The sequence below is a fragment of the Talpa occidentalis genome, unplaced genomic scaffold (assembly GCF_014898055.3).
Source record: "Talpa occidentalis isolate TD23 unplaced genomic scaffold, MPIMG_talOcc4v2.1 talOcc4.8, whole genome shotgun sequence".
In the NCBI taxonomy this organism is placed as follows: domain Eukaryota; kingdom Metazoa; phylum Chordata; class Mammalia; order Eulipotyphla; family Talpidae; genus Talpa; species Talpa occidentalis.
Genome location: NW_023605194.1, coordinates 33,615,735 through 33,904,092, shown reverse-complemented (window position 1 = coordinate 33,904,092; position 288,358 = coordinate 33,615,735). Strand labels below are relative to the sequence as shown.

Here is a 288,358-nt window from a genome sequence, read left to right as displayed (position 1 = left end):
CCTGTGCTAAGACTGTGTTTTAAGGGTGGTGTCACGGGGACGCCAGTAGAAGCCGAAAGAGAAGCCAAAGCAGAAGCCGAAAGAGAAGCCAAAGCAGAAGCCGAAAGAGAGAAGCCGAGAAGCAGCAGAACGACACCGGAGAGCCCAGATAGAGTGAAGACTTGCTGGGGGCTGGCAGGCTGGCAGGCCAGCACCCTGCCTGCCATATGCCTGGTGAACCCAATAAAAGACCTGCAAAAAAACCACTGAGGACTCTGACTCCTCCTTTACCCGGTCTGCATGGGATCAGAAAACCTGCACTGTGCCCGTTCCTGACCTTACACCTATGTATATATGAATATGAATATCTGTAGGGTAAAGAAAATATCAGGCTTTTTCTGACCTTCCACCATCAGGATAGATGATGGATCCTTGTCCTGAATGCATGCCTGATGGCGGGCACCTGGAATAGGGTGTGGGGTAGAGGTAGATGGGATTCAGCTGAGCTAAGACTGTGCTTTTAAGGGCGGCGTCACGGGGACGCCAGCAGCAGCGTAGAAGCTGAAGCCGAAGCCGAAAGAGAAGCCGAGAAGCAGCAGAACGAACTCCAGAGAGCCCAGATAGAGTGAAGACTTGCTGGGGGCTGGGAGGCCTGCCAGCCTCCCAGCCCCACACCCAGCACCCCTGCCTGCCATATGTCTGGTGACCCCAATAAAAGACCTGCAAAAAAACCACTAAGGACTCTGACTCCTCCTTTACCCGGTCTGCATGGGATCAGAAAACCTGCACTGTGTCCAGTCCTGCCCTACAATATTGTAAAAGATAGGGAACATGTAAATAAACATAATATTGGCTGTCTTTAGGAGAGGAAGAAGGAATAGGAAATGACAAAAGGGTCGTTAGCCTTTTCCGTAACATCTGAAAAGTCCACATATATTCATGCGTAAGTTGTGTGATTAAATTTTAAATGAATTTTCAAAATGAGTTAACCCCCACCTGTAACTCTCCAGGCAAGGCCAGACAGTTCTTGGCAGGAAAGGTGATCTGGCTCACCTGCTAAGCCACTGGTTTATTAGAAACAGCAAAGAATTGAAGAAGGGACTAGCTGGTGTAACCCACTCAGCTCTGCTTTGAGAAACTGAGTATCAGGAGGCTGCTTCCTGGCTGTGTGCACTGGAAGAGCTCCTGAGCCTCGTTTTCCTTACTTGACAGTTAAATTTGATTTTCAAATAAGCAAAAATTTTCCATGTGAGTAGTATCCTAACCCCTTCTTCAGGTAAGAAAATTGGTAGGGTAGATGAGGTTTGGGGTGGGATTTGCTGTTCCCCATCCCAGGAAATAAGGTTTTCAAATACAATAATTCCTCTCCCAGGCCTCAGGGCAAAAACTGCCCCAAACTGCTGAGATTGCTCTACCCTCAGTGCTGTCTCCCCAGGACATCCTGGAAGGAGGCCTCTTTTCAGATGCTACCTGTAGGGTAAGGTAAAATTTCAGGCTTTCTGCCCTCCTGCCATTAGGATAGATGACGGAACCCTGTGGTCCCGAATGCATGCCTGATGGCGGGCACCTGTAATAGGGTGTGGGCATAGGTAGATGGGATTTACCTGGGCTAAGACTGGGCTTTTAGGGGCAGCGTCACGGGGACGCCAGCAGAAGCCAAGAACAAACAGAAGCCGAGAGAAGAGAAGCAGTAGAAGCTGAGAAGCAAATAAGCAGAACAGAAGCCTAGAGAGAGAGAGAGAGAGAGAGAGAGAGAGAGAGAATGCCGGAGAGCCCAGATAGAGTGAAGACTTGCTGGGGACTGGGAGGCCTGCCAGTCTCCCGGCCCCCAGCACCCCTGCCTGCCATATGCAAGTCTAAATAAAAGACGTGCAAAAAACCACTTAGGGCTCCAGGACTCCTTCTTTACCAGGGCTGCAGGGGATCAGAAAACTTGCTCCGTGGCCATTCCTGCCCCTACATTACCCCATCACCCCTTATCCCGAACCCCACTGAGTTTCCCAACCTTTTAAGGACAGGAAAAAGCAGCAGCCAGTAGGAAAGGAGCCTTAAGCCAAACCCACCATTACTACCCCCCAGGGTAAGTTTGTTTATCTGTAAAACAAATGGCACTATAATAGCTCCATCTATTCCCCCTCCCCCCAGATGCAGTAAAGATCAAATCCTATGAGGCAAGAAGGAGTTTAGGGAAACTTCAATGCCACACGAATGCAGATGGCCAGAAAGGACTGACCAACTAGCAAAACGTAGGGTCCATGTCCCTTCCGAGTGTGTGCACCCAGTGCTCGGAAGAGATTCTCAAGAGGGAGAGTCACTATTGAAGACATGAAAGTTGTGATCTCTGGAAGCAAACTGGGAGATGATGACTTGCAAGCTACACGTGAAGAAGGCCTGGAGAACGGAGAACTCTGGGGGCTCTGGAGCTGAAAGAGCTGGTAGATCTTTGAGTAAGGGCCATCCCCAGAAAGGGTGTGTGACGTTGGGCAAGGCTGCTCTGCAGCCGAGGCTGTCTGACGGAGCTGACTGCTAAAGGCTGCTGCCAAACACTCCAGAGGCTGAGCAGCCAGTCCCACCTTGACTGGGATCTAGGTGGCACATCACTGTGCTCACCATATTAAGCAATCCTTTTTACCCGCAGTACCAACCTGTTATGATATTATTATCATCCTTTTTTACGAAAGAAACCAAGGCATAGAGAAGCTAAGTAATTTGCCCAAGGACACACAGCAAATAAGAAGCAGACTTAGGATATGAACAGCAGTTTGATTTGGATCTGCCAATATGCACTTCTCACTCCATCTTCAGACACCCTAGAGGGCAAGTGTGTTCTATTTCCCAGTCACAGACTTCAGATTCAGAGAGGTTTGGTCACTTGCTTAAGACCCCAGCGTTCACCAAGGTGCTTTCAAGTGAAGGATGCAGTTTCTTACCTAGGACCAATCTGCCTTGGCGTCCAGGAAGGAAGAGCCCAGTCTGCAGGTGAGTCCAAGTAGCAAGCAGTTCCTGCGGGAGCCTTAGCAGCTGGTTGCTGGAGAGGTCCAGGAAGGTGAGGTTCCCCAGGAAGCCCGCCGCCTCCGGAGGCACCCCAGAAAGGCGGTTGGCCTGCAGGTCCAGCAGCCGCAGCTGTGGGGCGTCCCTGAGCGCGGCCCAGGGGAAGGCGGTCAGGCGGTTCCCAGGCAGCCTCAGCTCGTGCAGGCGGCCCAGGCCTCGTAGCATGAGGGCGCTGAGCTCGCTGAGGGCGTTGTAGGGCAGCCACAGCTGCTCCAGGCGGCCAGCAGCCTGAAGGCCTCCCCAGGCACCCTGCGGATGGCCGTCCGCTCCAGGCGCAGTCTGGAGGTGTCCAGCGGGACAGAAGCTGGGGGCAGGGTCATGTCAGGGTCGTTACACACCACAGTCCTGGTCACAGAAATGGGGGCTATTTGAGCAAGGGTCTTGTTGGATCTGGGACTCCCTCCCCCCACTTGCCTTCAAGAGTCTTCTGGCTGTGCGAATCAACACAGACCCCCAAAGCCTGGCTCCAGGCTGTGGTGAGCCCCGGAGAGAAGGCAGAAATAAATGTTTTCTTTGGGGGGAATTCTTGCTTCCAGAGCCCTTCACGGGAGTCCCAAGAGGGCCCTTTGGTCTGGGCTACTGATCTGAAGGACCGTCAATTGTTGTATCTCATTATAGCCCACACCACCGCAGTGCACTGGGATGAGTAATATTCATAAATCCTGAGGTCATCTTCTGCATTATCACGTGCATATATGCGTTAAGAGGTTTGTTTGTTAAATTATATCTCTGCTTTGTAACCATTTTTTCTGGTTTATTTTTTTTAGGGGGGGGTGGAATATATATATGAAGGGCATTGGAAATACAAGCACCTTGACCTCTCCTGATTCTGAGGGCCCATATCAACATGAGGGTTGGGACTTTGCATCTCTGCAGCTGGATCCAGGCCTGCTGGTGTTGTATCTGAGTCTGTTCCCTAACCTCTGTTTTCCTCAGTTTTCCTATAACCAGAATGGAGGTTTCTATGAGGTAATGTGCATACCAGCTCCGCATACCTGTCACCTGTAGGGGCCCAATGCCATTGACCACTGTCATGAATTTCTGCATCCCAGTAGAACAGGCCAGTCCTACTAGCTCCTTCCAATGCACCTTCTGCCCAAATAGTGACTTCCTAAAACTTCTCCTATTAAGTTAGCCCTGAAGCAGAGGCTAGAGATAGCAGGAAGTAGTCTCTAGCCCCAAGGAACCCACACTCAGTGCTGTGTTTATCAATGACAACAGCACAGTCACATCAGGTAAAGGGAAATATCCTTAACAAGCACAAGTTATAATTCAGCTAAGGAAGAAAGAACAACTGGGACAATGATAGAGTGTGATTATACCAGTTTGGGTGTTGCAAAGAGGAGGTAGGTGGGAGTTGATGGCAGAACAGATCCTGGACGAGGAAAAAATGGTCAAGGGAGAAATCAAATTGCTAAGAAGAGCCAATTATAGTCAACAGTATGTCACTTCATGAGCAAACTAGGCATAAACTAGCAAACTAGCAAACTAGGAACACATCTGTTCAGGTGTGCAGTCTCCCCCCACCTCAGTAACCCCAATATCCACAGGTACACATGTCCTGTTCATGACACAGGAGCATGGAGCAGATCACTCAGGATGCTCAGACATAAGGGCTGGGCTCTCTGAGAGGTCCGCTTAGAGAAGGGGGCAAGGAAGTGGCTGGGGAGGGGGCTGATACATGGAAGGAGCCTCAATCTGACTGCACAGTCTGTGCCATGACCAATGGGGTCAACTTCAGCATTTCCTGGCCTCATTCTCTTCAAAGGCCACTCCATGCAGATGGACTGATGCACATCAGTTGTGGGACAGTCAGCAGGTAGAACAGATGTGAGCACGTTGGCTTCAGAGAAGGAATGGTCACTCACTGACATTAGACGCCCTGGAACTGCCCTTGGAACGTGTTTCTCCTAAGGCTAACTGCTAGCTGGAGCCATCCCTTGCCCCCTGCCCTAAGCATCACAGGTGAGAAGCACTCTGGAAGTGGAACTCTAGCTCTGATTTCCAGGACCAGGTCTGCCATGGATGCTGTATGACCTTGAGCCCTATGCCCTCTGAGGATGGCAAGGAAGGCCTTTTGTTACCCTGGTCCTTGGTCCTGGGCTGTTTCCAGGCCTGCTTGGGGCTCAGCCCTGACTTTTTAGGGGGAGAGAATATTTACCTTTGCCGATATCAGCGTCTTGGGCCAAAAATAGAGCTCTTCCTGTTCTTCAGATCATACAGGGTGACTCTATTCTCTTCCTGCCCTCATGCCAATCAACCTGACACCCATTACCAGATCATCAAAAGGGTCACACTGATAATGGTCAGAAATCATCGGTGGCTCCATTGCTCCCATCTAATTTGAGGGAGAAAGAAAGGATGGGATTACAGGAGGTTGGAACGATAACAGGAAAGGCCTTGAGCCAGAGGTGAAACCCTTGAGCAGGATGGGAAATACAGCGGTCATTACTGGATAAGCTGAAGAGGTTGGAGAGAAGACAGTTTAGGAGGGGAGAATGAGCTGTGTGGAGGAGCAAACATCCACCTACCATGGTGGCCTTGGCAAGGTCCCATGGAAGGGGGAGAGGGGAGGTTGCATGTGCTCTCAGGGCTCAGCTGGAAGTGGGGAAATTCGAAGAAGAGCTGAGCATGAAGGGATGCTTGCTTGCAATGGATAGGCCTTTTGGTAAGCCCAAAAAAAAAGGGGAGGCTAAGGACCCTGGGGCCTGGGTCAGGAGAGAGAGCCTGTGGGTGTAGGTGGCCCGATCATGGGTGGGGTGGTAGGAATACCTGGGATGTGACTGAGTATTCCTGGGAGATAAAATTAGTGAATAGAAGAGGTCCAGGAAGGAATGGACTGGGGATACAGAGAGGATGTTGGAATGACAGGAAGGAAGGAGAGGAAAAGAAAGAAATTTTAAGGAAGGATCCTTTCCACTAGGATCTTGGAGGAGGGCTCAGGAAGGATTTCCTGGAACTGGCACACTCATGCCCACTCCAGCCCCATGTGTAGAGGTACCCGGTGCCTCCCACAACCTGCTTGTTACAAGATAGCGAAGTAGAGACCGTCCAGACAAAAGCCTTAGACTTGATGTGGTAATAACCCTGCTTTCAATCCCTCCCAAACCAGCCTAGCCAATGGAGCCATGGGAGCTGGGCTATCCTTCCACACGCCTGCTGCCTTACCTGGTCTTGCTGCCATCACTCAGGACCTGAAGGCTACAGCTGCAATGAGAGGGGCAGGAGCCCTGGACCTTGGGGGCACCCCGAGACCCAGGAGCCAGAGCATGCATACTACCACCCTCATGGCTCCCAGCTCCTCTGTGGCCCAGACAAGGCCTCTTCCTGGACTCCTCTGCCAGCCCAGCAAACCCGGCAGCTGCCCTCTGGCTCATCACTGTTCTTCCACCCCTCACCCCCTCTGTCTGCCTGAAGCCAGGGGATAAACACTAACAGGCTGGGGATTAGGGAGGGGAGCCCAGGTCACTGCACTCAGCAGCTTATTGCTTTCTGGAACCACCCAGGCCTGAGGTGGGTGTTTACATCCTCTGTCACAATAGCCCAGGCCCAGACAGCTCAGGGCATGGCAGGGCAGGGCAGCTGGGCAACCCCCAGGGGCAAGTGATTACTGCACCAGCCAACTGAACTGTCCACTGATGCCAATCTAATTGTGGTCTGCACAGACCCCACCAGAGTGCTGGGGTTCAGAACCCTAGGTACTGGGGAAACCAAACCCTAGCATCTAATAAAGGCCTTGGAAATCCTCTCCCGGGGCTCTAGCCCCAGTGAAAAAGCAATGAGCTGAAGGCAGTGAAGACATCAACAAGAGCCCATGCTCTGGGGCTACACTACCTGGGTTCAAATCCCAGCTCTTCCATTCACAGGCTGTAACTTTGGGTAGGTCACATGGTCTCTTCTGTGCCCTCCTCTGACAGTGGGTAGTGACTCTACAGTGTAACTCTATTAGGGGGCTTATGAAAATTTGACAATCCAAGTTTGCCAGACTTTCACAGCCTGTGGGAATGGGAGCTCTTGAGAGAGTAATAAGAACCCAATTTCCCAGGCACTTACAAATACCTGCTCATAGAGGAGCTGGGAAAAATTCAGTTATTTCGGGGAGAAGTCAGAAGTGTCCCCCATAGGCTCATGAGCCCACCCATTCTGCCAGGCAAACAGCAGTCTCTCCTGAAAGCCCACAGACACCAGTTTCAGAACACTACCATCGGGCAGGCCCTTCTGGGCATTACCAACTCTGCTAAATGCTTGTGGTGGCCCTGCTAAAGGTGAGTGCAGAGTTCCTGTCCCCCAGGGTATTGTACTCTGAGGAAGGTCCCAGAGCAGGACCCTACCATCTTCAGAGAAGGGACTTTCCATTTTTACCCACTGCCCCTACACTCAACCTCATCCCACAATAAAAACAGCCTTTTTTTTTTAAAAGATTTATTCATTTATGCATGCAAGAGCTGGGGTACAGATCAGAGATATGGGGGATGAGAGGATTCACCAGAGACAGAGTAGGGAACAGAACAGGCAGATTGACCAAAGTACACTGCTGAGGGAGCAGCAGGTGAGCCAGGAGAGGACTGCTGCGCCATGTGTGTTGCTTCCTGGCTAGCCGGGGATTAAACTCGTGCAGCAGAGGCTGTGGATTGCTTCATAGTGCTGTACTTAACCCTTGCGCCACCAGGGAGGCCCGACACAGCCTTTTACTCATTTATTCTTCATATTTGATTCCACAGCTTTGCTCTCTGGTCCAGCATGCTTTCCTTACCTGGTTCCTTCAATTTTTCCAGAAGGTTCCTCAGTCCCTTGTGCCCATAAACCTAGGCAGCCCTAGACCAGTGAACTGTGACCAACACAGATACCTGGCGCCCCAATGCACATGTCAAATGCCTTGCTCTGTGCCAGCCATGCTCTGACAATGCTGCTTCCAGGAAATGTTCCTGTCCCTTTCTCTCTTCCACCCAACTAATATAATTTCCTCTGTGCTTCCTACTTGTACCTCCTCCCCAAGCCAAAAGGCCAGCCCTGCCCATTTCCTCATCTCTGCCTTTTCCCTTCTATTGGAGATGCTGCCTCTCTCTTTTGCCTAGCTGATCTCTAGCCTCCATTTCCAGCCCTGTCTTTGTTCTTCTCCCTTTACATCTTTTGCTGTCTTGCACATATGGAAAAAAAGAAACTCACGTATATATTAATCAGTAATACAAGACAGAAATTGGATAAGGGTAGGGCAGATACTAAGGTAGCTACGTTATCCATGAAGACTTCCAGGAGAATGGAAGCTCAGCCGGCAGGCTGGTTAGGCTGGGATAAATGGGGACACAAGAGGAGAGGCATGGAAAATGGATACCTATGCAACAGAACTCATTGCTTTTCCAGGGCCTAGAGGACAGGAGACCAGATTTTTGTTTCGGCTCCATCCAAGAATCACTACGTGACCTCATGTCAAGTCTTAACTGTTTTGAGCCTCAGTTTCCTGTGAAACTGAGGGAAGGATGATGGTATCTCATTCATGGACTTGTAGGAGCAGCATCATTAGCACAGTGTCTGTTCCTTAGCAACACTTGGTAAACATCAGCTAGACTGCTATTTTCACAGACTCTGGCCTTTGGCTTTTTTTATCTGAAAAATGAGTTAAGTTGCTCAAGAGTAGTGCTTTTGATACAAATTGCATCATAAGCCAGTGCATAACTTGTACCAACACCTTGTTTGTAGAAGCACAATCTCCTAGGGGGTCGCACCCGCTTCCAAGAAGACAGTAGCACCTATGTGCCAAGTCAGTGCCTTAGGAGATTTTGTGTTTGTGTAGCTTAAGTGTTCAGTGGGAGACAGGAAGGAAGTGCAGCCCCAAAGGTTATATTCGTGATGGATTCTTCTCACCAAGATGCATATAGGCCAGGGGAAAGATGCTTATGTTGCAAAGGAAGAAATGGAGAAGACCCTAAGAATCTCCCTCCAGAGTGCATAGCTAGTTCATGACAGACTTGGAATCAAAGCCTGTCTCTTGTCCCATTCTTTCTATGACAGCAGATGACTTCCCAACCATCATCCTTTGCCCATCACTTGTGAACACACACTTGTGAGCTTGTGGACACATACACGCATCCATATACATATGCGTTCAAGCACACAGTTTGGTACGAAAGGGCCTGACTCCTAACCGATTCTCAGCCACAGCTGCCAGTTTAAATTCCTCCTTTTGCAATCCACCCTTCCCTTGGTTATGCAACTCTTTTATAATTCAGCTTTTAGCCGCACACCATTCGGATTCTAGATCCTTAATCCTATCCTTTGCAGAAAAATGAATGACGCAGGGCTCCATTCCAGCTTCACAAAGGCTGCTCTGTCCAACTGGTGAATCGGCTCCTTCTTCTTTGGCCAAGAGGATGATTTGGGGGCTGGGAGCAGCAAGAAGAACCCCAAGGTTTAGCATAATCACCTGCATGTGCCAGCACATGGGATGGCCCTTTAAAAGGGAAGAGCCTGACTCTGGGCAGCCAGAGAAGAGCTGGGCCAACAAGGAAACAGCCAAGGATGGCACAGTCTGGAGCCCTGCCCACTGGCTTTGGGGAGGTGGAGGTGCTGGCAGTGAGGACAGTCCTGCTGGTGGAAGGTGAGCCAGAGCTGGGGTGAGGGTGACCTAGGGGCTCCCAGATCCCAGTCCAAAGCTATGAAGCTTCAAGGAGAGGTCCTCAAACCCTACGCCTGTGCCTGATCCTTGGGATCTTCTGATGGCTTCCCCTGTGGGATATAGCCTGAAGGCTGGAAATCCTAAGACAGAAGCCAGCAGAGGCTCAGGGAGGGAGGGACTTTGAAAGGAGGACATGACCAAGTATCAGGTTTCAGGTCTTTTATGTTCCTTCAACCTGGAGGGAGCTTAATCTACTCCCTGGGCTTTATCTCTCTGCCTGGTGTCCTGGGTGGCAGCTCCCAGTCCTAACTGGGTTCCTGTTCTCCAACACTCTCCCTGATGTTGCTGCACAGCCCTTAGAGAAAGCATTTTGGAATACGAACAACTTGAGTTCGAATCCAGCTCCATTGCATACTTAGCATCAATTGGTCCAGCATCTCTGAGCCTCTGTTTCCCTTCCCACTGAGGACAATCCAAGTGAAGATTGAGCTGAACTACATCAAGTGCTTAGCACCTTGCCTGGCACAAACTCAACAAGTGACCATCATGATGATTGTTATAGCAAAGACCATGCTATGTTTTATTAGTTTTCTTCCTTGTCTGTCTTTCCATTAGATTATGAGTTGGTAGAGGACAGGTGTGCATTTCCTGGCTCTTGGGATTGGGGAACCAGCTACACTAACAAGGTTCCTGAGCATGAAGGGGGCAATTACTGAGTATCCACCCAGCCCCCGGCTCCTGGTTTTGACTTCAGGTGGGCCTCTTCAGTCCTGATGTCAGCTTATACCCTTCCTTTCAGCTCTCTCTGGTCTCAGCCTCAACAGCCTGACCATCCTCTCCTTCTGCAAGGCCCCAGAGCTGCGGACACCCAGTCACCTGCTGGTGCTGAGCTTGGCGCTAGCCGACAGTGGAATCAGCTTGAATGCCCTTGTTGCAGCCACATCCAGCCTTCTCAGGTACCAGCCACCTCCCCAGTCCCTGGGCTCTGCAGCCCTGCCTGGGGCCTAACCTCTGGGAACCAGGCAGCCAAGCCAGGGAGACATCCTTCCCACTTATAGGAAGCAAGGATAGAGCAGTAGGCAGGCAAATTTAGCCTAAATCTGAATTCTAGACTATCCCTGAGGAACCTCAGCTGCTTTCTGGAAACAGAAGTTATTCAGACCCAAGCAACAGAGCTGGCTAATGGTCGGGATTAAGAGCATGGACCCTGTAACCAGCCCCATGGTTTGAATCCTGGCTCTATTCTTTCTATCATTTGAGTTCTCCCATAAACTGGATATCATTACCTAATTCACAAGGCAGTTGGATGTATGGACTTGTTATTACTTGTAACAACTTGAAACAATGTTTGGCACCTAGGAAGCCCTAAATAAGTGTTTGTGAGAGCAAACAGGATTTTGGCAAGAATCTAAGACCTTCTTTGCAAACCAGGGCCTTCCAGAGTGGCATCAGAAGGTGTTTACAGGATTGGTTTCCTATGTGAACTAAATATCCGTCATCTGGTTTGGGGTACCACAGAGACCTGGCTGTGTATGCTCAGAGCCCACTACTTTGTGGGGTCTGAATCAGTGAGGATCCGATCCCTTGCCCTGATCTCCTACTCCCCTACCCAGCTTGGGGGAGGAGGGGCAACAGAAGCAGCTACCTCTGAGTAGCCCTTGGGGCTTGAGAGATGCAAGACTTGGGCTCCACCTTCTGACTTTGTGTTCAACAGCTGTGTGACCCACCCCCCACCCCAACCGTGTAGAATAAAAGCAGGAGCTCTCCTTCAAATCAGCTCCATTTCCCCACAGAGAGAGCCTTTGTTCTAGCCACGAAGCGAAGCGCGTGGTGAAAGAGTAGAGCCTGCAGAATTTGCCTGGGGCTCCACTCTGTCAGCCCTGACTTTAGCTCTAAGGCACTGATATGTTTCCTCTTAGGAAAAGCAGAGTAAAGTTCCTCTTAGGAGCTGGGCCAACACTCAGGAAGGTGCCCTCCAGGAAGCTGGTGCATTGGCGTGGGAGAAAGGCAGGGTCAAAAGGCAGAGGTCACTGGAACCCAGTGTCTCCCACAGGCGCTGGCCCTACGGCTCCGAAGGCTGCCAAGCCCATGGCTTCCAGGGCTTTATGATGGCGCTGGCCAGCCTCTGCGGCAGTGCAGCCCTTGCCTGGGGCCACTATCTCCACTACTGCACGTGTGAGTTTGGTCTTTGGGCTCCTTGAGTGGAGGGACATCCACACAGTGAGGGTGATGGGGCTGGAGTCTGCTTGGTGTTTTCCAGTTCAGGAGAGGGGGGTGGGGTGAGTGTGCATGAATGTGAGGTGTGAAAAGTCAGGAAAGGAGGGAGGGTGGAAGAAATTGCAAGAGAGGTGTTGAGGCAAGTGCTGGAAAGGCTGTTTGTACCCTCACTGCAGTCTCTGGCAAGTCAGAGGCCTTTATGAACCTTAGTCTCCTCTGTGAGATGATATCTACGACCAACCCCCCAGTTTTATTTTGAAAATCAAATGAGATCATGAATACAGAAAAATCCTTGCAGAAAGCACTTTTGGAGGCAGAGAGGCTGTGTGTGTGTGTGTGTGTGTGTGTGTGTGTGTGTGTGTGTGTGTGTAACTGGGCCCACACCTCACTCTTTCTTGGGGTCTGCCATGCCAGTGCTTCACAGACTCATCTAGCTCCAGATTCCCAAGCTGCATTGTCAAATATGACCTTCATAATTGGCCATATTGTAACAGGGTGGTCCCCAGGAAAGGGGGAGGTTCCCTGCCCCACCCAAGGGAGGGTGGAGCTGAGCAGGAAGAGAAGAAGCTGCAAGAAGAGACTGAGGAAGGAAGGAAGCAGGATGGAGCCAGGAGACCTGGAGGAGGCACATGGAGCCTAGAACACGTGAAGAAACTATGCTTGTCTTTTGGTCATGGACTGGGTGACACAGATGTGGGTTAGACCCGTGGGGAGGTGACCATGACAGCTTTTATCTTGATGTTGATTTTGCTCTTTTCCTTCCGGGCTTGTTTGGTTGTTTCTGACTCTTTTCTGGGGGTCCCCACTGGAAGATGCTTAGACTTGTGGCAGGCTTTGGGCCTTGTTCTGGGCCGATCCCATGTGGATGGACTTTTACCCACGAGGGGACGGGTAACTTTGGGTGCTTCATTTAGAAACTAGACTCTTTGCTTACCTGTATTGTTTCCTAGTTTTATTAAAGAGCCTTCCCATTAAAGTCTCCTATGTTTTGTGTTGATGCGGCGGATGGCAGAACCCATTTAGAATAGGCAGGTTTGCGGTTTGGGCTGCCCCTCTCCCTGTCCTATAACAATATCAGTGCAGCACCTGCTCTGTTATTTACTTGAGATTTTCCCTTTAAAAGTGACACTTAAATGCTGTCTTTAGCTTCATTCTAAACAATATCTGTGAAATCACACCTTTCATGTTCTTATAATTTAACACACATTAAAGTCTTAAAAAAAAAATTCACCTAGAATGAATAGAATACTATTCAGCATCAAGTTATGTAAACATACTTTGGGGAGCCATGCCTCAGTTAGCCCTCACAGCAGCCCCAGCATGCAGACTGGGAAACAGACTCAGAGAAGTTTAGTAGCTTGCCCAGAGCCACACAACTAGCAGGACAGCTAGGATCAGGCATGGCCTGGATGCCTCCAGAGGCAGTCGCTCCCTAATTTCCTTGGCCCCAAGTCCTGAGCTGAGGGCCTACCTGGTATGGAGGCTACTATGGGGTTCATGAGCATGTCCTGAAGCCTCGGCCATGCCCTTGTGGCATCTGCAGATCCATCCTAGCCACAGACACACAGCCACCTCCCCTTGGCCTCTCTCCAGGTAAAAAAATTGCCTCTGTTCTTATCATTTCTAGTAGTAAGTCAGGCCTTCCTGCTCCACCTGACTTGGATTTCCTCTCCTACTGCTCCTATGCCAGCCCTGCCCACGCCTTCTCAAGAACAAAAGGCTTCTCTACCTCAATACAGAGTTAATTCCTAGCTCAGGGCCCCGGAGTCAAAGCTCTTCCTGTGCTGGGTAGTGCCTATCAGTGTGAAATCAGGGAAGGGGGAGGCGGAGGCTGAGCTCATCTATTGCATTAATGGGGCCTTGGTGTGTCACCTTAGTTGTTTCCAAAGTTGAAGAGGCTCGTGGGTCAAAGGACTTAATTATTGTACCGATCGCGGGAGACAGACAAGTCTTAGTCTACTCAAGGAGCCATAATAAAATACCATAGACTGGGTGGCTTAAACAATAAAACATCAAATCTCACAGTTCTGGAGGTTGGAAGTCCAAGACCAGGGTGCCAGCATGATTGAGTTCTGGTGCACGCACTCCTCCTGGCTTGCAGATGGCTGGCTGCTTACTGTGTCCTCACATTGAAGAGACAGAATTCTTGTCTCTTCATCCTCTTCTAAGGGGACAAATGCCCTCATGGAGGACCTCACCCTCATGACCTAGTTCCCTTCCAAAGTCTTAGCCTCCAAATACCATAGCATGGAGAATAGTGCTTCAACATACAAACTGAGGGGAAACTGGAGGATGGAGGCATTAACATTCAGCCCATAGCAGGAGGATATATGCAAGCAAACTTTCTGGGGCTATATCAATGGAAGCAAATGGTTGGGATAAGGGAGGGGATTTGTAGACCAGCTCATTTCTGCAGATCAAATCCGACCTGGAGTCCTGCCTTCTGCTATGAGGTCATGTCTACAAAGGGGCATGACATAGACAGAGGAGGCATCTGGGAAAGGCATTCTGAAGCCAAGTTCAGGAGGAGCAACTGAACAGGAATGGTTGGAAGAAGCTGTCAGAGAGAGGGATGTGGGTGGAGGAAACATGGAGGAGGTCACATTGGTGGGACAGTAACACCAAAAGATGCTATTGGGACACAGCCTCTGCTTTGGCACTGAGATGGAGCCTGAATCCCACCTTGAAAGTTTTCAGAGGGTCTCCTAGAAGCAGAGACAGTGGCCTGCTTCTGAGCAAAAGCTGAAGGTGGAGTAAGTCCAGACTTCTGCCTTCCACCCCCATGACCCTCACCAGAAGCCCTGCCCTTGCTTCTCCCCTGACTTGGCTTTGGGAAGCACACCTGTCTTTGCCACCCCCTACTCTCTGTCCTCTAAATAAGATGGTATGGAGTGTTTACTAGGATATCTTCACCACCCATTACCTCTCTTCTTCATAACCATCCTCCAAGGCATGGATTTTCATTCCAGTTTTGACGAGGACAAAACTGAGGTTCAGAGAAACTTTTTTAAAAAGATGTATTTATGCATGCAAGAACTGGGGTACAGGCCAGAGGTGTGGGGGGTGAAAGGATTCACCAGAGACAGAGTAGGGAACAGAACACGCAGATAGATTGAAATACATTGCTGAGGGGAAGCGGGTGAGCCTGGAAAGGTCTGCTGCACCATGTAGGTCACATCCCTGACTGGGCATCAAACTCATGCTGCAGTGGCTGCAGATAGCTTCATAGTGCTGTGTCTTAACCCCTGTGCCACCACGGAGGCCCCCAGAGAAGTTGCCTGAGTCACTAAGCTCTTGGACATCAGAACCAGGATTTAGGGATATTCTATAGGGCCTTTCCTTTTCATTTTGGCTGCCAGTCTCCTCCCAACCATCCTTCTCCTCTCCCCACTGCAGGCAGCCGACTGGCATGGAACATGGCTGTGTTCTTGGTGTTCGGCGTGTGGCTGTCTTCTGCCTTCTGGGCAGCACTGCCCCTCCTGGGCTGGGGCCACTATGACTATGAACCTTTGGGGACATGCTGCACCCTGAACTATGCCAAGGGGGACAGGTGAGGTGAGAGGAGCAACTTTCAGCCCCTTCCCAGAGAATCTGGGCTTTGAACACTTCTGACAACGTCACATTTGAAAATCCAGATGGGGAAATGTCGACATATCCCAGATAATCTTCACCCTGTAGTGATAATAATCACTTACAAGCTGACAGTGGAACAAAGGAAAGCCCATTCTGAAGACCAAGTGATGGGCCAAGTGATGGGAATATTATGCAAATGGAAGCACAGATTAGGAATCAAAGAAGGAGCATTAGACAGTGAGTTATTGGCTCTTGTTGGTCATAACAGTCACTGAGCTTTTTGCCATTTTGGGGGCAATCTTCAACCCATGATGCTTTTTCCATCTCCAGCACAATAGCTGTCCCAGCTCCAACTTTATCAGCTTGGAGAAGGAGCCATGTTCTTGATTCAATAGGTTAAAAGAATGTTAAGGTGTTTGCATTGGGAGGGACCTCCTTGGCTCGGAGTTCAGTTCTCTGAATTTCCTGAGCATGTGCTGTGAGCCAGTCCCTGGACCAACCAGGATCAAATGCATGACGGCCCCCACCAACATGAATCGCAGGTCTAGTACTGCCCCATCCACAGGGCTCTGGGGGGACCAGGGCTCGAGAGACACTTTAGAGACTGCATTGGAAAGAGATCACATGGGCTCCAACCCCTCTTACATCCACTGGAGCCACACTACACTTGTTTGCTTTACATGTTTACTCACGCTTACTTACAAAGCATCTTCCCCTGATGACAGGCTTCCCAGGAGAAATCCACTGGTCCTAGTCCAAGTATTTCTCCTGGGCACCCACTGAAGGTGTTTCCCCAGCTTGTGTCCAATCATGATTGGATTTCCTTAGTGAACAGCTATAAGTAACACAGTCCCTCCTCTACGAAATAGTAATCTCCCTCCCACCTGCCCCTGGTCAGACTGCCTGCCTCCCCGTGACCACTACCTGGGACCCTGGCTTTTCTGTGGCCGCTTCAATGACTTGTTTTTTCAGTGGCAGTGTCCAGCCTCTTTGTCACCTGCAGACCCCTTTCAAATCCCTGTGCCTAGAACACTCCTTCAAGGCTCCTTCCTTTGGGTCCACTGTCATCTCATCCATATGATAAACACATCTCCCAATCTGAAACATCCCATTCTCCATGCTTGGAGAACGGAGAGCAGGGCTGAGCACTTGAACTTCCCCACAGCAAGCTGAAGAGGGACTCTCCCTCTTGTCAGCAGCTTCCTGACCTGAGGGCAGTTCAGCTGGGCCCCAGATGCCCCCACACTCTGAACACTAGTCTGATGGGAACAGCCCTCCCACTGACTAGCACAGAGGCGATATATCGCCTTTGAGGGGAGATGATCATCCCAGAGAAATAATACTCACCCCTCTACCCCCTATGCCTACAGAAACTTCATCAGCTTTCTCATCACCATGGCTTTTTTCAACTACCTCCTGCCTCTCTTTATCACACACACATCCTATCAGCTCATGGAGCAGAAACTCGGGAAGACTGGCCACCCCCAGGTAAGGACTAACTCCTAGAACAGGAAAGACCTCTCTGCCCCTCTCGGACACCAGGGAAAATGAATGATGTAACAGACAACAATCAGAGGCCTCAGTGTCTCCAACACCCAGCCTAATGGAGTGTTGAGGCAGAAATGCACACCCCCTGCCCGCCCATGTTAAGGATCACAAAGAGCTGGGGGAAGGATCAGCGAGCTCAGACTTGCTCAGTTTTCTTAAGCCTGAGAAGCAGGGCACCCTGCTGACACCATCCACACAGTTACATTTCATTCTTTGCAAAGATTTAAGGATCGACAACAAAAATTACATGCTTTTTAAAGGCTACTTTTAAATTATTTTGAGATGTTTCATTTAATTGCAGGCACAGGCTGTTACCCACAATATAAAATAACACCTGCAAGCACATTTATCCAAGAAAAACAATCTACTTTAAATAAACCCTCCTGGCCATTTCTGAATTTATGTGTTAATATTCCTACACCACAATTTCCTTTTAAGCTTATCACATGGGCAATCTCTAGTAGATGAGCCATCACCAGCACCAAAGTTTTAGAAAACACTAATATTACTTGCTGTGCATTATGTCATTTCATCTTTGTAAGCACTTGCTGAAGAAGGAAATTTTTTTAAGGATTTATTTATTTATGCATCCAAGAGCTGGGGTATAGGCCAGAAAGGGGTTGGGGGGGGAGAATCCATCAGAGACAGTGGGGAGCAGAACAGGCAGATCTACTGAAATACACTGCTGAGGGAAGCAGAGGATGAGACAGGAAAGGTCTCCTGCGCCATGTGGGTCAGCTCCCTGTCCAGGAATCATGATGCAGGATAGCTTCATAGTGCTGAGACTTAACCCCTTGTACCACCAGGAGGCCCAAGAAGGAAGGTTTTATTATCCCTATGTCAGACTAGAAAATTGAGGCTGAAAGGCGTTTAGGAACTAACCCTGCAAATGCCAGGGAACTAGTAATTAGAAGAGTTGGCTCTAGCTCGGGTCTGGACCTCTACAACCCAAGTGATTAATACCAGGCATTAAAAATACCATTCTGTTGAGACCTTTAATCTGCCACATTATTACAGTTTTTTCCTGTGAAGTGGAAAAGGACAGTATCAAGGGATTTTAGCTGGAGACCCAGGATCCCCTGAGGTCACAGGAGGGCAAGGCTGTGGCAGGCCCAGAATTACATCTCTGGGATCCCCACTCTGGGCTGGCTGGCTCACCACAGCCTCCTGGTTGTTGCAGGCTGCTGATGCTCCAAATCACCACATTTATTGAAAGTTCAGTCAGCCAGGAAACAAGGCCACCACACAGATTTTCTCACTTTTCCTGGTTGACTTAAAACTATCAAATCTGATAGCATCAGCAGGCACTGCCAACCACACCCAGGGACCTCGGCTGCCTGCTGATGGATTTCCTGAGGTGACAGGGTCTCTCCTCACTGAGAGGTCAGTTCTCCACCGCATTAAAGCAGCACATGCACTTTTTTTTTTAATGAATGAAGAGCAACTCAAGAGGAATAACTGTCTCTTAGTCAACATATTTCAAAATCAAAAATTCAAAATTCCATGAGGAAAATGCGTCCTCTTTCTACTTGAGTCATCTTCTTTGTTAAAAAGAAACATGAGCCATGAGATAAAGGATCTGATTTTTGCAGCGTCAGAATTTTACCATCTGTACATGGGGAGCAGGCAAGTTCCATTCTGAAATTGAGCGTCAGTCGTGTGCGCCCCCTTGCGTCCCCAAGTGGTAGCACTAGCCACTTCTTGGTGGTCTTCCAAGGTGGGCGGGGCCTCTTTGAAACCAAAGCAGGTTGCCCAGTCAGTGGCTACAGCTGCAGAAGGCAGCTGGTGCTGGGACTCAGATGTGAGTGCAGCTCGGCCTGGGAACTCTCAGGCACACAGCCTCACTCACAGAGCCCAGATTTCTTCAAAACGAGCACAGACCAGCAAGGAAGCTCATAATGTCCCTCAGTCCCTGCCTCCAGGCAAGTCAGGTAATACCAGGCCATTTAGCAGACAACACAACTGAGTTCAAGTTAGCTTTAATGACAGGTTTAGGGTCACACAGCTTAAGAAGCAAAGAAGTTAATTTAGTCCCAAGTTCCTTTATTGGCTCAGCACCTTCCCACAGCCTGGACATGTTACCCAGCCCTGCCAAGAGCCAACCTGGTCTCTGGTCGCAGGGGGCTGCCAGCCATCTGGAACAAGCCAACACTGCCCCCTGCAATGATTTCTCTGCAGGTGAACACCTCTCTGCCCATCAGGACGTTGCTCCTCTGCTGGGGCCCCTACGCCCTCCTGTATCTCTATGCAGCCATCGCGGATGTGTCTTCCATCTCCCCAAAGCTGCAGATGGTATTGACACTTCTCTGTCTTGATGTGCCTCTGTTTCACCCATCCCTCTCTCTGGCCTCATGTGGCCTCCATGCTAGTCTCTTTCTCTTTTCCCTTGAGCCCTCGTAAGGCAATGTGTGTTTGCTTTCCCCCTGGGCTGCCACATGTCAGTGCTGGGCCTCAAGCCAAGCATTGGACCGTCAGCAGACAGAGAAGGTGCACACGCTGGGTCCAGGCTGAGACTGGTACCTGGGTTGGCATGTGCTTCTCTTCATTCTCCGCCAACTATTCAGGGAATGTTCAGAGTCTGTAGAACCAAGTTGAGGATACACGATGGGTGACTGGGAAAGGGGAGAGGGTGTCACCAGCCGGGACCAGGGAGAGGAGCCAGTACTTTGAAGCTTATTTTCAGGACTTTTCTGCTACAACAGGTGCCCGCCCTCATTGCCAAAATGGTGCCCACGATCAATGCCATTAACTACAGCCTGGGCAGTGAGATGGTCCAGGGAATCTGGCCGTGCCTCTCGCCACAGAAAAGCAAGCAGGACCGAGCCCAGTGAGCATCTCCATGAGGCTGCTCAGACCCAGGACTGACCCCGCTACCCTGGACTGAACCCCCCACCCCGGGACTCCTGCCCCCCAGCCACTGAAACCAAGCTCCAGATGCTTATCTACCATCCTGATGGCCCTTTCAGCATGGCAGAAACAGGAGATTCCTTCTGCAAGAAGCCAGGCAGCAGGTAGAAGTGGCCTTTAGAGTCGGACAGGTCTGAGTGTGTCCACAGTCCTCCATGCAGAAGCTGAGAAATCTTGGGAAAGTCATTTTCAACTAATTTTACTGCCAATGTATGCAAGGATATAAATGTGGACTCCACAGGGGTGTGTGGGCCTTATACAAAATGATGTAACTGCTCATTAAATCAGAGCTTCTGGGACTGAGTCTTACATTGAAAGGGGTGCAAGCCCCGGGTTTGCGCGTGGGAGCCTGACAGTGTTCAAACATCACTCACTAAATCATGACCTGATGCGAGTGACTTACTCTGCCTTGCACATGTCTCCCAGCTTGTGACATGTGGTGACATAATGGTGACTTGTCCATGTAGGAAGGGCTGGAATGTTACCAGAACATTAAGTGCTCACTGAGAGTTAGCCACCAGCCCACCAGCCAGGCAGACAGCTGCGTATTGCTTAGTTGCCAACATCTGAATATCAGGACAATTTATTTAAAACTCCAGATGTCTGAAGATGATGCCCCACCAGCCTTCCTCCACGGTGGTTCTGCCCTTTGCCCAGGGCATCCTATTTCCCTTCACCTGTAGCTCGTGTGTTCCCTGAGGAGCCTGGGGCATCAGGGTTTATGACACTAATTCTGGGGTCCCCATCCTGGATGTATATATGTACCTCCCACGGGAACCAAGGCAGCCTGGATGTGAGTCCTCGCCCGCTCAACAGATGTTTAATGAACAGCTGCCATGTGCCACTGTGAAGACAGAATACCGTGCCAAGATCCTCTCCAGTTGCCTCCGAAGCACAAGGCACCGTGTCTCTTCATGGCATTTGTGAATAAAGCAGGTGCAAGCAAGACTAAAACTCAGCAGCGAAGACTGGGGCTGGGCTGTGTCCAAGGGAGGGGAATCAGGCATAGACCATGGGCCATCAAGGTCACTCAGAAGTTCCCTTCAGAATCTGCCTACTGAAAAGCAAACTTAAAGTTACAAATGAAGTAACAAGTTGTCTGTGAGCCAAAGGAAGAGACATTCCCTGGCCACCTCTGGAGATCCCCACTAAATGATTTTCCTGAGGAGGAAGAGGGGTAGGGTGCCTGCTTAGCTATATATATATATATATATATATATATATATAAAATATATATATAATATATATACATATATACATAAATTAATTATAGCTTAAGTTATATCTATATTTTCTCTAAAAGGTATATTTTCCACATAGAGAAATAAGCTCAACAGTAGTTAGGTGGACCTCATTTATTTAAATCTATCTCTTGGCCACAAGATCAATAGGATTTCTGCTGTTTTCCCTTTCAGAGACACTCCTAAGTCAGTTTGCTCAAATACAAATTCACTCTCCTTCCTACTAAACTGTCTCCCTTATTGTGTTCCCTGTCTCAGAAAATATCACTATTGTCTGTCCTGTTAGTCACACAAGCTAAATAAAGAGAAAAAAAGTGAAGGACAAGCAGCAATCTATGGTAATATGCTGAAGTACTTCCCAGGCGGTTTAGGAGGGCACAGTGCTCAACCCCTACCACAAGGTGGCAGTGCTGTCTCAGTGATAAATTCATCCGGGGCCTCCAGCTCTTGGAGCTGCCTTAAGAGCCTGGGAGTTCCCTGACAAGGCCATGTGGGTGAAGTTACTGATTCCCACATGCTCTTAGACAAGCTTTCTTTCCCGCTCTTTGAACAAAAGACTGATACCTGTTTTCCACTTCAAATGGTGATGCGATCGTACAGCTCTCCTACTTGAAGGGAACAGAATTGCATGCCCACTGGCCAGGAGATTTCCAGTCAGCCCCCCTGAGTTCCCCTTTTCTCTGCCTACAAAACAGTCATTGAAAATCAGAGCAGGGCCTCCCCTGGTGGGGCAGCTGTTGAGCGCTGGGCTTTTGAAGCTGCCCAGAGCCCCTGATCTGCTCCCCGCTCTGGCTCTGGTGAATTCTCTCACCCTCCCGCGCTTCTGACTATACCCAGTGCTTGTATAAATAAATAAATCTTAAAAGAAAAAAAAAAAAAGAAAGAAAATCAGTGCAGATGTAAATCTCCAAAGTTCTCCTGTGCACGGGATTTGACTATACTATCTGGGCCTAGGTTTTGCCTCTAATTGTGAGACTTTGGGCCATCCCTGAATTCTTCTGACTTGCATTGTTCATCAGGAAAGGAGAGTGGACAGTACCTGATGCTTTTTTACTTAAGGCGGACCCTGTAAATATTGGGGTGCGGGACAGGAGGGTATTCCAAGTGCTGTGCCTAGAGAAGCAACAGAAGTCTCAGCAGATGTGCAGTCAGTGATATTTGGTGGAGATGTTTCTAAGGTAACCAGCCCTGCAAAGACCCTGGGTAAGCCAGAGACATAATCCCTAAATTTTCCCTCCCCACTTAGTTGGGGTAACTTGCTGCTCCCCAGATCTGACACCACACACCTGTTCTTCTCCCCAAGCAGCCAGCTGCTCCCTTAACAGCCTCTATTGTCTCCACAAGGCATCCTCAGCTCAGCTGCCCTTCCCTCTGCAGCTGTGGAGACACAGGCATGTCCTTTGCCCTCCTGGGAGAGAGGCGGAGTAGCAGCTTGGCATGCACATACCTTTCGGTGTTAGAAAGACCTGGGCATGAATCCAGGACTTGCCACTTACTCAATGAGTGATCACATTTCTTATCTTTGAGTTTGTTCCACTCCCACCAAAATTTCTATCAGAGTGGTTTATTTTATTGCTTAAAAGATTTATTCCTATTTATTTATGCATACAAGAACTGGGGTACAGGCCAGAGGTGTGGAGGTTGAGAGGATTTACTAGAGACAGAGTGGGGAACAGAATAGGCAGATCTACTGAAATCCACTGCTGAGGGGAGTAGCGGGCGAGACAGGAGAGATCTGCTGCGCCATGTGGGTCAGCTGCCTGGCCGGAGATGGAACTCATGCTGTTATAGGACAGGGAGAGGGTCAGCCCAAACCCTGCAAACCTGCCTATTCTAAATGGGTTCTGCCATCCGCCACATCAACACAAAACACAGGAGACTTTAATGGGAAGGAACTTTAATAAAACTAGGAAACAATACAGGTAAGGCAAAGAGTCTAGTTTCTAAATGAAGCACCCAAAGTTACCCGTCCCCTCGTGGGTAAAAGTCCATCCAAATGGGATTGGCCCAGAGCAAGGCCCCAAAGCCTGCCCCAAGTCTAAAGCATCTTCCAGTGGGGACCCACAGAAAAGGGTCACAAACAACTGGACAAGCCCGGAAGGAAAAGAGCAAAATCAACATCAAGATAAAAGCTGCCGTGGTCACCTCTCCACGGGTCTCACCCACATCTGTGTCACCCAGTCCACGACCAAAAGACAAGCGCAGTTTCTTCACGTGTCTCTACGCTCCATGTGCATCCTCCAGGTCTCCTGGCTCCATCCTGCTTCCTTCCTCCGTCTCTTCCTGCAGCTTCTTCTCTTCCTGCTCAGCTCCACCCTCCCTTGGGTGGGGCAGGAACCTCCCCCTTTCCTGGGGACCACCCTGTTGCAATCCCCCCTTTAATTTTTATTCCACCATATCTATGGTGGCACAGATCTCAGGGTGTAATCTTAGGAGACAGTCTTTTTAGGGTTACAATGTGTGTAAGAGAAGCAACAATTAGTCAGCAGCATTGTCCATGAATGTCCAGTATGACAGTTTTCCATTCTGAAAAATAGTCCATTATACTAGCCAAAAGAAAAAAAAAAAATTGGAGCGTTAGCTAAAACAAGACAGCAAATATATCAAAATCACAGGGAAAAAATGTTAAAATGGTTCAACTTATGCAAAAACGAATTCTCTCAACCTTGATCCCAAACTTTAACAGCATAGCAAAAATTTGCAAACTAGATCTACTTTTAAACCATTTTTCTATTTTTGCATAAAATCACAGAGTAGAAATAACTAACAGCAATTTTAGCTGGCTTTGTTGAAATATTCCATACAGGATCAGAGCGAACCGTTGGCATCTGGTCGATGCAGGCTTCAGGTATAAAGTTGGTCTCATCAGACTCCACCTGGGCTTTCCTCTTCTCGAGGGTACCAGGGCATTTTCGTTGGCCGGGTTGTCCAGTCCTGCCAATGGAGGCAAGCTTCCTCACCTTCTTTGGAGGTCTCTGGAACCCTACAAACAAGGCAAACAGGTTCTCCTCTTCTTGGTTCAGCTCTGTTTCAACTTTCTGGAAGAACTCCACACAAAGCCACACAATCAAACTCGCGTCCAATTTTTTTTTAAAACAGACAAAATCCCTATGGAAGTTATGCAAAAACAGACTCTAAGATAAGTAGCAAAAATTACTACCACTATTTGTATGCTGTGTTGGTATCAAGGGGAGAGAAAATGTGACAAGTTAGTTTTGCTGGAAAAAAAATTACAACCTTTCTGCAGATCCTGGTTACTCAAAACAAAACAAAACAAAAACTTCGTGGATTCAGGACAGAAATGCATAAAAAAAAAAGTTCCAGTATGTCAAAGAAACCTTAGTAAATGTCAGGTGTATTTCCAGGTCTATTCAGTCCTTTGTAGGAAATTTTTTTTTTTACTCTCAACAGTTCCATCAATAGGAATCTGTTGAGACCTTTTCTCCCTATATTTCCGGAAACAATTTCTGTAGGTGTGAAACAATTGAATTATACAATATTACGAGGTGACAATCACCATTGACAATTTACATACATACCAGATACTACTGTTAACATTTTGTACATACCAAAGTTTTACCATTTTCCCAAGTGACAATGCTTCCCTTCCAGTTTTACTTCATTAGGTAAAAGCCAAATAGGACAAATTCATGTAATGTCTTCCCAGGAGGAAAAGGAGAAACTTCGTGGAGTGTCTCAGGAGCTCTTCTGAGGTTCCACAAAATTTCCTTGCATCAGTCAAATGACAGGCTACCAAATTTGTACTTGAATTTAGATTTCTGGGAAGCTTTGCCATAAATATCAGAAAATTAGCAGAAACAACAATATTCAATCTCTATGAAGGCACCGGCTTAGTTCAGTAGCACAATGTTGACAATCAAACCATAACTTTTTTTTTTTTTCAATGTCTGTGGGCACCATGTATACCAATTTGTCAATCACTAGAGGTCAAGACGGTTAGACACAAGGACATACAGACATTCAACGTATAGACAAAGACAGTTTTTTTTTTTTAGTTATGCCACGTGGAATATGTCATGTAACTGCAGTTTTACTCCATAGGCTCAGAAAAAAAATATCAAAGTCCAAAAAAAAATGTGGAGTGTTGCTGGCAGAAAAATTTCCAGTTGTCATCCTGCAAACCTAAGACTTTGGAAATAGGAAGGAAAAGTTTTATTAATCACAAGGGTTACACGACCTTGTTTATCATCTTAGGGCTTTCAGTGTTGAAGACTTTTTATTAGAAGTCAATCCTGGGGTATTCTGTACAGCAACTGAAAGAATAAAAGTAACAGTTAACTTTTAAGCAAAAGGAGTCATTTCTTGTTAGCCACCAAGCAGGCACTCCTTGGGTTTCCTGGAATAGAACCTGAAAAAGCAAAATCAAAATATCAGTAATTAACTTTCAATTAAAAGGAGTCATCTCCTTACTTCTGTTAGCCACTCTGGGACAGAAGCTGAAAGAGCAGATTAAACATCTAAGCACAGATTACACCTCCCCCACACTAGGGAGGGACAACAACAACACAGGTATGAAAACCTGGTATAGTTACATGATGCACCCTAAAGAGTGCTTTCCATAACAGACCTTCCTCAGTAGGAAGCAGAAACTTAGAATCTTGTCTTACACCAGCAATTGAACAAATCCAGGATTCAAAATGGCAAACATGCCCAAAACAAATTGTGTAGACAAAATTCACAGCAGCAAATCCTTTCAGACTCAGACAAAATCTTGTTAATTTTTCTGATCCAGACTTTGCAAAAATTCAAGTTATCTCCAAGAATCCATCAAGGATACCAGCGATTACCAGTTACTGCTTAAGGCTACTCTTTCCTTAACACCCAGGCATACATTTGCTAATTTGAACACCACTGCTCCACAATTGGCTTGCAAAATCCATCAGGCAGAGAGCAGGAAGTAGCCAAAGACAAAGCAACAGACCACTGAAGAACCATTATTGCCTTTAGAAATGCTAATGAGACAGTAGAGATTACAAAAAGAAAAAAAAAAGTTCCAAATGGCCTCAGACGCCATCTTTGATCTGGCCACATGGTCCAATGTACTGCCTAATCTTTTGAGTAAAACTGGCACAGAACAATTTCCACAAAATCAAATGTCTTAGAAAGTCACTACAAACAAATTACATACAGACACACAGATCTTCACAAAGCCCAAGCCAGTTTCTCAACAGCAAATCGACATATGAAACAAACACACCGGAGAAACCAAAAATCACATTTGCGCTTATGGTAGCCAGTGCCATAGGGAAGCCCAATTTCCCCATGGGGCTGACTAACCACGGATGGCTCTGTCCTAAATCTTCGTGGTCGCCAAATCTGTTATAGGACAGGGAGAGGGTCAGCCCAAACCCTGCAAACCTGCCTATTCTAAATGGGTTCTGCCATCCGCCACATCAACACAAAACACAGGAGACTTTAATGGGAAGGAACTTTAATAAAACTAGGAAACAATACAGGTAAGGCAAAGAGTCTAGTTTCTAAATGAAGCACCCAAAGTTACCCGTCCCCTCGTGGGTAAAAGTCCATCCATATGGGATTGGCCCAGAACAAGGCCCCAAAGCCTGCCACAAGTCTAAAGCATCTTCCAGTGGGGACCCACAGAAAAGGGTCACAAACAACTGGACAAGCCCAGAAGGAAAAGAGCAAAATCAACATCAAGATAAAAGCTGCCATTGTCACCTCCCCACGGGTCTCACCCACATCTGTGTCACCCAGTCCACGACCAAAAGACAAGCGCAGTTTCTTCACGTGTCTCTACGCTCCATGTGCGTCCTCCAGGTCTCCTGGCTCCATCCTGCTTCCTTCCTCCGTCTCTTCCTGCAGCTTCTTCTCTTCCTGCTCAGCTCCACCCTCCCTTGGGTGGGGCAGGGAACCTCCCCCTTTCCTGGGGACCACCCTGTTGCAATGCCACAGTGGCTGGCAATAGCTTCATAGTGTGGAGACTTTAACCCCTGTGCCACCAGGGAGGCCCCAGAGTGGTTTATTTTAAAGGCTATGGCATGTAGTGGATGCTTGATAAATAATACATTTCCTCCATGGGTGACCTTATCAGCTCCTCCTTGCTCTCCCTTGCATTTTTTTTTTTTTAAATCAGTGGTTCAAGGAAGGGCTGTATAGGTGAGTTACAATAATTGAGTGACAATTACTTGGAACGTGACTCCTTTAATCCCCATGATATCCTCAGAGGCATGGGTCTCAAACTTGTCTGCACATTTGAGTTCCCTGGGGCCTGGTGATTCACAGTGTGGTCCCTGGGCCAGAAGCATTAGCTTCCTCTGGGTGCTTGTCAGAAATGCAGAGTCTCTGGCCCCATCCCAGCCCCCAGATGCAAATATACTTTTTAACATGCCCCCTCTTCCCCAGATGACTTGTGTGCACCTTAAAACTTGATATTTATTGCAGGGCTTTGCAGACCATGGAGGTCTGGGTCCCTTCCACGGAGTCTCGGATGTAATTGGCCTGAAGGGTTGGCTGGGCATGGAAATGTTTAAAGCTCCCAGGTGATTCTAATGTGAAACAGGATTAAGAACCACTGATTTTGTAGGAGTGTATAGACACTTTCATTTTATGAAGAATGATTTAGCTGAGATTTACTGAGTCATCTCTGAGATCATTGTTGCTGTTTTGTGAGTATATAAATACACATGTCTGTGCATCTATATTTTTCTCTGAAAGTCCTTTTCTTTCTTACTCAAACTTGTCTGTTTATTTGAGTCCCCTGGGGCCTGGTGATTCAAAGTGTGGTCCCTGACCAGAAGCATTTGCCCCATCTTATCTATGTCTTGCTCCAATCTTTTCCTTACTGATTCCCCAAATTCTAAAAATTATTGCCATGGGAGCTCCTTGACTCAGAGTTTCTTGCTTTAGCACCAAGTCTTTGTAAATGATTTTGAGACTAGGACACAAAGAGTTTAAACATTCTGCATAAGTTCCCACTGTTTGGGAAAAGCCTGGCTCTTGACTACTGGACCAGGGATTTCCGGGTATCAGGGCAGACAGTGTGTGTCTAGGTGGCAGAGAGTAGCTCTCCTCAACCGGAAGGTGCGCACAAATCACCCGGAATCTTAAGTGCCGATTCTGATTCAGTTGATCTGGGTGGGACTGAGTCTGCATTTCTAGCAAGCCCTGGGGTTAAGCAAATGCTGCTGAAGCAGAAGCTGTGGTGTGTTGTGTGTTTGGCCAAAGCAGTGCACTCTGGTCTATGATCCCAGCTGCCTCTCCTTGGCTCCCCAGCCGCTGCCTGGGGTGTTCATTTGTCTCTCACCTGCCCAGTGATTCAGAGCAGGGTTGCAGGTGAGCCATCAGGCTGCACAGACCTCCTACCCGCGCCATGTTAGGCCTCCGCTCGCCACTGGGCGGCGCCCTGGGAACATCCCGCTAAGATTTCACGTTTCTAAGCAGCTCTTGGGTGTTCATTCGACAAATATTTATTGAACCTAATTATAAATCAAGACAGAGTTTAAACAAGACAGACAAGGTCCTCCTGAGGGGCTTACAATTCTAGTGACAATGAACAAGTAAAGGTGTGAAACAGATCATTACAGATTGTGGTAAGCACTCTCGATGAGGTTAACAGGAAAGTGGCCAGGATGGTCAAGAAAGACCCTTTTAGTAGCTGAAATTTAAAGGATGAGAATAAGGAAGTGGGGCTTGCGGGTGGGGAGCAGGGGAAAAGCGTGCCAGGCAGAGGGAACAGCAAGTCAGGAAGCACCTGACTGAAGAACATAAATTCATGAGGCTGGAGCAGAGAGAGTCAAGGAGAAGCACAGAGATGCAGAGGCCATGCCCAGCCAGGCTGCCTTGGGGGAATGAAGAAAAGCAATTGGATTTTATTTTAAGAGCAAACGAAAGCCTTTGAAAGCTTTTAATCAAAAAAGTAAATCAAGAAAGATCTGGTGTCCATTTGTAACTAACTGCTCTGGCAGTTCTGTTGGGACTACATTAGAGGGGCTAACAGTGGAGGTAGGAGGTAAAATAGGGATGTTATAGTAGTCCAAGCTAGACTGGTTCCCTTGAACTAGGATGGCAGTGTTGAGTCCAGTGAGCATCTGGAAATATGAGTGGAGCTGAAGGGTGTTATCCTGGGTGGGATTACCCACATCACATGACATCCTGTGGGTGTAGGGCACAGTGACAAGCTTCCAGCCTTTGTCTCTCCTTGGTAGTCCAGGAACCAGAATGGGGGTTGCAGGGGCTGGCCTAGGATTCTAATGAGAGGTTTAGGCCTCAAAAGTAGTCATGAGCATCATTATTCTGTTACTAAAGGAATAAATAGAGGTTCCTAGTGAAGATGTGAATTGAAGAAAATTAGAATTAAATTTTTTACATATTTTATTTCAGTGCCTTGGAACATCCAAATGACAGGAGTAGGAAGGAGATTTGGAACCCCAGTTTTTAGCAGAAAAAATAACCCTCAGATTCACACATTAATTAATCACATCAGAGCCTGAATTCGAACCCCATCCTTTTGATAAATCTAGCTTCCCTGTTGATCCCAGTGTCTATGGTCAGATAAATCTCTTCTTGGAAGAAATATGTGCAAACAAAAATATCCCATGATTCATGACAGCACATGCTCAGAGGTGTTTCCAGGTGGGAGGTAACTTAGGGTAACAACAGCAAGGTGGGAAAAAACCCTAGACTCTCTGTCTGAGGACCCCTCTGCTTTGCCTTCCCTGGTCTAAGGATGCCTGTGCTTTGCCTTCCAGGAGAATGTGGTTGCTTCCCTTTCTAGCAAGTCCTGGGTTTGCCTGCTTCCCTGTTGCTCCAGGAAAGATGCCTTACCATCCCTGTCTCCGCACCTGGCTGGCTCCAAGGCTGCAGGGCTTTTCTGTTCATAGCACAAGCCCCATTGATGGGGCACCTTGGTGGTTCTACCTGCCAGGGTTTCAAAGAAAGGCTTTGTGGGAGCTCAGGCAGCAGACAGCTAAAGACTCCATTGTTCATCAGCTGCTGTTGGCAGGTGCATTGGCCAAAGCCTTGCTCAAGTTATAGAGGAAGTGATTAAAGGGCTCCCCGGAGTTAGGAAAGGCAAGAAAAATAAACACTCATAATTATGATCACAGGGCTGACACTGTGTTATGAGCTTTACACGTGTCATCTCATCTAATCCTCTGAACTCTACTAGGATCACAGTACTATGATCTTAACTATTATTATCTATATATGCATATATGTGAAAACTGTGGCTCTGAATGATTATGAAAACTGCCCTAGAACACTACGAATAAGTGATGTAATTGGAATAGAAAACTCCAGAATTATTTAGATACAAAATCAAGAATAGTTTTTATAGGATTTTTCTAAGATTAAGAAGAGTCAAGCATTCCAAGACACATGATTACTTTCTTTGAGGTTCCATCACTCCTTCCCTCTAGGAATTCCCTCTAGGAATTCACAGTCAAGAAAAAGAAATAAAATGCATCCAGATTAGAAAAAAGTGAAACTATCTTTATTTGCAGATGATGTGATTTTATACGTAAAAAACTTTAAGAAAGCCACAAAAATTATTAGAGGTAATAAAGAAATACAGAATGTTTGCAGGCGACAACATCAAACTATAAGTAGAATTTTTTCATTAGCAATGAATAACCTAGAAATTAAATTAAGAAAACAATCCCATTGTAATCATATATAAAAGTTTTAAATACTTAGGAATAAGTTGATCAAAAGAAATGCAGGATTATACACTGAAAACTCTAAAGCATTGTTGAAAGAAATTAAAGTAAATGCAGATAAATGGAAAGACATCTTATAATCATGGATTAAAAGATTTAATTTTGTTAAACTGGCAATACTCTCCAAATTTTTTTTTAAGATTTATTTATGCATACAAGAGCTGGGGTACAGGCCAGAGATGTGGAGGGGTGGGGGGTGAGAGGATTCACCAGAGACAGGGTGGGGAACAGTGTCCTGACCCGCGGGATTCGTAGGCACAAAAAGAGAAGGGCTGAGGATTGAAATGAGGGGCTTGAGACAACTTGACGCTAGCGGTTGCTTCTTTATTTTTTCTTTACCTTTCTTACTTTTCCCTGTCTTTCTACCTTCCCTGACCTTCTCTCTGCTCCTCTCGCAGTAACCCCTCTACTTTCTCGTGGTTCTCTTCTTATATCCTGGTAGCTCCTCCCATAGTACCTCCCAGTCTTATTTGATTAACAGGAAAAACCTGTGGTTTCTCAGAAGGCGAAACGGTAAAGCAAAACTTAATTGATGGCACGTATTGCGCAATACTGCGCATGCTCCAGACAAACAGGACAGGCAGATTGAAGTACACTGCTGAGGGGACCAGCGGGCAAGTCAGGAGAGGTCTGCTGCACCATGTGGGTTGCTCCCTGGCCGGCCAGGGATTAAACTCATGCTGCAGAGGCTGTGGATTGCTTCATAGTGTGGTGCTTAACCCCTTGCACCACCAGGGAGGCCCATTTTCTCCAAATTTTCTTCAGATTTATCACAATCCCAGCTGGAACTTTTGTGGAAATTAACAATCTGATCTTAAAGCTCATGTGGAAATGCAGAGGACCCAGAGCAACCAAAATGACTTTGTAAAAGAACAAAATTGGGGAATACACACTTCCTTACACCAAAGCTACAATAATCAAAGCAGTATGCTATGACATTAGGGTAGACATATAAATAAATAAATAGAATTGAGTACAAAAATAGGCCCTTACTTATTATCAACTGATTTTCTATATGGATGATTTAAATGCCAAGGTGATTCAACAGGGAAAGAACAGTCTCCAATAAATGGTGCAGGGACAACTGTGCCTCCATGTGCCAAAAAAAAAAAAAACCCTCAAAATGTACCATAGACCTACAGCTAGAACTCTAAGAGAAAACATGGGCATAATTCTTCATCACTTTGAAACAGGCAATGATTTCTTAGATAAAATACCAAGAGCACAAGCAACAACAAAAGGTGGACAACCTGAATTTCTTCAAAGTTAAGAAATTTTGTGCTTCAAAGAACACTCAAGAAAGTGAAAAAATAACCCAAAGACTGGAAGAAACATTTGAGAATTTTAATCTTACCAGAAACTAGTATCCAGAATATACAATTCAACAATAAAAGAACAAAATAACTCACTTTTTAAGTGACCAGAACAGTTGTATGGACTTCACCAAAGAAAATATACAAGTGGCAAATTAACTGAGCATCATTAGTTATTGGAGAAATGCACATAAAAACCAGAATGAGATACCATTTCATACCTACAAAGATAACTACAATAATAAAGATCAACAATATAGTGTTGACAAGGATGTATTGATACTGAAACTCTCAAATATTCCTGGCTGGTATGTTAAATGGTACAATACTTTGGAAGATTATTTGGAAATTCCTCAAAGGGTTAAATATATAGTTATTATGCGATCTGGCAATTCCACTTCTAGGTATATATACAAGAGAACTGAAAACATATTTCTACACAAAATGTCATATACTAATGTTCACAAAAGCATTACTCAGACAAAATGTGGAAATAATTCAAATACAATCAACTGATGAATGGATGAACAACATGTAGTTTATTCATACAATGCAACATTAGGACATAAGAGGGAATAAATGTTGATATGTGCTGTAGTCGGGATGAATCATGAAAACATTGTGTTAAGTGAATGAAGCCAGACACAAAAGACCACATTTTGTATGAAATTATCATTTATGTGAAATCCAGAACAGGCAAATACCTAGAGACAGAAAGTAGAGTGGTGGTTGCCAGGAGCTGGGAGAAGAGTGGAATAGGGAGTGAATGCTAAATGGTATCAGGCCCTTTTTGAGATACTGAAAATATTCTGCAATTAGTAGTACTGACTGAACAACTTTGTGAACATGCTAAAACCCACTGAATTATGTACTTTAAGTGTGTACATTTTATGGTGTGTGAATTTAAAATGCTGTGAGAACTCAGAGAAGGTAAAAGTTAAAATTTACCCCATGTCACAGTGCTGTGAAGCTGTCCGCGGCCTCTGCAGTGCCGGTTTAATTCCTGGGGAGATTCCCACATGGCGCGGCAGACCTCTCCTGTCTCACCCCCTGCTCCCCTCAGCAGTGTACTTCGGTCCTTCTGCCTGTTCTGCTCCCCATTCTGTCTCTGGTGAATTCTCTCGCCCTCCTGTGCCTCTGGCCTGTACCCCAGTTCTTGTATAAATTAATAAATCTTTTAAAAAAAATAAAAGTAATGGGGGTTGGGAGGAGGAATCCAGGAAGTCTTCCCTGAGGAAGTAACATAAATTCTCTTCTTCCTAGCTGTCAAGGCTCTGAAATGCCACTGTCTCACATTCATTTTCCAAAGCAATGCCACACCAGTGCAGCAAGGTCCCACTTTACTCTTTGATACTCCTTCCTAGTGCATTATAAACAAGCAGCGACATGGGCACACATTTCTTTCCTCCATACAGACTTTATATCACAGTCACAAAATCATCCAAGCCCCACTTGTCCTTCCATTCTTCAGCGAAAGATTTTTCTACATCCCAATATAATTTTTCATGTTCATTTTATTTTATTAAAGATTTGTTTATTTATGCATAGAAGAACCAGGGTACAGACCAGAGGTGTGTGTGTGTGTGGTGGGCAATAAGAGGATTCACCAGAGACAGAGTGAGGAGCAGAACAGGCGGACAGAATGAAATACACTGCTGAGGGCAGCAGCGGGCGAGACAGGAGAGGTCTGCTGTGCAGATTGCTTCATTGTGCTGGGACTTAACTCTTTGCACTGCCAGGGGAGGCCCCTCATGTTCATTTTAAAATCAGTATCTAATAGACATCTTCCTGAGAATTTCCACATCTTCTCCATGTTCAAGGATGGAGCAGGGTAGGGAAATGGATATGTAAGAGAAGAGGGTATTAGGAGTTGAAAATCAGGGTGTTAGGGCATTATCCTGTGACTCATCGCATAGTTTTGCCAAGCACTGTGCTTACGCCATCGATGTGTGCATCGAAGCAATGCTGATAAGTAAACCGTGATCCAGTGCCAGAACTCATTAGATTCTGTGTTGTCCTTAATGGAAGACAGATGACAGAAGCAGCAGATAAACAGTGGTGGAAACATTCAAGGGAAAAATGGATGAAAGATAGATTGAGAAATGGGGAGTGCGTGGAGGAGTGAAGCCCTAACTCTAGTCCTGGATCAGGGAGTGTACATCTTTTTTTTTTTTTTTTAAAGATTTATTTATTTATGCATAAAAGAGCTGGGGTACAGGCCAGAGGTGCGGGGGGTGAGAGGACTCACCAGAGACAGAGTGGGGAACAGAACAGGCAGATTGACTGAAATACATTGCTGAAGGAAGCAGCAGGCGAGTCAGAGGAGATCTGCTGCACCATGTGGGCCACCTCCCTGGCCAGGGATTGAACGGATGCTGCAGAGGCTGCAGATTGCTTCGTAGTGCGGTGCTTAACCCCTTGCGCCACCAGGGAGGCCCAGGGAGTGTACATCTTTAGAACAAGAAGTAGCCTCCCCTCTGGGTCTCTGAGCTTAGCATTGCTGACCTTTAAGAAAGGCAAGCCCTTTGTATTGGAGTGTTTTGAGATCAGAGAGGAGGCACTGATCAAAGGTCATTGGGGGTGAAATAACAAGGGAAAGGGAAGGAATTCTGAAAGCTGAGACTGATCAGGAAGTATTGGCCAGATCACACAAGTTCTTATAGACAAGTTAAAGATTTTGGACTTAAAGCAAGTGCATTTGGGATTGGGGTCAAAATGGGGGGGTTGAAATTGTATGGGGAATATAAAAATAAAATTTATTATTAAAAAAATAAATAAATAATATGATGCAACAAAAAAAAAGAAAATGCATAAATTGTGCAAAGATGAAAAATGATGTAAGAATTATATAAAATAAAATATTTAAAGAATGCAAAAATAATCAGAAAAAAATAAAATGCTTTGATAAAGAATATAAATAAATAAATAAATAAATAAAAAGAAAAAATTAAACAGAAAACCAGGCAATATGTTTCAATTTGTGTTTTTCTGTGGCGTTCTGGCACAGAATGGATGCAAAAGACCAGTTAGAGGTTATTTATGGGCATCCAGATGAAAGATGTTGGTGGTGGCAAGAGAAATGGCAAACAAACAAACAAACAAAATCCCAACACTGCAAAGTGACTGAGTTTTGAAGGAAGGATGGTAAGCTCAGCCTGGGATCATCATTATTGACATGCCTTGTGATAGACAATTGGTGATGCAGGGGTCATTGAATATAAGACCTCTGAGCAAGTGCTCCAGGCAATGTATTCTTTTTTTTTTTTAAGATTTATTTTTTATTTATACAATAGCTGGGGTACAGGATAGAGGCGTGGAAGGATGAGAGAATTCACCAGAGACAGAGTGGAGAGCAGAACAGGCAGACGAACGGAAAGCACTGCTGAGGGGAGCAGCAGGCGAGACAGGAGAGGTCTGCTGCACCATATGAGTCACCTCCCTGGCCAGGGATCACTCATGCTGCAGTGGCTGCAAATAGCTTCATAGTACTGCATCTTAACCCCTTGAGCCACCAGGGAGGCCCCTCTTTTTAATTTTTGCATAGAACTGGGGTATAGCCAGAGGTCGGTGGGGGTGCTGGTGAGAGGATTCACCAGAGACAGAATAAGGCTCAGAACAGGTAAATTTACTGAAATATACTGGTAAAGGCATCAGTGGGTGAGGCAGGAGAGGTCTGCTGCACAATGTGGCTTAGCTCCCTGGCTGGAGATTGAACTCAGACAGCGGTGGCAACAGCACTAAGACTTTACCTCTAGGCCACCAGGAGGCCCCACCCATTTGGGAATCTGCAAAACAATTAATTATTACTCTACAGTACTGCCATCCCACCCAGCTTCTATTCTTATGGTAATAGGAAGTGATTCATCATGTACCCCTCCAGATACCATTGTGTAAAGGTGATTCTTTAATCTGAGTGACTAGTAATGCCATCACAAATGGCTCAAATGAGTTTGGTGCACCTTGTTCTTGGTGTGACTTTCTACACAGTACATTCACTATAGGTGGATGGGGCATCAAATAATTAATAAAAGAAAGCTACATGCAATGACTATTGTCCCAAATCTAGCTATTTCAGTTAGAAGGAAAATATATTTTCTAAAATATATTAGAAAATATATTTTGGAATCTTTGGATTTAAGTCTTCAATTTGGGGGTTGGTGTGCATGAGGGCAATTTGTGGTGTCTACTTTGTCCAGATATTTTCATTTTAAAGTTTTGTGTGAAAAGCAGTCTGTGGTGTTGAGGAAATGATACCTTCCTACCTCAGAACTTATTTAGGCCATTTCTTTGATCAAGGAATCAAACGTTAACAATCACAAACAATTTTGCTATAAAAACTGTCTTCACCTTTCCTCCCCTCATTGTACACTGTTCTAAAAATGTTTCAGTACTTATAAAGACATCTGCTTTGGGAGCAGTTACAGAACTGCTCCTTCAACCAGGATATTAACCCAGCAAGCAGTAGTTTCTGAGTTAGGCACCTGTGACCAGGTCAAATGTATTATAATAGAAGCATAATCTATCCTTGTCTCCTCAGATATGTCTTCTCTATTTTCCACATCAGTCTCTTACTCTCTGCCAGAGATCCAGCCTCAGTCCATGAAAGGTTGTCTGTTCAATCAGTGAGATACAACGTTGGCTTGAGTGAACCCAGCAAAAAAGACACAAGAGCAATTTATTCTGGTTAATAAGCTCGGAAAAAACATGTAGGAGCTGATTGTATGGTGGTACAAGAAGAGTTTCTTGTCTGGAGAGTGTATAATGTTGGGGCAGACACTATCATTTGTTTGCCTACCCAGTAACCATGCCCATTCTTTATTGTACAGAGAGAAACTATTTGCCACAGATATCAGGCAGGTGGCCCTGGAATTTAGAAGAGAATGATTTGCTATAAGCCCTGGCAGATACACAAATTACAAGTCCTCTACGCAAACAGTGTTAGGCAGCCTGAAAGATTTCCAGATGATTTTCACCTCTTGGTACCCACTCCTGTCCCTGGGTGGTCCTCTCTGGCATTAAATAGGGCTGATGTGTGACCAATAGGATAGTGTACAAATGGCAGAACTTGAATTTGACTTTCAAAGCTAAGTCAGAAGAGATATTGCAGGCTTTATCTTGCTCCCTTAGATTATTCTTCTGGAGAAAACTAGTTTCCACTTTGTGAAAATAGTCAAGTGATCCCCTGGCACAGACCATGTGACCACACACCACTGCCTCCTGCCAACAGCCATCATGGGTGTGCTGGCCATGTGAGTGTGCTCAGGTCCTCAGCTCAGGCTTCAGATGGCTAGGAGCCCAGCTAACAACTTGCCTGCAATGTATTAAGAAACCCCAAGCTGCAACCATCAAGCTAAGTCCCAACTTCCAAAGAAATGATGAGAAATATTACAGTAGTTACTATTATTTGAAGCCCCTATATTTTAGGATACTTCATTCTACAGCAATGACTAATTAACACACCTACCATATTAATGTCTACTTCCTTGTGTGGTAAACTGGCAGTCAGAAAACCACAGACTAAAAAAATTAATAGGCATAAATTGTAGCTCTTGACATTGCCTGTTTCTTGCTCTAAAAGGCTGAGCCAGTGGTTTTGCTGGTAAGCCTTTCTAGAGAAAAAAATTTGAAAACCTTTGTTTGTAGTATTTACCTAGTCCTGGGGTATAAATACTCCCCACAGCTAACCTCAGGCTACAAGCGCAGTTGGGAAGAGGTGCATACAATTGGTTCTCTCCAGCCACTGCTAAGCCCACTCCAGCGCACCACTGGATTAAGCAAAAAAGAAATACATGAGGTCAAGTACTGCTACTGACCTCCACCTATGTCACAAGGAACACCTTAAGAAGGATCATGTTTTGATAATAGCTTTAAGCCCAACAATCTGGAGTCTATCTCGCCTCTGTTATTTTCTGTCTACATGTCCTCAGTATAAACTATGACTGGTGATAAGTGTCAGATTCTTCATCTGTAAAATGAATATGAAAATATCTCCTCATCAGGATTTTGAAACAGTTAAATGAAAATAACAACAGCAAAAGCAACAGTTACTGAGTACTTCCTAGGTATCAGGCTGGAATCCAAGCTTATTATATATTATGACTTAATCTAATAATGCAGGGAGAAAAGCACTTGAGCATACTATCTGGAATGTAGTAGGGGCCCAATAAATGATGGCTATCAGCAATGTTCTTGTTCTGTTAATGAGCAGGGACTTGGTCATTAGGATGAATGTGAATCTGAAATTGTGGGAACTAGCTAGTTACCTAATTTCCAACCTGCGTCAGCACTTCCCTCAGTTGAGTGAAAGACTCCAGTGATGGACCCCCCTGCTGGTGGAGGGGTTAGTCTCAACCACTGCAGCACGAGTTCCATCCCTGGCCCGGGAGCTACCCTCATGGTGCAGCAGACCTCTCTTATCTAGCCTGGTGCTCCCCTTAGCAGTGTATTTCAGTAGATCTGCCTGTTCTGCGCCCCACTCTGTCTGTGGTGAATCCTCTCACCCCCTGCACCTCTGGCCTATACCCCAGTTCTTGTATGCATAAATAAATAAAATAAATCTTAAAATAAAAAAGGATTCCAGTGAAGAGTTGTGGAGTTTAACTGTGGGGACTAACAAGAGGCCAGACCCAGGCTGATCTTAAGACCTGTGAGCTAAACTGCAAGCCAAGAAAGAGATAAGGGAGAGTGGTCAGGGGATGAAGAAAAGTGTCCTTCAGCACCAAGGCCAGAAAACTTGTTTTCCCAGGACTTGGAATAAGGGGCCCCAGTATGTAAGTGCTGTCCCAGGCCTCAGTGCTGAATGACCCCACTGGTCCCACTTGTGCTCAGTAGCAGCATATGCACTAGATTCCCTTCCAGGAGTCATGGGGAATGCTATTTAAGAAAACTGGGGATCCCTAGTAACAAAAATTCTCTTAGAATGAATTGAAACCTGAATCAGCCAATGCCGCTAGACTGAAGTGAGTGTGCTTTACACCCACATCCCATTTTAACAAGTAGGAAGAAAATGAATAGTGATAGAACTTATATTCTCTGTTTATCACTGGGCAAGGTGATTTGTAAATCTTATTTCATTTGATTTTTATAACCCAGAAAAGGTAAGAAACTCACTAAACGTCACCTAGTCTATCAACAGAAGGGGGAATAATTAAAATTCTGGGTGTCTCTGAGTCCAAAGTCTCAGCTCCTTATACTTTGTATACTGTTATTTCCCAAGAATGAACAGCACTGCAGACCCTCAGTCTACCTACAAATAACTAAAAAATATTTGGATTTGGTAACAAACAGGGTTGATTATTTTATTATTGTAGGTACCCTGCTGGAAGCCAGAGGGGTATTTCTCCCTTTATACCCCTTTCTTCAGCTTTTAGGGGAACTCCTATTGGCTGGAAAGAGTCTGAAAATAGTTACATTCCCAGTTAGTGGGGGAAAGTCTGGTCATCCTTGCAGACAGGTGGGTGATGTCAGAGGCCAGTAGCTGAAGACAAAGAACACCACTGTTTGATAGCAACCTAGAGATTTCCTGGTGTGTGTTTAGGTCCTCAGTGAATACATAGGGCCTCCTACACTAAGACTAGGATCCCATCTTGAAACCATGCCTCAGATGTGGTCAGTTCAGCAATAAGCACACATTGGGAGGAAATTTGTACAGTAAGATAATAGCATGGTGGTTAATCAGTTCAGATAGTCTGCATTAAACATTAAGTTCCCACTAGCTGTATAATTTGGGAGTATTCAATTAACTCCATATGCCTCAGTTTTCCTGTCTATAAAACAAGGTTAATAGGGTTGGTTCTATGCAATTATGTATGTGATAGGCTTGGTCTACAGAAAGGATTCAATAAATTTTAGCTATTTTTAATTATCATTACTGTGCAGTAATGCAGGTCATTGAAGGAAGATTTTTAGATTTTCAGCAATAAAAGGGAGACATTCCTTAGCACGTCTTCACATTCCTTTAAGTGGAGCTGGAAAGGCAGGATGGACTTGGCCTTACTGCCCCAGGCCTTCCCTGTTGGGGTATCAGTAACAATTCTCTGCAAAGGAAGCCCCACCTATGTCCTGAATCATTTCCAACTAGGACAGGACAACATTAGGGCCTCAACCCACCAGCTTTGCCACAGTTGATCCTCTTGTTGTGTGCCTACTGAGTTCTAGCTCACCTCTTTACTTGTCCTTATCTGTCCTGACCTAGTTTCTGACTGATTTTCTCTGCTGGACACTTATGGGGCTGGATCCCCATCTGGATCTTATAGTCTCTTGCCCAAAAGTTGTAGGGGGGAGGGCTTTATTCCCCTGACCTAAGATGACAGCTGAGCTCAGTCCTATGAGTGCCAACTGTGAGAAGAATGATGCCACTATCTGTTTAATGTGCCAGCTGTCACTACCACTCCCTTGCCCAGATGAGCACTTGTCACTCCCCTGTGGATGACCAGCTGCTTTCTAGAGAGGTTCTATAGTCCTATGAGGACTAATATGGCTTCACATACTTCATGATTCAATATTGCTGAGATCCCTGTGGATCTTGCAGATGAACTCACAAAGGATACCCTATACCAAAAGAAGATTTGTGTAATTAACAGTCCTGTTCTTCAGCTCCTGGACCCTACCTCACACCAGCTTGCAGCCACTTGTCTAATTTACCCTCAGACCAAAGGGATGCAGAAGCATTTCCATCCATTAGAATTATCACTTTCCATTCCACATCACATCTCTCATTGATGCAGTGAAACATAATCTTTCCCCATTCCTTCCAGGAAAGCCCTTTTTGCTGTTCTTGATGTCAGTATTTCTGATTGCTGTACGGAATCAGGAAATAGCAGCCGCATGAGAAACTGAACTTGACTCTGAATATTATCCTTACCATAACAGATTTTGGCATTAGGGTCTGTTTTGTTAAAGGGAAATTACTCATGGGTGCTTGAAAAAAACGGGAAAACTGCTCTTTGCTGCATCTACTGCAAGTATGAAGAGAATTCTCTACAATCAGATTGTCAACATTCCATAAATGTTGACATCTCCCTGAAGGGTTGCACTGTTACTGTGAAGGGAACTCAATCTCCTTGGAAAGAAAAAGAAGCTCCAGGTTGACAAGTGGTGGGGAAATAGAAAGGAACTGGTTACTGTTCACACTATCTGAAGTCAAGTACAGAACATGATCAATAATGTTTCTCTGGGCTTCCATTACAAATATGTTCAGTTCCCTATCAATGTTGTTATTCAGGAGAATAAGCCTCTTTTTGAAATGTGAAATTTCTTGGGCAAAAAATACATTCACAGGGTTCAGATAAGGCCAGGTATTGCTTGTTCCATAGTGCAAGCCCAGAAAGATGAGTTAATTCTTGAAGGAAATGACATTGAGCTTGTATTGAATTCAGCTGCTTTGATTCAGCAAGCCACAACAATTAAAAACAAGGATATCATCACAAAAATATACAAAGAGCTGATGAGACTCAACAAAGACAAAGAAAATAATCTAGTCAAAAAATGGGCAGAAGAGCTAAAAAGAAACTTCTCCAAAGAGGAAATACAAATGGTCAACAGGCATATGAAAAAATGTTCAACATCACTTGCAATCAGGGAAATGCAAATCAAAACTACAGTGAGATACCATCTCACACCAGTGAGAATGGCACATATTAAAAAAACTAGCAACAACAAATGTTGGCGAGGTTGTGGAGAAAAAGGAACTCTCCTGCACTACTGCTGGTGGGAGTGCAAACTGGTCCAACCACTATTGAAAGCTGTGTGGAGATTCCTCAGCCTACTAAAGATAGAGCTTCCTTATGACCCAGCAATTCCACTCCTAGGTATTTACCTAAAGGACACAGAAACATTCATTCCAAAGAGCACCTGCACCCCTATGTTTATTTAGCAACACAATTTACAATAGCTAAGCTATGGAAACAACCCAAATGCCCAAAAATAGATGACTGGATCAAGAAGATGTGGTACATATACACAATGGAATATTACTCAGTATTCAAAAAAGATAAACACATGCAATTTGCAGCAACATGGATGGAGCTGGAAGGGATCATGCTCAGCGAAATAAGCCAGAAAGAAAAAGAAAAATACCGGATGGTCTCACTCATTACAGGAATCTAGAAAACCTAAATAAGGGACCAGGAAAAAGAATAACTATAAGAAAGAAAAAAATCAAAATCAATAAACAACTATGAACCAGAGACACACTTTGGGGGGGCAGGAAAAGGAGGTTTGGGGTTAAAATAAGGGGGTTGCGGGCCTCCCCGGTGGCGCAGTGGTTGACCACTCGTTGCGAAGCTGCCCGCAGCCTCTGCAGTGCCGGTTCGATCCCTGGCCGCCAGGCGAGGGTCCCACATGGCTCAACAGACCTCTCCTGCTGCCCGCTGCTCCCCTCAGCAGTGTACTTCATCACTCTGCCTGTTCTACTCTCCGCTCTGGCTCTGGTGAATTCTCTCACCCTCCTGTGCCTCTGACTGTACCCAGTGCTTGTATAAATAAATAAATAAACCTTAAATAAAATAAAACAAGGGGGTTGCAATTGTATGGGGAATATAAAAATAAAAAAATTAAAAAATAAATTAAAAAAAAACCAAGGATATCATGAAATTTTTGGATGGTATCTATGTTTCTAAAAAAGGAGCAATTCAGCAGGCTGATGAATAAGATTTAAGTTGTCCAGCTACAGATACAGCAAGATACCGGATGATTTCTCAGATCTATTGGTGATATATCTTTATGATGCAATAAAAGTCATTATTGATTAAAAAAAAAAGGCAAGTCAGAGTTTTTTATGATATTGCCAACAGCAGAGAGACTGTTGAGATTAAACTCAACTCCAATATACAGATGAGTGGGGATTTATAGCCAGCAGGTAGAGGGTAGAAATTTATTAAGAGGAACTTGATTAGACATCAGGGGAAGAGGAAAAGGAGCTTGATGGGCTATCAAGGCAGGGAAGGGAGAGAATTCATCACAAATGAGCTTATCAGTATTCTTCACTAAAACTGGGCTCAAAGATGAGACATAGTCAAGAAGCAGACTCAGAAGAGCCTAACTAAAGTTTGGTCAAAGAGGGAGTCTTTTGCCAATGTCATTCAGTGTTCTCTAGAGGAAATATATAATATATATATATATATATATATAGAGAGAGAGAGAGAGAGAGAGAATGTCTATGTATTTTATATATGAGTGACATATAGAATATACATGTATCCTATTTATGTGTGATATATAGGATATATATAGGAACCTCTTCTCTGCAACACCTCTCTTTACAATCTAGAGATAAAAATGAAGTAAAAGACTTTTGTTCCTTTACCTCTAATGGGCATCTGATATCCAGAGACCTACTGGGCTATAGACACCTGCTCTCTCAGGCTCTAACTGCTCAGCAATAATGGTTTGGGGGGCCTCCCTGGTGGCGCAGCAGTTGAGCGCTGGGTTGCGAAGGTGCCCGCAGCCTCTGCAGCGCCGGTTCGATCCCCAGCTGCTCCCCAGCCACCAGAGAAGGGTCCCACATGGCATGCAGACCTCTCCTGCCGCCTGCTGCTCCCCTCAGCAGTGTACTTCGGTCCTTCTGCCTGCTCTGCTCCCCGCTCTGGCTCTGGTGAATTCTCTCACCCTCCCGCGCTTCTGACTGTACCCAGTGCATGTATAAATAAATAAATAAATCTTTTAAAAATAAATAAATAAAAATGAAAATAATGGTTTGGGGCATTTCATTCAGTGTATCACCAAAGAGGGAAAAAAAAAACAGTCACCTGAACCTGAATGCAGAATCTCTGTTCTGGAGAAGCTGCAGTTTGGCAAAAATGCTAAGAATACCTCTACAGGCATTGTGATGTTATTAGAGATAAGAACAAGGAAGGATTGGGCCACAGAGCCAATAACAGGGATGATTGAAGTGGAAAGTCACATTGCCCATTGTCCATTGTGCTTTTATCTCCTGACTCTGAAGAATGAGCTTTTAGACTTGGCAAGGTGGGGAGAAACACAGAAAGAAAACATCCCATCTTCCACCTGAGCAGGAAATCATAAGAGAGCCTGCTGCTAAATTTTAATAACAGTAATCCAGGCAGGGAGACTAAAGGGCTCAGAATCTAGTGCACACTGCTGAATGCCCCTGCTGGATGCCCCTGCTGGATGCCCCTGCTGCTTCACTGACCACCTCAGGTCTCCTGGCACAGGCTTGGCCTCAGTTCCACATTTTATTTGCAGAGAATGTGGGTGGTCTTCAAAGAAGCAGGGTCATGAATAAACTTGCCCTCCCCTCTGTGATACATCTTCTTAGTATGGCTATCAAGCTGGGTGTTTGGTTTTAGAAGGACAGCTCCCTCCATTTTCTTACACATCCTGTTCTCCTGGGACTTAGACACCAGAGGCTGGGCTGGGAGAAAAAGCTGAGACGCCAGGTTTGGCCTCCTCCCTGACAACTAGCTTCCTGACTGGATTAGGCCCCACCTGCGAGAATTCCTCTCCTCCCATCTTCTCACCAGTGTATTTTGTAAACATACTTTGAGTGCCTGTTATAAAGCAGGCACTGCTCAAGGTGCTGGGGATTGGGCAGTGCCCACACTGTGCCCCATCCCAGAGTGCCTGTTCCTGAAAAGAGACCTCGGCTCCTGTCAGCTCAGGCGTCGCATGTGTTCAAATGGGCCTGCTTCCAAGTCACACTCAAGGTAGGCTTTTACCCTGCTTCATTGTATAATTTTAAATTTTTAGAAACATTTGTTAAAATCATCTCATGGTAGATAAAGTTTTTGTTAGGATAGGAAAAGTATAAAAAAGAATGATCACTTCTACAGCCATACTCAGAGAAACTGCCAACGCATTGGTGTATTCCTTTCAACTTCCTTTTCCCTCAACATGTATAAAATTGGAAACACACCACACATCCTTGTAATTGGCCACTATCTCCCCTTCTTTTGGAAGGACTTTGGGGAACAAAGGTTCTTGGCTGAGAATGAAGGCTTTGTTAGATGGGCCATTTCACAGCCTCTTTCAGGGTAACCAAGGGAGTCTCCTCTGAAGCTTAATGCAGTGCCTTTATTTTTCAGGCCAACCCCAAGAAGAGGCAGGAAATAAACCAAACACAGCCCAGCATTAGCAATGCAGCGTACTGACTCCCCGGAAAAAGGGAGGCGTGCTCCTAATTATGAGCCAGTCCAGGGAAGAACTTCCTCATTGTGGGTTTGGGCACTGACCTTGACAATTAGCACTGCTGTTTGTCCTCGGGACATGTGGGTGGTGATGATGCATTTAACAGCTTATAATTTGAGAAAGCACAAGAGCCTGAGGTCACACTGGTGGGGATGTCACAAAGGAAAGCTGACCTAATGGCAGCTCCACCTTGACCTCAGGCGTCTGTACTCTAAAGCCCTCCTGGTCCAGGATGCACAGGGGACAGGGTTATGGGGTGGGAGTTCCACATCTTCCTTGGAATGAAAGACTCAGACTTGGGGAAATGTACTAGGGCCATGTAGAGGGATGGGTGTGGGGAGTGAGATCCTGTTCCTCGGATGGGGACTGTGTTGCTCAAAAGGTAAGCAGAGGTTTAAAGACTGAGGTGTCACCACAGTAGGGCAGGGCCCCTCCATGAGTGGCTCGTCTTCCCTGTGTTGTCCTTTGGGGTCTGGAGAGATGTGCTCATTACCACCTTTTATGTGGCAAATCATATTCCTTCACTGTTCTAATCAATGTTTCTGAATAATATCAGAGCATCAGATCCAGACCAGAGTATACCCCTGGGAGAGTCTCTGTCTCCTGGGAAAAAAGTGGGGAATAACTTCATACCTGATATCATAGAGACCCTGTTTTTGTTGTTATAGTTTTCATGGAAGGAAAGAAAGAATAATAGGACTCCAGGAAAGAAAGACACAGAGCTATACAAGACAGGAAATGTAGTCAAACAACTCCCTAGCTCTACAAAGAACATTGTCAACGTAAACATAATACGGTGGCCTCTGATTATTGATTTAACCAAAAATAGAAATAGAGAGATACTGGGAGAATAAAAAGAGGGGAAGGTGATGTAAGAGAGTTAAATCATGACCTGTGGGAAGTAAAGCAAGAATGTCTAAAATAATAAGTTAAAAGTGGTTGTGTGGTTAGAGCTGAGCTGTTTTCAGAGGTGGCGCAAGAATCATCATCATCATCCTCTTAGTGCTTTTAAACATGTAGTGTATAATTTTTATAGCAAATTTCAGATCTATGAAATTATTTGGAAAATGGAATGTGCCTGCTTGTATGACTGTCAGTGGAGTGAGGGGTGCTTGGGAATACTGGGGATGGCAGGGGGGGCAGTGATAAGGGAGAGGAATCTCCTGCCGACCCCACCATCTCTGTGCTGTCTTGGAAATGAGCAAGCCAGGGTCCAGGGTGATATGGCAGAGACCAGTATTTCAGTATGCCATTGACAGGGAAGAGCTGCTGATGCTAAGGACCCACTTCAAGGACCCCTCCTGAGAGACATATGTTAGTATCGTCTCTCTCCTTCTGTTGGTGAGAGGAAGCTGGTCTTGAATGGATAAGGTGGAGTAGACATTCACATTTCACATAGCTCTGTATCTTGCTCTTTTCACTTACCATTGTCTTATGTGTATTTTCTTCTTGCCAAATATATATATATTTGGACATCTGATCTGAGGAATATTTGGTATTTGAGGTCTTTGAGACTATTTGAGGATATACCAACTTAGCAGCAAACTCAAAAACCCAGCACCATGCTGTTAAGTCCATCTTCTGGTCTAGAATCCCTACTCTGCCTCTTTCCAGCTGTATGAACTTGGGGACACACAGCTTTTTAGTTTCTGCCTCATCCTCATTTTAATGAGCTATCTCATTTTATAAGTTAGGGCTTCTTTTACTTAAAGTTCATGTTGAGAAATATCCGTGTACATTTTTAATAGAGAAAAATAGGTAATGCAGATGAAAAAAAGAAAGTTTGTTGAAATATTACTCCCCCAAGAAAACCATAATATATTTTCAAGTCTTTTTCCATCTGCCAATGTAGATACACACATACCTCTTTACAAAATGAATCTTGTGATACTGTTTTATGATTTTTTAAAAAGATTTATTTATTTATGCATACAAGAACTGGGGTACAGGCTAGAGATGCAAGTGTGGGCAAGGTGAGAGGATTCACCAGAGACAGAGGGGGGGGAGCAGAACCTGCAGATCTACTGAAATACACTGGTGAGGGAGGCAGCGGGCGAGACAGGAGAGGTCTGCTGTACCATGTGGGTAGCTCCCTGGCTGGGGATCAAACTTGTGCTCAGTGGCTGCGGTCAGCTTCATAGATTGCATCTTAACCCCTTGCGTCACCAGGGAGGCCCCCAAACAGCATCTATTATTCCAATTGTGTATGTGATGGGATAAAATGTGTGTACAGTTGAGTTAGGTACAAAGGAGCACAGGTTTTAAATAGCTACAATTCTCACGAGATCGCCTCTATTGTGTAAGGCAATGGCAAAATGTAAATCTGCCATTTAGGAGTTTAACTATGTCTCTAGAGATAAGTTGTTTACCAATACTCAATCTTTGACTTTGTTTTAAAGATTTATTTATTTTTACATACAATAATAGGGGTGTAGGCCAGAGGTGCAGGGGGTGAGAGGACTCACCAGAGACAAAGAGTGGGGAGCAGAACAGGCGCATCTACTGAGATACACTGCTGAGGGGAAGCAGCGGGCAAGACAGGAGAGGTCTGCTGTTACCTTGTGAGTCAGTGCTCTGGACTGGGATCTAACTCATGCTGCAGTGGCTGGCAATAGCTTGATATTGCTGAGACACACCGCTACACCACCAGGGTGGCCCATCAGTCTTTGACTTTTGAAATTGGTGTGTGGGTTGACCAGAGCACAGTTTGTGCTGGAGACCTGGGGTCAGGTTCCAGAATGGGCCTCCCACTATGCGTTCTGCTGCACCTGGCCATGGGGTCTAGCAGGTCTAGTCTCTGAGAGCCCAGGGCCCTGGACTCCTGCAAACTCTCTGAGCCTGGACACTTTCTTCATCAGCTCCTGGCCAGTCAGTCTTCACGGGTGCTCTTCAAACTTCCACATGTGGAGGAATCACCTGGACAGCTTGTCAAAACAGTTCCTGGGCACCACACCCAGAGATTCTGATTACAGGTCTGGAGTGGAGCTGAGAGTTTGCAATTCTAGGAAGCTCCCGGGGAAAGTAAGTTGAAAGGCTATACTTTGGGGAGCCCTAGTCCATATCTCCACCACAGTCTCTGTTTGGGGGTCACTGTGTTGTCTTATGGTTGACTCAGTGGTCGTCAGTTCAGCTGCCTACCCCACACATTACTGAAAACTTAAGAGAATTTCTGGATTTCTTGCATTACACAAGAGAAACATGTGGGTGTGCAGAGAATTACTTTCTCTAGTTCTCCCTCTGATGAACATTCTAGGCCACCTCCTGCCCACTAAAATGATATGGGAGCTCCCTTTGAGAGACATCCTTCTCACGTACCAAATGGGCAGGAAACACAAACCCGTTTTGCTTTAGGTTTTTAACATGAAAGAGCAATTTTTCTCTACTCCTGCCCCTCATGGTAACATTCACACACAAATGTGGACAGGACTAGGCACAAGAACACTGGTATCTGACATAGGTATCCCTCTCTTTCCTCTCTTCTGCTCCTAGAACCACAAAGGCTTTCTTTTATTTCCCCTCCTGTCTGGAAAGTGGTTTTCCGTTGTTAATGACTCTTCCTCCAGTGATGGTGAGTGGCTCCTTTCCCCAGGGCGATAATGGCAGGGTGGCTTCTGGGGAACATGATTTAGAAAATAAAATATAAACAGTTTACTGTTTTCAAAATAATGTCCCTGGCCCATGTAGTAATTGTGTTGTCTTTTGCTCTATTACATTTGCCAGGCATTTGTCTGTTTATACTTTTTTATTCGGCTAATTTCCTAATATTACTTTTTCTGTTTTCAGACCAATTATTATTGTCCCTTTGTAGTGTTCTTCACTTCTGGATTTCTTTCTTACTTTTTCTAATATCTTGAATGGAAAACTTAGTTTGTTTTCATCACCTTGAACTTTAAAAATGTATTTCACACTTTCATGTAATGTGTTAGTGAGGTTGTGTTATGCATGCTGTATTTATTGTCCCTGAACCCCACCCCCATTGGGTCACCCCTTCACCTCAGCACTACCCCTTGCACCTTTCTTCTTACAAAATAAAACATTTAAGGAAAAAGCTTATGTTTTTACAGTTTGGCTTGTTTCCCATTAATTATATAATTATATATAAACCTATAGCATTCTTATTTCCTTCAATTTCTCTAGACATTAAAATCCTGTCATAGTTTACCCCAGTTAACATGAATTTGGAAAAAATACAAATTTGGATCTATAGGAATTTGTGCTTCATTTCTCCCTTGCTCTCAATCCTCCTCAAATGGAACCAGCTGGAATTCTTGTCTTCATCAAGACAAGAATTAAGTGAAATTAAGAGAATATGGCCTCTAACTTCCTGAAATTTTCCTGAACCAGTCACACCAGCTTACTGGCTACCAACTTACTGAGAGGTCCTGGTATTGTTGCATCTGTCCTGGGTGTTTAAATCAAACCCCAAAATCATCCCCATGAGTATTTAAGTTGAGACAGCCATCTGCTAGCAGGTAGCACCACATGCAGCCAGGATCTGGATGGACTGGGGCAAGTGCCAGCTATAAAGACTTGTCTCTCATCTTTTCATCTCATTAACCTTACAATAACATGACCCTAAACATTTTATGAAATTGAATTTTTTGGACCCTTCTACGTGAATTATAGTGGGGTTTTACTGAGGAATGAATTATACTTGAATCTGCTCACCATTCCCCTACCCACCTCCCGCCCCCTCTTCTCTGATGCTCATCACCCATCTGCTCTCCTTCCTGCTTGCTCACATCGCACTGCAGTCCTGGCTCCTGGCTTTTCTGTATCTCACACCCTTGGCTCCTATTCCTGTCTTCCATTTCCTCCCTTGAGTCCTCTTGCTTCATCATTGATGCTGGCACTTTCATTTTCCATTGTGTTTCATTATTGTCATTATTATTTTCTAATTTTTATTTATTTCCCATTTTGAGAATTTTATGTGCATAATACAACATTGAAAAGCTATGCAAGGGAGTTCCGTGGAAATAGTCTTCTTTCACTCCCCTCTTTTAGTAACACAATCCCCCTTGGCAAAAGCCATCACTGTGGGCAGTTTCATGGACTGATAAATATTTGTGTCTGTATACAGATTTCTTTTTCCCCATACAAATTTTAGTGCCTTCTACATACCACTCTGCCCTTAGTTTTCCCCCTTTGGCCTCAGGACTTGGAGAGAGCTCTATCTCAGCACACAGAAAGCTGCTTGTTCTTGTTAATGCCTTTACATTTCTTGGGCTTTGACTTGTGGAAAAATGTCTTGGGACATTCTGGGCACCCCTCCTCCCAAACCTGCACTCTGCTCCACACACGGTGGTTTCCAGTCAGAGGTACCCTTTGCTCTGGGGGACTGGCACCATCCTGCTTTCAGAGGCTGGCAATCTCTCTGCAGCTCTCCCCAGCTTTGCTGCCAGCAGTGGAGAAGAATGAAGCAGTTCTAGCCACAGTACTTTTATTTCTCCCACAGAACAGCTGAACTGAGAAGGGAAATGGCTCTTTCTGGAAAGGAGTCTATGGACCTTCAACAATGACATGCTGATGCCTGGCAAGGAGCCCAGAGTCACAAAACCTCCCCAGCCATAGCGGGCAAATAGCATCTATACAGGGAGGGCAAGGCTCAGCAATATCAAATCAGCAATCCTTCCTGCTTTATCTGCGTGTTTCTTCTGCAAGATAAACAAAAGGTCACTTTCCACAAGGAATAGTCAGCATCCTTCTCAGGGCCCAGGGCTATAAAATAGCTTAATTTCCTTACCCCTTGATCATGCATGATATCATATTATCACTTAACAAAAAAATGTAGTCTCTCCTAACGTAACAAATATATTTAAATGCTCACTACTTGACAGGTTGTATTCTAGGCACCAAGCTGTAGAGGAATGCCTGGCTCCTGTTCTCCGTCTAGCATGTGTTTTATTTAATTTTTTTCTTTTCCTTCCTGTTGATATGCTTTAAATCCTGCCTCTTGGCAGCTGTATATTTCCACTGGAAATATAACTTAATGGGCAGGATAGAAAACTCTGCTCAGTTTTTCTGCTGGCTTCCAGTTCCTGTTCCTTCCCCTGAAGATATCCACGGATGAGGTCAGTCAGAGCATCCTGACTTTCCAGGCTGAGTGTCCTTGGTGTTCAGTATAAGGCAAAGGGAGGTACTGAAGGGAGAAGGAATCAGACACTGCATGAATTTGTCTGTGGCAGAAATTGTCCCTAATTCACATTTTCCCTTTCTTCAGTATTTGTAGATTTTAAATCTGGGCACAGAACTGTAGAAAAGAAAAAAACAAAACAAAACATGTTTACCATTTCTGCCCACAACTAGGTGTGACTATGAACTAAAGTTTGGCAGGGCAATATAAGAAGTGTCCTATGGTCACTTTTGGGGTGCCTCCTTACAAGACTGCTGGACATATCCATTGCCTTTCTTCATTCCTCTCTCCATCCTGCTGCCTAGAACACAGATGCTGACTTAGACCTTGAAGATGAGACCCTTACCCTAAGGTGGTAGAGGGAATTCAAGAGAACTTAATAGAACTCAGTCCCCATCCCAGCCTTGGGCTACATATCTGCTGACTCTTCCCTTAGGGAGAAATCAGTTTTGGTCTCATCATAACCTCTGTGAGGTTGAATTTTGTTCATTTTTTAAATCTTGATATTACTCTAAGTAATGCATCCACTCAATGATTTGAAGAAATAGATTTTACTGTTTATTTTTAAATACCTGCTGCTAGTAATGGCAACGATTAATTTATAGATGCTAATCTAATATTAACCATTCTCAGCCCCTGTCTTTCCAACCCACATAGTAAATCCTTCAGCTTGAAACCACTGCCCTAGTTAGTGGGTGAGTCAAGAGGTGGGGTTTGGAGTGTGCATGTGGAACAGGACAGAGGGGTACTAAGGAGGTTGAAATTGTTTTTCAGGAGGTTTCATCCCATCTGCCAGGTGGCCCTAGTGATCTCCACATAATCATGTCCTTATAGAACCACAACCCAACTTATGTCTAGCACATAGTGTCAGAAAAAAGCTGCTTATATATCCATCATGAACAGGCACAAATCCTTTCCTTAGCTCTATTGGAAGAACTGATCAGTGACCTGGGATGGGGACGCTCTCCATAATTGTTCCCATGAACCAAATTGGAAGAAGATTTGGCATAGGATCTCATTGGGAAGAAGTGAGGAAAGCAACCTGAATCACTATGCAGCCACCCCACTGGCTGGTGGTACATAGGTGTGTTTACCCAGCATACTGGTCCAGGGTGATTTGCATAGTTTTAGAGAGAAGCCTCACTGAATTTCTGTTGTCTGGTACTCTATACTGTCTAGCTCTAAATCAGATGGGTCACTTAAAAGTGCTCAACTGCTGCCAAGTGACTTGAGTGTCCACGTTGTTTTTAGAAGTTTCTTCTGGGCTCCAACTGCTATATCAGACTGAGATAGGTCCCAGCTCATACAGTAACTCCATTTGCTACATAGCCTGCATGCCAGTTTGGAATCCCTGCCCCTCTATTGAAAGTTCTCTCTACAATATCCTCAGTGATTCAAGATTTGGGATTATCCATTATCCCAGGATCACAGACAGACTTCAGGAAGTCTGCTGTGTTTGCAGGAACTGAGATGAGCTGAAGTCACCCAGAGAGAACTAATGAACCCTGATCAAGTCAAGAGAATTTTAACTCTTGTTTCCTTACCTGGAATCTGCTTCTTGGAAGGGAAGACAAGGAACTTTGCTCCAGAGGAGGCGGGTACATCAGGTCTTCCCCACTACCATAAGCTACACATGGAAAACTACAGCCCTCCTTTCCCTTCCCATATGCACAGATGCCTTCTTAGCAAGAGAAACAGGGAATTGAGGCAATGATTCAGACATTGGGCCTTTTAACCCAGAAATTAGCAAAGGATTTCTTAACAGTATTGTTTAAAGGATCAGCTATGTTTGAGTCTTAAACAGATTGACATTTTAGTAATTTTTTTCTTAAAAATCAGTAGGTTAGGACTCACAGAAGAAAACATAATGATTATATTCAAATAAAGGAATTTAAATTTCTCTGCTGATGTGGGCTGAGTTGAGCCATACCCACTTCTCCTTCCCAAATCCAAATGTTGAAACCCTAACCCCTTAGTACTTCAGAATGTGACAATTTGGAGATAATTACCTTCTCTGGAAGGTAATTCAATTCAAATGAGGTCATTAAGGTTGGCCCTAATCCAGTGAATGATGTCCTTATAAGAGAGGGAGGTCAGGAGATAGACTTGAACAGAGGGAAGAGCTTGTGAAGGAACAGGAAAGAGAACAGACATCTACAGTTTTGGTGAGAGTAGTCATAGAGGAAACTAAGCCTCTAACTTAGTTGATCTCTAACTTCTGGCCTCTGGAACTGTGAGGAAATACATTTCTGTTGTGTAAAACTCAGTCTTGTTAGTATAGTCCTAGCAAACGAATACATCTGCATATCTAAATAATGGTATGAATAAATTTACATCCCCATTAGGCCTGTAATTTGTTTACATAAATTGAAGCATGTTATAGAATATGCAGCTTCTCAGCACTGGCATTGTTTAAGGGCTTACATATATTAACTCATCTTATTCTCATAATGGCTTCATTTGATCCCCATTTACAGATATGAACACTGAGGGACAGAGAAAGTCATTTGCCCCAAACTTCATAAAATGTGAGTGGCAAGGGGAAGAGCCAGGGTCCCTGAGCCAGGCAGTGAGGGTCCAGAACCATGCTGGGCAACAGCACTTGGCTTTCACTTACACATGCTTCCTGGTAGCTTCTGCGTCAGCTCATATATACCATTTAAGAGTTTCATGGACCTCTGCATTTTATTCCAGAGTATAAAAGCTAACATCTCATTGGTGTCTTTGCTGCTTTAGCAAGCAGCCTCTGTCCATCCTTGGGAGCAGTGACTCATCCAGAAAGAATGAAGGCATTTCCTCTCACCCCAGCAGGACCCCAGTGGGCATTGTGTTTCTAAGGATTGGTGGACCTTCCTAAAATTAGAGAGTATATAATTTTGCATGGCTAAGTTAGAGCTCCGTTTTAAGAAGCTTTGTCTGAAAGACTTTCAAGTCTTATTAAGGCAGGAAAAAAAAGCAATATGAGGATTTGGAGGAATTGTTACAGGGCAACCCTAATGTGAAATGGGTTGGCCTGACTGTGGGTCCTCACCCGTGCACTTTAAAGGGAATTATAATGAGACTCAACTGCAGGCACACACAGAAAGATTAATGAAAGGCTTATTTACAAAGAGGGGAAATGAAGAAAGGACTAACTCAGGAAGAAAGAAAGAGATAAATTGGTGAATGTATGCTTCCAGTTCTGCTGAGCTAGAACCCCATTAGCATGCTGAAAGCCAGAGAAAAACCAAGCACCCCCAGGGTTCACATGTCTGGTTATATATCAAGCCTGGCTGCTTAACTCCACCCTCAATTCCCAGCAATCTTCCCTTTGGTGGTGATGACATTATAGGATTTGTAGTCCTTGGTGTTGTGGATCTCTGGTCTGGGGTAGGGAGTGTGGTCCGTAAAACCTATTTGTGGAGTTTGTTTAGGACATACTTTCCCCCTAACAGCACTAGTCAGATTTGGAGCTTCCACTGTGGAAGAGAGCTTCTGGCTCCCATGTTCAGTGGCTGACCCATCCTTGAGTGGTTTCTTCTGTGGTATGTGGACCAGGAAAGGTCAGGTCTAGTGGGTTGGGGGGCAGAGGATAATAGAGGATTCTGTGGGAATCCCCAGGAAGGGTAGTACACCCAAGGCAACTAACCAGGGTCAGCTGCAAAGTGAGGAAAGGAACCTGCAGGGATGGGCACTTCCCTTTTGTGGGCTCTAAGACCCTGTCTGCCCAGCCTCCAGGGAGAGCGAGTGACACCCGTCCCACGGTGAATCACTCTGCCAGTTCCTCTTAGTGTTTCAGGAATCAGAATAGCTTTTTCAAGAGACCTAATCAAATCGTTTCATCTTTTTCTCAGGTTTTTTGTTTGTTTGAGTCAATTTCTGGAGAATCTCTCAACTTTTCCATTCCTTCTATAAGTTTTCATTCTGCTCTATCTTTTTCATTCCAAAGCCTCTTCAATGTTTTCAGAGTGTTTCTTTTTTTATGCGCTCTATTCTTGTTTCATGGCTGCAATATTTTTTTCTTATAGCTCTGAACAGAGTCTTTATAGCTTTTTAGGATGGGAATATTTGGGGAAGGGGTCATTCTCTTCTGTATGTAGTTTCCGGTTCCTTTCTCTCTTTCCCATGTGAGAAGTTGTCCTCTAGTGTCTTGCTTTTCTGCTCATTGCCAAATGGGAAGGGGTAAATAGTAGATCCTATAAAACTGAATTGAATTCTGCACCTATATAAAAGAGAATATTTTTCTTTCTGAGTGTGTGTGAAACATTCATGAAAATTTACTAAATTCCAGACCACAAAGAAAAAAGTCCTAAGAAATTCCAAAGATTATAAATATAGAAATGACATTTATATATTTGACTTCTGATCAAATGCAATACAATTAGAAATTAATAACAGAATTTCTTAAAAATATAATGTAGGGCCTCCCAGGTGGCGCAGCGGTTGAGCGCTGGGTTGCGAAGCTGCCCGCGGCCTCTGCGACGCCGGTTCGATCCCCGGCTGCTCCCCGGCCACCGAAGGAGGGTCCCACATGGCGCGCAGACCTCTCCTGCCACCCGCTGCTCCCCTCAGCAGTGTACTTCGGTCCTTCTGCCTGCTCTGCTCCCTGCTCTGGCTCTGGTGAATTCTCTCGCCCTCCCGGCTTCTGACTGTACCCAGTGCATGTATAAACCAAACAAACAAACAAATAGATAAATAAGACATGCCTCTAGAAAATTAAAAAAAAAAAATGTATCTGGAACTTTTCTGAGTAATTTTTAAAATACTCTATTAAGTAACTCTTGGGTTAGAGGGAAAGTAAAAATTAAAATGGCAGAATTACGGGAAATCGTTACAATGAAAACATTATGTAGAATCTCTGTGCTATTACTAAAGTAGTCTTCACAAGAAAACATATCTTTAAGTGCCTGGTATATTAAAAATGAAAATATCAATATAAATGAGCTTAACATCCAAAATGGAAGGCTAGAGAAAAACAACAAAATAAACCAAAAGATAGAAAAAGGAAAGAATTAATAAAGATAAGATTATAAATAATGATATGGAAAATAGGATAGTAAAACAAGTTAATCCAAAAGTTGTTTACTCAAAAAAATTAACAAAATACACAAACCATTGCCAAGCTTACATTTTAAAAAGGATGAAAACATAAATGACTAAAAATAGAAATGATAAAGGAGAAACAGCAAAAACAGAGAAAACAGTTTTAAGTAGGTACTTTCAATAAGTCTATGTGTACAAATGTAAAAATTTAGAAGAAACGTTTTCAAGCAAACATAAATTACCAAAATTGATCCTAATAGAGACAGAAAGTCTAAACAAACAATTACTGTAGATGAAGTGGAAAGGCTAACAAATACACAAAGAATCATTAAGCCAAATGCTTTCACCAAGGAATTCTACATGATCTTTAAAGATCAAATAATTCCACTGTTACTTAAACTATTTCAAAGTACCCTATTTTAGGAAGCACATATAATGTCAATCTCCTAATCTGATAAAGAATGCTAAAGTGCATTTGACAGGATTCAAAATCTATTTGTGCTTTATTTAAGAGAAAACACTCAGGAAGCTAGAAATTGATACATATGTTCTTAAGATGATAATATCTGTAAAATGCTGATAATATATTCAACTATAATATACAATCAGTGTGTGTATATATATTCCATTAATCAGTATGTGTGTATAGACATATATATACTCTATAGCTCAAAAGTCAGCATCTTACTAGTTTTTCTGCAAAAATAATATATAAAACATGATGTTACTATGTTCTCTACTATATAATAAAGTTTGAGCCATAAGTCAGGGATTATAGAAGATATGATTACAACTTTGGAAAACCCCCAAAGAATCATTTGGAAACTATGTACAAACAACATAAGTTAGTAAAGTACAGTTTTTAAATCAAATCAACATGTAGAATTCAAAGTACTTTATACATGCAAAAGAAAACCCCAGAAGATATTATGGAAAACATAAATATAACAGGCATTGTCCAAAGTAGAAGAACTATAAAATAATTTTGGGATCACAAAATAAAATTTGACAAAATGAAAAAACATATCAAGTTACTAGGTAGAAAGATTTAATCTCATAAAGAGGTTAGTTCTGCCTAAATTAATTTATAAATCCAAAGCAATTCCAAAAAAATATTGTGTTTTTTTTTTCTAGAAGCAGCTTAGTTGATCATAGAATGTATTTGGAAGAAATGAGGAGCAAAAATAGCCAGGAAAGCCCTGAAAAAAAGAGACTTTAATAGAGGGGTTGGAGTTAACCTTACTAGATATTAGAATACATTATACAGTTTCTATATTTAAACCATTTTGGTTCTGGCCTATTAATATACAGAAAGATCATTGGAACAGAATTTAGAAATCCAGAAATAGACTCAATTGCTTTCAAAAAGGTAATATATGACAAAGATAGCAACTCAAAGCATTGGGGAGATGATGGAGTTTAAATATTCTCTTTTAACTGTGGTATAATTATATTAAAAATGCACACCTTTTATTTGTATTGTCCAATGAGTTTTGAGAGATTTATAGCCCAATGAAACCACTGTGTCTGTTAGAATATATAACATTACCAGAATCCCAGAAATTTTTCTCCTGTCACTTTCCATTCAACATCACTCCACACCCCACCCAAACATAACTACTCGATTATTGTTCTGATTTCTCTCTCTGTGGGTTTTTCCTGCTCACATAAATGAAATTATACAGTATGCCCTTTTTGGCATGTACCATTAATTCATTTCTTTTTAATGCTGAACTTATATTCCCTTTATGAATATTCCACAACTTATTTCTCTATTCACCTGTTAATGAATATGTATATTTCCAGTTCTTGGTCCTTATGAACACTTTTGTTTAAGTCTTTTGGTGGACAAGTTTTTATTTCTCTGGAGTAAATATGTAAAAGAGAAGTTGCCAGATCCTAGATGGGGGTGGGGTGGGAGTATGTTTAATGTTATTCGAAAGTGTAAGAATGAGCTTCAAAATGGTTCTACCATCTGTCTGAGATTTCCAGTGACTCTAGTTGCTTTCCCAACATTTGTTGTTGTCAACCTTCTAAACATTTTAGCCATTTAAGTGATAGATATTGGATTTTAATTTGCATTTCCCTGGTGAATAAAAACAATAAATACGTTTTCATGTGCTCATTCATTTGCACTTTCACCCTTTATTAGTAGAGTCTAATCAAAACTGCTGTCCATTTAAAATGGATTATTTGTCTTTCTGTTACTGATTTGAATGATTTCTCTAAAAACTAATCCACGTTATTTTTAAGATTCATAATTTTATTGTGACTATTGTTTCCCATTCTATGGCTCGCCTATTCAGTTTTCATTTATGTCAGTCTTGAAGAACAGAGATTTAATTTTGTTCAAGTCTGATTTACCACTTTATTCTTGTATGATTAGTATTTTCTGGGTTCTGCCTAATAAATATTTGCCCATTTCTAGAAAGTGACCATCAGCACCTGTGTTTTCTTCTACAACAAGCTTTGGCATTTTATCTTTTATGTTTAATATTTGTATAGAGGTCCGTTTTGATTTTTTGATCCATATAGTTACTCAGTTGTTCCAGGGCTATTTGTTGAAAAGAATGAACTTTTTAATGAGTAGTGTTGTGATAACTGAATGTAAGAAAAGAAAGAAAATTGAGTTCATTCTTTATACCAAACAATAGAATATAGTCCAATGAAACACATTTCAGAATTCTGACTTCCAGAATGTTAAGATTATAAATTTGAATGGTGCTGGGAAAACTGGGTCGCTACATGCAAAAGAATGAAGCTTGACCACTACCTCACACCATACACAAAAATCAACTCAAAATGGATTAAAGAACTAGACATAAGACCTGAAACCATAAAATACATAGAAGGAAATATAGGCGAAACACTACGGGATTTGCACATCAAAGACATCTTTACAGACACATCACCCAAAGCAGTGATAGTGAAGGCAAAGATAAACAGCTGGGACTACATCAAATTAAAGAGCTTCTGCACAGCAAAAGAGACAATAACAAAAACAAAGAGAAACCCCACCAACTGGGAGAACATTTTTGCACCCAACACTAATGATAAAGGACTGATCACAAAAATCTGCAAAGAGCTGATGAGACTCAGCAACAACAAAGAAAATAATCCAGTCAAAAAATGGGCAGAAGAGCTAAAAAGAAACTTCTCTGAAGAGGAAATGCAAATGGCCAACAGACATATGAAAAAATGTTCAACATCACTTGTAATCAGGGAAATGCAAATCAAAACTACCATGAGATACCATCTCACACCAGTGAGAATGGCACATATTAAAAAAACTAGCAACAACAAATGTTGGCGAGGGTGTGGAGAAAAAGGAACTCTTGTGCACTGTTGGTGGGAGTGCAAACTGGTCCAACCACTATGGAGAGCTGTGTGGAGATTTCTGGACCTACTAAACATAGAGCTTCCATATGATCCAGCAATTCCACTCCTAGGTATTTACCCAAAGGACACAGAAACATCAATTCCAAAGAGCACCTGCACTCCTATGTTTATAGCAGCACTGTTTACAATAGCTAAGCTTTGGAAACAACCCAAATGCCCAAAAATAGATGACTGGATCAAGAAGATGTGGTACATATATACCATGGAATATTACTCAGCATTCAAAAAAGATAAACACATGCAATTTGCAGCAACGTGGATGGCACTGGAAGGGATCATGATCAGCGAAATAAGCCAAAAAGAAAAAGAAAAATACCGGATGGTCTCACTCATAGCAGGAATCTAGAAAACTTAAATAAGGGACCAGGAAAATGAATATAAGAAAGTGAAAATCAAAATCAACAAAAAACTATGAGCCAGAGACACTTTTTGGGGGGTGGGGGGCGGGAGGGGAAGGATTGGGGTCAAAATGGGGCGTTTGCAATTGTATGGGGGAATATAAAAATAAAATTTAATATTTAAAAAAAAATAAATAAATAAAAATAAAAATAAAAATGTGGATAAACACTAAAAAAAAAAAAAAAAAAAAAAAAAAAGATTATAAATTTGACATTTTCTCCCAATATTACTGAGCTATAACTGATATAAAATGTTGCACAAATTTAAGGTACAAAAAGTAATATTTTGATATACGTATATATAAAATGAGTAGGTTAGTTAACAAATCCTTCTCTTTACATAATCCCCCTGTTGTCATTATTGCTGCTCTGGTGAGAACATTATAGTTCTACTCTCATAGCAACTTTCAACACAACATAATTGTTGACTATAGTTACCATAACTATAGCTATCATACATTAGATCCCTAGAACTTATTCTCACATAATTTTAAGTTTCAAGTTTTTGACCAACATTCCCTCCCCCCCATTTCCTCCACCCCTCAGCCCTGACAACAACCATCCTGTTTTCAGTCTCTGTAGCTTCATCCGTTTTCAAATTCCATATATAAGTGAGATGATGAAGTATTTGCTTTCTCTTTGTGACTTATTTCACTTAGTATAATACCTTGTAGGTTCAGCTACACTGTTGCAAACAGCAGGATTTCCTTCTTTTTAATGGCTCAACAAAATAATACCTGTGTCTGTCTTTCTGTCTATCTATCTATCTATCTATCTATCTATCTATCTATCTATCTATCTATCTGACAGTCATCTGTCTATCTCATATATTCCTTAACATTTAATCCATCAATGGACACTTAGACTGTTTCCTAGTCTTGGCTATTGTTAATAATGCTGCAATTAATATTGGGGTCTAGATATCTCTTCAAGATAGTGATATCACTACTTTTAGATATATACCCAGTATTAGGATTATTGGATCATATCACTGTTCTTTTTTTAATTTCTTAAGGACCCTCTGTACTGGTTTCCATAGTGGCTGCACCAATTTACATTTCTACCAAATGCACCCAGGTTCCCTTTTCTCTATATCCTTACCAGTAATTATTATTTCTTGTCTTTTTGACAATAGCCATTCAAACAAATATAAGGTAATGTCATTGTGGCTTCAATTTGCATTTCCCTGATGACTAATAATGTTATTATCTTTGTAAAAGATAATAAATCTTTATCATTTACCACTAAATACAGAAAGTCCACAGAAACATTACTCCCAACTAATAAAATATGTTAAGGATGGCTATGTATTTAAGAAAGTACACTGAAATGCTGTGATTGTGTCAAATATGTGAGAACTGAGAAAAAAACTTTTCCTTGTTTTTGACTACGATGGCTACAATGTAGATACTTGTTTAAGCTAACAAAAATATATATTAAATATGTATACATATGCTCACTGCTTCTTTTCTAGCGGTATCCCCAAATAGATGTCTGTTCCTCCAGATATTTGGAGCTATCATATTGATATTCTTGTAAGGCAAGTCCATACTTTGATTCTGCAAAACCATTCCACTTGCTGTCTCTGTGTTGTGACATCACCTAGTCCAGCCAAAAACAAACAAACAAGTAAACAAACAAAACCACACACACAAGGAGGGTTTGTTAAGCAATGAACATTCCCAGGTAGCCTTTAATACCATCTGCCTCTGACTCGTCCCCTATTGCCTACTCCTCTATCTATCACCGGCCTGGGGTGGGTCATGCACTGGCTTTCTCAGCTATTATCTCCCTAGTCTAACCTATGGAAAAAATTTGCCACTGATATGATATTTATCTATATGATAGTTTGGTGACACTTAACCTTTGTCTTTTAGCAGACCCTCAAGGGTTCCTGGAAGAAAATTGTAGAAGTTCTCTGCTATCTGATTGGATAATCATCCAACTGCAGCCTAGATTGTTAAAGAGGTACTTTAGTGCCTCTTTAGATGGTTAAGGTGAGCTCCTTGGGGGATTGTTGGCCCCTGGAAACATACTAGAAATTTTTGGGTACCATTCCAGGTCTGCTAATCTGAGACTTGGAATGGTGCCCTGTAGTCAGTGTTTTACTAAGATTATTCAGGTGATTCGGCTACATTTGTAAATTTGTGAACCACTCACTGCCCATCTTTGTATTATCTTTCCTTTTTTTTTTTTTAAGATTTATTTATTTATGCATACAAGAATTGGGGCACAGGCCAGAGGTGGGGGGGTGGAGGTGAGAGGATTCACCAGAGACAGAGTGGGGAACAGAACAGTCAGAGTGACTGAAATACACTGCTGAGGGGAACCGCGGGGGAGTCAGGAGAGGTCGGCTGCACCATGTGGGTCACATCCAAGGCTGGGGATCGAATTCGTGCTGCAGTGGCTGTGTATAGCTTCACAGTGCTGTGTCTTAACCCCTTGTGCCACCAGGGAGGCCCCTGATCTTTCATTTTTAACCTTAGTCATATGCAGACTTCAGATGCTCAGAAGTCTGAATATGTATGTGTATGTGTGTGTATGTATCTCCCTAGAAATTTACATATATATTTAAAATCTTTTCTATATAATTTGACATAGTTTATAGAATTAATGTGGTCTGATAGTAAACAAGGGCATAAGGAAATTGGGATAAAGACAAAATCGCAATAAGGAAAATTAGATGAAGCTGAGGCATTCATACACAGCAAGGGAAGGATTGGTGTAGAGGAAAAAGGGGAGCATGACTGCATACTTTAGAGCTGCCAAAGGAAAGAGAAAACATGATCACCATAAGTGTTTAGGGAATCATAAGATAACAACCCAGCAGGTTGGAGAAGCATAACTTTTCCTGGTTTTGGGAACTGAAAGAAGTTCTTTTCCCACATTTTATATGGAGGTTGGTAAGTATGTAGCATCTCCCCCAATTCCCAAGGACAAGCTGTAAGAAGTGATTTCTTGTACCATCTCTCTATTTAGCTGATGGCACAAACCCCAAAGCACTTGTTAGTAACTGTTATCTCTGGAGAGAGATTTTTTTCTTTAAAGATTTATTTATTTATTCATACAGGAACTGGGGTGCAGGCCAGAGGTGCGGGGACTGGAGGTGAGAGGATTCACCAGAGACAGAGTGGGGAGCAGAACAGGCAGATTGACTGAAATACACTGCTGAAGGGAGCAGTGGGCGAGTCAGGAGAGGTCTGCTGCCCCATGTGGGTAAACTCCCTGGCCAGGGATTGAACTCGTGCTACAATGGCTGTGGACAGCTTCATAGTGCTGTGCTTAACCCCTTGCACCACCAGGGAGGCCCTGGAGAGATGTTTTTGAGGGGAGTGTTTAAGAGCTTAGTCTGGAATTTCCTTTATAATGTTCTGACTTAATCAAAGATACATTGTGGAGTGTTTGCATCTTTCTCAACATTTTGAACTTGAGTCTTTTCATCTAGGAACTTCAATCTTTATTTGTGGGGTCGGTATTAAAAATGACACTTTATTTTCCAAGTATAAAAATATATTAGTAAGTGAAATGAGGTTTTAAAAATCAGGTCCCTCATCTCATTCTGGTAACTCCCATCTCCTTTCCCCTTGGAGTATCATTGATCTGGAGACATGGAAGAGGTTAATACCTTTTCAAGAAATCTCCCTTAAATAAATACTGTTTATTGCAGTTGACCTGCTGATGAGAGTGGCCTACAAGGATTTCAGTGAGCGGCTAGTGCATGACCAGACAAGCACAGTTCAGGAATTTAAACAGTCAGCCAGATCAGGTAGACTTCCAGCGTGAGGGCACTCAAAACAGGTTGAGACAGAGGAAGACAAGAGAGCATGAGATGGCCTGTGGATGATAGCAGTCCTCCTCTTAGGAGAGGAGGACCTGGTTCTGGGCAAAAACAACCCAGACTGATGGCACAGAAGAGATGCTCCGTATCTCAGCACCTGGGGGTGCCCTTTCTCTCTCCCTCATCTTCAGTAAGTTCACCTGTTTCGATGGGGTAGGCAGCGTGTGTGGTTCAGGCATGCCCAAGGCACTGGAGGGCAGGGGACAGGGATGGACTTGCAAACAGAAAATGATGGAAGCTTCCACAGCACGAGAGGTGCGAGGGGAGCCCATGTCAGTCCTAAACTTCCTACCACTCTTAACTTTTCAGCGTCGGGACGTGCAATTGACAGGTCTGACCATCACCAAGCAGCAGGGCGATGTCAGGCCAGGGGACTGACTAAAAGTGGGGTCAGCTGCCTCGCTGGCGTCACGGGCTGGGCGGAGCAAAGACGTGAGTCAGGGGGCAGAATGACAAGGTCAGTGCAGGGGGGGTGGGTCCCAAAGCGAGGGCGGGGCTTGGGGGGGGGACTGACGAGAGGGCGGGGGCGTGGCCAGAGGTGGGCTGAGGCCGGAGTCAAGCGGCGGGGGCGGGGGCGGGGCCTTCCCCTTGGGGCTTGCGCCTGCGCAGGTCGCCCAGGAGGTGGGGCTGCGCGCGCGCCGTGCGCGGGCCCTGGCGGGCGGAGTACGGGCGGGCGCCGCCGAGGGAGGGGGCGCGGTGGCTGTGGAGTCCGGCGCTCCCTCAGGCCGCGGACGCGATGCTGGCTGCTGCGGCTCGGGTGGCGGGGCCGGCGGAGATGTGACGCGCCGTCTCGTGCCTCACCTGCCGTCCTTGGGCCCGTAGGTCGCAGGGCTCCCCGCAGCCGGGCCGCGACGGAGGTGGCAGCGCGACCTCCGCACGGTGAGCGCCGCGGTCGGGGGCGCCGGGGGCTGGGCGCGGGGCGGGGCGCGCCGGGACCGCGCGCGCGGGGGGCGCGGTCGGGACCCAGGCCCTGGCTCCCGGGGTGAGGCTCCGGCGTCCTGCGACCTCCAGCCCGCGGGGGCCACCCGCTCGGGCTCCCCGGGAATCGCCTGAGGCGGGGCGGGGGTGGAGCAGGGGGGCCGGACGCCTCGCGCCCCGCGAGCTGTGACAGACGCGCGGGGGTCCCGGGGTCGCCGGGACTGCGCTGCGCTCTGGAGAAATCCGGGCAAGGCTGAGACACCCCGTGATTTCAGAGCCAGGATGCTTGTGAGGTTCATAGGGGAAGTACAGGGGTGCCCCGAATGACTTGGGTTTTTTTTTTTTTTTTTTAATCCTGGGCCAAAACAAAGACACACCCTTAAACATATCCTGTGATAAAAGTTTGGTGAACCACACCTTTGCCAGATGCTGCTTCAGATGCTGCTGCTTTCACCTTTTTAGACGTCTGCTATTTTTATACATAGATATTTATACGCCTGCTTTTTTGTCAAAGTAAAAGGACGGAGGACTCCTTTGAGGTGATGGATGGTGGCTAAGCTTGAATTTGAATTTCAATATTTGCAAATTCATCTTTGTAGGTTACCCAGCCAATTAGGCTTGCTGTTCCAAGAGCAGGCCTTAGCAGCATGGAAATTACTGATACACTGACTCTTCGTGGTCCCAGATTGGAATGTGTCTATTTCTCCCTTTGGTGAGATGCGTTGAGCTTTTAGGCTTTCCAAAATAGACATTTGAAAAAACGTTGCTGTTCTTCTTTCCCCTTCCTCGAGCATTAAATACTAATGGAACCTATTACTTTTGCCATTTTTTGGTAAAGGTTCGTTTTATTGTAGACCAGTTTAAAGAGAGTTTTGGGATGGCAGCTTTTTTTAACCAAAAGAAATTTCAGCTACTCCTGCAAAAGATAGGCAAAAACTTCTTATCTATAACCAGTATATGATAACTATTTAAACATTCCTGAATGTTTTGCCAGAAGTCATGTCTTCTCAGCATTACTACTGTTTGTCTCCCTCATTACCACTCTTTATATAACTATTTTCTTTTTTGTGTGTGTTCTCACCAACATTGATTTCAAGTAATCTTTAGGTCAAAAACACACTTTCTTGAATCCTTTAGCAGTAATTCAAACTAGTTTACTTCAGTGTTGTTTTAATATGCACTAGTGAGAAGCATCTAGAAGCCATCCTGAGGGCAGGAAGTTTCCATGAAAAACCAACTAACCATTTTATTCTACCTTTCTACATCTAGACATGTATATTTTGTTTGTTGGCCTTGACTCATTCCTTTGACTGACTGTGCAGTGGAAGGAGACTTTGATTCCATGATTAAAAGTCCATCAGTGACTCTCCATGATCTGTATTTGATAAAAATCAGAGTCCTTTCACAATTTCTGGCTCTTGTCTACCTTTCTGATTTCATCTTCTACCACTATGCCTGCCCTCTCTATACAAAGACTATTTAGAGTTCTTTGAAGGCGTATCTTCCTTTGTGGTTTTATACTGTTCCTTGTTGAGAATTCTTCTCTCCCTCGTAAACAACTTGCCCTTCAAGACTTAGTAAAATATCACCTCTGAATCTTGTCCAGACATTTTATCCTCCTTGTCTCAACTTATCCAGTAGTTCTTCATACCTTCTGTAGTTAGTATTTATCAATTGTTAATGATATGTTTGTCTCCACCATTGTTTTGGTTTTCTTAAGTGAAAGGACCTCTAACATATACTGTTCTGTGACCCAGGTGCTCAAAAACTATTTTTTTTTAAAGATTTATTTATTTTTATACAAGAACCGGGGTACAGGCCAGATGCACGGGAGGGTGAGAGGATTCACCAGAGACAGAATGTGGAACAGAACAGGCAGATTGACGAAATATACTGCTGAGGGGAGCAGCGGGTGAGACAGGAGAGGTCTACTCACCATGTGGGTTGCTCTGAGGCTGGCGGGGATTGAACCAGCGCTGCAGAGGCTGCAGACAGCTTCATAGCGCTGCACTCAACCCCCTGCGCCACCAGGGAGGCCCTCTACTTATTGAATGAATTTGGAACAATGTTCTCAATTTTGAATATAGCTTATAGAAAGGCAAAATGTGTTAGCTACCTCTTTCAGTAGCAGAAAATTTATAAAAGATGAATGCACAAGCTACTTTCAGATTTCTAAGAATAAAGTCAAAATTGTTACTGCTTAGGACTGAAACCCCAGTGATGACAAGAGGGAGGGAAAAAGCAACAGTGCATTTTGTGATGCAAGAATAAAAAGGGCATGGCCACTAAAGGTTTGTTCCTTCTTTGGCCTTACTGCTTTATTTTGAGGCAGAGTACTTTGCTCAAGGTCACAGGACACACCTGTGATTCTGTTCAGGTCTTTTGACTATTTATACATTTTACCTTTGTCCCCAGTTCCCAAATTCTGAGTTTTAATAATTGTTTTACAAACTGAGTAGAGGTTTTGAGAGGTTTGGGAATGTATAGTAAAGGAGTTCTATTAAATTAAGAGAATATTAAACTTCAGAGAATTAAAAGATGATTTGGTTCAGCTTTAAAATTTTTACCTATTAAACAACTGAAACTTGAAAGGGCAGATAACTTGCAGGAGGTCACTTGATTTCACCTTTAACCCACATTCTCTGGTCTCCTCCTTATATTTTTTCATTTCTCCGTATGTTTTGGGGGAATAGGAGGATGTTGCAGATTTTCTGAGGGAGGGTAAATTGGTTTGCACTTTCTCCCTGCTTGAATGCTTACCTGCTTCTCCTAGGGTTTTAGAGCCCTTGAATAGCTGAGAAATACGATATTTCATTTGGGGATTTGGGAGAAACCTAACCTTCACCATCCTGTTCATAGGATAGTTTTAACCTAAGTGCTTAAGCCCTCTCTCCAGATGCCCCATCACAAGTGGCTTCTGCTCACCATATGGAGAGCCCACATACAGTTATGTTTTGATGGTAAAATGAGGTTTAAATATAATTAGCTCACATCTGGCTAATAGCATGGATAAAATGACATGTATGACTAGTCCGTACATGAGAAGAGCCTATCTAATTATGCCTCTATGTTAGATTTTTTTTTTGAGAGCCTGATTGATGATTATGGTTTTATGCCTCTGAAAAGTCAGTTTTGAAATGTGTACTTACTGTGATGGGCATGATCAATTTCAGTAGAATTGTTATTTAACAAACAACTTAGTGGCTAGAGAAGAAAAAAATTTAATTTTTTTGTTTCTCACCATGTATACATGATACTACATTATAATCAAAGCTTAAATACAGTGTTGAGTATTTACTTTCATATTTTAAGGTTTTGTCTTTGCTATAGTTTTTATTCATTTAAATTATACAGTATTACTGTGTTACTTTAAATAATCATACATCCAAATTTATTCCCATTTTGCGAGGTGTTACAGGGTCAAGAGTATGAAAGTTTTTGTCACTTCTGAAAAATATTGACAGGTTATTTCTGAAAAGTAGTATTGATTTACACTGCCTCCAGCAGTTTGGTTGACCAGTTTTATCTTTTGCAGGCTTTTGTTCTTAAAGAATGGGTATAAAGGAGCCTGCTGTCTAATATCTCTATCCATAGTAGAAAAGCAACTGCTATGTTTTTCTAGTTTTCTTTTCTCCTTTGTATGAATTGTCCATAAATTTACTGGAATCTTTTTACCAGTAGCACATCGTATCAAAATGCTCTCTTGAAATGTTTCTGGTCTGTTTTATTTTAATTTTTTCTTTGCAACTGCAAATCAACTCCAGTTTTTAAAATTATTAAAGTCACTGACTTAAAAAATTGTGATTTAATCTTTTGATTGTGAGGTCTGAGAATGAATGTCATTTACTATTAAGAAGCTTTTCTTAATCTTCTAGACTTTATTTTGTTACATGTATGTATCTTTAGCAAATTACTTAGTTGAGCATTGAATTTAATTTACATGGATTTTATTCCTAGATACATTATTATAAATATGTAAGTGAATTTCCATTGGCAAGGTGCTGCTTTTGCTTTTCTTCCTGATTAAATAGGAAACAAACAAAACTAACCTAGCTTTTGTTTTTGAATAAATGAATAGTTGTTTTTTTAAATAAACTATAGTAGATTTAGACAAACTACAAAAATTTTCCAGAAAACAGTATTTTTGGTTAATTGACGCTTCTCTTGGTTCAGGATTAACCAGAGGTCACTTCTGATTTAGCTCTTACTGTTAATCTTTCTAAAATTAAGTAAAACCGGGCCTCCCCAGTGGCGCAGCGGTTGAGCGCTGGATTGCGAAGCTGCCCGCAGCCTCTGCAGCTCCAGTTCGATCCCCGGCCACCGGGCAAGGGTCCCACATGGCGTGCAGACCTCCCCTGCCGCCCGCTGCTCCCCTCAGCAGTGTATTTCATCAGTCTGCCTGCTCTGCTCTCCCTGCTCTGTCTTTGGTGAATTCTCTCACCCTCCTGCGCTTCTGACTGTACCCAGTGCTTGTATAAATAAATAAATCTTTAAAAAAAATAAAATTAAGTAAAACCTTGGTCTTCTGCTTCCTCTGGGGATTCTAGATAGAACATTCTAGATAGAAGACCCATTCCTGGGTAATAGTTAACATTGAGTGCTGGGTACTGTGCTGGTACTTGGCATGGAGTTTCTTACTTAATCCTTATAACCCTAGGATGTGGGGTTTTTTTCAATCCTCATTTTACACATTTGAAAACTTAAGAGAGATAAGGTGACCCACGGTCAGTAAATAGCTAGTAAACTATAGAACTGGGATTTAAACAGTCTGCCTACCTTTAAAAGACTTTATTTGAAAAGTATATTTTGTTGTCTCCATTTTATGTGCTGAGGACTTGAACTTTATTTCTTAGATATTGAAAAGATAATAGCTTTTTTAGAGCAAGGGGATGATACAGTATGTTATGACTTTTAGGGAGATGACTGATGTGGCAATGTGGAAATATATTTGTGTTTCTGTTAGGAAGTGGTTCTGAAATAGGTCCTATGAGAAATGAAGTCTGAGCTGCAAGGTAGAAGGGGAGCTCTTGGGATGTTATGGAAAGGTACAGGATTTACTAACTGACAAGAGAGTAGGAAACTGGATTGTTGATTTGGAAGATACCAAGAGGGGTAATGACAGTTGAATGACACAGAACTGTTTTATTTCTTTCATAGCATTGGCTGTGATGTACATAACATAGTGACACATTTACCTTCCTGTGTCACTGTGTTAAACATATTTTTCTAAGACAGGGACTGAGTAGAAGGCATGAGCTAATACAGGAGGAGGACCTGAAACTGAAATTCGGAGTGGGAAACACCAAAATCAAAGGTTGTGTGGAGGGAAGGGACTGCTAGGAAATAACTGATGTCAGGTAGGAAGGTAGAAACCTCTGTGCTGGCGTGATCGGGATTGTTAAGGAGGATCGGGATTGTTAAGGAGAGGGAAGTTTTAACATCAAATAAGCAGAGCATGCCCCCTCAGGCTACAGATAGGTTTGGCTGGTGTGCCCTAATGATATGCTAATGGCCAGTGGTTTTGTGGAGCTAAGTTGTCTTTATTTTGGTATTTACTCTTCCCTCCACCTCCTCCCTCCTCCTCCCTCTTGCCTCTTATAATGTTTCTTGTCTGCCACAGGTGCTTATGCTAAGGCTTTAGCTGCCAATCACAACGATCCTTTCTTTTAAGTGAATTGACAGATGAGTATATATGTTAAGTGTAATCTTCCAAGTTTTTAGTTCTGAATTGATTGCTTTTTTTATGTCCAGGAAATGCTTTTCTGACTTTACAGACTTCTAAGTGGTTGTTTTGAGATTTGGAGCCAGAAGATTCTTTAAGGCTAGATTCATGAAAGATGAGTTTTTCTACCTGTTTACTTTTCCATGTTGGTTAGTAGATTAGTTTGAATATAGTTGGATCATCTGAAGATTCTTGGTATTAAAAAATTTCCAGACTATCATTCTAAATAGTCTCTGTTCTTTTTGTAATGTCTGTTGTTATCTGAGGGATAAGAATTGCTTCAAATTTCCTTAGTTACTAACTTACTTCATACATACATTATTCAAATCATCACTTAGAAAAGAAAGTTGTACTTGATTTCTTCTATGATTTGCTTGAGAGCACCTCTAACTTTCACTTTTTGCCTTCTTAGTTTTCATCTGTGCGTTTTTTGTACTGTTGAGTCCAGTGGGAAGGGGAAAAGAGAAAAAAACAGGTGTAGTTACTCTTCTCTTCCTTTTTTCCCCGTAGTTGTTACCATCATCCTCTCTCCCATTACTGTTCCCAGCCGCTATCCAATTTGGCATGAGCTCATTTCTATATGTGGGGATGGAAGTTATAAGACAGCCGTTTAGGGGAGGAATGCTGAGTATCTCTGGATTTTGGTCCTTCTGTGATCTCTCCTTTGGTGTTTGATATTGAAATGAATTCAGGTGACATCTGTCAGATACTTTCTGTTTCCTGGAAATGCACCCTTCTTTAAAATGCAAAAAATAAATTCAGGTCCTTTTTTTGGACCCCTCTCTTCCATGCTAAGATATCAAAATCTTTGTTGACTGAATCCCTAGTGAATACATTAGGGACAAGGAAGATAGGCAGACATAGGAAGGCACTTTGAACTGTTGTTGTCATAGTATTAATGATATTTGGTTGCAGCCTGAGTGCTTTGACGAAATTTGAGAGCTTTCTCTGACCATTATGTCTTGGCAGGAGTGTTGGGGTTGGTAGTTATAATATTCTCTGAAGACCATAGCATAGAAAAGCAGGAATTACAACAGCTATTTAAGTATTTAGAATGGATCTGGTGATATTTTGATAGGCTAGTTTATAGGAAATACATCCAGGTGGTATTCCTTTCCACAAAATGGGAAGGTGGGGATAGGCATTTTTTTAATTTAATTTTTCTTAAAATTTTTTCCCCTCAAAGTTTTGTTCATTTTACGATAGTACGGACTTAATAACCCTTATTTATGATTGGTAGCTAGGTTGTAGACTTGATTAGTGTTGTGACTACTCTTGCAGTTGGTGTTTTTTTCCCAGGACATGAAAAGTTCTATGCTGTAAATTCTTTTAACTTAGGCTTTGAGACCAGATCCTAAGCCTGGATTTTCCTGATTTATGAATCCAACTGCTCAAGAAACACCCCTTTAGTATTGTTAATAATAGTAAGTTGAAGAAAACAACTTTCTGCCCTTGCAGAAATAATGTTCTAATGACAAGATACAGAAGGTAAGCAAGTATATTATTTCTGTGTGTGTGTGTGTGTGTGTGTGTGTGTGTGTGCATAATATATCAGCTATTACAGTGATGTGGGTGGAAAAAACCAATCTAGAATAAGGTGGGAAGAGTATGTGAGGGAAAGATGGATATTTTATATAAGGTGGTTAGTGACTGCGACTGATGAGTGGTTTTGAGCTGAGTTCTAGGAGATTGTGAGCTAATCTGCGCAGATATTAAGGAGGGGGTTTGAGGAAGATGGAACAAGAGTACAAATGTCTTGTGACTAAAGCATGGTTGTCATGTTTCAGGAGCTGCAAGTAGATTGGTTAAGGCATTGAAGCGAATGATTTTAGAAGGTGAGGTCAGAGAAGGGTGCAGGCAGGGGTGGGGGTGGTAGGTGTGTGGGTGATAAATCACTGTGAAGGTGGGAAACCACTGAAGGATTTTCACTTGCTTTAAGTAGATCTCTTAACTACTGTGTAGAAAATGTCAAAGGTGGGGCATAATGAGATCATTTAGAAGCTGTAGCTATAACCATGATAGTGATTTTAGACTGGGACTGGGAGATGTGCTCTCATATATACGTTTTGAAGGTAGAGTCAATAGAATTTGTTGGTGGATTGGATATTGGCTGTGGGTTTTGATCAGAGCAAATGCATGGCCCTTTGCTGAGATGGGGTAAGGCTGCAGGAGAAGTAATTTTTAGGGGGAAATGAGTTCAATTTTGGAAATACTGTATTAGCAGTCAAGTGTATATTTATAGACTCATAACTGCCAACATGTCTAGGTAATATGTACATGTCTAGACGTGTAGCTGCAGACATGAGTCTGTAGTTCAGGACAGTCATTGGCTTAGAGATAGTCTTTAATTCATTGAAAACGGTTTAAAATAATCTAGGGAGTAAGTGTGTCTGGAGAAGTCCAAAGACTTTGCCTTGGGACCCTATAATGTTTATGTTTATATTGAAAGAGAGAGGGGGAGGGGGAGGGAGAGCGAGAGAGAGCAGGAAACAAGCCAGTAATAAGAAAAAGGAGATTAAGAAGCACCCCTAGAAAGTAGGAGGAGAGTACTAGTAAGTGGTGTCACAGAAGCCAAGCTGGATATTTTAAGGAGGGAGGGAGTGATCATCTATGTCAGATGTTGCTGGATCAAGGACTAAGATCTTAAGATTTAGCAATATGAAAATAATTGGTGACATTAACATGTTGTTTCTAGTGGAGTGGTAGATAAGAAAACTTGAGTGGGTTTAAGAGAAAATTGTAGGAGAGGAATTGGAGACGACCAAGTATTTCAAGTAGTTTGCTATAATTGCTGTATTCTGAAACTGAGAAATAAGGTGCTAGTTGGAGGAGATATGGGCTTGAGGAATTTTAATTTTTTAAAAAGATATGTGCTTTTCTAGTTTATTTGTGTAAATAAAAAGTATATATAGTTGATAGAATGAGGACAATAAATTGAGAGAAACGACTGTTACCGTCATTTCTTTGAAACACTAAATGAAATTAATTTTATTCTAACCTGGGAACCCAGACTTTCTCATTATCATATATGTCTTTATGTATTGAACTATTTCTTTCAAACAAAAACAGTGGTTAGTGGGGAGAGGAATTGAAGAACATCCTTTCTACTCCCAGTTTGTTAATTTTCATCAGTTCAAAATTACAGTTTTTAGGGCCTCCCTGGTGGCGCAGTGGGTTGAGCACAGCACTGTGAAGCTGTCTGCAGCTTCTGCAGCATGGGTTCGATTCCCTGCCAGCCAGGGAGATTCCCACATGGTGCGGCAGACCTCTCCTGTCGCACACGCTGCTCCCCTCAGCAGTGCCTTAGGTCCATCTGCCTGTCCTGCTCCCTGTTCTGTCTCTGGTGAATCCTCTCACCCTCCCACGCCGCTGGCCTGTACCCCGGATATTGTATAAATAAAAAATAAATCTTTAAAAAAAAATTGTAGTTTTTACATGTTGGCAATAAAATACCTTATGAATTATTAGGAGATGGATTAAATGGTCTATTTTTTTTGCTGTCCCCATATCCCTATAAATATAATTTCTCACTCAACAATTTTGCACAATAATTGGCCTGTGATAGGTTCTAAATTTTGATTTGGTAATCTCTATGCAACATGGTAGTTTTATTATGAAGTAACTTTTTACAAAAGTATACAATTTTTTAAACGAAAAACTCTGAAGTGCAAAGAACTTTTTTTAAGAGGAAAATTAGATGGCCACTCTTTTTATCCCTTTCCCTTTTGCTAATGTACCTAACCACACTTTTACTGTAATTGCTTCTGATTATTGAGTTGCTATCTGAGATGAGTTCAGAAACTTGAGTTGAAAAGCCTGTATTACAGTTACAGCACTTTGTGTCTTTCTGTGGTTCACTTATGTTTGAGTAGTTGTCAATATTTAGTGCATTATTGCAATCACTTCACTTCTTAATCTCCTTCATTGGTCTTCTTCCAGATTATCTTCCCTTAGCCACTGATCCATGCTACTGACATTTGGATTTCTGAAATACAGATTGAATCAGATCTCATTATTGCTTTAAAATCTATGACTCCTTGTTGTCTACAGAAGACAGTTCACCCTTTTTATTTTTGCCGCTTGCCCACCTCCTGCCTGTACATGCACTCGGCTTTAGGGATTCTGGAGCGCTCCCTTGGGGACTCTAAAGCACATCTGATATTTCTCACCTTAGGACTGCAGGATAAAGGGTCAAATTCCTTTTTAATATATAGGAAGTCCTCCATGAATTGTGGCCCTATTCCATGCTGATGTTAAATTCTTTTATATCTCTATTTTTGCATACACTATTTCTTTTGTCCTAGAATACCATTCAACTTTTTACTTATCTAAAGTCAATATAGGTGTTTTTTTTCCCCAGTAAATATCCTAGGCATATTTTAATTATTTCTCCTCTGCCTACCATATCCCCCATCATAGTCTCTGTTACCCTGTGTTGTGGTAACATTTTGCAGCAATTTTGTTGTAATATTAGCAGTTTTTACTCTGTTTTCATGTCTTGTTTCTCTTGTTCTAACAAGCTTATAGTCACTCAATAAATTTTTGTGGAATGAATGATTAAGAAAGCAAATAATTCAATATTTGCCCAGTTTGACCCATTTAGTTGGGCTTTTGCTTCATTTAGTTTGTACAGGATATACAAACAAACATTCAGATACCATTCTTAAAGACAGATTCATACTCTAAAGTATCTTAGGAAATTAATATTTTATTAAATATAGGTACCTTAAAGATACTGGGGGTTTAGTTCCTGACCACTGATAGAATGACTGTCGCAATAAAGCCAGTCACATGAATTTTTTTGTTTCCCAGTTCATATAAGTTATATTTTACTATGTTATTTATGTAATAGCATTATGTCTTCATAAAAAGCCTCCTAATGTGTATGTTTTAATTAAATATGACACAGACACGAAGTGAGTGCATGTTGTTGGGAAAATGACACCTATGGACTTGCTTGACACAGGGTTGCTGCAAACCTTCAATTTGTAACAACAAAGCTCAATAAAACAAGACATGCCTGTATTTGTTTTTATGCACAAATAACGTGATTTTTCGATGATTTCATTATGTATCTCAAATCTCTTTTTGTCTGAATATCTGAAGTGTCAAGAATATGAGCATGATCATGGTTTTGTTTTCTGTTTGCTATTTCTACCTATACACTGTCCTTAAACACCCTCCACCCTAAACATATCCTTAAACTCATTCCCTAAACTTCATTCTGACTTCTCCATGTATGTCATCATGTTATACATACGGAGAATTCTCTGAGCTGTTTTTAAGTCTTACTAATATATCGTGCCATTACTGAATTCTGTTAATAATTCAGCAGTCATTTTTGGCCACTTCCTGGTTTCTTGCCTTGTTGATACTAATGATGAGAGATTAGAGAGGGCCCCACCCACTAATTATTATGACAGAATGTGATGAGTATAGTAATATAGTAATAGTGGAATCTAGGGCACCTATGAGTAGAGAATATCTCTCCTTCATGTTTCCCATAAATCTTACTCTGGCTATGGTCATCCTCTTTCAGACTTTCATTACTATGTTTAGGTAATTTTAAATCTGCTTAATAGCTTGTCCTGTCTTAACTCTTATCATTCAAGCTTGTCAACATACTAATTATCTTAAAAAGAAAAAAAAGTTATCTTTCTTCTTCCTACTTACAAAAGTCAAAATGGAATAAAATCTGGAATGCAAAGCCTTTTGCTTAGACTTGTCGTCTGTTACACAAACCTACCATTCCAGCAAAACTATTCTATATGTTATTCCAAACACTTTTGTGGGTTTTTTTTTTGCCTCTTTTGTTTGAATCAGAATCCCTCTCAATAGTGTTTTTCTCTTAATGCTTCTAGTAACTGAAATTCTATCTATTCTTGGACATAGTTCCTAAATCCAGTGAGAATCTTTTAGGTGATCGTGCTCATATTCTTGACACTCTCTTCTTCCTTTACCTTCCACAACAGCACTTTCTCCTGTTTTTCTTTCATACTTACTCTTTTTCAACTGTTTGTATTGTAGCCTACCCCTTAGTGTTTGTTTACCATGATTTAATCTTGACTTTTCCCTTCCTTCATTCTATTATGTTTCATTGAATACATTTTTCTCCCTCATATCTCATTTCTGTCTTCAATTCTTTAGCCCAGTTTCTCTCTTGAGCTGCCCAGTTTTTACATTTGCTACTTAAAGTGATTACCTGAATATCTGACAGAAAACCTGAAATTTAAAAACATCAAAAATGAAGTACACATTGTTCTTGGGACCCATGTACTCACCTTGTTTTCCTGTCTTGGTTAATGACGTTGCCAGCCACTCAGGTGCCCAAGTTATAAACCTGGGAATCACCTTGACTTCTGTTCTCCTATCTCTCATTCCCTCTTTTTATTTCCTAAACTAGGCAGTTATATCTGACTGGAGTAGATTGTTCTAAAAGTCCCTTTAGATGTAACTCATGTGAAAAATAAATTTTATTTATTTATGTACATTTTACATCATTGTTCATTTTTGCTTTTTCTTTTATTCCCCTCAAGTGTAGTCCCCATAGAATTTCCTCCACCAGTTCACCCCTGTAACCATCACTACAGTCCCCTGTGCTCCTCCCTCCCTCCTTTCCATTCCTCTCACTCCTCCTCCCCTGCAGGATGTTTCTGGTTTATGATTATCTGTTTTTGTTTTGTTGTGTTGAAAAATAAATTTTTAAAAATGAACAAAACAAAAACAGACTTTTTAGACTATAAGAATGAAATGGTAATAACCAGAGTGGAAGGATGAATGGAGAGTGGGTAAATTGGTGAAAGGGGTCGATTGTATTATGGAGGATGAAAACTAGACTTTGGATGGTGAGCTTAATATAGTAAATGAAGATGTTGAATTATAATGTTATACACCTGAAGCCTTTATAATGTTAATAAATCAACATTACTTTGATTAAAAAAAAGTAAGTCAGGCTTCCCTGGTGGCGCAGACGGTTGAGCGCTGTTCTGTGAAGCTGTCTGCAGCCTCTGCAGTGCCGGTTCAATCCCCGCCAGGCCAGCAAGGGTCCCACATGGTGAGCAGACCTCACCTATTGCACCCGCTGCTCCCCTCAGCAGTGTATTTCTTCAGTCTGCCTGTTCTGTTCCCAGCTCTGTCTCTGGTGAATCCTCTCACCCTCCTGCGCAGCTGACCTGTACCCTGGTTCTTGTATAAATAAATAAATCTTTAAAAAAAAAAAGTTACTCTTCTGCCTGGTACTGGGCATTCTATAAGAAATGGATGTTACTTGTGCCCAGTAGGAATAACAAAGGCAAAATAGTTTGGGTCTACTATCCCACAGTGAACCATAAGCTTGTGTAATTCATTAAAGATTGATTATTTCCTAAGTATCTTTAGTAGATGATCTTGTTATTAAATAATTTGTGCTTATTATAAGCAGTTTGCTTAAGAATTAAGATAATGGGGCCTTCCAGGTGATGCAGCGGGTTGGGCGCTGTGCTGTGAAGCTGTCTGCAGGCTCTGCAGCGCCTGTTCGATTCCTGGCCAGCCAGGGAGAAACCCACAGGGCGCGGCAGACCTCTCCTGCCTTGCCAGCTGCTCCCCTCAGCAGTGTCTTCTGTCCATCTGCCTGTTCTGCTCCCCCTCCTTTTCTGGTGAATTCTCTCACCGGCCCGTGCCTCTGGCTCTACCCCAGTTCTTGTATAAATAAATAAATCTTAAAAAAAAATAATTAAAATAATGATTTATAATGATTAGTGGGACAATGAAAAAAAATACATGGAAAGAAGTCTGGTTGGGATAAGTGCCAGAAATGATCTTACTCTATATGAACTAGAAACGAGTTTAAAAGTTTGAAAGTAACACTTGGTGCTTAGTTTTCAAAACTCAGCTATCGAGTAGTTAACTGCAGAAAAATTTTGAGGCTTAAAATAGACAAAAAAGAGCTTTCGATTGGAGAGTTTTAAGCTAATATATCTGAGTAATATTTTGAAGAGACACTGTTTAACAGCTAAGGCTTGGGAGAGACTCCTGATGTTTTTGTTGCATGTTCCTGGAAGAGAGTGGCCTAATGGCCTAAAGTGCTGATGCTGCAGGTGTGGTAACATAATCACTGAACCTCGACATCAGTTAGTATGTTTGACAACAAGTCATTTAGTATTGAACAGTATTTCCTGAGCCCAGATACAGTTATAGACGAACTCTGTAGTTTCTTGAATTTTCTCTTGGTATGCTAGATTTTGGGTAGACTTTTTCTTGTTTGTAACATTTTAAAATATTCAAATTTGCCAAAGAAAGTACTTAAAAACTGAAGAACCTCTATGTTATGATTTTGCACATATTTCAATATTATTGAACTCTGTTTTCTGAATATTTTGCAGAAGTATTAAGTGTCTTTTTCATTAGCTTTTGCTGTGCTATATTACTGATCTTTACTAACTTTCTGCTAAATTTTAGATTTCTGGGGCTGACGCTAGATTCTCACTAGGGAGTTACCTTCAAAATTCTATTTCAGTATTCTGTAATTTTCAGTTGAGAATGGGGCATGCATCATTTTGGCTTAGTATATTGTTCCGCTTAGGGGCGCCCTTGAAGAGGAGGTGGAAAAAGGTTTCAGAGAGAAGGTCCCAAGATGGACCAAGGTGGATGAGTGCATTTGGATAGATTATGTGATTTCTCCAATTTTCAATTTTCTTAAAACTGCAAATTAAGAATAATAAAATTATCTACTTTGTAGGATTGTTGTGCCATTTAAATGTTGTAATGCGGGTACTCTGCAAATAAGTGCTCAATATATACCAGCTGCTGTTGTTAGTACTGTTCTAAGACATTTGTACTTTTGAGGAGGCACTAAAGGATTAAAAATTGAGTGACAGGATCAGATTTACAATTTTGTTTATTTTTTTAAAGAATTATTTTTATTTATACAAGAACAGGGTATAGGCCAGATATGTGGGAGGGTGAGAGGGTTCACCAGAGACAGAGCAGGAAACAGAACAGGCAGACTGACGAAATACACTGCTGAGGGGAGCAGTGGGCGAGACAGGAGAGGTCTGCCGCTCCATGTGGGATTCTCGCCAGCCGGCTGGAATCAAACTCATGCTGCAGAGGCTGTGGACAGCTTCACAGTGCAGCGCTCAACCTCCTGCGCCACCAGGGATGACTGGAAAAAGTATAAAGGATGGATTGAGGTGAAGAAACTGAAGATAGGAAAGTAAGGAAGTTTATTCTAGAATACTAAATACTGGCTAGAAATTGTAAGATTCTAGGTGAAGACATGAGGTGGTGTTGGTGAAGACAGGGTGGATATGAGAATTATTATAAATTGACAGATTCATTGTATTCCATGAGTAGGGAGGATTTAAAGGGAGCTAGAATAGATGGCAGTGTTGTAGACAGAGTACTCAGTGGGAAATTTGCCTCTTTATAATAGAAGAGGGCTGAAGGGGGTGATTAGAGTCACGTGCTCACCACTGCTAAAGACCTGTTGCTGAGCTGGGCTGCCTACCTTTCCCCAGGTGGGGCGGGGCATTCCCCCAACTCCAGAGCAGTGATTTTGAGCAGCACAAAGACTCTGTCCAGTATCAGAAAACTGTTGAGTATGTTAAAGTTGACACAAACCATCTAAGCATTACTAGGCATGAAACAGGGAAGAGCTAGTTCCTCAGGTCTGTACTGACAAACTGACAATGAGGCTTTATATTTGGATTTGAACCTCTGAGTTCTGGCTATTCTAAGTGCTAAAAGAGACTCAGACTCCATCAAGTGGGGCTTACCTTAGTTTTATTAATATTACAAGCTCAGAAGTATCCTTTAAGCATTTGGTATTTTGAGGTGTTGTTAGCATGTCATCATTTTGGGTAAAGATGCATTTCTCTCTTATGTTTTGTTTTTGGAGTATTTTGCATGTATTCTTATTTAATTCTGTTCTCTTTGGCAAGTTTAATTGTAGCATTTGAAAAACTGATTTTCACAGTAAAGTTTAATTTTTAATATTTTTTGTTTTTAAAACAAAAAGATTAGTTTTTAATTTGCTTATTAAGTCAACTATTCTTACCTTACATAATTTTACTTAAATATTTCTTGATAACTGAGAACAAAGTTCTGTCTAGAATATTATGACGTGTGTTTTCTTATCACTGAGGTGTTCCTTGCATTGTACTGACCAGTTGCTTCTGTAGGCTACATATTAATGTACTTTGATTTTTAGATATGGTTCACACTCTGCTCTCAACCTAAGATGATACCCTTTCACTTTTTATCAATCATATCTTATAAAATTGCACTTATTTCTGTTATTTGAGTAAAGAAGATTTTGGCATTGTGCTTATTAATATTATCGACATTCCCATTTCTTTATCAGCAACCCCGAGATATTATGTCCCCTTTGGTATGGAATTAGAGTGAAATTCTTTCTGTAATGCCATGCCCAATGGAAAAAAAAAAAAAAAAAAAAAAAAAAAGAACTGTTTGGTAAAACTCCAATCACAACATTTTATTTTTTAATTGACACTTATTTTTTCACTCAATAGCTTTAATAAACTTTTCTATGTATTATGATAATCTTTAGGGATTAAAAAAATCTCAAATACATTGTTTTTAAAGAAACTCTCAGTTTAGAGAGGAAAGTAGAACACATGTAGATATGGTTTTAAAAATAAAACAGTGTAATTGCAGTACCCAGAGAGGTATGGCAACATGTGGGGGGAGCACCTCATCCAGGCAGATGTCCCATAAATTTGCTAATTCTATGGTGAGATTTACTGCTCTATATTACAGGAGAAGGTAATGTCTAACACTGAAGCGCTGTTGTCTAGCAGCCTGATATGATCAGTGTGTAAGAAACAGTGCATCCCAGGGAGCAGAGGGTAGTCATTCTGTTTCGTGGGAGACTACATTGCAAGAAACCTGTTGTTGCTGTCCTTACCTCTTGTCATGCCCCCTCTTATTCGAGCTGTTATGTGAGCATCTTATTTCCCTGATGGGGACACTGCTCTGGGTAATGGAAGAAACAAGACTGGTGGGATGGGTTTGGGAGAGAAATACTTAAGAGATGGGTTAAAAAGAGTTGCAGTTATTTAGCGTGATTAAAAGAAGGCTAGAACCTACTTAAATTTTTGTTTTAATTTGGAAATAATTGTATACTCAGAAAAGTTGCAGGGGTAAGAATAGTACAAAGATCAACTGATGTTTAGAAAAAACAAATGGCTTATGAGCGGGGTTTCTGATTTACTGTTCTTTCAAGTACTTTGCTGTAAGTGGTTGGTGATTGACATCTGAAAGAATTTCTGGGTACATGGTATATCAGAAAAATTGATCCTATGGTTATCAAACTCTGACTATGGCAAATAAGTTCTCTTGACTCATTTTTCTAGGTGATTTATAATTTCCCAATTCTGCAATTCTGTTTTATCATAATACACTATTTTCAGAGTGGCATTTTTAAGGATGTAGAGAGCCAGTAGCACTTTTATTATATCTGATTTTCACTTTAAGATATTTTTATTGGTAAGAGGCTATTTTTATGTGATTTATTTTGTTAAGGTTTATTTCTCTTCTGCTGATGCATTTTGTAATTCACAAATAAAATGAAAGGAAACAAGAGACTTTTTTTCCTCTAAAATAACTGGACAAGAGGGCCTCCCTGGTGGCGCAGTGGTTGAGTGCTGGCTTGCGAAGCTGCCCGCCGCCTCTGCAGCACCGGTTCGATCCCCGGCTGCTCCCCGGCCACCGGAGGAGGGTCCTGCATGGCGCGCAGATCTCTCCAGCCGGCCGCTGCTCCCCTCAGCAGTGTACTTCGGTCCTTCTGCCTGCTCTGCTCCCCGCTCTGGCTCTGGTGAATTCTCTCACCCTCCCGCGCTTCTGACTGTACCCAGTGCATGTATAAACAAAACAAACAAACAAACAAATAAATAAATAAAACATGCCGCTATTTAAAAAAAAAAATAACTGGACAAGAATTTGAAAATATAGGAGGGAAGGATAAATACAGTGTTATTATGTTTATGTATAACACTGTGCTGCCCATCATGGTAGCTAGTACCATGTAGGTATTTAAATAAGTTAAATATAATTCATTTCTTTAGTTATCCTAGCCAAATTTAAGTTACATAATGGTATATATGACTAGTGGGATAGCTACATGTGGCATGTGGACAGTGTCAGGGCAGATACAGTATATTTCCATTATTATAGAAGTTCTGTGAACAGTGCTGGATTAGTGATTACTTGGGATGGGTTTACTTATGACAGGGAAGACAGACAAAATGGTGACCTTTGTGTGTGCATTGCTTTGAGGTTAAAGAGGCCTAATCTTAAAAGTGGAATGAGTGAAAGAGGGGCGTGAATAGCGTCCCAAGGCATACAGTTAGTTGCACTGGCCATCAGGTGGCAGTGTGTACTCAGTCAGTTGTTAGAGATGGGGGCGGGGGGAGGCAGGGGGATCCAGTTGCAAAGTTTCTGTATGTGCAAAAATTGATTGATAGGGTCTTTACATTTCAAGGAATACCGATGCAGAAAAAAATTACTTAATCATTACATGAAAATGTTTAATTTGTGGTTATTTTAAATCTTAAAATGTTCAGAACATGGTATATGCTGTGTACGCATATAACTGAAACTAAAGTGTTTTAAAACTACCACCATGTATATCTTCTGTTCTATTCTTATTTTATACAGAGCAAGGACAGACAGTTATTCATTATTAAGTAGGAAAAGACTGCTTTAGAATTTTACTCTGTATCTAATTTTCAAAATATGCAGTGGGTCTCTGAAATGTTGCAATTAATTTTAAAAATCAAACTGATATAATGTAACTGAAGTTGTAACTATCTTAGGTTCCATATTGGTTTTCCTTATATGAGACACTTAAAAAGCAAAACTGTTTACATAAAATAATTACATCTTATTGAACTGTCTCAGGTTTTCAAAATGATTGCAGGCAAGTTTTTACTCCATGTCTTAAGTCTGTTGAATGCGACATACTTTAATGTCTTGGATATTACAAATAAGGCCATTACCATTTACTCTTCATGAAGAGACTGAGTCTTACCAATGTTTAACAATCTTCAGTCTACCTCAATCTTTTATTGAATTTGGATAAAATCTCTTTGAGGTATTTTCAAACTTCTGTCCTCCTTTTCTGGTGTTTTCCCTCATGGTGATCTTTTCCAGTATTCTGCGTGTAATCCGGTAAGATAGGACATCATTTATGTGTATGCACTGATGTGTGTTGTGTGTTACATAGTGTTGGAGGCTGAGAATCTTAAAAATGAGTTGCTTTATTTATAAGATTTATTTATTTATGCATACAAGAACTGGGGTGTAAGCCAGAGGTGCTGGGGGTGGGGTGGGGGTGAGAGGATTCACCAGAGACAGACTGGGGAGCAGAACAGGCAGATCCACTGAAAAGCACTGCTGAGGGGAATAGCAGGCGAGGCAGGAGAGGTCTGCTGCTGCATGTGGGTTGCTCCCTGCCTGGGGATGGAACTCCTGCTGTAATGGCTGGTGATTGGTTGATAGCACTGTCTTTAACCCCTGCACCACCAGGGAGGCCCTTAAACATGAGTCTTAATAAAGCTATTGAGTGTATATTATAGATATTTTCGCTGTACTTATGTCTTTTGAAATTATTTGTATTTCCCAAGTTCTCCATGCTCTTGCTGATTGAGTTTGCTCATAATATTTAGTAAGACCCGGTCCCTACTTTCTCTAGCTCCATTCAGCTGCAAGCATAATCTCATACCCTTCAGGTTCAGCCAATTAGTATGACTACTATAGGTCTAGAGCCCTGTGCTCTGTGCCTTTCAGGCTACCACCTTCTTCTCTGTTCAATTCTAAGTCAGAACAGCTGTCTAACATGAAATCTGTCTAGCATCCAGATTTCATGATGGGATTGAAAACTTATCTTGATGATATTTCCTGTGGAATCTTGCTCCAGCTATTGTTCCCACCATTTTCTTTGTTTTTGCCCTCTTTGACCTCTTTTCCTGCATCTTCAAAACAGGAGGAGGGCACAAATTCAGGGGAAAACCCCAAAGCTATTGCCTTTATATCCTCTCAAATTATCTTTTTCTTTCTTGTCTTTGAAAGAATTAATTTTCCTACTTTATTCCTTTGAACCATGTTCACTACCCTTCTTTAATAAGGTTCTTGAATGTGCTGTGTTGGTTCTGTGCTTTTGTTTGTGCTCTTAGGTTGTATTGCTTCTTACATTCAGTGTTACTACTATTCATTACTTAACATTTGAAGCCCAGCATCTCAATGATAATGAGACCATTGCTCTTTTGGTACCAGATGGTAAGCTTCTCCTTGCTTATATCTACCTTGTTTATTTTTTCAGGATATTGTCTCATAGTTGTGTAATACAAAAGTATTCTAATAACCTAAGGTGGAGTTATGAATAGATTAGGTTCCCTTGCATTGGAAGAAGTTGAATTGTTTTGGGCTTGGGCTCAATAATTCAGTGGTGTTCTTGCTATATATCATGATCAAGCATTGCTACTAACCTTAATTACTTTGTTATTGCCGTGTATAGAAGATTATCATTATGCTAGGGAGATTAAATAACTAATTTGAGGATTTCTACTTTAAAAAAATTTTTTTTTTTTTTAAAAAAACTAAATTATGAGTGTCCTAGTTGCTATTAAAAGTCATGGAGTAATTATCTTAAATATTTAATAATTAAATCACACAAGGAGTCAGCATTTAGAGCACACAGTGAGACTGGGACAGATGGTATCATGTTCCATTTCTTTTCTGATTTATTTTTTAAGTGATATTGTATGCCGGAAGTTATAAGTTACTTCCTGAGAAAATGATAGACTTAGGGGCCATGGATATGGGTGGGAATGAGAGTGCAAATTAAAACAATGAAGTAAGAAGGAAACCATTAGAGAAGAGATTGGTTTTAGTATTAGATTTAGTAACCCAGTATACTTTCTGGAAAGTGGGGGAGGGATCAATGTCATGAATTTGGGTACCTGTTTTACCTAGGTAAATGGGAAAATATAAACAGGAGGTTATAAGCCACTTCTATAGAATGTCAAACACTAGTTGAAATACACTGCCAGTTTTGTGTTCAACTGTATTGTGCTTTATTTATGTAAATGTTGTTGAAGTGAATTTGAGGTAAGACTAACAAAATTTTTACCAAGACATGTGCTTTTCATTTCATGCTTTCATTTCATGCTGCATTTATGTTTTACTGTATGTGCTGTGCTCTGTTGACTGTGGGGAGGAAACAGATGAGTAAAAGGCACAGTGAAACTATGGGTGTGGTACCCATTGACCTTGTTTGAAAAATCTTCAGTTGATTCTAATGCTCACGAACATTGGTGTTTGTTCTGTTCTAACCCTTTTTGTTGCAGTTAGTTCATTTGACCCTCCCATCACATAAATGGATAACTGAACATTATTCTTGTTTGCATTCCTTTTCCCCTGATGCACTGGATCTTTCCCAGAGCTCTGGGGGTGAGCAATTTTGATGCCTCTTCCTCAGCAGTTTTTAAGGCATTTCTTCATAGAAAGATGAAAGAAAGCCAGTGAAGCTTTGTGCTTGCTCCATTATAGTTTCAGATCACCTCCTGCATGCCTGTGCTATGCAGGTGGGGCTCTCTCATATCTTTCTTGAATGCTAGACTGAGGCCCATGAAGAAAAACTTTCAATTGCAAACTGGCATGTTATTCCACGTTTGGCTTTTTAGCATCTGAAAATATTAGCTTATTACTCTTCGATATGGTGGTTATGTCTTTCTTTTATGCTCTGCCAAAAGTGAAACTATTAAAGTGTCTTGTCTCTCCTTGGAGGGTCTTGGCCCTCTTTGGAATTTGATTTATGTGGTTACCTTATGACATCAGAGCTCTGATGAGCTCAAGAAAAGTTTATATTTTGAAGATTATTTAGCTCTTCCAAGTTGTTAGTGAAGGGGAACAGAATAAGATACTCCAAAATATGCCTTTTTATTGTAAGAATTATATTGAGCTAATTATTAAGAAACTACAGACACAAGAGAATCTCTGAAGACCAAGTAAAAGCTACCCTTTTATAAGAGAAATTTGCCTGTTTAAGGGTATCTCCTCTGTACTACTAAGAAGAAGAGGATGACCAAATCTCTAGAAATTCTTTCAAGATAGAGGACCCAACTTAAATCTACATAACAACCTATAAATACCCCGTTGATTATACTTTTCCTGATAACCTCCCATAACTTTTACTAGCCCACATTTTTTTTTTTGTCTTTGGCTAGAGATGACATTTAAGGTAGTGGCTTGTATCATTTTGGAGAGTTATTCCAAAATACTTAATTGCTATGCCAATATGCTAATTTTTTAAAAAGGCCTGGTCATTATTCAAGCAGTTTGGCATCTATCATGTTTACCTAGCCCTAAATACCTTGGTATCATTCACATGCCCCTCACAGTTACTTGAGTTTTACTAAAACTATATGGTAAAATTTGGAGGGAAGTTTTTGTGGTTTGGCCAGGAGATCAGCTTGAACTATTTTATCTGCTAGTATTCTCCTGGTCTTTTAAATTAAAATTTTAGGAAGTAATAATCTTTGACTATACAGTAAATGCCATTATTTAAATATTCCTAAACCACGAATTCATTTTGAGCCTAACTTATTTTTTTTTAGATTTATTTATTTATGCATACAAGAACAGGGGTATAGACCAGAGGTATGGAGGGTGAGAGGATTCACCAGAGACAGAGTGGGAAGCAGAACAGGCAGATTGACTGAAATACACTGCTGAGGGGAGCAGTGGGTGAGACAGGAGAAGTTTGCTGCACCATCTGGTTCAGCTCTCTGGCTGGGGAACCAACTCGTACTGCAGTGGCTGCCGATAGCTTCATAGTGCTGAGACTTAACCTCTGTGCCACCATCAGGCCCCTGGCTGATATTTCTGGATGATATGGGCTTAGCACCAACAAGTCCATCTTGGTTATTCCTTCTCTCTTATATTAGTCACAAAAAGCTCATAAGACCAAGTCATTTATTTTTCTTGTTAGATGACATGAGTTATTTCTGATTAATAAACACAGGTGGAATAAAAGTATTACACCCAGTGTTATAACTCTAAAGATTTACATGTTTGAAATGAAACCATAAAATTTTAAAGCAAGTTAACTAAAACTTATCCTAGATCTTATTTCTTGAAAAGTTTTTGAGTTAGTTTCTATTATATTCTTGAGCTTAGATATAACTTACAATGTTTTATAAGCCAGTCCTATACTAACTGATTATAATATTAATATCTGGAGGTAAAAGAGTGAAAACAAGGGGGGGATGAGACATGCCTGTAGACACAGAGATCTCTTAGTCTTCATTCATACTTCAGCCAGTATACTGATTTTAAAGGAATTGCAATTAAAATGTCAATATATTTTTTAATTTAAAATTAATTTTTAAAATTTTCTTACATCAGTGTTCATTTTTGTACAGTATTTGATTTCTCCCCTCAGGCGTAGTCCCCATAATTCTCCCACCACCACAGCACCATTGAACCATCACCATAGCCCCTTGTCAATATTTGTGAAGATAGAAGAATTTTCATTGATTCAATTTGTAAGGAGTCCTTTTTTTTTTTACTTCTTCAGATAAGAAACTAATCCTTAAATTTGCATTTAAAAGAATGCCTCTTTGGCCCTAAACCAGTACAGAAAATTTGCATCACAGGATGCAGGATTTTTTCTCCTTTAAAAAAAATGCAAAGCAGAGGTTTGGAATGGGTCTACTTTGAGTTGTTTGGAGAAACCTCTCTCCAAGCCCCTCTTGTAAAGACCCCATTTATAAAACAAGGATGGCCTAATTCGACAAAGAATGAGAAGTTATGGTTTCCAATTCTACAATTGTAGCCAGGTAAACAAAGTTAACAAAGAAACACAAAACCTGACCTGACCTGACCCAAGAGCCAGTCTCTTTCTTGGTGGGCATGGATTTCTTAATTGATTTGTGCTTAATAGACAAACAAAAGAGATAAATGAGTTTAAGTGACCGAGGAATTAGAATCTCCTTTTTCTCTCATACACCAGAGAACAAATCTGTATAAACCTTTAATTTGTTTACAGAGATCAGTAAATGACAGCCTGTAAAACAGATTTTCAGTAGTTTTATCACCATTGGGGAATAACTTATTGGCCATAGATAAGCTAAAAAACAAACAAAAAAAAAATTAGAAGAGGAAGATTATTATAGGAAGACAGAGTTAGTAAAGTACTGTCACTGTTCACATTTTGTTACAGGCAGGGAGAGGGGCAGCCCAGACCCCGCAAACCTGCCTGCCCTAAATAGGTTCTGCCATCTGCCGCATTAACACAAAACATATGAGACTTTAATGGGAAGTAACTTTAATACAATTAGGAAACAATACAGGAAAGGCAAGGAATGTAGTTTCCAAATCAAGCACCCAAAGTTACCCGTCCCGTCGTGGGTAAAAGTCCACCCAAGCAGGATTGACCCAGAACAAGGCCCCAAAGCCTGCCCCAAGTCTAAAGCATCTTCCATTGGGGACCCACAGAAAAGGATAAGACGCAACCAGAAAAGTCTGGAAGGAAAAGAGCAAAATCAAGACAAAAACCGTCGTTGTCACCTCCCCACGGGTCTCTCACCTACATCTGTGTCATCCAGTCCACAACCAAAAGGCAGATGTAGTTTCTTCACGTGTCTCTCTGCTCCATGTGCCTCCTCCAGGGTTCCTTCTGGCTCTTCATCCTGCTTCCTTCCTTCCTCAGTCTCCTCTGCAGCTTCTTCTCTCCCTGCTCAGCTCCACCCTCCTTTGGGTGGGGCAGGAAACCTGGAACCTTCCCCTTTCCTGGGGACCACCTTGTTACAGTTTCACTTCTGGGAATCAGGAAAAGACATGTCTTTGGCTTGAGCTGCTTATGTGATATACCAGTCTGGCAAAGGAATTACCCATCTCCCTTAGGAGGATGCATTGGGTTTCTTGGTAGAATCACCAAAGCTGTTAAATGATAAATTTTAGAAAGGAATAAAATGACTACTCATTCAGTTATAAAATGAACACATGTTAAAGATCTTATTAATCTCATTATTAATAGGGAGTCAGAGAAGTAGCTGATCCACAGGAGAATGCAAATAACAGGTACTTTTATGGAAAAGGAATGTTGAAATGATCTTATTTTTATGAAGGTGTAATTGATGTATACCATTATATTAGTTCTAAATGTACAACATAATGAGGTAGCATTGCTGTTTTTAGTTTATTTCTTTAGCTCTGTAGCTTTTTAGTTTACCTCTTTTGTCTTTTTAACTTTAAGCCTCTTTTATTAGATGTACATTCTTTTTTTTTTAAGATTTATTTTATTTATACAAGAGCTGGGGTACAGGACAGAGGCGCGGGAGGGTGAGAGGATTCACCAGACACAGAGCGGGGTGCGGAACAGGAAGACAGACCAAAAGCATTGCAGAGGGGAGCAGCGGGCAAGACAGGAGAGGTCTGCTGCTCCATGTGGGACCCTCGCCGGTTGGCCAGGATGGAACCGGCGCTGCAGAAGCTGTGGAGAGCTTCACAGCACGGGGCTCAACCGCCTGCACCATGAGGGGAGGCCCCATCATATACCTTTTAAATAGTGTGTGTTGTTCTCTTTCTGTGTGTCTGTTGCTGGAGATGAAAGGTATAGGTTGGTATTGGAGAAGAGCTCTTGAGACTCTACACTCTTCTATCTGTTTACGTATTTTGTTAAGTATCCTATACCAGCTTCCTTTGACTTGCTGAGGTGTGGTACAGGGGCTTCAGACCCTTTCCTCAGCTCAGAATATTGCCTTGGAATTCAACAGGTTATTGTGGTCACTCTGCCCCAGCTGAAGTTTCAGAGTTTCTCTGATAAAGATGTTTTCTAGGGCTTTTCTGTGACATGCCAAGTAGGATCTTTTCTGTCTAAACTGAAGGATATTTATTAAAATTTTCAAGTTTTTTTTTTTAATTTTATTTTTATAGTCCCCATACAATTGCAACCCCCTTATTTTGACCCCAATCCCTCCTTTCCCCGCCTCCCACCCCCCCTAGTGTGTCTCTGGTTCATAGTTGTTTGTTGATTTTGATTTTTTTCTTTCTTACAGTTACTCTTTTTCCTGGTCCCTTATTTAGGTTTTCTAGATTCCTGCTATGAGTGAGTCCATATGGTATTTTTCTTTTTCTTTCTGGCTTATTTTGCTGAGCATGATCCCTTCCAGCTCCATCCATGTTGCTGCAAATTGCATGTGTTTATCTTTTTTGAATGCTGAGTAATATTCCATGGTGTATATGTACCATATCTTCTTGATCCAGTTATCTATTTTTGGGCATAAAATTTTCAAGTTTTATTAACTTTATTATTTTTATCATTACTTCTTCCAGGCATTACAATCAAACCAGTATCCTACAGACCACCACATTATATAAAATCTTTTTCTGGCTACTACATCTTAAAAAGCTTAGATGTTCTTAATATAAAGTTTCTTATTTGACTGAAGCTAGTGGGTATTTAGGCTAAAAAAAAAGACTCACATTCACACACATAGGTATATACTGTCCTTTTAATTAGTATTGGGAATTCAGCTTTACCCTTTCATCTTAAGTGTATATGATTTTCGAAATATTTACTTTTTACAATATTTACACTTAGACATATGTACTCTAGAAACTAACTCTTAATGATAGGGATGATTTAGAACCAATTTATTTTTCATTAAAAATACAAAACCATTAAAGAGAACATCGTAAGTACATACTTTAAAAAAACTAGTGATTCTAAGACATATACTTTTCTTTTTATTGCATTTGCTTTTGTGTGTGCTTTCGCAGAATTTTTACTTAATTGCAGTAAGCATATAGTGACCATACTGTATTTCTATTAATGTTAGGATAAACATTATTTATTTATTTAATTTTTGCGTAGAAGGCCAGAGGTGTTGGGGGCTGGTGAGAGGATTCACCAGAGACAGTGGGGAGCAGAACAGGCAGATTTACTGAAATATACTGCGACGGGGAACAGTGGGCAAGACAGGAGAGGTCTGCTACACCAAATGTGGGTTAGCTCCTTGTCAGGGGATCAAACTCAATCTGTTGAGGTGATAGCATTGAGACTTAATCCCTAGGCCACTACGGAGGCCTGGGACAAACATTTTAATATTTATAGCTCATCTGTGTGTTCTCATCACATGATAGGTCCTAACCTATTAACTGCACAAATAGAAGACTCTAGTTGTTTCTAGTTTTGTGCTCTTGTATATGCATTAAACTTTTTGTGTTTGTTTTGTATTGCATTTAAAATAAATTGGAGAGATTGAGATTAATGGACTAATCAACTTTATAAAATTATTTTTTGTAAATTCTTATCTGGCTCTAACTTACCTATATTCAGATGATGGAAATTCTTTTGCAGTAGTTGCCTAAAATGACAACTTATATCTCAACCCTTGATGCTAGAATATTTGGTATTGTATTTTTTACCTAAATCTTTGCCATTAATTTAATAATGAAAGTTTTTCAGTTTTTATAAAATCATATGTGAAAAAACCCCCCCAAATTAAATGTCCTTACTTTTTTTTTTAAAGATTTATTTATTTATTTATTTATTCAAGCACTGGGTACAGTCAGAAGCGCGGGAGGGTGAGAGAATTCACCAAAGACAGCAGGGAGAGCAGAACAGACAGACTGATGAAATACACTGCTGAGGGGAGCAGCGGGTGACAGGAGAGGTCTGCGCGCCATGTGGGACCCTTGCCGGTGGCCAGAGATTGAACCGGCGCTGCAGAGGCTGCCGGCAGCTTTGCAACCCAGTGCTCAACCGCTGCGCCACCGGGGAGGCCCTGTCCTTACTTTTAAAGGAGATAATTCAAAAAATGAAAGAAATAATTTGGAATGGAAATTGGAAGGTGTGCTTTAGAAGTTTTTATTTTTTTTTTAATTCTTGGATTTTGTTGTCACCCATAGTCTTAAGTTTATAGAAGTGTTTATATAAATATTCTTTATTTTTTCTATCATAAAGTTATGCTAATTAGTGCATTTAATATTTATTGAATTCTGAAGGAATCATGAGTAACTTTTCAACTTCATTGCATCTCATCATACTATGTGGTAATATATGTAATTACCCTTATTTGCAAATGTTTAAATCTACTTTTTTTCTCTCTCCAGATTCTGTCAAATTTTAAGAACAAATGTACCTATCTAATGGAAGAAAAAACACAAATCAAGACATTTTTGGGTTCCAAGTTGCCAAAATATGGAACAAAATCTGTAAGAAGTACACTGCAGCCAATGCCAAATGGGACACCTGTTAATTTATTGGGAACTTCCAAGAGTAGCAACATCAGAAGTTACATCAAAAATAATGGCTCTGATTGTCCACCCTCCCATTCATTTAATTGGAGAACTGCCAATAAATACCAACTTAGTGCACAAAATGCTGAAGCGCTCAGCAGTCCTCAGAGTTCACATAATAAAGTAATTGATCCTGAAAAACATGCACCTACTCAAGGAATGTTTGATAAAAATGGGATAAAGGGAGGTTTGAAAAATGTTTCTTTACTCACATCAAAACTAGTAAAGCCATCCACTATGTTCATGTCATCTGCAGAGGAGTTAAACCAAAAGTCTTTATCTGGATCAGCTAATTTGGGCAAATTCACCAAAGGCAACTTATTAGGAAGGACTTCATATTCTTCAGTCAGTGCTCCAAAATCACAATTGAATGGATTTTATGGAAACCGGTCAGCTGGCAGCATACAGAGACCTCGAGCAAACTCCTTTGTCACTAGAAGCAGTTCTGGAGAAAGCTTAGCACAATCCCTAGACAATATGAAATCTATTACTTGTGAAAAAATGGTAAGGTCACAAAGTTTTTCACATTCCATTCAGAATTCATTCCTCCCACCTTCATCTATAACTAGATCACATTCCTTCAACAGAGCTGTAGATCTTACAAAGCCTTATCAGAACCAGCAGCTACCTATTAGAGTGCCTCTAAGGTCAAGTATGCTAACAAGGAATTCCCGGCAATCAGAAGTACTCAATGGGAATGAGCATTTAACCTATGGATTTAGTAGGCCTTATGCTGCTGGTGGAAAGAAGTTGGCTTTATCAAATGGTCCTGCTGTACCTTCATCTTTGGGTTATAGGATGGTTCATTCCTCTCTACTGAAATCTAATCGATCTCCATTTTCTGGGACAATTACTGTTGATGGTAACAAAAATTCACCTGCTGACACCTGTGTAGAGGAAGATGCTGCACTTTTGGCTAAGGACAATGCTACTGATAAGGACCAAGAACCAAATGAAAATGATAGTTATAGAACAGTAAATGACCAGACCATGAAGCATGATGCTAAAATTAAATACCTGAGTGATGATGTGGATGATATTTCCTTGTCTTCTTTGTCATCTTCTGATAAGAATGATTTAAGTGAAGACTTCAGTGATGATTTTATAGATATAGAAGACTCCAACAGAACTAGAATAACTCCAGAGGAAATTTCTCTCAAAGAAGAAAAGCATGAAAATATACCACCAAAGGATATATTTGATTCCCCCAAGGAAAATGAAAAATCCTTAAGTAAAACCGATGAGTGGATAGATATAAGTGTCTCTGGTAAATATGAATATCCTTATTGTATGTTTACTTTCTCTTACATAATGTAACTGAACCTAAATTTATGATCATCTTCGGATAAATTCCAAGACACTATCAGTTTCTCGGAAGAGGTGGCTCTGTTGGGAGTGATACAACATTTATCTTTCTAATGATTTTTGTTCCCTGCCTTATTTTTCACTCTCTTATAAAACATCAACAAAAACACTCTTAATTCTAAGGTATCTTACCTTTTTTCTTAGCCTGTCATACATGTGCCTGATCCTACTTGGATCAAATTTTTTAAAAAATTTTTTTAAAGATTTATTTGTTTGTACAAGAATGGGGGTACAGGCCAGGTGTGCGGGAGGGTGAGAGGATTCACCAGAGACAGAGTGGAGAGCAGAACAGGCAGACTGACTGAAATACACTGCTGAGGGGAGCAGTGGGCCAGACAGGAGAGGTCTACTGCGCCATATGGGTTTCTTGCTTGCAGGCCCAGATTGAACCCACACCACAGAAGTTGCAGATTGCTTCACAACACTGCACTCAACTGCCTGCGCCACCAGGGAGGCCTTGGATCAAATTTGTTTACTCCGTTCCCCCAATCAGTGGCATTCCATTTTAAAACAAGTCTTCCCTTAGGGTAGTAGATTATTGCTAATTAGAAGACCTTGACGCAATCAAGGACTTCTGCACATCTAATTGCTAATAGACCTTTACCAAAGGATAAATGAGCTAAATTAGATTTTGACCATCATAATGAATTTTTTTTACCCTAGGAAATTTCCATTTTTTAAAAGGCAGATTTTGATTTATTCATTAGCAAACTTAATAATTATACTTTTAGAGAAGCTTTATTATTTATTTTTTTAATTGCGGAAAGTAAGACAGCACCTGTCAAACATTTTAGTTGGTTATCCTGGCACAAAATGCTGGGTTAAATTACATCTATGTACCTGTATAGCTTGGAAAAAAGAATAAACTGAAGGGTAAGCTTGTGGTCTGATCAAGGGGCTGGACCAAGATCCTTAGAGATGTGCAGAAGCCCTTGATTGCGTGAGGGTTTTCTAATTAGGAATGACTGCCTCAAAGAGTTTTTTCCTAGTAAGGATGCAACTGTGAGGTTAAATAATACAGAGGAAGGTATTCCCTGGCTGGTGGTTAAAAGTAAATACATTAAATTTTATATAAAAGATTATGAAGCTTTATTTACCTTTTTAGAAACGTGGCAGAAATGACAGCTGGCTTAATGTATTTTCATTATGTCTGTTGGGCAGTAGGTTATTTTTAAGCTTCTTTATTGTTTAGAATTTAGAAAATGCTACAGTTTTTAATGCCTTTTTTGCCCAAATTTATGGTTATATAAAATCATCAGAGCTTGTATTTTTTGAACATGAAAATAATATTTTTGTGAATTAATAACTACTTTCTTCTCTCTTTTTAAACTGTCAATCGAAGACGGGAGTGAATGTACAAAGCGTGCTTCTGGGAATAACTTGATTTCGCCAGACACAGATTATAGAGCTGGCTCTTCATTTGAGCTCTCTCCATCTGATAGCTCTGATGGAACATACATGTGGGATGAAGAGGGCTTAGAGCCCATTGGAAACGTCCACCCTGTGGGGAGCTATGAGTCCTCTGAAATGAACAGCATAGTATGTATGGCTTTATATACCCTTTTGGAACATTTTGTTTACCTTACTGTATTTTGATATTGATTGGATTTTTAAAAAATTTATGAATTCCTATTTTGAGATGTGGAAATTCATGTCTATAAGGGCCTGATTGTAGTATAACAAAATACCTGATCTTAATATGTAATGATTATTTGTGTCACATGACACACATTAAAAAATTTCACAACATATTCATGATATACCTATATACATATATGCACACAACTGTGTTTAAATTAAGCTCTGCTAGCCACTTTAAAAGTAGAGGAGGGGGGTAATATCTGAAGATTTTTTTGTTGTTAACGTTGAAGGGCTGTTGGCAACTAGTGGGTAGATGGCTAGAGATGTTGTTTAAAAGTCACTGCACAGGGCAGCATGCACAATAAAGAATCGCCCAGCCCAAGATGTCAGTAATGCTGCTAGAAACCCTGTGCTATGCTCTGCTGAGGTAGCAGCAAGTGCCTGCTCTCAGTGACTTACTTAATACAATAAATGTTTAATATTTTCTCTTACAAAGCCTATTGTAGATCTGGAAAAAGCTAGGGTAACTAGTGTTCTAAGCTGCTTTGATCTTGGAGTGCCACCATCTCCTTTTGCAGCACCTTCTTGTCACTGTGGTAGAGGAAGTTGATTTGCTTTGGGCTGCATATGGCACATAGCACTTTACCCCACACCTGTTGATCCAAATTAATCTTATGTGGGTAGAAGTATAATTTTCCTGTGTATCTGGAAGGTGAGGGAAACAGGTATGGGTGAGCACAGAAAGATCTACCATGCATTTCTATATGCATATTTTAAGAAAAAGTGGGAGTATTGTGGATAACACGTGTGAAGTATGTTGGTTTAAAGTGGATCTTAATCAGCATATAAACTAATTTTCAGTAGTCGTATGGGAAAATTTGTAGCCTTTATAGACTACAAATAGATTTCACAATGGATTTCAAGTAGTGAATCTATGCATCCCTATCAGAGACTTTTTCAGTTGCACAAGCATTGAACACATTAAATTTAGAGAGAGTATCTCTCTCAGATAAAAGGAGTTCAGAAAAGGTAACATTTGAGGGCCTTATATCTTTTTATTATTTATTTATTTTTAAAGATGTATTTTATTTATACAAGAGCTGGGGTACAGGCCAGAGTTGCAGGAGGGTGAGAGGGTTCACCCGAGACAGAGGGGAGCAGAACAGGCAGACGGACTGAAAGCACTGCTGAGGGGAGCAGTGGGCAGACTGAAAGCACTGCTGAGGGGAGCAGCAGGCAAGACAGGAGAGGTCTGCCTCTCCATGTGGGTTTCTCCCTGGCCGGCCAGGAATCGAACCGGCGCTGCAGAGGCTGTGGACAGCTTCACAGTGCTGTGCTCAACCTTCTGTGGCACTGGGGAGGCCCCTCTATCTTTTCAAAACATACATGAAATGGAAATGAATATTTTGTCCAGCAGATGGCATCAATGAGCCACTTAGTACCTGACTTCAGAGATTTACCACCTTCTCTTCACTTTGTGTGTAACTTAAAGACAAAATAGCCTTTGACATAGTTCAGGACACACCTGCAAGATCTATTAGTTTCCTCTTACATCAGTAGGCTTGAGTATACAAAAATGCTATTCTGTGCTTTGGAACAAGATGGTATCTCTGTTTTACTGTTCTAAGAAGAAGATACTCTGAAACAAGTTGAAAAGTGTTTGAAGATCTATTGTGATAGTATATTCACCATTTTTTGTTTGAAGATTGTCAAATTTTTGCTTTTTATATCTTAAGTACTTGTTAGGTATACGTCTGTTTAGAATAGTCTTGATGAATTGGACTTTTATTCATTTTTTTTTTTTTTTAGAAAGATCAGCTTTTTTTTTTTTTTTTAAAAGATTTATTTATTTATTTATACAAGCATTGGGTACAGTCAGAGGCGCGGGAGGGTGAGAGAATTCACCAGAGCCAGAGTGGAGAACAGAACAGGCAGACTGACGAAATACACTGCTGAGGGGAGCAGCGGGCGGCAGGAGAGGTCTGCGCGCCATGTGGGACTCTCGCCCGGTGGCCGGGGATCGAACCAGTGCTGCAGAGACTACAGGCAGCTTCGCAGCCCAGCGCTCAACCGTTGCGCCACCGGGGTGGCCCTCATTTTTTTATTTACTTTTTTAATTGAGGTAACATTGTTTTACATCATTATTTGCATTTTGCAAATATAGGATACCCCCTTCAGGTGTTGTTTCCCCAGCACACCAGCAAAGCATCCATAATCTACTACCATCATCCACTGTGTTCCCTTCCTTATTTATCCTCCCGCCTCATCAGCCCCATGAGTCACTCTTTAGTGACCTCCTCTATCCCTCATTATACCTTTTGTTCTGAAGGTCTCTTTTTTCAGACAATAGTATATTTTACCAGTTTTATTTATCTATTTTCCATTATTTTACTGTCAGCCTTTTTGATTAATAGCAAGTAGATTATTTTTTAAAAATAAAATTTGCCCTTTTAATAGGTCACTTTAATTCCTTTCGCTTTGCATTTAGGTTTACTTGACATTTAAATTGGGTTGCTTTTTCTGTTTTCTAAATTTTTTTCTAAAGTAGTTTGATATACCTAACTTAATCCATATTCTTGATTTATCCATTTTTCTTTTTTATTTATCACCAAAGGCCTTTCCTGGCCCCATGTCCTTTCCTTGCCCCCACTTGGTTCTGAGCTTTAGTGCTTACTCCAGTTCAGCTCAAGATTAGGTGCCTTTGCTAGAATGTAAGTCAAAACCATGTCACTACAGATAGTTTAATTCAGCCCACTGTAGTTCAGCTAACCTTGTTTTCATCCCAAGCATTTTTCTTTGAGGAAAGCAGAGGCTTGATGTAAGTTCTAGTCAACCTCTTTGACTTGCACCCTAATAGTTTGTAGATGAACTGCTTTGCATTTATAACATTTGTCTAGAATCTAGGCTATTGATAATTTTTTTGTTTAAATATAATGTTTTACTGAGGGTTAACGGCTATACAATAAAATATACAACTGTTATGTGTACAGCACAGGGAATTTTGAAAATAACTAACAACTATGCACATTAATATGATACAGAATATTTTATCACTCCCAAATGTTTCCTGTGCTATTCAGTTATTCTCTCAACTGCTGCCCCCCCCCCCCCCCCGCTCCAGTGCAGCCATTATTCTGATTTCTGTTACTATAGATTGGTTTTTATTCTTGAACTGCATATGAGAGTTACCAATAGGTACTCCTTTATGTCTGACTTTTTTTAGTCTGTTATGTTTGTTACTTGTGGTTTTTTCATTATTCTTGTTATGTGACATTCCTTTATGTGAATGTACTACAACTTGTTTCATCCTGCCTTTGGGCTTTTAGTTTTTTACACTTTACCTTACTGCTACTGCTGTAAAGATTTTGTGACATGTTTTTTTTTTGGTGAGCATTTATGCATTTCTCAGAAAAACTATAGGAGAAGATGCCATGGATGATAGGGTAGGGCATATATACTTGTTTTCCAAAGTAGTTATACCACTGTCAATGCCCATTGGCAGTAAATGAGCATTCCAAGAATTCCACTTTCTAGTCAACGCTTGTCATCTTTTTCAATTTTTACTCATCTGGTCAGGATAAAATAGTATTGTGCTGAGATTTTTGTCTTGTGTTTTGTGTTGAGTACTTGTTATAAATATACATAAATACATGTATTTCTTTGCCATTAGGCTATCCTCTTTTTTTCTGTGTCTTTTATTGAGCAGTATGTATTTTTCTTATTTGTTTATAAAAATTGCATATCTTGTGTATAAATCTTTCATATAATTATATATGTATGCGTACATGCATGCGTGTGTGTATTTGATTTATATGTATGGGCTGCTTTTTAAATCTCTTAATAATGTCTTAATGAGTAGGCATTATTAGTTTTATTTTATTTTGATAGCTTCTTGATTATTCAGTTCATTTTCTTCCTATTTCTACCAATTTGTGGTATTCCCCTTGCTTATTAGCACTTTTACTAGACTAGGTATTATTGAAATGAAAATTTTATTGCTTTCTAGTAATGTTAGTTAAAACATCTTTTCCTTCCAGGAAAGGGAATAATAGCTATTAGCTCAGTTTCAGTTTCATTTATTTCAGTTATTCATCCCCATTTGGGGAAAACTGTGGGGATTTAGCATATCTGTGGGAGCCTGCCAGGGCAGTAGCCCTTCCTAACAACTGGCTTGTTTTTTTACTCATTTTCCCTAACTCCTTCATTACAATCCCAGGTTTCTAATAGAATGCCAACTACTGGATAATTATTGCCTTGAGGCAGGAAGGGATCTTGAAGTGTTTGAGCAACTCTGGACACTCAAAGAGGGGAGGTATGGCAGGAGAGGAGGCTGTCAGTACTGAGCTTTCTTGGGACTCAGAGGATTTGGATCTTTATCCTAAACATTGAAGCTTGGAGGGGGGCAGTGTGGGGGGGTGTTGGTTATTGGAAGATTTGAAGCTGGGAAGGGACATAATTTGAATTACATTTTTAAATGTTATATAGAATGATTGAGTTAGAGGGGAACAAGACAGTGCTGGAAGCTGTCGTTTTTAGTGAGGGGATAATGGTGATGACTTGGCCTAAGATGACAGCACAGTGGAGTTTTAGAATGCTGATGAGTTTTGAAAATGATTTTAAGAAGACATAGTTGATGAAATTCAGTAATTTGTTGATAGCAGGGGAAGAAGTGTCACCTCTTCACTTTTGGAAGTTGTGACTAGTGTGGTGGTATAATATTGGGGTGAGACCATAGGCACGGGGTTGAATTCATCAGAGACAGAGTGCAGAAGAGACATTTTTATCTAGTACACTGTTGAGAAGAGCAGCGGGCAAGACAGGTCATTTACCTCTAAGAAGGATTTGGGGCTTCTTTTTATATCTTATTTTTGAGGACTTTTTCATGATTTGGGGACTCGGTCTCAGCTGCTGGTTATCCACTAGGATATCAGGTGTTAATCAGTCTTCCCCTAAGGTGCTGTCTTGGTTCTTTTTGCCCTGTTTCCACATTCCTTGAAATTGTGATAGGTCTTGGTCATGTGGACCCATAGTCTGTTTCCCCTGGTGATTTTATTGGTTCCCCTCTCTTGTCTACTTTATGTCTTCCAGCAATGTTCGGCTGAGCAAAATACAGAAACTAAATTTTAACTTTATTAAATATTCCCCGACAACTAGTGCTTCCATTCTGTTGCTTCCATTCATTCTGCCAAATCTTCCTAAATTATTAGTTTGACTTGTTATTTTCCTTGGTTTTACCATTTATCATCAAATCTAAACTCCTTTGACTGATTCTTCATGGGGTACACCCATCTCTTTAGCAACCTTTAGCTTCCAGTTGCTGCAACTTGTTTGAATAGAGTTAACAATTAAATCTCTCATTGCTCCTAGGTTTCTGGCACTTGGCTTGATATACATTTGTTGAAATGCTTGTCATGATAACATGCTATTTAATTAAAAATAAGTAAAAGCACTTAAACTTAAAGGTACTGCTTAGTACTGTTCACTGTTTTTCCATATACATTGTGACTTATTTACAAAGTAAGTTTCTAAGGTACCGCATGTCATAATAGCAAGGTGCAGGTAACTAAATATGTGACAGTGGCATAGACATGGTAGTGGAGGGCAGCTTACAGAAAGTTGAGACGGTCTTGATATAGGTAAATGAACATCTCGAACTGATATTGACACTTTCAGCTTTGCTCTGATATATAATATAAAACTTGAAGGCATGGAAGGGATCAGATTTATTTTATAGATAAGGGAACAGAATGAAATGAAAACTAAATTTATCTTTTTTTTTTTTTTTTGGTCAAACTCTGAATCTCCACATACATTTAATTGTTAGCATAGCTTCTTTTTGACCTGTTAATAGAACTTTTATGTTTGGAAAAAGGTTTAAATGAAACACATACAGTTGCTATGACCCTTTAAATGTATTTTTCTTCACTCTATATTGTTTCTTATAGGTTAGTCATTTACAACATGAAGTTCAAGGACTTCTACTATGCCTCAAGTGTACTGTGACCTGCTGAATATACTGATATGAATAAAGTTGTTTTTGTCCTTATGAATTCAAAATCTACTATTTTAGGTGGTTATATTACCTTGTATAGTGTAGCATGATAAATGATATCATGCATGCTATGGTGAGTATGCATGTGATATCAACAATACAGGAGGTTTAACTGTGGGTAAGAGAGAGAGTTAAATAGAAACAGTTAAATTACTCTGTTTCCCTTTATAATTAATAAATGTCTTGTGGGCAGATACTTTGAATATGCAAATATCCTATTACAGTTTTGCACATTAGTTTTGTCATATTATTTTATTATTTGCAATTATAAGAAAGCTGTTCATTTTTATTTGTTTATTTAGAAGGATTGTCTCATTATTGGTGTGTGGATATTTATTTTATTTTGCATATGTAATCCATTATTTATGTTGTTACAAGTGTTCCACATTTGCTCATTGGGAGTCCCTTCAGGTTGATTCTTGTTCCTTTCTGTCTTGCTCCCACTATTTTTTGAGTAGTTCCTTATTTTCTTCAAGATATTCTACATTCATATGCATTTTCCTTGCCTAGCCTTGGAATCAGTGTTTCTTCAAGGAAGAATTTTGTTCAAAAATGATATTTAGATCTCAAGCTCTGAGGGCTACATCTTGTTGCTAGTGGAATATAATTGTTTTCAGGACTTAATATATAACAAACAGAACTCAGAATTGTATGTATAAACACACATCTGTGTTTATTTCTGTTTCCATTTGTCAATACTTTAAGACCAAGAATTCAAACTGATACCTTTGCTTCCAATCTAATGCCACAGAGTTTATTCATGCCTTTCTCTTTTACGTATTTTTAACTTTTCTCAGGAAGTGAGAAACTTGACTCATTAATCACAGTATGTTTACTCAGTTGTTCAATCCTAGTGTATATGTGTCTCTCTCACACACACAATTTAACAATTGCTAATCCATAATCCATGAAAAGTAAATTTGCTAATTTATAATATATGGGTATCATTCTTTTTTTTAACTTTAGCCTTATAGTACATATTCAGAGTACTGTTCTCCAAGTTTACTTAGGTTAGTTTTTTTTTAATTCTCATCTCTTTCTTGTGGTTCTATTACTTAGAACCAAGTTTACTTAGGTTAGTTTTTTCAATTCTCCAAGTTTACTAAGGTTAATTTTTAAAATTCTCATCTCTTTCTTGTGGTTTTATTACTTGTAATTTTGTTAGGTTCTTTTGTTACCATTTATATTTCATTTTGAGTTTTGTTCTCTCCCCCACGTACATGGTTCATTAAATCATTTCGTATTACTGCATAAATACCTCCTTAATGGTTTTTAACTGCTGTTTACTATCTAGGGCTTGCACTTGTGTTAAGTTTAGTGTCAGTTTAAGGCCCTTGCAGGTGGCTTGACCAAACAAAATGGTTGCTGAGGCAGCAATCAATAACATGGAGTAGATTAGCTAAACTGTCAACAAACATTTATGTTAACTGAAATCTGCCATCTACCATTATAATCATTGTGGCTCGAATTATTTATCTTAAATCTCCTTAAATAAAGGTAAGTTTTACAAGGTTTAAGTCAACTGAAGTAGAACTTGATGTGGGCTTATTGTTAAGTTCCATAGCGTTTTATGTGCAGCTACCAGAGGTCAACAGGATTGCATACACTGACACTTATTCTTCATCCCACTAGGAACTACCACAGAAAAGAGAGAACAAGTGATTTGGTGGGTTAGGTGTCAGCAGGGCTGCATTCCTTTCTGGAGGCTTTAGGGCAGAAGCCATTTTCAGTTTGTAAGCAGCTACCCTTGAACGTTAAAGCCACCGCCTCTTCCACATTTAGAGCCATAACCCTGCATCTCTGATCATTCTTCCTTTGACTCTCATTTTCAACTTCTCTTTTCCTCTAAGAACTGATTACATTAGACCCGTCCACATGTGGATCAGTTATGGACCCATCTATAATTCAGGATAATATCCCTATTTTAATTTAGGTCTGATGACTGGCAACCATAATTCCAATCTGCAACCTTAATTTCCCCCTTTGCCTTGTTGTAACCTAACATAGGCATGAATTCCAGGAATTATTCCTTTTATTAAGAGAATTATTTCATGTCTCTGAAATTTCTATTTTTACTGTACTAGATTTCTTAAAGTTTTGTGAGAAATCATAATTTGAGCATGGAGATCTCAAAGTGAAACAGTTAATTGTCATTTTTTTCTATGGAACTTTCAGTTTTTAGACTTTATAGACTTTTAAAGGTGTTCTTGGTTATTAAGGTAGGGTTAGTTCTGTAAAAATTGGAGGAAATGGGGAGATAACCATTTGAAAGTATAGGAGAAATTTATTCAGCATTGAGCTACTGCTGAATACTTATGATACAATGCTCAACAGTTTCTTTTTCTAGTAAAGATATTTGTATCATGGTTATTTTGTGTAAAGAATTTGCATAGACACATCAACAGAGCCCTGTTGTTCTGTTCTCTTGGTCTGGGAACCAGCTCTATATTAAAGAATTTTTTTCTGTATAATGCTTGTTTTGTGGTGATGCTTTTTTCATAGCTTATTTAAACCTGGTCGGTCTCATCATATCTGGCCATTAGAGATTTCCTTAGGGTTAGACTAGAAGCTCGATCTTTTTTTCCAGGAAGAGAACTGGAAAAAAGACCATAGCATTTTAAAACCCAAATTAAATGAAGAGTTTTCTCTGTTGTCTTTTTTAACTCTGGAATTTTTGTCTTTTTTATTTATTGCATCTCCCTCCATTGTTTCTGTGCTGTTTTTCTGGAATTTCAAATAATTGTGTGTTATATTTCATGTGAGATTCTTTTCTATTTCTGTTCATTTTTTTTCACTTTTGTTCTTTTTTTTACATTCTGTATCTTTGAAAGATTTCCTAGAGTTTATTTTTTTGCCTTTTTGGTTAAATTTTTAAATAAGGCAATTACATAACTTTATGGAAACAATTCAAACATGTTTAAACTTAGAGAAAAGAGTCACAGAGATTTACTCTATATAAAACTTATTGCATATTTGAAAGTTGCTGATTATCTTGGTGATATTTTCAGAGTTTATGATTACATACATTCTTTGACCTAGGTTATAACATTTTCCACTGCTTTTGTTAATAGGATATTCTGAATAATCTTGAATCATGTGACCTTGAAGATGATGATCTTATGCTTGATGTGGATCTGCCTGAGGATACACCTCTTGAAAATGGTAAGTGGGGACAATATTAAAACTTCAGAGCCATATAGATGGGCTTCTTGATGATGGTCAATTGATATTTATTATTTACAGATTTTCTGATCTCAGTGGAGCAATCCTTCTCAAAATGAGAATCAATCTTAAGTGATATTAAAATAGATGCATTTTACAAACTTATTGGAGTTTAAAACCTGACTTATAGGACTTAGATATAATTGTGTATGATTTGGTGGCTTTCTTGGCTATGTCATGAATTACCTGGTAGCTGGAATTTGTCTCTTCTCCTTACCTCTCTTGCCTCCTCCTTATTCCCTTCCCCCATTGTGTATATATCCTATCCCCGTTTCCCTCATTTTTATTATAGAAGGAATATGTTTAGAGAAACAGAAATATCACTTGACTTTTGATGTAGCAATAAAAATCATTTAGTTGATAAATATCATTCTAGCCTTTTTACTCCCAATTTCAGTTTATACAACCTTTTAACTGCTGGGGCAGTACTTTAGACAATCCATACGCAAGAGAGGCTGGACACTCTTTCCTCCACTAATATGGTATTTGTAGGATTTCCTAATGTAAGGACTGATCAGGAACCAGAGGCCCTCCTGAGGCAAGGGTTGAAATACGGTATTCTTTCTGGTAAAAGTAATAACTCCATAGACCTGTGGATTCCTGGTCAGTCAATATTTGCCTGACCTCTGAGTCCTCCCATGGACCAGGGATGAACTAAAAAGGATGGTGAAGTGCTTTTTTATATATGATGAAAAATGCAAGGACATTTCAAAGAGGGTAGATATTTATTCTTGTGCTTCACTGAGGTACTAAGAACCTGCCTGCTTACATTTATTATATTGGTCAGACCTTTTTGTGTGTTTGCTGTCAGAACACTATAAAAATCCATCTCAAAATTTCAGTGGCTATCAAATAAACATGATTTTTTCTCCTTCATGGGTCTGGATTGCCCGGGGCAGCTCAGTGTGTGGGACTGAGCTCTGGTCTTCTTGTTTCTTTATTTTGAGACCAACACTACTTGGAGCAGGTTGCTCTCATGGCACATGGCATAAGGACAACAGGCTGAGCAGAAAGATGCATATGTCTCAGAGTGTTAACTTAGAACCAGCACACTTATTTCTACCTACAGTCTGTTGGCTCAAGAAAGTCATGTGACCAAGACTAACACCGGCAGGATTGGGAAGTATACTCTGTTCACAAGGAGAAGTGATGGGGCAGATTACATAGGCTCTATAATACTATTAAGAGAGTAAAGAATTGCAAAAAGTGTCTACCACAGGGTAGAAACTAATGTACCTCCTTATCCAGCTGCACTTAGGAGACTCCAGCAACCAGAGATGAGTTCCTGTCAACTGAGAGAAAAATCACAGCCAATGGCCAGGAGGAAAAAGGGAAAATAACAAGCAGGATTAGAGTGGTCCAATGAGGTAATAGTAAGAGCACCTAGGGACATTCAGTTGTAACACAGTACTTTCTGGGGCAGTAATAGGAGATTTTCTAACAGACAGTTTAGTAGATGACAGAAAGCAGATCTTTTGTGGAAATTTGAATCAGTCACTGTGGGTTCCTATGAGCTGGCTACTAGCTGGCCACTCGTGGGCAACTGTGACCTATTTGCTGTCTACAAATCACAGCAGAGTATAGCCTGTATCACAAAGCAGGCGTGGGGATGCCTAGGCCGCTGTTGACCTGATTACATGACTGTGTCCATGGTGGTCTTGGGATAACTCTTTCTGTGATAACATCAAATATTTTGCTGATGCAAATGGTTCTTGATGTATGGTCACAATATCCCCTTCCCTGTCCCTTGTAAAACTTTATCCCCCATTCCTGTCCAACCCTCCTGACCTTATTCCTCATATCATTGTCGAATGATCATCTTTTACTAGCCTGTGTGCTTTCAATAAATGACACAAGAACTTCTGCTCAAGTAGCAGAGTCTTGCCTTGCAAACCTGCTCCACGACTGTTGTGTCCCACATCACGTTCCTGCTGCAAAGCAGCAACAAACTTCCCGTCGCTACAAGTGACATGGAAGATTGAGTGGGAGAAGATGGTAAAACAGAAAAAAACATAACCTATTTAAGGGAAAAACAACAGGACTAGATGATCCAGGAGATTTAATGTGAAGGTTTAAAGGCTGATAATGAAGAATGAGGAACTTACCTTTTTCGAATAAATCACATCCCAGATAATGCATTTTACTTTAATAGAATTATGATAACTTCTTGGACATCTTATACCCTTTCTGAGCTAAAACAGGAAATAGATGGACGTGGTCTCAGAGCCTGTCTCATCTCTAAAACTCAACAAAAAAGTTACCCACATATTAAATGAAAGTAGAATCATAAGAAAATTGCTTTTTTTTTTTTAAGGATTAAGATTCCTTTATTCTTTTTTTTTAATAATAAATTTTATTTTTATATTCCCCATACAATTGCAACCCCCTTATTTTGACCCCAATCCCTCCCCTCCCGCCCTCTAGCCCCCATAGAGTGTCTCTGGTTCATAGTTTTTTGTGGATTTTGATTTTCACTTTCTTATAGTTATTCATTTTCCTGGTCCCTTATTTAAGTTTTCTAGATTCCTGCTATGAGTGAGACCATCTGGTATTTTTCTTTAAGAAAATTGCTTTTTAAGTCTTGATTGTGGATTTGTGAAATGTGTAAGGGAACTCTTGAAGTATAACATCTCAAATATATATTTTCCTAGAGGACAAACAAGTATTGGCTATTTTGAGCAAATGTAATGGAACACTGAAAGAATCAGAGCATGGATCTAAATTATTTAGAGGCACCAACAATAAAACATTTAGATGTGTACTATTGTGCAGTGGGGAATGACAATCTTTTTAATTGCTCTTAGGTCCTGAGTTACTGTACAAATTCGTGGATTTTTGAGTGGGAGGGAAGAATGTTACAAGGACTAGTATAAAGTTTAAGTAGCTTGCTAATAATCTTTTTTTTTGGTATATATTTTATTAATGATTTTTTATTAGGCTTTGATTGACATATAACATACTAGCTTCAGCTGTATAGCATAATGATTCAATATTTGTATATGTTGCAAAATGATTATCACAAAAAATCTAGTTACCATCCATCACCATGATTGTTACAGATTTTTTTTTTTTAAAAACATCTTTTTTTTTTTAATTTTTTTTTATTTTTATAGAGGCATGTTTTATTTATTTATTTGTTTGTTTGTTCGTTTGTTTCGTTTATACATGCACTGGGTACAGTCAGAAGCGCGGGAGGGTGAGAGAATTCACCAGAGCCAGAGCAGGGAGCAGAGCAGGCAGAAGGACCGAAGTACACTGCTGAGGGGAGCAGCGGGCGGCAGGAGAGGTCTGCGCACCATGTGGGACCCTCCTCTGGTGGCCGGGGAGCAGCCGGGAATCGAACCGGCGCTGCAGAGGCTGCGGGCAGCTTTGCATCCCAGCGCTCAACCACTGCGCCACCGGGGAGGCCCTTAAAAACATCTTTTAATTTTTTACATTATAGGATTTCTTCCCTTAGGTGCAGTCACCACAGTTTTTCCACCTCCAAAGTACCCACAGTCTCCACCACCTTCTACTGTGCTCTCCTTCAATCGGTTCTTACTCTCCCCGTACCCCTTCCCTCCTGAGTATCTCAAATCTAGGTCTGCTTTCAGGGGTCAGTCTTAGTTTGTCTTTGTCTGATCCTCTGTTTGGTTCCTCTAGATTCCATATATATGTGAAGCCATTTAATATTTATTTTTCTGCTTCTGACTCACTTCACATAGAATAATCCTTTCCAGCTCCATCCATATTGTCGCAAATGGCATAATTTTATATTCTTTGATAACCGAGGAGTATTCCATTGTGAATATGTACTACATCTTCTTGTGTTTTCTTGTGATGAACATTTTTAAGATCTACTCTCTTAGCAGCTTTCAAATATGCAATACAGTATTGTTAACTATGGACACCATGACTTGTATGACTTATTTTATACTACAAGTTTGTACTTTTTAATCCTCTTCATCCATTTCACCCTCTCTCCACACCCCCAGCATACTTTGGGCTATTGGTGTTAGCTTTCTTTAGCTTCTTGTTTTTGAGACAACTGTGTAAATTTGGGTAGAATCTTACATGGTCATTCTGAACCTTAAGGGGCTCAGTGTCACAAATTCTGCCAATATTAGTGGAATTTTTGTCAACAAGAAGACTGGCACCTCCTTGAGATCTTCAACTTGGGCTTAATTTGTATACGAATTTGCTATGACTAAATTATGAAAAGGGGAATCTTTAGGATTTCAAGGAAGAGGCTGTGAGACAATATTTTTCTGGCATTTTGTCTGTATAGTAAATTATTACTTTTTAAGGTAGCTTATTTAGTATCACAGAGAAGGAAAGAATTTGCTTGAATATTTGTTTCTGGGCAATATGGGCTAGCTTTGGGAACTTTCTTATAGTTAGTTATTGGCCATATCCACACCTGAGTAGTATGGTGACATTGAAGGGGAGATTGTGTAACAGTATTTGGATTTAAGTAGTAGTTTAGTGCCTATATCAGTAAAACATTTGTAAGTTGCCTTTTAGTAGTTAGAGAACCTTTCCCTTTTTTGTTTGTTTTGTTTTTGCATAGAAGAACTGGGGTGTAGGCCAGAGGTGCGGTGATGAGAGGGATTCACCGGAGACAAAGTGGGAAACAGAACAGGCAAATCTATTGAACTACACTGCTAAGGGGAGCAGCAGGTAAGACAGGAGAAGCTGCTGTACTATATGTGGGTTAGATCCCTGACCAGGCATCGAACTTAGACTTTAGTGGAAAATCTTAACTTTCATCTTTAAGTCTAAGGATAAAACCGGAAATTGGGTACTTGATTTTCCCCTCGCTTTGATTACCTCCTTCCGGTTCTTCACACTTTGTTTTTTTCATTTTTTATTTTTATTTTTTTTGTACCTGTACTTCCTTCTAATGTGTGAACTAATTTATGGAGATCCAGGGCCCTGGATTATCAATTCCTGAAAATGCTCTAAATTTCTCATAAATTCCTCCTAGTATTATTTAGACATCAGAAAGAATGTAGTGTGGCTTGTAGCTCAGAATGAGATCAAGTCTTAAAATTGATCTTATGTGGTCTTTCCTCTTCTGAAGGAGGTTTAACTTTAAGAGTGTTGAATTTTTGAGATTCTAACCACCTTGTGGCGTAGGGAAACAGTTCAAAAGGAGAGATGGGGGCCATGGAAAATTGAGGAGAATAGAATGAGGGAAGAGGAATAAAAGGAAAAATGACTTTAGGTTTGACTAGCAATTTGGAAAGATATAAACTTGTTTTAATTCCTTCAGTCTTTTACCTTTGTTAAGGAATCTCTTTTTTTTTTTTTTTAATAAATACAAACCTTTTTTTTTTTTTTTTTTTTTTTTTTTGGTTGTGACATCTTTATTTTTTTTTTTTTTTTTTTTTTTTATAAATTTTATTGTTATATTCCCCATACAATTGCCGCCCCCCATTCTGACCCCAATCCCTCCCCTCCCGCCCCCGCCCCCTAAAAGTGTCTCTGGTTCATAGTTTTTTGTTGATTTTGATTTTCACTTTCTTATAGTTTTTCATTTTCCTGGTCCATTATTTAAGTTTTCTAGATTCCTGCTATGAGTGAGACCATCCGGTATTTTTCTTTTTCTTTTTGGCTTATTTCGCTGAGCATGATCCCTTCCAGCGCCATCCATGTTGCAGCAAATTGCATGTGTTTATCTTTTTTGAATGCTGAGTAATATTCCATGGTATATATGTACCACATCTTCTTGATCCAGTCATCTATTTTTGGGCATTTGGGTTGTTTCCAAAGCTTAGCTGTTGTAAACAGTGCTGCTATAAACATAGGGGTGCAGGTGTTCTTTGGAATTGATGTTTCTGTGTCCTTTGGGTAAATACCTAGGAGTGGAATTGCTGGGTCATATAGAAGCTCTATGTTTAGTAGGTCCAGAAATCTCCACACAGCTTTCCACAGTGGTTGGACCAGTTTGCACTCCCACCAACAGTGCAGAAGAGTTCTGTTAAGGAATCTCTTAATGAAACAACTTTGGAATTTGAATTTCTTTCAGCAGACAGTTGGGTATTTGAGATTTGCTCCCTTTATTTTAAGATCTTTCAGATTAACAGTTTTGTGTTATGAAAAGCATAGTTGTATTGCTTTCTAGTCTTATACTTAGGAACTTCTGATTGTCAGTCTTTGCCTACAGGTTAAAAGCTAGCATTTGGCACATTTATAGCATAATCTTCAGTTTCATGAAATGTCCATATTATATACCTTATTACAAGTGCTGTTTCTTCTACTAATTCTATTTTAAACTTTTCTCTGTTAAGAAGATATCTAATTACTTTTTGAATCTCATCTCACCAAATATATATATGCTAAACTTCTCATTGGATACAGTCAAATGAGATGAATTGTGTTATCCTTAACTACTTTCTAATTTTATTTTCTTCTGGAAATTTACCTTTTTCAGTACTAATTATGTTTAGAATAAAGAAGGTTCATGATTTTTTTTTATATGAACTTTTCTTTTTTCAAGCCAAATTTTAGTGAAAACTTTCCTGATCACATTGTAAAGTCTGCTGCAAAGCACTTTCTTTTCCAGAAACTTCTTTAAAAATTTTTAAAACTATATAAATGCAGTTTTTCCCCAAAATTGATTCCTTTGGGGAATATAAACAAAACTCAGTGTCTTTTAAAATCTTAAATTGTTATGCATTTAGAAGAAATGTTATAGCTAATTCAGTATATAGGAGAAGTAAACATCTGTGTTTTATTTTAAATTCTTTTTTGGAGTGTGAAAGTTTTTTGTTTTTTTTTCCCCTGGAATGCTATAATGAAACACTATTTCAAATTCAGGTTTTAGGTTAAATGAAAACAATCATTTAAATATTGAGTTTTTTCTTAATAGTGGATTATATTAATTTCTAAAGCATTTTTATTGTAATTCTCAATGTGCAGGATTTTAAGTGTCCGATGTAATAATTCTCTGTCTAGAGATACCCTTTCTGTTACTGGCTTGGGTTAATGTTTAGTTGTATTTTTAGCAACAGTCCTAACTCAGTAACTATGTAAGCACTGAGGGAAGATGGAGTCACAGGGTAAACTGGGCTTGCTTCCCACTGGGAGGGCTGGGAGTTGAGCAGGAAGGAAGGCTTGTTTGTCAGTGCCTTGTATGCAACTATGTCTGAGTAGGCAGCCAGCGACACAATGTCTTCCTTGTACAAAGTAACACTCTTAGTGAGTGCTCAGATATGTGAGGAAAAAGTGTTTGGGTAAGTGAACGAGAAGCTCGGGATATTTCAAAGAGATTCTTTTCCTTTTTGTGGCTTTTGGATTTTAGGGAGTGTACTATTTGTTGCTGCAAAGTACTAGCTTTGTTTTCAGTAGCATTTTGTACTTTTTGAACATCAAACTGCAGACGATTGAAGCGTCTTACTTTCTAAATCTGTGAGCTTAATTTAAAAATATAGTTTTGTTTGTGATGAAAGTTAATTTATGCTTCTTCAAATCAGTGAAAATTGATTTTGGCATTCATTTTTAGGAGTAAGTTATATGCGAGACTTAAAATCTTATACTCTTTCTTAGCATTTTCATTCTGAAGTCAGAACGAACTAGGGATAATGAAGAAGGCCACTTAAAACTGATTAGTGGTATTTAAAATGTGTAATGTTGATTTTCAGGAATAATTTGCTTGTTTTAAAACAGTGGGACTGTTAATTGCTACATAAATGACTGTGATGTGAATGTTTTTTAATTTACCTCAGTTTGTAATACAAAGTTCATATTTCACCAAAAGAACTAGTTTTTCCCCCCCTGAAAATCTTGCTTTTGTGATTAGCTAACATAAATGTCTGAAATTTTTAGAATATTGCTTTTATGTTTCGACAGCATTTATTGTCACACTATAAGTAGTTAACTTTTATAGAGTCGAGTACATGTTAAATAGTGCTTTGTTTTTGGATCTGTGTAGTGGAGTGTGACAATATGAACCGCTTTGACCGACCAGACAGAAATGTTCGGCAATCTCAAGAAGGATTTTGGAAAAGACCACCCCAGAGATGGGGTGGACAGGAACATTACCATCTCAGCCATCCTGACCACTATCATCACTACGGAAAAAGTGACTTGAGCAGGTGAGTCTAGTTTAGATAATACTTTCTCCTCTCTGATTAATGTTCAGTCATAATACCCTCTATAAACTGACTTTTGGTCTGATTTTTAGAATCACACAGCCACACACAAAATTTCATAACATTTCAAGTTGTATGTGATATTAATTGGAATAATATGTCTAATTCTTTCCTTTGTCCCCAGTTCTAACTGGCTTTATCACAAATATTTTATACCTATTATTATTAGATATTATTGAATGTTGACTATTAAAAAGTTTATTATCTTTTAAATAATGTGTAAAACTAATGTCAGGTGATTTGTCTCCTTTTGCTTAAGTATCAAAAGTTAAAAATTCCTCAGGTACTGTTAAAAAACCAAAAATTATTTACAGTGATAGAATTCTGTTAATTTTCAAAGTATATGTGACTTTGTAGTCATTCAAACCTGGGATCAAAACTTGCTTAGCATAAGTTAGGTTTGTGATCTGTAAAACATAGTTAATAATACCTTTCTCTCAGTGTTTAGGATCAGGATAAAAATGCCTAGAGTATTATCTGGCTTTCTGTTGGTACTCACACAATGATAGCAGTTATTTTTTTTCCATTTCATTCTCATCTCATTCCACTAGGGATTTGAGGTTATATTTGAACAAATTTATAATACAGACAATAAAAGTAGGAAAACAGAATATGGAAGGAAAACATGCACCCAGATTGTTCTTGATAAGGGGGAAAAAGTGACTTTTTAGATTACTATAGCAAAAACAAAAAACAAAACTTCATCCATTACAAGATTTACAAAATACATTAAAAAAACTATGTTTCTTTTGAACTGATTTGCTTTTATGTGGCAAAAACCTGCAAGAGGGCCTTCCCGGTGGCACAGCGGTTGAGTGCTGGGTTGTGAAACTGCCCGCAGCCTTTGCAGCACCGGTTTGATCCCCGGCTGCTCCCCGGTCACCAGAGGAGGGTCCCCCGTGGCGCGCAGACCTCTCCTGCCGCCCGCTGCTCCCCTCAGCAGTGTACTTAGGTCCTTCCGCCTGCTCTGCTCCCTGCTCTGGCTCTGGTGATTTCTCTCACCCTCCCGTGCGTCTGACTGTACCCAGTGCTTATATAAATAAATAAATAAATCTTAAAAAAAAAAAATAAACCTGCAAGAGATTGCTTTGCATAAGTTTTTGTAAGGTGAATACTTTGTGATAGGGTGAATAGTCTCAGACCAGTTTCCCAAAGTAGAAATCTGATATTCTTTAAGCTTGTTTCGTATGTTCTTCAAGGCAACCTAGTCCAAGTGAGAAATGATAGTTGTCAGTGGGTCATGAAATGAGGAGGTCCAAATAGAGATCCCTCTGTTGATTTAATATAATGTGGTGCAAATATTAAAATTGAGATCTAGAAGAATGAATAGAGTACATATCCTTCCAGGGATATTTTGGTGGTTCTGTTTCTCACATCTGGGATTTTCATGAAGAATGAACATCAGATATTTGGTATTATCAGACAAGAATCTTATGTAAAGATAGTCTTAGTTGATAATATTGAGGACTTTCCCTCATTTTTTTTTTTTAAATTTTGACTTTTTTTTTTAGATTTATTTATTTATACATACAAGAACTGGGGTACAGGCCAGAGTTTTGGGGGGTGAGAGGATTCACCAGAGACAGAGTGGGGAACAGAATAGGCAGATGACGGAAAATATACTGCTGAGGGGAGCAGCGGGCGAGGCAGGAGAGGTCTGCTGCGCCATGTGGGTCACCTCCCTGGCCAGGGATGGAACTTGCGCTGTAGTGGCTGCGGTGAGCTTCATAGGTTGCATCTTACCCCTTGCACCACCACATTTTTTTTGGTTATCTTACCCCTTGCACCACCTCATTTTTAATGGTTAGTTATAGGAACATAAATGTAATGCCAACTTAAGAAAATTGAGGACCCCAACTTGCTTATATTTATTCATCCTTTTAACAAACATATTGAGAATCTGTATGTTGCATCCTGTGCTAAATTCTCAGGAGGAGATGAATTTAAAAATGGTGTGAGAAGTAAAGCTGTGGATTGGTAATGACTTCTGGAAACATTGTTCCGATGATAAAAAGAATTAACAGTGCATATAATAGTAATTATTGGTTAGGTAGAAGATTCATGTGCCTCTTCCATTCCATACAAAGATGAGTAATAGATACTTCCTGCTGTCAGTGTGCGCAGAACCTGTGGGAAAAACAGGAATGTAGTTACAATGCATTATTAGTGCAGTGTAGTGTGGTGTGGTGTCTCAGTGGAGTGATGTGTACAGGACTGGGGAGCATGAAGCAATTGTTTTCATCTAGGATAGTCAAACTGATAAATATGACTGTAGAAACTGTAAGAGAAGGATGATACTCAGATGAGAAACAACGCCATGTGCAAAAAAACTGAAATAGTATGGCATTTTCAGAGAACTAATTTAAAATTCATTATTAGTTTTTTGGTTTGATGGAATGAATAGATGTGATCTCTCTCAATAGCAAAGTTATCTGTGCATTTTAAGGTAAAAGATGGCAAGTTTCAGCTTACAGTAAGATTGTTAATGACACTTTTCCAAAGTGGAATTATCTGCCTGGAGGTAATTGCCTCTGTCCCTAATCAAGCTGAGGTTTAGAAAAGTTAAGTAACATTTTCTAGGTGTCAGTAGGTGTCAAAGAGAGATTCTCTGATTGACTGAGTATGGGAATTAAAAAGTTAATGTTAAATGAGATTTTTTTTTAAATTGTGGACTCTTTGGTTCTTCTTTTTTTTTTTTTTTTAAAGATTTATTTATGCATACAAGAACTGGGGTACAGGCCAGAGGTGTGGGGTGGTGAGAGGATTCACCAGAGACAGAGTGGGGAGCAGAACAGGCCGATTGACTGAAATACACTGCTGAGGGGAGCAGCAGGTAAGTCAGGAGAGGTCTGCTGCACCCTGAGGGTGGTTCCCTGGCTGGGGATCAAACTCATGCTGAAGCATCTGTGGTCAGCTTCATAGGTTGCATCTTAACCCCTTGCACCACCGGGGACGCCCACTCTGATTCTTTTAATATATAAATATAGCACGATTTTGCAAAAGGTGGTAAAAATATGTATCCATTTCCTAAAACAATAAGTACAGATCCCTTCTGCACAGTGTGTTTTAAGGCAGTTGTGGATCATCCACACTGGTGATTCTCAGTGAGGAGAAGAAATGCACAGAATTCTTGGGGATTGCTAATTTGACTGAATTAGTGCAGCTCAACAAATGGGCTGATGCACTCTGCTTAATCATGAGTAGTTTTAGCCAGTGTATTCATACCTTCAGGTTTTGGGGTGACTGTGTGGAGCTTGGGACTTTATAGACCCCCCTGAATCAGTTATGAGCATGGCTGTTAGAGATAAAACTTCATCCAAGTTAAATAAGCCTTATATCAGCAGACCTTAAAACTACAATTTTCTTTCTTATACCCTTTTAGAAAGGTATGGGAACACTAATCCCAGGGTCTTTTTAATAGTATACTTTTTAATGTGAAAATCCTTACCATTATATAACTTCTCTCTCTCTCTTTTTTAAAAGATTGATTTATTTATGCATACAAGATCTGGGGTACAGGCCAGAGGTGTGGGGGATGAGAGGATTCACCAGACAGAGTGGGGAACAGAACAGGCAGATTGAAATATACTGCTGAGGGGAGCAGTGGGCAAGCCAGGAGAGGTCTTTTGCGTCATGTGGGTAGCTCCCTGGCTGGGGATCGAACTCATGCTGCAGTGGCTATGGATTGCTTCTTAGGTTGTGTCTTAACCCCTTGAGCCACCAGGGAGGCACAACTACTTTTTTTTTTTTTTAAAGATTTATTTATTTATGCATAGAAGAGCTGGGGTACAGGCCAGAGGTGGGGGGGATGAGAGGATTCACCTGAGACAGAGTGGGGAGTAGAACAGGCGGATTGAATGAAATTACACTGCTGTGGGGAGCATCTGGGGAGTCAGGAGAGGTCCGCTGCACCATGTGGGTTGCTTCCTGTTTGGCCAGGAATCGAACTGGTGCTGCAGAGGTTGCGGATTGCTTCATAGGTGCTGTGTTTATAACCCCTTGTACCACCAAGGAGGCCCATATAACTTCTTGATTGTTGATTCCCTTTCCTGTCTGTCCTTCAAATGTCATTTTTGTCATAGTTAATTACAGAATTGTGTCTTTCTATAATTCCAGGGAACTGGTTGTTCAGAACCACTGATGAAGTTTTTCTTTATTTCCTTAATTATACTGTACTCTTTTTCACCAGACCTCACCTTTCATTCCTTTTCTCCCTGGACCTCTCCCATTTTTCCTACACCTTCCACTATGCTACATGGAAATCTTACATTCTAACAAATTCACATCCTTCTTTTCCTAATTTTTCCTGTAGATCTGAAACCTAACTCTTTCCTAAATATAGTAATTCCTTAGTAGCAGTCTTACCTGAAGATGTTTTATTTTCCACTCCCTCTAGTACTTGCTGTTTATAGGTGGGGGTCTTTTCTTTTCATTTCTTTGCCACTCCATTTTTTTTTTTTTTTGTGGGACCCTCGCCAGCGGCCAGGGGGAATGAACCCGGCGCTGCAGAGGCTGCGGGCCCAGCGCTCAACCCCTGCGCCACCAGGGGAGGCCCTCATTGCCACTTCTAAATGAAGTATTTTTAAGCCTCTTTGAGGCTTAGAGCTGTTGATAATATCAGCTCCACCTCTCTGTTCCCTACTCCTAGTTCACAAAAATCTTGGCCTTTGGCTCACTGTCCCTCTTCATGGTAAGCTTTGTTACAATCCTGAGAAGCTATAGGGTTTGTATATATGGTTCATATAACCCTTTCTGGTTCCTTACATGCATTGGATTCTCTCTACGTAAGATCATGTCATCTGAGAACAGAGATAGCTCTACTATTTTCTTTCCAATCTGGATTATTTTTTTGTTTTGTTTCTTGAACAGTTTCTATGACTTCAGAACCTTCAGTACAGTGTTAAATAAGAATGGTAAAAACAGGAATCTAGTTTTGATAGCATTCAGACTGACACTATTAAGTATATTGTTAACTTTGGGTTTTGCATTGATACTCTTTATATCAGGTTGAGGAAATTCCCTTCTATTCACATTTTGTTATGCAATTCCCTTCTATTTATTTTGTTATGATTTTATCATGAAAAGCTATTGAATTTGTGTCTATTGATATTTCTCTGTTCTCTTAATGTGCTGTGTGATATTAACTGATTTTCAGAAGTTGCACTAACCTGCATTTCTTGGTTAAATTCAACCTGATATGGTATATAATCCTTTTATGTATTGCCAGATTAATTGTGCTAGTATTTATAAGAAATGTTGGTCTTTAATTTTCTTATGATGTCTTTTTGTGCTATTTGACATTGTCACATAGATTGCATTGGAAGTGTTCTTTTTTATTTTTTGAAAGAGTGTGAAAGATTTTTGTCAATTCTTGAGCATTTTGTAAAATTCATTAGTAAAGCTATTGGGGCCTGGACTTTTATTTATGGCAAGTTTTTTGATTACAATTAAATATTTAAGATGTTCTGTAGATGTCTGTTAAGTTTTACTAGTTTGTAGTGTTCATCTCCTTTTAGTTGATCTTCCTATTTAGTTTATCTACTAATGAATAAGTGGTATTAAAGCCAGTATATCTTGTATGGGAGGCATGCTAGCAACAAATTATCTAAGTTTTTGGTTATCTGGAATGTTTTCACTTCTTTATTTTGAAGGATAGCTTTGCTGGATGTAGAATTATTGGTTCTCAGTCTTAGCATTTTTGACTACCATGCTTCCTGATGAACTATCAGCTGTAAATCTCACTGAGCATGTTGTCTACCTGATAAGCCACATTTTTCTTGCTGTGTTTGGGATTTTCACTTTTTCTTTGATTTTTGACAGTTTAACTACAATATGTCTCTCTTAGTTTATCATATTTTGGAGTGTGATGATCTAATCATTAGATTAGACGTGTCTTGAACCAATTAGTCATTAACTTTTCACCAAGGAACTTTGTGTGTGTGTTCAGGCATGCCTTTAACAACCTGTTAGCAATTTATAGCTCTCTCTTAGACTTCATTTCTTGCTCACTCAAGGTTAGACAGTGGTGAGAGATTAAGACATTTTCAGGTATTCTTTTTTTTTTGTTTGTTTTGTTTTGTTTTTATAGAGGTATGTTATTTATTTATTTATTTATTTGTTTGTTTGTTTTGTTTATACATGCACTGGGTACAGTCAGAAGCACGGGAGGGTGAGAGAAATCACCAGAGCCAGAGTGGGGAGCAGAGCAGGCAGAAGGACTGAAGTACACTGCTGAGGGGAGCAGTGGGCAGCAGGAGAGGTCTGCGCGCCATGTGGGACCCTCCTTCGGTGGCATGTGGGACCCTCCTCCGGTGGCCGGGGAGCAGCCGGGGATTGAACCGGTGCAGCAGAGGCCGCGGGCAGCTTCGCAACCCAGCGCTCAACCGCTGCGCCACCGGGGAGGCCCCATTTTCAGGTATTCTTAAGCAAGTACTTAGCCTATGTATTTGGCCATTTATATGCACAGATATATGTGTGAGGCTTTTCAAAACTTTTTTGTGGATATCTCATTCCAACTTCTCCTTTGTTCCAGTTGGTATCATGTCTCAAGCAGTAAGATTTCAAACAACTGTCTTTTTTTCCAAACAATTATATTAGAGATAAGGTTATTACCCTAAATGAATGCTGAATGGGATCAAATAAAACAGCTCCTGAGAATGGGCTTTTTCTAGGGAGGTGCCAGATAGATCAAGAACTAACAGTTCACTGGAAATGATGCGTTGTGGAGAGTTTAACCCAATTTACATCCTACTCCCTCTCCAGCTCCCTCCCCCACATCCCCAGTGATTACTGAATTTCACAGCTACCATGCTTAACATTAAGACCTTGGTTTTCAAGCTACTGCAGAACTAGGAAGGTAGGGATGGGCAATAAATTAAATTAACATGCCACAGAGCTTGTTCTTAGTTGGATTTTTCTTCTTATAATCACTTTTCAGTTGTTGGAAGCATTTGGTTGACCATTTCCAGCATACTAAAAAGTTGTTTTGATAATTTGCCAGTGTTCTTAGTACATTTATGGAGAAGTATATGGAGATTTTTGGTCTGTCATTCTAGAAGTACTTCACTTCTATAATTTTTTTTTGGTAATTAATAGACTTCATTTTAAAATGCAGTTTTAGGTTGCAGAAATACAGAGCATTTTCATATACTCCCTCAGCTTCTCTTATACATATAATTTCTCTTGTTATTAACATCTTGCATTAGCCTAATATTTTCAGAATTGATAAGTCAATAGTGATACATAATTATTAACTAAAAACATTCTTTGTTTATCTATTCAGTTGGGTTTGACAAATGCATAATGACATGTTTCTACTACTACAGTAGCATGCAGAATAATTTCACTGACCTTAAAATTCCATGTCCTTTCATCTTTTCTTCTCTACCACTTGTATCAGCCCCCTCCTAGCTCCCTAACCAGTGTCCTCACTGTAATAACTGAACTTTTCATTGTTTCCATGCATTGCCTTTTCCAGAATGCCATATAGTTGAAAACAGTATGTAGCCTTTTCAGATCGGACTTCTTTTACTTAGCGATATGTATTTCAGGTTTCTCCCTGTCTTTCATGGCTTGGTAGCTCATTTCTTTTTATCACTGAATAATGGTCTGTTGTATGGATGTACTTAAGAGTTTTTTTATTCATTTACCTACTGAAGGACATGTTGATTGTTTCCTCAATTTGGCAATTATGAGTAAAGCTGCTTTTACCATTTATATGTACACATTTTTGACTGACTGAAGTATCATTGGTAAATATTAAGAAGCATGATTGCTGGGTTGTATACTAAGAGTGTGTTTAGTTTGGTAAGAAACTGTAAAACTGTCTCTAAAAGTGGTGGTACCTTTTGTGTTTCTACCAGCAGTGAATGAGAACTTCTGTTGCTATATGTTCACATCAGCTTTTGGTATTGTGTTTTGATTTTTTGCCCTTGTAATTGGTATATAGTGTTATCTCATTGTTATTTTATTTTTCAATTTACTAATGGTATATGATGTTGAGAAATTTTTAAATGCTTATTTACCATCTGTATATCTTCTGTAGTGAGATATTTAGATATTTTGCTCATTTTTAATTGGGATTCTGTTGAATTTTAAGAATTCTTGGTATATTTTAGATATTTATCCTATATATATACGTTACAAGTATTTTCTTAGTTTGCCTTTTTATTTTCCTAATGGTGTTTTCCACAGCAGATTTTTAAAATTTTATGTAATGCACTTTATTTCTGTTGTGAGAGGTATGTTTTGTGTTGTGTCTGAGACCTATTGCCAAAGGATTTTTCTCCTTTGTTGTTTTTTAGATTTGCATTTAAGTTTAGTTCTCTGATCCACATTGAGTTAAGATTTGTGATAGGTATCTAAGGTTATTTTTTTGCATGTGAATGTCTAGTTGTTCCATTATCATTTGTTGAAAAGACTGTCCTCTCTCCTTTGACTTACCTTTGCTCCTTTGTCAAGGATCAATAGACTATATTTGTGTATTTCTGAAATCTTTATTCTGCTTTGTTGATTTGTCAGGTCTTTCAGTAGTTCCACTCTTGATTACTGTATATGGTAAGTCTGGAACATAGTGTCAGTGTTCTGATTTAATCATCTTCAATGTTGTGTTGGTTATTGTGACTCTTGCTTGTTCATATAAACTTCAGAATCATTTTGTTGCTATCCAAGGATAACTTGCTGGTATTTTGATTGAGATTGTTGAATCTGACATTTAAAAAATATATAATCTGTGAACATAAAAATACATATATTTAATTTTTATATACAGTTTTTATTAATGGTGAGAAAAGAAACATTGACGGTGTTGTGAAGTCAAACTGTGACCCAGATTGGGAAATAAATGAAAATGAAAAATCTCTTTTTCTTTCCTCTGCCTTTCACCAATCTAACCGATGAATTGCAAACCTTAAGATTTTGTGTATAATCATACATGTTAGTATTCAGTCTACACTGCATAGTAGACAATAATAAGTACATAATATGTATATGGATACAGTCACATAATACATAATTTGGGGAGATTGCTTTAAACTACAAGAATAAAAAAAATAGATTATGATAAAACGATATATTCAGGAACCTTAGAAGACTGCCTACCACGTCATAAATGATAAATAAGCCTCAACAGTTATCGTTTAAACTTCTCAAGTAGTGAATTAAGAATGTCTGAATGCTATTCTTTTGAATAAGATGATGAAATGTGGGCTAAAGCTATTAAGGATATTCATAGGAGACTGATTCATCATTTTGCATGTCATGTGCAAAAAACCTTCAGTGAGTAATTATGAAAACTGCGGTGAGTAATTAGGTAACAATGTGATTATTAGGCTTGTGGATTGTATGTCAAGTGCTGCTAATGTATGTGCATTAAATTTAAATGTGCATTAAATTTAAAGTCTGTGAAAAGACTTTAAATTCTTTTTTGTATTCTGATACTTATTCTTAATACATTTTTAGCTTCACTGATACCTATGTTGTTTCAGTTGTTCATACACTCCTCCCAACTGCCTGGGTTCTGTCTTTGCTCACACACTGCTAACCTTCCAGTTTATTCCCAAAGTAACCTTCAGTATTGTGTTGCTTTCAGCATCTCATTTCTCTAGTAGAAAGCCATGATTGTTATCATTTGTACACAACTACAATTTTATGTCTGTCAACACGTTACAAGGTGTTGTGTCCAATAATTCCTTTTTTGTTTCATGTTTATTTTTCTTTATGTTCTTTGAACCTTTGTCTTGGGTTTGTGTTTGCTCTCTTGGAAGGCGATGTTACCACTCACTATTTTGTTTTGAAGGTTCTGGTTGTCATGAGTGAACAGCACCATCTCAAAAGGTGATGTCAAAATCTTCCATTATCTTTATCTCTTAGTAGTGTCCTTTATTTTCTGAAAATACCCTCTTATATAGTTGGTTTCTGTTTCATCTTTGTCTTCTACTCTCAGCCTTCTCAGTTGTGTTCATTTTTCTAGCAAATTTCAAACATTCTTCCAGTTACATGTTGCATTATTTCCAACTTTCATTGTCAGAGGATATAGCAACAAATACACAGATAACAAGCAATGTGTCAACATTTACTAAGTTGGGGGATAAAGGTGAGCAGTATATGGCACTAATGGTACTTTTTAGACATTTCATTTGGAAAGTTTTTACAATATGAAGTTGGAAATTATTGATAGTAACATAGTAATATAATAAAAATTGGCCTTTCATATTTACTATATAGTAATGTAATAAAAATTGGCCTTTCATATTTCCTATATAGTAATATAATAAAAATTGGCCTTTTGTATTTACTATATATCCGGTACTGTTTCAAATGCTTTAACTTTTCTTAGTTCTTATCTCGTTGAAGATACCAGGAAAGGCTTCAGGAGTAAGTAGCATTTTAGTACTAGGAGAAGATGTAAGTTTAGTTTGTTTTTTTTTTTAAAGATTTATTTTATGCATCCAAGAACTGAGGTATAGGCCAGAGGTAGGGGGGGCGGTGAGAGGATTCACCAGAGACAGAGTGGGGAACAGAACAGGCAGACTAACTGAAATACACTGCTGAGCAGGGGGTGAGCCAGGAGAGGTCTGCTATGCCATGTGGGTAGCTCCCTGGCCGGCTGGGGATCTAATTTGTGCTGCAGTGGTTAAGAATAGCTTCATAGGTTATGTCTCAACCCTTTGTGCCACCAGGGAGGCCCTCTAAGTTTAGTTTTGGATCTCATAATGAAAGTGTTTCAAATGCTACCTAAGGCATATCAACTTTGTTACCCACTGGAGAACAGTGAAAGTTAAAGAGATTGTGACCCAAAAATACTAAGTATTTTCAAAAGCCAGTTACTGTCAGCCAGGATTTAAAACTAAATCTTAGGCCAGAGCTAACTGATTTTCAAGACCACGTCCTTTCTCGATGCTAATTCTTTGTGTTCAGTCAGTGATCAAGACTTACTGACTCTTCCTTTGAAATTTTTTAAATTCATTAGTTACTTTCATTCCATATTTCCATGTTTATGTCATACTGATATAAACCCTTATCCCTTACATGATTCTCATGCAGTGGTCTGCAGGGCAGTCTCCTTTATTCTCTTTTCTCTCTATTCTTTCATTTACGAACTTGGTAAAATAAAAAAATAAATTTTAATTTATTAACTGGGAGTTTTTAATGTGATTCCTTCCAGATTGCAACTCTAAAATAGTACTTTCCATGTTGCAACTAAAGAATTTTAGAATCTTAGAGATGAAGCTTAAAAAAAATCTAGTGGTAAAAAATATAGTGATTAAAAAATCATGCTTTTTTACTCAGTTTAGTGAAAGCAACAACAACAAAACAAAAGCCCATCTGTCTCTAATACGAAGGGAAGAATACACATTTCCCATCTATATTACATCTTCGTGGAGTTCATAATTTGCCATAGATGGCAAAGAAACACGATACCTGTGAAAAGTATTATGGGGCTCAGTGGAGGGCTCTATAAGGATACTTATGGAAGTGTACCAAAGCCTGCTTTGGGGGATTAAGGAAGCTTTCTGTGATAAAATGCCAACTAAGTTTAGATGTAGAGTACTTACTGTTCTCCAGTTTAAGTATGCAGTGGAGAGCAGAATGGGTAGATTGGTCCATAGGACAGAGAGGTTGAGGAAATTGCATCTTGCTTTGTCAGTCTCATGTACTTGGCTGGGGATTAACTTGTGTCCGGAGGAGTCAGATGTGTTAAATGATGAATTGAACAAATTGGGATTCAGGCTCCCATGTGGGGGCTTCATAAACTACATTTAAGAAAGACGTGCACTTTGTGCCATTACTTTTCTTTTCCTAGAAAATCTTAGTCTTTCAGTCAAATTCAGAGTTCATACTTTACAGTGCATCTGAAATTTTTTCCTACTAGGAAAGGTTCCCAAAGTATGTCAACTTTTTTTTTAATCCCCTCTGAAAACACAGGTCTTATCACTTCTACGATTTGCCAGGTGAACCTGTATTTTTGTCTTACTATTTTGGTAGTTTTTGACTGCTAAACACTTTGATCACTCTGTATAAAATACCTATCACTTCAGTCATGGATGACAGATTCATACTAATTAATCTAGATCCATTATTTGAAATTTAATAGTTCAACTAAGGTTTAAGCCAATAAAAATAAAGCAGAATTATATGTGAACAAATTAACATATAGCCTATAGATGAACTATTTAAAAGATCTTAAAATCTTTTTCTTTGTTAAAAGAAAAATCAGATCTGAAATCAAGTATGAGAAATATTCAGAGAAAAACAATCTTGTGAAAATCAAGTTTATACTGAAATACTTGAGAATTTAGAGGTTTGGTAATACTTGTTAAAAACTAGAAAATCCAGTAGAGACCATATTTCTGCTTTTTCAACATGGTTGAAAATTAATGCATTGTGACATTTGAAAATTAAATATGACTTTAAATTTAATCCTGATGTGTTAACATAGCTGTTATATTGAAAAGAATACTTTCTCAGTACGTTATTTGAATATTGAGATTTTCCATCTATATTACATTCTTGTCTTGAGAACCAACTGGAATGATGTGTAATTCTAATACAGTAATTTAAAAATTGTGTAATTATGACTTCTGGTTAAAACCATTTTACGCATCCATGAATCACATTATTCCTAGTTCCCCGTTACTCAGCATGTATAGTTGTATGAAATTAAAGGGAAGTTTAAGCTTTTTAGCTTAGATTTTTAATTGATTTTAATGTAATTTAAGAATGGGAATTATGTGGTATATGGAAGACATTTAAAAAGCCTATTTAATCTTTATTGGTAAAGATGATTTATCGACAATGTTAAAAATAAAAAAAGAATGACAGTTCATCTATTTTAATTGTCTTGCTAGAATTCTCCAGAAATAGGAGTCCAGGGGTATGTCCAAACTAGGGATGAATGTTGGTAGCATAGCTAAGAGATTAAAAAAATATGTGGGGGGCCTCCCTGGTGGCGCAGGCAGTTGAGCATTGCTGTGAAACTGTCCGCAGCCTCTGCAGTGCCAGTGCGATCCCCACTGGTCTCGGAGCAACCCACATCGTGAGCAGACCTCTCCTGACTCACTCGCTGCTCCCCTCAGCAGTGTATTTTGTCAGTCTGCCTGTTCTGTTCCCCACTCTGTCTCTGGTGACTCCTCTCACCCTCCCGCGTATCTGGCTTTTACCCCGGTTCTTGAATAAATAAAATAAATCTTTTTTCAAAAAAAGTGACTTTTGAGAGGCCAATTAGAGTCAAAAGCTAAGAGATGAGAATCACTTCAAAAAAGGAAAATATAATTTTTTTCAGGGAAGGTTTGCCCCCAGTGTTTTTTTGTTTCTATTCTAGTTCTTAACAAGGTTTATTCAGCCATTGTATAAAACACACAAATGGGGGGAGTGCAGAAGATAATTGTATTAATTACAGCTAGAACTGATTGGACCTTTTGGTGGCTACAGATTATCTGAGGTAAGTACATTTGTGATAATGATAAATGTATTGAATAATCACTGCAATTATTTCTTTCTGAGATTATATTGCGTGTGTTTTTCTTACACCTTCTTCCCTTGCCTTCCAGAGGCTCTCCTTATAGAGAATCTCCTTTGGGTCATTTTGAAAGCTATGGAGGGACGCCATTTTTCCAGGCTCAGAAGATGTTTATAGATGTGCCAGAAAACACAGTGATGCTGGATGAGATGACCCTCCGGCACATGGTCCAGGATTGTACTGCTGTAAAAACTCAGTTACTCAAACTGAAACGTCTGCTGCATCAGGTAAACACATAATGAACATTTTTTACTCTGATGTTTTTTTTTTTTTTTTAATTTTTTTTTTTTTAATTTTTTTTTTTTTATAGAGGCATGCTTTATTTATTTATTTATTTATTTGTTTGTTTGTTTTGTTTATACAAGCACTGGGTACAGTCAGAAGCGTGGGAGGGTGAGAGAATTCACCAGAGCCAGAGCAGGGAGCAGAGCAGGCAGAAGGACCGAAGTACACTGCTGAGGGGAGCAGCGGGCGGCAGGAGAGGTCTGCGCACCATGTGGGACCCTCCTCCAGTGGCCGGGGAGCAGCCGGGGATCGAACCGGCGCCACAGAGGCTGCGGGCAGCTTCGCAACCCAGCGCTCAACCGCTGCGCCACCGGGGAGGCCCTCTCTGATGTTTTTAATTGCGAAATGGAGTGATTTTATTTTTTAAACAAAGTTAATTGGATTTTTAATGTCTATTTAGATTTCTGTAGAAATAATGCTTATAAAAAGAATTTTTTATGGGGAAATAAAATATAGGACGTTAATATGATGAGCTTATTATAGTCACCAGCATTTATGAGTATGATATTTGGCAAGCCAGTTTCTGTATCTGTTTCCTCACTTTTATAGTATCTACACTATAAAGTTGTTGAGAGAATTAAGTGTTACAAATTGAATGCTCTATAACTGAAACTCTGTAGGCATTCAGTCATCAGTGGCTAGTAGTATAATTTCAGCTAAGTGGGAAACAAGAAACAGTTTTTATTTACATAATCATAGTCTCATAATTTCAGTTTTGTTTGAAACCTTTAAGTTCAGTCTTCCCCAGCCTTCTCTCTCTCTCTCCCTCCCCCTTTTTTTTTTCCTTTGAGAAAATCTAGACTGAGCTGTGATGTGTCATGTGCAAACACACAGGGTTGGCTGATGATAGAACTTGTATTCTGATTCATCAGTTTTTTCTTTCTTTGAGCATTTTAGTATTGTTTGAATATTACAGGTAAGTTCACATGAACAGCAGGAAATGAAGGAATAAAACACTAATTTTAAATTATAGATATCTTTAGTTTTAAATGTCTTTTGTAGACTAGTTAAGTTTAGTTTAAAATTATGATTGAGAAAGAACAAACAGTTTGACTTCTGGGTTACTTTCCTCAGTTTTAGCTTCTTATGGTAGCAAGCCTTTAGAATTCCAGAATTTTACCAAGACCCAACAGGAGGCCACAAGCTGTTTCTCAAAAGGAGAGCAATTATCTGCAGAGGATGACAGGGCTGTGTTCTAAAATCCTGAGGCATTGCACAGAGAATATGGATGAAAATAGAAAATCCAGAAATGTGTTGACATTTGAAAAACAGTTGGACTCAGGATTTTTAAATAAATACTGAAAAAATAAATACAGAGAAATAAATAAATAAATAATGAGGAAAAACTCAGTAGTATTGACAGTTATTTAGTTTCTTGTTTCATACTATTAACAAATGATTCGAAGAGCTGAATATTTTTTAAATGTAGAAAAATTGTAATAGAAGAAATGATTTTAAGTTACACCTCCCCACTAAAGGATATCCTGAGTCACTTAGGTTTAATTTTTTAAATTTCACAGAGTAGAAATTTGTAAATAAATATTTGCTTAAAATATTATGAAAAGCACTGTATGTGACATTGTTTTAGTCAATTTGAATGCAAGGTAGTTTTTTCTGCTTTAAAATGTTTTTTTGTCCCAGCCATTTATTAGTATCACCTCATCTTTGAAGTACTTTTTGAAAATCAGGCTTTATAAGATTGATTTTGAAATCCTCACAAATGTAGCTTGAATCACTAGATTTTAAATCCCGTTAAGTGAATTAAAGCATTACTCAAAAATTATTTTCTGTGCCCATCCTAGCTTGTGTGAAATGACGTGACTGCTCACCCAAATCCCTTTGTATTTAACAAAAAGCCTTTTTGAAAAGAAAAAGAAAAAAATCAACCTCTCCTCTACTCCCTTTCCTAGGATGCCTCTTGTGATTGTGTTGTAGCATATCTGAAACACAAGGCAGCTTTGTTGACATCATTGATGATGCTTGTCAGCATGGATTTGTTAGTGCTGCCAAGCAGTTTTGTTAGTTATTATAAGTATCCATGTCCATTGTAACTGCTCTGGAGCTCATAGGAAAATCCCAGTTTTTGCAATCTCATAGAATAAGTACATGGGTAAGATGGAGTTTGTTATAGGATTTTCCAACAAGTTAGTAAGTGTAAGAATTATAATATTATAACAAAAATTTACTTTTATGCTGTGGCAAAAACGGAAAATGAAAGGTGGCTTCCTGACAATTGTCTTCTGATGCTCTTAGAATAGAGGATGGCTTATCTTTTTGAATCTTTAATAAACTGTTAATGACAACTTAAAGTTAATTGCAATCAGAGTTCAAAACTCCTAAATAGAACCCATAGAAACTGCTGAGATACTTCATTCAGTGTAAAGCAAACTTAAATACTTGTACACCTAACTTTTAATTATTTACTTTTTTGGACATTGGTATGTTGTAATTTTTATGTATTACTTTTGCATATATGTATTTATAAACTATGCGTAACACAAAATGCTTAGAACAGTGCCCAGCACTGGCCCGTAAATGTACTGTGAAACATGAGCATTGCACGTTTATTTCTTCAGTTTTTTGTGTGTCTTTTCTTTCCATTTTATGATTTTTTTAATGCCTCTACTGCTTAAGAAGCTTTTCTCAAAATACTTCCTAATGTGACCTAAGCACTTTTCATCTTGGTTGAGGTTTAACAGAGTTATTACCATTGCTTAGTGTCAAAGTTATTTGGAGGGGGAAGTGGCTTTATTATTTGATTCGGTAGGTGATTATGTTTATAGTCTTTAGGCACTTGTGTTTTGATGAAATAACTTTTCATCCCTCTTTATCTCCTAAATCTAAACTAGATTGTTAAAATTTTTTTTCTTTGAAGCGTAGTGATAGCTTAAACATTAATAACTCCCAATTTTCTTGGGCTATAATTAAAATTTAATTTATAGAATTTTTTTAAAATGTCAAAATTATTTGGTGTATAGAACTTTCATTTTTAATTTATATCTAATCTTAGCAAATTCTTTAATAATAATGAATGATATCTATGATATAAATTTGAATTGTGTTGATATTTCCTTTGCAACCTACAGCAGTTGGAAAACTTTTCCTGAGAGTACCACATAGTAATTATTTTAGCTTTTTCAGGCAATAAGCAAAATTGAGGCTGTTATGTAGATATCTAGAAAATAATTTAAAATGCAACCATTTAAATATGTAAAAATCATTCTCAGCTTTTGGATTATAATAAAACTGGCAGCTGTCTATAGTTTATTAACCCTTGGCCTAGAACATGATCATTTTGTGACTGTCATATGTTTGTTTAAATAGAATATATCATCTGTTTATTTTAGGAGCAATATGTTAATTATATTAAGCTTTCTAATTGCATTATTTATCTTACTTTTACTCAATTTTTTCCTGATCTGTGAGTTCTTGAAAAAAGTGTTAATTTCCTGCTATAATTACAGATTTTTCAGTTTTACTTCTTAATACTGTCATTTTTTTTCCCTTAAGTATCTCCAGCCTATTTTATTAGGTATATAATTTGTTTGGGATTGGTACATCTTCTTGGATCATTCCTCTGATTACCAATAAGTCTCTTTATTTTTATCAATGCTTTTCATTTTTAATTCTACCTTCCTTTTGTGTTATAATAATATTTATTTTTCTTGTGCTTGTTGAGATTTATCTAGTGTTTCTCTTTCTTCTCATTTGCCTATTATTTTTTTATAATCAGGTCTTATATATTGGTTTTCTAGGGCCACCATAGTGAAGCACTACAAGCTAGGTGGTATGTAACAGTAGAAATTTATTCTCTCAGTCTTGGATGCTGGAGATCTAAAACCAAGGTGTTGTCAGGGCCATGTTCTCTCTGAAAGCTCTAGGAGAGGAATGTTCCTGGCCCCTCTAGATTCTAGTGGTTACTGGCAGTCCTGGGCATTCATTGACTTACTATAAGCCTCACTAATTACTGTTTCCCATCTTCACATGACCCTCATCCCTGGATTTGTGTTTCAAAATTTCTCTCTAGAAGAGTATTAGTGATATTGAATATAGGCATCTAATACAATGTGACCTCAACTTAATTATATGTGCAGCAATTCTGTTTCCAAATGAGGTCATTTTCACAAGTTCTGGATGGGCATTAATTTCTAAGGTGAGATTCGTTCAACCTAGTACTGTTCTGTTGATGTATAATTTACATGCAGTAAAATCACCCTTTTAGTTTTACAGTTTTGTAAGCTTTGGCAAATGCATACAGTTGTGTAGCTATTACAGTCATCCCTTCACTGCCACCCGCTCCCCTCCACCAATTCCTTTTTTTTTTTTTTTTTTTAAGTTGATGCCTATACCCATTTCTAACTCCTGGCAACCACTGATCTGTTTTATACCTCTGTATTTATGCTTTTTTAAGACAGTCACATAAATGGATTTATCTATATTATTGCATATATTGTATTTTTTATAACAGCTATTTTAAAATCTCTTCCAGTTAATACCAACATCTGTATTGTTTGGGCTTTTTGGTCTGTTGCCTTGTTCCTTGGTATTTTTATGTTGAGAGTATTTTTGGACTGCATGAGAGTATTGTGTTACCAGACTATCTTGTTCAGGTTTTATGGAGTACTGTTGATTTTTATTTTTATGACAATGCTTACAATCCATTTGGGTTCAAGCCTGTGTTCCAGTGAGCCACCTTTGGATTCTGATTTTAATGTCATTTCTGTTTTCAGATCAGATGTATTTTGAGTGTACACCTTCTAGAGACTAGTTTGGAACCTGGGCAATGGTCTTAGTTTATATCTTAGCTTATTTCTCAGAATTCATGAGGTAGGCTGTTTAGGATCAGATTTAAGCTAGTGCTATTCATAGAAGAATCTGGAAATTTATGTATAAACTTCTGGAGTCGTGTCCTGATCTCCTAGTACTTAATGACCTTCTTGGTATTTTCTGATTCTCTACACTTCCCTTTTTGTTCCTTCACCTTGAAGCTCATGTTGTATTTTGTTGTATTTTTCCTGTTCTGCCTACTTCCAACAACTATACCCATGTCCAAGCAAAATACTATGTGTTTATGTTACCTCACAGTCCTTGGGGCAACTTTGCAGCAAACAGGAAGATATAGATGTTTGTTTTGATGATTGTATTGTCCATATGACATAATCAATAAAAATTTATTTATGCTAGATATTTGGCAAATGCATAGTCTTTACTCTCAATCATTGTTGTCTGTTGAACTTTTCTAAATCCATGTTCTTAGGCCTCATCCCTAGGGAGTCTGTTTTAATAGGTATAAAGTACAATAATTAGAGAAGAAAATGACCCACATGCTTATGTTTTCTATCTTAGCATTCTTGATTCAATGCAGGACAAAGCCATGGTCTGGGAGATTTCTTTCAGGACACCTGTGACTGAAAAAGAATATGGTGGTAGTGTTCCTTGAAAGTTTTTATTTAGGGGCTATCCCAAGGAAGTTTTAGTTCCATTTGAACAGATAAGGTGTTTCACCACAATTGTACTATGTTGGCCTGAGGTTCAGTCTCACTCTCATCCCAAGCATAAAGCTAAGGAAATACTTTATTTTATTTGTTATTATTATTTTTTTAAGATTTATTTATTTATTTATACAAGCACTGGGTACAGTCAGAAGTGCGGGAAGGTGAGAATATTCACCAGAGCCAGAGCGGGGAGCAGAGCAGGCAGAAGGACCAAAGTACACTGCTGAGGGGAGCAGCGGGCGGCAGGAGAGGTCTGTGAGCCATGTGGGACCCTCCTTCGGTGGCCGGGGAGCAGCCGGGGATTGAACCGGCGCTGCAGAGGCTGCGGGCAGCTTCGCAACCCAGCGCTCAACCGCTGTGCCACAGGGGAGGCCCAGTGATTCCTCTTTTTTAGAGATTGTGAATTATTGAACATGCCATTCTTAGTTGGTTATTTCTAAACCAGTTTGGCAAGAGGTAGGATTTAATACCATCCTATCACTTTCCTTACTGGCTTAAGGGTAAAAAGTTTTCCAACTTTAAAAAAATTGAAGTATAGCTTACATCCAGTAAAGTGCTTAAGATGTACAGTATTAAGTAGATAGTTGGAACTTTTCATATGTATGTGTCCATGTAACCACCATATAGTCAAGACAGAATATTTCCAGCATTCAAGTGGGAATATTGAATATTCCTTTCCTGGGTCAGTCAGTCACTGTTCTGATTTCTAGCACAGAAATAATTCTTGCCTATCCTCAGACATCACATAAAATGTGTGTGTGTGTGTGTGTGTGTGTGTAGTATTTTTAATCAAATGATTTTCATGGCATAAACCATGTTGAGTTTTTATTTCTGACTCCTTTGTACTAAAAATACCACAACTAAATAAACGCTGATTCAAATTGAATATTCCTTTCCCACTCTAAAACTTTTCAATGGCTTTCTGCTTCATCCACTCATATAATATGCTATCTATATCCAAAGATTGTTCTTCCTCTAGCTCTCTTTTTTCTTCTTCCACATTTTCTTGTATTAGTGCATAAAGATGAAAAGGAGTTTTTTAAAATTTTATTTCCTGTTCTCTCATGACCATGCTAGCATTTGGTCTGGAGTAAATTCAGGTTGAACAAGATGCCCAAAGATAACTGTGTTAATCTCATGTCTTTTTCTCTGCTTTCTAACAGCATGATGGAAGTGGTTCACTCCATGATGTCCAACTATCATTGCCATCCAGTCCAGAACCAGAAGATGTTGATCAAATATATAAGGTATGACTGTTAGTACTGCTGATTGATCAAAATTATTTTATTACTAAAATTGTAAGCAAAAACTTTTGAAACATTTGATAATGTTTGTATTAAAATATGAAGGTTTTCGGGGGATTGAGGGTAAAACAGACTTGCTTTTAGATTTTTCTAACTTTAAAATTAAGTCAAAATGGACAGGACGTCCCTGTAATGCTTTCATTTGAATGTATCAGTTGGGTAATAGTTTGTCCCTCTATCACTACTGGTGCAAGATTCTTTTTTTTTTATTATTGAAAAATTTTATAATTATGAATAAATTTTAAAAACATGATTGCCAATAAAAATTAAAATGATTAATAGGTACCTTTCATATCTATTGACAACACTAAAGAGATATACTAAAAGTGAGATTATTTTTCTTTCCATGTTCAAAATTATAGAATGTAGGTGAATTTTGGTAAATGTTTGGAAATATCTTTTTGTAACTTTCATCTTTAGGTTTATTTTCAGTTGAAGAAAGCTTTTTTATATTGAGATATAATTGACATATAGCATTGTATTAATCTCAAATATACAATGTAATGATTGAATATATGTGTATATTATGAAATGATACCATAATAAGTTAATATCCATTATACATAGTTATAAAAATTATAAGAACTTTTTAAAAATTTATTGTGGTAACATTCATTTGCATTGTTGTTTGTATTGTAGAGGTATAGGAACTCTCTTTAGGTGTTATTATACTCCTTCCATTACCATGGCACCCCATAATTCATTCTATTCACGTAGCAACTTTCAAGTAAGCAACACGATATTATTAATTGTATTTTCCATACTGTACATTGCATCCCCCTGACTTATTTATAATTAGAAATTTGTTCATTTTGACCATCTTCAACTATTGTTTACCTCCCCCCACATACATCTCATCAGCTCTAGCGTCTACCAGTCTTTTCTCTGTATTTATAAATGTAGTTTTTTTTTTTGTTTCTGTTTTTATTTTTCATGTGTCTCCTTATTGGACAATTGTAAATTTGTAAGCTTTCAGATACCTTCTTGTGGGTATTTTCACATTTAAGATCATATTTAGCATAGATTCCTAGGAGTATGATAACTGAATCAAAGTATGCAAATATTTCATGACTCTCATTAACAATCATGTTTTTCCAGAAAAATCAATTTGTGATATCTGAACTACCAATTTTTTCTGAATTCTCATTAATCACATTGAGTATTGCTTTCACTAATAAAACAGTACACTTAGTAATTTAATTTGTGTTTCTTCACAAGTCAATTAACACATTTTGCCAACTATATGTATGTTTGTGAGAACTGGATGTTTGTTGGGTCCTAGAGAAAGATCTAACATGTTAGAACAGACTTTTAATATACTTGAGATGTAAATCCTTTATCATATTCACATAGGTTTCTACCAACTTTTTATATTTTATATATTCCACATCTTTTTAATCTACTCATCTGTCTTTGGGCACATAAGTTCTTCCATAACTTGGATGTTATAATAATGCTGTAGTGAAACTGGGCATGCATATATCCCTTCAAATAGTGTTTTTACATTCTTTTGGATAGGTACCTGAGAGTGGAATTACTGGATTATATGGTGATCTATTTTTAGTAATTCGAGAAGCCTTCTCACTGTTTTCCTAAGGGGCTGGACTACATTCCTACCAGTTCTATGCAAGGATTCCTTTTTCTCCACATCCTTGCCAACACGTGTTTCTGGACTTTTTGATTTGGGCAGTTCTCATAGGTGTGAGATTGGTATCTCATTGTATTTTGAATTACCATGCCTGACAAGTGATGATGAGCATTTTGTTCATGTGTTTATTGGCCATTTTTATTTCTTCTTTGAAGAAATCTTTTGGCTGAGATATATGAGTTCTTCATAGACCCTAGATATAGTAGCCCCTTGCCAACCACATGCAAAAGAATGAAACTAGATACTATCTCACCCATACAAAAAAAATTAATTCAAAATACATTAAAGACTTAGATCTAAGACCCACCATAATAAAATACATAGAAGAAAATATAGGCAAAAACACTTTCCAACATTGGCCTCCAAGATATATTTGGGCAAGGAAAGAAAAGCAAAAACAAATAAATGGGACAACATCCAATTAAAAATCTTCTGTACAGTGAAAGAAACTGTCATTAAAATGAGAAGGCATCCTACTGAATACAGGCAGCTTTTATGCATCTATTGAAATCTAGCTGAAGTCACTATTTTGTAAATGTTTTATTTCACATAAGACCTAATCCTAGTTTCCTTTTCTGGGACATAAGGACATAAAGTGGGAGTAATAGCACTCATATCAGTCTTGTAGTCAGGTAAAAATGCTTAGATACCTAAAGATACTAAATTCTTGCCTCCTAATAAGTATTTACTGAATGTTAGATTTCACGGCTATTACAATTTATTAGTAACATGTCAGACTCTATTAGACTATGACTTCTTAAAAGATCAAAAGACATTTTTTGTTTTCTAAATAGGTTAGTATCTGGGATACTTAAGAATTTCTCCCTTAATTGAACTGAGTCTTTATCATTGATTGAATGTTTCTCATTAGGGTATTTTATATAAAGTTAAATACTTCATCTTATTTTTAAAAAAATTTCAGAATGAAGATTTATTAAATGAAATAAAACAACTTAAAGAAGAAATAAAGAAAAAAGATGAAAAAATTCAACTATTAGAACATCAACTTGTAAGTATTATAGGGGAGTATACAAAGTGTAGGTTTTTCAAACCGGAAAATACTTGTTTTTTTAAATAAAACTAACCAGAATTGAAATTCAACCTGATTTTTGACTTTCAGAATTGCACTGTTGTTTTTATTTTTAGGTTACATGCACTTAAAGTATGTCTTTTAACTCTCATTCTAAATATTACATATTCAAGGTAGGAAGAAAATCTTTGTGGGTTCATTTTCAGTGGCCTCTGTTTGGGGGGCTTGAAATTCATCAATTTGCATTCATTTTTTATTGATGCAGATGGATATTTCTTTGCGTGTGTTTAAGGAAATGCGTACTGATCAGTTGAGAGTAGGGTATTTTCTGTCTCTGGGAACAGAATGAAACTGTTCAGACTTAGACTGTCTGTTTGAGTAAAGGGTATTCTAAGAAAATGTTTCTTCTCATGGATGCTGTTGAGTGACCTCTCATATCCATGTTTGAATCTTTTTAATAAAATTTTATAATTGTTACAGTAGTCTCATGAAAACAATATGTGCAATATCTTGAATTTAATTACAAATTTTGGGGTAATATAAAATGTGACGGTAACAAGAATATGGTGGCATAAAAATTATAAAAAGCTAAAGAAATTTTCTGTTGGGGCATCAAAAGCACATTTTGGTATATCAAAGCAATTCAGCAATAAAAAATATTATTTAAAGAAATCTCAAGATATAAAGGGTATGGTATACTGAACTTTGAGCCATTAGTCAGATCATAGAGATTCATCTTATGAACAATATAAGGGCAACTGGATCACATAATTAAGGACATAAGGGAATCTTTTGAGACTGAAAAATGAATAACATAATAAAACTGAGGACCTACTAAATATAAAAATTTAAAAGGAAAGTTTCAATATCTAGTATTTGTATTTCAAGCTAACAACACGGACCCAGCCAATCCAGATAATTTTCAGGAAGAAGAAAATGACAGCATTATGAAATTAAACAAGCTTCACATTTTGCAAAAAATTACTGTGGCACTCAAGAAGTTGTATCTAATGTACTTCAGGAAAAAGATATGGCCCCTATTTTTTTTTTTAAAGATCTGGACTCAAGCCCAGCTCTCTTCTTTCTTTTTTTCTTTTTTTTTTTAGATTTATTTATTTATACAAGCACTGGGTACAGTCAGAAGCGCGGGAGGGTGAGAGAATTCACCAGAGCCAGAGCGGGGAGCAGAGCAGGCAGAAGGACCGAAGTACACTGCTGAGGGGAGCAGCGGGCGGCAGGAGAGGTCTGCGCAACATGTGGGACCTTCCTCTGGTGGCCAGGAAGCAGCCGGGGATAGAACCAGCTCTGCAGAGGCTGTGGGCAGCTTCGCAACCCAGCGCTCAACCACTGCACCACTTGGGAGGTCCCAATATGGCCCCTATTTTTAAGTGTTCATTTATATAAATCTAAAAACTAGGTTTTCTAACTTACAGAAAATTCAGATATTACTCATATGTTAGCATGTAGAACACAGAAAGGAAACTATTTCTGGAATTAGTAGTCAGGATAGATAATGTGATTGCACTAAGAGAAATGTTTTATCTTTTCTCCATGTGCTTACTATGTGTATTAAAAGTTAAGTTCCATTACAGTGAATTCCAGGAGACTCTTAAAGTTGACATATATGTAATGAATTTTGTATCAGTGATTGACTGTCCCATTATTTAGGAGTGGACAGTATGTCTCTACTACAGATGTTTTTGTTTTTAATTAGGTTTCATTTTGTATATGGAAATTATAATGATCCAATTGAAATTAAGAAAACTTAAGAATATTGGTTAATATTTTAAAGTAGAAACACATTTTAACTTGATGGAATTATCAAGAATTTGTTATGTAGCTTTTCCTACAAGGAAATATATTTATCTCTAGTGGAGTTGTTTAACAAATAATATGGTTGTATACCAATATCACATCAAGGGCAATTTGTTATCAATGTTTTTTAAAAAAAACATTCGATGTTTGAGGGACCAAGTTTCACATAATAGGTACTTTACATTATATAAATGACTAAATGAGTATACTTTGAGTAAAATTATGTGTAGAGAATCAATTTGTGAACTGTGATTATCAGCCTGATCTTACCAAAGGGCAGATAACGCCTCAGAATATTCTGGTTCAGTAAAGTGAATGCATCATTGAAGAGTTTGTTGTTAGTGCTGTTATTTGATATACCACATTTTTATTTATTCCATTCTTCTGTTGATAGGCATTTGGATTATTTCCACTGTTTTTGGCTATTATGCATAATGCTGCTATGAATATTTTTGTACAGATGTTTGTATGGACATGATTTCAGTTTCTTGAGTTTATATCTGGGTCTGTAATAACTGGGTCATATGGTAACTCTTTTTTTTTGTTTGTTTTTTTAGTCCATATTACGTTTATTGAGATATACTAGGTTTACATCTTTATGTTTTGCTCCCGGGCTCAAACCTCTACAAATGTATACTTTTAAAAGCTAGCACCATAAGAGGGTGCCCTGGTGAATTGGTGAAGGAAATTCTATGGGAACTATACTTGGGGTGGGGGTAGCAACCATTGTTTAAAAATAAACAATGATGGGGCCTCCCTGATGGCGCAGGTGGTTGAGCACCGCACTGTGAAGCTGTCCGTAGCCTCTGCAGCGTGGGTTTGATCCCAGCCGGCCAGCGAGAATCCCACATGGTGCAGCAGACCTCTCCTGTCTCGCCCGCTGCTCCCCTCAGCATTGTATTTCGTCATTCTGCCTGTTCTGTTTCCTGCTCTGTCTGTGGTGAATCCTCTCACCCTCCTGCGCATCTGGCCTGTACCCCAGTTCTTGTATAAATAAATAAATCTTTTAAAAAAAAAACAATGATGTAAAATATATATAAATTTAAAAAAATGAAAAAAAAAAAAAAGCACCACAAATGTAAACAGACCGCCTTACTTGTGAACTGGTGGTATTTAATATCAAGTAGGGTCCTATCATAAGTGAATTTAATAAACTGTGTGCTGTGGGGACTATAATAGTTTAGGGAAATACTTAAAAATTTACAATTATAGTCATTATATATTGTATATTGCTATATATATATTTAACATCTATTAATTGATATTATATGTACTTAAACACACAAAATCATAGGTAGTGTGTTTTATGGAAGACAGAAGCAATTACCAAGGATAATTTTGATTCAGAAATTTAGCCTTCCTGGCTGACTCTAGAACCCAGTTGAAGACGGCAGACTACTAAATAAGCCTTGATATTTGCCTTTTCTGTTGTTTTTTTTATTTGTACTTCCTAAGAGTGTCCCTTATTACTTTATTGGTATAAATATGTGTCTATGTAAAAATTAATCATTAGAAATATTTGTGATTTTGTTCAGGCAAGTCGGTGTAACTGCCACCAAAAATCTAAAGAGGAAAAATGCACATATGCTGATAAATATACCCAAACACCCTGGAGAAGAATTCCTGTAAGTAACATATGCACTGAATTTCTTTGATTGTTATTTATTGTTTATTATTTTGATATTTTGATCCACTCTTACTCTAATTTCTAATAATTTTGAATCTGCCAGGACAGTTAAATTTTTTTTTTAGGTAAGTTTATTTTTCTTGTCTCTCAGGTATTTATGTGCTTTCAAGCTTCTCTTGTGTGTCTTTTATAATTGAGTGTGCATTTAATAGCTATTCCATTCTACAACTCATTTTATTTGAATACCTAGTCTTCTCATTATATACATTTGAAAGTAGGTACATGCATTTGAGAGTAGTATTTCTCCATGCCTCCAAAGAAACAAAGTCCAAAATGTATTTTTCCTTTTTAGCAGCATATGACACTGAAAATATATTTTTGTTGAAACTTCATATCTGTTTCTATTATGATTATTCAAATAAGTGTTGAGGCTGTTAGGAAATATAACTGCATTAAAATATAGATAGTAAAATTTATATTTTAGATATAGTTCGAGAATGGCTTCTTCTAAAAGTAGAAATAACCATGAGTTCTGTCCTTCCTTGTCGTTTTTCAAAAATGTTACATCTCACAACATATCTAGTGCTAAAATATACTGACATTAATTTAATCTGAATTCTTCACAATTCAGTGCAGGCTGTGCCTGAACAGAATCATCATATGACCACCAGTAATCATTATCCTATCTTATGGTGCCAAGTAACAAATTTCTTGACCTAACAAGCCAGTCTTGACTCTTCTTTGCCACCTTTTAGCAGTAGAATCTAGTTATATAAATGAAGAGGGAAATGTAAGAGTCAATATAATCAATCTAGTTTTTGAAAACTTAGCTATAGGCCTTTGTACAATATTTATTTCTACTAATAAATAATTATTAGTATAAGACACTGTGTAAGATACAATGTTAATAATTTATTCAGCAAAAGTTTGGTGAACCTCTTGGTCTTTGCTAGACTCCTTGCAGTCAGAGTGGGAAACTGGAGAAGGATCTCTCCATTAACTAATGCTTAATAACGGAACTGATATGTGATGTAGGTAAAGCCTAATGAGTTCTATAATATTCAAAAGATTGGGAATGTCTAATAGGAAGAATCAACGAGTTTAGTGAAGAAGGTGAAGGCAGTGATTGACTATATAGAGCAAAAACTGTTAATAGACAAAAAGTATGTAATATTTCCTTATTTTCAAAGACTGTGGAAACTTAATTGTGAAGCCAGTTACAAAATAAGACTTGATTCTATATGGATGTTGGGCTTTTCAGATATCTACAGGTTCCTCATGGGTGTGTTTGTGTTTTGTGACAGTATTCTTACTAAATAGATCTTGATTTCATTAATATGAGACGTTCTATTTTGTCATCCTCCGAGTCTTTATACCATCTCTGGTTCCCTCAGCTTCACTGTTCTGGAAACTGTATTAGTGATCCTGTTTACTAGACAAAAGGAAATGGCACAGAACAACCCCATGACATTCTTTGATATATTTCTTTTTTTTTTTTAAGATTTATTTATTTGTTTGTACAAGAACCAGGGTACAGGCCAGATACGCGGAGGGTGAGAGGATTCACCCAAGACAGAGTGGGGAATAGAACAGGCAGACTGACGAAATACACTGCTGAGGGGAGCAGTGGGCATGACAGGAGAGGTCTGCCACGCCATGTGGTACCCTCACCTGCTGGCCGGGATCGAACCGGTGCTGCAGAGGTTGTAGACAGCTTCATAGCGCTGCGCTCAACCACCTGTGCCACCAGGGGAGGCCCATCTTTGATATATTTCTGAGTTAGTTTTACTATGATCTTGGGTGAAGTGAAGGTCATTTTTTCAGTCTAGAATTCTTCTAGCTAACCCAAACTCAGTTATCTTTTATAATTGAAATCACCTGGCTTAATTCTTTATTTTATATATAGGTAAGGTAACAAAGCCAGGGAAATTATGGCATGCTAAACTTTCGATAATTAACAAGTGACTGAAATAGTGTTATAACTTCAGGCTCCTGATAGGTAGTCTAAGGATCCTTCCCTCAAAAGCACACTCTGGAGCCTTGAAGGATTCAGAGCGGTTTTACAGACTGAAATGGATCTGATATACTTGGCAAAAAGAGCAATACAACTTAAAAACAAAGAGGTGTGAAGAGAGTAAAGATAATAGTAAGTGCATGATTTTGGCTTCAACAAAGATCTATAATAAGGGAAATAGTGAAAGTTAGTAATAAAGCTCATTTGAAAGTAAAATTCAAAATTTTATGCAGGAATTACTGGAAATGTAGTTTCATTAAGTTGTACTTAATAGTATGTTCATTTACTTGGTTAAATTAAATTATTAAATATTAACATTAAACTAAATTTTGAGTTTGTTTCTTTGGACTTAGTGGGATTCACTTGAAATAATTTATTTGGAATCCATTTTTCTTTTCTCTTAAAAAGTTACACTTGACTATGTATTTTTTTTTTTAAGCAGAGACCCAACATATTTCGATGAGATGTTGATTATGGGAATGGGGAGATGCAGTAGGGTTCTTCTTTTGCAACATCTAGTTTGATAGTAATTTTGAGAATCAAAACTTGTTATATTAATAAAGTCCCCAAGTTTAGTGTAGGGTTTTTTTTTTTTTTTTTTTTTTTTTAATCTGGCTAAATAAACCTTTGGGAAGATTGAAAGTTACAATCTGTGTCCATGTTCTTCACCCTTTCTTATAATATGTTGGGAAGTTTCAGTGTTCTCAATTGAGGACAAAAGAATCTACTTGAGAGATTTTTGAGATATACTTAAACATTTCCTCTGAATGTTTACTGGAAACTGAGGAAGAAGTGTGGTTTCAATGGAAGACAAAGAAGGATGGTGAAAAAGAGAGATTGCCTATTATGGTTGTTGTTGGTACCATTGTTGAAAGAAGTGTGAAGATATATCTATAATTTCAGTCAGAACCTGTCAAAGAAAGGATGATAGGCATTTCCTTTGAGTATTTATGAATTACATTGTATTTTAAATTTTTGTTTTCATGTGTTCACTGGTATTTAGAAATATAATAGATTTTTAAAATACAGACCTTTCTATATATAATATTTTTGATATGTATCTTTTTATCTGAACTTAGTAAATTTATTTGTTCTCTTTACCTGTAGATTGAAATTTCTTATATAGACCATCATATCTATAAACAGGAAGTTTTCTTATTGATCTATTTGCCTTTTCTTGCATTATGCCACTGGCTAGAATTTCCAGTAGTTTGTTTAGTAAGAATGATGAGAGTATTTTTGCCATGTTTCTGAGCTAAGTAGGAAAGTATTCAGTCTTTACCATTATGTAAATGTTAGCTATAGATATTTGAGAAATGTTTTTTTTTTTTTTTTTAAAATAGAGGCATGTTTTATTTATTTATTGTTTGTTTGTTTTTTTGTTTATACATGCACTGGGTACAGTCAGAAGCGCGGGAGGGTGGGAGAATTCACCAGAGCCAGAGCGGGGAGCAGAGCAGGCAGAAGGACTGAAATACACTGCTGAGGGGAGCAGCGGGCGGCAGGAGAGGTCTGCGCGCCATGTGGGACCCTCCTCCAGTGGCCGGGGAGCAGCTAGGGATCGAACCGGCGCCACAGAGGACGCGGGCAGCTTCGCAACCCAGTGCTCAACCGCTGCGCCACCGGGGAGGCCCATTTGAGAAATGTTTTTTATCAAGTAGAGAAACTTGCCCCCATCCCCTTTTTTGCTGAGAGCTTTTTGTTAAGTGTTATTTTTTATATCTATATTGTAAGGGATAATAGTCCATATTTTATTTTCATGTACTATTTTGTCTATGTTAGGGTATTTTTAGCCTCATAAAAGAGTTAGAAATTGTTCTTTTCATTTTCTACTTCCTGGACAAGATTTATGTAGAATGGGTGTTAATTCTTCTTTATATGTTTGCTAGAATTCTCCAGTGAAACAATCTGGGCCTGGAGATTTCAGAGTGTTTAAATTGTTATAGACCTATTTAAATGATCTCTTTTTTCAGTTATCAAGTGTACAGTTCACAGTATTCCCTTGTTGCTATTCAATTTCTTCCTGATTTTAGTAGTTTGTGTCTTTCTCTTTTTTTTCCCTCTGTCAGCCTTAGAATTTTGTCAATTTTACTGACTTTTTCAAAGAACCATCTTTTTATGTTTTTGATTACCTCTTTTTCTAAGTTTAGTTTCAGTAGGTTTTGTTCTTTATTGTATTCTTCCTTCTACTTACTTTCCATTTATTCTTTTTTCCTTAAGTTTCCGAAGGTAGCATTTTGTCTTAGCTTTTTTTTCTCTTTTCTGTCACTGGTTTAGCTGTGGCCTACAAATTTTGATATTATGTATTTTTTGTATTCAGTTTGCCTATTCAAATTTTCCTTGAGACTTCTTTGACCCATGAATGAAGTTGTTTAGTATCCAAGTATTTGAAAATTTTTGTGTCATCTTTGTTACTAATTTCTAATTTGATTCCATTTTGGACAGAGAACACATTCTGCATAATTTCAGTTCTTTTTAAGTTTTATTTAGTTTGTTTACAGACTGGACTATGTTCTGTGATTCTTGAAAAGAATTTGTAGTTTACTATTTTGGATGGAGTATCCTATAAATACTGATTAATCCTCATTGTAGATGGTATCTTTGAGTTCTTCTGTATCACTGCTGATTTAGTTGGTTTTCAATTGCTTAGGGAGAAGTTTTGGATGCTGTGACTATAACAGTGAATTTGTCTGGTCTCTTTTTAGTTCTGTCACTCTTTACTTACTGTGTTGAATGTTCAATAGTTTCATCACATAATTTAGGATTATAGTACCTTCTTGGTAGACCCTTTTATCATTTGATAAGGTACCTCTTTTGATAATCTGCTCTTTAACAAATTTTTGCAGGAGTATGTTTTTCCTCTTACTTTAAAACACCTACATTGTTATATATAAAGCTTACTTGTTATTCTGTGTGTCTCATTGGGTCATGATTTTCTATCTACTATGACAGTCTGTCTTTTAATTGGTATATGTACACCCTTTATATTTAATATAATTGTTATGTTAGTACTTAAATACCATTTTTAATTTACATATTATCTTTTGAGATCTATTTTTATGAAAATACTGTTCTAGATATTATGTGCAGAGTTTCTTTTATAATCTACTAAATATACCTTACTTTCTATTAAGTCCCTTCCTCTCTCCCATTTATAATATGTGTCTAAAACATTTCCTTTCTATACTTTAAGAACCACGTGAGACAGTATTAGAGCCAGTCAAGGATGGGAGCTGGCACCACAGTTTTTCTCATGGCATTTAGGGGATTATTAGATACAGCTTTTATGTAGAGCTAGGCTAACTCTTTCCTGCCCTTTTGGCAGGATGCAGGTTTATCTTAAGAATTCTTTTTCTTTTGTTTTTGTCTGTACCCACTGGCATTTATGGGTGCTGTTGTCTCTATCATTTAGTCTAGGATACTTTTTTTTTTTTAAGATTTATTTTTTTATTTATACATAGAAGAACGGTGTGTAGGCCAGAGGTGTGGGGAGGTGAGAGGATTCACCAGAGACAGTGGGGAGCAGAACAGGCAGATCTACTAAAATATACTGCTCTGGGGAGCAGTGGGCGAGAAAGGAGAAGTCTGCTGCACAATATGGGTTAGCTCTTTGGCCTGGGTTCGAACTCCTGTTGCAGTGGCTGATGATAGCTTGATAGCACTGAGACTTTATTTAACCCCTCTGCCACCAGGGAGGCCCAGTCTAGGATACTTAAGGCAAAAAAACAAACAAACAAAAAAAACACCTAGGGAATTCAGTGTTTGTCCTTGGATTTCAAGGTCCCTTAACTGGTCTGCTTTCTTAGCTCTTTCAATTTTGTTTGTTTTATATATAATATCCATGGTTTTTAGCTTTCCTTGACAAGAGACAGAAGATGTATATATATCTCTTCTAACTTATGCTAGAACTGGAAGTTCCACTTTTACTAAATTTTAATCACAGTATATTGCTTCTACTCTGAATGTCACTTAACAAGAAGCTATAGTTGACAGTAAGAAAAGCTAGGAAGCTGTTATTCTCTGAGTGGTTATATTTAATAGAAGAATAAGAAAATATAGTCAATAAAATGAAAAGAAAGAAAAAAATTTCCTCAGAAAGGTACCCACAAAGAGATGTAGATTCTTATAAATAAGAATGATCATAATTTAGGTAGGATCAGGAAAAGCTTTTTTTTTTTTTTTTTTAAATTTTATTGTTATATTTCCCATACAATTGCAGCCCCCCAATTCTGACCCCAATCCCTCCCCTCCCGCCCCCACCCCCAAAAAAGTGTCTCTGGTTCATAGTTTTTTGTTGATTTTGATTTTCACTTTCTTATAGTTATTCATTTTCCTGGTCCCTTATTTAAGTTTTCTAGATTCCTGCTATGAGTGAGACCATCCGGTATTTTTCTTTTTCTTTTTGGCTTATTTCGCTGAGCATGATCCCTTCCAGCGCCATCCATGTTGCTGCAAATTGCATGTGTTTATCTTTTTTGAATGCTGAGTAATATTCCATGGTATATATGTACCACATCTTCTTGATCCAGTCATCTATTTTTGGGCATTTGGGTTGTTTCCAAAGCTTAGCTATTGTAAACAGTGCTGCTATAAACATAGGGGTGCAGGTGTTCTTTGGAATTGATGTTTCTGTGTCCTTTGGGTAAATACCTAGGAGTGGAATTGCTGGGTCATATGGAAGCTCTATGTTTAGTAGGTCCAGAAATCTCCACACAGCTTTCCACATTGGTTGGACCAGTTTGCACTCCCACCAACAGTGCAGAAGAGTTCCTTTTTCTCCACACCCTCGCCAGCATTTGTTGTTGCTAGTTTTTTTAATATGTGCCATTCTCACTGGTGTAAGATGGTATCTCATGGTAGTTTTGATTTGCATTTCCCTGATTACAAGTGATGTTGAACATTTTTTCATATGCCTGTTGGCCATTTGCATTTCCTCTTCAGAGAAGTTTCTTTTTAGCTCTTCTGCCCATTTTTTGACTGGATTATTTTCTTTGTTGTTGTTGAGTCTCATCAGCTCTTTGCAGATTTTTGTGATCAGTCCTTTATCATTAGTGTTGGGTGCAAAAATGTTCTCCCAGTTGGTGGGGTTTCTCTTTGTTTTTGTTATTGTCTCTTTTGCTGTGCAGAAGCTCTTTAATTTGATGTAGTCCCAGCTGTTTATCTTTGCCTTCACTATCACTGCTTTGGGTGATGTGTCTGTAAAGATGTCTTTGATGTGCAAATCACGTAGTGTTTCGCCTATATTTCCTTCTATATATTTTATGGTTTCAGGTCTTATGTCTAGTTCTTTAATCCATTTTGAGTTGATTTTTGTGTATGGTGTGAGGTAGTGGTCAAGCTTCATTCTTTTGCATGTAGCGACCCAGTTTTCCCAGCACCATTTACTGAACAAACTTTCTTTGCTCCAATGCATAGTCTTTGCTCCTTTGTCAAAGATTAGTTGACCATAAATCTGTGTGTTTACTTCTGGATTTTCTATTCGATTCCATTGGTCTGTATGTCTGTTCTTGTTCCAATACCATGCAGTTTTGATGATTATGGCTTTGTAGTATAGTTTGAAGTCTGGGAGTGTAATGCCTCCATTCCCTTCTTTTTTTTCAGGAGAGCTTTGGCTATTCGGGGTTTTTTGTGATTCCATATGAATTTCATCAATAATTGTTCTATTTCTTTGAAGAATGACATTGAAATTTTGATTGGAATAGCATTGAATCTGTATATTGCTTTTGGAAGAATGGCCATTTTAATAATGTTTATTCTTCCAATCCACGAGCAGGGGATGTCTCTCCATTTCTTTGTGTCTTCTTCTATTTCTTTTAACAGTGTTTTATAGTTTTCTTTGTATAGGTCCTTTACCTCTTTTGTTAGATTTATTCCCAAATATTTGATTTTTTTGTTTCAATAACAAAAGGATGGTTTTTTGATTTCTTCTTCTTCAGATTTATTGTTTGTGTATAGGAGGGCTACTGACTTTTGCGTGTTGATTTTGTATCCTGCCACTTTACTGAACTGATTGATGAGTTGAATTAGTTTTTCTGTGGAGTTTTTGGGGTTCTCTATGTATAATATCATATCGTCTGCAAATAGTGATAGTTTGACTTCTTCTTTTCCTATTTGGATTCCTTGGATGTCTTTCTCTTGTCTTATTGCCCTGGCTAGGACTTCCAGTATTATATGAAAAGCAGTGGTGAGAGTGGACATCCTTGTCTTGTTCCAGATCTTAATGGAATTGCTTTCAGCTTTTCACCATTGAGAATGATACTGGCTGTTGGCTTGTCATAGATGGCCTTTTTTTTTTTTTTTTTTTTTTTTATTTTTTATAGAGGCATGCTTTATTATTTGTTTGCTGGTTTGTTGTTTGTTTTGTTTATACATGCACTGGGTACAGTCAGAAGCGCGGGAGGGCGAGAGAATTCACCATAGCCAGAGCGGGGAGCAGAGCAGGCAGAAGGACCGAAGTACACTGCTGAGGGGAGCAGCGGGCGGCAGGAGAGGTCTGCGCGCCATGTGGGACCCTCCTCTGGTGGCCGGGGAGCAGCGGGGATCGAACCGGCGCCGCAGAGGCCGCGCGCAGCTTCGCAACCCAGCGCTCAACCGCTGCGCCACCGGGGAGGCCCATGTCATAGATGGCCTTTATGATGTTGAGGTATGTTCCTTGTATCCCAAGAATTTCAAGGGCTTTTATCATGAATGGGTGTTGCACTTTGTCGAAAGCTTTCTCAGCATCTATTGATATTATCATATGGTTTTTATATTTCTTTTTGTTGATGTGTTGGATAACGTTGATTGATTTTCGGATGTTAAACCATCCTTGTGCCCCTGGAATGAATCCTACTTGGTCGTGGTGAATTATCTTATGGATACATTGTTGGATTCTGATGGCTAAAATTTTATTGAGGATTTTTGCATCAGTGTTCATTAGGGAGATTGGCCTGTAGTTTTCCTTTTTGTGTTTGTCCTTGTTCGGTTTTGGTATTAGTGTAATGTTGGCTTCATAGAACGTGTTTGGTATTGTCCCTTCCTTCTCAATTTTTTGGAAGAGTTTGTGAAGGATAGGCACTAATTCGTCTCTGAATGTTTGGTAGAATTCATTTGTAAATCCATCAGGTCCCGGGCTTTTGTTTTGGGAGGTTTTTGATTACCATTTCAATTTCGCTAATTGTAATTGGTCTGTTTAGGTGTTCTATTTCTTCTTTATCTAGCTTTGGGTGATTGTAGAGTTGTAGGAATTTGTCCATCTCCTCTAGATTGTTAAACTTGTTTCCATATAACTGTTCATAGTAGTTACTGATTATTCTTTGATTTCTGCTGTGTCCGTTGTGATTTCTCCTCTTCATTGATGATCCTGTTTATTTGTGCTTTCTCCCTTTTTCCTTTGTGAGCCTGGCTAGGGTTTGTCTATTTTATTGATTTTTTCAAAGAACCAGCTTTTGGTTTCATTGATCTTTTGGATTGTTTTTTTAGTTTCAATTTCATTTATTTCTGCTTTGGTTTTTATTATTTCTTTTCTTCTACTGGTTTTGGGGTTTTTTTGTTGTTCTTTTTCTAGATCTTTGAGCTTCGAGATTAGGTTGTTTCTTTGAGTTCTTTCTTGTTTCTTGATGTGAGCTTCTATTGCTATATATTTTCCTCTTATTACTGCTTTTGCTGCATCCCATACATTTAGGATATTGGTGTCCTCCTTGTCGTTCAATTCAAAAAATTTTTTAATTTCTTCTTTGATCTCCTCATTAGTCCAGTGGTCTTCCAGTAGTGTGGTTTTTAATCTCCATGAGGTAGGAAAGTTCCTTGCCTTCTTTTATGGTTATTCTAGTTTGATGCCTTCATGGTCAGAAAAGATGTTGATATGATTTCAATCTTGGTGTATCTGTTGATGTTTGTCTTGTGCCCCAGTATGTGATCGATCCTGGAGAATGATCCGTGTGCGCTTGAGAAAAATGTGTACTCCGTTTTTTTGGGGTTTAGTGTTCTATAGATGTCTGTTAAGCCCAATTGCTCTAGGTTCTTATTTAGAGCTTTGGTTTCTTTACTTATTTTTTGTCTTGTTGATCTATCCATTGTTGATAGTGGTGTGTTGAAGTCTCCCACTACGTATGTGTTTTCTCTGATGTCTGTTTTCAGAGAGGAGAACAGTTGTCTGATATATTTTGGTGCTCCTTCGTTTGGTGAGTATATGTTAATGAGTGTTATTTCTTCTTGAAGTATTGTCCCCTTGATCATAATGTAGTGACCATTGGGGTCTCTTTTTATCTTTTTGAGTTTGAAATCTGTTTTATCTGATATAAGTATAGCTGTTCCTGCTTTCTTTTTTGGTCCATTTGCTTGTAGGATTGTTTTCCATCCTTTAACTTTGAGCCTATTTTTATCTTTTGTAGCTAAATGTGTTTCCTGGAGACAGCAAAAGGTTGGGTTTTGTTTCTTAATCCAGGCTGCAACTCTGTGTCTTTTTATTGAAGAGTTTAGTCCATTTACATTTAGAGTTAATATTGATATGTTAACATCTGTATTTGCCATTGTGTTTGTCTTTCCTTTGATTTTATTTATTTATTCTTTTAATAACTTTTTTTTTTTTTTGGCCTTCTTTCATTGTTATTCGTCCCTCTGAGGTTCTGGCTTTAGGACTCCTTGTAGTATTTTTTGGAGTGGGGGTTTAGTTGCAATGAAATTCCGGAGTTTCTGTTTGTCTGGGAAGGTCCATATTCTTTCTTCAAAGAGGAAGGAGAGCTTTGCCGGATAGAGTATTCTTGGTTGGCATCTGTTTTCTTGGAGTCTGTTGACTATGTCCCTCCACTCTCTCCTTGCCCGTAGTGTTTCTTCGGAGAAGTCTGATGTCAGCCTGATTGGCTTTCCTTTGAATGTTATCTGTTTCTTCCCTCTTGCCAGCTTCATTATTTTTAGGATCAGGAAAAGCTTTTAAGAAATGGGTTTAAAATGGGATGGGAAACTGGGTAGGATTTTGACAGATGGCAGGTAGGGAAATAGAAAGAGGCATTTTAAGTGGCAGAAAAAAGAAGTGAATAACATTGTTTACCTTTCTAGGCATAAACTCAAATGACACCTTGTTCAATCAGCTTAATAAATAGATGCCTTTTGGCAATTGCAGGCTGAGTTGTTATTTCACAAGGTTGTTTCTCTCCTTTTCATGCTTAGGTTCATGCTAGAGATCATGATTTGTTGGCATTGTGGTGGGGAGGAGGGTGGTTATTGAAGGTGGGTACCACTGTTTTCATTTTTAAGATTCTTAGGTGTTTGCAGTGTATATCCAGACCTGACATGTTGTAACTTCATCTCAACACAATAACTTGATTTAATTCAGTTTAACTCAGCAAACAGAATCTGCTATGTCCTGGGTACTTTCAGATAGAAAAGGTAGGACATTTAACTCTTTTTAAACTCCTGCTGGGTTCTAGGTATAGTGACATAATTTCACTTAAATTATTTTGAAGAACTGTTTCATCAAGAGGCAATTTAATGCAATGTTGGTTGTTGTAAATGTCATGTAAATGGAGTTACAAAATTAGAGGAGTTGGGGATAAGGACAGATACATAACTGAATTATATGAACTGAAAGTGAGATATTTCTTAGAGATGAACGATTCTGTCTTAGTCTCTCCAGGCCTGCTAAAACATACCGCAAACTGTGTGGCTTTTAAATAGTAGAAATTCATTTCTCATAATTGTGGAGGCTGACAAGTCCAAGATCAAGGCACTGAATTCAGTGCCTGGTGAGCACTGTTGAATTCAGTGAGCCATCTTGTTCAAGAGCAGCCATCTTTTATGTTGTGTCTTCACATGGTGAAAGAAATGATGGGAGCCCTCTTTGGTTTTTTCGATAAGGGCACTAATCTCATTTATGAAGGAGGTCTCTACCTTCATAACCCAATCACCTCCCAAAGGCTCCATCACCTATTACCATCACCCTGGGAGATTAGGTTTCAACATGTGAAATTTTAGGGGGACACAAATATTTAATCTATAGCATATTCCAACCCGCATCTTCCAGGTAAAAAAACTGAGGCTCGGAGAATACCAGACTTTTTTAAGATTATAGGATTGTGTAAATTTGAGAGAAAAACATTGGTCCCCTGATTGCTAGTCAGTACTAGTTCCACAAATCTCCAGAAGCAACGTATTTGTTTGAGAAGCAATCTCTGAAAGTTTCTTTACCCAGTGCATTAGATAGAAGTTTGGCCCAGGTGAAACTTACAGGGAGTGAAATAAATGCCCCTTCTTAGTTGAGTACGTTTTTTCTGTAAAGTTTTTGAACCAGAGCATTTCTGAATTGGTAGATTAAAATTATATCAATTAATTAATCTAGAGAAGGCACCTGGGGCTGTCACTTTATGAAATATTTCAAGCTATTTTGCAAGCATCTATTGTGGCTAAATTTGAAGACAAAGGTATAATAATTTCAAAAGGTAGGATCTTTATTTACTAGAATATTCTAGTAAAGATCATTAGTAAAGGTCATTAACTCTGTTTCTTGTAGTGCTTTTTTTTTCTCACCAACACTGAAAATGGATCTTTTTTTGTTTTCATTTTATATTGACCAGGGTAGGGTTGTTCTTAAATTTAAAGAAGTACCTGATTGTATTATATTGAGCTATGGAATACTGACAAAGAGGTGACAAAAAGTTGTTTTATTTGAATCTAAGTTCATGAAATCTGTAAAAACCAATAAGCAATCTTAGAATATTCTAATGCATTAGTTCTATGTGATACTGATTGATCTCAAAATTATGCTTACTTTCTTTTGAGAATTGAACTGGGTATGATGGTGATTTGTATGTGCATTTTCCTTCTCGATATCTTGAGTGTTTAAATAGTTCCATTTGTGGGTAATGTTTTAATTGTTGAGGAGGCTAAGAACAGACACATGAGGCACTATCTGGTTCTGTTTGTGTGACATTCACACAATGGGCTTTATTTCGCGAAGATTCAGTTTTACCTAGAAAGTGAAGAAATCCAAGTAAATGACATTTTAGGTGTATTCCAATTCTGACAATCTATAATTAAAAATAAGTAAAGCTGAGGAGTCACAAGTTCGTGAAATCTAAAAGCCATGCATGTGGCCTCTAAGTCACATTCTTGATATAGCACTTCCACAACATCCTAAGTCTTTTTAATGCTGTGTTGGTTCTGCTAGCTTCTCCTAATGTTCTTTATTTTACCTGCTAATCCTCTGAAATCCTGTAATTTGAAAAGAAAATTTTTTATATAATTTTAATTGCTTGATTTATCCATGATGTAATTTTTATGTTTTTAACACTTAAAGCCTATCTTCCCTTTTAAATGCTTTCATTTTTTTTTTTTTAGAAAAGACTTGAATCTGCTGGTTAAAATAGATGATGATTAATGCCATGTGTATCAGAAAGAATATTTCTTATGTGTTAGAAGAAAATTATTTTTTTCTTAATATATGAGAAGTAACTTGGTTTGAATTATGAGCTATTTTTAGTAATTTGAGCTGCCTGTATTTAAAAAAAACAAAATCTGTGTCTCATTAACACTACTGTGTTATTTTTTTTTAAAAAGTGTGACTTTGGTTTTTCTATTTTTCGGTTCCCTTTTTTATTATACCTCCCTGCCCCCTGTCTCTTTCTGCACAGAGTGGGTATTCTGCTCCCTCCTTCTCTCCTTGGCAGGGCTCCTTCCAGGGGATCCCACGGACTGTTCCGCAGCACCGCAGACAGAGTGAGTCTGTGTCTCTCACTCCTATCCTGCTCTGGCTTCTGGTTCATGGTATTTCCCTTCTGCATGACTTGTCCCTCCCAGCACCTCCTCTCCTATACAGAGTGACCTGCAGGCACCTGCTAAACCAGCGCATCCTGGGCTCTTCTCTTTAATTAACACTTCCTTTGACTGCATGTATATAGATGTCTACCCAGAGCCTGGGAAAGCTATCTGAAGTTAATTTCATTCTAAAAATGCTGTTTAAACCTATTACCAGTGACCCAAGACCTACTGACATGCATCTGTCTTTAATGCACTTTCTTTTTTCATGACCTTGAAATAATGTCATTAAAAATGGTTTTGTTTTAATATAATTATGTTAAAAATGTACGCATTATCTACAGTGGTGTAATGGACAGATGCATACTGTTTAGGGAGCAGGCTTACTAGACCATTGCACATTTCTTCAAATATCCCTAATGCTTTGATTGCATTTTTCTGTCATTTAAAAAAGAAAACCTTTTAATAATTTTTTAACAACTTAACACTTCTTTGTAATATGTTAGCTGCTTTACAGTAATGAAGAAATCGCCTTTGAATATGCATGATACTAACATCTAATGATTTAGTAATTATTTGACTTAAAATTATTTTTTACATTAAATATGCTTTCCAAAACAGTGTTTATTATTATTTTGTATTATGTACTTAAATATACCTGGTAAGTTGTTATATTTTATCTTTTTTGAAAAGTCACCCATAAAAAGCTAACATTAATGAAAAGGATATAAATATTGTCAATCAGTCACTTTTATACCTTTTCCATGGATTCATCCTGATTTGTGATTCATACCAATTCTTTCATTAAATATCCTTACCTGCGTGAAGGTCCAGAAAGGGGGTAATTATAAGAATAAAATTAAGTAAGGGGATTTATTCAAATAAAAGTTATTGCTTTTATTGACAGAATTAAAAGGTGTTAGCATGAATTAAAGATGAGGTTTGAGGTTTGTGTTTTAGCTATTAATGCCGTTCCTTTCCTTTTGTACTTTTTATTTTGAAGAAATACAGAATTGTGTAGAAGTGTAGGAGCACATCCTTCAGTTATATTTTACCACACCACACCTACCACCAGGACACCATAGCCCTCCACCATCATCTGTTGTGTCCCCTCCCCACTTTTTTCCTCTCGCCTCACCCTCAGGTATCCTCATTGCTACAGTCAGATTTCTAGGGTTATTGGTTAGGTTTTATCTGACCCTCCTTTGTTTTGTTTCTCTGTATTCCGCATGTAATTGACACTATCCAGTACTTGTCTTCCTCCTGACTTATTTCACTTGGCATAATCCCCTCTGGTTCCACACACGTTGTCACAAATGAAGTGTTTATTCAAAATACGTAAATAAATATAGAGAATTTGTATGGGCCTTTATTTCAGGTTATTTATTTATTTTAAGGATTTTTTTAATTTATACAATAGCTGGGGTACAGGTCAGAGGTGCGGGAGGGTGAGAGGATTCACCAGAGACAGAGCGGGGAACAGAATAGGCAGACAGCCTGAAAGCACTGCAGAGGGGAGCAGCGGGCACGACAGGCGAGGTCTGCCACGCCATGTGGGAATCTCCCTGGCTGGCCGGGAATCGAACCTGCGCTGCAGAGGCTGTGGACAGCTTCACAGCACTGTGCTCAACCCGTTGCGCCACCGGGGAGGCCCCTCAGGTTATTTAATAGTAAGTTAATTTGTTTACAGGAAGCAATGAGGAAAGCAATTTCTCCTCTACCTCCTCCCTCACACCATCTCTGTAAACTCTCACTTTTACTTCTCTTGTCTTCAAGTCAATTGCTTTCTTTTATCCTGTATTTAAAGATTCCTTGTGCATAAGGAATGCACTAAACTGCTAGTGAACTAACCTGAATTTCAAAGAGTAGTTTATAACAAATGATATTGTAGTCTTAGTTTTGTAGCCAGCAAATAGCAAGGTTTGACATATTTACCTTCTATTAACATATCTGCCTTTTACTTACTGAAATCCTCTTTTAGGTTCTATCCTGCATCCCCAATATTTTTCTCTCATATTCTTTTTCCCTTCAACTAGTTTAAATATGAAATTTAAATTTAAGGTTAATTATTCTATATTGGAAATAAAGTTTCAGATTTATTTTCAAAATGTTTTCTCAGAAACTACCCATTTCATTAGTTGTATAGCTTTAGAATTTTCTTGTCCATACCTTGAGTCATTGGCCCTCCACTTTCAAATGCTTTTTCCTCCTTTCCTCTTGGGTTCAGATTTATCTTTTCATTTCCAACTATGTAGCAGCAGTGTCTTGCAACACAACCATCAAGGTCTGTCTTTATGACTTTTCAAGGTCAAACCTCCTGTCTCTGCATCTCCAAGTTAGAAAAAAATAAAGTTTGAGTCTCTAGAGTTTGGATTTTTAATCACCTATAAGAAGGTATACACATGAATTTTTATGGCTAAGTTCGAATATACAACTTGTATAACTTGTACAACTAAGAGAACTGACCCAGGGACTTGATTACTGAGGCATGTAGGGCCTTGTGAAAGTGATAACTAGAGGACTTGCTCACAGCTTTTTGATAGCTCTTATCGAGCTTAATAGGTTCCTTTAGAGGAGAACTATGTTATACTGCATTATTTTGTGGGGGTTTTGTTCTTTCTTTTTCTCTCTTTCTCTCTTTCTTTCTTTCCTTTTTTTTTTTTTTTTTAAAGATTTATTTTTATTTATTTATACATGCACTGGGTACAGTCAGAAGCGCGGGAGGGTGAGAGAATTCACCAGAGCCAGAGCAGGGAGCAGAGCAGGCAGAAGGACCGAAGTACACTGCTGAGGGGAGCAGTGGGCAGCAGAAGAAATCTGCGCGCCATGTGGAACCCTCCTCTGGTGGCTGGGGAGCAGCCGGGGATAGAACCGGCGCTGCAGAGGGTGGCGGGCAGCTTCACAATCCAAAGCTTAACCGCTGCGCCACTGAGGAGGCCCCTCTTTCCTTTCCTTTTCTTTTTCTTTTCTTTCTCTCTCTCTCTCTTTCATATATTTTTTACATCATTGTTCATTTTTAAACAGTGTTAGCTCCCTCTCCCCCCAGTTGTAGTCCTCATAGTACATTATTTTGGAGTCAACTTGAGAACAGTTGAAATAGTTTACTAATGAAAATATTGTTATTATTTAATGATAAAATATAGAGAGGGAAAAATGTATGGAATTATGACAGCAAATCCAGTGGTTTTTCACAGGGTTTTGGAAATATATAATATTCCAAATAACATAAAATAATTACTCATTGATATTATTTGTTAGCCATCATGTGCTGATTTTTGGACAGGTTGATTCTGTAAGTGATGATAGATAACTGAGAAAATTCTTATACACTACAGTATTTCAGTAGTAATTCATTTCTGATACCACCTTAAACACTAATTTAAGTGGACTTCCTTTTCTTCTAAATGTAGACATCTGGTAGGATTGGCTATTAATTACTCTTTAATAAAGCAATCTGTTATTATTTTTTAGGTTTTTTAATTTACAAGAGTAATAGATCTTTTAGCATAAAGGGGAAGTCTGTCCTGCATATGGCTTAATAGCCCAGTAATTTCTTGATATAGTATAGTCTGATTTCTTAATTGACCTTGTAATAATAATTGTATTCATCAGAATTACATTTAATGAGGACAGTTATATTTTCCTCCTACCCTTTATAGCCTTTCAGGGGGAGTATTACACAAAACTTTTTAACAAGGGATACATATTTATGTCACAACTCAGATTATATGTTATCTGATTGAAAATATGCATTTATATCTGACACATCTTGTATATATTTAAAATTCAGATAAAACATTCATAAACTATCTGATACTCACAGTCTCCATTTTTTGTTTTGTTTTTATTCATGTGCTATCATTATATGAGCTTTTATGTAAATATTTCTTGAAAGCATTTTTTAAAATAATACATTTCCATGTAGAAATACTCTTATTTAATCTTTTCCTTTTATTGGGCATTGATGTTATTTCTCTTTTTCTTCCTCATTAAACAGAAATGTGATTGCAAGACAGTTTATCCTTGTGTTTAAACCAGTATAAGCAACTCTCTGTACTTGAGTAGAATCCTAGAAGGGTGTTCCTTAATCAAAGGATATGTACTTTCTAGAGACACAGGATATATATATGCTCATAAGGTGTACATTGATGTGGCTTAAACTGATTGGCTTCACCATGTGTCTGCAATCAATTTTATATATAGGATACTATCAATTTCAATGCTTTAATGAGAAATTGGCTCTGGGAGTGACTTTTCATAAAAATAAAATATTTTTACAGTGAGGGGAATTCAGTAAAATCTGAATAACTTGATTTTATGGTAAATCTTTTTTTTTTAAAGTGTGGTTAATATAGCATATGGCACTGTGCCCATTTTTACAGCTAATTACATTTGCTATTTAATATAGTCACTGGTCTGTTGATTAGAAATGTGCATCAAACTCATGGTCCAGAAGGCTGTCCCATAAACCTAGGCATGGGTTAATGTTTATCTCAACACATTACGACTATGAGAAAAATGTAGCAATTGTTTTCCATATTAGCCTTTTATAATGACTTTCTCTGCTGATTGTGATTGTTTTGTTAGCCATATTTGTTGCTATAATATAGTGCCTGCAGTATCCTACTCTGGATAAATCAACTATATAATGGTCACATGAATTGTATTATTATTGTATTTAAAAAATTATTTAATTTTTTCTGAACTACTGTGCATCTCAAAGGATGTTGATGGATTCTGTGTCTTAAAGATACAGAAACATGAAAATTACGCATTTCACACTGATTGTGCCTATATAGAAAATGCTTAATCACTTTAATAGTTTTTAAAAACAGCTAACTGACCAACTTAGAAAAGCCACTGAAATCATTCTGGAATTTGTTTACATTTAATTTATACTTATCAATCAGGTAGGTATCTTCTCTAAGTTCTCTGAGATCTGGAGGCATCATTCTGAGACCTAGAGGAATAAGAGCATTCCTGATTCCCAAGAAACCTTGGAGACTGATTGGATTCATGTGAATTATAGAGCAGAATTCTTTGTATCTAGTTATACTAGGCACCCAGTTTTGTCTTCCATCTCTATAGTGATGTATGGAACCTCACTTATAATTTAGGAAAGACATACATGAAGATTAGATTACACTTTTATTGGTCTTTATAATGTACTAACAGTAATAAAATAAATTAACAAATATTGAGTTGTATTTGTGATGTGTAAAACACTGAGATTATTAAAAAAGAATTTCTTCTCTCATAAAGGAACATGAGACTAAACCTTTCAGATCTTTGGAGTAAGAGTATTATGTGAATTTTTTTTTTGAATTTTTTAAAAATAAAATTCAAGTTATTCCTCTTAAGTATGAGAAGTTTGAAGTATAAGAAGTTTCATATATACCATTTGATGGCTATGAATAACTTCTATTAAATTGCAGATTACTTCAGTAAGGAGTATAACTATTGAAATATGTTCTGATTTTATACAAATATATTAAATATTATTGCCTAGAAAAACACAACAAATACAAAACAAATAGTTCTGGCTGCTCTCCAGTCATGGCAATTCCTTGGTGTTGTGTGTGGTCTCTGATACCATTGTCCTGTCTTTTTCTTGTCTCTGCTCTCCCATTATGCCATTGGCAAGGAGTTGAGAAGTTAGTCCATTACTTCTCTGACAAAGCGTGGTACAGTACAATTTCAGATTTTTCTTACCACCTTCCTCATAATTACTTTTTTGTTTTTGTTTTTTTCCTCCAGTTTGCATGATGCATGTCAGAGCCTGCATGAACTTACAGGCATGTTACATACAGATGGCTCCATGTCCGTCTTCCTTTTAACCTTCAAAATGAATTGAATAATAATTATGAACTTGTATGTACCAAGAAAGTAATTTTTAGGTAATGCCTTTGTGTGTTATGTGGTAGCAATTGTTACATTTTAGAACATTTCCTGCTTTCTACCTTAGCAGATTGATATACTTTTACTTAATCAGGACATGATGTTTATAGCTTCCATCTTACTGCTGGGGACACTAGAACAAAAATGTTTATAGAAACTTGTATGAGTATTTTTTATTATGCTAATGCTAGAAATATTTGATTTCTGTGTATGGAAACAGTGAAGGTGCAGAGTTCTTTTTTTTCATTGCTAAAAATGCCTTTACTTGTATTCGTTGTATTTCCTCCAGTGGGTCGCTTGGAACTTCTTTCCCAGAAGTACTGCTCCACAGTGTGCTCTAGTTTAGTGTCAAAGTTATCCTGTGTAGGGTTGATCAGCTAAGAGGGAAATAGGGCATTATCCAGGAAAGTTAGTACTTCATTGTTGGTATTGTTTTTAAAATAATCATCTGGGCCGTATTGCATGTTTTGAGAGTTTATGAATTCACTGGAATTACTCAAATAGCACAGAATAATGATGTTTTAGCACTGCATTTTAAATTCTCTGTCAGTTCAGTTGCTGGCTTTGCCATTTCCAAAAGTGTATGATTTGGGGCATGTCATTTCTTTCAACCATAGTTTACTCATTTATAAAAAGCAGACTATATCTTCCACCTAGAGTCTTGTGACAGAGATAATGTGTACAAATTTAGGAATTTTGCTATCTGTCTTTGGAAAGAAAGGAAATCTCTCAGAACCCAGAGCATAATCTTTTTCACATATTTGTAATGTGTTAGGCATTACCCTGAGCACTTTGTATGCATGTTATCATTCATTTTTTAAAATAGTTCAATGAGTTATAAATATTATTCTCATTTTATGAATAGTGAAATGACATCCAAAAATAATGAGATTATTTACTCAGTATCTCACTGATGGTAAGTGAGGGAGCCAGGACTAAAACCCAGATTAGTTTGGCTGTGTCAGTTAAGTGATTCAGTACTGTGTTACACTGGGTCACTCATATATTGGTATGTAAATTCTTCCTGAGCATACCTTAAATACATGAATACCTTGAATTTTCTAGCCCTGGTTTCTTTCCCAGAATCTTGACTTCTGTGTCAAATAAGATATGACTACTCTGTCTATAAAACATTTAGATATGACTGACATTATTGAAATATGTATTTGAAACCTAGAAACCTCTTATTCTGTAGAAACTATTATATTTCTATAGGATATGTCCTCTGTCCCTCTCTCCACCCAAGCCCCATTTACAAAAGAGTCATGGCTTGAATTGATCATTCTTACACCTTTTAATAATCATAGGTGGACAAATAGTGAACACTTTTGATTCTCTAGAAGATCCTATGCTATGTATTTCACATGTATAATTATATTTAATTAATATTGGAAACTAGCTGAATGCTTGTTAAGGCAATTTCCCCAACTCATTTCATCTACCTCTGTCTCATCTCCCAAGTATAAAGACATTTGTGGTATAGCTGGTTGGCCATTATATCAGGTGTTGTGTTCAAGTTCACATGTAGTTAATCCTTCTTTCTGTCCTTCTAAACATGAATCACTAAGCTAAACCTAAGCTTATTTAGAGAAAACATTTTTTTAATGTTTATTTATTTATACAAGCACTGGGTACAGTCAGAAGCACAGGAGGATGAGAGAATTCACCAGAGCCAGAGAAGGGAACAGAACAGGCAGAGTGATGAAATAAACTGCTGAGGGGAGCAGTGGGCGTGGCAGGAGAGGTCTGTTGCGCCATGTGGGACACTCGCCGGTGGCCAGGGATCGAACCGGCGCTGCAGAGGCAGTGGGCAGCTTCGCAGCCCAGCGCTCAACTGCTACGCCACCCGGGGAGGCCCGAGAAAACGTTTTTTCTATTAAATAATTTTTTAAAGTTATTCTTATTTGATGATTAGTACTGCATCATTGACTTAATAAGGAAGTATCATTTTGATAATTTATTACCAAAGAAGAAATTCTGGAATATGCCACTTACTGATACTCATTTTATTTATTCACTCACTTAGAAAATATATATTTAATCCCTACTCTATGCTAAATACTAAGATTGCCAGCCACAACAACAAAAATGAATCAGGTATGGTTCATGCCTATAAGGAGCTCATAGTTTCTAGTTGTCTTTATAAGCAAACCAAAGTAGACATTTAAGGTTATGATGATGCCTACCAATTCTTTGCACTATTACCCAGTAGTGCCTATTGATGACTCTCTTGATCTTGACACTGATAGATGTTATATCTGTGATTTCTCAGAATGGTGTACTGAAATATATGTATCTAACTAATGTAAGACTTGAAGTTGCTGAGTTCAGTTAGAAGTTCTTAGCTCTTTAAATTTAGGGATTGATCTGACATTTTCAAGCTTTCCATAACTAACTCTTCTGCAAGTACTAAAGCTGTTCTTATTTCTGGCTACAGGGAGTTTCATAGTAGTTGGTGGGGGGTGGGAGGGGAATGCCCTTGGTTGCTGAAATGAATGTGCTTGTAGACACATTCCTTAGAACCTTTTTGTTTGTTTGTTTCAATACATCCTACAGTTCCAAAGTAACGTAACTGGAGCACATCTTTAATTCCTCCCAAACAACCACCTTCAAAATTTCTTTTCATCATCTCCAGTCTTTCCTCTAATATCCTAATTTTAGACCCTTAAAATTTATCACTGAAGCTAGTAATAGCTAACTATCTGGTTATTCTGCTTACAATCTCATCTGCTCCCATTACATTCCACACTGATTCTCACTGAATGACATTTCTAAAATACACATTGAGTGATTGAATAAAATCTTTACCTTTAGAAGATCACTCTGGTTCCATGCATGAGAAGAAACAAAGAAACCAATTAGAAGGGGACTGACTAGGTGAAGGTAAACAACTGTAGACTTAAATAATAATGTGGAATTCCCCTGGGAGAACTTTCCCTCACCCACTTGGTGCTCTATACAGTGTTTCTTTTTCAGAATTTGTGTAAAGACTCAGTGAGGTAATGTTCATCTATTATTTATTCATTAACAAATATTTTCTGAGAAGCTACTGTGGGCCAGATACTGTTCATAGCACTGGGAATACAATAATGAGTAAGACTTAGATGGCTGTTCTCGTATGGTTATGTTCTAGCAGGCCTTCAATTCTAATGTAATTGTCTGAAGGTTTTGGTTGCAATTAACAGAAACCCAACTTGTTTAAGAAATTAATTGGTTCCTATCCTTCAGTGTATCATGAGATAGCCCATTGAAGCTGAAGAAGAAATGCAGAGATCCCTACATGTCATCTGGAACTGAGGACTAAATTCTGAGCAACTGTGACTCTCCCTCTTCATCTATCTCTTGCTTCTGCCTTTCTGCATGTTGGCCTCTTTCCTGTTGCAGATAAGAGTTACTTATACAATGGGGGAAATATTCACTGTTGCCTCAGCTTAGCAACCCAAGAGAGAAATGCTTCTTTTTTCAGCGTCTGCATGACAATCCCCAGCAAGGGCCCTCTAGCCCCTGCTTGGGTCACCTTCTCACCTTTTGAACTAATTAATCATCATTGCCAGGAAGGTAAAGAAGCATGACTGGCCAGTGGCCGATACATCACCGTGTACCATAATCAGTGGCTCCACCCAAAACACATGGAGAGGAGAAGGAATGTTCCCTAATAGGAGAGAAGCAAAAAGATAAAACATCAATTACCCTACCATGAAAGACATTTACCCTAGAGACTGGCAGGTAGTAAGTATAATAAGGGGTAGTTTAAAGTAGTGATAGTACTCATTAAACACAGGGAGAAATGTCTGTGCTTTGTCATCTTTGATGCATCTTTCAACTATAATGCTATGCCCAGGAGGAAAGCACACTCATTCAAAGCAACATACCTGGAATGAGTGAGCTCCAGGAAATACTTTCCTTGGTGGTGTAAGGACTATGAGCTGCCTTCCTTTTAATTTGATGTGAATTTCAAGTGCTTTAACGATGCCTGTAATCTTGTCAACCCTCAAAGTGGGAGGTTCTCTTCATGTCAGAGTCACTGGGGATAAATGTATCAAGACATCTATTTGGGAATGAGGTTGGGCATCCAATGGCCACTGGAACAGTGACACCCCTGTGTTGATAATGAGTCATCCACCCATTGGCCTGAGATACCAGAGAGTTTGTAACTCAGCTTGATGAAGGTCTTTGCAAGAAATGGTATAATTGCATGTGGTGTACATTGTTTCTTCAAGACATCTCTATGAAATGTCTGAAATTGGGGCCTCCCTGGTGATGCAGGCAGTTGAGCACCACGCTGTAGCACTGGTTTGATCTCGGCTGGCTGGCGAGAATCCCACATGGAGCGGCAGACCTCTGCTGTTGCGCCCGCTGCACCCCTCAGCAGTATGTTTCATCAGTCTGCCTGTTTTGCTCCCCGCTCTGTCTCTGGTGAATCCTCTCACCCTCATATCTAGCCTGTACCCTGGTTCTTATATAAACATAAATAAATCTTTAAAAAAAAAAAAAGAAATGTCTGAAATTGGACTAAAGTTTAGGACCCAATTCCAAGTAGAACTGGAATGCTGTCGTTCCCTCTCTCCCTCAGTAAATAAATAAAATACACATTGGATCCTATGATTCCTCTGTATACAGTTCATTAATGGTTTTGTAATCTATTGTACAGTTAGAACTGCCTAACCTGACATATGTTCCTCCACGAGGCAGCCCTTGCCTACACTTCCCTTCAATACTGAGCTCTCCAATTTCTTTCTAACAATTTGAAGTTAGTAGACTATACCATGTCTTTTTTTTGCTTCTGTTCTTAGTATTGACCCTCTACCCAGCATGCTGTTCTCTTCTTTTCTATTTGGCAAGCTTCTCCTTGTTCTTTTAAAACTTAGTTCAGATGTTTGAAATTCTTGAATGCTGACTTCAGTGACCTTTCTAGTCAGTCTTAATGCTTTTGTTTTATTCTCTTAAGTTGTTAGATTGAGACATGGCCTCTCTTGTTTACCTCTGTCTGTCTCTCTCACTATACCTCTTAACCACAGGAACAGCCTTTTTGTTTACTTCCATATTTTGCTACACTTAATACAGAACATAATACAAAGTACATATTTTTTAAAAAATGGTCTTTGATAATCCTTCCTGTTTGCCTTATTATCCATGAGAACATGGGCTCTTTCTTTTTATATGTAGAATTCTGAAAATGTAGTTGAGTTTGGGCAATATGAAGTCTTAACATCTTGCTTTTATATATTAACACAGCTAAGTGTTTACAATTTGGAGAACTTGTTCTACAAATGACAAGCTATAGGAACACACCTCTGCTTTTCTTACTGGAGGTATTGCCCCTTGGTGGGCAATCAGTTCTCCACAGTCTGTCACGTATCAGGAGCATGTCATTTCCTTGGTGCTTGCTATATAGTCATTTTTTAATCTTGCTCAAGAAATTTCTTTTGCTTTACAGTAGTAGAATTGATTTCCAAACTAGTTTTTATACCAGTAAAATAAACTTTTAATAAAAATAACGTCTTTGTTTATTCAGCATGTAAATAGAAACTATTGAGTTATTTAATGCAACTGATAGTTTAGCCTTTTTAATATAATTGTGAAACCTGTCAGTTAAAAGAGTCAAAATTTTATTCTTCAAAACTGGATTATTTTCTAACTCTTTAATATTAGAAATGGAGCTTTTTGGATTCAATATAAGTAATGTCTTTCATGTCTATCTGCAATGTTCCCATTTAATTTTCTGATGAACTGTTCCAGTTGGGTAATGTGCAGTCACAACTGTGCGAATGGATAATATATCTACAGTTCCCAGTGCTCCTTCTCTAGAGGTTTGGTTATCTTATAGTAGTTTGTTACTTTGTCTTAATTAGGAAATCGTACCATTTTATGCTTCGAGCTGATAGCATATGCGCATAACTTTTTTTCTTACTGACAATAGACCTTATGATACAGATTTTATTTATATTTTCAAAGGTCTTAAGTTACCTTAAATTTTTAACTTGAGACTAGACTGTCAATGTTTTTGAAGGTGAAATGAGATAAAAAGGAAAAACAAATTCCCACTGAATCAACCATGTGACACTGCAATTTTCTTTCTTGGCTACGCTGGGGACCCCTACCCCTGCCCCCAGCCTCCTGAAGATTCTGATTTGCTTAATATGTTCCTACTTTATATTTTTACTAATTTTGAGTGTATGATCATTTTTTCCATGTTTTAGTTTTCTTTAATCTATTGAATTAATTACATGGTGATTTTAGTCCCTCCTATCTTGAAATACAGTTTATTAATCTCTGTTGTGATAAAATTATCTGTTGTGGTAAAATTATCAAGTGACTCTAAAGTCTAGGACATTTAGATTGAAGTAGTTACTTTGATCCTTATCTACTGGGCTTATTTTAAACATTCTAAAATAAATTTTAGAATAACATTGTATAAGGATTAATTTTCAGTAGTCACCATCTTGATTTTTTTTTCAATAGGAAGTTAATCCTATATTCTCATAGTCAACTATCCCTCCGTGAGTCAGTGATCATTGTTCTTAGTCTCTTATAACCCTGGCTTAATCTAATCCCTGAATGCTGACCCTGACATCCATCATCCAGTGTTATTCAAGGACCTGCAGAAAGTGGCAAAACACAAGTGATTCAGTATCTATAGTTGAGTACCTTTTTTTGTAAAATTAGAAATTTTTACTGTGTAGATTTTTAAATTGGTATAGTTAAAAAGTTATTTTGTCAACAAAAAATGGCCCCCTAAGGTTCATGTTGAATGGCCAATTTTTATGATGTTTTCAGCCCATATTATTTAATAGATACTGAGAGAGAGAGGGAGAGAGAACGAATGTATGTTATTCATTTGTAGCAACTGCGCTGTATATCGGGACATGACCAAATAGGCTCTGACCTATATACTTTTACCACTTGGGCCATTGAAAAATATTAAGATTCATATTTCTTACTGAATGCCCAAAAGTAACAGGAATTGTATATTTCCTCTAATTCATAAAGAATGTAGGTATAGATTGAGCTCCAGAGTGTTACATGTGAAGTATGTTGACCTTAGAAATTTTGCTGTTGTAGGCTTTTCAGCTTTAGTTCAAGTTCTAGGCGTAGTTGTTTTATTCTCAGCCATCATTTAAAGTCTGATCATTTTTAATTTTACTAAATTTTACCCTTTACTCATAGGCAGGGTAATTCTATTTTCCACATATCAGCCATAACAGAACCTTAGTTGCTCCCTCATGACAGTGAGACAGAACAAATAAGCTATGGCAACATTTTATTCTGAAAATTTTCAACAAGATATTAAAGGTAGGTTAGCATTAGCTAAATGTTTTGACATATTTTTGTTCAAATAGAATTTCACATCAACTGACAATATAGTTTTCACTCTAAACCGTATTTATCTGCTGACAGTATTAATTTTTGTAATAGGTATAGCATCTTGAGTCCTAATAGTTCCTCTAATCAAATGTGATAATTTAGTATATCACCTTTCTTGATTAAAAAATCTTTAAAGTGGGTAATATTCTGGAGGTCACAGTTATGATATGAATGCTTTATGGAGATTAAATTGAAGTATTATAGAACCAATTTGTTAAGCTTTTATGTATAAAGTTTTAAATACTTAATCAATTAAGGCTGAAATCTTTCCCTATAATAATCAGTAGTAATCACTACTTTCAAGATCTTTTCCCATTTGATTTTAGATCTTGTTTGGTGTTTACTGCCTGTATCATTTTTTGTTTGCATTATCACTTTTGTACATGTCTCATGAATTCACCTGAATATTACATTTTATATTTAATTTTAAAAAACCCACATGCTTCTCATATTAAAACATTCTAAGTACCAACACCTCCTAACTGGATCTTATATTTTGGGTGATATTTCTAAAATGTTGCTAATGTTTTTAATTTTAATAGCCTCAAGTACTACAGCCTTCCAGCAGCCTTCCCAGACCCACAGACCACGCCCAGGGAAAACTAATAAAGCCGCAACATACAGAGGCCTGCAGTGAATACACAGTCCAGAGCAATCTTCAGGGTGTTGCACATCTGGATAAAAGCTTTACGCACAGCTTGCAACAAGAAAGCAACTGTGGTCTGGAAGACCGGCCTTTTTCATCAAGCCTGGAATTTGCTAAGGATGTAACTAAGAGTACACCTTCTGAAGCAAACTTGAACATGACCACGGATGCTCAAGAGCCTTATCATTTGGTGAATAATCAAATTAGTGACATTCAATTGGTACCCACTTCTCTTCAGTCACTTCCCCAGTCAAGTACAGTAGACCAGGCTAAGAGAGTTGGAAGAAATCTATCTTCACCTGAAGGCTACACGTCTCAGCCTAAGCCCTCGCAGCTTTTTAAGCCACCCATCTTGAATTCTTTGGTACCTCCTCCAGTTTCTGAATCATCTCCAAGTAGGACTCCCACTTGTAAGAAGTCACCATTAATCACACCATGTAATTCAGCAAAACTTCAACCAGCATCCAGTCAAACAAATCTTGCAAATAATACAAATCCGAAAGCATCTAAGCTCCGTCCGCCTTCTGGCTTTTTCAAGCAGAAACAAATTAGCAACCCCCTAGTTGAGCCTCAAAACTTCCAGGCCAAGACAAGTATCCCAAGGCCACTACTAAGAAGAAAAGAAATCATGCAGAGTCAGAATGGCAATTTGAATTCTGGGGATTGTTTGGCTTCTAATCGGTATTCTCGTCTTCCTAAACCAAAGATACATTAAGTACTTAGCCATCACCTGCCAATTTGTTCTGTTTTGTTTTTTTAAAAAAATCTGTTCTGTGATAGCTTTATGTGCAGTATGCTATACTACCCATAATGGAGGTTCCATTGAAAGTCTGCAAATCTTAAAATTAAACGGTGGAAACTTCTACTAGTTTGGCTCTTCCATTTTATATCCTGGTTGAAGTACATAGCATTTGAGCATATTCGTCTCAGGTAAACACAAAAGTTTGCTTACCCATCTCAGATGCCTAGAGAAGGCTCTAATCATGTTTCCCTTTTTTCATCCCTCTGCACATCAGAAAATTCATAATTTTCCACTTCGCGGGCAAGAACTGTGCTTTGCTGATTTAGTCCTTTTAAATCTGTATTAATTGTGGTTCTTAGAGCCCCTTCCTTTTCACTTGTCACTTCTGTAAATATGGCTACTATTTTACTAAAGGTTTGGTGAAAATGAATGATGATCATCTGTAAGCAGAGTTCTGGACAGTGATTTGTATATTTGAAAGGTCTATGCAAAAGTTCTATGATGAATAAAAGAGATCGGGCTTTTAGTGGGAAGTCTATGTAAGTTTTATTTTTCCTTGTTAGTATCACAAATTAGTCTCAATATTTTATTTATTTACCAGACCATTTCTCCAGGCTAAAAATATATTATATAAAAATCAATTATATATTACATTAATGTCTTGTTTTACACACACAGACATACATACACACACACACCTGTCCCATTTGTATTTATTTTCGCTACTGGATAAATTTTAGAAAGCTTAAGACAACATCTTGAAACCTGTACCTGAAGAGGTATTTATTTGTAACACATGTTGGTGCTAGAGTTTTGCTGGTGATTCCGTTTTGAACCTTACAGGCCTTTAGATCCATGATAGCTATTTTAAGGTTCCAAGGCATATCTTAAGTCTCTATTATAATATTTGTATTTATTGACTTTCTGCTAATATCTGAAGACTAGAATAATGGGTTTGAATGTTTGCACAAAACTTGGATGGGCTATAAATATACCATACATAGGAATTTAAAACTTTTCTATAATCAGCTAAAATATTTTGAATAATTATAAGTTTAATATCATTTTGAGATAGCTGGCATTCACGATAGTTTTATTTTCCAGGTTTATCCTTTATGTTGATGTATGTTTGAATAATAGGTTTGGGAAGGTAGAATTGGAGAGGGAAAAATTGTGTCTTGCTAAAGGTATTGAAAGATATTTCAATGACAATATGTTTATTTTAATGGGCTAAGGAGGTAGCTGTGGAACCTCCAAGGGACCATGCATCAGACATCAGGCCACTCAAAAGATGGTTCAGTATGCTTTCCCCCCTGTTCTCACAAATCTTGTCACCTTGAGGCTGTTCACCTGTTGATGCTTTAATTACAGTTAATGTCTTTTATAGACAGATAGCATTTTTGGTTTGATCATTTGAGCAAAAATGTATTGGAAGGGGTTAATGACCAAAAACTTAAGATTCAAATTTCTAGGAATTCCTACAAAAAAATGAACATTGATGAAATTTTCTGCCCCTTTGAAGAGAAACGGCAAGTACTTTAGTGGAAATTTCAAAAGAGATATCTTATCATTTTGATTCAATTTTCCCTTACCTGTCAGAACCATTCGAATGAATTTGGCATTCACTAGATACGAAGTATTCTTGGATTTGGTAGCAGGTGCACAGCATAATTCTGTTATACTCTCATTTGAATTAGGCTTGGAGAAGCACTAAAATTCAGAGAGTTTTTCATGTAGTCCAAACCTTGTTAACATAGTGATAGACACATCAGCAGAGCTCTTTTTTGCTTCATAGAGATGAGCAGTGATGACTGCAGCTATAAGCAATACATCGGGTCTTTTTATTTTGAAGGAGAAGGAAAACTGATCTCATATATTGCAAATGGGATATTATCAAACTGTGTTTCCCTAGAGTAGAGCATACAGATGTGTTGGTTGGTTTTGGTTTATTTAGAAATTAGTGTAGACTCTTATGAAACATTTACAAGTAGGCCTTTATCCTTAGAGGAAAAGCTTTAAATCTTTTCTTTATTTTTAACCTCTTAGTCTGAGGCAGATATATTTATCTACTATATAAAAATGTAGATTCCTGACTTGTTTATTCTAAACTTTTTCATGCTCTTATTTTTTTTCTCCTTGATGAATTTGCAGAAATACTAACCCATCAGTTCAACTTCTCTGTGCCTTTGTTGCATCTTATCTTGGCAGAAGTCTCATCAGTATAATTATGAAACATAATGTATTTAAGAAAAAACTAAGATGCTTGTACAAAATAGTATTTACCTGCAGTTCTCTTTAAAAACTGCAAGAATATTATCTAGTCTACTTCTCAGTAAATGTAGATTTCAGAAATGAAATGAGGATGTAGCTTGCTTTATTAACCAGAGATCACTCAGATTTGGCTTGATCTCTGTTTAGTGCTTCTGTAAGTAACTGTATGTCAAGTTCTCCTCCACAGGAACTTTTTCTTAGTTCTTGTAATATTGGTAAAGATGGTTGCAGTGTATAAATTATAAGTCCTGAGGAAGTTTTATGGGGATTAGTTAAGTTTCACATTTGTGAAAGAGAGGATTTATAGAGTATGTAGAATTATACATTTAGTTGTTACTAGATGCATATCAAGTTATTTAAAGGAAGCTTGGCCTAAGTAGTTAAAGAGTACAGGTGAAGATGATTTTAAACCATTAAACAAAGAATTACGTAGTTATGTCATTTAGAATGTTTCAAATAACTGAGACCCTCTAGCCGTTTTCTTTTGGAGTCTCATTTTAATTTGTGCAATATTTTCAGGCATATAGACTACTGTTCATTGTATTTATATAGATATTAGGGAACTTACTAAGTATTTTAACAAGTAAAAATATGAATATGAAAGAAAATATCAGATTTGCACTTTAAATGAGCTTTGTTGCTTGGAGTTGTGCCTGAAATATGGAAATGCCTCCTATTGGATGTGGCTTTCTTTGTTGAAATGAATTTCTCTATAATTATAGCTGTTTGAAGGACAGCCTTTCACAGAACTATATCCTCAGCATGCCACTTTTTTCATTAAGTCACTAAAGTTTTTAAATATTTCATCATCCCCTGAAGTATTTAACTCTGTACATCAAAAAGAACATGACCCCCTTATTGCTGTAAGTTCTAAATCTTTCTATGGCATTAGTGATGTTACTGACACAGAGGCACACTCTTCATTTCAGAGCAAGGTTGTCATGATGGCTTTTTGGTCTCTAGGGTACTGAGGATGTAATTTGGAATCGCCAGACAGGTTTGCAGTGAAGATCAATAAAGACTGCAGCACCATTTCTGTTTATTTTCCATCTCACCCAGTAGTTTTTGTGTTTATAAATTAGTTGGGGTGGTTATGTTGGCATGCTTATGCACACATTTGAAAATTAATTATAATTGTAATACAAATACATGGTGGTTTTCCTTGGGGATGATAGCCTTGCTATTTTTCCTAATTCTGATGCTTGAATTAATTTTTAATTTTCTTTAAACATCTTTAAATTTTTCTGCTGCAGCAGTTTGGATAAATTATTATGGTGGGTGCCATTCTAAAACTATGCTATTAATTAAAGATCTATCAGACATTTTAATCTTGTTGGGGTAAGTCAACCCACTTTCTCCTTGGTAAAGTATTGCCATAACAAAGTAATACTGTCCCTAAGAATTTAAAGTCTCTAAGTCATTACTAACTAAGACAAAAAGTCCAGTCTTTAATATCTGCAGTGTTGTTTTTTTTCCCATTGATTTTAAAAACCAGTTCAAAGTAAATGTTAGAATTTGCTTGTAAAATGAATTATCAAACTGGATGTAAAGTCTCTTTCCTGAAAATGTTGGCATAGTAAATAAAAATAAAGTTCATAATTATAAAACTTTACTTGTCCTTCTCAACATTGACTTGATCCATGGTGTACTTTTTCCCAGAGATTTTTTTTCCACAAATGCTATTCATTGCAAATTTTTTTTTTCAAACTCTTTCCTTTCACATACTCTCCTCTACACATCACATTCCAAGCCCTGAAATTGAACACCAATTTGACGTGGTATTCTCATAGACTTTGTAAGTGATGTGATGCTTGGGTTTCTATTTTAATTAGATACCCACTTATTTTAATTTTTAAATTTAAGTATTTTAATTTTTTGTATTAAGGTAGCATGGATTACAACACTGTACATGATTCAGAAATACAGTACCCCACTTCTTCACATGTATGCTACAATATCACACCACACCCTAGCCATGTATTTTAGAAAAAATTGGAGTAATGGTTTATTTTTACATGAAAAATATTAGCACCTTGGGTTAGAAAGCTGCGTAAAAGAGGAAATAATAATTTTAATTACTAATTATTAAGCATTACCTGTATAAAATAGCTTCATGCAAGAAATTTTTAATTGCCGCGGACCAGCCCAGCAGTGTCGGGGAGATCGAGGCAATCTCAGGGATTGAGCGAGAACGAGCATGAGGTGGTCGAAGGATTCGGGCGTGTCATTTCTTTCTTTCTCTTTCGCCCGAATCCTTCGACCACCTCATGCTCGTTCTCGCTCAATCCCTGAGATTGCCTCGCTCTCCCCGCCGCTGCTGGGCTGGTCCGCGGCATTTAATGAAAATTTATATCTTGTAGGAAAAAAATTTTTAATTTATAATTTTATCTTCTAATTTTTTTTTTTTTAAAGAGGCACGTATTTTATTCATTTATTTATTTATGTCAGAAGCGCGGGAGGGTGAGAGAATTCACCAGAGCCAGAGCGGGGAGCAGAGCAGGCAGAAGGACCGAAGTACACTGCTGAGGGGAGCAGCGGGCGGCAGGAGAGGTCTGCGCGCCATGCGGGACCCTCCTCTGGTGGCCGGGGAGCAGCCGGGGATCGAACCGGCGCCGCAGAGGCTGCGGGCAGCTTTGCAACCCAGCGCTCAACCGCTGCGCCACCGGGGAGGCCCTTTATCTTCTAATTTAATCATATATGTTCATCATATAATAGGATATAAAATTGGTACAGTGATATATCATGTTATAAACCCATAATGGTAACAAATGCTGAAAAAAAGATGAAGGAATTTTCATGAGTAGCATTAATGACTTTTACTACTTCCTAAGGTAACAATTTTAAGGTCCTCTCAGTTGTTAACAAGTATTTTCTTTACTAACTTTGTTAACTTGAGTTTAGTAATTTTGGTGGTATGTCTTATGTGTGCTAATCGCTGGGTGTACATAGATGAAGACCACATGGAACCTCCCTTATAGAGCTTAAGAAGCCACACATGGTTTTTTATAATTTTTTTTTTAAGATTTATTTATTTATACAAGCACTGGGTACAGTCAGAAGCGCGGGAGGGTGAGAGAATTCACCAGAGCCAGAGCGGGGAGCAGAGCAGGCAGAAGGACCGAAGTACACTGCTGAGGGGAGCAGCGGGCAGCAGGAGAGGTCTGCAGCCTTGTGGGACCCTCCTCTGGTGGCCGGGGAGCAGCCGGGATCGAACCGGCACTGCAGAGGCTGCAGGCAGCTTCGCAACCCAGCGCTCAACTGCTGCGCCACCGGGGAGGCCCAACACACATGGTTTTTTAGTCTTGCCTTCTTTTACAGGAATGCTCTTGCACTGCATGTTCATCATCTGGCATTGACATAACAGAAAAACTCCTTTATTTTATTTTTCACTTTTCCCCTGAAGTTTCATTTCATCCTAGGCTTTAAATCCCTTGCACTGCTCTCATCTTTACTTCTATATTGGATTAATTTTTAGTTGCATGCCTTCATTTCCCTTTGAAAACCTGGCCTTTTATATTCTGATTTTATTCAAGTACTCATTTAGCCATATTGTGTGTTATTAAATATTTAGCTGTTTCTTCCTTAGGTGATTAGTCAGTATTGAGTTTTGAGGCCTCTTAACTGTTGTTGTCTACCTTCCGTTTTAGAACCTTAGCCCATAAGGTCTTGCTTTCTGAAATTTATCTTAAATATGTGTGTCCAGGTTTTGTTTTCTTTCCATCCCATTCTTTATTATATAGACACAATATCTTATCTGGACTGGTTGTTTTTGGTTACCTGCCCTTTTTTGCCTTGTGGTCTCTAAAGAGAAATTTAGATCATCTAGAAGAGCCTTTTCCTCATTAATGAATTTTCCCCCAAACAAAAATAAACAACTCCTCACAGGGCTTGAACCATAAAAATAGTATCGCTATTTTCCATATTCTGAAACATGACCTGGTTTTTAATCCACATGTAAGTTAATTCATACATCAGTTTTGGCTATGATTAATGCTGCTTTGATGATATTTTAGATGATTATGGTTTTCTGTAAAAGTACATCCCAAAGGTTAATCTGCTAAAGTGAAAGTTAACTGCTTTTCTCTCAATCCTTACAATGAACATTGCTGAAATGCATGTTGTATGCCAGGCTCTGGGTTTGATATTGTAATAGGGGATGAACAGAAGAGTCTCTGGCATAGAAAGGTAGAAAGATCAATTTCTAGTAGGACAGACATCACCAAATAAAGAAAATGTAAGAGAGTTAAGTGTAAAAATAAAGGGGTTTGTGTCACTTGTGAACTTCAAACCATTTTTCCTCAGCAAATGAGCATATGTGTTAGAATTTAAAAATTACAGCTAAACAAAAATTATATCATTATCAAGTAATATGTTGTAGGTAGCTACATTCAACTGAACTGAGACATTTTTAAGTACGTAAGTTCAAAAAACGGAATTCTCATGACATTTTAGTTGAAGCTTCACACTTAGGTATTAAGTTCAAGTGCAAATATGAATTGCAATGAAAAACAAAAACAATAGAATCAGAGATGAAATAATAGTGCATGTTGTTCCTTGAACTGTATTCCAGGCAAATGCTGAAATACACTCATTCCAAAACTGCAACCTTGGCCCGGTCAAAGATCTAGGGCTGTACAGTGCTTTGAAGATATTTTCAGGAAGGGGTTTGGGTCCCCCATGGCAGCTCATCTCCATCTCCCTCGAGAGCCCTGGACCTTGGTCTGACTGCTCTCTTTGCAAAGTAATTGTGGGCAAAAGAGCAGGGAGGGGAGCACAGCTATCTCTTGCCTTTCAGAGTTCCCCAGGAGTTTAAGGGAAAAGCAGAAGAGACTGGACTTAAAAATCATTTTTGAGTATTGTAAATGATAGTACTTCAGTCATTGACTGCATCAATCACAGATTTACAAAAGGACAGTGAAACACAAAAATCTGTTTCTGTGTTTGCTATAGCAGTCAGACATAAAATAGAACAATACATCATTTATATATCTTAATATGCAAAAAAGCTATTTAAAATGCAAAATTAGAAATAAATTTCTGACTATAGAATGATTAGATTATTTCATCCATATGACAATAATTCTGTAAATGCTTTTGGAGTGTACTCAGTATATTCATATAACATTTTCTCAATATTTTAATTATAATGAGGAAAAAGCAAAATAACAAACCTGAATGCAGTACATTCCTGATATGTACGTGCTCATCATAATTGCCTATGTAAGAGAACAACACATTGAAAGGGTGGTATAGTTATAGTTGCTTTATATTTTTATCTTCATTTTATGCATTTCTTTTTTTAAATTATGAGACTATACTCTTACAATCAGAGAAATGTTTTTGTTTTCGATAACAAGCTTATTTCTATTGCCTAGGCAACATTTGTAAAGCACCTGGCACATAAGCGTTCGATAATTGATCTCCACCACTTCCAACTCCCCAACCAACAACATAACATGCTATTTTGAACATAGAAAAAATGTCTATGGGAAGGTAGAGTTGGGTCATTTTGTCTATAGGGATTTCTCACTTTAGTCAGTGCTGTCACCACAATCTATTCCTCTTTTATTTATTTTTTAAGATTTATTTACTTACACATGCAAATGCTGGGGTACAGGCCAGAGGTGTGGGGGGTGAGAGGATTCACCAGAATCAGCGTGGGGAACAGAACAGGCAGACTGACCGAAGTACACTGCTGAGGGGAGCAGCGGGCGAGACAGGAGAGGTCTGCTGCCCCATGTGTGTTGCTTCCTGGCTGGCCGGGGATCGAACTCATGCTGTAGATGCTGCAGATTGCTTCATAGTGTGGTGCTTAACCCATGCGCCACCAGGGAGTCCCTCTATTCCTCTTTTAAATTTTGAGCCCAGCATCTTCCCTGAGCCCAACTGACATGGGCTATAACAGTAAAATTAAGGGGGATACATAACAAAGTCACAGGAAATTTCAGTGCAGCAGGTTTCCTCCAGGTGTCCTGGTCCTGCCAGGTATGCTTTTGAGCTCTGACTCATCCTTAAAGATTCAGCCTCTTCTGACCTTGCTGGATTTGCCCAGCACTTGGAAGCTCACCTTGGGGGAGACCTCACTACTCTGGAGTGAGCTTGTCCTCTCCACCAGACCATATACTCTCTTGTCACTGGCACATTTGTTACATGAGTGGACAAAGGGAAGATCAGGATAGGACCTGCAGGAAGAGTGACCATGAATTTGAAAAATCCCCTCTCTTCTTTCCCCCCGACCACTTACACAAAGTGGCATGGACTGAGCCATTTCAGTTCTTTAAAATTTCCCTTATTTCACATATAACTGCAATTTATACTATTTGGAATGGAGGATAGTTTTCTAAGACCAGATTTAACAGGATGTGAAATGCTGTCTGTATGTGATGACACAGTCAAATTGGCTTGAGCAGAATGTTAATCTGTCTCTAGTGCCCCTGCAGATTTGTCTGAAACAAATATGTATATGCTTAGAGACTGTCTGACACAAATTGGATGTGTTGTTATTAAAATCCATTGCATACAAAAATTGTTGCATTATCTCCCCCTTTAATGGCTTATCATGTGAAGCCACTCAATGAGATGAGTGAAACTACAGAGGGAGGTGCTCAAAGCAGAAATGAGACAGGGAGTGATGACCCTTACGAGAGAGAGGAAGACCAGTAGAAGAAAAGGCAGAGCTTCAGAGGTCTTCCTTCTAAGCCTCTGTGGGGCCACTTGCCCTGGTGACCCTCAGTAATCTGGTCAGTGCACTGGCCAGTTTCCACTAGAGCCATTCTTTTCTCACCTTTCTGTTGAAATCTACCTGCATCTCTACCCCTTCATTGGTGCCGGTGCCCTATCTCCTGTGCTCCACTGTACTTCTCTGGAGCAGGAATATATGTGTCCTAGATCACCTGCATCTCCTACCGGATTCCCAGGCCCAGCAGTCTGATTACAGGGAGAGAGTCGCTGCATGAGTGAGCCTTCTGTGTTCACAGCGTCTGTTACAAGATGATATGTCATCAGATATTAAGTGACTTATGGAAAGACATAGCTAATGACAGATCAGCTAATGACACCAGATGTGGTACTGCTGCATTGTTGTTTTACTCCTTTTTTGTATTCAAGTAATTGGACTTGGGAACACATATGCATCCAGGGATAGGTCTACTGTAAGTGGTGAAGTATATTGCTCCCAACATACTTGGCATATAGTTAGGCTGTTTGCTGTGGGATGTCAACTCTTCATATATCAATTTTAACTTGGCCTTCATGTCTGGATGAAGGAATGCATCATGCAGTTGGATCAATTATTAAAGTATGATTCAGTGATGCTAGAAACCAGAACAAGCAAGTCTCAGGGCTTTGCATCACCACCCTGTGGTTGCAGAATTGATGACGGCTCTGCTACTTCAGTTCTGGCCCTGCCACCTCCTGCCTCCAATTTTTGGAAGAAACTGAAGAGCAGTCTACCCAATTCTGCTTGTTTTATGTTTTTTTTTTAAGGCTCAGATTTCTCTGTCATTTAGGGTGAGTAGAAAAGGCCTACATGATTGCTGCCCAGCATTCAGCAGCACAGGGCGAGTCAGAGCTTCCGCTCCTAAGGAACACAACACACAACAGCAAGATGGCAAGTTACAGGAGAGGAAAAGGAATTCAAAGAAGGTGACCTGGTGAGACTCCAAGCATGTATTCACTCATTTTACACAAAGAACATTTTTCCTGTGACAATTATTTTTTTCTTATCAGTATTTAACTTTTTGGAGCCAGTGGCCAGCCCTCAAAATGACTTTTCTAAATGCTTCTAACTATAAATGAAGTTACTCAACCAATGATTATTTTTTTCCCATCTGTAAAAATGGTGATTTTTTTTTTATCCTTAATAACTCTTCTCTCCCTCTCCTTCCCTCCACCCCACAAGCTTAATCATCTTGTTCTGTCATTTAACACATGGGGATGTAACATGACAAGTTCAGAACATCAGAAACTATTAATAGAGCCTTTGTACTAAATGAATCTTTGTGCACATGGATATCCAATTGCCCCAGCACAATTTGTTCAAAAGGCTATGCTTTACCCAGTAGACTATCTTAGCACCTTTGTTGAAAACCAATTAACTGAAAATTAAGATTTTTTTTCCTTGACAAGTCAGTTGTGTGATCCATATTTCTGTCTTTTTACCAGGACTACACTATAATTTATAATAAGTTTTGAAATTAGGAAATTAAAATCCCCAACTTTGTTCTTTTTTAGAATTATTTTGGCTATTCATGGTTTTAACGCTATACATTTTGGGAACATTTTTATCAAGTTCTGCAAATCAGGCTGGAATTTTGATAAGGATTTCATTGAATACATTGAGTCTTCTGAGCCATGAACATGGAGTGTTTCTTCAATTATTTAGGTCTCTAATTTCCCTCAATAATATTTTGTAATTTCTAGTATGTTAATCTTATGCATCTTTTGTTAAATTCATTCCTAAGTATTTTATTCTTTGTGATGCTATTGTGAAAGGAACCATATATTATTAATTTCATATTTGGATTGTTCATATATAGAAATACAATTATTTCCTTCCTATTGACCTTATATCTTTGCAACTTACTGTACTAATATGTTACCTCTAATAGTGCTTTTGTGAGTGCCGTGGGATTTCCTACATACAGGGTCATCCCATCTGCAAATAAGGACAGTTTTACTTCTCTCTTTCCAATGTGGATACCTTTTGTTTTTCATTTTATTTTTCTGATTGCTGAGGCTAATGCTGCTGACACTTGAGAGACTCCTTGTGGTCACAAACTTGTGCCAGTGCTCCAGGCAGACAGCAGCAAGTCAACTCAACTTTGGGAGCACAGAGAGTAAAATCCATGCTCATGTTGTTAGAGATCTGCCCACAGACCCATGTGGCCAATAAGCATATAAGGTACAGGACCTCTGGACCCTCTGGTTTTGGGAACATTGCTAAAAATTTTAAATGTCTCATTCCTATCTCATTCTTCTTAACTGATTATCTGGGCTCCCAAGTGGTGATTCTAAATTGTTTTAATAGAATTCATCTTATATTTTCCCTTATCATTGAGGAAAACAGTAGGAATCTTAGGAGTAAAGGAGAGAGGCATTGGGGAAGCTGAGCATGCCAGGCTGTAGGGATGATGGGTTTAGATAGAAGTTCCCCAAACTGAGTACATAGCCTTGTTGAGCATATAGGTTCAGGAAAGTTAAGCCACCTTCAGTGGGGTGAATTATAATGCCTGGTGAGTGTACTTTAAAGAATACTCAATTCTAGGGCCTCCCTGGTTGCACAAGGGGTGAAGACGCAATCTATGAAGCTGTCTGCAGCCTCTGCAGCACCAGTTCGATCCCCACGCAAGGGAGCTACCCACGTGGCGCAGCAGACCTCTCCTGACTTGCCCACTGTTCCCCTCACTAGTGTATTTAAGTCAGTCTGCCTGTTCTGTTCCCCACTCTGTCTCTGGTGAATCCTCTCACCCCCTGCACCTCTGTCCTATACCCCAGTTCTTGTATGCATAGATAAATAAATCTTAGAAAAAAAAAAAAAACCCTCAATTCTATAATTTGGATTTTGTTTTCCAAATCTGAACTTCTTTTGCAGCAATATAAACCAAAAAATCAAACCCAACAAAATCATCCGTGTCATTGAAAACTACAGAAGATACAGTGAGTCTCAGAGAAAACATGGAGTTTGGGGTTTCTACAGTTCTGCAGATGGAGAATACATTGGAGAAATACCATTATTATGGTATTCCTCATGACCCATGTGAAATGAGGAAACTCGGTCATTTAGGAGTTGATGTTTGTTGAGGATTTTATTTGCTAGGAATAGAGGTAAGTGATTTATAAGTAAGCTCACAGTAAATTCTTCATATACTTTGTTAGAAACTGATGTAATCTAAATATATGAACTTCCCACAAGTCTTCCACACCGTGTCCTTCACCCCAGAACAACTCTGCAGTCCTTTATATGTGAATTTTGATGTTAATTATGGCCTGTTAATTATATGTCTATTATGATGATAATATAACTACTACTACTAAAAACTAATAACCCCTGATGTCCTGTGTACACCAGGTATTATTCTAAGCACTATGTACACTACCCTTTAATTCTGGAAACAATCCTGGGAAGCAGACACTAGTATTTCCATTTTATAGAGCAGAGGCTAAGACTCGGGGAAGTTAAATAACCTGCCTGAGCTCTCACAGCTATTAAATGGCACAATGGAATTTGAAATCTGGCTCAGAGTCCATGCACTTAATCACAAGGCTATTACCACTTCTCAAGGTATATTTCATCTCAGTTCATTTTCACAACAGCCTTTCCTTTCTCACTTGATATAACTGGGGCTTGGGGTGTTAAAGGTCACTTACCCAAAGTCAAACAACTATTAAATATCAGACTAAGTCCTGGTGGGGCTGAAGTTCATACCATCTGTTGCTCAATGCTGCCATCTAATGGTAAAATATGAGAACTTCCTTATATGAACCATTCCTGCCTATTTCCATAAGATTTCAAAGCTTTTTAATATTTCAGAAGACAGAAACTTGCAAAATCCCCATAGTATTAAAGTAAGAGTTAAAGGATGACAACTATATAAGAATAGAGATATGTCTTAGGCAATACATTTGACAATAGACTTGGCCTTGGGTTGCCTAGTCTTGTAACTCCCAAAAGTAGATCAACTCATCACAAGAGATTTCCTTGTCTTGGACTTTGTTAGTAATTCAACAACAACAGCACTAAAATGCTGGAGATGCCCGCTGTGTAGACACTCATTTACCTGGACAAACCAATCTAGAGTCTCAAAAGACTAGGTGTACATATAACAGGTTCATATAGAAGGTTACTCTCTTCTTGGCTGTTGGTAGGAATACCCATGAAGCCTTCAGCAAACTCTCCCCTCAGACTTTCAAGCCTAGGTGCCCACACTTATGGTGCTTTTGACTCAGTTATGTTTCTAAGGCAGCACTGAGAATCTGACACCTGATCTGGACATCAGAGACTGGCAATGATGATTCTTAGCTGTGCTGTGAACTCCTAGGGTGAATTTTAGACATGAACAGTTCATTAAAGTAGCGTTTAGCCACATGGAGCTACTGAGCACTTGAAAAACAGCTAGTCTAGGGCCTCCCTGGTGGCACAAGGGGTTAAATCTCAGCACTGTGAAGCTATAGGTAGCCGCTATGGCACAAGTTTCATCCCCAGCCAGCGAGCTGACTCACATGTTGCAGCAGACCTCTCCTGTCGCACCTGCTGCTCGCCTCAGCAGTGTATTTCAGTCAGTCTGCCTGTTCTTCTCCCTACTCTGTCTCTGGTGAATCCTCTAACACTGCACCTCTAACCCCCTGCGCCTCTACACATTTCCTTTTTAAAAGGATTTTTTAAAGGCTAGAGGCAGGAAGAGTGGAGCATAATGCTTTTTTCTAAGTGATCAAAATACCAAATGCATACACATGCACACATTTCCACCATGCAGGCACCACAAGTCCCTGATCACACAACAGAGCTCATCATTGCTGTAATTCCATTTATCTCTACATCATGTGTTACAATATTAAGAGTCAATTTCCCAAAAGTTTTAGCAGCTTTTCTCTGGCTGCACCAATTATATCAGTAACAAACTCTCATAGTCACATCAAGTGAATATCAACAGATCCCAGCACACCATGCTCTGTATTATTACTAAATGAAACAAAATTCCTTTAGAGAGTTGTTGGCACATGACAGAACACTGATTCGGGTATCTTTGGCAAAATGCAAAAGATGGCTTCAAGCTCTTCTAGGTATTCTGGGACGACTGGCAAACTATAAAAGCAACTTGCCTAGATGGGCTTCTTCAGAGTTTCCAGCTTACTCTTCATACATCTAAGGCCCCACTCTAATTCTTGAGTAAGATTGTGTAGAACCAGAGCTCATCACATTGTTGGGGGCGGGTGTGCCTCCCACAGCTACCCCTTCTTCAGTATGAGCCCCACAGTAGAGGTGCATGGAGAGTGCGTGGAGAATCCAATGTGCATGAGGCCTTTTCCTGGGACTCAAAGCTGGGAAGAGGTTACCCTAATGAAGTACCCAGCATTCACTGTGGAGGGTCTCCTTGGTTAGTCTTGTTTTTGGTGGGTAGATTTGAAAGCCTCTCCTACTCAGCAAAGTACGTGCTTCAGAGCCTGGAAGATGAAGTGGCTCTTGGTGGCCACTTCATAAGTCCTGATGAATGAATGGGTGAATCAAGTGAGCTGGGCTTGTTGCCTCTTGTCCTGGACCATTTCTTTTGGACTGTTCCCTGAAAAGTCAGGGCAGCCCTGGAGGGGCCTTGCAACCTGCTCAGGCTAAAGCTATCATGGAAGGACAAGGTCCCTGGGCCACTATGTGCACATTGAGCCCTCAGGGGAAGAGGAACCATGGGTGCTGTACCACTCCCAGAGTGAGTCTCCTAAGGGGGTGGCTATCCTAGGAGATCCAGTTTTGTCAAAGGTCATCCAACGTGAATAAGGCAAGTTGAGAAGCTCCAGGGGCTTTTCTGTCCTCCCTGTCCACAGCCTGCTCCGAGCTTGTTCCAGGCAGCATTTCCTGAACCTGTGTTCCCAGGCCTGACCACAGGGGGACGCGCAGATCCTGCTCCCCAGTAGCTTCACCTCGAATTTGGCTTGGGGAGACCTGGGAGAAAGGCAGCCCAGCCAGTGCACCTAGGGCGCAGGCAGTTGGGGTCACAGGAGCCCTGAGACCCTCCCCGGAAGCCTGAAGGTGGGATCTACCTGGAACATCTGACGGGCCACGCCCTTGCGCTTTGAGATCCTATTTTATTTCCAAGAACGCCTCGGACGCCCCAAGGGGAGGGGGGCTGGGGAGGACACTGCCTGCCTGGCAGACAGCACAGCCTGGGTTCCAGCTCACAGTTCGGGATCAGTGATGCCCGCGCCCCTTCTCTGGGCTGTTGAGAGATTAAAGATTCCACGAGTTAACAGGGCTTCTCAAGTATGGCTTTACTCCCTAATAGAAGAAGCTGGGGGTCTCTCCAGGCTGTGGAATGGGAGCCGTGGACACCAGAGATCCTCAGCGAGACATGGGTCCCAGTAGGGACTCTGGTCTCACCCTCTGCTGTTTAGGTTCTACTGGCCTCGCACCCATGCCTACTTCTTGGCCTGGGTCTGTCTGACAGGACCCAAGCTGGGCACCCTGGCACCAAGAGGATTGGTCTGGCCACACAATTGCAAACTGAGGTAAGGATTCCTGAGCCTCACTTCCGCATGGGTGACACTAGAACCAGTCGCCAGACTCACAAGAGAGTCTCCAGCCAGGGGACAGAGGAGCTGGGGGTGCTGGTGGGCAAAGGGAATCTGCCTAGTATAGTCTCCTGTACCCAACACTCACTACACCCCCGGTACCATGCCTCATGAGGCACCTTCTCTAACCCACCACCACCACCCAGGAACATAGGTGCTCCAGGTCCTGTCTTACAGGTGAGGACATGGGAGCCAGCAGCCTAAGGGGCATGCCTGTAGCTACTCAGCTGTAGGAGGTGCAGGGCTGTGGGGCCTCAGCTCCTGTGATGCTGCAGCCCCAGATCAAGGCACAGTGAGGGGAATCCCTGCCCTCTTCAGTGCCAAGCTTCTTCATTTCCTTTTCTGAGTCCGGCATCCTTGTCTAACATATCCCATAGACCACAGCACTATTGGGGATGAAACAAGCTTCTTTGTAAGTCACCTAAGGAAGGTCCAGAGTGGGAGTTCAGGAAATTGCTCCCCCATTTTTTCAGGACTAGGGTACCAATTGTGAAGTCAGGGAGGTGTCTCGCAGCTCCCAGGGTATTTGTCTGTATTTTATAAGTGGAAGTCTGGAGTTTACTTATCCAACAAATATTTGTTAGCTACTTGCTCTATGTCAGACCCACTTCTACATGGGAATACATCGGTGGAGGGGTTGGGAGAAACACACATCCCTATCTTCCTGAAACTTACCATTCCACTGGGAAAGACAGAAAATAAATCAGGTAAGATAAATAGACCTTAAAACGTTGATACATGCTATAGAAAAAAAGCAGGGTGGAGTGGAGGAGAAAGTGTGAGTGTGTCTGTGTGAATGTAGGATTCCACCTTTAGCAGGGAGGCCAGAGTGTGCTGTACTAAGAAGCTGCCATCTCACTTGATCCCCGAGGGACAGGCAGTGGTGAGCCAGGTGACCCCACCCTTTGATCTGTGACTGCAAAAACTGGGAAAGCACAATTTATGAGCCTTGGTATAGATGGCGTGCATAAGGAGGACCCCCCAGAGTCCTCACTGCTGGCATCTGCAGAAAAATGATGGGTGATGGTTTTGAAGCCTCTGAAGACAGTAAGTCCTGTAAAAACAAGGCCAGGAACATGGAGATGAGAAAGTTTATGAAAAGGTGAATGTCCTCAAGAGGAGTAGCTGGTTACAATCATAATATATTTGACTATATGACATGGAAACTTTAAAACTTTGGATAGCAGGCAGAAATGCTTGAGTTTGACATTCAAAAAGTGGTTTATTTAAAAGCATTATATGTTTTACCAGCTAATGTCTTGGGGAGGCAGTAGCAAGGTCCCTTGTCACATGTGCTGGCTGCCAGGATCCTCCCCATAATTCCTGCCTCAGGAACTTGTTGGGTCTCCTGTGCATGGGCTTGCATGGGGTAACCCCATGTTGGCCCTGAAAGTCAGGTTTCCTTACCAGCATGATTCTTGCTGAGTTGATAGGACAAGCTGATGCCCCAGCCCTAGGTGCACAAGTGCCTGTCTCCACAAGTTGGGGCCCAGGCCCCAGTGCTATGCTCTGCCTATCACTCAGAGATTGACCTTCTTGTTCAGATTTGGGCTGGCTCTAGGACTGCGAGTCTCATCACCAGGGAGGCCACCTAGTCCGGGTGAAACCTGGAAAGTTGCCCAGTAACCCAGGAGACCAGCTGCCTATTTGGCCTATGGCCTATGGCCCATTGTGGCTTATGGCACATTGATACTGCATTCCTCCAAGCTCCATGCATTGCTCAGACTCAGCCTAACTCATGCCCCAGGCTCTGAGGGTCCCTCAGATGCACTCCAGACTAGAGCAAGTGTGGGTATGTGGGTTTTATAGTCTGGCTGACCTTAGTTTAAACCGTTGTTAGATTGAACAAGTTATTTAACCTCTTCGAGACTTGATATTGTGATAATAACAAGAAAAAAGTACCCAGAAAGGAGGGAGTCAGGAAATGTTGCAGGTCTCCTTCTCCCAGTCAGCTAAGAATGCCTCCAGGGGGTTGCAGGACTATCTTTTGCAGGGAACGTTCATCTCTTTTGCCCTCCTTCAGAAGCTTTTCCTCCAATTTTTAATCCAGGGGTCTTGAGCCCCCCATTCTGATGGATATCCAGTGGCTGAGCTTGCCCCTGGCCTCCCTCTCCCACATGGCAGTCAGCCTGTGAGTTCCTTGAGGCTGGGCCTGCCTGTCATGAAGATGTCCCAGTATCCACACTGTGAGGTTTCTGGGCATTTTTCTCCAATTCTGTAAGATGTGGAAGCTCCTGCATTTTTCTCTCAGACTGACATCAGAGTCCTCCCCACCTCCTGTCCGCAGCTCTGGAATCAGGGTACAGGACTTGGTTGTTATGGGAGGGAGCCATTTTTCCTGTAGCACCAGCCTCCATGGCTTCTGCATTGTCCTGCCCTGAAGGCCCTTTCTCCGCACTGACTGCCTGTTTCACCCCTGGGGGCTCATGAGTGTGTTGTTTTGAGCAGACAGAGGCTTCTAGATGGTGGAGATGGGTAGAGGGAGCCTGGGGCTGTGTGGAGAGTGCGTATCTGTGTGTAGTGCGTATCTGTGTGTGTGTTTACACGTGTTTCTGCATGTGCATTTGTATGTGGTCTATGTTGATGCGTGTTATGCTGTGTAAGTGCTTATACATGTTTGTGTTTCTCTGTGTTAATGTGTAACTGTGTATCTGCCTGTGTTTCTGCATGAGTGGGGCATGTGTGTAAGACCGCGTTTCTATGAAAGCGTGTGTCTGCTTGCACTCATGCTGGTGTGTGAGCCCAGTCCCGCAGCAGGGGGCAGTGCAGCAGGCTCGTCCTCATTCTGCTTGTGGGCAGGAACCAGACTTGACTACTCAGTCTCAGTTCCCTTTTGCCTCTCTGTCTTAGGACTAAAGAGGTTACGTGCCTAGCTCTGGTCCTGACGCTGCTGGCTGCTTTCTCCAGCCCAGGACTGTAGCGTGAAGGGTAGGGGCAGGGGATGGGACATAGAGTCAAAAACTCAGGCTGAGCTGAGCCACGTGGCTCTGGCACCTACCTGTTCCCTGCTGGAAAGAAAAGTAAATACCAAAAAGGGAGACTGAGCTGGTCTAACTGTGCCAGGCAAGACAAGGTGGGGCTGATGCTGCCCAGCCCCTGGGTTGGTGCTGTCCTGGGTTAGTTCCAGGCAGCAACATCTGGGCTTCTTCGGCACGTGGCTGCCCTACTGCTAAACCTTAGCCCCCAACCAGGACTGGGAAACAGCCCTTGCCATGTTTTCTCTCCCTGCAGGCAGAGGCAGGGCCTGTTTGGGCAGGCAGAGCGCCAGCTCAGAGGACAGACAGGGTTGCCTCAGCCTCCTAGGCCACCTGCCCAGCTGTTCTTCAGCCTGGGATAAAGCATGTAGTCTGGCTGCTTCCCCGACTAATGCCGCCTGCCAGTCCTGTTCCGCTCAAGTGAATGGGCTTCCTGCAGGGGGAGGAAAACAAGCCCATTTTCTTTGCAGTGTCCTGTGTCAGGCACTCTGTTGTGGTCATTTCTCCAGGCCCCAACTCTCAGCTTGGACTGGCTTCAAATAAGGAGGGTGTTTGCTGGCTCCTCAGGGGCAGACTTGGAGCTGGCCTTGGGGTTGTGGGTTTCAGGGAGGGGCCTATCTGGATGCTGCTCTGCCTTTGGTCTCTCCTCCCTTTGTCAGCCTACTGACTTTGCCCTCTGTGGATGGGCTCCCCTGTGCTGTCTTGGGCCCCTAAAAGTAATTAATTTAACTAAAGGTAACCCCTCGAAGGAATGTACCCCTCCCAAAGAGAAGAAGATCCTTTCTTCTCTTTCTGCACTGGCAAGGCTAGCAAGGGGACCTCCCGCCCACCTGTGACCATGCAGGTGCTTCTCTTCACTGCCTTTCTCCCTTGGCAAAGCAGCAGAGGCAGCTGTCCTCCCAAGGCTGCCGGCCTGCGACTACGCAGACCTATCTTTTAACAAATCTGTTCCCTTCAGGGACACCTCTTTTTGCCTGTTTGTGTCTGTGCAAGTGTCTTTTATTTTTCTCTCCCTTTTTAGAATAAATCTTTTGGATATAACTAATATCTCTGTCTTTTTTTTTTTTTTTAAAGATTTATTTATTTGTTTATACAAGCACTGGGTACAGTCAGAAGCGCGGGAGGGTGAGAGAATTCACCAGAGCCAGAGCGGAGAACAGGCAGAAGGACCGAAGTACACTGCTGAGGGGAGCAGCGGGTGGCAGGAGAGGTCTGCGTGCCATGTGGAACCCTCGCTGATGGCCGGGGATCAGGGATGGAATCAGCGCTGCAGAAGCTGTGGGCAGCTTCGCAACCCAGCGCTCAACTGCTGCGCCGCCGCCAGGGAGGCCCCTAATACCTCTGTTCTGTGGAGAAACTCGCCATGAGCTGCTGAAAGGGGAGCGCTAGTGAAACTCCCCAGAGGTAACCTAAGGACCCTGCTCTCTGAACCCAACACCTCTCTGAACTGACTTCACTCCACAGCACTCTGGCTGACTTGAATTTTATCTTCATGGGGCAAAACAGTCAAGTTGTTTCTCTACAACAAAATTCTGCTTGGCTGACAGCCCCCATTTCCACTAGAGAGCCAACACTTTGACCAACTGAAGTAAGTACGTGACTTTTCATTAAAATGTAGTCCCTTTGGGTGAACGCCTCTGACTGGTGAAAATCTTTTTCCTCTTTTCCTTCCAAGTTGGGGTGACTTCTGGTGGGGGAGCTGGAGTGAAGTGAGCTTTCTGTCGGAGTGTAGCTTCTGCCTTTCCAGACCTTAACTGAGGAGTCACTGTTTCAGCCAGGATCAGGTGACTCTGTCTCCACAGCTCTTGCTGGTGTTGCACCATCATCTCAGCTTCCCGCCTTTCATCTCAACCACGGGCCTCTTCCGCTGCCCAGTTCCCAAGAATGGACACCCTTGTGCTCTGAAAGGGTGTCCCCTGAGGGGCATTGGAATGGGTCCTAAACCAAGAAAGGCCTTTCCCTGCATTGTTTGATATTTCAGCCAATGAGAACCCAAACTGCTAGCAGTTTTCTTTCATGAAACAAACCCCTAACTAGGTCCTGCCATGCTTTTCTTTTTTGGGGCATGGGGTTTACACAGCATGGCTGTCTTTGTCCCTTTGGGCGGCTATAACAGAATACCGCAACCCGGTGGCTTATAAACAATAGAAATTTCTCACTACTCTGGGACTGTACAGTCTGAAATCAGGGTGCTAATACCCCACGATGAGTCCACATGGGAAAAGAATAGCTGAAGCACTGCTGCCTTGCCAAGTTCAGTCTCCACTAGTGATTTTCAGCAGGCCACACTCATAAGCATAGGGATGAATGCTAATTATGGTAGTTGTCCAGCAAAACTGACTGACCTTTTTTGGTTCACCCTGAGTGAATTACAGCCCAATTCCATGATACAAAGGATATCATAGAAACAATAACATTTTGAAAATTGTCCATGCCATACTGCTGTTGGTGTTCCTAGGAGAGGAGTTTGTGTTGTGTGTATATGTGATGTGCTTGTATGTGTGTGGCACGTGTATGGTATGTGTATGCTATGTGTTTATGTGTGTATTTTAAATGCATGTTGTGTGTTTATGTTTGGTGTGTGTGATGTGTATGCAGTACGTTGTGTATATGTTTTGTGTGTGTGATGTGTGTATGTGGGGTTGAGGATGCAGTCTAAGTCAGGTGTCTGGCAAATGGGCTGCTTACCCAACATCACCGTCAGAGGGGGGCAGGAATTCTTGAGCAGATGAGCTCAGTTTGATGCTACCACATCATTACTAGTCACTTCTCAGTCTTGTAGACCCGCTATAGACAGATTGACACCAATAGAAAGATTCTGATGATGGGGCAGTTTTCTTGTTGACATTCTGAAGCAGGGAAGGTACTGAGCCAGTTAAATCTGTGTTTCCCAGCATCCTGGTTGACCTGTGCTATAAGTCCATGTGGGACACAGTAAGTCCCACATTGTGTTCTAAAGGTCCTGATTTGCCTCGAGTTTATGCAAAAGATAAGTGACTGCCTATCTGTAGCCATGAAGCACCTTGGGCAGGACCTGTGGGCTCAGCACAGGTATTCCACAGCAATTAGCCACTGTCCAGGTAAAGCATTATGTGAGCAGTGAGCTGAGGCATGTCGAGCAGACTGCAGCCCCCGCAGACTCACCATTAGGACCTGGAGGGGGGCGAGGCAGAGTTGCATGGCTGCTTGCACTCTCTGCCCTGACTGGTAGTGTAGCAGCAGGATGAGGCATTGTAGGGAAAGGTAAAAAGTATCAGGCTTTTCTGCCCTCCTGCCATCAGGATAGATGACGGAACCCTGAGGTCCCGAATGCATGCCTGATGGCGGGCACCTGGAGTAGGGTGTGGGCATATATAGATGGGATTCACCTGGGCTAAGACTGGGTTTATAAGGAGGTGTCACAGGGACGCCAGCAGAAGCAGAGAAGCAGAACGAATAGTAGAGTAGAGCAGCAGAGACCACCAGAAAATGCTGAAGAGCCCAGATAGAGTGAAGACTTGCTGGGGGCAGGGAGGCCTGCCAGCCTCCCGGCACCCCTACCTGCTATGTACCCGGTAAATCCCAATAAAAGCCTGAAAACCTACTGAGGGCTCCAGGACTCTCCTTTACCCCGTCTGCTCGGGTCATAGAAAACCTGCACTGTGCCCATCCTGCCATTACAGGCATAGAGCAGGATCTCTACAATTGGAGCAGATGGGTAAAGGAGGAGTCCTAGAGCCCTCGGTGACTTTTGCAGGCTTTTATTGAGTTTACCAGGTACACGGCAGGCAGATATGCTGGGGGGCCGGGAGGCTGGCAGCCCTCCCAGCCCCCAGCGAGTCTTCACACTCTCTCGGCTCTCCGGCCTTCTCTCATGGCCTTTGCTTCTCTGCTAGTTCTCTTCCGCTCTGCTCTTCGTGATGCAGCCTCGCCCAGGTGAATCCCATCTACATATGCCCACACCCTATTCCAAGGACCTGCTATCAGGCATGCATTCAGGACTGCAGGGATCCATCATCAATTCTAATGGCAGGAGGGCAGAAAAGCCTGATACTTTACTCTCCAGCTAGGTAGAATGCCATAGTGTTCGCAGGGGTCTTAATGACTGACACTCCTCCCTCACTGCCAACCTAGGCACAGTGGGTGACTGGGGGAATGGCTGGCTTGGTCTGGACCCCTCCCTGTCTTTACTCTCTTCCTTTCTCAACCTTCACATGTTTTGTCCTGGGTGTTTTACATTATGCAAAGACAAAACCATCGGGGTTATCAGAAAGTGTGCCCTATGCAGGGGCCCCATAGAATACATTGAGCTTCATGTCCGAGCTGCTTTTCTGAGATGTTGCGTCTAAAACTCAAAAACAGGAACAGGTTTTCAGCAGCTGATCAGCTCCTCTTGGTATGATGAAATAATGAGAGACAATTGCCCTGTAACACCTGACACAAACGTTTCTGTTTCCAGTTTACCCCAATAACAATAGTTTTGTTTATAATGAGATAAACAGAACAGTAAGGCCTGGTGTCATTATAGAGCTATTTCTATGTTAATGGCGATGAGAAGAGAATGCAGAAGTGACTGCCACAGATTGAAAGGGGTGATGTTAAACATGCCTGTTGTGCAGCCACCACGTGATGCAAGGCCCCTTTCAATAGGGGGATGAATGGCTTACATTTCCCGGTGAAGAGGGTGTTTGTGTCCCTTTTAATCTTCCTCCTCCCCATCCCCCAGTCTTTCCAGAAATGCTCTGGTCTACTCTCATCAGGCATTTGGCCCTCTTGGCCTGGGCCAGGGGTTTGCCCTGGGGTCCCTGAGATAGATGCAAACCTCAGGTCATTGGCCTGAGCACCAGCAGGCAGTGGGGGAGACACACCCCCACTTTGGGGGCAAGGGAGAGACAGGGAAACTAAACAGGCTCCAAGTTGAGCAAGGGATGAAGCCGTGGGGTTGATTCAAGTAGGTTGAGTGAACACTAGATCCAGATGGGCTTAAGCAGAAGGGGTTCCATTGTGCCTTGATTTGAACTTAAAGGAGCTGTAAGGATGCCCGTAGGGTAAGGAAAGGTGTCAGGCTTTTCTGCCTCCTGCCATCGGTATAGATGATGGATCCTTGCGGTCCTGAATGCATGCCTGATGGCGGGCACCTGGAGTGGGGTGTGGGCATGGGTGGATGGGATTCACCTGGGCTAAGACTGTGCTTTTAGGGGCGGCGTCACGGGGATGCCAGCAGAAGCCAAAAGAGAAGCCGAAGAGAAGCCGAGAGAGAAGCAAGAGAAGAAGCTGAGAGAACGCCGGAGAGCCCAGATAGAGTGAAGACTTGCTGGGGGCTGGGAGGCCTGCCAGCCTCCCGGCCCCCCAGCACCCCTGCCTGCTGTGTACTGGGTAAATCACAATAAAAGACCTGCAAAAACCACTGAGGACTCTGACTCCTCCTTTACCCGGTCTGCTGGATCAGAAAACCTGCACTGTGTCCCTTCCTGCCCCTACAATGCCACCTCATTTTTTGGGCTTCATGTGCCGTGATGCTTCACTTTGGGTCTTCTCCCAGGCTTGTCTCAATCAGGTCCCTACTCCTGGCAGTGCCGTCACCGTCTGGCTGTGGGAAGGAGAGAGGCCCTTTCTAGGAGCCTCAGTACATATGTCGTTGCCTCCTTCTCACTCTGATCGGACTGTGTCCCCATACCTAGAACGACCCCTGTGCCTGTTGAAAGGCAGTTGTCTGGTTGACCGAGGACTCTGCCTGAATCCTTGGTCCCCAGTGCCAGCGATGGTCCTCTGAGGTCACTGCCTGAAATCTGGTGAACTGTGTTCACCATCTACACTTGGTGACATGGGGGCAGGTTCGATGAGGTCAGTTCAGGCCCAGAGCCACTGGGGGGCTTTAGGACAACAGTTCAGTGTGGAGCCCACGATTGTGGGTTCCATTCCATATTGCTTTAGATGTGTCCCCTTTTCTACCTGGATCACTACTGCCTTACTTTGGGGCTACATTCTTCTATTTTCCCCTCCTAAATCATTGTTGTCTAAGAAATCTTTGAGAAATCGGGCCTCCCCAGTGGCGCAGCGGTTGAGCGCTGGGTTGCGAAGCTGCCCGCAGCCTCTGCAACGCCGGTTCGATCCCCGGCTGCTCCCCGGCCACCAGAGGAGGGTCCCACATGGCGCGCAGACCTCTCCTGCCGCCCGCTGCTCCCCTCAGCAGTGTGCTTCGGTCCTTCTGCCTGCTCTGCTCCCCGCTCTGGCTCTGGTGAATTCTCTCACCATCCCGCGATTCTGACTATACCCAGTGCTTGTATAAATAAATAAAAATAAATCTTAAAAAAAAAAAATAAAGAAACCTTTGAAAAATACAAAACCTTAGCAGGTCACTCTTAAACTACCCCAGAGCTCCCGCTACCATTGGATGAGGCCTGAGGCCTTAATGCAGTGACGGAGTCTTTCCTGGAGGTGGTTCTGCTCCCCTTCCCACTCTCTGTGGGCCGATCCAGATTGAACAAACATCACAGTTTTCCCATGTTGTGTTTTGCACATGCCTCTGAGGTATCCAGTCTGCTATTCCCCCACTACAGCCAGAAAATTCCTGCGTATCTTCTCCCCAACCCCCAGGACCTTTCTGTGATGACTACCCCAAGCTCTCCCAGGCATTTATCTGCCCACACTGCAGCTCTCTGTGCCAGCTCTTAGCACTTGTAACAGCTGCTTCCTTCTCTCCTGTCCCCAGGAGCCTGGAGGCTCCTTAAGGACATATTATAAAATATTCTTTTAAATTTTTTTTATTATGAAGCATTTCAAACATTAGAAAACTAGAGAAAACAACAAATATATGCTAACAACATAGATTTAATGGATAACAGCTTGCCACACTGGTTTTATTTTTTTCTTTATTAAGATAAATATCAAAATATACAACTAAAGTCTCAGTCGTCCAATTCCCTTTCTCTCTGCTCCCAGGTTCCTGAAGTTGGATGGAATCTCTTCAACATTATGCTCTTGAGAATGATCTATGTTGATTTGTATAAATGTTTTTTTCAATTGTACCACAATGGAATACTTTTGATTTTAAGATTGACCTGTAGTTTACTTTTCCCTTCCTCTCCTGAAGAATGGATTTGTTTCTGATTTTTCAACATTAAAAATGTGCTACAGAGAATATTCTTGGACTCAAAGGCAGGAATGTATCAGCAGATACAGCAGTGGCAGAGTGATTGGCTTGTGCAGATATAGGTAGGGGTCTGTGCATTCACCAATGTAATAAACATCGCCTGAGTTCTCAGCAAAGGATTGTACTTGTTTACATGCCCCTTAACCCCCGACTAGGATTTCAGTTCCAGGCTGCCCTCGAACCTCACCAGCACTTACTGTAATGAGACTTTTATATGCTCATCCATCTGACTAGAAGACAATGATGTCTTGTTTCTTTTTTCTTTTAAGATTTATTTGTTTATGCATACAAGAACTGGGGTACAGGCCAGAGGTGTGTGGTGGTGGTGAGAGGATTCACCAGAGACAGAGTAGGGAACAGACCAGGCAACTGAAATACACTACTGAAGGGAGCAGCGGGCGAGTCAGGAGAGGTCTGCTGAGCCATGTGGGTAGCTCCCTGGCTAGGGCTTGAACTCGTGCTGCAGTGGCTGCGGATAGCTTCGTAGGTTGCGTCTTAACCCCTTGTGCCACCAGGGAGGCCCAATGTCTTGTTTCTTTTGCATTTGCCATGACCAATGTGGCTGAACCTTTTTCCACATTTGTTGGTCATTCGAGTTTACTCTCCTCTGTGAGTTGTGGCTTTCCTGATGGCTTGTTTCTTGCCCTGTGTGGGGGAGCTGACTCCTTTCTTATACATGACCACGTCTTAACATCGAGCACACTTGCACCTCACCCAGTGCAGACACTGCCCAGTGCAGACAAAGGCAGGTCCTTGGCAAATGCTTGCTTGGAAAGGGAAAAGAAGGAGATGAGCGCTGGCCTAGGGAAGTTGACTCCAATTGTGAATGTGTAACTTGCTGGGCACAGGGCCTGTTGAGGAGATGGGTCTGCCTGGAAACAAGAGGCTAGTGAAGAGAAAGGAGGCGATGACCAGACAGCCCAGGAAGAGGGAAGCTGAGGCCCTGAAAAAGGATTTGAGCCAAGGGCCAAAGGTGTGCTTTAGAGAAAGTCTCTTGTGACTAAACTGAGGAGGGGGCCTAGCTGAGGAGGGGGCCCCATAAGGAATGAAAAGATGGCATTTCCTGGAGCCAGGACCAGGGGGAGGCTGGGAGGCTGTGGATTCCAGAGGCTGTTTGCAGCCCCACTCTCCATGACAGTATCTATTCCAGAGACCTCCAGAGATGCCTTGAGAGGCAACAAGAAATGTGCCCAGACAAATCAGGATCTCAATCCCCTTCCCAAAGTGAACCCATTAGTTGCAATCCTCAGGGCTCAGATTTTGACATTTTATTTCTAATTTCTTCCTATCTTGCTACTGTTCTGAGTCATTAAGCAGGCTCCCAGGCTCTCTCCATGTGAACACACTCCAGGAAGGGCAGTTCCTGGGTTTTCTGCAGGGATGGGGTATGCACAGCTTTTCCAGAAGGCATGGTGGGAGAAGAGGGGAAAGTCCTGAGGCCTCAGCCTGCCTTAGCCAGCCTAGCCCCATGTGCAGTCACTTGAAGACTGCAACTCTCACCTTCGTGTGAATGAGACTTTAAATAAATAAGTTCAAATGAGCTTTGAGAGGACAGGAAGCAAAGCTGATGTTATCCAGTGTCTCAGCCCCTGCACTATACCTGGCAGGTAGGATCCTCAGTAATGATTTCGTCAGTCAATAAATGAAGGTCTTGGAATGCCCATCCTCCAAAGGTGCCAGTTCTCCCTGAGTTGTTCTTGAAGTAGTTTTCAGCTCGACTAAAATATTACCAGGGTCCTTCCTATTTTATTTCTTTTTAAAATAATCAAATTACTCCTAAAGTTTATCTAAAATAATGTACATCAAACAGCCAAAAAAATCCTGAGATGGAAAATTTCCACATAGTAGCTTTCCCTCAGATCTTGAAACCTATTATAAAGTGACAACAATGAAAAGAATATGGTATTGGCACAGAAATGGGTTTAATAATGGACAATATTAAAATTCAGAAATATACTCAAGTAATATCAGAATTTAGTTCATAATAAAAATGACATTTCAAAACAGTGGAAAAATGATTCTCTTGCTGGTGGTGTTCCAACCTCTGGCAAAATATTTAGAAAAAAGAAACAGATAAACCTTGGCTTCACCCCATGCAACAGAATTTCCATTTCTTAGTGGGAGGGAGGTTGTTTTCTAGAGTGCGTTTCTAATTCTCATCAAGCCAACTGTGTTGCCGCTCACCTCCAGCCCCCTCAATAGTAGGGTCTTGGGCCTATCGCCCCTTCCTTAGTCTGTCAGTGAAAAATCACTGCTCTTGATGAATGTGAGTCCCTGTGCCCACTCTTTTTTTTTTTAAAGATTTATTTATTTATTCATATAAGGACTGGGGTACAGGCCAAAGCAGTGGAGGAGTGAGAGGATTCACTAGAGACAGAGCGGGGAACAGAACAGGCAGACTGATGAAATACACTGCTGAGGGGAGTAGCAGGCGAGACAGGAGAGATCTGCTGTGCCATGTGGGTAGCTCCCTGGCTGGGATCAAACTTTTGCTGCAATGGCTGTGGATAGCTTCATAGGTTGCATCTTAACCACTTGCGTCACCAGGGAGGCCCTCTGGGCCCACTCTTAAGACAATTGTCCAAAGGTTATAGTCCTGCAGCCTTAGATTTGGGGGCCTGATCAACAGAAAAGATAGGGCTGTAGGAGGCAGTAACACACAATAAGCTTTACTGGGTGAATCATGAATAGCGTTGTGTTGTAGCAGGAGTTTGTGCAGAGATTATGGCAGGTCAGGGTCACTACTCAGGCATGGAGGGCAGCTCCGCAGAAGAGAGGGGGCTCAAGAGGGGATGTTTATGTTTCTGGTGCGGTCCTTCAGCGGCATAGCAGGGAGTCTGAGCTCTGAAATGCCTTTTCAGCTTGGGGCTTTGTAAATTACATGGCCCAATTTTATCAACAGGTAACAATTGTTGGGTGAAGTGGGGTCTGCAAAGCCATCTCTAAATTTTTAAAATTGGCTTGTTTGGACTATTTTAGAAATAATTAGATGTATAAAAATTTGAGTTTGGCACTAGCAAGCTTTTGAGCTAAGTAATGGTCTCAGCCTGAAGTGAACAAATAAACAATCTAGAGGTCAATACACAAAGGCCGTCTTTGGCTCATTTATATGACAAGTCTCCCTCCACAGCTGCAGAGGCTGTGACTGCTGGGACCACTTCCTTTGCCAGTAGAGCTGTGTACCTGTGAGCAGGGCTGGAGCTTGGGTCCAGTGTTCATGTATCCTGCATGGAGTCCACAGCCCTGGGTCAGTGGTCCACAGACCCAGGGGAATATTAGCTGCATATTAGACTATTTGGGGTGAGGGTTTCCATGCTGATAGTGATGGTGCTCTCAGAATATTAAAACCTAGACTCCTAACCCTCCCAAATTCTAATTCAGTTTTAAGGTCAGGCCGGGTACAGGCAATTCTTTAGCTCTCAGGTGAGTATAACATGTAGCCAGAGCTGAGAATAACCATGTGGGGCCCAGGGACGGAGGAGACCTTGTAGGTTGCAACAGGGAGGGTCACGGTGCCCATGAGTTTGGCCAGTTACTGGCTGCTGACAAGTCCCGGCTTTGTTCTGCTCACATGGCCTTGTGCATCTCGGCATTTCATGTAGGAAACCAATCCACTGGGCCTTCTGCTTTTTTTCCTACCCCTTCTTCATGTCATTCAGGCTTTGCTAAGAGTTTCCCTTCATTGGTGGCCCCACTGACCAGTCCTGGGGTCCCCTGCAGTGCTCATGTCCACATAACCCCTGTTCCTGCTCTTTGGTGACACCTTCCATGGAATTTGTATTTGGGAAGTGTTTCTGCCCAAATACTGCAATGGGAAGTGGCACGGAGGAGCATGATGATGTGGGGAGGAAGCTCCTGCCAGTCTCGGTCTTAAACCCCGAGATCAGAATATCCCAGGCTCGGGCCTCCCCGGTGGCGCAGCGGTTGAGCGCTGGGTTGCGAAGCTGCCCCGTGGCCTCTGCAGCGCCGGTTCGATCCCCGGCTGCTCCCCGGCCACCGGAGGAGGGTCCCACATGGCGCGCAGACCTCTCCTGCCGCCCGCTGCTCCCCTCAGCAGTGTACTTCGGTCCTTCTGCCTGCTCTGCTCCCCGCTCTGGCTCTGGTGTATTCTCTCACCCTCCTGCGCTTCTGACTGTACCCAGTGCTTGTATAAACAAAAAACAAACAAACAAATAAAAAAAAATAATATAAAAAAAAAAAAAAAAAAAAAAAAAGAATATCCCAGGCTCTCAGAGGAGTCAGGAGCATTTGCCAGGGTTATGCTCCCAGGCAGCCCAGCATGCGCCCCAGCTCCCCAGGTTAGAGTCGGGTGGGCTGAGGAAGCTGCTTCGTTATCACAGCCCTGACTCGCCAGGCGATGGCTGGCACTGCTGGCTGTGTGGTCTTGGGCGAGTATTGCGCTTGGCGTGTGTCATTTTCCATGTTCCTTCCAACTGACCTCTGTTGCCCATCATGATGATCATGATGATGATATACCGGGCAGCATCAGCAGTGGCTCTGCTGGGCACTCTGCCAAATGCTTTCACATACATATTGTTAAATATACAAAACAAATTTACGAGGCAGGGACTTGTCTTATAGTTGAGTACACTGAGGCATGGAGAGACTAAGCAGGAGCCCCAGGGCACACAGAGAACTAGAGGCAGAGCTGGATTCAATGGGGGTGGGGCGTGATGGTCCCACCATGCTCAGCGGGTGGGCTTCCCCACCCCTATCCTCACCCTCATCTATTGTCCTTTTGTACACATGTCTTCTGTATTGTCTTCCATAAGGCCTCCTTCTTCTTCTGCCCAACCTTCCGTTCCCATCAGGATCCCATTGGGAGAAAGAAACCACATCAATTATTTGAGCAGAGAGTATTTCATATAAAGAATTCTTCACTAGACTGAAAGTTGTTAACTGCACAACTGAAAGGCTACAAAGAGGACTCTAAGGTATCAGCGCTTCAGTCCTCGAGCTGAAGGCATATGGTTAAGAGCATGGAGTTATTAAAACTCTAAGCTTGGAGAGGAACCCCGTGGAGCTGGCATTGAGATTGCTGAGGAGGGCACAGCCATTTCTGGGTCTTTGCAGTAGGTGGTTAGAATGGCATGAAAAAGCTGCAGGCTAGATTCAGCTGCTGCTCCAGGAAGGCACTGTCTCTGTAGGGGTGAAGAAGCATCACTGGGGTGACCTTCAAGGAACAAGTCCAGCCTGGTTGTCTCCTCCAGCGCCCCCTTCCGGAGAGTCATAGATGCCGCTGGCAAAGTTGGTTCTGGTTTGCAGTTCCCACTTCCACACAGAACTGGGATAGAAGGGTGGCTTTGGAGCTTGAAAGACAGTTAATAACTAGCACATTTTCTTATGGCTTAGGTTGAGGCTTTGTCTCTTCAACTCAGGACTTGCCCCTTATCCACTTCTCACAAGCCAAGTGAGCTCTGCTCAACTTCCTGGCAGTCCTGTAATACTGCAGTTGCTACATTTTCATGGGGAGGCGATGACCAGGCAACAGGGCCCCTCTCCATACCAAACTGAAAATTGCCCATAATATGTCTTCTATCTGTAGGATCTGAGGCTCAGTCTTGTGCAGCTGCCTGCTCCACAGGGGCCCATGTTCCACTGTGATTTCAAGTCCCTTCGCAGAGATATTTAGTTGGGCAGGGGGTAGGAAAGCGAAGCCCATGCTTTCTTCCTGTATTTCCTCAGGCTGTCCAGCTCCTTCCTGTCACATGTGTTCTTCCAAGCGTGGCACCAATACCTCAAGTGGAGTTTGACCTTTACAGAAAAGAGTAATTTGATTTCTTGGAAAGGTAGTGCACATAAGGTGGACTTTAAGCAATATCAAAGCAGCATATAAACTAAATATCAGCCTAAGAGTTCTCTCTGGGCTTCCATATTCCAAATACTCACAATAAAATTAACTCCAAAGTTACTGAGCTGAGAAATGTACAATTACGGTCCTGTTGATGCAATAAAATAGAAAGGACTGTTTAGGCATTTAATTGGCATCCAACAACAGGCGATGGTATGTTAATTAGGCATCAATTATGGCAGAGTACTAATTGACATTTGATAGGCATTCTAACCGATAGCCAATGTTTGCTCTGGCATATTAAATGGCTTGGTGGGCTGCGTTTCACAGCTGCAAAGGGGTTTATAAAAGGACTGCAGATGACTGGTGGCCCCAGGAGGCAGGAGTCATTTCTAGAACATTCTTCTACTCCTTGTGAAATACTTCCAAGACAGGCAGATGATTTTTGCCTTGGGTATTCCTCAAATGTTGCCTCTGGGAAAATAGGTGGTCCTCCTGACGGAAGTAGGCTTCACCTGCCTCAGACGCAGATAATTTCCATTCTCTGTTTACTCTTCTCAGTCTTCCAATTTGAGCACAATTTCTGTGGGCTTTATATAATCAGACCTACTTGAATGTTAAGCCTGTCTCCACCACTTCAAAACTGTGTGCTTTGAGCAATTCATCAGACTTCGCTGGACTTAATTTCCTTCTCTGTGCAATAGGCTATTGGCAGGAGTGTGTGAGCAGCACCTCTTCAGTCCCAGACAACTTATTAGGAACAAAATAGAATTAGCAGAGACCTGGGGATATCTCTAGCATACCAGGCTGAACTAAGGACCCCAGGCTCCCTGAATGTAGGCTCACTTATTGAGTGAAAAAGAGAAAAAGATCTATCGTGTGTCTGTAATGGTAAAATGGATGTTGGTGTGGAGATGTAAAGTAAAAGGTATCAGGTTTTTCCACCCTCCCACCATTAGATTAAATTCATGCCTAATGGCGGGCACCTGGAGTAGGGTGCAGTCATTCATAGGTGGGCACACTTAAGCCAAGAGACTGGGCTTATAAGGCCAGAGCGTCAGAGGAAGGTGTGGTGTGGGCCAGTGTGGTGTGAAGTATGGGAGGAGCGCCGTGGTGTGCAGCAATGAACAGCGGAAAACATGAAAATACCAACTGGGCTGCTTGAACCAGTGATGAACCTACCCGGTATGGGATGGTTGCATTACAGGAGGCTTGGGAGGAAAGTGCTGGTCACAATTCTTAGCACAGAGCAGGAACTCAGTACCTTTCCCTTCCTCTTCTCTCTCCTCTCATTCCCTAATGATCTCCTAGTTCTACTCCTGGATATGTCTGTTCACACTGTTAGATTGTGATCCTAACCCCATTATTCCCAATCTTTCTTTCATCTGCACTGAAACTAAGCTTTGACTGAGAGGTGGAGAACTTGTGTGGCTTGGGCTTGAGATTTAAATGCTGGTCCCACTACTTATTAGCTGTGTGACATTGTACTAGATAATTTCCTGTTCTTTGGTTTTCATCTGTATTGTGGAAATAATAATAGCACATACCTTCTAGAGCTGACGGAAGGGCTTAGGCCAGTGTCTGTGCTTATAGACGGCTCAATATGTGTTGGCTATTGCAATGATCAGTCATCTCAGGTGAAGCCACTGAGCTTGAGCCTCAACAGTTAATTTGTTCTTTTTTTCAGCAGGCTGCCACAATCCCTTGTTTCCTGTGGCAACTTGGCAAATGGCCCTCTTTCATTCTCTTTTCTTTCTCTTGAGGATTGCAGGATTGCTTCCAGTAGAATCTAGCTGCTGTAACATGGCAACTGCGTGATGTGTTAAAGTAGCATATTTGTGTGTGTGTGTGTGTGTGTACACTCTTGTGTATTAGCATACACGCTGATTAAGAGTGAGTCCTAGTTTTCTTAGAATGTAAGAAAAATATGACTCTTGCAATCAATTGGCATTTATTTTAGAATATCAGTTGAAAACTTAGATTGCCTACAGATCTAGGTCTATTCAATGGAAGCTAATTTATTGAATGGCTGATTTGCCAAAAGTCAATTCACCAAAAGTTAATTTGCTGAAAATAAATGTGCTGAATCATTAAATCACTGAATGACCAGTTCTCAGGAAACTGTCAAGCCCTTGACCATGTTTAGGATGGGTGGGTGTAGACATTTTGCTGTCAGAACAAGAAGCACATGTAAAGAGGACACAAAAGCAAAGGTTATGATTAGGCAAGTGTCCTTAAAAATAAAAGCTAGGACCCGAATATAAGAGAAAGTCCACTTGTTCACAGATAAGTGCTGTCCACTTAACAACAAACACACAGGATTTCATATTCAATTGAACTGGGCAGGCTGCTCTGTGGTTAAATGGCTGTCAGAAAGCTATGATGAAATGAAACAATAATTAGTTCTCAATAATTTGGTAACTTAATCAATTACAAATTGACTTTGACAAACTTGTTTTCGATGATCTAGTCTATTTTCTTCCCCAGAATGATGTAGCTCTCCAGACAGAAGTGAGAAAGGTCAAATGGGAATAGCCATCCATTCATCCACAGAGAACAAGGACCTGAAAAGGACATATTTGGTCTAGTATCTACACCTCTACTAGGGTTGGGGCAGGGTGCATCAGCCTGAGCCTCTGTGTGGTGGTGCTATTGGTGATCAAGCAGGACTTGTTCTCTGGTCCTGGGGGCATGCTTGGAGGCATGACAGGTACAGCATTGCCAAGATTGGGTCATTCAGAGGCTCTGGGAGTCTCCTGCTTCCAAGGCAATTGGCAGGACTGTGTGAGCAGCACCTCTTCAGTCCCAGACCACTTATTAGGCACAAAACAGAATTAGCAGAGACCTGGGGACATCTCCAGCATACCAGGCTGAACTAAGGACCCCAGGCTCCCTGAATGTAGGCTCACTTCTTGAGGAAAAAAGAGAAAAAGACCTATTGTGTGCATAATGGTAAAAAAAAAAAAAAGTAACTGAATATATCAAGCATTTACTATATCCCAGAAGCTTGCTGACTACTTGTACACATTATCTCATTTAATCATGCAAACAATAATAAGGTTGCTGTTTTCAGTTTCATTTTGCAAAGAACTGAAGGTTAGTGATATTAAATTTATACAAGATCACAGAACTTAAGGAAGTCAGAGATTGTCTTTACATTTTGCTCTGTCTTGTCCCAGATCTGTGCTCTTGACTCACATCTCACTTTTCCTCTCAATGAGCCTATCATTGTGCTGATTCTGGGAACAAACTACACACACCCATTTTCTGCTCCCCAAAGCTGGTGTGTAGTTGGCCACAGTCACAGACCTCATCCGAGGCTCCTGGTATTTGTAGGTCTTGGACTGACTAGGCTCCGGGAAGGACTGAACATGTGGTGCATGCACAGAGGTCAGCAGCAGGTAGAGCGGTCTCCCATGGCCAACCTGCTCAGCCTTGTACTTTGCCAGCTCACTGAGGACTTCTTTTCCACCAAACCCTCTCCAAGCACTTGTTGAATATCACCAGTCAGAGTAAGGCTGGGCTGAGAGATATCCAGGAAAAAAAAAATATGATCATCAGCTAAAGGACTATCTTGAAAGCTAAAGGGACCATAGGATGAATAGTAGAAAGAGAAAATTTTTATCACTAAATATGGCCCATATCTAGTTGCAGAACCATACATGTTCTCCCTTAGCTTGATATTTATATACTTTTATATGTTAATCAGTTTCTCCTTTTCTCCAGAGTAGCTTTTGTTTGTTAGTTGGCATTAGACTTATAATATAGTTTCAGGTTACCCAGGAAAGTAAAAGGGAACTGTGACTAAATGACTAAATAAACATCCAAATGTGGATACAGTAACTTAAGAGCTTTGGGTCATCACTTTTGGGGAAGAAGGTTAATATCTTCCTTATAGTTGTGCTGTGTTAACTGGAAGCCTATTGTTTGCAATTTTAAATATGGGTGTTTGCAGTCTTGTAGATGTAATGGTCTGTTTCAATAAATTCTTTCTTCATCTTTCTTTTTCTGTAACTTTATGCAGGGTGTGTTCTGCATAAAACTATTTTGTTTTTCATTCAGAGATTATCACACGTATTAGACAGCTAGAGGAGAAACAGGCGTTATTTAGGCCTTGTGTTGTCTCTTTCAAGGGAGACTATGAGCACGTCTTTCTGTAGTAAATAGTTTGCTATTTTAGGTGGGATCATTCTTGTTATTTGGAAGATTATGGAAGGTCATAAGTTGATGTTGGACAGTTAAGGCGTGAATGACAATAACATTTCTTACTATCTTGGCTATCTAGGAGGTTTGAAAATATTTCCTGTATTTGAGGAATTCCCCCTTTTATGCATCTTTTGAGACATCATTTCTCCTATGGAAATTTCCTATCTTTCTGGCAGTACAGACTAAAGCATTTGATTCTGACTTTGCCAATTAGTTATGCTTTACCAGACGTTGAATTAGCAGGTAATCACATAGAAAGATGTACTGAAGAATTGTGGCAAGGTTTGAGGCAACTATGTCAAGCTTGTAAAAACAGACTTTCTAGTTGTGACTTTGGTGACTAACATCCACGGAATGGATGGGTAACCTGCAATGTCTGCCTAATCTGGACAGCACCAATGGCTTTGCAGCTCTAGTTCTGTGGAATAATTAGACCCTGACTAAGTGCTGAGTTTGATTTTCCAGTCCTATCAGAATCCCTTTTCTTTTAATATATTTCTCTTCTGTTTCAACTAGCCCAATTTGGTTGTTTAAATTTAAGATTTCTGACTCTTGCAGAGGGAAAAAACCAAAACAATTTATTGACCTTTGTATAATTACCTTGTTTTCGGCTACCATATCACATTCAATTATTCATCATAATTCTATTTTAAAAAGTTTCTCTCACTATCAAGGAATACCATTATAGTAGGCATAAATTAAATAATCTTGTTTCTGTTTTTCCAAGCAATATAATGAATCAAATTACAGATGGTAGAATTAAGCTACAGTTACCAGTCCTGAGGTCTGTTGAATTGTTTACTAATGCAGGGCTCCTGTACACCTTTGCTCCAGGCTGTCCTGTGAGCAGACTATGCATGCTATGGTCTGGAAAATGCATGTTCTTGCCTAGACATAATCAGCAGCAAAACTCCATGGTAGATGTCATATACACTTGGTTTGGTGGTGGCCAAAGGCACCAGGATTATGATTGGGTTTTAAAAGGTAGAGAGGGTTTACTTACCCAAGTCAGCTATCAGTAGAAGAACCAAACTGATAATAAAGAGCAAAGCAAAGAAGAAAACAAAACGAAAAAATAAAAAACATAGACACTGTTGAAATAATGAAAGTTAGGGGAAAGCTGAGGCAAGCCTAAGGACAGTAAACCTCAAGAAGGACTAGGGTAAATCAGAAATAAAGTTAAAATCAAAACAAGGGGATGGGCAATAGGTGATAAGCAGTAGTGGATCTGGAATTTCTCTTGATCACTGCTATTAATTTTCAGTGGAGCAGTGCATGAATTACTTGGACAGATCATAGGTACCCAGAGTCTACTAAGCTGTACCCCTACTCCCTCTAGGACTAGACTCCTGCTTTGTGGGCTTATTTCTACCCATATTCTGTTCAATTGGCTTTGTAACTGCTTTAATTATTTGCCTTTCTAAGTCTTCACATTGAATGGCTCACAGTTATTCCACTTAGTTTTTCTCCTAGAGCTTCTTCACTTTTCTTGGCCCTTTGCATTTCCATATAAATTTTAAAATCAGTTTGCCAATTTCTAAGCTAAGTTAGAAAATCCTGTTAGAATTTTGATAGGAGGGCCTCCCCGGTGGTGCAGTGGTTGAGCGCTGGGTTGTGAAGCTGACTGTTCGATCCCCGGCTGCTCCCCGGCCACCGGAGGAGGGTCCCACATGGCGCGCAGACTCTCCTGCCGCCCGCTGCTCCCCTCAGCAGTGTACTTCGGTCCTTCTGCCTGCTCTGCCCCCCGCTCTGGCTCTGGTGAATTCTCTCACCCTCCCACGCCTCTGACTGTACCCAGTGCTTGTATAAATAAATAAATCTTTAAAAAAAAAAAGAATTTTGATAGGAGACACACTGACTATATATCAATTTGATGAGAAATCCAATTGTTCAGGAATGTGGTGTTACTCCATTTATGTAGATCATCTTTAATTTCTCACAATATTTTGTGGTTTCCACAAAGTGTTTTTGTTTCTTTGTTAAATTTATTCTCATTTTTATTTTTATAGTATTATAATTTGAATGTTCAAGTTGTTTATTAGAATATACAGCCACAGGGCCTCCCTGATGGTGCAGGTGGTTGAGCACAGCACTGTGAAGCTGTTGGCGGCCTCTGCAGTGCCAGTTTGATCCTGCCGGCCAGGGAGCAACCCACATGGTGCAGCAGACCTCTCCTGTCTCGCCCGCTGCTCCCCTCAGCAGCATATTTCAGTCAGTCTGCCTGTTCTGTTCCCCACTCTGTCTCTGGTGAATTCTCTCACCTCCCGCACCTCTGGCCTGTACCCCAGTTCTTGTTTAGACAAATAAATCTTTAAAAAAAAAAGAATATACAGCTACAAATGCTTTTTGTGTATTGGCTTTGTATCCAGTGACTTTGCTGAATTTATTTACTCTTTCTGATATTTCACTTTTATTTATTTATTTATTTTTTTTATAGAGGCATGTTTTATTTATTTATTTGTTTGTTTGGGTTTTTTTGTTTATACATGCACTGGGTACAGTCAGAAGCACGGGAGGGTGAGAGAATTCACCAGAGCCAGAGCGGGGAGCAGAGCAGGCAGAAGGACCGAAGTACACTGCTGAGGGGAGCAGCGGGCGGCAGGAGAGGTCTGAGCGCCATGTGGGACCCTCCTCCGGTGGCCGGGGAGCAGCCGAGGATCGAACTGGCGCCGCAGAGGCCGCGGGCAGCTTCGCAACCCAGCGCTCAACCGCTGCGCCACCGGGGAGGCCCCTGATATTTCACTTTTAAATGGCTAGAAGAATTCTTTGTGCAGTTGTCTGTATGAAGTTTTCTTCGACAAAAGTTTTTTAGTTATTGATTTAATTTCTTTAAAGTACATGGTAGCAGGTCTCCCTGGTGGCGTAGGGGTTAAAGTCTCAGTGCTTCCAAGCTAGTGCCAGTTACTGCAGCATGAGTTTGATCCCCAGCCAGGGAGCTAACCCTGCATGGCACAGCAGATCTCTCCTGTCTTGCCTGCTGCTCTTCTTAGCAGTGTATTTCAGTAGATCTGCCTGTTCTGCTCCCCACTGTCTCTGGTGAATCCTCTCACCCCCCCACACCTCTAGCCTTCACCCCAGTTATTGTATACATAAATAAAAATAAATCTTTAAAAAAAAATAAAGCACATAGTAGCAATAAAATTTCCCATTTTGGGAGTGTTTTCTTAGAAATCTACCCTTTTTACCTGTATCTTTAATATAGTGACAAGAAGTTGTTTATTATTTCCATTTATTTCTTTTAAATGCCTTGGTGTGTGTATGTATATATAGATACACACACCCACATATATATATATATATATATACACACATATATATATATTTTCATTCCTTATATTGATTTTTTGTTACTCCGCAACCCCCCATGATTCATCTTTCTAGGGATTTAGAAAATTCATTAGTGGTTTCAAAGAGCAAGTCTTCTTCTTTTTAACATTGGCTTTCTTGATTTTTATCTGTTCTATATTTGTTTTCTGTTTTATTAATTTCTAGTCTTTATTATTTTCTTCCAATTTGAGTTTAATTTATTGTTCTTTTCCTAATTTCTTAATATGGATGTTTAGATCCTTGCCTTTTGGCATTTCATCTTTTCTCAAGTAAGCCTGTAATGTTAAATATTTCTTCTATTCATAATTTTAACTGACTCCCACACATTTTGTTATGTCACATTTTCACTGCTATTTGGCCCCAGATGTTTTCTAATTTCCATTGTAACTTTTACTTTCACTTATGCATTATAAGCATACTTCTTAATTTTTAAATATATGAAATTCATTGCTTATTTTCCTCATGCCATTAAACTGGCAAGCAATAAGGGGGACTAACTCTGGCAGATTCGTTTAGCTGACCAAGTAAGATTGCTGCTACTTAATAGGAGCAAGGACAATGTCTGAAATAATAAGTGCTAAGTTAATTTCTAAATATATGAGAAATTTCTATTATTTTTATTACTTCTTGATAGCCTACCTCTATAATAGTTATGAAAGAAACACTGAGATTTTAATCTCTTAAAATTTGTCTGATACGTGTTTGATGAAGAGCATATGATTGAATTGGGCAAAATTCTGTATGCTCTTAAGAATAATGATACACTTTGCAATTTGGGATATAATATTTTATGTATGTCAATTTGATAAAGTATATGCTAAATATGTTTAAATATTCTGTATTTCTGCATTTTTCTCTACTTATCTCAGTTATATAGAGAAATAATTAAAATTTCACGTTAAAATTGTGTATTAATATTTTTCCTTTCAATTTGTCAAGTCCTAAATTATGTATTTTGACACTATACTATTAGGTGCACACAATTTTAGATTTTTTCCAATCTTACTGACTGTTGACGCTTTTATCAATATAATATCCCACATTATCATGTATATGTTGACCCTAAAATTTGTTTATTACTAGAGCCATGCCAAATTTCATTTATTCTATATGTGGTACATTTTCTGTTCTTTTACTTTCATCCTTTATCTTTATACTTGGGTATACCTCTTGTAAGAAGCATATAATTGTTGATTTTTAATCCATATGATAACTTTTCCTTTTAAATTTAAAGGTGTATTTAACTTATTTTTAACATAGTAGTTGATATATTTGGGTTTAATTCTATCACCTTAATGACTTTTTCTATCAATTTCATCATATCTGTTCTTCTCTTTCCTTTGTACATTTCCTATTGATTCATCAGTCTTTATTTCCTTCTTCTCCATTAGTTTGATTGCTTTACATTCTTCTTACAGTTTTTTGATGCTTACCTTAGATATTTCAGTAGGCATCCCTATTTTATTAAAGACTAACATGTTATCCTTCATATCCTAATAATTCAAGGGCTTTAGAATATTCTAAGTTAATGTATGTCTTGTCTTTGGTTCTGTTTTCCTCATGTATCTTCATTGCATGTGTATTTTTTAAACCACATGATATCATTATTTATTTATTTATTTAATTTTTTTTTTAATAGAGGCATGTTTTATTTATTTGTTTATTTATTTGTTTGTTTGTTTGTTTTTGTTTATACAAGCACTGGGTACAGTCAGAAGCGCGGGAGGGTGAGAGAATTCACCAGAGCCAGAGCGGGGAGCAGAGCAGGCAGAAGGACCGAAGTACACTGCTGAGGGGAGCAGCGGGCGGCAGGAGAGGTCTGCGCGCCATGTGGGACCCTCCTCCGGTGGCTGGGGAGCAGCCGGGGATCGAACCGGTGCTCAGAGGCCGCGGGCAGCTTCGCAACCCAGCGCTCAACCGCTGCGCCACCGGGGAGGCCAGATGTCATTATTTATTGTTGTTTCTTGCAGGCAATATTCATTTGTATCTATCTATCTATCATTGTTCATTTATCTATCATGTGTTCTCTACCTATTTATATGTTTGTTAATCCTTTCTAATTCAGTGTTCTAATGAAGAAAATATTTTTTTTTTCCCCTGGAAATCCATGCTTCCATCTAGAATTATTTTTCTTCTGCCTGAAGAACTTCTTCTGGCATTTAATTTAATGCAGGTTTGTTAAATTTTTATTACCTGAAAAAATGTTTGTGTTTTGCTTTAATTTGAAGGACATACAGAATTTTTATGCAGGTATAAAATTTTTAGTTATTTTCCCTTAGCACTTATCATTCCATTTTTCCAGACATTCTCCCTCTTGCCCCTATTAGGTAGCTGCAATCCTATTTCCCTTTATAATTAGGATCAGCCCACCCAGACTGTAGAATTACTCCCTCATATTGCTTGCAAGTTTAATGGCACGAGGAGCTCAAAAATGCTCTGTGACAGTCTCAACTTCAGTGTTTCTGGTAGAAGAATTTCTGTATCAGTAATTACTAGCTTGAAAGCAGCAGAACTCCACATTATGAGGACTGAAATCAGATATTTTGCATTCAGTAATTGGATAAATATCTAGAGTGGGTTTGTGGATGCTCTGGCCAAGTGTGAAAGAGACTAAAGCTGAAACCATGTGTATCCCATCTCCCGTAAGCCTGAGATGTAACTTTTGGGTCCTCAGGGATCACAGTTAATTTAGAGTCAATGTCCAGCAGTCTCTGACTAGTCTAGACAGGTACTTTGTCCACACACAGTCAGCCAGGCAACTGTAGGACCCATTGTGAGTGCGAGGGAAAGCTTTACAAGTCCACTCTGGTGGTGGCGTTGCTGGGTTTTTCAATAGCAGGAGCTGAGTTTCCTTTCCTTGGAGTGTTTCCATGTCTATGGAGACAAAGCACTGGCAATTGGGTGAGAGGCCAGGAATCTCCACTGCAGTGAGTCATCAGATCTAGTTTTTTGCATGTTTGCTTTTGGGGTAACTGAACAGATTGAATAAACTCTGATAGTCTGGCAATGTATTTCAGACCTAGGGATGCCAAGACTATTTGACTGTGGGCAAATATCCCATGGGTCAAGAAATTTTGATGAAATCATTTGTACCTGCTGCCATTATAGTAAAAACTGTGTCCCTGTGGTTAAGTTCCTCTACTTGATTTATTCATTTTGAGTGGGTCAGTGGCTCTCAAAATGTGTCCCTCAAAACCAAAAGCTTCAACATCACTTAATACAGGCCACCACTGACACCAGGTTTCAGGTTAACATTCTTATTATCTATTAGAGCCATCTCTAGATACTTCAACTAATGCATTGAATCCAGAGCCTCTGGTTGGAATATTCGTGTGGATAAGTAAAACTGGGTTCCCAATTATGTTCCCTCCTCCCTCATCTAGTGCTCTTAGAAATCTTTCTCAGAAATTATCCTCAGGTATTTGCTAATATAAACTAGCAAAATACCGTGATTTATGGTGTTAGTCCTTTTTGTGGATGTCGTGTTTTTACTCATATGTCTGTGTTACGGAATTTGATCCTAGTAGAGAGTCTTCACACAAGAAAGAGTGGTGAGTAGTGGATTTTAAGGAGAAGGAGATTCCTCTTGCAATTTGAATTCTCTTGAACCTAAGTAAGGTCAAGGGTATTTAAGCAAAGCAGAGCCACTGAGGGGAGTGGGGTCACTTGTGGTATACAATGACTTGGAAGGTGTTCAGGAGTTCAGATTCATCCAGGTCTACTCAAATGATGCAATTCTCAGGGTCAACTACAAGTATTACCATAATTTTCTCATGAGTGACCTGGAGAGGGTGTGAATTAAACTTACATTGTGATTTTGGCTGTTCAAGCTTCTTCAGCTTTGAATCAGAATTTTTCAGGAAGCTATTGCTTACTTCACAACTATTAAGGTGGTAAAATGTAAAGTTATTTGCAAGTCTGAAGAAAGCAGAGTCATCAACAATATAAAAGACACATGGCAGGTTCAAAAAATGTGTGCAATGTTTATGCCAACAATGAAATAATATCCTTAAAATAATTACTTCCATACATTAATAAGTGTTGCAGGCAGAATCACGGCCCCCAAAGATTCCATGCCCTAATGCCCCAACCTATGGATAGGTTGCTCTGTGTGTCAGAATGACTTTGTAGATGTGATTAATGGACTTACAAATAGAGAGCTATGTCTGGATTATCCAGATGGACTCAATCTAATGCGTCCTTGAAAGCAAAGACTCTGGCCTGCAGAGAACCAGAGATGGCAGTGTGAGAAAAGGATTTTGCTTGTCTTTTTTTTTTTTTTTACCTTGAAGATGTTAAGGAATACAAGCTGAGAAATGTTGCCTCTCCTTGCTGGAAAATACAAAGAAACATTCTCTCCTGTAACATCCAGAAAAGAACACAATCTGTCCAGTACTGTGATTTTAGCCTGTAATTTATAGTATTAAACATCACCATATTATTTTCTCAAAAGTTTCATAAATTCACAATTCCACCAGCAACGGCATATATAAAGTTGAATCAATATAAGTTGAATATAAGTTGAATGTAATCGTAATTTAGTCAAATGTGAAACTCATTTGTCTGACCTCCAAAACTGTAAGATAGTAAGTTTGTGTTGTTTGAGCTACTGCATTTGTGGTAGTTTGTTATGACAATAATAGAAAACTAGTACAGTAAGAAAAAACAAAAAACTCAACAGAAAAACAAAGAATATGAACCGGCATTTCACAAATTAGCTAATTAACATTTGAAGAGATGTTTCATCTCACTAATGAAGCAGGTAAATGCAAATGAACAAAATGAGCTGCTATTTTTCACTCATCAAGTTGGCAAATGTTAAAACAATTGATAACATCCCCTTCTAGTGAGGAACAAGCACTTATATCTTTGCTGGTGGGAGTGTGAATTTATGAAACTTTTGAAAAAATAATATGGTAATATTTAATGTTATAAATAACACAAATCCTTTGGCTTAGGAAATCAGTTTTGGTTATCTTTGCAGAAATAGTGAGGCCATTTTCTTTTTTTCTGTAAGTGTTCAAAGAAATTTATCATGCTGTCAAAAAACTGGAACTAATCTATAAGTTTCATCTTGGGGACTAACTAAATAAAAATTGATACATCCATAATATGAAATATTATGCATGAGGTAAAATTAATTACATATATATGCATAGTTCTAGAAGTTGGTGTATTATATACCATTAACTAAAAAAAGGGTTGAGAATGTTCACAATATGAATCCATTAGCATTAAAAATAATAAAACAAACCATAAAATAATGTTTACATATACTTATTTTATGTAAAGAAAGATGTGGAAAGAAATATACCAAGTAATAATCATGAAATATCTCCAGATACGGCACTCAGGGTGAAAGGGCATGTAGGCGAGTGAGAGAAGTTGCATTTTTCTTCATACAATTCCATTGTTTAACTTATTACCACTTTCATAAAGTCAAACACATCTAATATGTGTCTAACTAGCCTTGCTCTATGGAAGTCACACATCGTCCACCAGCAGGTGCTCATGGCCCTGTCTACTGTCTGGCAGTCAAGATTTGGCCGTAGTCTTTTCTTCATCCACATGGGGGTGCACTTTTATGCACCTATTTGAGCATTTTGTGGCAAAATGCCACTTCTTTCTTTTTTTTTTTAAAGATTTATTTATTTATGCAAACAAGAGCTGGAGTACAGGCCAGAGATGCAGGGGTAGGGGGGGTTGTGTGTATGTGTGTTGAGAGGATTCACCAGAGACAGAGTGGGGAACAGAACAGGCAGACTGACTGAAACACACTGCTGAGGGGAGCAGCGGACTTGACAGGCGAGGTCTTCCTTGCCATGTGGGTTGCTCCCTGGCAGGTCAGGGATAGAACTTGTGCTGCAGAGGCTGTGGATTGCTTCATAGTTAAGCACTGTAATGCTGTCTTAGCTGACTACATGTAATGCTGTCTTAGCTGACTAATGTCTACCCATAAAATCTTAGTTGTCATCACTTCCTCAGGCCTTTCTTTAACCCTGTGTTTGAGTTTGGCCTCCTGCTGCTGGGCCCACTGAGCTCTCCATGACTCTCTGAGGGGTTCTCCAACTCCAGTCAGCATCTTCCCCTGCCTTGGTTCTGGGTTCACCACCTCCACTTGTGCTTGGCAAAGGCTGGGCCAGTGAAGGCATGTATGAATGAATGAATGAGTGAATGAAACACAGTTCCTCTGGCAGCTGAGCCCTGTGCAGAGTGGGCAGGGGACAGTGTCGAGGAAGGAAATGAGCTGTATTAAGTCTGATCTAATAATCCTGGAAGAAATCCCCTCTGGGACCCACAGTCTTTATGTTGATTCACCAAGTGTGGTGAAAACAAACAGAATGGAATTTTATAGAGAAGATATTACCTTTTGCTTATTTGACACTTTTTCAAATGGTAAAAGTACCATTAGGGAGGTCAGAGCCCTGGCTCATGACAAAGATCTGCCTTTGGGGCAAGCATCTCCATGGAGCAGGAAAGTGGGATCAGACTCCAGATATTTTGCCTGGTTCCCTCTGTGTGGGAAAATGCATGGTGGCTGATGACAAAGCCAAGGCCAGGGTCAGGGCAGAGATGCTGGGGAGGAGAAGCGGGGAGAGGAAGAGGCCTGTGCGGAGTGGTATAGGTTGGGAATATGTGGAGGAAAATAATAGGGTAGTTTTTTTTTTTTTTAATGCTTTTTTTTTTTTTTAAAGATTTATTTATCTATTTATACAAGCACTGGGAACAGTTAGAAGCGCGGGAGGATGAGAGAATTCACCAGAGCCAGAGCGGGGAGCAGAGCAGGCAGAAGGACCGAAGTACACTCCTGAGGGGAGCAGCGGGCGGCAGGAGAGGTCTGCGCGCCATGTGGGACCCTCCTCTGGTGGCCGGGGAGCAGCCAGGGAGCAGCCGGGGATCGAACCAGTGCTGCAGAGGCTGTGGGCAGCTTCACAACCCAGCGCTCAACCGCTGCGCCACCGGGGAGGCCCAATAGGGTAGCTGTTTTTAAGTTGGGACAGTGGCATCTCATACTGTTTGTGACCTAGCAGAAAGCATGTGACTCTGATGTCAGACACGCCTGCATATAATTTCAGAACATTTGGGCTATTTGCTTTACTTATTGGAGGCTCAGTTTTGCTATCTATTGAGTGGGTTCCCTGGATAAGGGAGATAATGTATGGAAGTACATAGCCCAACAGCTGGTGGCTCCCTTCCCCTCCCAGCTCCCTCTCCTCTCCTTCACAGAAGAGAAAAGAAAGAGTCCAGCCCCTTAAGGGAACAAAGATATGCCAGCAGTTTCTTCCTACCAGCCCACATGGAATTTAAGCGAGCAGATAACTGAATTGAGTCCTCCCTGAAACTGGCTGGTGGAGGAGGCTCAACTTAGAGGGGTGTCAACTTGAGCAGTTTTATTTTTGCCCAGTCCCTTTTATCCAGGCCCTGATGATTCTCCCATCCTTAGTAACATCCTGGTAAGATTCCATAACTTTCAGGTCTCTTTTGGATATTGAAATTTCATCCAAATATATACCTTCAATTTCAACCTTGATTTAAATTTCATCTCCTTAGACTGTAGGAGGTGTTTTTAGCAGGGGTCCTAATCTCTAATTCTCCTGCAACGGGAATGCCACTCAGCAGCCTGTTTTGTCCCTTGATGATGGAAGGGCATGCATGGGTGCTGCCGTGGGGCAGTGAAAGGGACTGCACTTTCTTGGCAACCTCAGCTGCTGGTAATGGCTCAGGAGTGAGAAAGGTGCTCTGTCAGGTGCGGCTGTGGTTGGGAGGGAACGCTATGGTCTTGCTCTCAGTCCTCACCCTCAGACACCTGCTTTCTGTCTGGGGGTTTGGAAACATCTTTTAAGGGATCTTTTAATCCTCTCCACCCCTGAGTTCTAACTGGACAGAGCAGTTGTCCTACTTCCTGGGACACACCTTCTGCTAAAGTATCTATTTAGAAATGCACCTCTCAACTACAGGGGTATTGTATTCATAGTCGCATGCCTCCTTTTCCTGTATGTTGGTCAGTGGCGAAAGGGGGAAGGGCTTCCAGGAGGCCCTTTGGCTTTCTTTCCTCCCAATTTCCAAGAACCTACACTCCTTCCAGAGGCAAAGCCGCCATCCTGGCTCCTGTGCTGTTCACTATAGTGCAGTTCCTGAGTTGGTGCCCACTTGTCTGACCAGGTCTCCAGGCTGGCTGGGCCCAAAGGGCACATGTCAGGCACCTGGGTCCAGAGTGAGTGCAGCAGTGGTGGGCGTGTTGTCTGGGATAGAGGAGGCCCATCGACACTATCGTTTAATGGAAGGGTTTGTTGTTTTTTTTTTTTTAAAGATTTATTTATTTTTATACAAGAACTGGGGTACAGGTTTAGAGTCGTGGGAGGGTGAGAAGATTCACCAGAGACAGAGCAGGGACCAGAACAGGTGGACGGACGGACGGACCAAAGACACTGCTGAGGAGAGCAGCAGGCGTGACAGGGGAGGTCTGCTGCGCCATGTGGGAATCTCCCTGCCTGGCTGGAAATCGAACCCGCGGTGCAGAGACTGCCCACAGCTCCAGAGTGCTGCGCTCCACCCGCTGCGCCACCGGGGAGGCTGACATTGTCATTTGAGGCAGGGAAGAAGTTCAACTTGGGGTAAAACCAGGGAAGCCCCCAGGGGTGTTAGAAAAGACAGGAAAACTGAAGGAAATGAAAAGATTCTCATCTGGCTCCATGCCCTGAGCTGTCTCTGAGACCAGGAGGCAGGGCTGGCTCCTTGCAGCTTCCAGGGGAGGCTGTTTCCCAATAGGGGTGTTGCATGGGATCCATTAGCCTCCTGTGGACTGGCTCCCGGCCACGGCCACGTTCCTGTTTCCTGCGGGCCGCCGCACAGACGCCCACTGTGCCCAGATCAGCAATAACTTCTCTTTAGGTAACTGGAGGCTTTTTACACTTTTATTTTTAGTCTCACCATCTATACCTGACACAAAACTATTTTATTTGTCCATATCATGGCACTGGGCTGGCTCAGGAGTCCTTATTTCCTTTGAAGGCAGGACCATCCCCACTTCCCACTTCCCAGCTAACTTTGATTTTAGCAATGAGGTGTCTTTTATCTTAAGATTTGGTTAAATATTGCAGATTTGGTTAAATATTGATCCAGCCTCAGAACCGACCCCTTCTTCTCCTGTCCTCTCCTCTGGGATGAAGTAAGTTCTCTGTGTGCATTCTGTGTTGTCTTGGCTTGGAAGGAAGACTGCAGGGCAGGGGCAAGATGCCACAGGGAGCCCTCCCTTCATGGACTTGAAGAGCTGACAGCTGAACCCTCTTTAATTCAGCCACGGGCATTGCCACTAGCATGCTGCTGGGCTTCCTCCACCTTGGCTGCTGCGGCAGAAAAAGCCCCCTAACCCCAAGCCTCTGCATCACTCAGCAGCAAGGGCAGCTGGCAGTTCAGGAGTCAGGCCCACACTGTGGGCCAGCAGGTGGGGGAGGAGTGTCTGCCTCCCCTCCCCCACCCCCATTCCTGTGCTTTAGGGGCAAAGCTGCTCCCTTCTATCTATCTAGGAACAATATTTGGGTTCTGGGTAGCCAAGATAAGAAATGTTTTCTGGAACCATAGTGAGCCTGAAGTAGCCTCTTTCCTCCTGCCCTAGTTTCTCTCAGCTTTTGCAGAAGCCAGAGAAAATCGACAATTTCTATACCCCTTGGATAGGGTTGCATGTGGTAGTTGGGGATTTTGTGATGGTGTGACCACCAGAGGTCATTGTGGGGGGGACATGGTTTTGCCTGTGCGTGTGAGTATGGAGTGGACTGGGAGGAGGATGGGTGTGGCTGAGCCTGAGTGGGTCAGCAGTGGGGATGATGGTTCTGTCAGTAGGAGGTGGCCTGCTCCATGCAGCCAGTTTACACTTGAGCTGCATCCATCGCAGACACTCAGCAAGGGCACAGGCCAAGGGCCAGAGATCGCCAGACTGACTGCTCGGGTCTGCACACGTGTCCCTGCTGTCCACCTGTGGGCACTCTGACACCTGCTCATACATGTCTTTTCTGGTTATTTTTTGCTGAAATTGGCTTTTTTGTTTGAAACCGATGGGGAGAACCCAGCCTTCTGGGTTCTTCTGAGGCTGCATGAATGAACAAATTTACATCAGACAAGTTAGTAGAAACAAAAGACCAAATTTAATACCCTATGTATGGAGAATTTACATGGTTATAAATTCTAAAGTAAATGGAGCAAACCAGGGGCTTGTATCCTTTGCTAAGGGGCCTTCTCAAGGAGAGAGGAGGGGCTTCACATGATGAGGAGGCGATGACTTTATCTTTACTCTGAGAACAAAAAGATAAGTTTCTCAGACACAGAGGACATGTTCATTGATAGAAATACACCTGGAGGACATTCTCCAAATTGCATTTTTCTAGCTCATTAGAGGGAGCAGTGATCATTTCCTCAACTGGAGGTGGGTAAAGGGATCAGGGGAGAAGCAACAGCTCCTCCTAAACCTGCACAACCTCAAATGACCTTCGTTCCAATCACCACTGGCCACACATTTGGGAAAAAAGCCCGCTCTGGACATCTTAGGAAAGGACTATCTGACTCCTTTTTGGGAGACTGATCCCACAAAGCCACGGATCCAGATTAATATGTTACCTAAACCTGCTGTGCCACCAGCTTTACTCTCTGGAGATTGAATGCTGCTATAAGACCATCAAAATGATAATTTTCCTGAATTTCAGCAGAAAGTGGGGCCATATCCTATCCTCTGCTGTCAGTCCCCTCAACATAAAGCTCTCCCAGCCCCTCCAGGGAGCACAGTCATGGCCAGCTCTGGGCCTCACCACTCCTGTTTTGTTGATGACCCCAGCCCTGGCTTGGCAACTGGCTTTAGCCACAGACTCTACCCTTCTTCACATCCACCCCCACCTCCCCCAGACTCCATGTTGCATTCTCAGAGCTCTGGTTCCAGATCATCTAAGTTAAAAACATCCTTTGAAATTCAAAGGCAAACCAGTTCGCTTTTAAGCACCCAGCTCTTAGAATTTAGTTCAAAGTTAAGAATTTAACTCTTTGTTCTCATTTGAATCTCCCCTGCTACTTCTCACCCTAGGGAGATGCTGGGGAGAAGGCAAGCTCCCCAGAAAGGTGGGGAAAGGGTATCAGGACTGCATACTAACGAACAGCAAGCAGCCCTTTTCATATCTGAAGATATTATACCACTACGTTTTACTTTTTAAGTTAGGTCACATTTTTATTAATTATCTCTGGAGAGCTTATTAAATTTTGAAGATTATGGTATGAAATTATTAAAAATGACTTTATAAATGGTAACACATTTTAGAGTCCAGATATTAAACTCAATCAAAGATACTCAATCCTAGATGGTGATACATTTGCAGGAAAATTAACTGGAGACCCTACAGGCAGGCCTCTGGGAGCAAACAGGCAGTAGGACACTGCTCCCACCATCCCTGTCCCCTCCCTGTCCCCCAAACCAGCAAACTCACTGGCTGCAGCTGTCCGCTGATGTTACTCCACCCCTCAGTGTGCCTCCTTTCTGCTCCTGCAGGACAGGATGAGCCTTCTGAATTCACAGAAGTGGATTTAATTTATCCAGTCAGAGAGAAGCCACCAAGGGGAGGAGTGGAGCCCTGGCAGAGGGAGACTGAGGGCTTGGGGTGCTGATAGACTTGAGCACTCTGTAAGAAGTTTTGAGGTCTGCCTCTGCCCTTAAGCCACAAAAGGAAGAGGCAAGAATAACTATGGAGAAGCAGGAAGTTTGGGGCAGTGCCCTCGATCTGGTAAGGAGTGGATCCAAGGGTACATCTTGGAGCCTTTGTAGACAGCGTGAGCATTTCTGGGGTCTCTGTGACCTGGTGTGACTGGAACAGGTCCTAGAGCTTGAGATAGGGTGAGCAGACCTGGACAGTGAGCTTGGACTTTTCGCAGGAGAGATTCCTGACCCAGGAGGCAGAAGGGGCAAGTTTTCTAGTGACCATGTCCAAAGAGATGGACAATCCTTATCTTGTTCTCCTTCTGGTCTTCGTGGTGGGAGTGCAAGCAGGAGATGCCTGGGACTGTCCTCTCTGAGAAGTCCATGACAATGGAGCAGACAAGGGGCACTGTGTGATGCAGTAGGAATAAAATTCAACCTGGTCCGGGAGGACTGGGGAGGTGGGCAGGGTGTCAGCCCCTGTCAGGAAGTGAAAAGAGATACATGTGTAAGGGCACAGCCAACCCCCCCCCAGAAATCAGGTCCTGTGTCTTTCTTCCTCACCCAAAATGGAACATGCTTTGTGCACAGCAGGCCAGCCCAGGGCCCCTCCTCTTTGCATGCATGGCACCCTCTGCCCCTGGAGTCACTGGATGGAATCTGTCCCTGGACTTCACATTCCTGAGTGCAGCATTGACAAGGACTACTGAGCCACACTGCCCCTTGGCATGGACACCTCACAATGTGTGGGGGTTTCTGCCCTTGTCCTTGTCTCCCAGGTGACTCTGCATCTATTTGACAAGAATTTGGCACTTGGGAGTGGTGCCAGGAGGCCTGTTGCAGTCAACCCCACTATGCCTGGGACTCCCCACTCCCACTCGGGTCTCCAGATGTACCCACGCAGAAATGCCTTCTCCCTCCATTCTACCTGGGTTGTTGGAAAGAGCAGAGCCTGGGGCTTCAGAAGTCTGGGTTTTAGTTGGGATGCTAAGATGTGTGGTCTGGAGATTGCCACCAAGATACGTTAATCCTCAGTGTTTCAATCTTTACAAAAGTTTGACAGTATTCTCCTACCATTGCTGTCAGAATCCACAAGATGGCAGGGTAAGTGGTTCCAGCACCAAATCTGTCACTGCAGATCCTTTGTACACATGCCAGTTCCCTCCTTCCTGCTAGAAGAGATGACTTTGTCATTTGCAATAAGAGAATAATGTATTTTTTCCTGAATGTCTTACAATTCCAACTTCTTATTGATAGTGTTCAGCTTTGCTTCTGGCATTTTGGCTTTGTGATTCAGAATGAGTGCCAAGGATCTTGACCTTGAGCGGTTCTCCACTTTGCCCTCTCTGCTCTCAGGGTCATGACCATGACTGTGGGGTTAGCTACCGGACTGTCAACTGTTTCCTTAAGGTGCCAAGGCTGACCTGGGGCACAGGTGGGCATAGGAAATTCCTAAAGGAAAAGCTGCAAGCCTCAGGACAAGAGGGCTCACACAGCATTATTTTGAAAGCATCCAGGTCTAGCTGGAATTCAAATACCTGAAACGAAGCCCAGAGAATCACAAAGGGGCGGCAGCTTTGTCATCCCCAGTGCTGCTTCCAACTGAAAGAGGCTTTCAGTCCTGCGTTACCAGCCACCTGAACCATCAAACCCCCAGAAACCAGTTTTACTGCATCAGAAAATGATTTATTCTCTTAAGTTAATGATCTGGAACAATAGATTGGCCTTGGTCAAAAATCAATTTTTATTATTTCAAGAAGGGGCTGGAAAGAGTCTCCTTTTCATTATCAGGTCCACAGATGACAATCCTAAATTACGATTGTTCAAGGACAAAGCTTCATTTGGATTGTGGTTTGGGCACATTCGCAATTTTTTCCTTTCATTAATTCTTAAAGCTTAAATCCATACTTGGTGATGACTTGTGTAACTCTCACTTAGAATAAATCAGCCAGATTTAGTTTCCACGTAGAGAAGACACTCTTGGATACCGTTCTGAGCGCTTGGTTATTAAGTGGGCTGCGTGTTTTTTCTCGATGCTGACTTACCGGCTGGGCTGTAAGGGCTCCGGCAACGAGGCGAGGCGCTCTCCCACTTGTAAGCACTTGGAACCAGACTCAGGATTCTCACAACCACAACTCACGGGCTCCTTATATCTGGGGTGAGGAGGAGGGACTGGCTGGTTCAACTTAACAGAGGAAGAGATGGAAGCCCAGGGGAGGTGACAGACTGGCTGGAGTCTGCAAAGATGGTGCCAGAAAAGGGCCTTGTCAAACCTCATACTGGATGCCCCCTCCAGCACTTTACTCTGAAGAATTTCAAGCATTCCCTCTCCCTCTTCACCTCACTCCCCCGCAGCCAGCAGTCCCACCGGCATTTCCAGTACTTTCTGCCTTATCAGGGCTCAAAGACCCTTGGGGTCTGGCTCTCTGCTTTAGTCACCAGCCCAGTCCCTTACCCACAGAGCTTCTGTGAAGAGATCATAACAACTTGGGGTCTCTGCTGCCTCTGCCCCGTTGCTTGGCCTGTCCCTGCTCCTTTGCTTTTAAGCTTATCACCTTGTTGTGAAGGTTTTGTGCCTTCCTCCTACCTGGGCCACATAAATGGTCTCCCCTGTGCCCCCAGAACCCCCTTATGAGCTTGTACCAGGGAGATTGTCACAAGACCACAACCACTCTCTCTCCAAGGCTCTGAGTCTCTCAAGGGCTCTGACTTCTCTTTGTGACCCCCAAGCTGAGAGCAATGCCCGGCACACTCCTGGGAGGTGTTCAGTAAATGTTCAGGGAAAGAACAAACGAATCTTCTCTGAGTTGTCTCCTGGGAACCCTCAGCACACACCGACCTTGAATTTTTCTGAATTCCAAATTTCTTGTTGTCTGTGCTATTTACACAGCCTTAGATTTTGGGCCTTTGTGTATGATTAAAGCTGGTTTCTCTGGTCAAATATAAACTCTGTCCTTACTGCATGGAGCTCTGTCCTTGGAAAACCGCTCAAATCTCTAAGACTGTACTTTTTCTTTGAATCTTCCCAGAGAGGTGTCACCCCACATGTGAGCTGAAGGACCCTCCAGATAGTGTGCAATGATGATTGAATAGCTTCAATATTAATAATCTGAATGCTGGTGACTGATTACTCCCAAAGTGAAGGCAGAATTGCAGCCTCCCATTGTGCTTAGAGATTGTGCAGTCCCCTGGGAATATCAGATACCATCTCATTTTCTTTTGCTCTGGTCTCCTTGTTGGGTCTCAGGCCCCTCATTATTGACTCTTTTCCCTGTGCTTTGTCAGAGCCCCGAATTACGCTCTAGTGGCTGCTTCTCAGTGTTCTCCAAATGGGACTCTGTCTTCCTGAATCAAAGGGAATGCTGTGCCAGGAATCCATGGAGCCCACGTTCTGTGCCTCCTTCTCTCCTGGGCCCCAGATGGCCCCCACCTGAGTCTGGAGCCTCACAGGTACTTGTGAAAGCAATTCTCAGCTTTGACTTGCAGTCTCACTGTCCTTGCAGAGCGAGTTAGAGAAACACCTCAATCTAGCCTTTACTTCTTCATCTCTTCTTTTCTCTTTTGCTTACAAACCCATGTGCCAACTTATGCAAATAGGTCCTAGGACAGAGGAAGTACTTCTGCAGAGGGAGGAAGGAGCTAGCTCTACCAGGAATCGTGGTATGTGTGTGGCAAGCATCCTGGTTCTGTGTGGATGGTACACGTCTATAACTTTTGATCCCTAGAAACTGATTCCATGGATCCCTTGAATTTGCTTGTCAAGCCCTTTTTTCTGTTGCCTGAGACCCATATAGAGGATTATTGACTACAAATAGGTTGTGCCAGGGAAAAAGGCCAGCTGGAGTCTAGAAGTGACAAAGAGAGGAAGGTAAAGGGTGGGTTGCATTGCAAAGTCTGAGCTGACTGTGTAGGGTCAGTAACAGGGTGGCCAGACAGGACGAGAGGGACGGTGGTTGGAAACAGTAATTCAGGATATAACAGTGTTCCCGCAGCACCTGAGTGGTGTTCCTCTCACACCAAACACCTGTCTCCCAGGACATACTGACCAACCTCGTGAGTCTACTGGGATGTCCCATGGTCGCTCCTTGACAATAGCCATCTTTTCTTGTTTCCTTGGCCACTGAGTGTATACAAGTCTCTGGGCTCCCTTGTCATGGGGTCTCCACTGTGACACCACTAGGCTTCCTATTTTCCTTGCAAACCCCTATCTCTAGTGGGGAGGAATCTTGTCTACTTCAGGTACTTTATGTCTGGACCTGATTTAATATTTATCATCTCACTCTTCATGATAGCTCTATGGAGGGGTAAGAGAGATGAGATCTCCTGCCCAAGGGACATAGCTGGTGAGATGCAGATGTCCTCATAACAAGCACTATGCGCCTCTTCTTTCTCCTATTTTCTGATCTGTGATTATTGATCATTTTCATTTAGTGAGGCAGCTACTCTTCTAGTTGCATTACTTCTAGATTAGAGGCTACTGGTCAGAAGAAGAATGGGGTGCTAATCAGCAGTTGGTTCCTTTTATAGGATGATCACACACTTAGACATCTGCAACAGATGTGGGAAGGGAGGTGATAGGAGGTGCAAATCAAAAGAGAAATTGAATAAGAGGAACATTTTAGGTTAGGTTATATAAATGGGAAATTTATCTCATCAGGTGTTTGTGTTTAGAAATATTTTGTGTAGTATGGTTTTTAGGAGTAGAATTAGGACGTATTGATTCTGCTGAATCAAACAACTTATCTGTATCCAGGTCAACAGGAGACTGAGAGACATGAAAAAGTGGAGGAAACTAGGTTTATTTTCTTTATAAAACTTTTTATTATGAAAAATTTAATAGTTACCAACAGCAGAGAAGTCAAACTCATAGTCTCCAGGTATCCACCACTTAGCTTCTGTGATTACCAGCTTTGGCTAACCTTGTTTCTTCCCTTTCTTCTGGAGACTTTTGTAGCAAATACCTGGCAAATAATATGACCTTTAATAAAAACTGAAATGTAATTATCACATCAAAGGATTTAATAATAACGCCTCAACATTAATATCAGTCAATGTTCAAATTTCCCTGAATGTTTAATAAATGTGATTTTAAAAATAGTTTATTTGAATCAGGATCCAAATAAGGTCCACAGTTGAAGATTAACTATTGTCTTTTAAACCTCTCTTTTATTCACTGCATTTTGTTGTTGTCTTTTCTGTAGAAGTTCCCACAGTCCTTTCACTGATTACAGGTTTCTTGTCCCTTTTTTATATTGTTGCAAATAGATCTAGAGATAAGAGGCCAGATTCAGGGGTGTTTTCCTGGAAGTTTACTTTTTAGATGTCTGGTGCCTCCTGGTAGGAGACAGAGAGCTCCTGGTTGTTTCTTTTTCACAATCAAGCAGGCGTGATGGTCATGGCCTAACCTTGTGAGTTTATTAGGGGTTGCAACATGGTGTAGTCTAATTTTATCATTTTTCTTTATTTGTAAACTGGGGAACATCTATTGAGAAGATCTTCACTTCTCTGGTTTTTGGATTACCCAGAAATACCGTTTGTATCGGAAAGGGAATGAATGCTTGATTCTTCCCCTTTACTTAGAAGTTTTCAAAATAGTGAAATGATTCCATAACCTCCTCCAAAGATGGCCAAATTTGCATTTTTTTTTCTTTTGTTGAGTTCATCATGGAACTTATTGCAGCTATTGTCCTTACTGACGCTCAAATCATACCATTTTTGCCTGGTATTCAAATTGGCCTATTGACATGACCCTACCAGTCACTGATAGTTTCCTTACTTTCTGGTTTTACAAGGTGTAACAGAGTTGTCGTTTTTGTGTCTGGGTCTGGAATACACCATTTCTCCTTAGAATTCTGCCTCCTTTCATAGGAAATGGTATTTAGAGGCCGCCATCTGAGTGCTAGGGATGCTCACTGGTATTGGGCTGGTTATTGTTTCTAGACCTTTTCAGTAAACAAAGCTAGGGAATATGTGTTTGTTTTAAATAAAATACATCACGAATTCATATTGCTACTTCCAATTCTATTTCAGAATTGTTGAGTTTTTATTTACCCATATCAATCTGATATCTGTATTGCCTTCCTTTTAGGCAAAAATTTCCCGGTCTCATTGATAACAACGTACTCTTTTGTAATTTCCCCAAATATACACAATAATCGAGTCTGGATTTTTAATTTTCTGGCAATCACAAGACAGAGTGGGGCTGGTTTAGTTTGGGAGGAGCCTGTCAATGGTACATTAATCCATACGTATAGGGACAAGTTTGCTTTGAGGATAAAGCAGTTCTATCCTTGGTTTATCCTGCTGCCTGGATTGCAGGTCACTGAGTATTTCTGAATCTACCTTTCCTACTGGTCAGCCCAATAACAAGAGGAGCTCTGTCCTGCGGACAGTAAAGCTTATACTACTGGTGACTCTAGTGATCACGGTGGCAGAGGTTGGCTGCCTCAGCTTATGCTTTGCCCATTGTTTCTACCACAGGGAGTGGGACCTATTTATTCCTCAGGGGTAGGATAAATAAGATGACCCTCCCCAGCCACCATATAGACACATTATCTGTTTCAGCTTGTTCTTACCCGGGTAGTCTTCTTGTTGCTTCTCTGGCATTCAGTCCCATTTACATACATGCCACATATCTTTGGACCCATTTTGCATGCTGTTAAATTAGTTGAATATTAAAATGGGGCTGGGGAAATACCAGTTACCTTCCCATGTACCAAGACTTTCTTTCTGTTTATAACCTTCTTATGTTTTCTCTAAGAGAGGAGGAATAAAGACATTGGATTTGCCTAGTTTATTAGGGGCAAATGACTAATGGTTATGCACTAATGGTTATGCAAGGAGTGGGGAAATTCTTGGTATTTTCAGATTGCACTCTATAAAATCAATCAATATTGCTGGAAGATTCCAATCACAGGTCCGTGGCTCCAGATAATAGTAAAGTAACAAGATTTGCTTTGTGACAAAGACTGGACAGATTGGTTTAGGCTCTACCTTAAGCCAAATATGGGAACCAGATTTTCTATGAATTTTACTTTGTAGGCTCTTGACACTGTCTCTGCCAATAGGCGGGGCCCTGTTTTCTAATGTCCTTGTCCGGATCTTTGGGATCCTTGCTGTTGGGCAAGACTTGCACATTTCTTATTCCTTAAACATGATCTCATTTAACAGCCTCAAAACACCATCTTATTTTTAATATAAAAACCTGCAAGGTTTTCATGTTAAAGGGGTTACCTAATACACATCAAGTCTACTTTATGGGCTAAACCATATCGATCTTTGGAGATGGCACTGAGTTGTCAGTGGGGTGATCTGGAGAAGCAGAGAAAGGAGATGGATTTTGACATTGCCACTTACTATCCAGGTGACCTTAGATAAACCAGCTACTTCCAGTTCCAATTTCTTATCTATTAACAAGAATGCTAGTACCTACTTCACAAAGCCTTGTGACTTCATTAAGTAAATGGCACCATACAGTTGCATACTCAGCAGATATGAGTTTTCTCCCTCATATGGATGAACACCAGAACGATTGAATAAAAATGATAAAATTATTGAGTAAAATAGTTCCCACCTGCAAGCCCATCCAGATCATACTAGCTTTGTGGTGGAAGAATCTTCAGATGAAGGCAACATCAACCTTGCCCCTCCATCCCTAAAATGCCTGGTAAGTCTGAAAGCTGAGTTCTTCCTCTTCCTTTCTTTTCTTTGAAGCCACCTCCCCTTTATTCCTACTTTCCTTTTCTGCCTTCCCTCGGCCTTCCCTCTATGACTTGGTTGCTTCCTTGTTTGTCTTCTCCCTCCACTGGAATTGAACAGGACCATATGACATACAATGATAGGACTGTTGAAATGTTTTCCATTAAAGCAGCAATGCTACATGCCCTGGAAATGCACAGCTCTGTGGGATTTTGTGAACTTCTCATGATGAAATCTCAAACTTCTCACTGCTTTTCTTTTCTAGAGTCTCATTGGATTTGCAACATCACAGTGTGGGGTGTGTAGAAAGAACACATTCCACAACAAATCCACATGGGTTATGTCTTGTGTTCTGGGCTTTTCTTGATCTGAGTGCAGGGACAGTGGCTAGAGGCTCCTGCTGTCTGGGTCCCCTGAACTTATTTGTCTGACTTGTAGGAAGATACCTTTTTTCTCACCCAGTCTTCCAGGGCAAAACATCAGAGGTCTAGCAACATATGAACTGAGTGAAAACTGAAAGCCGAAATCAAACCCATGTCTTTCCAAACTCAGCAGAAAATCTCTTTTCAATACCTAATGCATAGGTAAGGTTTTACAAGTCCTGGACTTCTCACAAAGTAGAGCTATGCAAAACTAAGCTCCATTTTTATCTCATCTTTAGGGCTGTCAGACTATTCTATTCATCCATCCACCCATCTATCTGCCCAATCCCATGCAACTCTGTATTCACCTGTTCACTTATGGAATTATTCGTTAATACATTGAAGAAATATTTTCTATCTGTGTTGTGCAGGACACTACCCCAGGCACTTAAAGTTAACATAGACTAAAATTCATACTAATTCTTTCCTCAAGGAGTTTCCAATGTGGTAGAGAAGTGAGGTCAAGGGTGCAGTTTTCAATAATGAGACAGATCATATTGCAGTAGCACGAGCAAAGGTAGATGTGATACTGAAAAGGGAGAAACTACTTCTGTCTGGGGACAGGATCCAATTATATGTTATGAAACAGGTCCTCCATGAATTTGAGGAATTGGGCGGTATTTTAGTGGCAGGTGACAAAGGAATGAAGGCCATTCCATGCAGGGGAAGTGAATTTGTGAAGGCAAAAATGTGAGAAAGCACTGGGTATGTTTACATGGTGATATATGTTAGGCAGTGGAGGGGTGGGTTAGATTATAAATGCAGTTGGGGTCTGATCTTGGAGAGTTGATTGTGTCCAACCAGGGAGTTTTGACGTGTAGTGAGAATTAGTCTGCAGCATCAGTGTATATGACATGCCATATTCTTTTATTTCTTTTAATCACATTTAATTTGCTCTGAGACCCCATCTGTGTGCCTGGCAGGAGACCCATTAGCTATTATGAGACTTCAATCCTTCCTCCATTGTTTCATCGAAGAATTTCAAGTTTATCTAGTGTCAGAAAAATTTGGGGAGGACCCAAATTCACCTTTTCATGGTGATATCATTTTTTTCTTAATGTATCTGCCCTTATTTCTACCCTCAGGAGGAAATGCCTCCTCTCTGCTGACTTCTGCCTCTGTCCTGAATCCTCTCACTTTTATTCTTTCCTCTAACAAAACCATATAAAGAATGATTATCTTCACTTGATAAAACATGCACACACAAGCCACATAATTGCACCACATATTTCACAAACACGCAAACACACATAAAAACTTACCTGCTCATTTTTTTAAAGATTTATTTATTTATTTATACAAGTACTGGGTACAGTCAGAAGCGCAGGAGGGTGAGAGAATTCACCAGAGCCAGAGCGGGGAGCAGAGCAGGCAGAAGGACAAAGGACACTGCTGAGGGGAGCAGCGGGCGGCAGGAGAGGTCTGCGCGCCATGTGGGACCCTCCTCTGGTGGCCGGGGAGCAGCCGGGGAGCGAACCAGCGCTGCAGAGGTTGTGGGCAGCTTCGCAACCCAGCGCTCAACCGCTGTACCACTGGGGAGGGCCTTACCTGCTCATTTTTCAGCTGTCCCAAGCTGTGCATTTTACTGCATTCCCTCTCCCTTTTCCTCTCCTTCCTCATGCAACCAAATGGAACATCTATTGGCCATACTTCTTGGCCTGAGACCAGGAGCAGACAGCGTCCTGAGACTGGCAGTCTGTCAGCTGAAATCCTCAGAGCTGAGGACTCATGATTACCAGGAAGAAGAGAGTTATTTTTTTCTCTAATTTTTAAATTCAAGAAGGTGTCTATTTCAGAAAATTGTCCACCCCCGTAAACAAACAGCCAAGATGAGAACAAGAACTACAGATAACAAGGAAATATTTTGCTGTGTTAAATACCTTAGAAAAACAACATTTCAATATATCTTCAATCAGATTTCATAACTATATCCTTGTAAGTTATCTTCATTTTCTGGGAGTATAACTAATACTTTTGAGAAAGGTGCAGAAAAAATGAATTGAGAGACAGTCCCAGATTTTTAAAAATGTTATGTAATGTTCTGCATGTAAAAACTACCCCTTACTTGGAACAGAAAGAAACATACAATTTGTCTTAACAGAGGATTTGTCTTGCTTTCTTCTACCATGTTGAATAAGTTTAAACAAATCAGTTTGAAGAAGCTCTGAGGAATTGGCTCTTCTGGAATCTGTGTGTCCTCCTGGGACCTTGGTGAGGCTGGTCTCAATGTCCCCTGTGCAGCCAGTTCTTAGTGGCTGACTGCCCCCTTCAGGGTCCTGTGTTCCCAGGGTGGGGTGCTCCCTTTGGGGGTGCAGACTATCTCAGTGGTTTGGTTGCCCTCTGCCTGCTGACTCTGTCTATACTTCGGGCAGGCCTCACAGGTGTAGCAATGGCACCTACAGTAAGGGGCAGGGGAGAGGCTAAGTACCCTGAGAGCTAGGGGAATTGCAATACAGCTAGGGGTCCCCTGAGCTTCTAGAAGGAGGTCATTATATATGGGGACAGCCATGGGACTGAAGACGAAACAGCTTCCAGAAGGCAAACCTCTTTGAGCCAGTCTTAAGGCTTAGCCATACCCTTCACCTTCTTATGTGGCTGGTTGTGGCTCACCCCACAAAGCTGACCATTTGGCTGCTCCCGGACAAGGCAGGACATGGTATTCATCACGTAGTCCTGTTTCTGGTGTGACATTCTTCACTGACGAGGTGTTTGAAGGGCAGAGGAGGCTTTGAGTGCTGAAAGCTTTGGAGTGGAAAAAGAAACAGTCATAAAAGTTGGAACAATGAGGGTGAGGGCGTCTGGTACATACTAAGAACTGAATAAACATTCAGTGAGGCCCAGAGGAGAATAGTCTCAGCAGAGGAGATAAGACGACTTTGCCTGTTTGCAGCTTACTGTCACTGGAGGGGCTTTGCATACACCCACAGAGGACACAGTTCATCCTGGGGGGATGAGATCTCCATCATCAAGCCCAGAGCACCCTGGCCCCTGCAGCTGTGGCCTTTGTGAGGGCCCTTCCAGTGCTTTCACTCTGCTCTGAGCTTTGAGGCTGCTTCTATAAAAAGGCCCAGGGGCATCACTTAGAGAAAGGATTGGGGATCTAGGCAGGAGAGACTTCTGTGCTAGCCAGGAGAATTGGCCTCATAACTTAATCTACCTGAAACCGGAGAGGAGAGAAAGCAAGTTTTCTTTCCCATTCTGCAAGAACAGAAGGGGGAATTCTCAGTCCAGGAGGAAGAATATTCATGCTTAAATATTTCCTGAATCTTCAGGATGTATCAAAAGGAGAAAAGCTGATGTCTGATTATGTGAGCAGTGGACTTCTTGCCTTTGTTGAAATGGAGACTGTTTGGGTTCAGAAATCCTTGAGAGGGCACGCACTTTTGCAGAGAAGGAAAGGGTGTCTCCTGGTGCCCCTGAATGCACGCTGCGCCATGGTCATGCGACATACCTGGGACGCAGACTTGTTAGACTTGGCAGAACTCCAGCCACCTGGGGAAGGCTACTGTTTCTTCAATTTGGAGTCTATTTCTAGAAGGTACTGAGGCTGTTATGCCAGATCGAGGGTTGACCAAACCTCTTCCTGTTCTATTTCATGGGGCCAATGTGCTGCTATCCTAAAATCGGAAAATCTGGAACCGATACAAAATATGGGCAAAATATTTTTTTCTAAAATGGAACACTTCCCAAACTGCAAACTGAAGCTTCTGAACTTGTCAGATGAAGTGTGAATGGAGAGGTTTCTAGTTGAAAGGATATATGACTTCTGAGTAACAGGAGAAGGAATGGGAAGAGAGTGAATGGCTATAGACTGTCCAGGGTGTGACATCCTGCCCTAAGCATCTGACATCTTTCTTCCCACCCCTGGCAGTGGTTGTGTCCACCTTCACAGTGGCTTGCTACAGGGCAACTTGCTAGCCCACAAAGGCCACCATGTCCTCTTGTTCTTAGGCTTCAGAGAACTTGGGCTGGGGTAGTTCAACAGTGCTACTCACCCAACTATCTATCCTCCAAGTGGATGCAGGGGCCAAGGTCTCACTAGATGACCAGGACCCCTTGTCCACTGTCATCAGAGGGAACCCTGCTTGTCTTTTCCTGGGTTACCCTGGTGCCTATTTGGGGGTGTTCTAGATGTTCTAGATAGGTTAGAACCAATATATTCCCTTTTTGAAGTTCATACATACCTGAGGAGAGTATTGGGGACTGTCTGTAAATAACTGAACTTACACTTGTTGACAAAGCTGGTAGGTGCCTGTTGACTTCATAATCTGAATCATTCTCAAATAACCCCTGTTCTCTTCAGATTCGTGACACTAAGTTCAGACTCAATTTTTCCCCCATCCCTTGTAGCCCTAGACTCAAACTCAAAAACAAAAAAAAGCTTTATTAAGATTTTTTGGTTGCAAGTAATAGAAATTAAACTTGCAACCTTAACCGAAAAGAAATGAATCAGATGCTCCTTCCTTTCAACCTCACAAGACACCATGGATGGGCTAGTGATGAGGCTCAGGAATGGAAGCAGAGACTGGACTTTGGAGTCCAGACAGCCCTCAGTTGGGACAGTTCCTCTCTGTTACTGCCATAGTGTTTGTTTCATTTCTTGCAGAGTAGCTCCCTCAGTGCGCTAGTTCACCTGGTAAATAAGACCACCAGCTTCTCTCAGGTTCATAGACAGGCTAGGACTCACAGGGAGGTGGAGTTAACCTTGTCTGGTTCCTAATGCCACGTTGGCAGGGCTAGGTTTCCATGGCTGGCTCAGGTCAGGTTCCCCAGCAGGACTGGACTGGGAAAGGGTCTGACGTGAGGCCTGTTTGTGTCATTTCTCATTTCTGGACTAGGGCAGAATAAATATGCAGCTCTCACCCTGTGACAGATTTCCATCTGGACTGTGTCTACTGCACCCCCACCCCGTGGCCTTTCCGCCCTTGCTATCTTTCTTCTGTTGCCATGGGCATCTCAGAGCAAATGTCTGCTCACAGATTCTACTGGCTCCATTTGCCAAAAGGAGGGTCTCCTACCTCCTTGGCACAGAAGGGGTGGGCAGCTCAGCTCTAACCATCTTACTCCTCAGACCTCAAAGACTCTGATTTTGTATGTTTGCTCCTTTGCTCATGCTGTTCTCTGCTCAAAAGGCTGAATTGTCTGCTTTCTGTCCAGTCGTTCCTCATCTTTCAGGAATCCAGTTCACACACAGCTCCTGGTCAGCCTTGTGCAGACACAGGAGCTTCTTCCCTATACCCCACTGGACATGGTGGAGATCCCTCCACTAATCCAATGTGTTGTCGCGAGTTTCTACCTCACTGGAACTTGACCTCCTCCAGGCAGGTGCTGCTTGGCTTCTTCCAAAACAGCACTAATCTAAAACCTCTGAAAGGAAAAATTCAAAGGACAGGAATAGATGCTAAAGTTTCATATCTGTTGTGGGTAACAACAAAGGACAAAGAAGGAGGAAAAGGATGATCTCTGTGCACTCTGGTTTTCTGGTGCCTATCTGGGCACTGCATCTGAGATGGTTGCACATAGCCAACATGGGACTAGGGGTGTTTTCTGCCAGGGCTGAAGTCTCATCCAGGTTGGTTTTTGGGCAGGGCTGGGAAACTGCAGTGCTGAGCGATACCAACTAGCTGGGGAGGGAAGGACCGAATTCAGCTGCAGCCTGTGCCTTCTCTGGGGAAATTCAGGTGAAGCAGAGAAAGAGAACAGGAGAATAGAGACTTGAATCCAGACGCCCAGTAAGACTGCTGTTTTCCCAGGCTCACTACCACTGGGAAACTTGCAGATACCCCAGAAGGGAACCTGTTATAGCCCCTGAATCTTTGAAGTGCTTGGAGAACTTTTCAAGATACCCCCTACCCAACCCTCATTGAAAAGTAACGTATATCTATTGTGGGAAATTGTGAAATACAGAGAAATCAAAAGAACCCAAAATAAACCCATTATTCAGAAATAGCTGCTGGATATTTGGTGACTTTCTTCTCTGACTTTTCCTCATGTATTTTTTTTTTCACGTTGTTGATCTCTTGCTATGGATACAATTTTTTAATCTATTATATTATTGTTAGTTTTACATATGAACATTATGAGTATTTTTTCTTCATGGCCATAAAAACTCCTTGTGAACACACTTTTTAAGGGCTCCATAATATTCTTTTTCCATAATTTGTGATTTCATGACAGGATTTTAAAAATACATTCATAGTTTTGCCCTCAGGCTGTAAAGGGGGAAGTGATGTCCACACCCAACTAATCAGATTTGGGGTGCAGTGGAGGATGCCCAGGGGAGAAGGCACGGAGTCCTGGCAACCTCTGGTCACACCATAGTTGTGACTGAGAACAAGAATGGCATGAAGAGCACACATAGGGAATGGCAACAGTCTCGGTTGCATACAAGTTTGCATACTAGTTGCAGGAGTTTAGACAAATTACCCAAATCCACTGGGTTTCAGATTTCTCATCTGAAAAATGTGGTGAAAATTTACTGATCCAAATAATTATACTAAAAATATAAGTAAAATATATAATAGGCAACATAGAATGTATAACACATAATGTTTAAATCTATAAAATAAATGTACATATGTAGCATATGATATAATTTTATGCTTTATACCTTGGATTTAGAGATTCTTGCATTGACTGTAGCAGCGTACACAGCATAAGTCCGAGGGGCATGGAGTTGTCAGAAGAGGGTCTGGCCCAGGAAACACATTCCTAACACCTGGGATTAAGAGGAGTGTCCTTTTTCATTTAGCTGAAGTACATGCAGGGATGTGTTTAGTTCACCACCAATTAATGAAGCAGTTTAGATGGAGGAGGCAGGACAGGAGAGACCCTGGCAGCAAATCTGCTGTGCTTGACCTCTTCTGGATGTTTTCTTGCAGCACTAAATGAGCTCTCAGTGACCCTAGCCAAGCAGGAAAGGGTTTGATGGTCCTTCACAGCCTCCTCAAACTTTAGATGTCCCTCTTTATTTCCCAAAGAGCCAATCCAAAAGACTGAGTTGAGTTTTTTACCGTTTTCTCTCTGAATTGTTAAAAAGCTTTCTTTTTTTTAAACTTCAATCTATATACAAAAATTCTTTTATTTTATATATTTTTTATTATTTATTTTTTACATAATTGTTCATTTTTAAACAATATTTGCTTTCCCCCTCAGTGTTGTCCTCGTAGAGTTTCTTTCACCAGTGTACCCCTGCACCATCACCACAGTCCCCTGTGGTCCTCCCTCACTCCCTCTGATGCCTCTCCCTCCTCCTCCCTGCAGGATGTCTCTGATTTATATTGTCTTTTTTGTTTTGTTGTGTTTTGTATTATTGTTATTTTTACACTGATGTCTTACTGGGTTCCCCTATATTCCTGCTAGAAGTGAGACCATCCGATATTTTTCTTTTTCCTTCAGGATTATTTCACTGAGCACAATTCCTTCTAGTTTCATCCACGTTGCTGGATGACTTTAGTTTATCTTTTTTGATTGCTGAATAGTATTCCAATATGTATATATACCACATCTTCTTGATCCAGTCATCTATTTTTGGGCATTTGGGTTGTTTCCAGGTTTTACCTATTATAAATAGTGCTGCAATAAACATAGGGGTACAGGTATTCTTCTGAATTAATGTTTTTTGTGTGTCCTTTGGGTAAACAATCCTAGGAATGCAATTGCCGGGTCGTATGGTAGCTCCATTTTTAGTAGACTGAGGAACCGCCAGACAGCTTTCCAAAGTGTTTGGACCAGTTTGTACTCCCACCAGCAATGTAGGACAGTTCCTTTGAAAAAGTTTTCTTGAGGGCAGAGGGGGCCTAATGGACTGTGGGGGTGATTGGGTGGTGGGCATGGGATGGCAACATATATCTGAAGGGTTGTGATCCTGTACCCCTCAATCACATACAGTGTTGTTAACCAACATCACCTCAATAAAACATATAGTTTATAAAATAAATAAAAATAAATACAAAGAAAATAACAAGCCAATATGATATACTGAATCTGCTTCTGAACTATGTGTAGAGGGTCAAGATAGTTTCTTCACTTTTATAATTGGGCTTTGTACAATTGCATGTAAATTAAATCCAGGCTGAGTCAAAAAAGAAAAAGTAAAGCTTCGTCAATAGCATTCGCTTTCACCTCAGTGGCAGAGGTGTGGAAACACCCTGGTACATGCTGGAAGGACTATGGATGTTGGCTCAGTGCAATGTTGTTCACTGAGAGATTCAGTGAGATTCTACTTGAGGGGGGCCTAAGGGGAGAGCTGGGTTTCTGGACCTCCCAGTACCTGCCCTCATTTCCTGTGTTGGGGCTGGTTAGAGGTTCCGCTCAGTCATAGCTTCATCACTTATCACTTGTATATCCAGGGCAATTAGCTAATGCTTTCTGAAGACGGGCATGGTACCACCTAGTCACAAGGTTCTGATGGGGTGTGGTGGGGACTAAATGAGATAACGTGTCATGTGTCTAGTATAATACTTGTTGCTCCCATTTTTTCTTCTCCCTCCTTGGAAGCATCCCTGTCTCATCACTACGTTCACACACAGACACACATTCAGTGCATGCATGCATGGGTCACACCATGCATGCACATGCACAAATGCACATTCCAGCACACACAATCATCTTGTCACTCCTCTAATAGCCTGTGTGTCTCCACATTTGTGTGCCCTTGAAAGCACTCTGCTTCTCACCAGGAAAATATTGTGGTTCCTTCCTCAGTAAACTCCTTATCTTGTATGATCCACATCAGATGTCACATCTGTGAGACACTTCCTGGTCTTCCTACCAGAACTGTTAGTGCCTTCATTTCCCTAGAAACCGAGTGGGCTGAGGGACTATCTTACTCATCTTGTGGATCCCTAGCATCTGGCATGGTGTTGGGTTCCTGAATCGATTGCTGAATGATGAGGAGGCAGGTGTGTACTTTATTTTGTCAGTTCCTGCCTGTGATCCCCTTCAAGAGGACTGGGGGCCAATTTCTGGGTAGAAGTGCTGCTTTAGAAGCACTTGGGAGAAGGGAAGACAGGTCGCTTGCCAGGTGTGGGCTTCAAGGCTGCAACAGGTGGCGGGAAGGCAGGGGAAATGGAAGGAAATGGAAGAAAGACACTGCCTGGAATACTGTCAGCCCAGTTCTTCATGAAGCTAAGGGAAGGACCAGGGGATCGATGGGGTGGGGGTGGGGGGTGGAAGAAAGAGAGAGAGAGAGAGAGAGAGAGAGAGAGAGAAAAAGAGAGAGAGAGAGAGAGTTTACTTGGTAAAAAATGTCCCGGACCCCTCTGGAAATACAAGGGGTAGGAGAGGAAGACTCTCCCCTGCATGTGTGTATGTGGGTGGGGGGGGGGAATCTGGCAGGGAGGGGTACATGGTGATAAACTGGAAAATTGATTCAGAGGTTCCCAAATATTTTGGTCTCAACATCTGTTCATACTCTTAAAAATTAATGGGGGGTCCCAAAGAATTTTAGTTTGTATGTGATATACCAACCAGTATTTACCATATTTATTAGAATTGAGTAATTTTATATTTATGAACTCACTGAAAATAAGATAACTGCAAGCATAACATTTAAAATAGCTATACTTAGTCATTAAAAAATATTAGAATAAAATATAAGAGTTTTGTCTTTGCTACTTTCTTTGAAGTCTGGCTAGGTGGAAGACAGCTGGGTTCTCATGTCTGCCTTTGCTCTTAGTCAAACAGTCAATAGAATAAAGTTTGCATCTGCCTTTTCATCAGACAACAATCATTTCAGGAACTATTAAAATAGTTTTGACCTCATTGATGCACTGAAAGGGTCATGGGGACCTCCAAGGGGGTTTGAGAACTGCTGGATGCCATCTTATGAAAGGCCTAGTATTCAAATGTTTCCTTTGACAGGTGGAGCTTTACAGTGTTAGTGTGATAAAGGGTCTTGAACTTGGCCCATGGCAAGGCAGACCTGCTGACAGCCCCTGGGCTTGGCAGCTACCTGTGTGACCTCACTGAGCTCCAAGTCCTTGCTGTACAGGGTGAGGTGGTGAGCAGCAAGGGGAAGAGGAGAGAGCCCTGAGTGGGAGTCGGGAACTGAACTTGAGTCCTGAGGCCTGGTGGGTGCTATTATGTATGTCCTGGCATTGAATGCCCTCTCTTTCTATATTTGTCCTTTACTTTTTCCTTATCTGAGCCCACAACTCTTGCCTTTCTCTGAATAAACCACATGCATATCCCACTCTGTACTTGAAAGCCTCCTCCCTGGCCTGTACTTCATCTCTGAATTGACTATATTCTGCAAAGCTAGGAAGTTATGACTTGTTCATTTTTCACCTTGCTTCCTCCATGACACCAAAATATTTTCTGAAAAAAAAAAAAAAAAAAAAAGCAACACAAAAAACAAAATACAAATACAGACCAAAAAAACAAAATACAAATACAGACCAAAAAAAAACACCTCACCCCAAATATTCCCTGACATTCTGACCCAGTGTCATTTTCTGAGTTCTTACCTTATCCTCAGTCTGTTTATCCCTCCTCTGGGCTCCTGCAACTGTTATGCCCACTGGAATTGACAGTCTGCCCACTGAATTGCAGCTGCCTGCATGCCTCTTTTTACACCACCCCGTCCTGAAGCTGCCCACCGTGTTGTGTGCTGCGGATTTGCCCTCTGGGCTGGAGCCTGTGTTCAGCAGACTGGATGCTGTTCTGTACTGTGTCGTCCAGTGTATGTACGTTGTTTGTTATTTGGGTGTCCTTCTGGGCCACGAACCCCTGCAGGCAGGAAATGCACAGGCCTGATCCACTCCCACCTTGGGATGGGAAGGACTCCTCATGTCAGGCTGGGAGGTCGTTGTGGCTGGTGATATTTAGGACAGAGAATTCCAGACCACAAGGTGTCAGTGTTGTCTCAGCCATGGGGGAACGGCCAGGGCTGTGACTCCCATGTTTTGCCTGATGATCAGAGAACTAGGGTTCAGAGGTACTGACGGGGTTAGACCAGTGCTTCTGATCTGGAGCAAAGTGAAGGCAGGGTGAATGTGGAACCCCATTAAAGGGAGGTGCCAGACAGGGGCAAGCCAGTGAATGGTTTTGGGGCCATATTCGATGTAGGAGATGGGTTAACATCTCCTGGAACAGCTACAGGAAGTCCACTTATTATCTTGCCATGTTTACAGTTGAGAGTGCGGTAGGGTCAGAAAAGGTCAGTCCACTACTTGGGCAGAGCCAGATTTAAGCAAGATGTGGGTGTTTGTGCATAATCTTTCTCCTTATCTTCAGACCCAGCAGCCAGATGAGTAAACCCCTGAATTAATTTCTGGTCACTGATCTTCTGAAGCTACAAAGTCAACTTGTCTTTTGGGCTCCTTCAGGGGCCTTCTGTGCTCAGCTCTCACCTCCAGTTGCAGATCCAGTCAGTCTGCCCAAGGGGACGTCCTGAGGCAGGATCTCTACTGGCTGTGGCGATGGAACATCTGAGTTTTTATTACTAGCCAGAAATGTGGGAAAGATACCGGGCAAAAATCAGGACAGCTGCATCTGTCCTGTCTCTGTACCCTGGTGATTTGAAAACTCAGATGTCACACATACTTCTCCAAGACTCCCAGCCTCCCCTGACTCTTAGTCTGGGTGCCTCTCTCCAAGGGTATGGCTTCTGCATATGGCTCCCATTACTTTTCATGGTGAATGATTAGAAAGCTGCTTTCACATCATTTCTATTCACATGGCCTCGATGTAAATATTTTAGTGGTCAAAAGCAGCATTGTGTTCTCTTTGATGTTCTTCTATTCATTAAATTAGGTAAGTTAGGATTATTCCAAGGCTGCTTCAAAAGCTTTTTTTTTTTTAATGGGAATAAACAATTTTCTAGTAAATCTGTTAATTTCCTTTGACTTTGTTCCTACACAAACACTTTGCTGGCCTTGATGTTCCCCACAGATCTGTTCCATTGTGTTTTGGAGTCCAGCACCTCCAGGTTTCACAGATCCTGTGATTTTGTGCTAACACTTTTGAAAATATCATCTTCAAGATAAAACCCAAGCTGATTGTGTTACTTAATAACTTTAAAAAAAGTATCACAGTCTACTTATTGATTTATAAAATTAAAAAAAGAAAAAGAAGCTCACACAATTGTTTGTAATTCACCAGATATTAGGATTTGGCATCTGCTGCAGTGAAAGTCTAATTTTTAAATGCCAAAAAAGTATTCCAGTACAAAATCAATAGAAAACATGACAGTAATGAAAAGATGAATCTGAAACAGCCCCTTATTTCTGTGTCAATGTTTTACAAAAGCTTGGGAATCATCCAAAACTGTACTTGACCATAGAGTTAAGGTTGAGATTGGGACTGAGTAGGTCATGCATGGCAAAGAGCACACACATATATGGAATAACTTCTGTGCTAGATTGTAGGGGCAGGAAGGCACAGAGAAGGTTTTCTGTGATTCTAGCAGACCAGGTAAAGGAGGAGTCCTGGAGACCTCGGTGGGTTTCTCCGGCTTTTATTGAGGTTTTACATGTAGTGTAGCAACCAGGTACACAGCAGGGAGGGGTGTGATGGGGGGTCAGGCCTCCAAGCCCCCAGCAAGTCTTCACTCTGGGCTTCTCTGGCCTTTGGCCTTCTTTCTCCCCTTCTCTCTCCTGCCTTTTCTGCTTCTCTCAGCAAAGATCTCAATACTGGGCCATGGCCCACAGAAGTAAACAACATAACTATAACAATGTAACAAAATGCAGGTGCCCCATCAGGCAGGGCAATTCTCAACCGTGGAGGGCAGAAAAGCTTGAAATTCATTTACCCTACATAAGTACTGCGTTAGACGCTCAGATTCCCAATTATTTACAGTAAGTGAAATGGGAATATAAGGACTTACCTCTGTTTACATTGCAGAAACTCCTATCCAGAGCTCCAGGGAATATATCCTATGTACCCCCAGCTCACTTGGAGAAGAGGTAAGTTCAGGAAACTTATATAAAACTAGAATAGGGGGGCCTCCCTGGTGGCCTAGTGGTTAAGTCTCAGCACTATCACTGCTGTGACCTAAGTTTGATCCTCGGCCAGGGAGCTGACCCACATGGCACAGCAGAACTCTCCTGCTCTCCTTAGCAGTGTATATCAGTAGATCAGCCTGTTCTGCTCCCCAGTCTGTCTCTGGTGAATCCTCATTCTCGCCTACACTCCAGTTCTTCTATGTATAAATAAATAAAAATAAATCTTAAAAAAATAACTATTATAGGGACCATAATATATAGTAGCATTCACATGTCACCTCCATGCCAGTTACTCTTCTAAGCACTAGTTATAGTAATCAGTTTCTTGTAACAGCTTATGAGGACCTAAGTATACTATCATTATTATTTCCATTTTAAGAAGGGAGGAAACATAATTCAGAGAGGTTCACTCTATTGTTTAAGGTCATAGCTAGCAAGCAGCAGTTAGGATAAAAATTTGGGGCATCTGACTTGACAGGCTAAGCCCTCAATCATCCTACTATGCTGAGGAGTATAAACTGATTGTCTCAATGGAAGACAAATCCCCAAATGAGCCACTATTTTGATTGTGTACTTGGAATTCTGAGGTGTGGAGATTATACAAAAGGTACACGGCATTCTGTGTCTGGCAGATCCCTATGATCCAGGAGAAGCAGGTTCCTCTGTCACAAATGGAAGACACTGGCACTGTCTGCAGCTTTGTGCATACCTGGTGGACTTGCCCTGTTCTGTTAGTTTTTCTTGTTTTCTGTGAGAAAATGATGTATTTCAGGAAGTTGTATGTGTGTGCGCATGCGCCTGCATGCATATATATGTGTGTGTGTGTGTGTGTGTGTGTGTGTGTGTGTTGTTAGGAAGCACTTCCTATGGAATTGACATTTGAGTTTAGCCTACAGGGATAATAGGGCTTATATGGAGGAAGATGAGGTGTGGATGAAGGCAGGGCGCCTAGAGAGAGGGGCTGAGAAAAGGCAAAAGGAGCAAACTCTGCATGGCTGTGAGAACACAGAATAGTTGTGTGTTAGTAATTTTGTGTTGAAGCATAATATCTAAAAATAGCACAAAACTATTGAGCAGGTGTCAAAGAATTATTTAAGACATATAAAGAGAGAACCAAGAGAGTGCTAAAGCTGGTCCTGAAAGCACTATGAGAGACTGAAGCATATTTCACCAAAAGAAATATGACGAAAGAGTTTTGTTAGATGCCAACCTGGTTAATGCTCCACATGGCCCCCCAATTTTAATCTTACGTTATCTTTTCTGCTGGACAAAATTCATTTATAGCTTTACCAAATTGAAATCATTTACAACTTATCAAGGTTTTAAATTTAACATCTGGGCCCGCAGTCAGCCACACAGGATCCAAGGAAGAGGATTCTAGACTGAAGAACTGACAATGGCCAAGGTTGGAATGAACCCAGTGGGTCCCACAAATGAAGAAAACAGGAGTGCAGGGGCAAAAGGCTGCTGTCAGAGCAGTGGGACGGAAAATTCTATGGGGTTGTTCCCCAGATCTGAATGCTTGTCTGAGTGTGATGGCATTTAGGCTGAGAGATGGCACGACCTATTCTCTGCTTTTCAACTTCCCATTTTGGTGGTGGTGGAGTGTGGGTTATGGAATTTCAGAGAAGATATGAGGGGACTGGTACAGATAGGCCTTGGGGAAGATGATTGCATTAGTTCCTGTGGGAGATAATGGGGCATGTACCACAGTGTTAGCTTGACCAGTTTCTTATTTTTGAAACTTCACCTTGACAGCTTCGCCATGGGGGTTGCTCCCTGGCTGTCCGGGGATCGAACTCGTGCTGCAGAGGCTGCGGACTGCTTCATAGTGCGGTGCTTAACCCCTTGTGCCACCACGGAGGCCCAGTGTATCCATTCTTGATGTGGCCAATCTGGAAAGTCAGGGAAGGCCTCTGGAGGAGGCATCATGGCGGGCAGAAGGGGACTCACCTGTTCTTCCCAGTCTCTGTGCAGCCTGCATGCCCCTCTCTGTGAAGTGAAAGACACCCTGGAGGGAACACAGGAAAGCCTGGGTGGGCAAGCCAGGGAGAGCACTCCCTTTCTGCTGTTCCAGGCCCATTCTGGGATCTTGGTGGGACATACAGAAGTTAAGCCCCCGTTCACAACAACTGTTGCCCTTGTGATGATCTTAAGGGTGCTTGCTATGGTGGAGGGGGCTGAATGTGTTGGATAACCTGTGAATGACTTCAGAAAGAGAAAAGCACCAGCCATTTGCAAATCTGTTCTTGCCTGGAGCCAGATTTGTTTAGGGTCCCACAACCAATAAATACAGGGACAGGCATTTTATTCCAAGCCTCTGCCTCCCAAGCCCATGCTTCTCCGCCACTCCAACCCAGACGGCTGGGACCAAGTCCTCAGTGGGAGTTATTTTGTTTGTTTCTGTTTTGCAGAAACTGTCAACCCCGGAGGTCCTAGATGGAAGGCAAAATCCCAGGCGTTCATTCAGGCAGGTTCCTAGAACTCCTCCTTGAGCTATTTTCTGATTGTGGCTTTCAAGCACTAGTCTTATGTGAGGAAATGGTATTTTCCTACTCTAGAGCAAGATTAACACATCGTTGTGAGCTTAGTGACTGTATTTATGCAAGAATGAAAATGCCAGGACTTGGGGAGCATGGGAGAGCCAGATGCTGTCTCATTTGTTTTAATAAGTAACAAGGAAAATGTGATCGTATTTCCAAGTCCTAGTCTCTCTGGGTAATTACTTACAGTATTATATCCTCCAAGATCAAAGGGTGACTCTTTGGATCTGGGTTGCAAATGAGTTACTGCACTTTGCAAGCTAACTGACTGCTGCTAGGCCTATTGTGAGATGGGGTAGGTGTGCCAGGATGCCTGGCCTCAGCGGGATGACACACAGCACATGGCATAGCAGAAGGCTGGAGGTACAGTTTTAAGACAAATTGGTGGGGAGGAGGGTTTGAGAATGGGATATTTGACACTATCATTGAGCACAGAGAAACCCCAAGAAGGAAGGAGGTCTCAGGAAAATTGATTTTCAAACCTGTTCTCTTATATGAAAGGTTGGGCTATCCATAACCCTAATCCTCCACCTGAACGTAGCAGCCAAGAGGAGGTGTTCTGTCGCCGATATTTGCAGAATGGTTTGGAAGGAAGCGTTGTTCCTGAAGCTCCAGTAATTGCATGCATCTGTCACTAACAAATGGAAAATGGAAATAGCTCAGAAAATATTCTTACACTTGCTGAAGTTAGTGCTTGCAAGGCTAAACTTGAAGCAATTTTAAATTTTAAGACTCTGCAATGAGTTTTTATCGACCCTAATATGGGGCAGAGACCAATGCAGTACAGATCGGTAAAAAGAGTGTGTATGTGTGTGTGTGTGTGTGTGTCTGTATTCTTGTGGTCCAGGCCATGCTAGTTATGTTACAAATGTAGGTTTCATGATGTGCATTTCACTAGTAAGAAATTTGATGCCAAGAAGAAGTGGCCATCTTGTCCCAGTCCCACAGGAGTGAATCCAAGTTTATAGAGTCCATCCCTGCTCTCTGCCCTGCTCCATTTATAGATGGGGGCTGGGACCACCCTGAGGTGGGTGGGGACAGGCATACCAGACACCGGAAGAAGCGAAAATGAAGGGCAGCTCAGTTTCTTGTGGCAACACTCTTAATTACACTAGTATGTACAACAGCAAATGGAGGCCTTTCTTTAACTGTGTCATTATTTAGTGTATTATGGTATCACTAGTATTCTGTGAAAAGACTTCTGTGTTCAAAGAAATTTGGGTTAAAAAGAACAGTCTTTTACCAGGAGGAGTTTTCTGAGGTCTTATGCATGGCAAAGGGGGTAGATTATGTGCTGCTCCCCAAATTTATTTGATCTTAGTACCTTTCCCTTTTTTATGAATTATTTTATTTTATGTAATTCTTACATCATTTTTAATTTTTTTTTTTATAGAGGCATGTTTTATTTATTTATTTATTTTATTTGTTTGTTTGTTTGTTTTGTTTATACATGCACTGGGTACAGTCAGAAGCGCGGGAGGGTGAGAGAATTCACCAGAGCCAGAGCGGGGAGCAGAGCAGGCAGAAGGACCGAAGTACACTGCTGAGGGGAGCAGCGGGCGGCAGGAGAGGTCTGCGCGCCCTGTGGGACCTTCCACTGGTGGCCAGGGAGCAGCTGGGGATTGAACCGGCGCCGCAGAGGCCGCGGACAGCTTCGCAACCCAGCGCTCAACCGCTGCGCCACCGGGGAGGCCCATCTTACATCATTTTTCATTTTTGCACAATGTATGCATTTTCATTTTGGTTATATTCCCCATACAATTCCCACCCCCTTTTTCTGACCCTAATCCATCTTCTCCTCCCCCTGTCCCCCACTGTAGTGTGTCTCTGGTCTATAGTTGCTTGCTAATTTTGATTTTTACTTTATTGCAATTAGTCTTTTTCCTGGTCCCTTATTGAATGTCTCCATCGCTCTGAGTGTACCCACCTATGAGTCTCTGTCATTTAGTAAATTGTACATGCAGTTCATTCTACGGAGTGAGTTTAGGTCTTTTTTTTTTTTTTTTTCTTAAAAATGTTCTGCGTTCCTGAACTTCTACACATTTTAGTTTTGAACTTTGTTGGGGAATGGTGAGAGTGGGAGGTGAAAGGCCAGGAAAAGGGCCTAGATCTTGGGGGTCAGCAGATTCTGCTGCATGGGAGCAGGATGTGCAGACTGGAGAAGGAGTGGGTTATGCAGAGAAAATGATGAGAGAATAACTCTGGAGAAGGAGGGTGTGAAAAGGCAAGATGGGAGACATGAGAATCTTGCAATAAAGCAGAGAAAAGATGGGGGAAGATAAAAAAGATGAGGAAAGGAGAGACTGCTGCTCGCTCAGCCGATGTGTCCCTAAGGGAGGCTATACGAGTGCTTCTCTCTGCTGCGCTGTGCACCAGCCACTGCCCAGCCAGCGGCTAAGGAGAGTTGCCTTCAAATCTTGCCAAGAGTCCTGGTTTGTGACTGAGTAAATTTCTCCTCTTGACTGCTCAGAACCTTTGAAAGTGTTTAATGAGATAATGCCTGCAAGCACGGCGCCTTCCTCCTTGGAGTGCAGGGACCCAGGGCATGATCTTTGGCCCTGTGATTCTCCTCTGTCGGGGACTCAGCGCCTTTATCTATCACAGCCTTGGCCTTCCCTGCTTCTTTGCCATCCACCCATCTAGCCTCGTCTCCTCCAAGCCTCTTTCTTTCTTTTTCACCAAACTCAGGCCTGTTCAAACGTTGGGGATTCTGGATAACTGGTTTCCTGATAACTGGGGCTCTGCTGCTTAGAGAATGAAAAGTCTCTAGCCTGGAGCTGGAATCTAAAATGGGTGAGTTTAAGGTAGTACATACACATGTTGATTCTCGAGGTGCACCTGAAGCTTAAATAATGTACAACGTTGTCAGCCAAAAAAAAACAAAACAAAACAAAAAAAAAAAACAGAACATTTTGTCTGAAAAAATAAAATAAAATTGAAAGCTGGGTGAGCGAGCAGCTCCCCACACCGTATGTCCCCGTCTCCAGGCAACTCTCAGACTGAAGGAGGGTAACGCACATCCCTAGGGGACCAATGGCTGCCTGTCCAGGTTTAGGTTCCTCACTGCAGCGTTATAATCCACCAAACAGACTTAAAGAGCAACTTTAACTTGAATATGATAAACCTCTTGGCAGTGTGACATTGGGAATTTAAAAAAAATTTTTTTTAACCACTCGATTCTATTTGTTACATTCTCTTTCAATACGTGAATCAAAACTTAAGCTGTTTACTTCTTTCTGCTATTATTTTACATGATGATCTGTGTCTATTATATTGGAGAGAAAGAATGCTGAAAGATCTGAAATGGCTGTTGTTAGCTTTCAGAAGCCCAGACAGATGACTTCAATCTAGCTGAAGGAACAATGGATTATTTAGGACAGTTGTTAAGATGCTAACCTTGGAGAACACTGTGCTTTTAAAAATGGTGAATGAGTAAATTTGGAAGATTTATTATTTTCCCTCTGATTTATAAATGGAATATGTGTCCATAGTAAAAACTAGAAATGCAGAAAAGAGAACTCCCCCCCGCATAAAATGATAGAATATTCTTATTTTTTTAAGTTTCTCTCTTTCATTAGCCAATAGGTGACTTCATTGCATACATGGATTGACTTCATTTATTTAACATGACTTCATTAAATACTCTTCTGTTTATGATTTTAAGAGCTACTTCACCGCGTAGGACCCCACAGATTATTTAACCTATCCCTGATTACTGCATACCGCATTCCCTACATTGGATATGTAGGGCGCTGCTAATTATTTTGAATGATAAACATCACTGTGATCAAGACCATTGTAAATAGCTCTGTGCACATCTCTAATTACTTCCTTGGAAATATTTCCTAAAGAGCATGACCTGATTAGAGACACGGGAGTTGTGTTTTCAAATGGCCCTCCGGAACTGCAGCACTAATTTATTTCTCATCAGAGATTGAGGGGCATTCTGCCGCACCCACTAGCCTGGGTGAAAAATAAGACAAGCAAAGCAAAATCAAATGACGTTGCCAATTTGCTGTGTGAACCCTATCATTTCATTATTGTGTTATGGGCTACTTCTTTGATTTCACCTGAGATTGACTATCTTATCTAGTGTTTATTTTCCATTGATTTTCTTATTTGATAAATTGGCTTATTCATGCCCTTTGCCCATTTGTCTATTGGTGTGTTTTTGCTAAGCTGTAGGTGCTCCCTCTTGACTAGATATACAACGTTTTACCCCTTGATCTGGTGTATAAGTTACCCATAGTTTTCCTATTTTGTCAGTAATCTTTTTAATTTTGCTTGTGGTATATTTAGATAAGCAGAAGTTTAAAAATCCTCTGTAGTAAAATCAGTCAGACCTGTCATTGATTGTACCTTCATTTGCTCCTATGATGACAAAGGACTTCATACTCAGGTTGCAGAGCTGTTCACCTATGTTTTCTTCAAGCTTGTAGTTTCTTGAACTTGTTAAGGAATTTAATTGCAGTGTGTGTATGAAGTAGGGATCTAATTTATTATTTTTTCAAAATTTTTTTTAAGATTTATTTATTTATTTATACCAGCACTGGGTACAGTCAGAAGTGCGGGAGGGTGAGAGAATTCACCAGAGCCAGAGTGGGGAGCAGAACAGGCAGAAGGACTGAAGTACACTGCTGAGAGGAGAAGCGGGCAGCAGGAGAGGTCTGTGTGCCATGTGGGACCCTCCTCCCGTGGCCGAGGAGCAAACAGGGATCGAACCGGCGCTGCAGAGACCGCGGGCAGCTTCACAACCCAGCGCTCAATCCCTGAGCCACTGGGGAGGCCCCTATTTTTTCAATATTTAAACAATTGCTTCAGTATTATTTATTAAATAAAACTCCTGCTTTACACTGGTTCCAAGTATCTTTCATATAAACAGCGCTTGTCAATACTTGGGTCATTTTCTGAGCTTGTCAGTTTTTTCCTCTCATTAATGCCTTTATTAAAGTGCCATATTTATGTCACTGGAAATTTGTAGTGCTCTTCCTTTAAAAAGTAGGTACTTCTCTTTATTCTTATGATGAAATATATTTATTTTGAATTCCTCAAAAGATTCTCTTCATTTTAACTAAAAAAATACAAAAAATTTTGCTTTTAATTTTCCTTGAATACTTGTTATTCCAGTGTTGAAGCTATCTTTTATTTTACAAGAAAATTTGGTAATTTTCTTTACATTTGGTTAACTTAATATTAAATGTTTTACACTGTTTGTTACTATTATAAATGATTCCCCCCCCCCACCACATTAAATTATCATGTTTTCTTCCTGGGTATGAAAATCTAATGATCTTTGAAATATACTTATCATATGTGATTATATTTCTCTATTTTCTTATTTTTGTTTTTTCTTATTGTGCTGATTAGAAGTTTCTGAATGGTGGTGAAATAATGACTGTGATGACAAGCGTTCTTTTCTTACTCCTGAATTACATGGAAATGCTTCTAAATTAAATAATAAAAATGTCTGGTATGTAGATTTGACATATATAATTTGTTATCACTAAAGAAATGGGCTTTGAGCCTCCCTGGTGGCACAAGGGGTTAAGATGCAGCATGATGAAGCCATCCGCAGCCACTGCAGCGCTAGTTCCTCCCCGGCCAGGCAGCTACCCACATGGCTCAGCAGACCTCTCCTGACTCGCCTGTATTTGAGTCAGTCTGCCTGTTCTGCTATCCACTCTGTCTCTGGTGAATCTTCTCACCCCCCACACCTCTGGCCTGTACCCCAGTTCTTTTATGAATAAATAAATAAATCTTTAAAGAAAGTTTAAAAAAAAGAAATATGCTTTAATTTTTAATTTTACGAAGAGGATATTTTCCCCCTAACATGCATGAGATGTTGATTTAATTAAATATTTTACCTGCTTCTGTCCGGGTAATAAAGTAGCATTTCTTCTATAACTGATTTGTTACCACATATTTTAATAGATTTTCAAATATTAAACATTCTTTGCATTTATTAACAAGTCTTTATGTAATTATGTTATATATTTATTTGGCTATACTCTGAATTTATAATTGCATCTGTATTTGCACTGATTTGTAATTTTCTTTTACTTTGTACTCCTTTTCAGCTATTTAGTAGGTAGCTGAAGTATCTAGTAAGCAATTTGAAGGAAATCTCTTCAAATTTTCACTTGGAAAATTATCTGTGTGTCCATGATCTTTTTGAACTTAATTCTTGGACAGTTTTCAAATTTTTCTGTCTTACAAAGTTTTCAAATTTCTCACCTAGTCTTGGGTTTGTTTTGATAATTTATATTTGCTTTTTCATATTTTCTATGCCTTGAAGATTTCTATAGCCTAAAATTCTAAGTTCTAATTCATATTTCCTCTATTAAAAAAATTCCTTGCCTCTCTCTTTGTTGTTTTTCACTACTAATATTATGCATGTGAGCTTTCTCCCTTTTTATTGCACATTTTTATTTTTATTTCCCTCTCAAATCCAGCCTTTGAATTTATTTGTTAGTTCTGCTGTTTTCCATTGTGCATATACTTATTTTCTGTTATCATAATTTCATTTTTTAAACATTTCTCAGATGGGCTTTTATTCTGATTTCTTAAGTTATTCATTCACTTTTATTCTTGCTTTTCTGAGGCAGTACATTTGAATTATGGATTTGGTCATAGCCCATGTGTTATTGGTCTATAGAAAAGTTTTCCATTTTGTTGTTATAAAAATAGATTGTAATTGGGATTTTTGATTTCCTTTTTGAGTCCATATAATTATTTTGAAAAGTTATTTCTCATATGGTCAAGTCTTTTTAGTTTTTTATAGGAGTGCTATTGACTTTTTGTTTTCTTCTTTTGTGACTAGGGTGTTTGGTCTGTAAATTTTTGCTCTTTAGCATTTATCAACATTTCATTTATGGTCTTAAAAATATAAGTATTGTCAAAAGGGCAAAAAAAGATAAAAATCAGTGTATCTACCTAATGTTTAAAAATATTTAGATCCTTGAATACTGTGGATTATGTATATTTCAGAATATATCCAGGTTTTACAAAGTAAATAATAAAACATATTTATTTTTACTTTAATAAAATAAAGTAAGCTTTATTAGTGTTTACTATATCCTTGTTATGGCCACTCAGATTCCACAGATTAATTCCAATGACAGCCCATCTCTTCCACACTTCCGGTGCTTTCCTTCTCTAACACTGAGTTCAATCATGTGATGCTTTGTCCAATGGGATGGAAGCAAGGATAATGCACGCAGAGGCTTGGAAAGTGCTAGAGAATTGGTTTTGCTCACTCTTGCCCTCTGTCATCACCGTGAGAACATACCTGGGCTTACTTGCTGGAAGATGAGAGGTGGAAAAGAATGAAATATTTGCTGTTACATGCTATCAAGGCTTTGTGATTGTTACAGTTTTATTTTGGCAGTAGATAACTAATGCCAGGAATTAGCAGGTCATTCATTATATGTTATTTTTCCTATAAGATCCAACAGGAATATCAACATTTCCATTCTGCTTTTATTAGTTTTTAGCATGTGATGCATGGCCATTGCCCTGTACCCAGCAATGGAGATTTAAAGACAATTTTCTAGTTTTAACAAAACAGTTTCCACTAAATGGAGAAGTATATTATGACTATTCTTGCAAGGCCACCTTAGTTTGAAGATGATTCTAATAATGGAAGCACAAGTAAACAACAGTGAAAAACGAAACAACCCTCCCAGCGCCCCCCACCTCCCCACCTCTATGGCAGGCCAACACCTCTTTTGCTGCTAGTGTAAGATTTCATCTGTCACATGAAAAGGTAAAAGAAATGATGATGTTATCAGGTCTCACCAGATGTCTGCTTAAGTGTATACCTGTATACAACCTACAGGTATTGAATGTGAAGCCCTCCAACAGCAAGGTATTTAAAGTAAGCATTTGGAATCCAAAGACAGCACCTGCATTTTTCTACCATGTTTAAGTCATATGATGTTACCTCCAAATATACTGAAACTACATGAAACCTGTTAGGGTGTTTCTTTTCATATAGTAAAAGACAAAGAAGCCACACAGAGTGTTACAGGAGATACATTTATTCTTTTCCCATGGTAAAAGTCACCCACACTATACCCAGAAAGCCATATCACCACAACCAAAAATGTATTATTACCTTATCAGTGAAAAATACCTGAAGACAGGTAAAATCCATTGTTACATATTTGAAGAAACAAATGTTAGAACAAATTCTTCAGTAGGGGAGGTTTTCTATGTGTAGCTGGATAAAAGCACAGGTGTCTCTAAGATGTTTCAGCTTGGCTTGAGTGTTTACTAGATGATCTTTCAGTAATTAAATGCACAAAGCACATCGTGTGTGTGTATTGGACAAATCTTAATATATTCTCTAAATGTGCTAAAGAAGACAGTTTTCAATAGCATGTTACTTCTTTAATATATTTAAAAACCCATTGTTTTTAGAGGAGGAGAATGGAGCACTGAACAAATACAGCTATGGATGGAACAGTTACTTTGGAATAAAATGGATTCTGAGGTAAGTCATGGATGATGCAACATGTGAAAGGAAATGTATCAAGTCAGAATGTCATTGACATTAATTAAAAAAAAGCCAAATCTTTATAACACCCTCAGAAGAGAAGGGCTGTGACCATGGGTATTATTTGTGCCTCACAGAAGAGAACTGGTAAAATTTTCAAAGATTCGCCAAATATAAAGTTAAGGTGAAACACATTTTTCATGCAGAAAGAATTCAAAATTTGATGTCTTTTTCTCCTTTTGGTGATCATACATATACTGTTGGGAAAATAACCCATTTAATGTTCCTCTTCAAGGTGAAGGTGATATTTTAATAAGTGAAAAACTGCTTTTTGACAGAAATTTGTGCTAAGGAATGAGCATTTTGAAAACAGATGTCTGGAATGTTTCATCCTTACATAATTTTGTTCCAGTAAACAATATATTGTCACTTATAATATCTCTCACATCTGTGCAACTAAAAACCTCAGAATTAAAGTGTACTTTGCTTTAAAAGCTGTTCAAAGAATTTTCTTGTTTTTGAGCTTATTTGGTTAAAAAAATCAAAGCACATTACCTTTCAATTATTTGGCATGAATAACTGACTGACAGCTGGGATGATGGAAATTTACTAACAGAATTTTAGTAAAAAAATTTTTTTTTGCATAATGGATTCAGAGTGTGCAGTCAACAGCCTGATTGTTCTATGTGGTTCTGTGGGCTTTTGTAAGTAACTTTGTGACTTTATAGTCATTAAAAGTTAATATAGACATACAATGAATTTAGAATTGACTTTTGCATCAGTGTCACCAAGGAGATTTAAAAAAACAATGTAGCCTGTTCAACCCCTCTGCCTTCTTGGGGCTGTATTCTTCATATGCAAGGTCAAGGGGAAAAATGATGTATGCAGAATGGATGGTCCGAAGTTTGCCTTCTTATTATCTTTTATTGCCCTTCATCACAGTCACTCTTGAGATACAGTTGGAAACCACTTCTTTAAGCTTTATTTCTTTTCTATTTTGTCTTTTCAAAACTGTCATACATGATCTAATATAGTGTAGTATAGGGTTTTTTTAGTTTTTTGTTTCCAACAGATTTCACATCATTCTATTTAATGTCATATTTAAGTGAAACACATTTTTTTTTCTCAAGCAGAAAGATAAGCAATCAAAGTTTGGTGGCTTTTTTCCCCTTTGGTGAGCAAGCAGACATTTTTATATTGAACTATGTTCCTTTGTGTGCTGTGTTACCTGGCACGTAAACTTTTTTCTCTTCACTAAAAGTGATAGGATCCTATTTGTCCAGTTAACAATTTTTGTTAGTCCAGAATTTATGTTGCAAGATATTTGCCCTATTTCTCTATTCTTTTTTTAAAATATTTTATTTTATATAATTCTTATATCATTTTTCATTTTTGCACAATGTATGCATTTTCATTTTGGTTATATTCCCCATACAATTGCACCCCCCCTTATTTTGACCCTAATCCTTCTTCTCCCCACCACTCCCCCCACAGTGTGTCTCTGGTTTATAGTTGCTTGTTGATTTTGATATTTACTTTGTATTAATTAGTTTTTTTCCTGGTCCCTTATTTACGTTTTCTAAATTTCTGCTATGAGTGAGGCCATCTGGTATTTTTCTTTTTCTTTCTGACTTATTTCGCTGAGCATGATCCCTTCTAGATCCATCCATGTTGCCGCAAACTACATGTGCTTATCTTTTTTGATTGCTGAGTAATATTCCATTGTGTATATGTACCACATCTTCTTGATACAGTCATCTATTTTTGGGCATTTCAGTTGTTTCCATAGCTTAGCTATTGTAAGTAGTGCTGCTATAAACATAGGGGTGCAGGTGCCCTTTGGAATTACTGTTTCTGTGTCATTTGGGTAAATACCTAGGAGTGGAATTCCTGGATCATATGGAAGCTCTATCTTTAGTAGGTTGAGGAAACTCCACACAGCTCTCCATAGTGGTTGGACCAGTTTGCACTCCCACCAGCAATGCAGGAGAGTTCCTTTTTCTCTACATCCTCGCCAACATTTGTTGTTGCTAGTTTTTTTAATATGTGCCATTCTCACTGGTGTAAGATGCTATCTCATTGTAGTTTTGATTTGCATTTCCCTGATAACAAGTGATGTTGAACATTTTTCATATGCCTGTTGGCCATTTGCATTTCCTCTTTGGAGAAGTTTCTTTTTAGCTCTTCTGCCCATTTTTTGACTGGATTATTTTCTTTGTTTCTGTTGAGTCTCATCAACTCTTTGTAGATTTTTATGATCAGTCCTTTATCATTAGTGTTGGGTGCAAAAATGTTCTCCCAGTTGGTGGGGTTTCTCTTTGTTTTGGTTATTGTCCCTTTTGCTGTGCAGAAGCTCTTTAATTTGATGTAGTCCCAGCTGTTTATCTTTGTCTTCACTATCACTGCTTTGGGTGATGTGTCTGTAAAGATGTCTTTGATGTGCATATCACGTAGTGTTTCGCCTATATTTTCTTCTATGTATTTTATGGTTTCCGGTCTTATGTCTAGTTCTTTAATCCATTTTGAGTTGGTTTTTGTGCATGGTGTGAGGTAGTAGTTAAGCTTCATTCTTTTGCATGTAGCAACCCAGTTTTCCCAGCACCATTTATTGAACAAACTTTCTTTGCTCCAATGCATATTCTTTGCTCCTTTGTCAAAGATTTGTTGATCATAAATCTATGGGTTTATTTCTGGATTTTCTATTCAGTTCCATTGATCCGTGTGTCTGTTCTTTTCTAATACCATGCAGTTTTGGTGATTTTGGCTTTGTAGTATAGTTTGAAGTCTGGGAGTGTGATGCCTCCATTCCCTTCTTTTTTTTTCAGGAGAGCTTTGGCTATTCGGGGTTTTTGGTGATTCCATATGAATTTCATCAATAATTGTTCTATTTCTTTGAAGAATGTCATTGAATTTTTTATTGTCATAGCATTGAATCTGCAAATTGCTTTTGGTAGGATGGCCATTTTGATAATGTTAATTCTTCCAATCCATGAGCAAGGGATGTCTTTCCATTTCTTTGTGTCTTCTTCTATTTCTTTTAACAGTGTTTTATAGTTTTCTTTGTATAGGTCCTTTACCTCTTTTGTTAGGTTTATTCCCAAGTATTTGATTTTTTTTGTTTCAATAATAAAAGTGATTTTTTTTTTGATTTCTTCTTCTTCGGATTTATTGTTTGTGTATAGGAAGGCTACTGATTTTTGTGTGTTGATTTTGTTTCCTGCCACTTTACTAAACTGATTGATTAGTTTAATTAGTTTTTCTGTGGAGTTTTTGGGGTTCTCTATGTATATTATCATATCATCTGTGAATAATGATTGTTTTACTTCTTCCTTCCCTATTTGGATTCCTTGTATGTCTTTCTCTTGTCTTATTGCTCTGGCTAGGACTTCCAGTATTATATTGAAAAGCAGTGATGAGAGTGGACATCGTTGTCTTGTTCCAGATCTTTATTGAAATTCTTTCAGCTTTTCTCCATTGAGAATGATACTGGCTATGGGCTTGTCATATATGGCTTTTATGATGTTGAGGCCTATACCTCTATTCTATTGTCTGGTCCTTTACTTTAAAATGTCCTGTATTATTTTTAGATCCTTGAAAACAGCTCATAGCTGCATTTCTACTTTGGTGCTCACTTGGTGGTCTTTGTGTTTCAGGATGCAATTCAACTGATTTAGCTTGTTGTCAAGCTGCAATTTAAATCTCATTTTTTTTCATCTTATTTTTTGTTTTGGCAAAAACCTACTCATAGCTTTCCCTCTCAATCCTTACTATATGTACTGTTTTACTTGCTGTTTTTCTTTCCCCTGTAGTGATTTACAACTTACATAACTTATTTTGAATTCCATAAATAAATATCTCATTAAAATACCTCATTATAGTTTCCTTTAATTATTAGCATTAACAATTAAATATTCAACCTCAGTTGAATGAGGAAAACACATATTTACTTTCTTTTAAATTTTCATCTTCTTTAAAAAGGTTTCTGAATAAGATCATTATTATTAGATTTGTTAATTTTGTTTTCCTTTTTATAATAAAATTTGACATTTGTTTTATTCTTTTAATCATATTTGCAACAAATAGATAAGGCCATGCTGATGAAATTTTATTGCTCACTACAAATTTAGTTTTTAGTTTCTCTATTTTAAATGTCTTAGTGTATTATGACTGAAAAGAAAATTCTGAACCTAGCATGGTACACTATTTATGCTTTTATGGACCATCCATTTCCTGTCTTAATGCTCATAGAATTTTTTTATTCTTATATTTGGATGTCACAGGATATATATATATATATATATATATATATATATATATTACATAATATATACCCCCCCATATATGTATACACATATATACTAAATACACACATATTTTCTTTTTATTAGTTATGTTTGGTTCTTAGAGAACAATTTTAATATGAGAGCTAAGAAGGTATTCCTTCTGTTCGGAGATATTTTCTTTTATTATATCTGATAATTATCATTTTCAATGTCATGTTATCCATTTTATGTGTGTTACTGTCTATGTGACTATTTTGTGGCATCTATATTTTTCATCTTTTTATTTCTTTATTCTTCTTAGCACTAAGGGAAGGACTGTTGAGCTTTTTCTCCTATTTATTGGCTTTTTCTTCTGCACTTTCCAGGGCAGTATTTAATTCAAATATGATTTATTAGTCCTTTTATATTCTCCCCTAAACCAGATCTCTGTTCTTTTTATCCTTGGTTAATAGACTCCATATTTTCCTTATTTTAAATGAAAAAAAAAAGCATATGGTTTGAAAAATATTTTTCTAAAACATTAAAAAAATTTCTTCCTGAACTTTGGGATTTACAGTCTCATTTAAATGTAACTTTAATTATTGCTTATCTTTCTCTTTGGAAGCCTGAGGAACAAGATGCTTCTTCTCTCCCTGCCTCTGGCAGCCTAAACTTGGTTCCAATTCATTTTCAGAGACAGGGTCAGTACCAGTTGCAGTAAGGGGTGACAATATTGATGTTTAGCAGGAGTAACGATGTTGTCTTGCTCAGAACATTCATTTTAGGTTGTTGAGTGGCCATTTGTCATTTCCTTCACTGCCCAGTATATAATCTTGTTTGGGTGGGAGGGGGCTAAGTTTATCTACCATGATGGGAACTAAAAAGCCAGATACAAAGTCTGCAAGAAGCTGGACTTAGCTAATGAGCAGAACTTACCTGGGATTCTGATGCTAGTGTTGCCAAGACACAGGCCAGTAGAGGATTCACTGCCTGTCTGCAGTAGTGACAACCATGGCCAATTCCCAGGGACAGAAGCAGTGGGGTTGGGGCAGCATTCGGGCTGTTGTCACTGAGCTGTGACATTCATATGTCACAGTGTTTAGCCTCCAAGGTAGACATGCCATCCCCAGTCTTGTCCTGTGGGGGAGCTCACATGTTTCTGCTGGCACCTCCTCTTGATCTTGGCCATTTTCTGAACCCAGTTCTCCAGAGGCTATCAGTAAATTTATTTTCATTCAACCAAGTCAGAGGCAGTTTGCATAGCATTTAAATAAGAGGTTGAATGATACATTCTGCTCTTTGAGTCCCTGAATTTGTAGGGTTTTACGTCTTTCCAACCCTTATCCCTTTCCAACGCATATCTGTTATGTTCCCTGCATGGCTTTAGGTAATCACAATTGTTTTCTACTTACTGCAATCAGGATTCCTGACCAATACCATACATTTTTGTATAAACACTGATGCTTCCTGGGTTTTTTTTTTTTTTTAAGATTTATTTTTATTTATTTATACAAGAACTAGGTACAGTCAGAGGTGCAGGAGGGTGAGAGAATTCACCAGAGCCAGAGCGGGAAGTACAGCAGGCAGAAGGACTGAAGTACACTGCTGAGGGGAGCAGCGGGCGGCAGGAGAGGTCTGCGTGCCATGCGGGACCCTCCTCCAGTGGCCGGGGAGCAGCCGGGGATTGAACCAGCTCTGCAGAGGCTGCAGGCAGCTTCGCAACCCAGCGCTTAACTGCTGCTCCACCGGGGAGGCCCCCATGCTTCCTGGGTTTAAGTAGAAAGTAAGAGGTCTATTTTGGTCCAATGTTTCCTTATTAGCTGGTGGATCAATTTAATTGGACTGTTTCACATTTATTTTTTTGCCATTAAAATCATCCGAGGCTATAGAATGGCTAACACGCACAACCCCCAGCCACATTTGCTGGTGTTTAGCAATTATTTATTTAGTGCAAATCTCTTGAACTGAAGAGAATTGTCTTGGTTCCATTTCTTTGATATTTGCTGCAAATTAGGAATTGTTTTTCTTGGATAATTGGAGATAAAATATAGCTTTATTTCTATAAAGTAGGAAAGAAGACCTCATGCTTACCTCCTCTCTTCTCTACCTCCAACTCTGAAGTCCAGCCTGTGCTTGCCTCTGACCTGTTTACATGGGTGAAGAATTTGACACACTTATCCCTCTGGTTTATGACTGGGAATTAGTGTTGTTGAACTAAGATGTCCAGAATTTCCTGGCGAGAGGGGAGGAAGCTAAAAAATGTGGAAAGGTGTCCTGTTGACTCATTCCTGGTTACTTCAGAGAGCAGCTCCTTCATGACCCATTGTGCCTTCCCACCTGGTTAACAAAAACTTCTTCTTTTAGAGGAAGAGCTATGCAGTGGGGCTGGGTAGACAGATGCTTCTTCACCTTCTTTTGGTTCATGAACAATCTTCTATACACCTGGCAGATGTTTACCTAAATCACAATTTCAATGCCTATTGAAGTTTTACAAATGCCTTTATATTGTATAATTTAGGAATAGCTAATAAAAAGGTGAAAAAGAGCATTATAGGAGACTACCTTTCTATTGGCCTAATCTGTTCTATATTGCTGAGAGAAATTTTAAGCATTTTGAGAGTTTAATATTGCTAACTCTGAAAAAGGGCTTATAACAGTGCCTTGTAGTAGAGTATGAAAGCTTTTATTATCAAGGCACTGACATAGATAATAATCCATAAAAAATAAAGTTTGATTTCTACCTCACTCTTTATACTAACATAAAAATTCCAGATATATTAAATACTAGAAAAAATGGAAAAAATAAAAGAGGTAGAAGGCAACATGAAAGAAAACTTTTGTAATCTTAAAATAAAAAAGACCTTTGAAAGGACTTCACAAGATCCAGAAGTGTTAAGAGAAAAGGTGGATATATATGAGTATAAAAATGAACTGATTCTTCATACAATAATGCCATAAATATGGTCAGAAGACAAATGAAAAATTATTTGCATCCCATAGGACTGAAGGACACATCCTATTACATATAAAGAGTATTTATAGATCAGTAATAATATAACCAAAACAAAGAACATGATAACTAGTTCATAAAAAAGGTATGAAAAATAGTCTTTGAAGTTATGGGGGAAAAGCCCCACTTTCCGATTAGATAGTTGTTAATGTAAATGACTGAGTGTGCATCTCTACAGATTCATGAGTTACAGTAGACTTTAAACAAATATGGAGGTTACTTAGGTTTCTCAAGAGATGCAGGGACAAGTATCTTCATCTCCTTTGAAATTCAAGACACTTCCTAAGTAGGCAAGCACCACAGCATCTGTAGGTCATACTGACACTCTCTTATACCTGTATTCATGGTATCCTGATACTTGTGTGCAGTTCAGTTTCCTTAGGAAGCTGTGGAAGGAGCAATCCCACACTGTAGAGGAAACAGGGACAACCTTCCATATTAGCTTAATTTTGGACTTTTTGGATAAGCAGGAATCTGAGCTCATTGTCCCTGGCATTCCTGGGTTAGCCAATCTGAAGTTAACACTGACCTCACAGGTTGTGACATCAATTGGCGAAGAGTTAAGGACACAGTGACACGTGTGCGAGGTGGGGTACAGTGGTTCTCTTACATAGTGTGGGCAGGAACTGGGGATGGCACTTTTTTTTTAGATTTATTTATTTATTTATACAAGCACTGGGTACAGTCAGAAGCGCGGGAGGATGAGAGAATTCATCAGAGCCAGAGCGGGGAGCAGAGCAGGCAGAAGGACCGAAGTACACTGCTGAGGGGAGCAGCGGGTGGCAGGAGAGGTCTGCACGCCATGTGGGACCCTCCTCTGGTGGCCGGGGAGCAGCCGGGGATCGAACAGGCACTGCAGAGGCTGTGGGCAGCTTCGCAACCCAGCACTCAACCACTGCGCCACCAGGGAGGCCCTTGGGATGGCACTTTGAGCACAACCATCAACATTTTAATTGCACATTCCTTTTACTTTAGCAGTTTCAATTATAGGAATTTGACCTACAGACATACCTCCCAAGAAAGAATTTACTACAGCTGTGATTATATTAACAAAATAATGGAACAACCTAAAAGTTTATCCATCGGAACCTATTGAAATAAAATATGGTAAAGTCAATCTCAGGAAATACCAGATAGCCATGTCAAAATGAAAGGCAGGTTTATATGCCGAGATATCAAACAATCGCAGAGCTATATGAAGTGGAAAAACAAGGCAAGGAACAGTATATATGGATGTCAAAAGGAATGCATGTACCTGTATTGTCAGCTTCACTCTGGAAATATTGACAAGAGACTGGTAGCTATTTTAAAGGGGAGAATAAGGGTGAAAAAAGAGATGCGTTTTTTATTTCATACCCTTCTATACCGTATGAGTTATTTTTTTAAGAAGTCATGTGTATGTGGTAACTGTTCAAAAAATAAAAGCATAATAAATATATACATTGAAAGAAGTTTATTAGCCTAGGGTTATAAATATATACATTGAAAAAGAGTTATTAACTTTGGGTTATTATGATGGAGGAGAAAAATAAGCACATATTTCCTTGAATGAAATTAAATATTTAACTTATTTTAAAAAATACAAGTGGGAGACATAAAACTGTTGTCAAAAAATAGAATAATTTTCTTCCATCAAGTTGAATTATCATGACAACATTGGACACGAAGTTATAGGATGGAAATACTGGTGGTTGATTTTTGGGAAGCTTGAAAGCTGAGTCAATGACTATTTTCACAGTACCACTCCACATTTTCCTTCTTCACCCATTGCTGTCTGGTCTAGTGTTTACTTTGTTTGATCTCTTGTTCCTTTTGGGGATGGGGCATGTTGACTATGATTTTTTTCTCCTTAAATGATTTCATGCATTGACTTTAATGATTCCATCTCAAAATCTGCCTCTTCATTGTCCTCCTGGCCCTTTGATTTCTGCCTTGGAAACAGCTTTAGAATCTTCCCTGTTTGTTCTCTGCTGTGTTATTGAGAACTTCCCACTTCCAAGTCTCATCATCCTTCATTCCAGGTTCTACAGAGTCTCACATATCTGTATGTGGCTCAGAAACATGTTCTAACTTGCCCTCACCCTCTAATCCCCAGCTTCACCAGACTCCCTCACACCTAAGCACCTTGCTACCCGAGGTCTTGGTTACAAGGGAAGAAATCCAGATGGAGCTTGGTTTATCAATGATGGAACTTCATTGAAAGGATCCAGTGGAATCTCCTGGAATGATCAGGGTGAGGGTAGCTCAGGGCTAAACCAGTTTAGGAGCCACTGGTGCCAGGACCTGAATGTGGCCAGGGCCCTCTATCTCTCCTCACTGTTCTCAGGAATTGGCTTGGTGCTTCTCCTTTTATCTTTCTAGCCACCAAAAAAATGAATGGATTCATTTTATCCCAAGTCCAAATATCCTAGGAAAGTGATTCAATGGCTTGACTGGTTTAACAGGAAGAATTAGGAAAGATCATAACAACTTTCCCCCAAGCTGCCTGGATAGAGTTGGGGAAATAGACTTCCCAATCCTGGAGTTGGCTCTTATTCAAATATTCCCAGTGTTCAGCTCCCTTAACATTTATGGCCTAACCAGTGCTTGCTTTTAAAACATTCCTCTTGCATGGAATCCCTTCTTCTTCCACTAAGTTCTCTAAATAATGTTCTTTTTCCCAATATAGACAAATGCAGAGATGATGACTATATCCCTACAACTTGATAGTCCTTGTATAGATCACCACTATCACTTACCATACTGTCTTCTAAAATATTAGTTTACAAATCTGCCTGAACCAGTTGTCAATGAACCTTTCCTGAAGTCTGTCTCCTGGGTGTTGAGCTGTAGTCATTTAAGACAGGTCTGTCAAAGGAAGGAGGAGGGATGAAAGAAGACTCCTCACTGTGAGCATTATCCCCAGGGCAGCTCTCCATTCTCCCTTCCCCTTGGTGTCTGGGTGAACTTGCTTGATGCCTGGGAGGCTGGAGGCTGAGCTGGGGACTTGTGTCCCTTCCTCTGTAGGTTGAGCACCCAAGGAGCCTTGTCTTTATTGTCCCTGTGTGCTAAGAACAATGTGTGCTCCCAGCTAGGGGGTCCTGGTGGAGGCTCAGGTGGGAGTGGAGATGATGGACAGAAGCCACATTCTCCTCAGAAATTCTCAGACATTTCCTCCACTGGAAACTGTTTTTTTTTTTTTTTTAAAGATTTATTTATTCATGCATATAAGAACTGGGGTACAGCCAGATGTATGGGAGGGTGAGAGGATTCACCAGAGACAGAGTGGAGAACAGAATAGGCAAAAGGACTGAAATACACTGCTGAGGCCAGCAGCAAGCGAGACAGGAGAGGTCTGTTGTGCCATGTGGGTAGCTTCCCGGCCAGCCAGGATCGAATCCGTGCTGCAGAGGCTGAGGACAGCTTCAAAGTGCTGAGCTCAACCACTTGCGCCACCAGGGAGGCCCTGGAAACCTGTTTCTATAAAAGTCACACCCAGTTCCAGTTCCCTGGTAGGCCTTTCGGAGAAGAATTTCCCTCTCACCCTTCAGAGGGAAAATTTAATGCTAAAAATGCAGCCAACCTAGCTGCTGCCTTCATGAGGCTCTTTCAAACACAATTAGTCCCAGAGGTGACACACCTGCTTTCAAGTACTCTCTGTCATTTTGTGTGGGCCATAAATATTTCCAGATGATGTCTAGGTACTCATGAAGTACTTGCTTAGGTACTCTTTTATTTTTAAATTATTGTATTTTTAAGGCTAAAAACCAGTTGCTGAACAGTGGAATAGGCATACAATGAATTCTTACCCAAAACTGAGAACTCTGGGAGGAGAATTGAGAACAGGGTGACTTTGACTTCCAAAATTGTCTTTTTGAATCCAGAGGGGACTGTAATCAAGGGAAAGTTCAGGATTATGCTGTCAGACCCTAGCCAATGAGTGGCAGCCTCAATAGTGAGAGATTTAGAGGAAACTGATCAGTTCAGAGCATTGTGGGCAGGAAAGTGCTCCATTTGACTCAGGACAAGCTCCTTGCTCACCTGCCCTCTATGTGCTCATCTTCCTTCAAGAGACAAAATGCCTGGGGAGGGCTTTGCAAGCCCACTAGAACTCAGACTCTAAATATCACCTCTGCAAGTGCTGAGCAGAGGTTGTGCTGCAAGGGATGGTGCTCAGGAAGCTTCTGGTTGACAGTTTACATGACCAAAGGGGTCATGCTGGCTAATCTCCCCCTTCCTTCCTTCATAATCCCCATGTACCCCTCCAGTGGGTGATACTCTGTTGTTCAAGACAGAATCTTGATAAAATACTCTTCCTTTTCCCTTTTTCTAGGTACATTGAATTACTCATTAAGTTCATTCAATTTAATCTAAAAAATGTCTCTAGAATCCATTCTTTTGCAGCCCCAGCTCAGAGGCCCATTTCTCACCAAAACTAGTTCAATAATAGTCCTTCTTACTTGCTCCCCATCTCCAGTGTTATTCTTCCCAGCAAGCCCCCCTTGTACTCTCCAGTTAGTCCTACACCGCAGGTGGGAATGGAGATGGTGGACAGAAACCAGATTCTCCTGCGAAGAACTGAGCTCATCTGGAGTTCTCAGAACTTCTCAGACATCCACTTCACTGGGACATCTGGCATACCACTCTCCTTCTGGAATCCCTTTTGCTGTCTCTGTGCCTGTCTGAGTGTCAGGAGCTAAGGTGGTTATGCATATCGTTATACCTCCTCTTTTTATTCTGAGTGTCTATAGCTTTTCTGGCTCCGGGGCCTGAGTGTGATGTATGCATAGCACCGGGTGTGTGAGTGTGCCTGAATCTCCACTTGTCTGAGACTTTGTCAGTCCAAATGGATGAATGCTGGTTCATTTCTGTTCACATCTAAGCATCTCTGTGAACAGGTTCCTGGTGTTGCATATGTGCCGAGTGTGTGTTTGTGTGCATTTCTGTATGTGCATATATGTGTTGTGCATCCCTGTGCAATCTTGCATATTTTCTGTCCTTTGTTGTTTCCATGAGCCTGTCTCTCTGGGAGGGTGAGTGATTGCTGTCGATGGGGAATGTTCCAATAAGGAACAGTGTGAAAGAAATCATTTCACACTCCCTATAGAGTGGAGCATGTGCTCTGTTCTTGGCGAGTGAGTGGTTGCTGAGTTACTGAAAGTCAGCTTCTTTCCTCTCCTGCTAAGAAACATTGACTGGTTACTGGCTGTTTGTAAGGCAAGCTTCCCTTCTTTTCTGCAAGTCCTCAGAGGTTGGGAGCACAAAGCTGGGCAGGGCCCCATCTTTTCTCTGAGAATTACTGAGTCGGGCAGAGTGGGGCAGCCCGTGTGGGGAGGGCTGAGCGTGGCAGCGCCATGAAGGAAAGCCTAGGAGCCGCGCGGAATCTGTGGCAGAGAGCAACTTTTCACTGCTGTGGCTCCTCTGGCTTAGAGACATTTGTAACAGAGCAGACAAAAGTGAGAGCTTTATGGGAAAGTGTTTATTTAAAAAAAGCTGAAGTGAGAAGTGAACAAGCTCAAGCGAGATGAGTCTGGGCGGTGAGGAATCCAACAGAGTTAAACCAGGGCAAGCAGGTTGGAGCCTACATCGTAGGGCAATATTCTCCTTCAGTGCCTCCTGTCCTATGTTCATTCTAAGAAGAGACTGATACAGCCTGTTCTCTGTTCCTCCTCTCTATCTCTTTCCCTCTTATCACACGACCCTTCATCTTGTCAAACTCCGTGCCTCCTTCCAGGCCGCTCTGACAACCAAGCCGTGTCCCTCTCATTCTTGTAATAATGCCACGTAAACCCTAAGCAAAGAAAGTCTCTGATACATCAGATGATGTGGGCCCTGTCCCAGCTTTCCCATCCTCTCTCCCTCATTGTGTAAATGAGGAGGATAAAACCCTGGCTGGGCGGCGCCTGGTTTCCTCCCTCATGTATCTGCTGCAGAGCAGTGACTGTAACACAAGTCGTCTGACACCCCATTGAGTGTCCTTTCCATCACACAAAGATAGTTTTGAATGACTTTTGGGTGTTGGATGACTTTTATTTTATTTAAAACCAGAAAATAACTTGTACTTATGGGACCATACAAGTGAAGTGGAAACTCATGTAACGAGAGTTAGAGTTAGGAAAAGAGCTTGTGACAGTGGAAAAGAAGACTTTCATCTGGAAGGAATGTTCCTGCCTTTGAAGAGGCAGTTGCAGGAAGGTTTGATGTAGGCTAGGTATGGAGAGTTCTGAGAATGAGAGGCATAGTGGCCAACTTAGTCAGTTCAGTTCAGTTCACCCATCATTCACTCAAGCCGGGGTCTGGGGAGATGCCAGAAGACTAAGACATGACCCTGCCTTCAAGGAACTCAGGCTGATGGGGAAGCAGAAAAGTAAAGAATTGTCCCCAGTACACTATGTGGTGAATGCTTAGACATCAGTGTCTGAGGCTTGCTAATAGGACACAGAAAAGGAGGTGTGCCCGTTCTGCGGATGTACTCCTGCACTTGGGAGTGCACAGTGTACAGTGTATAGGGAGCTAAGTACTTTTGACCTAGATGGGGCTAAATATGTGAGGCGGGGAGCGGAAGGACAGTTTTCTGAAAATCAGATGGCATGTATCTCTTGAAGCTATGATAAAGTGCTTAAAAAGGGAATCATCAAAAAGTATTAAACGGGCTGGTAAATGAGTCAAATTTATGTTTAGATATTTGCCTCTAAGACCACATGTAGGGCAGGGTGTAGAACAACAAGATCAAAGGTGGAAAATCAATAAGCAGGTGGTGGCAATATTCAGGAAAGCGAGGAAGAGGGCAGCAGAAGAACAGATTTGGAAAATAATTAAGAGGCAAAAGTTAGAAAAAGTGGAGATAGGTTGGCCGAAGAGGAGGAGGGAAAACTTTGCATGTGTGACTTGGAGCAATGGGAATGTTGATGTCATCAATTGGGGTAAGGAATACTGAGTTTGAGCAATCAAGGCATATGGGGAGAGTGGTGAGGTCCTAACATGTGTTTCAGGTTCTCTGGGACATCAGATGAAGATTCCAAACACCCAAATAGATCTAAAGCTATAGGAGAGCCAAGTCAAAACTGAAGTTAGAGCCTTCGGAACATATAGCCTTGTAGGAGGAAGATGTCACCCGGGGACATTAGGCACAAGAAGAGCTGAGTTGCAAAAACAAAACTCTAGGAAGGCCCAGCCTGTAAGGAAAAATTCAGGGAAGAGAGTGTCATTAACATGGCAGAGGAAGGAAAGTTGGAGAGAAACCCTGAAAATCTGGAGGGTGTATTGTTTTGGATGTTGAAACAAGGGCCAGGGTGGGGGAATGTGTGTGTTGGAGTGAAGAAGAACATCATGATTGCCAAGAACATAGGGGAAGGGAAGTGTGAGGAGGGCTGACATAGATGGAGGGGTGGGAATATCGGTGTGGTTGTAGGAGGCTGAGGAATAAATGGAAGGAATGGAGTATAAATTGTGAGAAATTCCAGTGAGAAGAAATCTTACTAGAGGGGATACAAAGTCAAAGCTAGAGGTTTTGTTCTGAGCGGTCAAGGAATGTGAAGCACATACTTATTTTCAGAATGAGGAAAATGACTGTTCGAGATGGCAGCTGAATATATAGGAGGGCATCATGGATGCATAGAGGCTGTAGAGGTTGTGGAGGATGTGGGGGGTGAATGGAAGTCTTTGGCCTTGGACAGGAAGGAGGCTGGAGCAAAGGAGACAGTTCTCTGTGTTTACAGTTATCTAAGTCAATTTATAACCTACAGGAGTGAGAATTTGAGGAACATCATTAATGAAACAGGAGACACAGTTTTATACTGGGCACGTTCAGGGTTGTGTAAATTGGCTCAAGAAAAAATTAGGTAGGTGTGGATTACAAATTAAGGAAAATGAAAATAGGAGCTAACCACAGACAAGGTATAGCCATTGGAGCTGAGATTCCAGTGAGAAAACTCATGTTAGATTGGCAGTGTTGCAATCTTTTCAGAAATACAGGTTTTTTTTTCTTAGTAGCTCTCATTTCCCAGGTATAGGATTCTAGATGTGTTATTGTAACAGTGGCCTAGGGTTGGGATTTTGATAGACAAAGGTGGGAGAATGATCACAATAATACTATCAAACATTTACTGATTTTATGTATATTGTTTTGCTTAATTTTCATGACAACTCTAGGAGGCCAGAATCAATATTCGAACCCTTTAATAAGATGAGAAAACGAAGTCTCAGATAAGTCATATTTGCCCAAAGTCACCTATGTAGAATGTGTTAGAGATCAGAATGAGAAACAGGCAATCTCTCTAATTCCAGAGGGAGGAAATGACTTAGGTAGTCAATAGCGAAATTTAAGTTGAATGTTGAAGAAAAGCAGATTAAGAATTGTCTGACTGGGCCTCCCTGCTGGCGCAGGGTTTGGAGACAGTGCTGTCAGGCTATTGCTGACCACTGCAGCATGAATTTGATCCCCAACCAGCCAGGGAGCTTCCCACACAGGGCAGCAGACCTCTCTTGTCTCGCCCGCTGCTCCCCTCAGCAACGTGTTTCAGTGGATCTGCCTGTTCTGCTCCCCACTCTCGCTGGTGGATCCTCTCACCCTGCCCTGGCTTATACCCCAGTTCTTGTATGTATAAATAAATAAATCTTTAAAAAAATTGGCTGATGGACTGGGAGAAAATTAAGAATCTATAGGGCTGGATGTCTATGAGTCTGAGTACTGACATGAGCCTGAAGATAAGGTTGGAAGAGTCTTCAGCCGTGCTAACAGTGTGGGCGCTTGAAATACTGTGATAGTGGAGTTCAGAAATAGGTTACTGGGCTTCAGGAGAAGGTCCAGAGATACTATGAGAGTATGTTGTAAGGAATAAGGATGTCTTTTTTTTTTTTTAAAGAAATGAATTCTTTATTTTATTTATTAATTAATGTATTTTCCTTTTTGTGTAGAAGAACAGGGGGGTAGGCCAGAGGTGTGGGGGTGGGGGGGTGAGAGAATTCACCAGAGACAAAGGAGCAGAACTGGTGATTTATTGAATACACTGCTAAGGGGAGTAGCGGGCGAGACAGGAGAGGTCTGCTGCACCATACCGGGATCAGCTTCCTGGCCAGGGATCTAACTTAGGAAATCAGGCTGTAGCAGTGATAGTGCTGAGACTTAACCCCTAGGCCACCAGGGAGGCCCAGAGTGAGAATGTTGAAGCATCTCAAGATGATGGAGCTGAAAGGCAATAAATTAATAACTGGCAATGGGAGAATAGTTTAGCTGTGCTTGATACTTGAGTTAAGGGTTGGATGTTGTTTTTCAAGCACTCCCACTTTCTCTACTATTCCTGGTTCCCAGACAGCAGCCATTCCTAATGGCACACCTCTTCCAAGGTGGCTTTCTCAAGTGTACCTTCTTCCTGGAGCAGGGCTGGAATTTCATGTGACGACCAGGATTCCTATTTCCTTGTAAGGAAGTAATGGTGTTCCAGTAAGGCCTTGGGCCTTGTCTCCCAGGTTAGGGGGCTCAGAGAAGCCACAGACCTTGAGTCATCACTGCTTTCCCTGCTTTATTCATGTGTATTGGTTGGCTTGGCCTACCTCTGACCAGGCAAGTGTGTATGTTTGTGTGTGTGTGTGCATGTATTGTGTGACTTGCTGATGACAACTTACTGAAGGGGTGCAAACACTGTCCATGCCTGTAGGGATCAGCAGTCTATTTCTTAAGTAGAGACAGGCGTCTGGGTTGGTCTGGGCAGGCGGGGGACAGCATAGAGGCCTGGGAAACTGTTTCTCTCCACAGCCAGGCTGGTAAAGGGATTTGGGGGACAGAGCACCAATTGGAAGTGCTAGGAGGAGAGGAGAGGGTGAATCTATGAGAACCACTATGGGACGGCCACCAAAGATATGACCAAAGAAAGCCTGAAGTTACAAGTAGAAAAAAGCTTAGGGGATTCTCTGACAGTTCCTATATCTCTAAGGGAACTTTTAGGTTCTGTTTATGACTTTTATAGCGCCACTACTGCTGTGGTTTATTCCCCAAGCAGTGTTGTGGTTAAAAGAACAGAGTATACAGCCAAAAGTAATTTCAAAACAATTTATGTTCTTTTCTTGTACATCTATAGACCCAGGGAAAGCATGGTCTCTGGCAATACTTTTTAAATTCTCCTTTCTTCTTTCTCACGTTACTTCCTTCCTTGTAGCTGTTCCCCAGGGCTTGGTCTTCAGCATCCCCAGAATATGGCCAGGGGCTCTCCCCACAAGGGGCCTCACCCCCGGTCTCTATGCCTTTTCCCTCCATTCTCTGACACAAAAGTCTTTGTAGTGGAATGGCAAGGTTGGGGACTCTGGAGGGTGAGGAGGGGAGACATTGCAGCAGGCCAGGTTCATATGCTGTTTAGTGAGCGAGGGCTGGGCAACGCTGGAGACAAGTTATGTGAATATGTTTATTCCATCCCCTTCTTTTAAGCAATATAGTGAACTTCAAGCAGAGAGGTTCAATCCCTTGCTAAGTCTCTTACTGACTGCTCACATTCATGTGGCTCCCCAACTTTGTTTCTTTTTACTTGGCATGTGTGCTAGCAATTGGGCAACCTCCAGGTACATGGCTGTGTTTACTCAGATTCCTGCAGCAACCTCAGGATCAGGGAATGAGCAACCTCATCATTCTTTTCCTCAGACCAATGTCTTTGACATGAGGAGGAAAAGGGACCCTGAGAAGAAGAAATCACTTGACCCTTCTGGTTGCCACAAGCAAAGCAAGTGTGTGGCTTTTCTCACCCCCAGAGTCAATTCTCACGTGATCTGTGACATTCAGGAGCAAGTGTCCCACACCTGCAGGATTTTAGCCTGTGGGAGCAGCGTATGGTCTTCAGCAGTGTTGACTGGAACTGCGCCTTGTCGAGCTCCATTCATAAGCTGTGAAACTCCAATGGCCTCTCTTTTGGCTTCTTCAGTCTGCTCTGGCTGAGCTCCTTCGCCTGAGCTGCTATTCCTACAGGGATGCCATTCCCTCCCCCTCTTGCCTTTGTCCCAATTCAGCTTGCCAGTGCAGGGAATGGGGTGGCTCCCGGGAATCAAGCCCAATACTGCTTATTAATTTTTGACTGTTTACAACTCTTTCCTTCCCTCATAGTGTTTAGATGCTTCTGCGCCTCCAATGCCTATTTTCTGGCCTTGTTTGATTAGCGTATTTCAGAAGATGGAGGCAAACATAATTCACTGAAGATCAGCTTCATGGACCTTGTGCCATGTAATAAATAATTGTTTCTTAGCTCCAAGTCTCTCTTGGATCTCTGAACTATGATGCTGGTGGTGGAAAGTTCCCTTTGCAAGCCGGGCTCAGGCTCTGCCAGCAGCCTTATAATGCCGGGATTTACCGGTAGGGGGTGCTGGAAGGCAAGTGCAGAGCTGGAGTGGGGCTGGCAAACACGCTCCTGCCCCCAGTAAAGTTTCTTCATTTGCGCAAAAGGGCTCCTTTCTGTAGCAGCTGTCTAACCCAGTTTGTAGTTTTCCCAGCCCTTGCTAAGTTAGATTCGTGGCATTAAGTACCTTTCCTCATCACCACAGAGACCCAGCGCTGACTGTGAAGGCCCTACTCTGAAGTCTGACTTGTAGTGCCAGATGCTCATTTTCTACTTTTCCAAGTTTTCATAATTCCAACCTCTTTTCTTTTTTTCCCCAGGTCCTAATGACAGTAGCTGCTTTTTGCTGTTACCACTCTGGAACACCAGAGTTCTCTTTTTACCCTTTCAGTTACCTGTTAACAACTGTATGCCTAATCAATTCTTTGTATTAAAGTATCTTTGTTGACATAGTTGCTATGGGTTCTGTGCCGGGATGGGGCCCTAGCACAGGAATGGATTTTGCAGACTGGTGCGTCTCAGGTCCAGTCCAGACCCAGAACTTGCAGTCTTCAAGGCTCTGTGCCCATGACTCCTTGGGTCTGCCCCATCGACAATGCTCTGGGAGAGACAGGTCTCTGACCCATGACTTCCTCCTCCCTGCGGTGTCTGTGGGGTGCATTTTATACACAATTTCAAATCCTTTTCTACAAACCCTAGTGTCCTACTTCCAGATGGTTCCCATAGTAAATTGCAGGACCTTAGCTTACTCTCCAGGGAATGCAGACTTGACCAAAATTCCCTGGTCGTGGCTTGAAGTGAGGTCAGTGTTCATTTGGTATTGACTAACTCCCAGCACCTCTAATGGATTCTGAATTCTTAAGAACCTGGGTGCCTGTGAAGCTAATGATTTAAATAGTGAATGGTGAGGATTTCTCTACTTAGTGAATCTGTAACAGGGTGGTCCCCAGGAAAGGGGGAGGTTCCAGCTTCCCTGCCCCACCCAAGGAAGGGTGGAGCTGAGCAGGGAGAGAGGAAGCTGCAGAAGAGACTGAGGAAGGAAGGAAGCAGGATGGAGCCAGGAGACCTGGAAGAGGCGCATGGAGCCTAGAGACACGTGAAGAAACTGTGCTTGTCTTTTGGTCGTGGACTATGTGACACAAATGTGGGTGAGACCTGTGGGGAGGTGACAATGGCAGCTTTTATCTTGATGTTGATTTTGCTCTTTTCCTTCCGGGCTTGTCCAGTTGTTTGTGACCCTTTTCTGTGGGTCCCCACTGGAAGATGCTTTAGACTTGTAGCAGGCTTTGGGGCCTTGTTCTGGGCCAATCCCATATGGATGGACTTTTACCCACGAGGGGACGGGTAACTCTGGGTGCTTCATTTAGAAACTAGACTCTTTGCCTTACCTGTATTGTTTCCTAGTTTTATTAAAGTTCCTTCCCATTAAAGTCTCCTATGTTTTGTGTTGATGCGGCGGATGGCAGAACCCATTTAGAATAGGCAGGTTTGCGGGGCTTGGGCTACCCCTCTCCCTGTCCTATAACAAATCCACATACTGTCATGTCTATTTGCCAGATTGCTGTCTAGTTATAGAAATGTGAAAAGGAATAGCTTAAAGGAGGAAGGGCATTTATTTATTTTTCATGGAATGAGATGTCTGGAATTGGAGTCCAGAGATGGGGTCGCGCTGTGAGGTTTGTCTTTACCCCAGGCTGCTTTTCTTCCTGTTCTGCTAGTCTCTGCTTGCACCTTTCATTCTCGTGGTCACCATATGGTATCAAAATAGTGACTGTTCCCTCTTCTGCCTCCTGTTCATTTCCCCAGGCAAAAGCCAAAGGGAGTGAGTATGGGGCAGGGGCAGTGCTATCTATGGAAAATAACACTTTCCCAGATATTCTTGGCAAGTTTTGTTTTGCATCTCCTTGGCACTGGGTGCTGCTTTTGCAAGGGAGATTCCAAAGTGTCACTTCCTAGCTGGTACATTGGCATCCCAAGTGGTTCTGGCAGTAAGAAAGACGGGGGACATGGACATTACCTGAGTTCACTGCAGTGTCTGTCACTCATGTAACCTGAGTGGAATGTGTTTGTTGGAACATCTCAATCATCTCCCTCACCCCGTTTTACTTTCAGCCTCTGAGAAGTCTGCAGAGTGTCCTCATGGCTTTAGGGGTACTCCAGCTGTTGCTTGTGTCCAATCTTTATGCCTTAATGCAGCTTTATGTACTCATGGAGAAAATAAGCTTTTATTTATTTTTATTATTATTTTTTTTTTAGAAAATGAGCTTTTAAGACATACATAGTTTGATATTCTTAATCTGAAACTCAGCTATGTGCACCTAAAGTCCAACCCCCAGCAGGCCAGACAGTCCTCTCTGTCCCACCAATTACATGTGGTATGAAGGGGCACAGAGACCCCAGCTTGACTTCTCTGCACGGGCCCTCTCTCCCCACTGCCTCCTCCCAGCTCTCTGGGCTCTCATTGCAATCATTTGTCACCTCCTCCAGTGCTCACCCACATGCTTTTGCTGACCTCCTTTGAGTCCTCTCATTTTTTATCACAGAAATCCAAGGACCAGTATGAAAGAGTAGAACATTTGTGGGAGAGAAGTGAGTGTGGAGGCAAAGGAGACTGAATCTTTAGCACAGTCAGGGAGGGACAAAACTAGAAATGACAGGTTAATAGTCATGATCTCCTCGCTTCTATTTTGTCAAAGGAGCCTTGATGATTAAGAGAAGGGACAAAGGGCTGTCAGGGAAGGATTGGCAAGACCTCTGGCCACTGGAGAGGCTGAGGAGGTCTCTTTTGTGCTGATGACTACTTAGTAAGGAAGCAACTCACCAAGACCTCTCTGAGCCCCAGCTTATTGTGGCTCTGACCTCTCTAAGAGGTGGGGATGACATGGACAAGGCTTTCTTGGGGATGTTTTCAGTCTTACCTGATAAATAGCAGCTCGTGCCTTGCTTTCATCCTCCTTCTCCGGAAAGCTCCTTAGCCCCCACCTGCCTTCTCCTGGAGCTTCTTATTCATGCCCTGGGGCTTCTGCTACATGCTTCAAGACCTTAGCATGATCTATAAACACATACCTCTAAGAGCATCTTTCTTGGCTGTCTCAAAATCTTTTTGCTTAAGTGAAATCTAAACGGTCTTTAATTACATGTCACCTTTCAAGGACCATTTAAGAACCCAACGAGTATTTACAAATGAATTTGAAATCTTCTCTGTAAAGGGAATTAATTCTATCCGTTACCGCTCAGTTCTGAGAAAAGCAAACAAAAGAGAAAGAAAGCTTATTTTGTCTAAAGATAGGGGCACTGGAGTTTCTGGCCAAATCAGTCACCCTTAAGATTTTATCCAGTTGGAAACAAAAACATAATGTATTTGATCAGAGGGAACAAAAATTGCTTCAGGAATGGTTATTGTTCCTCTTGGGTAGAATTTACCTAACTGAAAGCAGCAAGGGGGCAGACAGCAGGAATCTCGGCACCTTCCTTCCACAGCAGGGCTTGCCCTGGGGTGCTGTCAGAAAGATTATGCAATGATGACAACATGTGTCCACTCGGCTTCTGTGAGGGCCATTGACTGAAACTGGGGCCCAAACCAAACCTCTCTGCTTGAGTTTCCTTTACGGTTCCAACTTTGATTCCCTAACAGCCTCATGGCTAAATGAATACATCTGGGACCTATAACTTTCAGAAAGCAAAATTGTCAGTATGTATACGGAAAAAGGCTGTGTGTCCAAAGATGTTCATTGCAGCATAGAAAAACACAGAAACAATCAAATTGCAATGAATAAGCAAATTATAGCATGTCACTGAGTAGGAATTTATGCAGTTTAAAAGCCATGATTATGAAGACAGCAGAACTGCCTGAAAGAGGAAAGTCTCAGTTTTTGTGCACCCCCAAAGAGAAAATCCAACTCCTTTTAAACTATTATTTGTCCGTTTATTCTGTCAGTCATTCAACAAATATTTATTGAATACTTAGCAATGTACAAGGCCCTGCTTATTGGCATGAAGTCTAGATTTTAATAAAGATCTTAAGGGGAAATGGAAGATAGGATTGCATCACCCATCACACAAGAACATTTGATTTTGAGAAACCCTCATTCACCATTTAACTTGCAAAGTTACAAAGTGCCTCTTTAATGAACTTATATTATGTATTTGTTTATTTTAAAAGTAAATATATTAAGGTCACCACTCTGCTTTTAAACCCTCTTCCTACATTACCAGTCCAACCTCTACTTTCCTCCCTTCCATTATTTCCCATCTCTTTCTATCCCTTCTTGCCTTTAGAGGGCACGTGATCTGTCATTATCCTAGTTTCTCCAATCTTGCACCCTCACACCCATTACCCCCTCAGCAAACAAAGAGGCAGTTGAGAGATTGTGAATAACAAATCATTTTTCCTGCCAAAGTACTTGTTTGAGTCAGTTGGATGCTTATGGAAGTAGGACACCTAACTGGGGAGGCCAGTGCCCCTGGATCTTGGTCCTCTCCCAGCTCAGTGTGGTGCTGGGGACAGAACAACCCCGCATGGGCTGTGCAGCTTCCTTTCTGGGAACAGCAGGACCTCTCGTGGCCAGTTTGCAGGGCGTCTGAAGCTGTATTGATGAGAAAATATATTATTGAGCAAATGAATATGTAAAGATTCCCACAGAACTTCCAGCCCAGGTGCAATGAACACTCCAATGCAGGCATAATTAACAAGTTTGCTTACTTACAGCTCTTTCCCTTTAAAGATTCATGTCCAGGGCCTCAGCACTCCTATCTAAACAAAGTTGCATTTCAGAAGGGTGGGGTGGCCAGTCAAAGCTGGTCTGTCTCTCCAAGGCCATCCTGGTTGTCTGCCTCTTTTCGCCTTTGCCTGTCCTCCCCAGCCTTGTCTGGGACTTTGCAGCAAATGGCTGTGCCTGCTGAAAAAACGATGCTATCAATGTAACAAATATGAAGACATTTCTGTATAAAAGAAACCTCTTCTCTTTAAACTGGTGCTCAAACCTTATGGGGCTACCCAGGTCTGGGACCTCATGCATGAGTGAGAAAGCTGTTCCTGATCTCACCATTCCTGAAGTACCGCTTGTTCTTCCTCTGCCTGGGTAAAAGGCCAGAATTTCTACAACAGTATGAATGAGCTTACGGAACATTTGGTAGCCAAGGAGCGTTCCTTCCATGGCTTGCCTTCTCAGAGGTGGGAGGAAGTTGCTGTGGGAGAAGAGGGAGAGCTAGCTGTCCTATTTCTAGGTATGGCTCAATAGCTTGTAAATAATTAATATATTTAAAATAACAAACTAAATATTTTATGGGTCTTTAAATTTCAGGAATGAGCTGCATCCTTGAAAGCCACAGATTAAAAGCTGGCCTTTAGTCACAAATACCATTGCATAGTAAAATGTTGCTATTAGTGGACACATTATTCTGAGTCGACAAGGTTTTATGCTCAAGGGCCTTAGAAATCAGGTTTGGTTGCCTGGCCTGCCTCTTGTGGGGTATCTAGGAGGATGTGACTTCTTTTACCTCTCACAGGGCCTCTGTGTCTTCTGAACAACACTCTCTTGACACCAGCGGGCTGGGATCTGTGTTCCTGCATACAAATGTCTTTGAGAGAAAATTTATTGCTCATTCCTGACCATCTTAGGCAAAATTGAGAAACCCTGTTAATAAAATATGGTTGGAAGGTACAGAGTTACAAAGCAGAACAATAAGGTTGGTGGGAGTTGCATAATTTTTCTATTTGTCTCTATTTCCCATGAGGATTTTTGAGATGTTATAAAGTACTTGCAGCAATAAGACTAGAATATTTCCACAAAAGGCTTGCTTACTCTCATTCTGTCTATTTTAAAATATAATGCTTATTGGGTTTTTTTTATATAATTATAGAAGTAATGTGTGGCCATTATATAAAATTTGGAAAATATAAAAAAGTATAAAGAGGGAGAGAAAAGGTATCTATGCTTGGTCACACAGTGTCATTATTTTGCAGGAGAGAGAAGGCCTAATTTCTATGCTTAGGAGTCTTTTCTCTTCCCTTTGTTCTCTGATTGGCCCTCCTCTGGTTCCTTTGTTACCTGGTGAAAAGCAGTTTTGAAGGAGGATATCTTTGTCTGCAACTTGCCTTCCTTCCTCATCTACATCACAGGCCTCGTCAATGGCCCAGTTTTGGAATTAATAGCACAGATTTTTCTTCCCTTGTAACATTGAAGATAAAACACATGTAACGTGAGCTTTTTGATATAAATGATCCTGAAACATTGAAGAAAAAGATGGAAAGCAGCATTTCTCAACCTTGGCACCAAGGATGTTTCAGGTTGATGATTTTCTGTTGTGTGTGGCTTTCCCGTGTGTGCAGGGTACTAGGATCACCTGAGACTTCTACCCACTACATGCCAGTAGCAATACCCCTTCTTTCAGTTGTGACAACTAAAGATGCCTCCGGATACTGCCAAATGCTCCAGAGTGGGAGGGGATAAAATCAACCCCAGGCTCTCTCTTCATGTGTCCTGCTGAACACATAGTAGTTGGGAATGTCAGAGTTTCTGCACTTTTGATTGGTCGTATTTTACATCATGAAATGTCAAGAAGCTAAACACTTTTTGGGATTTCTGAAAACACAAATGTCAACAGCTGTGTTTCTATTTTTCTTTCTTTTTTTGGATAGAATGTTGATTGTTAGGGACAGACAAGAGACATGAATTTGGAAGCCTTACCAGTCAGGGCTTAGTTAGAGACAGAACAACCATTCCAGGTATTTGTTCAGAAAGGGAGTTCATTCAGGGAAGTGGGTGCTTATGGAACCCTTGGAAGGGCTGAGCAGGACCATGAAGGTCAAGGAGAAGATCAAGGAGAGTGCTGCTGGCTTCTGGAGCTCTGAAGGCAGGAATCCTAGAGTTTTCCTAGAGGTCAGAAAGCTGCAGGAATCACAGAGGGTTTGGCACTGATGATTTTTAACATTTGGTAGAAGTGAGTTGTTTTTAGGATGAGACCTGGCCTGGTCCATCCCCGCATTGGCCATCTGCTGATGGCCATGAATCTGTCTGTGGCTGCAGTGGGACAAAAAGTGTCTTCTCCTTCTCTTCTGCTCCCAGATCTCCTAAGAATGCCTCTCAGTAGCTGATTCTAAGTAAAATCCTGCTGTTACCAGACTTCCAGCCTTGAAGTACTGCGAAGGTGCTGAAAACAGAATGCTTGCAGACTGAGATAACTGAGAGGATATTATAAAATGGGATACGTCCTTTAGGAAAGTGTCTCTTTTTTAGCATTTTATTTGGAAAGTCTCATTGTCTACACCAGTGATGCTATATAGATAAAATAACCTTAAGAGTCTTAGACTGAAATTGTTTGCCTTGTCTTCTTCATTGTCAAGAACTATAGTGGGTGTGTAGGAGGGATGAAATTTCCTGGTGCCAGGAAAACAAACACGCACTTGCATAAAAATACATGACAGAATAAGATGGTACTGCACATACAGTTTCATATACTTTTGCTTTATTTGATTTTATGAGATTTTTCCTAATATCTGTTATTTCAAATGTTCAAGTACTGCTTTTGTCATGAAATATAAACTTTAATAACTTAAAAGAATATTGCTGCCATTTAAAAAAAAACCCAAAGCCTGATATTTTTTCTGTTATATGTATTTTGAAAGCATTATTTCAAACATTATTTATTTAGTGGTGTGGATTTACATTCCTACATAAATCTTTGTCCCCAACTTTGATGAACTTTTAGGCATAGGTTTCTAGCAGTGGGTTACTTTCCTAAAATGAATTAATTACTTTCCCAAATTTTTGTGACTATAACTACCACCAGTAGCCTAAGATTTCCCATTTTCTGCGACTTTGTGAGCAATGATTTCAAACTCTCATAAAATATAACAAAAAGGCTGCCATTCTTATAGGTAAATTTTGTTTTATTGTTATGTGCTTTTACATTTCCTTGGTTTTACTAATGGGGTTGAACTCTTTTTCTCGCACTTGTCTTTAAAAATACTTAATATATAGCATAGTAACTCCAGTTACACTATTCAAAAGAAGCAAAAAGACATATGGTGAGAAATAAGACTTTTCCCACACTTCTGCTGTAGCCCATCAGTTTACCTCTGGGGAGACAATCATTTGCCTGTTTTTAGGATAAACTCCAGAGAGACTGAACATAGATACAAGCTAAAAATATATGTGGATATATATATAACTATGTATATATGTGTGAATTACAATGTATGTTATTCTAATATGTATAATTCATATATGTATATATATACACATACATTTGTAACTTTTACCAAAAGATAAAATGTTATGTATGTCATTCTGAAACTTAAAAAACTCAATAAAAATTAGATTTCTGTACAAATATTAGCATATAAAGATATTTCCTGTTCTTTTAAATGTCTGTAACATAGTCTCTTTTATGCATATGCTGTGATTTCTTTAGCCAGTCCCTTAGTGATGGATATTTTAAGTACTTTTTGATTATTCCAAACAATGCTGTAATGAGTAACTTTCTACCTAAACATTTTGCAAACAATTTGTAAATTCCTAAAATTGGAGGTGCTTAAGCATTGAGTGTATTTTATTGTATTTATTTATTTTTTAAGATTTATTTATTCATGCAAACAAGAACTGGGGTATAGTTCAGAGATGTGTGTGTGTGGGGGGAGGGGCACATTGAGAGGATTCACCAGAGACAGAGTGGGGAGCAGAACAGGCAGATCTACTGAAATACACTGCTGAGGGGAGCAGCGGGTGAGACACGAGAGGTCTGCTGCACCATGTGGGTCACCTCCCTGGTTGGGGATCGAACTTGTGCTGCAGTAGCTGCAGATTGCTTCATAATACTGATGCTTAACCCCTTGCACCACCAAGGAGGCCCCTGGAATGTATTTTAAATTTTAATGAATATATGTGCAATTCATTGCAGTTTAATTGTAAATTCATTAGTATTTGTTATTGGAAGAAAACAACTACCTAGTTTTTTGGGTTAGCTAAGGACGCTAGCTTAACAATTTATTCTAATAATGATTGTTAATGCTTATTTTCTGCTAGTCACTGTTCTGCATACTTTACGTATAAAATTATTTGACTCTTATCATAACCATATATTTTAGGTATGATTATTAATGTTTCTGTTTTGCTATAGAGGAAAATGAGGCATGGATTTAAATAACGTATCTTAGGTCTTTAGGAGCCGTGTGTGGAGCAGCGAGGGTCTGAACCCAGAACCCAGTTTAGCTTCACTCTATGAAGTTAAGCATCTTGGGGTATCAACAATTATCCTGAGTTATTTCTTACCAACAGTAATTTGTTTGATGTTTAAAGTGATAGCTCTCAGATATGCATAACTCAGTGACAGATCACATGTTTTTCTTTTTCTTTTTTTTTTTTAAAAGATTTATTTATTTATTTATACAAGCACAGGGTACAGTCAGAAGCAGGAGGGTGAGAGGATTCACCGAGCCAGAGCGGGGAGCAGCTGGGGATTGAACCAGCATCGGCAGCTTCGCAACCCAGTGCTCAACCGCTGCACCACCTGGGAGGCCCCTCACATGCTAATTTCTAACAGACCCAGATGTTACACTTGTTTTGCTAATTGTGGCTTTGATTCTTTTCCTATAGTATTTTAATTTCTTTTCAGTTTTTGAGGTAGACTGCCATAGAATCCATGAATGTTGTTTGTTTGATCTCCTTGTTGTTATCGCACTTTTTTCCTATGTTAGTGTATAGGCTGGAAGGTCTGTAGTGCTGTCCTGTCATTCTGATGCTCTTTTTCTTTCTTTTCTTTCTTCTGATTTTAATGGGAGTGAATGACTATAGTGCTGTGAGTGTGCGAGGTGTTGGTTCATATTCTTGGGGGAGATTTGTGATAGTGTTGAGGCACTATCTTTTTATCACTAAGTTTATGAAGGAATGGATATTTAATTTTGCAAAATGCTTTTGTGGGGACCACATATGAATATCATCACATTTTTAAAATATTAATTTATTGACAATGTTTGATGATTACGTGTGTTTTGGTTGTCAGTTGCTGTGTAGCAAACTTTCCCAAAGTGATGACTTAGAGCAATTACCACCATTTATTTTGCTTATGAAGTTATGAATTGACCAGGCTCAGGTAAGCAGTTCTAAATTGGGATAACTCACATGTTTGCAGACAAACAGACAGTAGCTAGGCTGGGGTCTGTTATAGAGACATCTCCATAAGAAGGGGAGGCACCATTTTGCCTGCCCCCTCATAATGATGAGTGGAGCTGAGTGACCAGGTGAAGCTATATAACACAGAAGGCAGGAGGGCACAAGAAGAGAATAAAGAGGGGGAGTCCTTGTTTATGAAGCTTTACTTGTACCCTGGTACTGCTGGGAAGAAAAAACATAGGGGAAGCACATGTGGAGACATTTGGAAGAGATACGTGGTTGAGACATGTGGGGAGGCTGACCATGGCAGATATTATCTTGATATGGCATCTTCTTTTATCCTAGTTTTCCAGGACCTGCTTCAGAACCCCTTTCCTTTGGTTCCCTGCCAGAATGTGCCTTAGATTTGTGGGAATCTTTCAGACCTCAGTGGCCTGGCTTTAGGCCAACCCTGTCTGACTGGGCATTTACCCATGAGTGGATGGGTAATTTTGAGTGTTTTATTGGAAAACCATTATCCTTTCTCCTCTCTCTCTGCATACTAATTATATTAAAGTTCTTTCACACTAAGCATCTGCTCTATCTGTCTCTGTGTGCACGGGTAGCCAGACCCCTTTAGCATGTGCAAGTCTGGGGTTCCCAAGGTGCCTCCTGGTCATGTGATAACACTTCTTCATTCACATGTCTGGTGCTTGAAGTGGATGACAGGGTGTGGGAACAAGAACAGCACTGTGGGCACCTCTCACTTTCTACATAGGAGGCCAGAGTAACCAGGCTTCTCCCCTAGATTCCCAGGGTAAGTGTCCCAAGAGAAACCTTCAGAAAATGCATGCCCCTTTTAAGACTTAGCACTAGAATCGCAGAGCAACCTTCGCTCATATTCCATCTGTTGAGGCTGTCACAAAGGCCTGTACCAGGGTGGTTCCAAGGAAAGGGGGAGGTTCCAGATTTCCTGCCCCACCCAAAAGGAGGGTGGAGCTGAGCAGGGAGAAGGAGAAGCTGTAGAGGAGACTGAGGAAGGAAGGAAAAGCAGGATGGAACCAGAAGGAGATCTGGAGGTGGCACATGGAGCCAAGAGACATGTGAAGAAACTGCGCTTGCCTTTTAGTCGTGGACTGGGTGACACAAATGTGGGTGAGAGACCCGTGGGGAGGTGACAGTGGCGGTTTTTGTCTTGATTTTGATTTCACCCTTTTCCTCCAAGACTTGTCTGGTTGTTTCTGATCCTTTTCTGTGGGTCTCCACTAGACGGTGCTTTAGACTCGTGGCAGGCTTTGGGGCCTTGTTTTGGGCCAATCCTGCTTGGGTGGACTTTTACCTACCAGGGGACTGTTAACTTTAGAGTGCTTGATTTAGAAACTATATTCTTTGCCTTTCCTGTATTGTTTCCTAATTGTATTAAAATTCCTTTTCATTAAAGTCTCATATGTTTTGTGTTGATGCGGTGGATGGCAGAACCTATTTAGAGCAGGCAGGTTTGTGGGGTCTGGGCTGCCCCTCTCCCTGCCCTGTCAAGCACCCAAAGTTACCCATCCCCTCGTGGGTAAAAGTCCATCCATATGGGATCGGCCCAGAACAAGGCCCCAAAGCCTGCCACAAGTCTAAAGCATCTTCCAGTGGGGACCCACAGAAAAGGGTCAGAAACAACCAGACAAGCCGGGAAGGAAAAGAGCAAAATCAACATCAAGATAAAAGCTGCCATTGTCACCTCCCCATGGGTCTCACCCCAGTCCACGACCAAAAAATAAGCGCAGTTTCTTCACGTGTCTCTAGGATCCATGCGCCTCCTCCAGGTCTCCTGGCTCCATCCTGCTTCCTTCCTCAGTCTCTTCTGCAGCTTCTCCTCTCCCTGCTCAGCTCCACCCTCCCTTGGGTGGGGCAGGGAACCTCCCCCTTTCCTGGGGACCACCCTGTTACAACATGACCACCTGACCAGGTTTGAGGGAAGGGAACACAGACCCCCACTTCCTGATTGCAAGGGTGTCAAGGAATTTGCAAATATGTTTTAAAAATTTTCCACTTTATATATCAAATCATATGAGTAGCAAATTCTACTTGACCATGTTGGGTTTTCTTTTAAGTTCTTAGTTTTGAATTTTAGTATGATCACACATTCCACAATATTTTTTTAATGAGTTATGTTTATCTAGTTTTGGTGTCAGAGTCCTACTAGCTTCTTAGTATTTCTTTCTTTCTTTCTTTCTTTTTTTTTAAAGATTTATTTTATTTATACAAGCACTGGGTACAGTCAGAAGTATGGGAGGGTGAGAGAATTCACCAGAGCCAGAGCGGGGAACAGAACAGGTAGACTGACGAAATGCACTGCTAAGGGGAGCAGTGGGCGCAGCAGGAGAGGTCTGTGCGCCATGTGGGACCCTCACTGGTTGTTGGGGATAGAACCGGTGCTGCAGAGGCTGCAGGCAGCTACGCAGCCCAGCAGCTCATCTGCTGCTCCATCAGGGGAGGCCCAGCTTCTTAGTATTTCTAATTATGGAATAGTTTTAAATAATAGAAGAATTAGTTTAAGTTTGGAAAAATTAAACAATTGGACTCTGATTCTGTTAGTCCATTTCTTCCATAGCTGTTGATCTATTCAAACTGCTCTTTCTTGATTTTTTTTTGTAATTTAGGCATTTCTTAGGAACTCATTTGATGTTGGTAGTTTTCAAATTTGCAAGAGTATACAGAAAAGGTATTTTTATACAATGGGTAAATATCTTTTTTAATGTTATATGTCTAATTTCTCATGACATTGGTCACACACACATATAAATATATATATATATATATATTATTCTTGATTTTAATTATCTTGATTTGGTTTTCTTGAAATGTATCTTTTTAAATATTTTCCCCAAAATAATCTCTTGACTTTGTTGATATTTTTTCCTCCCATCTCCCTGAGCGGTAAATATTTTTTTCTTTTTTTTTTGATTTATTATGTATTTTTTTGGGATTTAAAATCTCATGAGAGAGATCATTCATTAATCATGAAAGTAATGTTAATTTACTTGCATTCTTTATTTTCAGTAGCAGACACATTTCCATTTAAAGAACTGGCTGCTAAATTTTGCCGTGGTCTTCTTTCCTTCATTTTTTTTTTCCTTTCGAAAAGAGTTTGGTGCTTTTGTTACAGGGCAGGGAGAAGGGCACTCCAGACCCCGCAAACCTGCCTGCTCTAAATAGGTTCTGCCCATTGCCGCATCAACACAAAACATATGAGACTTTAATGGGGAGGAACTTTAATACAATTAGGAAACAATACAGAAAAGGCAAAGAATATAGTTTCTAAATCAAGCACCCAAAGTTACCCGTCCCCTCGTGGGTAAAACTCCATCCAAATGGGATTGGCTCAGAACAAGGCCCCAAAGCCTGCCACGAGTCTAAAGCACCGTCCGGTGGGGACCCACAGAAAAGGATCAGAAACAACCAGACAAGTCTGGAAGAAAGAGCAAAATCAAAATCAAGACAAAAACCACCATTGTCACCTCCCCTTGGGTCTCTCACTCACATCTGTGTCACCCAGTCCATGACCAAAAGGCAAGCACAGTTTCTCCATCTGTCTCTGCTCCATGTGCCTCTCCAGGTCTCCTTCTGGCTCTCCATCCTGCTTCCTTCCTTCCTCAGTCTCCTCTGTAGTTTCTTCTCTCTGCTCAGCTCCACCCTCCTTTTGGGTGGGGAAGGAAACCTGGAACCTCCCCCTTTCCTGGGGACCACCTTGTTACACTTTCTTTCTGTTTTTTTTTTTTTTTTTTTAAATAAATAAATTTATTTATTTATTTACGTAATACCACAACTGTTACGGAGACAATTCAGTTGCAGTCTTTTCAGGGGCTGTGTCTTCTAAGTTTCTCTTCTTCTTTTTTTGAAATTTAATTTAATTTTATGTATTTTTACATCATTTTTCATTTTTGCACAATGTATGCATTTTCATCTTGGTTATAGTCCCCATACAATTCCCACCTCCCTTGTTTTGATCTTGCTCCTTTCTCCCCCCACCCCCCGTAGTGTGTCTCTGGTTTATAGTTGCTTGTTGATTTTGATTTTTACTTTATTATAATTAGTCTGGAAATGGAACTGACTCAAGCAGGAGGACTGCATGGAGGTGGTGCTATGAGTGTGTGGTTTCCTCAGCTCTGGGTGCCTGTGGGGGCCCCTCATCAGCAAGGATCCCTTGGAAGGTCAAACTCTCCCCAGGCAATTGTGACACAGCCTTGACTTTAGCAAGGAATTTGCCTGAGCCTGGCTCAATCAAGACTTATCAATCCTGGGACCCTCAGGGCAGGGAGGGTGGGAGGTGAGGGTGGAGAATGGAGATTGGTAGTGAGGAGCTGGGGTGAGGGTGGGGGGAATGGGAAGTTGAGAATGGATGGTGGAGAGTTGGAGGTGGGGTGCAGTTTCTGCTGTAGCTTTAAGGCAGTCTGGGTCTGACCAATGCTCTGAAGATGGAGGTGGGGGCTCCAAATCACCTTGAAGCTATCACTATTAAGAAATTCTTGAGTGGCCTTGGGAAAGAAGCCACCCAGCTCCCAGAGAAATAGTATCTACCCTCTGAAGGAAGCAAAACAGCCTGGAGGCCTTAAACAGAGTTCTTTTGTGAAAGAAGGTGGAGGAGCAAACAAGCAGGAACTGATTTAGACCACACAAAGGACTAGGTTGCTTGTGACATCCTGAAGGTCTTAGCCTTGAAAAGAATCACATTTAAAAATTCACTCTGAAATCAGCACTGCACGGATTCCAGAAAGACAGACTGTTCGGAATATGATATTGTTTTTTAAGTATATTTAGACTGTAAAGAATAAATCCATAAATGAATAAATGAATAAAGGAAAATCCCAGATATAGGGCACTTGCTGAGGGAATCCTAAGAGAGTTGCACTCTTATCTTCCCTCCAACCTTTAAGAACAAATTTCTTCACTTGAAAATGCTCCAGTTTAGATGACATACTGTCTAGAGTCAATCCCCTAATTCCATTCCTTAGCTCTGACCTTCAGCAAGTTGCTTAATCTGTCTTTGCTCAGTTTCCTCATTTGCTAGATGGGACAAAAATAGTACCTACTGCCTTGGAATGTGAGTAAGTTTGAGTATCTATTTATAGCAATCCATCTGTCTAATTATATATGTATGTAGGTATGTTTGTATATATCCATCCATCCATCATCTGTCTATCCAACTATTATCTATTTGTCCTACATCTCTCTGCCTGCCTGCCTATCTAACTATCTATCTATCTGTCTATCTATCATGTATCTACATCATCATCATTATCATCTATCATTTTCTAACACTCTCGGCACATAATAAGCACTTTCGATTAGTGCTATTATTTTCTTTTTTCTTGTTCATATATACAATCACCAAATCACTCCAAATCTTTACTCTGAATGTTCTCATGCATGTCATCATGTCTCCTCAAATTTCACTACAACCATACAGGTGCCTTCACAATCTTCAGTCACACTGACTCAAATTTAGCCTTCCTCAGTTTACCCTGCACAACTATTTATACCAACTATTTGATAGCATAGCTCTGCTCTGTGGTTTACTTCTTATTTTATGATTCTTCATGTCTAAACACTTTTGGTTGATATTTAAAAGCTTTATCCCACCCTACATTATGGTAGGAGACAAATGCAGACATACACACACACACACACACACACATATACTTAGACCCATGTTCACAAACCTGTGTATGTATATATATGTGTATATACTTATATCCATACATATACATACGTGAGTTTTGTTTGTGTTTTACAGAATGGTAAGTTATGTGTCTTATGTAATATGTCTATGTTCTATGTTTTGAGCTACTCATTCTTTGATATCTTCTTGCTATCATGTATTCCTGATTTTGTGCGGGTGTCTACCCCACTCTGCTGGAGATCTGTGTTTTAGGTAAGATGGACTCTATCCTCTGTGCCAGGATTTTTTTCAATTTGTCTATAGTAGTCAAAGTGGGAGACAAAGTTTTAAATGCATTCTACCTGATCTGCCGATCTGGAATCCTAAATGGCACTCTGAGAGCTGGCCGCAAGCCAGGAGCCGTGAAGCCAGGACGTGAGTGAGAGAGCAAGAGCCCCCAAGGCCCACGTGTTTGGTTTTTATACCAAACCTGGATGCTTAACTCCACCCTCAGGTCTCAGCCACCTTCCCTTTGGTTTGGAGTGGGGGTGGAGTCCACAAAGCCTGTATGGAATTAGCTCAGGACATCCTTTCCCCCTAACAGTTTCAGTCCCCTAATGGAATTCTGCACAGCTATTAAAAAACAATGAACTAACTCAATAAATAAAGACCTGGAAAGTTAAGGGAAACAATTTTACATACACACGATGAGCTACTACACTTGGTGACTGACATCAGCAGGAAGCACAATTCTGACCTGTCAGATGTGGAGGCCTTTGGGAGTGGGTTTTTCCTTCTTAAAAAGAAACCAAAGAGATAGATGCTCTCTTATATCTGGCCCCCAGCCATATCTGGATCTGAGCTTGGAGACCCTGATGCTGCCTGTGGCCATGGGGGAGCTTTGGGAGGGCTGAGTGAAGATATGCAGGAGGCAAGGCTGAGGCCACTGTAGGACAGGGATGGGGAACACATTTCCTTAGCTTTGAAGTGGTTCAGTGGTGGTGTCTGTCACTTCCTGACTGATGCCTTTCCTTTAGTTCAGTTCTGCTTTGTTTGCATGAAGGTCTCCCTTTAAGTGGACAGGAGGCTGAATATACCCATACCTCTGATGATACTTGTGGTTCTGCATCACTGCTGTTAGTGGAGGGGGTGGGGTCTTCTTAGACTGGCCAGTGGACTGGAATTCCTGATTACATAGTTTTGCAAATTTTATATACTTGCAGAGGATTTAATGGCAGATTGAGAGGAGATGTGCTGTGGATAGCTTATTGTCATGTAGGTCCAGAATTGCTCTCATGTGCTCCTCCTACACATTTGCATAAATAAATTTATTTCCCAGGTCAGGCTTTACCACCTCTGAGAAACCTTTTGTTTTTATCTCTGGATAGCGTTAAACTTTCCTTTGTTTATTCTGTTTTTTTTTCCCTTTAATTTACTTCAGTTTTTGGATGGATAACATCATTTATCATGTCAAATGCTGCAATACATTCTTCTTATATAAGCATCTCATTTAATCCCTGTGACAACCAGTTCAGCAGGTGTTTTTATTGACATTTTACAGTTGAGGAAATTGAAGTATAGAAAGGTTAAGTGACTTTCCCCAAATTACACAGTTAGTAAATGACAGAGGTGGTATTTGAGATCTGCTCTGTCTGACTCCAGAGCTTTACTCTGAACCAGCATGCTGTGAACTGTAACAAACAATCAAGCACACACATGGGTGTGTCTTGATGAGCTTCTACAAGCAGAGGACCGCATCCTGCTCTCTATCACCCGCTCTGCTCCCAGACTTCCTCACCTAGGAGACACGGAGCTTGGGATTGCTGAACTCAGAAGGCTTGCCAGGGAGTGCGTTGGGATCAGCACCCATGGAAGCAAAAGGCAGGGAAGGGAGCAGGATCAAGTTGAGGGAGAGGCTAGCCTGTGGTGCAGTCTCAATGGAAGCCTCAGTTGACCCTTGAGAGACCTGAAGATGGGATGACTCTGCAGAGCTGTCCTGAGTTGGAGAGAGCTGAGCCTTTCTACCAATGTGTACAGCAATATTGCTATGGACTGTCCTGGGGAGGAGGCATGACCTGCCAAGGGGTCTTTCTTCAGCTGAGTCCCGCCCTGAAGAGGACAGCTGCGGGCATTTGGTGGCAACACTCCCAGAAGTTGGGAAATAAGCTCTTCATTCCATAAGAGATCTGGTCCTGCCTCACGGCCTCTACCATACCACTATGCATCAAGTTTTCTCAGAAATGTTGTATGTGTCTTCCATGTGTGTGCACACACATACACGCAGACACACACAAACACACCAATCCTTTTGACATTTCTCAGCTGCTGCCCATCTCAGATGGAGAGTTGACTAAATACATCCAGGGCATATGTTCCTTACCCTGGAGCCACGAGGCAGGAAACCCTTAAGAACTTGTTTGCATGAGGTGGGGGAGGGGGTGGGTGTATGTGTGTGGCTTGAGCTTTGTTTGGTTTTTGGCTTGCTGATCTATTCTCTCTGTTTTCCTCCTCCTCCTGCTTTGGGGACTATTGTGAGACTTGGCTGAATATCGGGTTCCCCAGAGTCTTATAACTGGAGCGGTGTCTCACGGTCTGGTCCTGGCAACCTGCTCACTGCTGCAGCCAGGGCCCTGCCTCACTCTCCAGAGCAACTATTGATGACCATGGAGAAGTATGACTTAGTGTTGGAAAGGCCTGACCCCTCACTGCGAGAGGATTGCCAACACTGCCTTGAATTCCCCAGACAATCTCAGTGGTGGTGCTTGGAAGGTGCCATACATCAGACAGATAGGTTCTGGC

At 40.7% G+C, this 288,358-nt stretch overlaps 3 protein-coding genes across 24 annotated transcripts in view; 2 read left to right on the top strand and 1 right to left on the bottom strand.

The window, feature by feature from the left end:
- LRIT1 (leucine rich repeat, Ig-like and transmembrane domains 1) overlaps nucleotides 1-6,319 on the bottom strand; it is a 26,827-nt gene extending 20,508 nt beyond the window's left edge. Inside the window, 4 exon segments of the mRNA XM_037497676.1 lie at nucleotides 2,852-3,251; nucleotides 3,254-3,375; nucleotides 6,199-6,262; nucleotides 6,265-6,319. Coding sequence (XP_037353573.1) covers nucleotides 2,852-3,251; nucleotides 3,254-3,375; nucleotides 6,199-6,262; nucleotides 6,265-6,319 — 641 coding nt within the window.
- A 3,160-nt stretch (nucleotides 6,320-9,479) lies between these two features.
- RGR (retinal G protein coupled receptor) lies at nucleotides 9,480-19,812 on the top strand. Of its 3 annotated transcripts, none has more exons than XM_037497366.2 (7): nucleotides 9,480-9,625; nucleotides 10,443-10,599; nucleotides 11,685-11,818; nucleotides 15,257-15,410; nucleotides 16,804-16,921; nucleotides 19,160-19,273; nucleotides 19,684-19,812. In XM_037497366.2, exons 1-7 carry the CDS (start codon nucleotides 9,547-9,549, stop codon nucleotides 19,810-19,812), a joined length of 885 nt encoding a protein of 294 aa, XP_037353263.1. In that variant the 5' UTR covers nucleotides 9,480-9,546. The 3 variants fall into 3 exon arrangements, with proteins under 3 accessions (XP_037353263.1, XP_037353264.1, XP_037353266.1); XM_037497367.2 differs by having other exon boundaries at nucleotides 9,539-9,625; nucleotides 11,697-11,818; XM_037497369.2 differs by lacking the exon at nucleotides 19,160-19,273 and having other exon boundaries at nucleotides 9,539-9,625; nucleotides 11,697-11,818.
- Nucleotides 19,813-45,474: 25,662 nt separating this feature from the next.
- On the top strand, nucleotides 45,475-168,617 carry CCSER2 (coiled-coil serine rich protein 2). Of its 20 annotated transcripts, XR_008550089.1 has the most exons (13): nucleotides 45,475-45,668; nucleotides 48,145-48,307; nucleotides 92,836-94,288; nucleotides 95,729-95,925; nucleotides 105,091-105,181; nucleotides 113,157-113,319; nucleotides 126,927-127,122; nucleotides 133,839-133,922; nucleotides 136,550-136,636; nucleotides 140,008-140,097; nucleotides 153,720-153,804; nucleotides 159,601-159,740; nucleotides 167,649-167,663. XR_008550089.1 is itself a non-coding variant. In XM_054690597.1 (12 exons), the coding sequence occupies exons 1-12, from the start codon at nucleotides 45,646-45,648 to the stop codon at nucleotides 167,741-167,743; spliced, it is 2,691 nt and encodes an 896-aa protein (XP_054546572.1). In that variant the 5' UTR covers nucleotides 45,476-45,645; the 3' UTR covers nucleotides 167,744-167,790. The 20 variants fall into 20 exon arrangements, 19 of the variants coding, with proteins under 19 accessions (XP_054546572.1, XP_054546573.1, XP_054546569.1 ...); XM_054690597.1 differs by lacking the exon at nucleotides 159,601-159,740 and having other exon boundaries at nucleotides 45,476-45,668; nucleotides 153,756-153,804; nucleotides 167,649-167,790; XM_054690598.1 differs by lacking the exons at nucleotides 159,601-159,740; nucleotides 167,649-167,663 and adding an exon at nucleotides 166,909-167,047 and having other exon boundaries at nucleotides 45,476-45,668.
- The last annotated feature ends 119,741 nt before the right edge of the window (nucleotides 168,618-288,358 follow it).

What these genes read in the sequence shown, in the direction of transcription:
- RGR (XM_037497366.2), top strand. Translation starts at nt 9,547, where the DNA reads ATGGCACAGTCTGGAGCCCTGCCCACTGGCTTTGGGGAGGTGGAGGTG. An exon ending in GACAGTCCTGCTGGTGGAAG is followed by an intron (nt 9,626 to 10,442) that starts GTGAGCCAGAGC and finishes CCTTCCTTTCAG; the next exon opens with CTCTCTCTGGTCTCAGCCTC. An exon ending in GGAAGACTGGCCACCCCCAG is followed by an intron (nt 16,922 to 19,159) that starts GTAAGGACTAAC and finishes ATTTCTCTGCAG; the next exon opens with GTGAACACCTCTCTGCCCAT.
- CCSER2 (XM_054690594.1), top strand. Translation starts at nt 45,646, where the DNA reads ATGGGGACTGTGTTGCTCAAAAG. An exon ending in GGGACTGTGTTGCTCAAAAG is followed by an intron (nt 45,669 to 48,775) that starts GTAAGCAGAGGT and finishes TTCTGCTCCTAG; the next exon opens with AACCACAAAGGCTTTCTTTT. An exon ending in AACTATTAGAACATCAACTT is followed by an intron (nt 136,637 to 140,007) that starts GTAAGTATTATA and finishes GATTTTGTTCAG; the next exon opens with GCAAGTCGGTGTAACTGCCA.